The 240,208-nt window shown below is 39.6% G+C and overlaps 1 protein-coding gene, 1 long non-coding RNA gene and 6 other non-coding genes across 8 annotated transcripts; 7 read left to right on the forward strand and 1 right to left on the reverse strand.

Annotated features, from left to right (window-relative positions):
* Window positions 1-16,907: 16,907 nt before the first annotated feature.
* Window positions 16,908-169,440, reverse strand: LOC113011429 (contactin-associated protein-like 4). Its single transcript, XM_026151015.1, has 24 exons — window positions 169,140-169,440; window positions 129,350-129,460; window positions 118,358-118,551; window positions 111,696-111,843; window positions 108,033-108,239; window positions 93,009-93,181; window positions 92,763-92,909; window positions 85,382-85,649; window positions 85,098-85,247; window positions 80,716-80,887; window positions 65,603-65,709; window positions 63,704-63,823; window positions 61,641-61,841; window positions 56,210-56,372; window positions 54,649-54,776; window positions 53,081-53,251; window positions 49,074-49,292; window positions 38,654-38,893; window positions 33,071-33,295; window positions 31,396-31,529; window positions 29,636-29,723; window positions 22,660-22,878; window positions 21,483-21,554; window positions 16,908-20,201 (listed from the first exon to the last, which is right to left on the reverse strand). Exons 1-24 carry the CDS (start codon window positions 169,222-169,224, stop codon window positions 20,008-20,010), a joined length of 3,936 nt encoding a protein of 1,311 aa, XP_026006800.1. The 5' UTR covers window positions 169,225-169,440; the 3' UTR covers window positions 16,908-20,007.
* LOC113011430 (uncharacterized) lies at window positions 28,038-29,140 on the forward strand. Its single transcript, XR_003270542.1, has 2 exons — window positions 28,038-28,443; window positions 28,659-29,140. It is a non-coding gene; the product is annotated as an uncharacterized LOC113011430 (long non-coding RNA).
* Window positions 71,815-71,897, forward strand: trnal-uaa (transfer RNA leucine (anticodon UAA)). The gene has a single exon. It is a non-coding gene; the product is annotated as a tRNA-Leu (tRNA).
* On the forward strand, window positions 73,001-73,083 carry trnal-uaa (transfer RNA leucine (anticodon UAA)). The gene has a single exon. It is a non-coding gene; the product is annotated as a tRNA-Leu (tRNA).
* On the forward strand, window positions 73,378-73,460 carry trnal-uaa (transfer RNA leucine (anticodon UAA)). The gene has a single exon. It is a non-coding gene; the product is annotated as a tRNA-Leu (tRNA).
* trnal-uaa (transfer RNA leucine (anticodon UAA)) lies at window positions 78,026-78,108 on the forward strand. Its single transcript has one exon. It is a non-coding gene; the product is annotated as a tRNA-Leu (tRNA).
* On the forward strand, window positions 78,546-78,628 carry trnal-uaa (transfer RNA leucine (anticodon UAA)). Its single transcript has one exon. It is a non-coding gene; the product is annotated as a tRNA-Leu (tRNA).
* trnal-uaa (transfer RNA leucine (anticodon UAA)) lies at window positions 101,455-101,537 on the forward strand. Its single transcript has one exon. It is a non-coding gene; the product is annotated as a tRNA-Leu (tRNA).
* Window positions 169,441-240,208: the final 70,768 nt, after the last annotated feature.

Consider the following 240,208-nt stretch of genomic DNA (forward strand, 5'->3'; position numbering starts at 1 on the left):
GAAGAGGGGCCTGAAAACTGAAGGCTCTCCCTCCCATTCTACTTTTAAATACTCTAGGAACAACAAGTAGGCCTGCAGAGCGAGAGCGGAGCGCTCTAATAGGGTGATATGGTACTACAAGGTCATTAAGATAAGATGGGGCCTGATTATTTAAGACCTTGTATGTGAGGAGCAGGATTTTGAATTCAATTCTGGATTTAACAGGAAGCCAATGAAGGGAAGCCAAAACAGGAGAAATATGCTCTCTCTTTCTAGTCCCTGTCAGGACTCTTGCTGCAGCATTTTGGATTAGCTGAAGGCTTTTCAGTGAGTTTTTTGGACATCCTGATAATAATGAATTACAGTAGTCCAGCCTGGAAGTAATAAATGCATGAACTAGTTTTTCCGCGTCACTCTGAGACAGGATATTTCTAATTTTAGAGATGTTGCGCAAATGGAAGAAAGCAGTCTTACATATTTGTTTAATATGTGCGTTGAAGGACATGTCCTGGTCAAAAATGACTCCAAGGTTCCTCACCGCGTTACTGGAGGCCAAGGTAATGCCATCCAGAGTAAGAATCTGATTAGATACCATATTTCTAAGATTTTCAGGGCCGAGTACAATAACCTCAGTTTTATCTGAATTAAGAAGCAGAAAGTTAGCGGCCATCCAGGTCTTTATGTCTTTAAGACATTCCTGCAGTTTAACTAATTGGTGTGTGTTATCTGGCTTCATGGACAGATAGAGCTGGGTGTCATCTGCATAGCAGTGAAAATGTATGCTATGTCTTCTAATGATACTGCCTAAGGGAAGCATGTATAATGTAAACAGAATTGGTCCTAGCACTGAACCCTGTGGAACTCCATAATTAACCTCAGTGTGTGAAGAGGACTCTCCATTTACATGCACAAACTGGAGTCTATTAGATAGATATGATACAAACCACTGCAGCGCAGTACTTGTAATACCTACAGCATGTTCTAATCGCTCTAATAGGATATTATGATCAACAGTATCGAACGCTGCACTGAGGTCTAGCAGGACAAGCACAGAGATGAGTCCACTGTCAGAGGCCATAAGAAGATCATTTGTAACCTTCACTAAAGCTGTTTCTGTGCTGTGCTGAGCTCTGAAACCTGACTGAAACTCTTCAAATAAACCATTCCTCTGCAGATGATCTGTTAGCTGTTTGACAACTACTCTTTCAAGGATTTTTGATATGAAAGGAAGGTTGGAGATTGGCCTATAATTAGCTAAGACTGCTGGGTCTAGAGATGGCTTTTTGAGTAAAGGTTTAACTACAGCCAGCTTGAAGGCCTGTGGTACATAGCCGATTATTAGAGATAGGTTGATCATATTTAAGATCGAAGAATTAATTAATGGCAGGACTTCTTTGAGCAGTTTTGTAGGAATGGGGTCTAAAAGACACGTTGATGGTTTGGAGGAAGTAATTATTGAAGTTAACTCAGAAAGATCAATTGGAGAAAAAGAGTCTAACTTAATATCAATGGTACTAAGAGTAGCTGTAGATAATATTACATCTGTGGGATGATTATTGGTAATTTTTTCTCTAATGATAAAAATTTTATTTGTGAAGAAGTTCATGAAGTCATTACTAGTTAACGTTAAAGGGATGGTTGGCTCAAAAGAGCTCTGACTTTTTGTCAGCCTGGCTACAGTGCTGAAGAGAAACCTAGGGTTGTTCTTATTTTCTTCAATCAGTGATGAATAGTAAGATGTTCTGGCTTTGCGGAGGGCTTTCTTATAAAGCAGCAAACTATTTCTCCAGGCTAAATGATGATCCTCTAGATTTGTGACACGCCATTTCCTCTCCAGATTACGAGTCATCTGCTTTAGGGTACGTGTTTCAGAATTATACCACGGAGTCAGGTACTTCTGATTTGAGGCCTTAGTTTTCACAGGAGCTACAGTATCCAGAGTCGTACGTAGTGAGGAGGTGAAATTATTAACAAGATAATCGACCTCTGTTGGGGTAGCGTTCAATCACAGATGTTTTTCTTTTCTCTCTCTTTGTCACTTTGTACGTGAAGAGGATTTCTCACCAGTGACCACATGACTTCTGAATTTCAATTAGGGACCTGGAGTATATGGACAGCTCTCACTTAGCAAAGATAGGGATCTTTTAAATGTCATATAATCTATATACACTTACCAGTAACTTTGTTAGATACACCTTGCGAGTATTGATTTGGATCACCTTTTGCCTTCAGAACAGCCTTCATTTGTGCATTCATTGGTTTTGAGAGACGCTCTTCTGCAGGGGTGTCGGACTCGAGGGCCGGTGTCCTACAAGTTTAGATGTGTCCAACACAGCTGATTTAAATGGCTAAATTACCTCCTCAACATGTTTTGACGTTCTCCAGAGGCCTGCTAATGAACTGATCATTTGATTCAGGTGTGTTGACCCAGAGTGATATCTAAAACCTGCCCTGGAGGCCTGGAGTTCGACACGCCTGCTCTTCTGCATACCTTGAGCTCAATAGAGTCAAGTAATTCTTCTGCTCAGTGAACTGCTACACACTGAGTATTTTCTCTTTTTCTGGACCAGTCTCTGTTAACCTTGATGGTTTATAAGTCAAACCCTGAACCGGTTTGTGGGGATAATCTTCATCTACTTATTTTCTGTATTTATTTCCTTTTGTCTGTTGAGGCATTTTTCTGTTTTTCTGATTTATGCCAAGGCAACATGTATGTCCTATCTAATACGTGGTTCTGATTAGACGTTATTGCCACTGGTCGTCTTCATGTGACTTATCACGGGTGATTTAAAATGGCGTTTCCCTGTGTGTCACTGTCTGTTGAAGAGGAGGTGTCCTCCAACCGTTGCACATTACTAGATGCAGTAAATAAGAAAATTTGAGTTCTGCTGTGGGCAAACTGTCAATTCTTTTCTATGTTCAGCTCTGCACTTGCCCCACGTGGTGGTGAGGATGTACATGGATTTCTTTAAATAACAGTTGAACAGGAGGTACTTGGGGAAGTGGATGGCGACTTTTTTATGCAACATTTCGCAGCCTTGCCTGGTGCGGCATTAAATGCGCTCTGTGTTTTCCTTTAAGTCCAGTCAATTTGATTTGTAATGACTTTAATCAAGGCTGCAGTCTCACAGGGCTTCACGACGCCTACATTTTGAAACAACAAATGAAAACAAGGGTAGCAATGCTTTCTAAATCTAGAATCTGCCTGGTGGGGAAATTAAACTGCAGCTGCCAGTTCTAACAGCTTTCTCTGAGCAAAAATAGGAAAAAATGCAGAAAACCGATGTGAGGTTAAATAGATCTATTTAGAAATACATTATTCATGTGCCCTTCAGTAGACATTAAACTGACTTTAAATTATAGCCTGAAAACATTTCTCTTGCCTCGTTGTTGGCTGAATATATTGCCCTTTTAAAGCATCTGCAGGGATGGTTTTGCACTAATGATTCCTGCAACGCTTGACCATAATCCACTTTACTCTGCTGTAGGTTGATAATATAAATCCCACTGTCACAACAGGAAAACATGTTAAGAGATTTGTGGTTATATTTACAGAGTTTATATCCTGTGTACTTTGGCTTAATAAAGCTGTTTTCTGAGCATCTTATCAAGCACCGAAAACACACAACCAATGTCAGCGTAATCCTCATGGTGCCAGGCGACTGTCAAAGCATCTTTGTTCCTCTGCCCGTCACCTGGATAAAAAGTAAACTGATCCTAAATTGAACAATATACGCTGCCACTGCTGCTCCTGTGAGAGTCATTTCGCATTGACTCTGGAAAATCTTTTGAAAAAGCTCTAAAAAAAAGAGAGAAAAGTTGACCAAGTTGAAGATAGCCTGACAATATCTGGGAAAATATAACAGCAAACTGAAGAAGAAGAAAAAAAGAGACAATAATTTGAGGGAGAATGAGATGGAGGCTCCTGCTGAGCAGAAAATAGCTCACCATCTCGGTTTGTGAGATAACAACAAATAGGAGGCTTCTGTAAATGTCATCCTGTGGGCGTGTGTAATGGGAGGTGTGTCACAGGGTAAATGAGAGACTTTAGCTGGAGAGAACCTCATGATATCGACTGTAATGGGACAGCTTAGGTGATACCTGCAGGAAAATGGAGGCTTCTTACTGAGATAATTATATGACTGAAAACATGGGTAATTTTCATCACAATCTTAAAGAATTGAAAATGACTTGGGCTTGTTGAATATCACTTTAGAGTCCAAGTCATTTACGGGCAAACATGAGAAAATTGGCATTTGTGCAGGTGGAAGCTGAATTTCTGAATTACATTATGTTTTAACAGAACAGGCAGCTCATGTTGTAAAATGAGCCGAGGCTGCCGAGAATAAATCTGAGCTTTTTTTTTTGCTTTTTTTTTTTTTTTACAGCAGAATGTTTTTAAAGGTTTAGTTTCATTAAAAAATCAAAGAAAATCAAAGAAAAAGATTTTGCTGTACTAACATGGATTAAAATGTGTCTAACACTATCAAACAGATTATGACATCTAAATTTTTAAGGTAACTTCTATTACCTTAATCTGTTAATGATCCTTAGACTGCATTTAAAAAGATAACATCTTCTCATCTAAAAAGTTAAGCTGCGACTCAAGATCATAGCAAAGTGTGTAATGGACACACTGGTAAACCCTCTGGATGTTCAGCTTTCTCTGTCCTAAGCGTCAAATGGACATGCATGGTTAATTTGCACTACCAGCAGGGGGAGATAATATTTAACGCCAACAAGTCGCTACCACCTGTGGGAGGTATGAAATACATTCCAGGCTCCTTCCATGCCAGGAACTATTAAGACGGTGGCTGATATGTATTTAGAAGTAAATGTGCCAGCAATGTCTCTTTAAATGTTTTCCATTTATTTTTTCATGTTGGCTTGAAATAAAATATCGCCATCTGCTGGTACTGCAACTTACCGCAACTTAAGCAACTTGCGACAGGCAAAGCTTGACATCGTTACACGCATTGCTGTGGCTAGAAGTGCCGCAAATCTGTATTTTTCTGAATGCCCACCAGGGGGCTACTCATCTGGCTGCAAAAATAAATATGATTGTGTAAAAGTGTAACAGAAAAAAGCTATTTTCAGTTCAGATCAGTTCATAATACTACATAATGTTCAGTTTGTAAATTATGGATGCTCTAAGAGTCAGAGTACTTTGATGGACTTCTGGGTATACAGGGTACACCCTGGTGACCTGCACAGAGTGTACCTGCCTGCAACACCATGAAAGTTTGGATGGGCTGCAGCTCTCTTGTGACGCTGAATTGCATAACATGCAGAAATGTGTATCCATTCTCTACCTCTATTCTACCTGGAATAGAGACAGAAAGGAAGATCAGACAAGATATGCTTTAAGCTGGCCTACCTTGCAATTGACAAGTTTCTGCTGTATTTGTATAGCGCTTTACTTAGTCCCTATGGACCCCAAAGCGCTTTACACTACATTCAATCATCCATCCATTCACACACAGGTGATGGCAAGCTACATTGTAGCCACAGCTGCCCTGGGGCGCACTGACAGAGGCGAGCTTGCCAGACACTGACCACCACCAGTAGGCAACGGGTGAAGTGTCTTGCCCAAGGACACAACGACTGAGACTGTCGGAGCCAGGACTCGAACCGGCAACCTTCCGATTACAAGACGAACTGCCAACTCTTGAGCCACGATCACTTTGTTTACAAAACACCTCAGCTTGATAGACTTCACTTGTCAGTGAGGTATGTCATGGAGGTTAACTCCATCTTCTCTACATCGTACAGCAGCATGACTTCAGTCCTTCAATTTTCAAAAAAAGAGCCTTTTCCGACTAAACGGTTTGCAAAGGATAAAAACAAACAGTCTTAGAGACACAGACATCCAGGTGACGAATTTCTGGAATTAGATTGTTGGACAGTGTCAGAAATCTCCCAATCTCACATATTCCTGCTGTCAGATATTTGAAGGTCCTTCCGGCACATTTTTTAAAACTTTCTAGTTTATGCAGAAATTTTTGAGGAGATGTGAAATTCTTTCTACCTCTCTTTCTTCATTCTTCACATTTGTGCATACTACTGCGACAACAGAAAGGAAATGAAGAGCACGAACTGCTATCTCCAGTTTTCCAGTTTAATAGTTCAGTTTGTCCCCTCCTGTTTTAGAACAATGGACTTTTTTAATTGCATCGTGAAGAGACACAGGAAATACACATTTTTGTATTCATTGCAACAAAATCAAAGTAACAAGAACAACAGAAGCGTTATTTTTCAAATATATGACAAGGTATATAATGTCTAATGACTCGACTGGATAAACATCTGACAGCACTGTGTTCAGGTTAATTACACCTGCTAAAGGCTCAGGATACATGAGCCAGGAAGTGCAGGGCACAGAGACAGCTTACATAACTAAAAGTAAAGGATGAGAGCGAGAGTTAAAAACGGGACTGTATTTTATCCATACACAGTGGTGATTAATGATGAAACAAGGCAGCTAAAAGACAATAGAGATGATGCAATCACAATGGAGGGAAAGAAACAAAAAGTAGGAAGTAAAGAAGACACGGTAAACACGCAACAGGCTAGCACTAAAAATGAAAAGCAGAAACCAGGAAATGTCTGTGTAGGTTTTCAGTCATGGTAGCCTTAAGAGCTTAATAAAAGAAGACAACTAAAGAAGTCCAGTTGCTTTCCTGTTTTTAAGCTCTCAATAGAGCTGTTTAGAAGCTGATTCACAAATAGACATAACATTGATCTTAGGCAGCATCATGTGTCGGCGTTGAGAAGCGGTTGGATTATCATGCAAATGTCAGGCTACAGTGCGCTGCTGATGGTTTTTAAACCAAGTTTTCCTCCATGGTCACAATGACTCACTAGTCAGTGATTGAGTCTAACAGACTGATGAGGGTGGAAGATGAAGGAAAGAACTCAGACAGAGGAAGGTAGAAGGCAATGACAAGTCAAGAGACAGAGTTTAAATGGAGCATTAGCTCTCCTCGTCTGCAGAGAATATTTATCAGATTGCTCTACAGTTCCCCAGCTTCGGTTTAAGAGCACCTTGACTCTTCCAAGCTCTCCTTCTTAATAGGAGATAACACTGGTCTAATCTCTAATGGAAAAATAACAGTCCCCAGAGAAACAGAGCTAATCTGTGACAGAGAAATAACAGCAGACGAGGACAACTTTTTAAACATGTCTGCCTGAAGACGACATGTACTTTTAACGGATTATCCTCACACTCATCGCCTTCTCTCCCCAAAAACATTTCCAGCCTCTCCTCTGTGTCTGCTTCCACATAGTGGAGTCAGTGTTTGCCCTGATTTGTATCAGTTATCACGGCAGAGCTACCTTACAACCTTGCTATCCAATAATGAAATGATTTTCCAGTTTCACCTCCAAATGCTCTTATCAGCCATGTTGAAGGCTGTGAGGAGGAGGGTCAAGCCTTCAACAGCCCATACATTTTTTCTATTAATTGTGATCTTTTATCCAGCTTTAAATCCCTCTAATCTGGGTAAAGACTTAAATCTGATAAAAAGTTAGAAATCAATTGGATTTGTTAATTATATCTTTATGGATATGGAGTATTATGGAAAAAAATGCTCAATATATAGAGCCTGATTAAACGCCACGTTTACTGATGTTTACCTTACAAACATAAGATTGTCTGTTGTGTTGCCTGTATTTTCCCTAAGAAACTGCTAGGCACTATTGTGCAGCAGTGCAGTGTTGTTGCTGCATGAATGAACCATGGTTACTTTTCCAATTACAAGCAAAGCAACACATTCACAGTCACACAGAAATGCAAAAACAGAAACAGAATGAATTCTTATGAACTGATGAGAGAGTCCAACATTATCCCGTGAAGGTCAGGAGATCCCTGAGAATCTCCATATTGAGCATTTGAAACATCCAGGAATTTGTTTGTGCTGGTTAGGCAGCGTTTTTGTGCAAAAATTTGATGTGGAGAAGTGGAGCCCAGTGATTTTCTCCACTGACCTTACTACTCTCTACAGGCTCCCAACCACACATGCATGTGGTCAATAAACTGTCTATAGTGCTGATATAGTGCTGAGGGCGAGAGAGGGAAGGTGAGCTCTTCTCAAAAATTGCACGAGCCGCTAAGCTCTCTTTATAAGCACTCCGGTGTTCAGTGACCACAACAAACTGTCTGTTATCTGTAACCTTTTTATTTATTGAAGTTGTTGAATGAAGTAAAAGAAAAAAGACAGGCTAAAACCTCCATCTAAACATAAATACACATGTACTGTGTGGAATCCAGGGCAGTTCTGGTGGGTTAAAACTGCTTTTTCACATATCTTTGTCACATATTTCCACTGAATCTCTTTCGTTTCTTCTGTGTTTTATATACTCATTCAAAATATAAAACATATAGCAAATACGAGTACAAATCTAGGTATAATATGTGTAGCAAATGTGGATTTCAAATGGCAACATGTTTAAGGTGTTAACAAAATTATTGAAAATTAAAGCACGTTGCTGTCATAATTTATTTTTCTGCTTCTGTTTTATAGATAGATTGAGAGAAAGAGAAACAGATCACTTTACATATACAACAGTGATATAAAACGACAAAAATAAAAAATACAAATTAGGTAAGGTAATAAAGAGTAAAAAGTAAGACTGAGATTATCCAAGAGAGTAGTTCAAATGTCATTAATAAATAATAAGTATGATATAAATCTGAGAAAGAGCTGCAAGAAGGTATAATACAGAAAAATGCCTGATAGGTATGTTGATGTGCCACAGAGTTATTGTTCAGTTTTATAGAGAACAGTAATTTCCTGCAGCGTTCTTCACGTCAGAAAGATAAAAACCCAAAATGTAATTCTTCAAAGTGTTATAACTAAAATGCCAATGAATAGAGCTGATTTTAACCATGTTGATTGACTTCTGACATTTAGGGACGAATAAGGCTTTGCACACGATTTAAAAGAGAGACAAGGTTGGAGAGGCAAGTTTGAGATGTCTTGTACATGTGCTATGGAGGGATACTGGATATATTGGGCAAATGATGTTGAAGCTGTCAGGCAGGAAGAAAAAAGGAAAACCACAAAGGAAATTCATGGATGTAGTGAAGAAGGACATGCTGACAACTGACCTGACAGAAGATGCTTCAGATGAGGTGAGACTGAGGCAGATGACTCCTAAAGGAAGCAACAGAAAGAAGAAGACAGGATTTAAGCCACTTTCTCAGATAAGAGCACCGTTATATGGATTTCCTATGTCTCACCTGATCTGGTCTGAAATCCCTGTGATAGACCAAAGTCTCTACTGACAGGATTGTCTTTCACAAGCCTGAAAAAGAGGCCAAAGGAAATACAGAAATCTGGTTCCCTCTCGGAGCACTCGAATATGCTGAAAAGCTAACACGGCTTATTGTCCAGTGACACCATAAACACTCTGCCTAACCCCAGCTTTAATTGATTGTAATGAGCTATTCAGACAAGGCTCCTGTGTCAAATGTCTGAGTGTCTCATTTAACCAGCCCACACATGAATGGAATTAAGTGTGTTCATTAGAGATGAATGAAGGAGAAGTGGAGGGAAGTACCAGCGGACAGACTTTGTTACTTCCTACATGCTGTACTGTAGGTGGGCTGATAATTAGCAGGAAAAACTCTGCCATCTAATTACTCTGCAGTCGGTCAAATTATAATCTGTGGGAGGTCTGGATGATTACCAGAAGCCTGCTATTAGAAAAGAGATCTTTTCCCTTCAGCAAAACATCATGTCAAAATATCAAGGGCTTCAAGCTGAACCAGACACTGCTTTTTAATGAGAGAGCTTCTCCGCTCTGCTCACTTCCCTGAAAAAGCAGCATAGAACTGGTTATCATGAAATAACTACCTTTGCTGTTAGCTGTAAGGTCTCTAACGTCATGTTGCGATGGTTTGATGCCGACATGGTGAGCAGAAAATATATAAAAAACGTATTATGTGCTGATCCTTGTAGCTGAATATGAGGAAGAGTATTACAGACATTACAGAAGAAGTTCGGGGCTGTTGAGGGTCATTTGTTTAATTCATTCAGTAGCAGGTGCTGTAAACATCAAGGAAAAAACAGCATCTTCACCATGTTACAGAGCTTCAAAGCCTAAATTAGACTGGGTTCCTTTAAAAGCTTTGAAGTCTGTAATGCAATGATTTTTCTTTCTTTAGTTGGTGCATTAACACAGATGTAATATGCTTACATGCAGTACTGATATGACACGGCTTACTTAAGACAATAACCTGTTCCCACCAAGTGGAGATGCTGGACTTTGGTGAGATTAACGATGATACTTTTTAATAATGTTGAATTTGGAATAGATATTTAATTTAAATGGTGTAGGTGTGTGTGGAAAAAATAAGAGGAGCAAAAGAAGGGAACTGAAGGCTTTAGTGGGTTGTTAATAACAAGCTAACCGGTGCTCTGCCAAAAGTCTAGATGTACCCAACAAACAGCAAAGCAACGACAAAGCAACGACAAAGCCAACACTGGTCACTACCAATTAGTACTTCACGCATCTGGCTGAAGAGTCTCTTTCACTTTGTCTCAGAGCATTAGCAAGCTTGTATTTTCACTATGTACACAATGTGCAGGGTGGTTGAGTCCAGCATGTAAGAAGGCAAGTTGTGATGACCTCATTGACTGCAGTAATCACCTGCTAAAATCTGCCAGCTTTTCTCACTTGATTTAACTATTGTGTATCTGCTACACAGCTTGAAGGGTTTTTTTTTTTTTTTAATAATTGCTCAGTCACACTAGATTAAAAGTAGAATTGCAACTTCCCTGCAACTGGGGAAAAAAATAAGTGGTTTCCACTTTTTTTTTGCATTTGCAAGTAACTGTAGGGACCTCTTTATTCACAAGGCGATTGCACATGTTACCTAGTCAGAGGTAACCCAATTCCAAACAACTGTGGTTGACTTTGTCTGAGTATAGTTTGCAGATAACTGCCATTATAAATGCAGACAGACTGCCAGCACTTCGCCATGAATCTGAATCAGACTCAGTTGGATGTTTTCTGGTTATATTATTTTACGCTAGGTGACAAATCGCTGGTATATTATGCTTCCAGGCACCCAACACGTCCCTATATTACAAGATCAGAAAAATTAGAACCGTTTGGAATGAATCTACACATGTACATTTATTTTACTTAAATCGCTTTGGAAAACACTATCTAACATCATTACAGTGGTGAGGGTTACTGATAAGGTTAGGGTTAGGGCTGGAATGTCTATTACCGCGGGACTGTTGTTCTACTGGATTTCATCCACAACCCGGCGCATAGCAGAGGAATGCAAAAGGTCGCCTTTCGCGTTCCCATAGAACGCCTCGGGATGTGACAAATCGTCGGTATATTACGCATCGGAAGTGAGAGCGGTCTAAAGTGCAAGGTTGCCAAGCACCTGTGTCATTTTAAATTGCTGTCATACAGCAACTATGTAACTATTTGTGACCCTCATAGATTTATGTTTATCTTGATGCCTCGAAGTTGAGTTAAAGACGCCAAGTGGCTGCAAGTGGTTGCAGAGCTAGGTCCATCTACAGATGTTGGCTACACACAAGTCATTGCATTTTAAAGCGATGATAATATGTGTTTAATGTTAAGGTTAGAGTGAGACTGGGACTAGGTGGAGGCCCTACAGCTTTCCTATAACCACCCTATAAATACTTTGTTTTACCATTAATTCAGTTCAAATGAGTCGCCTCAAGATGCTTTAACAGAGTGTGTCTCACAGTAAATAGTGATGAGATTTTAGGACATTGCGTGATATCAAAAAGAAGGAAAACAAATACAGAATAGCTGGAATCAAGTCCCTAATCGGAAGTTCAGTTTTTTCTACCCTGTCTTCAGCTGAGATGAGGAAACACACAATATCTCTACACTATCAAAAGGCCCTTCGTAGAGCCAAAACAACGCTCCATTTTTCCTGCATCCTAAAAAATTGTGAAATCTCACCAAATACAGGGTTTATAATCTGCGTATGGCTACACTACTCACACTCTCAGCCTAATAGTATGTGTAAATCCAAGCATTATGTACTCTTAATTGCAAGTATGAAAGAACATGATTTGACACATAACAAATTTTGCTTGGCTAGCTCTGGGTGAACTGCAGGGTTTAGGGTGAGCAAAAAGTCATTTCAATTGCAAAGTGGGATTAGTAGCCTATTCATGAAAATGTGTATTTCCATCCGCTCAACTGGCTTACAGTACTATTCTGCTATTGCATTGCCGCATATTCTGCTCATTTATTGTGTGAGCGATGACATAACTGGATACTTACTGCATTAGCGTCTTGTACGTAAAGATTAAAACATAATTGCACCATGTTTACAGGCGCACAAAAAGCATGCATCAGCAGCTCTCATCAACATGCAGATCTGTCCCGCTAAACCCTCACGCACCCCTCTGTCATCTAAGCAGCCTTTAATATAGCTGAATATCACAGTAATTACAGATTTTAAAGCTGCTGTTTACATCGCTGTTGAGGAGTAGAGGTGAATAATTGAGGGATTTAAGTCAGCAAACTGGCCAACTGGAGGAGAAAACAGAGCCAGAGATTTTTAATGGGGGAAAAACATGAATAATAACAGCAGTACCTGATTTCAGCAAAGGGCATGCTCTTTAATTTCACTCAGGTTTCTCTATTTTCTCCTGATGTGACTTATAGATCAAACTTACCTGTCCATTCATGATAAAATAAAGAAAAACAAAAGCAAAGAGATGCCAGTAAAGTTTAAATTATTCATCTGTGTGGAGGTGCTGTGAAGTAATACTGCATCTACAGGCAGCACTGGGTGATATAGTTCTGTCTCAGACCACTGACCACTGGTGTAATACTGCTGTAAATGGTAAATGGACTGCATTACCATGGTGGTTTTCTGGACTCAAAGTGCTTTACGCTATAAACTTCATCCAGCCATTGGCACGTGCTTTAATATAAATGGAAGTGATTTCAATTCACCATTACCCACCACCAAAACAATATCTTTTTCATATTGTTTTGGTGGTGTGTAATGACTATGGAGCTGCCTACTTTTGTGGTACACACATTTTCTTAAATATAATAATAAGTAATACTTCTTGAAAGTTCAGATAATAATAATAATAATAATAATACAAGTGAAACCTTTTCTACAATCACATTGCATTTGTCTGTAATACAGTGATGTAATGCATTACAGTATCTCAATATAATAATCACATTACATTTACAGTTTAAGGTAGTAAAACCTACCATGCCTTGATTCTGCAAAACTTTAGTCACACAAACCTCAAGACTGGTCAGTGACCTCCTCACTATGGATAATGTGTGCACCTGGACCATCGAGGAGATGCTGCTAGATGTTATTGTTATTTAAATTGATTGCAAATAAGTGCGATATGGTGCCGCCAGAGATGGGCAGTAACACGTTACTTGTAAGAGAATGTCTCACGACAGTGCCGTAAGAAAGTGCGACGTTTGTGGCAACAGCTGTGTGCAGATCAACAATGGATAATATATTGAGTGCAGGGGAGAGTATGAGCGTGCAGCGTTTAAAGCGTGGAAGTACTGACCTTACTTTGAGTTTGATTCCATAAAAAGTGACAAAAACATTAGCGTCTTCTGTGCGTGGGAAGAAAACTTCTTTTTACAGCGAAAAAAAACCCCTAAACTTCCAAGCAAGCACCGAGTGCGCAACGATGTAATGGGAAATTCACAGAGAAACTCGTGGATTCTTCCACTGACCGCCGCGGCACACCTGCACCAGGGTAAACCTCCGCCTACGCCACTCCTGCTTTACAGGTGAAAATAGAGCAACAGGACCGCTAGTCTGTGACTTTATTTATTTTCTGCTGTGTTTTACTTGCATCTATTTGAAAGAGTGAGTGTAAACACACACAAAAAATATTTTATGTGCTGGAATGTGCAGAAAATAGGTTTAAATATTAAACAAATTTCTTCCAGTCAGAGAATGTTGCATATAATTAAATTTTTGCTTGATGCATAAAGTTAAAAGATTAAAACTAATAAAACAAGTTTTAAAAAGAGACTTTTCCATTTGATTACATTTTGTATGATGGATTATGCAGAAAAAGTAGAATTGGGCTGAAAGATCTATCGCTTTATTACCTATTCAGGTTGTAAATCGTGTTTTTAAAAAGTAACTAAGTAATTAATTACCTTTGAAAATAAGTAATCAGTAAAGTAACGGGATTAATTTTTTGGGGAAGCAGTTACTGATTACTTTTTTCAAGTAACTTGACCAACACTGGGTGCCGCATTAAAAAACCTCCTTGCAGTTGCTTAGTTTGCTAGCAGACTGCAGCGGTTGCCACTAGTTGCATGGAAGATATCAGGTGATCTGCTAAAAATCACAAATATCCATGAAAACTGAGCAAACTTCAATCTAAATTTGGGTTTTTGGAATGTAATGGTTGCAGTGGTAAGGTTCAAATTTTAGTCTGAAGGGAACTGGCAATAGAAATCACATTATTCTTAGCAGTTGCTCTCACTGAAACTTAACGACCAGCTTGTACTAACCAACAATGTGGTTTGCTGTGTAAGGGCAAAACCATACCATAGAGGGTCCTTATATAATTGTTAAGATAAGTGGACTTATATAATGTTTATTGTTATATTGTTAGCATTTACCTCCACACCATAAAAAGCATGAAGTAAAATAATGGATTACTTTTTAAGAGCAATGTGTAATTTATAATATTTTTTTCAGCGTAACAACTCCAGAACAATTTTCAGGTGCCTTTATCTAACATGTGAATGAACATCAAGCAAAACTAGAATAACGGAAAGTTAAATTAAAACATATTTGTTGCACTTTGTATATTTTGCAAAAATACTGTATGGTTGTGACAAACGTGCACAGCACACCATTCAGGAGAAACGCTCAGTGCGGCATCAACCGGTGCAGTTTTAACACGACATTGCTTTAAAACAGAGGCAGCTCCAAAGCTTCAACCACTGTGTGTATCGAAAATAACCAAAGGAAGGGAGCTACATAAAGCCCTGTGAGTCACAGCGCCATCGCAGATGAAAAAGCCAGCACATCAAAGCTCTTTCAAATGTTAACCCAGGATGACAGTCTCTTTCCCTCTACTGTCAACTGATTGGCGAAGAGGGGAAGAGACTGGTATTTATCATCCTAATCAGACGCATTAGATGTATACCGCACTGCCCACAGATGAGACTGAATCCTTTAACGAGTTTAAATTCTAGTTGGCTGTAGAGATTATTTGATCCGTTTGATGTTTTCTTCAGCGAGTCTCTGATATCGCCGCTGATGCTGAAGATGTCAGTTATCAGCTTTACTTGTGGCCTCTGATCACAACCAGTAAGCGGATACTTAAATGAATCGAGCAGGGACCACTGATGTGCGGCAGCTGAATCATATCATAACCTCAGGCGTCTTAGCGCTTGAACAGAGAGAGGCGCTAAGTGACTCTTCACAGGCAATCACTTTGTCACCCTCTGCTCCTGGATGCCACACGGCTTTACATATTTCTCTCATCTCTGGGATGTTAACAGCCATCATAAATGTCAGCACTGAAGGATGAGCATCCTCCCACACTCCAGTTAAAAGGAACACACATAAAAGATGTAAATGTATGTAAATTGTTATGGTTATTGAGGGGGAAGTCTTTGCTGTATGTCACATTCATTTAACAAAGAAACAAAAGATTGCAGTGGTTTACATTTTTTTTGTAAAGAATCCTACCTCAACTAATTTTCTTTCATTTTGTTGCGGAAACACATGTCATCGTCCTGCAGAACCCTTCAGATATGTAAATGTAAGAACAAATTGATTCACAAACACAATTACTGTTTAACACTCCTGCAATTCGTGTGTAAAGCATGAAAACATGATAGTTTTTATTTTTTAAAAAGCATTGTTATTTATTTTAATCAAACAGGCGTTTTTTGTTGATAACCAAACAACCAGAGTTATGGATGAAAGCTGTATATTTCTATTGCATGTCACTCACACTCACATCACTGTATTCACTAACACTACAGATACACTGACAACATTTCATCGTTAAACAAGTGCATTGTCAGAGAGAAACTACACCACTGTCAGTCAAAAAAAAAAATACTGAAGAATAAGACTTTAATTACTCTATATTTAACTTAAAGTCAATACATCTCATGAAAAGGTCAAATTTCACTTCCCCAAACTTTTTTTCTAGCCTCAGTACTGTTGAAAAAAACTCCCAAAAACTAATTTGAGACCACGGTAGTTTTTGGCAAACCTTACCGGGACTTCGCTACGTACTTCTATGTTAGCAACTCAGCTCAGCAGTAGATTCACACACAAATACTTTAGCAAGCATTTCCCATAGCAGGACAGTTTATACACAGACAGTATAAAGGATGGACGTAGCCACTCTGATTTGGCCTGTTGGTCAATAAAGTCCTGTTATGAAGCCTTGAGTAGAGCATTTCAAGCCGTTTGAAACCAGATGCAATGAGGGAGGGGCAGCTCCAACAGTGAAATAGTGTGCAATGAGCATATCTTTGATAAGTCCCTCACAACTCTCTGGATGGCAGTAATTTACAAAATGGGCTTAATGTTGTTATTCGTTATGGCGAATGACCATAAATCCATCAGGGGAATATTTACTGAAGTCACACAGAGCAAGGGAGCCAGGGAGTGTTTTCCCATAGACTTCTACACAACTGTAAGTTTTATTGAAAGAGGTGTTGCCCCCTGCTGGACAATTAAAAAACTGTAGGTTTAAGGCACTTCAGTAATGCTTTTCAGACCTGGAAGCTATGTCCATGTTTTATCCTGTCTATAGGTGCACCTGTGTACTGTGTTCAAAATGACTCGTCAATCAAAGTAAAGTCTCACTGGTTATGATTACTTGTCACAGAGAAATATATATCACAATTAATATCAGTTACCTGTTGTTGTTGTTTTTCAACTTCACAGAGTTTGATGACAATAAGAAAACTGCATAACTTCAGACCTGGTCACATGATGTGAGTTTCATCAAATTAATAATAATAACCCCCCACAACCTGCTAGGTTAATGATCTAACATGGCACCAATGCAAAGTGAATTTAAGCAATTTTTTTTTGCTTTATTTTAATCACATTAAGTTAGGTTATTAGCCAATTTGCACATTTTCTCAACATTTGAGGGAACGTAGAGCCAGAGATAAATAAAATTGGGAACCTGAAATTTAAAATACATGAATTTAAATATGTATTTAAAACGTTTAAGTTAGTGAGTGGACAAACCTGATGACAATAAGGACTTCCTGATTTTATTTTGGAAAGTTCTTTACTCAGTTAATGACGAAATGTCAGGCAGTGTAAACAGCCCATTACACAATTAAACTAAAAGACAGTCAAGAAGCTGTAGCTCATCAGCTAGTGGAGCATTAAGAATGTATAGTTCTTGTGGCTGTGCTCACATTACAGGCTTTGCTGCACATTTCTGATTTTTAACTTGTTCTTTTTACTCTTTTTAGACAATTTTTTAAAGTCAAAAACGTAATTTTTTTTGTTTTAATCGTGAGAGTTTGATACATTCAGCTCAGTAACAGATCAAAGTATTAGACCAAAAGTCCAGTAATGCTTTGAAAGTAGCGGTATGATTATTTCATTAAAGTCCATTAGTCGGTTTGAGGGAGCCGAGTGGAAGTCAGTAGGAGTGGCATATGGGAGTCTCGGGTATGCATGCTCTCTGGAGTGTCACAGATTATATTCCTATATTCACGGGCTTAAATTTGGCGAGCATGCAGAGCATACAGGATAACTAGCCCGTGCTTTATTTAGAACGTGAATGAAAGAGCCACAATGTTTTAATACAGCATCCAGTTCTCTTTAATACGTCCACTTGATGACAACAGAAAATATACAACAGGAAGTGGGATGTAAGCCTCCCACACCAACGGTACCACTCTGAAGTGGTTGTATAGCCCAATATAATATAATATAATATACTTAGTGCTGTAAGCGTTAATCTCGATAAAATGACATTAACGCCATAACTGCATTAATGCGGCAAATCTCCGTTAACGAGTTACTGCGGATCGCCCCGTGCGTGTGGCTGCACAGCATCAACGCGTTAGCATGGTTAGCTCGCTGACAGTACTAAATATGATATAATACAATAATGCAATTTCCTAAAAACACAGGCTTCCTTTAATTCTCGTGTGACCAGGTCTTCATCCTTTAAATGACAAATTAACAAAATTCTACATAATAGTGTAGAAAATGATCAGCCTCAAATGTAACATGGTTGTAATCTTGTTCGTCGTGTTAAAATGGTTTGACAAAACCAGAGACGCTCACAGTGACAGTTTGCACACGGTTTCCACAAATCACTTCACAAATCCCACATTAGTGACTGGTGCCAATGTTATGCTGTGTTTGCAGAGGAAACTTTTGAAAATGTTCTTCTCTGGGTCTTGAGAAACGTCTTATTTGCTTTATACATATGCAGCGTATCATCCAGCACAGTTCAGTCTGCACGCTCGTCTGGATGTCAAAGTTACCTGTTGAACCTAAAGAGTGCTGCACTGCAGTAACTTCTGCTGCGAGGACAGTCAGTGCTTCTTCACCAGAGAATGAACTCTCTGGAATCAAGAATGGGACAGACAACAACGCAAAGAGATGAATTATGCACTTTGAAGATTTAGCAACTTTTGTCATTAAAATCCCATCTGTGCATTGGGTCTCTCAGAGAGACGGTGGTGTGTGTGCGTGTGTTGATAAACAGCTGCTGTTGGGCCTCTCTGCTTGGTGGTGTTTTCATTATAACCATGTTTGCTTGACACCGTCTCTCAGATTATCTTTCAGTCTTATTATTCTCCTCTGTCTCTGCTTTCCATCAAATCACAATTCACCTGTCAGATCAGAGCAGATTAGCATTTCACAAACACATTAACCGTCTCTGTGTGCAGTGAATGAGGTGACAGACAGCCGCACTGTTACCGCCAGCAATAAAAACTTCCCCATTCAGAGACATTTAGAGCATTTGGAGATGATGCTCCCAGCAGGCAACATGCAGCAGGGAGGAGAAAACTTTAATAAAAGAAAAATATATATAAAAAGCTAGAAAACTACAAGAAAAGGTTTAATGTTGTGGTGTGCTCAGAAGAGAAAAGAAGAGACTGAAAAAGGAAAGAAAGGAGAAAATGAGTCCCTACTGTATAAAAATCTCTTATTTCCACAACTGCAGCGTACCGACAGTACAAATGCAATATGTGCTTATTCACAAGTGAGCAAGACTGTTGACTTTAAGATGTCACTTAAAAAGGACCAAAAGAATCTGTTCTAGCACAGCATGGCTGGAAAGAAATCACTCAATAAAATGTATAATTGAAATGCTGACAAAAGCAGTCCATAGATGTTTGTTAGCTAAATTCCTCTGACAAAGTACAATTGTACAAGCTCGCACAGTTTTCCTTTAAAGACGTCTTCAAGGTTCCAGAAACTCCAAATTGTTATTCTCCCAAAACTTCCCGCATAATAAAAAGGCATTACAAATGAACAAATGCCAGCACTTACAGAAGTAGTCTTCCTGAGGGCCTGATTAAGGGACAGACTTTTCCACTTCCAGTTAAGCAAACAACATTCATGACCCTCATAAAAATGCACCATCAGCCAAATAACTGCAAACAACCTGATTCTCAGGAATAAAGAAATAAAGTTAAATCAACCCATAAAAAAATAAAAACACAAAATACCTGCAGCCTTTGAATATGACAGAGTGACAATACCTAGAGACTGCTGTAGACATAATTTCCCACATATACATTTTTTTTTTTTTAAATATTTATAGTAGTGGAAACAAGTTTGTCAACACTTTTAAGGTCCAGCACTGTAGTCTGTTTGATTCACTATATACATAATATACAGTAAAAGACAAAACTGTTCCTTTTATACGTTCTCTATTGCGTGGAGCCGCTGCGTTGTGGCTCAGTGTGCAGTCTGAAGTGCTGAGGGATGACGGACAGTCCAGTCTGCACCCCTCCAAAAACCACCATCTCATCAGGCATTCAGGATGCTTGTTAAATGATATACTCCTTTGGGTTTTCACAGGGGACGCTCTGGGAATCAGCCTGGTTGCTAAAAGCAAAATCCTGGCTGTTTTCCTGCCGGTCCTTCACTTGCTGGTTTCGATATGTCTCTTTTCTCTGGTAGAGTAATCTGCCCGTTATCGCCAGCCCAGTCACAACCACAAAGATCACAACAGCGATGACACCTGCAGGGCAGACATATCCAGGCATTCAGGTTTGGACAGGTCTTTTATGTTATGTAGCCTGCACTTAAACTTTATATTTGAATCAATGGAGCGGACTTAATAATACACAATAGAGTTTAAAAGCACTACAAACTACAAGCCTGGAGAACTACTTACAGAAATCACAACAAAGCTTGCTTAACAGAGATCAGAGGCTGTGTTTCAGAGTAAAAGGCGGTCAAACCAAATATTAATATCACTCTATCTCTGCCTTATACCCTGCAAGTCCTTGTATGTTTGCACACGTTTCAATAAATCCCTGCACCTATTTGAGGTGGCTCAAAACCTGCTCGCAGTGCTGTTTATTAAAAAAAAAAAAGTTAATTAAAGAAGGTACAAAATAGTTAGTGCTGAGCAGCTGCTGTTGGGTTTGTTGACATAGAGTGGATATCTCATCTCAGGGACAAAGATGTAACACAAGAAGCCCTTTAAAAGGTAAACACTAACATTTTTATTTATTAAAGTCTTACTTTTCTTATCTGACTGTAAGTATGCCAATAACAGTAACACGCTTAGCCTTTGGAAATCACTCGTCAAAAAAACATAAAGAACTGTCATCATAAGGAAGCTGGAAATAATTCGATGTCCTGCAGCTAATACCTACAGTCCTATAATTGGGTTAGACAATGAACTGAGTAGAATCCACATTGTAATTCACTTGTAAATCTCTCACAGTGCTCAGTCTCACAGTACATTGTCTGCCCATCTCTCCTGGGTAAGTCGGCTTTCTTGCCCTGCAGTCTGGTTGTTCTAATCTAACTTCAGCACACACTGAACAGAATCTCACACATTTGTACCCAGCTGGACTCCTGTTTGACACATTTCTTCATTCAGAGAAAGTTTCATCTAATTGGAATTCAAAAACAGAAATCAATTTTGCGCTTTACTACTTTGGTTTTAAAACTTTTGAAGATAACAGGGTGAAAGTTTCAGCAGAGGTTTGGTTAGTTCAGCTGCCCTTTGTACACTGAAACACCAGAATCTCTCACTTTTGTCTCGCTACAACTTTATGGGAACACTTTGGAATCAATCTTCATTTTGAATCGTTCTGGAGTGAAGCGGGGCGATGTAATTTAGTTCAAATGAAATATTTTGCTCATCATATCACCTTTGCCAAAAAACCCTTATCGCTGAAATATTGAGTCTCACGTAGTTCAAGAAAAGTTCAACAGCAAAACGCAGCAAAACAAGGTGAAGAAGGTTCACGGTATAGTGAAGTATGTTTTAAAAAAAAAACAGTACCTCCAATAAGAGCCGAGTCCGTCCTAATGGCATTGATCAAAGGTTGACCCGAACCTGCTGAACCAGACTGATCTACAGCAGAGAAAGAGAAAGGATGAGATAAAGAGGGAAAAACGAGGTAAATAGACACAGTAAGGATGAAAAACCAAGGGCAACGTGAATTAAAAGAAGAGATACAGAGAGCTTTAATAGAAAAGCGAGGTAAGGTAGATGAATGAGAGGCAATAAGAGGAAATAAACTGAAAAGAAATGGACAAGGAGGGCTATTTAGAGAAACAATAACGCTCATAAAAACAGATACAAAGCAAATACTACAGCAGCAAGTTAGACGACTGTTTAAGGAATATAAAACTGGATGAAAACAAGACCGGAGGAACTCTTTGTAACTCCCCTGTGTGGGTCTAATTAATTACGTTATCAAGCACATTGTCATTTGTCGTCCCAACAAGGTGTACAAATTTAATGACACCATAATGCAGCTCACAAAAAGCAGCTCCCATCAATAAGACACACACACAAACACACACACACACACACACACACACGCACGCGTTCTAACCTGCTATTGCACAATTATCATCACGTTAAAAGGGTTGGAAATTATTAGGCGTTTAGGCCAGCGAGAACAGCAGTTACATTTAAAATGAAAGGGCAGAGGTATCCTCTGAATGTTTTTTTGGGGCGTGTTTAATATATTTTTCTAGGAATATTAATAGAACTCCCATCTGCAGTGAGCAAAAGTACAGCACCCTGGGTGATTCAAGGGCTCATACAGCAAGGCTGATGTTTCCAGTGCAAGAAAATTGGGCTTTCGCTTTTTATGAAACAACTTTCCAGCCATGGCGTGAGGCAAGAATTCACTGTTGAGCCTCTATTGACCTCCCATCCCACCCTCTGCACATCACGTCTTCTCCAAACTGCAAAGCACACAGCGGGCTATATGCCAGCTTGATTGGACCCAGAGAAATAACCCTGAGCTGGAATGATAAATTCTGGCTGGAAGATTTCTGTGTACCAAACAGTTTACACGACCATCCCTTAGAAATTATGCATATATATACAGTTATGGAATAGAGCAAGTCTTTTGATGTTTAAGACTCTAATAATTTGTGAGCAATTTAATTACCACAAAACAGCTTCTTCACAGATGATGCAAATGAGGCTCCTCCTTTCTTACCTGACAGGTGGTGTGTGTTCTCAGCTGCATAGGGATTGGTTGAAGCTGCAGAGCCACAGTTAGATTGGACTAAAGGTCCAGTGATGATGACAGGGCTGGTGTCTGAGTGGAGAAGAGCTGCTTTCAGAGGACTCATGGTGTTAAAGTGAACCACAGACAGACAACCAGTAAAACCGAGGGACGCCAACTTGGCCAGGTCTGGATCCAGGTCATCAGATTCTGGGAATAAGAAAATATCAGACTCTTGAAATAAAAAATACCAAAAAGTCTTTTTTTGTGACAACCATATAATCCACTTTTGATAGTTTTGCCCTTTTGTTGATTTTATAATGATTTGAAAGTGTAACTTTACAAATCAACCAGCAAGCCTTGTGCAAGGAGAAGGATCGCTCAGTGAACCTTCAGTCAATAAAAGAAAAACTCACAATGCTCACAGAAATAACTTACATCTGACAAAAGTAATAATAAATAAAAATTCTATAAATGTTAACCAATGAAATTCAGACATTGCCTTCAACCATGCTTCAATGTAATTATTTAAAAAATAAATGCATGAAAAAGGCCTGGACAAAAATGATGGTACCCACAACTTAATATTTTGTTGCACAACCTTTTGAGGCAATCACTGCAATTAAACGATTCCTGTAACTGTCAATGAGACTTCTGCACCTCTCAGCAGGTATTTTGGCCCACTCTTCATGACCAAACTGCTCCAGGTGTTTCCGGTTTGAAGGGCGGCTTTTCCAAAGATGCTCAATAGGATTGAGGTCAGGGCTCATCTCATAGAAGGCCACTTTAAAATAGTCCAATGTTTTCCTCTTAGCCATTCTTGGGTGTTTTCGCTGTGTGTTTTGGGTCATTGTCCTGTTGCAAGACCCATGACCTGCGACTGAGACCAAGCTTTCTGACACTGGCCAGCACATTTCTCTCTAGAATTCCTTGATAGTCTTGAGATTTCCTTGTACCCCGCACAGATTCAAGACACCCTGTGCCAGATGCAGCAACGCAGCCCCAGAACATAACAGAGTCTCCTCCATGTTTCACAGTAGGATATTGATATGCTTCATTTTTTTAGAGCTGATGTGCCTTGGCAAAAAAGTTCCATTTTTGTCTCATCTGTCCACGGGACATTCACCCAGAAGCTTTGTGGCTTGTCAACATGTAGTTTGGCTTATTCCAGTCTGGCTGTTTTATGATTTGTTTTCAAAAATGGTGTCCTCCTTGGTCGTCTCCCATGTAGTCCACTTTGGCTGAAACAACGACGGATGGTGCGATCTGACACTAACGTTCTTTGAGCATGAAGTTCACCTTGGATCTCTTTAGAAGTCTTTCTGGGCTCTTTTGTTACCATTCAGATTATCCGTCTCTTTGATTTGTCATCAATTTTCCTCCTGCAGCCACGTCCAGGGAGGTTGGCTACAGTCCCATGGATCTTAAATTTCTGAATAACATGTGCAACTGTAGTCACAGGAACATCTAGCTGCTTGGAGATGGTCTTATAGCCTTTACCTTTAACATGATTATCTATGATTTTCTTTCTCATCTCCTGAGACAACTCTTTCCTTTGCTTCCTCTGGTCCATGTTGAGTGTGGCACACACCATGTCACCAAACAACACAGTGACTACCTGGAGTCATGTACATAGGCCCACTGACTGATTACAAGATTGTAGACACCAGGGATGCTAATTAGTGGACACACCTTGGATTAACGCGTCCCTTTGGTCACATTATTTTGATTCTCTTCTAGGGGTACCATCATTTTTGTCCAGGCCTGTTCCATGCATTTATTTTTTAAATAATTACGTTGAAGCATGGTTGAAAAACAATGTCTGACTTTCATTGGTTAACATTCATAGAATTTTTATTTATTAAGACTTTTGTCAGATGAAAGTTATTTCTGTGAGCATTGTGAGTTTTTCCTTTATTGACTGAAGGGTATCAACAATTTTGTCCACGTCTGTAACTCATTGCTTCGAGTATTTGAGACGTGCATGTCTTTGCTTTTTTTGGCAAGAGTTTAGTGAGAAGCATTGTATCACTAAGAAATGTGTATCTATTGTCAGCCGTAAGTTAGCTTCACCTTGTAAGTTTAATCTATAGTTTTACAATTTACTGGCATGCCACAGCGACCAGACTTTGCTGTTTTGTCTTATTATCAGACTGAACTTGTTAACTTGGTTTTAGGACTAACTTTAAATGTAAATTTAAAATGTAAACGAAATGCTTTACATTAAAAGAAGCCATGTGTGTCATCATTTCGACAACAGCTTTAAAAATATAAACCTTATGGTTTCCATAGGACAGTTTAGTTAATCACTTCAGATAACTGAACTTTTAACCTTTCAGAAGCTTGCTCTGTCAACCAATAGGGTGATCTGACACGACAAAAAGCACGACAAACACTGACAGGTACATTGATCCTGCTTCACATTCCTACGTTATCAGAGTGGGACAATAGTGGCAGCTCATTGACAGTAATAAGGACACACACAACCTCACACACACTGTCAATACAACACAAACCGTTCAGCTGGTCAGCTTTAAAGTCTGCATCCATCACTCCGTTTGACACGTGCACTCTCCAGCTCTTTCTGTTCATTTTATTGACTTCAAACTCTCCATCATTCACCTCTGCTCCTTCACAGCGGTGTAAACAGCAGCTGTGAAAGCCCACATTACTGCTGGAAACAGCTGCATCACTATCTGTTCAGATGACTGAGAGGTGACTGTGGTTTAAGCAGCACACATCTGCATGCTGATGAGAGCAGCAGGAGACACTGGCGCAGCCTGTAAGCTCCTCTCGGCTGATACACTACAGCCACTCTCTCTACCCCCACTTTGTTTCTGTGTATTCCTTCCGGGTCCATTAGTTAGGCTGATGGATGACAGGGTTCGAGGGGAGTGACAGAAAATCCACTTTCCTGCTGCTCTTCAGATCCTGATCTGACTCCCAGCCTCTGCTGGTTTGACAGAGGAGAGGACCGGTCACATGCTGACATGACAGGGTTAAAACCCACAGTGGAACACTGAGCAGATTTACTGCATAAAGAAAAGGATCCTGAGGGGATTTGTATTAGTTGTGTAATAAGACAGCATGAGTGCACGGCTTCTATTACATGTGGATTTCCATTATTTCGTTAATTGTTGTTCTTTTAAACTGTTAAAGATTTTGCCACAGTTTTTCAGTTCTTACATGGTGCAAAATTGTACATTATCTTATGTTCATTACATAGCACGTCCTGAAGGATGCCCCGGATGAAAGGCATTTCATTCGGCTGACTCATGTTTCACTATTAATTGCAGAGTGTTACGTTTTAAACCACCAGTGCGCTGCTGTGACTCCGAGTCTTATCAGAAAGCTGTGACCACAGCCTGCAGCCTCTCAGCACCTCGTGTTATTAACAGCTTATATCTCAGCCTGTCTTTGATGGTACTGCTCAAGGAGAGCATGAATAAGTCATGACAGAGCCCATTTCTCCCTCACCCCAGCACTGTTACAGGTCCCAGTTCAAGAGTATGCATTGGAGATCAATGAAGATGTGGTTTACACCTCCCAGAGAGTGAGTACTTTTCCCCAGGTGTCAAATCTGCACTTGTGCATTAAAGCAAACACAGTTCTGATTTAACCTCACCCACCAATCACGGTAAACCCTCGACGGAACCCCATTTGCCAGAATAAGTATCTATTTTTGTATGATAGAAAAAGGAAAACATTTGTATTTATTTTAGTTGTTATGTAATTTTTAAATATCTACATGTCTAAATTGCACATACTGCGATAATAACATGCATTTTACTATAAGTGGTTATACCATCTATGAAGATTTATGCTGTTTACAGATTATACTGTGTTGACCAAACCATATGTTTTAAGGTTTGCAATACTGTATTGCTTTATGCATACACTGCATTATACAGAGAAATGTTCTGAATATTTATCCTAGCCTCATTAATAGAAATGGGATGGAAAAAATAATGGAAGTGTAATGCAATTCAGATTAATGGCAAAAACACAAAAAACACAAAAACTGAATCCCATATTCTCCATTAACCTAATATTTATGAATCCTTCTCACCAGCACATCCTTATACTGGGACCAAACAGATCATATCCATAATTAAAATGCAATAAGTACCAATTTGTGAATATTAACAAAAAGATTGTTTAGCAGTACCATGTTTTGCATAAATGCACCATCGTTGTGTTTTGTTTCATTTGCATAGTATTTGATAGAAATATAAACATCCTTTATTGTCCCTCACTAGGGAAATTCACCTGTTCCAACAGCAACGCGAGAGAGAAATGGAGCAAGAAAATTCACACAACAGTAAAGAATAAAAATACAAGAAATAAGAGACTGTACAGGGCAAATTCACAACACAAGAAAAAAATAATACTGTAAAGTTAGGGTTTCAATAAAATAAGGGTCACTAATTGCAAAATCTGTAATCCCGGATACGTTACTGCAAAAGGCATGACGTTCGAACTCCCCAGCTGTTATTTGCTGAGGGAATTTGTCAACCTCCTACAACAACACCTGCATCATCTTAGACTGAGATTTTGATTTTCTGTGTTTCCTATTTACTGAGCCGAAGTCGTTCTTCATGTTTTCACTATGAACTGGCGATGGGGATGAGTTCTTACGTTTATTTGTTTTTACAAACTACTGCATCTCAAAAAAAGTAATATAGACTTTTTTAAAATATCATTTAATTGAATTAGTAAACCCCCACACTATGAATGTCTCTTTGTGCTCAGTAGAACAGTCAACTTTCAAAGACGTTGGCCCTCACGCAATGTTTACGCAAAGTTTCATGAAGACTGATCGAGTTGTCTCGAGTTGAGAGTGAAGCTTCTTAAAGCTCAAGTTGTCTGTTTGAACTAGCTTCCAAGCTTCCATTAATTACCGAAACAATACTGATAATATTAATAGAGATGCTAAAAACACAAGTGCAACAACTGGTGAAGCCAAGTAAGTCATGCATACACTCATCATATTTCAGGCTTAAAACACATACGCAATGATGTTTCCTTTAGCTTGTTGTAATAACATATTTTCCCACAATTGATGAGCATTAAAATTAAACATATTTGCTGTGTAGTTTTATGTTCAATTCAAATTGGTTTTATTAAAAAGCGCCAAGTTACAAGAGCTTACACTGTAAAGACACTAAAGTAATACATGGAAACCCCAACAATTAAACAATGTTTAATCAACAATATTGTATCGTTAGCTTTATTTTTTCTAAAATCTTGTTTCTATTTTTATTTAAGTTAACTGAAATGTTTTTTATACCTACTTTTTAGTTTTAGCTACCCATAATCACCTGTGTTTTATAGAGAAAATGGACAGTGCTATCAAACATGTGTCATTTTCAGGACATCATACATTTGTAGCCCTGGCTATATAAGTAGCTCATTATTTCAATTTGTTCATTAATATTGATAGTTAATTGCAAATGTTTAATGTGTTCAAGAATGTATACCTGCAAAGTATGTGATGTGTGTCAGTTAAATGCACAACCTTTTTATTTGTATTTTGAGGTTTATGTCATTATTTTTGATATGGTATTGATATGTACTACAGCTCCAGTGAACCCTGAAGTAGTCTCAGGTAGAGGGGTGGGAGTAAGTGGGGAGCCGTGTGCACTCTGCAGGAAGCGAGAGAGACGAGAGCTGAACAGTGTCGAGTGAACGCAGAGTTCTTAGAAGGGCGACAGACGCATTTTCGGGTTGACGGATAGTTAACTGGAGTCGAGAACTGTTGTACCCTTCTGTGAGGTAAATGTGGATTTTGTCTGACACTTGTACCCAATGTTATTGTGTAAAACGGATTAGCGCTAACACAGCCGCTAGCACAACTGCTAACATAGCCGCTAGCGTAGCCTAGCATATTCGCTAAGCTCTTGTTCTGCTCTGTTTTTATTTATTAAGCTAATGCTAAGATTGAATGTTATCACATGTGAACTGGCATTTAGTGGAGTTGTGTGATTCAGTAGGAGGAGACGGACGTCTTGCTGGTGTGTCAGAGAGGTCCCTTCTGCTGGTGTGCTGAAGTTATGTGTTCACGTGGGAGCACGTGGAAAGGACGACTGTGAGTGCTGCTGCCATGGCCTGCTGGTAGCCGTGACCCAGTTTCCCCGCTATCCCCTTGAACTGCCTGGAGGTGTGAGTACTGTTGTTTGCACGTGCTTTTTATTTTTACTGCTTGGCAACAAGTGAAGCGACCATATTGTTTTAGGTCCCAACGCACCCGAGCCACGACTCAGGCCTGCAACGAGGGGTTTGCTAGCAGAAAGACTGTAGCACTTGAGGTGTGTGTGTGTGTTTGGTGAGAGTGCGTGTGGGCCCACAATATTATTTGATTATTTTGTTTCTGTTGAGGTAGATACCTTATCATTGTTTAACAAACTTTATTGATTTTACTTATTTTCTTTGTGTTGTTAATTCAGCATTCACTAAAGTGGAGTTAACTTTATAATTGACCTGCTTGTGTGTGATTTATTTCCATGTAGTGTAGTTTTATTACATATTTAATACCATAAGCATTAAAAAGGGAGTATCAATAGGAAAGTAACAACAGGAACCCAGGGCCCCTCTCAATAGAACGTGGGACGGGTGTTACACATTAAAGTTGATATCATTTTTGGCTTCTGAACTATGGCATCTTTTTTAAACGAAAGATACCAGAAATGTCTGAACATCAGTTCCTGCAGCAGCTATACACGAAGTTCAGGGTTAAAGTCATGATTAAAGACATTTTTCCATTTTGCCTCAGTCTCTTTTTTTTCCAGATAATCTGAATAATCAGGCTTGCTGAGAACAGCTAAAGCTACATTTATTTCTTTAAGTTTCCCAAAGCTGAGTGTGAAATGAGGCCAAACACCCCAGAGCTGTTATTCAAATGAGTGTGAGTCTGAGTGTTCTTTAAGTAAAAGGGCTTCTTCTCTATTTTTACAGGCTCCTCACTTACCGTGCACTCTGCCCAACACCAGCGACTTCACAGCGTTGAATTCCCCATCAGATGTCAGATTGAAGTCTTCTCTGGCATTTTCATCAATCTGAAGGAAGAGAGCTACTTCCATTATTTAAATAGGAAAGTTTTGTTTTAATTTCGGCGACTTTGAGCGGTAGGTGTGGCACGAGAAAAACATCTTACAGAAACGGTATTACGAGGTACTCTAAACGTGCTTCAAATTTGATTCAAATTTGTTTAAAATGGATGTAAAACTATCTCCATCACCTTATGACTCCTATACTGTATGCTGCTAAAGATACAACAATTCAGTATGACGGAAAGTGATAAGATGAAATGTGCCTCATAGTTTACTGGAGCCTCACAACACAGTGAATCAGGAGGCTACACCCACGCAAGACAAGGTCACCTTGTAATTTATCTCACAGTTGATAATTATATAGGCATTCTGGCTGCTGCATCCTGGTTAGATAAAATTTACCTCATACATCATCTGAGGCTCTTGTTAACAAGATAGATTCAGGAGATCCAGATACGATGAAGATGCTTCATATTTCATCTGTGGCTTATTTAATGGGCGGTTTGTCCGCGCTGTCCTGCTATAGCTGCATCCAACTACTGTGGGTGGAAGTAAACTACATTGCTGACTAAGGCTTAAAACAAAGAGGGATTTTTTTTACAATACTGTAGTGTGGTCCACACCAGAACTGCTTGCGTGTGTGTGTGTGTGTGTGTGTGTGTGTGTGTGTGTGTGTGTGTGTGTGTGTGTTATTGCCCTTGAGATAAGCTCCTCATTGGCAAAGACATGGAACAAAAAAAAGTTTATCTTAAGTAGCTTTGCACCTCATCTTCTTTATCTGCATGTACAAAAGCACATCATCGACATAAAAGGAGCAGGTTTTACGACACAGTGATGCATGACTTTGCATTATTTATGGAATAATTTTAGCAAGTGGCTCAAGCACCATTACATTACTGGTAACGATACTGGTTACTGGATAATCACAATTAGGATATTGTATTTGATGCAACATCATAACAACATAGCAACATCATAACCTGTTGCATCAGGCTAAATTCTGGAAGTGTCAGAAGAATCACTACACCTATCTCACAATGAGACTGCTGTGACTGTTACGAGCCACACCTGCTAATCATTCTGGAAATACAAAATAAAATGATTCTCAGTGTGTGGTTCAAACATGCAAACTAAATGTTTCCAGCAAAGAAGAAACTCTTGTCGAGTTGTGGCAGCAGAAGCTTGTTTGTATGATGTGTTTTCTGGTGTGATAATGACAGTGCAAAGGAGCAAGTAATATGGAGAGAAACGCCCTCGGGATTGCTGCCGTGCACTGAAATTCTATAGTAGATATCAGCTTTACAACAGTCTGCAAACAGTGAATAAAACATGATGTTGTGTGCCAAAGCTTATGAGATCCACAATAATGAAACATCAGTTTGTAGACTCTTTAAGGGTTATGAAGCGAAGGTGGTAGGGATGTGGCCAAAGGTTTCTATTGGAATGTGTTGCTGTTGTCACTCACATTAACTCTGCAAACAGGATCATTTGTGTGCTGCTAATCTGTCTTTTGTTCCTCCAATGTAAGAAAACAACAACCTCGCAAATTTGCATTAAACGCTGGACTTGTTTTTTTTTACCTAAAACAATACCGACGCCTTTGTGCGAGCTGGATTTCGTTGTACTTTGCCAATTTGCAAACTTGCAGTGATTTCATGAGCTGATGAAGTGTTTTTACCTGCACAGACACAGAGTCTGTCAGCCTCTTGATGGTAACGGTGTGAAGCTGTCCATTGGCCACGTTCCTCACGCTGCTCCTTAACACTTCAGCATCTCTGCTGCTGTCCAGCTTGTATCTCACCTCCAGCTTATCTTCATACATAACAGACACACACACATACTCATCAAATAATAGTGTTACAACTCAGATATATGAAAGAAGTAACATTTCTACACTTTCACAGAAGAAGGATTTGAGATCATCAGCATTAAGTTTGGTCTTTTCCTGAAAATTAGGCTTTGCTACGTTGTATAATCTTCACCAGCAGGGCAAACATACATTTAATCCTTCATATATGGATCTGAATGTTTTGAAGAAGTTGTTGTTCTATTAATTGAGATTTGCATATTAGGAGGATAAGCGCTAATTCCCCATCAATAACAGAGCTAATCCAATTAATTCCCCTAATAGTCAAGCATATTAATTGGAGATTTATCAAAAGAGTGAAGATTAAAGATTGTTTTTAAAAACGAAAGTTTTTTTTCTCACATCTGCAATATTTCCATAAATCAAAGTGAATAAATCATATCACAAGGTTAAAATTACAATTCAATATCTTCTTTTTGAGGTGCTGAGGAGAAGGGGAAATATTAAAGACGTACCACGTACCAGCTACTGCTCTAATAACAATAAATGTATTCTTTAAAAAAGGGAAAAGGGCCCTAAGTGAAGCAGTAGTGCTCGGGCTGAGAGGGTTTAACTGCAGTCAAGGATGAAAAGAAATGAGCCATCTTAGGGCAAACAAGAGAAAGCTCTCAGGGATTTAATTGGACGCTTCATTTTAAGAGCATTTACCTGACGACTCCACGGTCAGCAGCAAATCTTAATGCCCTGCTGTCCATCAGCTTTCTCTGAGTCATTAACACCAGAAAAAATCCATTTACAACTAATCTAGCAGCAAAGTGCCAATTTTATTAGATTCCTGGATGCTGAAAATGTAATTTTCAACTCAAAGTGCCTCGTACCACTCTTAAAAGTCAAACTCACAACACAATTATTTCACACAGAAGCTAAGAAAACACTTCAGCATGTTTCCAGCTCTTTTATTCAGAAGTGCGCTGACCTGCCTCCTATTATCGGCCGACCTAATCCTTATTCCTGCAGTGTCACTCATTGGGTCTCAGAGATAAGTCCAGAAAACACTTTATTCTTAACTTGAGACAAAACCTAATTGCTGGCAAAGCTGGCTGTATAGAAAATGCTAAAGGCTGACGAGGCAAATCCAGAGAGAGGAGTGATCTGACAGATTTTGATGATGGAGAGCAGGAAACGAGGTCAAAACAGGAAAAGTTGTTAGGAATGAATAGGAGAGAACAGGAGGGAATAAAAGGAGAGGAGAAGAGAAACGAGAGGAGCATCAGGGAGGAGAAGCAAATTTAAAAAATATAACTAGACAAAGTTTAGGGAGAAAAATGAGGGCTGGCATTAAAAGTTTCTGAGGTTTCAAAACTTTAAAGTTGGGAAAACTAAAAGTGGAGTTAGCAGGGGTAAGACTGAGAAGAACAGTGTACAAGGAGGATCAAGACACCTCTCAATTAACTTAAGGAGGAGGATAAGGAAAGAAAGGAGATGAGATCATTAAAAGGAAAAGAAGAAAAGACAAACAAGCGTAGGAGGCCTGTGCCCCTCTTACCATGCTTGTTGATGAGCACAGCCAGGTATTCTCTGTAGTAGGAGCTGACGTAGAGCAGCAGAGCTGGACTCTGGTTCGTCCTGAAGCTCAAAGAGATGTTCTCTGCTCTCAGTGTCATCTCAGAGTAGATGGAGGACGGCAGAGCGCTGCTGTTCCTGCTCAGCTCATAGGGCTCCTTGAAGGTGTAGCTGACTGATGTTCCAGGCTTGAAGCTGGCTGACACCTCTGGGACAGGACAAAAATAAATAGGCGAGGATTTAGAGTGCTGTTCAAATTAAACTTTAAAAGAGTTAAAGAGGTTATAGAATAGTGCAACAACATCTTATTGCTGTCATAAATACATGAAATATATGACTTTCTAATAATAAAAAAAAAAGTCAACTGACACAAAATTTTAAACTCACATTGCATATTTTATCATCATTCTGAGGCAGCGGTCCCCAACCCCCGGGCCACGGAGCGGTACCGGTCTGTGAGTCGTTCGGTACTGGGCCGCGAGAGTTGAGGCTCGGGTGTGAAATGTATGGGTTTCACATTATATTTTTATTGTTTTTATCATTAACTCGGTTTCCCTGGGTCTTTTCCCCTGTGTTATGAATAAATCTTCTGGTTTTTTGGTACCGGTACTGGTTTTATTTTGTTGTATTTATCCGCGACACCTTAAAGGCTGGTCCGTGAAAATATTGTTGGACATAAACCAGTCCGTGGCGCAAGAAAGGTTGGTGACTGCTGTTCTGAGGTATCAAAGGTCACTGGAGCTCAAACTTAAACTTTTTACTCCTGCGCAACGAGATCAGCCTTTGGAATGAACCCATCAACCTACAGTATCTATCCATTCATTTTCTTTCTCTTACCCGGGTCCAGCTCGGAAGGGTAGGGGTTTGAGCAGCGATGCCCAGGGTGTCCTCCTAGCTGGACATGCCTGAACACCTCACTTATGAGCCATCCTGAAGACATCACAGCTAAATGCCCAAACCACCTTAACTAGCTTCTTCCACTGTGGAGGAGTAGTGGCTTTATTTAAACTACCTCTTAAATGAAACAGCTCTAAGGGATGAAGTTTGCTTCTGCTGCTTGCATCCACAATATCATCCTTTCAGTCACTATTCATAGCTTGCGGCTATAGGTAAGCGTAGATTAACTGGTAAACTGACAGCTTTGCTTTCACTCTCAGCTGTACCTTTACCACAAGAGAGTCGTACATTGTCCACATCACTGCAGACACGTGTGAGTCTGCAGAGCGAGTGAGGTGTGTTGCCTCTGTGTGACAGAGTGAAGCTCAAGTACCCAGCCTGAACTAGCTGGATATTTGAAACCCACCTTATTTGTTTTACCAGTTTACTGACGTCTCCAGAATTTCAGTTATCAAAAATATCATTAATAATCTTCTGCTTTTCAGCTGATTGCTAGAGCATTGGCAATAATTTGAAAACTTCACATCCTAAGTTTTGAGCCTACATGAAAAAGATTCTAGTTTGAAAAGTGTTAGCTCTGCTTTCAGTAATGTAAGAGTAAACAAATTATTTCTGGGGCACAGAACAATAAATATATACAAAATTATCCCCACAGTGTTTTCCAACTTTAATTAACTTCAAATGAGGGCTGTGGTGTAGGAAGGATCGTGCATGTCTTATTACTTAGGAACTTTATATTTCTAATTACAGAAATTAGTCTTTAGAACTTCTTGCTTTCATTTTCCAACCAGACACAGAGATTAACTTTTAATATATCAAACACAGAGTGTCTCACTGTGACTCACAAAGAAAAACAAAGCGTGCATCAGCATCAGCATCAGCATGATGTGGGAGATCAGAAGATATCGGTGTTTAGTGGGAGGCGGGCTAAAAAAGGACAGATGGTTGAACTCAGTTATAGAACTAATGGAGAACACAAAGGTCAACGTGGTGACGCACTGTTAGTGACTTTAACATCAAAAACAAATCACTAAAATAGACTTCAATCATATGAAACAGTAGCTATCTACATCAAACCACATCAAGTACTTCTTGATGGGTGCTGAGTAGCATAAAAGCAGAAAAATGTTTTCAGTAAAGTATAGGTTCTTAACCTTCAGGCAGCAGGATAAACACTCACTTGTAAGTGCTTTGGCATTATTTCAACTTCCACTCCATAAACGTGAGGAATTTCACCCATCTGTATTAGAAATAACTCTGAAAGACTAATTTTTTTATGGCAAGAGAGGCAATCAGGACTGATCTTCACAGTGAAGGACTCTTCTCAGAGAAATAAAACTAACCTACATACCTTCAAACTATGCTTTAACCTCAGTGTGCGAGATGTATAAGGCAGCTGCGCTGAGGGAAGGGGATGGAAGTATGATGTGACACTGTGCAGCATCCTGTAGAGTTTAGACAGATCCTCTGGAAAGGGGTCAAAGCAGGTGACACCACTGAAGTAAAACCCAATCCAAACTCTCTCTTCTGAATATCAAATGATTTGCCATCTCCAAAACTTTTGCTTTTCACACAGAACAGTGGTGTTGGTCAGGATGTTACAAGAGAGCTAAAGACAGAGGAAGGGGTTTACTTCATATTTCTTATCTTCTGTTCTTCCCACCCTCAGAAGAACTTGTGTTTGGTTTCTTTACCTGTGTGCTTTGAGATAGTCAGCAAATTGCAAAAACAACTAACCATAAGGTCTAAAAATTCCTTAGAATAGAAATGCACAATGAAAAGCATGTGCGTCAGAATAGTTCTGCATGGGGATTCTGACATAGGCTACTTAGATTAAAATACGTTTGTGCATTGATTAGCTCGACGCTTTTTCGAATCCCGGTCAAACTGAACATTTCTTTTTGTATCACAAATACTCATTGTGATCTTTTTGCTCTGTATTTGAGATTTGAAAAGTAAAAGTGTCACGATTAGCTGTGTGGCTGGCAGTGGCTGGACCCAAGTGCAGGCCCCCGAGACAAAATATTAACTTAAGACGGCAGCTTTATTTGCTGGAAACACAAACTTGGCAATACAAAAACACAACTCAAACTAGGATTGCTTAACTAGACTGGGAATGCATGGCGTGGCATGACATAACCTGACGACAGAAGACGAGGGATACACACACAACTAACGTGGAGGACGTAATGACAAATACTGACTGACAGGGGCTAAAATACACTAGCAGGAAGATGAGGAAATGAGGAACAGGTGGACACATAGCTGGAACTTATTAGAAAAGACCAGTGTTGGGACTAACGCGTTATTAAGTAACGCGTTACAGTAACTACGTTATTATTGTGGTAACGAGCACATAACTAGTTATTATGCCAAAATCAGGAACGCGTTAGTTGTTACTGGGTCGTTATTCGTTACTTCTTGCGGTGGCTATCGCGGAGCTTCCACAGATTCAGTAACATTAGCAAGTGGTGGAGGCCAGCAGGTGGATGAGGGAAAGGGGACGCAGGAGGAGCAGAGACCCGAGGCGAACTGAACTTCAGGTAAGAAGTTATGACCTGCAGTCTATCTGGGTCAGATATGAACCAAGTTAAGGTGGAGTTTATTTTCGTTATGCTGACTTTTTCGTACTGGGTACTAGCTAGCATGACGGAGTTTCTATACAGCTGGGTGGGTGCTATGATGTTACTGATGTTGAACTTTATTTTGTTCATAAGGTTAATTATTAGAGTTGCCAACCGTCCCGTAAAAAAAGGAATCGTCTCGTATTCAGAGAAAATATCATGCGTTTTGTATTGAGGTGAAAAGGAACACAGTTTGTCCCGGACTTCAGCTACAATGAAAAAGACACAAAGCTGGAGTTATTCTGTGTCTTTGCTGCACAGCTGCCTCTTCTTCTCTCATTCCCTCCCCCTCCCTCTCCTGTTTCTACTTCAATCATGAAACTGATCAATGATCAGCTGATCGGCTTTTCTGTCGCAAGTCCCGTCTCTGTCGTTTGTTTTCATTCAAAGGCTTTATGATTTTTCCTATAATGGTGGGCCGGGCTCTAGTCAAAATGCCCGGGCCGATTTTTTGTCCCAGTCCAGCCCTGTATGCAGCTCATCTGCAGTCTGGTGTTACCTACATCTTCCTATTCGGAAGGCAGAATTTCCGAGTTCTGAGTGCAATCAAAGGACCATGACTGCAGTTTTTGTGTTGGATGTAAAAAGCGCACATGACGCTGTAACGTAGGCTAGAATCATGGCGGCGGTCAACGACGGTCCAGGCGTGGGATTTCTCTCGTGGAAATGTGCACATTATATTTTCCTTTCTATTGGTAGGTGGCACAGAGCACTTGTGGCAAGTAAGCAAGCTAGAAGACTGGCAGTCTTGCTGGGTATCCAGTTACGGAAGCAACACATTAACAAGAGAATTCTGAGTAAAATCAAAGTTACTTTCCCTAGTAACTAGTTACTTTGAAAGTAACGAGTAACTTGAAGTAACTGAGTTACTTTTGACAGAAGTAACTAGTAATGTAACTAAGTTACTAATTTAAAGTAACTTACCCAACACTGGGCAAGACTAGGAAGTAAAATTGAATACACTAACATGAGACAAGACCTTCAAAGTAAAACAGCAAACATGACAGGCACAGAACAGACATTGAACTAAGCCTAAGAACAAACTCTTAACCAGAATAACACTGAAACCTTATCATATTCAAAACAGGACAACTAAAGAATTAGAAAATAAACCATAATACAGAAAAACACCAAAATACAAGAAACTGAAAATGCTGGGTCGAAATGACCCAGAACCGTGACAAAAAAGTATTTTAAATGTCAAATAAGATGTCACGATGTGTTTCTAAAATCATGCTTCCATAAAGTTTAACTCTACATTATTGAGAAGTAATCTTACATTAACTAAGAGCTCAGCATTTTTTCATCAACGATGGAGCGCCTTTAAGACATTTTGGTTATACTGGACTTTTACTCTACTCATTCGACCTCAGGTGTCTCGTCAATAAGAAGCTACCCAGCAACAAACAACAAAAAAGACAAACTTTTCAAAAAGCCAAAATAAGATAAGGGCGAATGTCTGGGCCATGTACCTCACCTTGCTGTGGTATTCCTCTACACATAAACAATACATTTGTCATGTTTAATGAAGTGAGAGTACTGCGATGCAGAATGCGTGAAGCAGACTGAGACTTTTATGATGGGCTGATGAAAAAACTGTTTAACCAGATTAAACTAAAACCAGACAAAAGAGAAAATAACTTCCAAAAAGAAACGAGAAATGAGAAACAAAAAAACGAGGGGATACAGACACATGAATAAAGTTAACAGAGGGAAACTCACAGGAGATGAGGACAAAGGACACATTGAGGGATCTATAAAACTCTAAATGAAATCCGTAACTAAAACAAACAAGGACTTAATGCAGTGACAAATAGATAGAAAAACAAAACCTGCATTAAATAAAGAACAAAGAAACCACAGAGAAGTAAACCCAAAGGACTCCAAACAAAAAAGCCTCTAAAAAAGTGAGTGGGACAGACCTGGGGGTCAGCATCACTAAGTATCTAAAACAATCTGTTTTTCTAAGAGAAAAGCTTGTGCAATCAACTTCCTAAGCCATACACAATATTAATAGTAAAATGTGTGTTCCTGTATCTGCTCACCTGTTTGGCAGAAAACTCCCGCATACGCTGACAGGCTGCAGTCACACTGGAAGCCACTGGCTCTCTCCACACAGCGGCCATGGTTCTGGCAGAGCGAGCCGTAGCTGCTGCAGTGACCCGGGCAGCCGGGTTGAACCCCTGGTGTTATCTTCGCCCTCTCCTCCAAGTCCAGAGTGACGCCGTTCAGCTGCAGAGAGCGGATACAGCCCCGGAAGCCTTTCTGCCTGGATGCTGTGCCTCCTGATAACACAAAAATAGGGCATGGCATTAGCATCCCATTTCCATTTTAAACATTAATGAACTAAAACTCAAAGCCTCCAAAACAAAGAGGAAGCAAAATTCTGCATGTTTAGCTAACGATCTACTACAGCATGACAACATGTTGTCTTTGTTTCAGCCCTTCTTTCATTTCTTTATGTGTTGACAGCTTCTCCTGTCGACTACAGCAGATACACATGTCGCCTGTGCTTCCCCGGAAGCTCCAAACTGTCAAAAGTTTTTATGAAATGACTCAACGATAAAACAGCAATGAAGCAACAAACTGTAGGTGGGAAACAGTTTGGGGGACGTAACTTTTATCATCCATCTGTCTGCCTGTCTAACAGGGCATTCTGCATGCTCTCTTTAGTGGAAGTTTAAACCTTGTTTTCATTGTTACACACTCTCTCTGAGATCTTACACGGTCACCGATTCTTCACATAGTTCAAATAAGACAACCCCTCTTTTTCTACATAGATCAGAGTCGATCTATTACCTCGCTCGAGGCACTAACTCAGCAGCTCTTTGCAGTCAAAGTTAGAAGGAGACAATGTCCTGTTGTTCAGCAGCAGCTTTGCACACCAACAAGTCACTGATCTCTGTTAGAGTCTTGTCTAGGCCTTCCGTCTTTGCTCTGATACAACTCCCATAAATGATTAAACCAGCAAAGCACCGCGTAATATGAAACTTGCTTCTGACACAACATAATAGTCATTTGAATCCTCACAGACTCTCCTGGAAGTCATTGTTCATGATTCAAATGTCTACAATCCAGTCATCCTGTCATCCTTTCAACTGTTACTCTTTAAATAATCACTCAGAGAGGTTAGACACTTGGACGCCTTCACTTGCATAACAATGCAACCCTGCAGCGGTCAGACTTACAGTGTAATCACATTTTAATCAGTGTTATAATCACAGCTATTGTACCACAGTTTTCTGCATAGTGATTCAAATTAATACAATATGCAAACACCTTTCTTTAACTGCAAATGTGTCCCGACCCACAAATCTCCAGCTGTAAATGTATTGGAACATTTTACTCTGCACTTATTAAACACAGGCGTACACATACAAAATTGTGACAGTTATTGCTGTCACGTGTTTAAATATGCCTTCTGGACATCCTGACAAAAGACAAACGTTTTTACATTTTCTTCAGTCAAGAGTTTCACATGTAAAAACTGGGAGTTTAGGCTCATGCTGACATTCTTAATCAGTATGATTCTTAATCTCAGGCCATGCTGAGATTAAGAAGATTAAGAATCATATTACTTATTACACCATTTTTTATAAAATTTCCATTCAGTCATGTAAAGGTTTAGCTATTAAGAAGATTTCTTAAAAGTTGTAGCTTTGCATTCTGAGAGTCAGAAAGCACAGTTTAAAAAAACAAAACCTATGTAGTCATCTTAAACTGGCCTTCAACAACAACAACAACCCAATATAAAAGAACTAAAATAACTAACACAATCTCACGCTGTGACTCTGATATTAAAACTACAGCTCACAGCTGGCCTATTATACAACAGTGATTTCAAATACCCAACAGGAAGCAAGTTTGGCCACTTTAAATAAAGTTTCTAAAGGTTCCAGGAAGAACACCCAGCACACATAAAAGTCATTTTTACCAAACACTAATTTGAGCCCTGGGAGATATTCACACAGTTAAGAATTTTATGTTTTTTATGTCTTTTGTAGTTATGACCACCAGTTTTAATTATTTCAGCTTCATTTATCAGGAATTCTATATTTTGTCCCCTTAAGAGGTTTCCTATGGCTCCTAGAATTACCAATGACCTTCAGTCCTTTGCTTTTTTGAAGAGATGAAGACACAGAAAGCTGGCAAAATAGAATAATATATTTTAAAGTGCATTTTTATTAAATTCAGATACATTCAAATATTTATCCAGTAAGTGAAAGAAAACTTTTATCAGAATTATACAATTACAATCATTAGCTTCCACGCAACCAAATCAGAAATCTGCTGACTTTATGTTTCTCCCAAAAGTGCATTTTCAGTCACCATTATCTGCTGTTCTTGAGTTTTATGCATATTTTTTCGAGGAAACCGACATCTTTCGACACAGACGCTCATATTTCAGGACGAACATTTAAACAGGATATTTTTCACGTCTATCCAAGCTTTAAGTGCTCCACTCATCTTTGTCACGTCAAAAACCCCAGATGTCGGAAATATCTTACTCCGCTTCTGTTTGGCAGCCAAAAGAAAAGCTTTAGTAGCGCAGGAAATTTTTAAATGGCAGTGTGTGAGAGTGAAAGAGGTGACTGTAGCAGTGAGCAAAAAAGCATCCCTGAGGACCACCACCTCTGATCAAAGCAATAAAACAGCAGCAAGGAGAGGTTATTAAAGAACAAACCCTCCTACCAGGGAGGCTATCAGAGCGGTGAGGGTTTTCAACAAACATCCTGCCGTACAACTTCAGCTCCAACAAGGATTACAGAGTCTTCACATCAAATGGAAACGCTGCTTAAAGAAAACACTTAAACAGCATAATGAGGGATTTGTGATGTGGGGATTATAGCATACATCAAAGAATTGAAATGCAGATAAACTCCACCTCTGACCAAAGGAGCAGAGCTACGAGTAAGACCTTCAAGAGAATTTCAGCCTCATATCCATCAAAAATGCATCAGCTCTAACAAGACATTTTCAGTGTCTACTATACGTCTGGATCCTGTGTATTACTGGACACGTGAGACGACATGAGCGTGAATAGAAATTAATTAGTGATATGGAGATCAAAGCCGATGCGTGTTCAAGCCTGAACATCGAGCTCAACAAGCAAAACGCAGGAAAAAGAAAAGTTAAACTAAGAAGGAGCAAAAGCACAGCACAGCTCTGAGAAAAGACTTAAAATCTCAATATGAAACCAGGATATTTTCTGAAAACACAGATTAAAAACAAACAACCAAAAACAGTATGCTGTAGGATGAGCTGACCTGCACCGCTTGAGCGATGGCGAACAAAACAATCATCAAACACTATATGTGCTTTGTGGGCTGCTTATGCTGCACACATGAAAAGAGCATATAGATAACATGGCAATTTATATATATGTTCAGCCTAAACACTTTACATTTGATGTCTATTCCACCCCTACAGTAAGAGTCTGTAAAGTTGCAATTATAAAAAAGGAAACATACAGTTTTGTTAGCCTGTTTATTCCTTTCTTCACTCATTAACTGTTCCTTATACAACAGTTTCTCAATTTACTCATTACTGAGAAGAAACTTTCAGATGTTTGAGCAAGTATTTACTTTGTACCATCACTGATAAACACTGATTCACAAAATAATCATTGCCACATCTCGAAATTTTGGCAAGATCATTTTTACTCAATAACTGTGTGAGCAAGCTGGAGGGTAAGAATGTTTTATAATCTTTACTGAATAGAACACCGAGGCATATAAAAGCAGCAAAAATGGTAGAATTAAAAAAAAAACACTGGAAGTTAGGCAATAATCACACATGCCTAGGAACCTGTTTGCGGCCTGCTGATAGCTACGGGTTGCTAGGGAAGAATGGTTCAATCCCTGATTGGTTGCTAAGTGGTTTCTGGCAGTTGCTATGTGAAACTGGGCACCGAATGGTACACAGTGCTGGACTGAAAACCTCCTTGTGATTGCTTTAGCGGGTTGCTGTGATGGTTTGCAAGGAAGATGTTGACTCGTGTGCAAAGACTTGACTCTTGCTGAGCAATGGTTAAAGTGTGAAAAACACAGTGCAAACTGCAACTGGAGGCTATGATTTCTCTCCGTTTATCCTGCAAAAAAGAAATAAATTCTGAATTCAAGTAAAACAAATGAGAGAGGAAGGATGGAACATAGACAGGGAGAAAATACTGAGCAGAATAATTAAACAAATTACCGTTTTGTCTCTTTGACGGTATATTCAGAAAACAGAAAAGCTCTCCACTTCAGAATTCACTCAAGAAGTCATTAATAAGCAGTTGTTGACCGGTTCCACTGGCCATAACACTGGCTCCATCATGTTTGACAGATGATGTGGTATGCTTTGGCTCATGAGCTTTTCTCTCTTTGCCCATACTTTTTTTGTACCCTTAGCCTCATCATCATCATTCATGAGGGCACCTCCTGAACTTAACAAAGATAAGTCTATCCTTCTAATGAGTGTTTTTAACCTAGCTAGATGGAAATGGAAACAATGGAAATAATTCTTTGATCATCCACATAAGTCTTTCAGGCCTTTTGGTGTTCTTGTGCTAGTCATTGCATTCATTCATTTTAGGAATGTATGCAGTGATCAGCTGACCTCTGATAAAACTTTTGCTATCCCTCATTTTTTTTTTCAGCCTAATGATGACTTCCACCTACATCAGCATGTCTTTGGACCAGTAAAATGTTATGCAATGCCAGTTCAACACTTTGAATTAACCTCAAATTGTCCATTCCTCTGCTGGAATTACAGTTTACAAATTGTTGTTTTGTGTATAACATTTGTAATGTGAACTCTGATGAACAGGATATGAACAGTCTAGTGAACAATGATAAGTTTAAAAAAAAAAAGTATTTTGTCATCACTGGTTTAACATGCAGGTTGAATATGCCTCGTATAAAGCATATAACTTTTCATAATCAATGTAATTAAATTAGATCAACACAGCACCGAAACCCCCCCCCCCCCCCCCCCCCAAAAAAAAAAAAAAAAAAAAAAACCCACTAAGCTGCGCTTCAAAGAGGATTCGAAGAAAAATAACAACCTTGACTTGACAGGATACCGTGCACACCGCACTGTCTATAATAGGACAATCTAGTGCCAATGCAGCTGCATTTCGAGGGATATGAAGGGAAGATCAAAGGAATCCTGAAAATCCTTGTAGAGGATGGAGTCTCATCTACACATCCCAGCATGGAGGAATAAACTGTGCATCAGTTGGTGGATAGTGATGCTGCACAAATATACAAAGGCTCAGCTATCCAAACCAAACAAAACAACTGCTTCTAACCTTCACAAAGGAAGTGATTTCTGCTGAGCTAATTGCCGAGCTCACTTTAAATTGCTGTGTGTGGATTTTTAGCACCTCCAACGCAAACAGCATGCTGGGGATTATAAATCCATGCAAGGCAATAACACGGCTTATTAATCAAGACAATGGAATCCGCTGCCTTATAAAGCAAGGCAGGATTATGGCACATAAGTACAGCATACATTGAAATATGGCTTGTGAATTTATACAAACCAACACAGGAGCTTGTAATTTACACAATAGAACAGTTTTGCCTTACAAATGGAGTCTTACAAATACAATTCATGGGGTAAAATGGATTGAAAATGTAATCACGCCCATGCTGAGGCTTGTGAATGCAAATAACTTAATATTCAGCTTTTCATACTATGTGAACAAGGAGGGACGCGGTGAGATACTGACGATGTAGAGAGAAATCTGAACACTGCTTTAAAGTCACCCCCCTTGCCAAGACACTAAAAGGGTTACATTTCATATATACGTTTTACACTTAAAATCTTATTAATAATTGTGGGGATTATTATGAGTGTAATATAGCTGAATGATATCTTTTAAGAAACGTGTTGGATGACATATTACCCTATAGAGGTTTGATATTTTTAACTTTTAAAGTGAGATGGTTTGGTACAAACTGGGGGGATGAGAGGTAGAAGTAAGGAGCCATCCAGCTGTCAGGGAGGGCTTAATAAAAAACAAGATATGAGATTACAGCCATGCTGGGAGCTGTGTGGAGGATGTATTTAGGCACCGTGGTGGTGAGAGAAATGCTGACATCAGCTTGCCGTGCTGATGTTTAGCAACTAATGTTCAGCATCTTAATCGTAGTTTATTAGCATGCAAATTTGCACAAAATTCAAAGTACAGCTAGGGTTGATGGGAATGTCATTAGTTTTATTTATCCATTTTAGCATATATTTACTAATAAACCAAAGAACCGGACAATATAGCTACAGTTTTGATCTGATGATGGTGATAGGAAAAAAGAAAGGGGCACATGTAAATAAACCGAAATTTTACTGGGAAAAAAACCCCCAACAAAATTGAACAATTTATTGAGGGATCTGTATCCAGACCAAAATTTTTAGACATATCTAGGCGTGATCCTTGAGGCCTTGCTGGTAGTATGGCTAATAACTAACTGAGCTGTTTCATAGAAAATCAAACTGGACGCACGTGTTATTAAGCTGATGCCAAATAGCCCCACAACAGCCACGAGGCATTCATTTAAATATTACTCAAAATGTGATTTGGGGGGGTCTCAAGCCATTTTACTCCTACTGCTGGTCCCAGGCCCGGATAAATGGGAGGGCTGTGGCAGGTAAGGCATTTGTAAAACCTGCGCCAAAAATGTAGATCCATCCAAGTAAGGGAGCAATGCTGCCGTCTTCAAAAAAATTGAGGTTTGTGAAAAAAAACAAAACAAAAAAAACACGTGAAGAAAAATCTCTCATAAATAAACTGCTGGAAAAGGTGTGCATATCTAAGACCCTGTCACTGATGATAAGCAAAATGTGTTTGCCCTTCAAAAGCAGCGTAAATGAATAAATAAATTACATCAATTACAAGTCATTAATCAGTTTATTTACTTTGGTGCCAAATTTTGAGTCTTCTGCTCAACAACATCATTGCTAATATTTAAAACATTAATTCACAAATAAAGCCAATAAAATACAACATAGAAACAAAAAGAGAACCAACAACAAACCAGGTAATGTAGCTAGCATCCATCCAGGTATCAATTGATGTCAACTGCTGCTTTTTTAATTACTGACATAAACTATCAGTATAATCAGTAGAGTATAACTGCTTGCAGTTTAAAGAAAAGCTACAGTATGAACCACCTGTTTTTTTTTTAAATTTACTGTCAGTTTATTGCAAAAGTAATCTTGATGTTCTTTATATTTTAAGAAAAAGACAGCACAGCTTGATCAAGCAAGCACTTTGTGAATGTGGGGATAAAGAACTCCATTTTAACAGGAAGTGACCTCTATCAGAACCACACTCAGGAAAGAGCAACCTTCCGCCATGACTGTTTGAAGGGTGAGGGGGTTAGACACCGAAACCTGATGTCTTTGTAATTATTTCCTCTATTAATGTCTTTGGTTGAGTTACGTTGTTTGAGAGGGACAGGTTGGGTCAGGTGATTTATATACAGCCATAAAGAGATGCTGATTTGAGGAGAATTCATGTGAAACTGACCATGACCATTCGTAAAGAGAGATCACAGACTTTATAGCACTTTAAGAGGCTAACTCATCAGATTTAACAGCTGCTATATAGGAAGCAGCAAACTGACAGCAGATATTTTTCTCTGCCTGCTCTGCTTTGTAGGTGAGGTGCAGTTAATTTACAAAGAGCCTATTGGTTAAACACATGCAGCCAATCTATATTCTCCTTGATTTGTCTGTTCTTGTGACCATCAGACAATTTCAGAGTTTGTTGGCTTGTTTTCCCTTCAGTGTGATTACTGGTAAGAAGTGAAAGACTAAATATTTACAGAATGATAAGACTTGAATTGTACAATTGTACTGGCTGTAAGTTAAATTTTCTATTCTATTCTATTTTTCTATTCTGTAAAATAGTCAGATTGCCTATTCCTATTAATGTACAGAATTCACCTGCTTGCTGCTACTACTGCACATTCACCTAATGTATATACTATATATATATACATATAATGTTCTTCCTCTACCCCCCCCCATTTTTGCACATGTTGAGGAGCATGTCAGGTTACATTTCACTGTGTGTTATACTTATATAACTATGCATGTGACAAATAAGGAACCTTGAATAGGGCTGCGGCATTGATGAAGTTTGTAGCTGGTTAATAAGATAACTGCGAAATTAATAACTTAGAGGTTTAGAGTTCTTTGCAGTTTATTTATTGCTGCAAGAAATCACACCATGGGCTATGTATGTGTGTGTGTATATATATAAATAATCACAACTCCCTACTGCATGCTTATTTATTGTGATTATTGTTCAGTGGTCAGAACCATTGCCTCAGCACTTTCATATTCAATAATGCTGAAGAGCTGGTGGCATCTGGCCAAGAACAGTTTAGCACTCTGTTGTAGATGATTTCTTTTCCTTTAAAGTATGACTCTGAAAGAGGAAACCAGATGTGGGGCCTGCCTTTGAATCCAAGTCTAGGAGGATTTCTCGCAAAATTAGGAGAAAATAATCAGAAAAAAGAAAAAAAGATTTGCTTCTCTTATACTTTTTAAATTTTATTTTTTAAAAAAAATCTCACTCACAGTTTATTTGACCTAGCGCCAAGAAGTTGAAAAGAGCAACTTTAGTCAAAATTATCTTCTAGATCTCAACTGAGCTCAACTGCTAGAGCGCAAATCAAAAAAAGACTGTAAAACCTCTACTTAATCTCTCAACTGGTCCCGAGTGTTGGCTGGATTTTGGCTTTCATAGACATCCTGCAGTGGAGCTGATAGGCTGCACTTGTGAAACACACTTTAGGGTCAAAAACAAGCATTAGCTTTCTAGGAGCCTCTAAAAACACTCTCTCCCACCAAGTCTCTCCCACCTTTTTAGAAATGATCAGGCAACAGGATTTATACAAACAGTAGTAAAAAAAAAAAAAATGGACTACTAATCTTTAAAATGTATTTTTCCACCCAACGTTAGCTTAGAAGCCAAAAAAACAAGGCTCGTATAGGCTCTGATGGTGCAGTAGTCAGCATCTTTCCTTGGCCCTCTCTCTCTGGAGTTGGCATCTACTGCTTGCACCTGTGAGGGGTTTCTCCAAGTTTGCACGTAAGGTTAACTGGTGCTTCTAAATTTGTGGTGTGGATGTGAGATAGATGACAATAATCAGTCAATGAAGAAGTGTGTGTGGAAAAAAAAGCGCCATGATTTTTTAAATTGTTAAGAATCCAGATACTGGTTAAAAAAAAAAGCTCTTGTTTTTGGTTCATTCATATTCCTTTAACTTAGTTTTATTATATAAATTTTCTAAAGGTAATCAGGACCCCCTGAGTGGATCTATTCGCCGTCTGTTTGAGAGCCGGTCCTCTACAGGAGCAACTGCACTGTTTATACGAGGTATCAACAAACTAACACAATAAAACTCTCTGGTTCCTAACAGCAGCTGGGCATTTTGGTGTCTGTGAAAAATGGCTCGACAAAACCAACAGAATTGTTTTTTATTAATAATTAATCTTCAGGGATGTTTGAAAGAATATATATATATCAGCACAATTTAATTCTGTGTGGGGTTTTTTCCTCGTAAACAATAGAACTTCTTTGTTACATTGGATATTTGCCAGCTAAACACTCCAATAAAATGGTCTGTGCACTGTATCTATTATCCTGCACCTGGCCTAAACGTCGGAAGGACACACACCAACCATTCTGCAAAACACAACAAAAATCCTAACATGCATTACTAATTAGTGTTCGGCTTAATGTGCTGAACACAAATTTTTATTGTTCATTAAGGTTAAATTTGTGGAGGATGAACCAACAAATAAATCCAGAAAACGTGTGCCTGAATTTAGCAAACTATAGCGAGAACAAAAACACAACAGCAACAAGAACACAAAGGCACTCAAGAATGAATTAAAACTCAACAGCTGACTATTTAATGCTACACATGCAAATACGAGTCCGTATTTTTTCCACAATTTACTTTTTCCGTCTCTGCAATGCCAACTGTAACCTACGGGTTCCAAACATTTAAAATAAAGCTAAAAGTTGAGGTAACTCTACTTCCTGGCACAGATGGCTATACAAGCTACCGTGAGAATGAAATGTTCTAAACCAAAGCCTTTGGGAACCAGAAATAGCACTGCACAGTACAACAATTCATACAGTGACATCTGATGTGAACTTAAGTGGGAGGCACAGAGTTATACTACGGGGACACGGAGGAAAGAAAAGGACTAAAAGCTAAAAGCAGACTTTAGAAGGAGCAGTACAGAAACACTGAGCTGAACTACTGTTCCCCGGAGAACAAAGAAGATATTGTCTGAGATATAGACTACGTATATTATATTCTAAAGAAGTGCAGGGGAATATATGGAGACAGAGAATTCTTTAAACAAAAGAGACATAAAAAAAAAAAGACACCAAAACCAGCAGTACTACTATTAACAAACAAAAACTGTGCGCAAATGCATCCATGTCATCCTCACCTATGAACAGCTGGCTGTTGAGCTGCAGGTGGAAGTGTCCGTCAGTTGGCGCCTCCTGCGTGGCGACAGGAAGTTCATCCAGTCGAAGCGATGCCTCCTTCACGTTCCGTTCTGCTCGGACCCGATGCCACCGGTTGTCATTCAGCGGGACGCTTGACTCCACACGAACCTCCAGTGGGCCGTTACCAACATCAAAGGAGAAAACCACCTGAGTGGAGGCTGAAAAAGTAGCAAGGGACAGGAAAACAGCGTGATTTCATTAACTGATTAATAGAACGCTTTTTAATAATGATTATATGGATCATTATATAAATTAAATCACAAAACTCATAGGCTGTTAAAATTTAGACTGATTATTTTGTGATAAGAGTCTTTTAGTATTCTGTGTAAATGACCTTAAGCTTTAAGAGGGTCCTTTTAAAATAAAAAAAAACAACAATTCATTAGAAACAACCTCATATTATTTAAGAAGCTTTTAGTAAATACTAACAAACTAAAATCTGTGTATTTCATTGTGCAACTCTCTATAGCGGGGGTCACATCACCTCTACTTTCAGCCCGTATATTGATGTGAAGAAATATAATGTAATTTGACCCTTGAAGTTACTTTTTTTGTTAGGGAGGATTTGTTTATTGTTGTGTGCAATGTTAAAATAAGTTCTTTACAGAGCAAAAATGATTTAATATGAAGGCAATATGAGCAGAGAGCACAAACATGTTGAGGGTTTGGTTGTGTTAGTTCAGTGAGGGAATTAATTAAAAGAAAACAATTTTCACTAGTAGTCAGAAACTAATGTGTACACTCATGTCTGCATTTTTATTTTGTTAAATACGAACAAAATAATTCAATAAAAAAAAATGTTCTAGAGTAGCGGTCCCCAACCTTTTTTGCGCCACGGACCGGTTTATGCCCGACAATATTTTCACGGACTGGCCTTTAAGGTGTCGCGGATAAATACAACAAAATAAAACTAGTACCGGTACCGAAAAAAGAAGATTTATTCATAACACACGTGAAAAGACCCAGGAAAACAGAGTTAACAATAAAAACGATAACAAAATAACGCTGAAAACCGATAAAAACCCTGAAAACCAAACATTTCACACCTGAGCCTCAACTCCCGCAACCCAGTACCAAACGACTCACAGACCGGCTCCCACACAGCTCCCAATTCACATATTCCAAAGAGTGGGTCAACAAAACAAAAGTCACCCAATACAGTAACATTATACAGGCAAAAGTATTAGGCCACACCTCAGTCACAGTCTGTCCAACAACCTGCAGAGACCATCTGTTGTACATCTATCAGCCAGCTGCAGGAAGCAGTGAAGTTAGAATATATAGAGACCTGAAGTGAAACTGAGTGTTTGTCTCCACTTTTCATGCTGTATTGTTTTAAATCTTTTTCTCCTCAAGTCAAGTTCAAGATTTTTCAAGTTTCTCCAATTCTTGGTAAAGTTGCTGTCACTCCCTTCCCTATTCCGGTCCATTTGCCAACCAATCAGCATTTGACCGACGCATCAGTCATCCACGCCCCAACATACAGATGGGGTTTTGGAGGATGGCCTGGGAGCACATTTGTAGTGGGTGAAAGTGCCACTCTGTTCCCTGCAAACAGAAACACGTATGCAGACGAACACATTTGGAGTATCATAAATTATACATCATGGACTTTGAATTCAGGTGTTTTTAATTCTACTGCCACAGGTATAAAAAAAACGAAGCACCTTGCTCTCCAGTTTGTCTTCATAACCATTTGTGAAATAAAGGATTTTCTATACTGTAACAGGATTCTACTGTTGCAGCAAGTTACTTTGTGAAATTTCTTTCCTTCTAGATATCCACTGATCAACTCTAAATTTTATTTTTGCAAAGTGGGAGTGTTTAGTAACCATACCAACTGTCAAAGCCATGTGAAGTGGGAGGCCATGTAAAGTTACAGAGCAGGGTCACTGTTTGCTGAAGCACATAGTGCGTAACACTCAGGTTTTTTTTCTCACACACACACACACGATGAAGCAACTCACAGATCTATATATATGATATATGAAATAAAGGCTGTAACTAAATCCTAGCTGGCTGATAAATCTATAGTGTCATGGTATAGATCATCCTTTCACCAAGCTCTGACAGAAGCCAGGGAAGCAGTTTTGGTAACACTGAGCAGGAAGTGAAAAGTCTACCGTAATCACATTTTAAAGTGCTGCACCTTCTTGCACATCCGCGAGAAAAAAAGCTTCCTGCGGTGTTCATTCGAACAAAAAGACATGATGGCAGTTGTGTAACAAACTCTCATCCTTCATGGTTTGGAAGGAGAAGATGTATTACTCTGTGAGCACAGAACAAGATGAAACAATATCCTGCAGTAACTTCATTTAGAAATTGTTCTCAGGCCCAGCTGCAGCGTTACAGAGTGATCTGAGGCAGCTGCCAACAAAGCAACACTGTTCAGATCTGAAACAACCTCGCTGACAGTGATTTCCCTGAGGAGAAAAGCTGTTGCTCCAGCAGTGTCCCTGTATTCAGCTGTGTATGTGTCCCTTTAAATCAATTTTTTAGGAAAATGCAAAAAGCAGTGCAGCGATAACACTGCAAACTAACCTCAAACTAAAGTGACTATAAAACTGGCTCATAAATGTGTACCTGTCACTTTGCTGCACTGCAGTGCTGTAGGCAAAGTAATGAGCATCCATGAGTGTAGTTCTGCTATTTCCTAAATGATACTATAGAAAGTATATAGAAGATGGACACATGACTTAAACATGCACTCTGTCTGATGGCCAGCATGGAGTGACACTTCTGAGTTCAAAGTTCAACTTTTTTTTAGTTTAAACTCTTAGGGTACACTCATTCTGTAAACCAGGGTTGCCATTAGATGAGGGAAAAGAAGAATTTCAACTTATCAGTTCAATTCTCTTATTGACTTCCACTGGGTTCACATTGGTACCAATCATTTATCACCACCATTGCTAAACAGCATGTCAAAGACATTATGTGCATACAAATTAATTGCTGTGTGGCATTGTCTCATAATTAGTATTTAACAATATAAACCTACAGGCTACAGTTCACTCAGCTTTAACATCACACTGTATTCTTGGCTACTGAGCATCAGCATGCTGTCTGTGCAGATGTTAGCAAAGCGCCAAAGCTGTGTTAGCAGCATAATGGAGTTGTTTCTGTAGATGCATTTTCAACTTTACCATCACATTCTTGTCCTTTTGCACAATAAAAAAAGTGATGTCCATAGCCATGCCAAAGACTGTGCCACAGTTCTCTTCTTCTGGCTTCCTCTGGCTAAATGTCTCCATTAAATTAAATATTTTCAAAAACGATTATTCATTAAATATTAAGTTGCTAGAAGATTCTGCAGGTAGCACAGAAAGCTAGCATTTAGAAATGAAAATTTCAAAAGTAAAGAAGAGAAACACCATTTAGCCATGCTATGACTGTTGATGCTGCACATTTTGTCCACCAGAGGGCGCTCTGCAGTGTCCCTGTTGGCAGCAGGTCTTTGGGCCACAAACACAGCTGATCTGAGCAGAGTTGGGCAGAACATAAACAAATAAAGTGTTAGCTTATTTTTGTTTGGAATTAAAATTCCTGCATGTAAGGTTGAGTTCAGGTACTCGACTTTATCCCAAACTGTTGGGATGATGATTGCGATGATTCAGATATCGTCATTATTCGGTTTCCTGCAGCTAGGTTTGACGGTGTCCTGGAAGAATCGAGGGTAATGTTGCAGCAAACCATTGCCAAAGTTACAAATGGTATCCTTGTGTCAAATTAATGTAGCTTGTTTGCATTCAGATTGTGCAAGACACAGGAAGATACAGTGATGTTTTAAAAAGGTAATATTTGTGCCTACAGGACAGTTTTGACACAGATAAAGTCTTTAACCTCTGGGTTTACACAAATCCAGATTAAAACTTTAAGTTCCAGGTTTTAGTGACACATCACTCTAATCCTCATTAAATTGGTGCCCTCAAGCTCCTACAGTACTCACAGCTCAGTTCGATGCGAATGAAGTCTTTGATGCCCAGGTTTTCCAGGAACACACCAGAGGAGCCCGTGGTTTTAAAAAGGAAGGAGATGTCGGCGCTCAGCTCTCCATGGAAGGTGGGGAAGTGCAGGTACGACGTCTCCTTGTCGAAAAATGCGGCATTCCAGAAGTTCTCTAAGAAGCATGATAAAAACATTGTGTCATGAACATTAAATGTAGCTCATAACACTTATTTATCAATGTTGTGAAGCATTTACACAGTGACTGGAACAGCAATCAATGAAAAGAAGAACAAAGTCAGTGCGATACTTTGACTTTGATTTACCTTGTATTTTATTCTTAATGAGAAGCAGTTAACAGAGAATGAAGACTTAAAAGGAAATATGGATTAGTAACAGTTATGTTAGTGATAGCTAGAAGGAGGAGGTGGTGCTGAACCCATAAGAATCCATTTAATTCATAATTAATTAAACATTAGACACATAATCCTTTTTTCTAAGCTTGATACTAAAACTTCTAGTCTATTTTTTTTTTTAAATTTAGTACTCAGCATCTTTTACATTAAGGAAATGGCATTACTTCCAGAATTTATAGATCTGTGTCACATGACTGAGATCTCAAGGGAAAGTTCCAACAAGCTGCCCAAAATGGGCCACAAGCTTGTCAACCTTCTGTTTCTGTTCACAAATATCTGACCTCCTCTAAAAAGCAGGGAAACAAACGTGTTTGAATAGACTTTCTGGATTTCTAAAAAGAGCAAAGTCCAAGTCAGAGCATCATCATGTTTAAAAATATCTTGTAGACAAATCATATCTGTAACCTGCTTCCAGGATCAAAGTGTACAATAAAACAGACTGCTTTATGTATTTCTTTTCGTGATTGGTTAAAAATGTCACCATTTCAGAACGGTGAAGACCATGAAATTCTCCAGTGTCAAAGGTTAGGCTTTGATTAAAATGGGACATATCCAGTTGGAATAGATGTTTAATCCCAGTGAAACTTGTCCAAACCAATGAAATCATCGTTAAGCCCTTCCTACCAACTGTCCAAACCGATGAAAACAATGTTAAAACTTGTTCAAAGCTGTCCAAACCAATTAAGTAGATGGTTAACTTTTCAGAAACCAGTCCAAATTAATGCATGACCACAACTTAACTCGTCTAAACCAATGATATTGATGCTTAACACCTCCAAAAACACTGCCCAAATTCAGCATTTAAACAAATTAAAATACATGGGCTGGGATTAAATGGTTAAGCTTTAATGCTGCTCTATTCTACAGTTTGCAGACAGGCATACTTGTGCAATGTGGACATTTGGTATGGCAGATTTAGGACACTGACGGCAAGTCATTAGTGCATATTATTTAACAACCATCCAGAATTTTGGCTAAACAAACCTGTTATAAAAAAAAAAACAACCAAAAAACAACTGGCAGGCAGCGATAGAGAGCTTTGTTTTGCCTTCCAGGTGGTCATTTATATAATGATGTGTGGTCACATAAAACCTATAAATAGGATGATTTTTGTCAGCTTTCCGTCTGCTGTAACCAAGCAGTTATGGAGACTTACTGTCTCCATGGCAACGGAGTGGTCCCACCCGGTAGGCAGCCTCCGACCCTGGCCTCTGGATGTCACCCAGCACCAAAGACCTAACCGGGAGGGTGTCCTTATGGGTCAGAAGGCCTGAGTCTTCAGTCCTGTAAAGAGAAAGATGAGAAAGGAAGAAGAGATGAAGAAAAGTAAGCAGGGAGAAGGAAAAGGTGGTGAGAGATTGAGAGAGCAGGAGACAAGGGTGAGAAGAAACACATGAAGAATGATTAGGAAGGAAAACGGGAAAGAGGAGGAATCGATGAAAAAGGAAGTTGGAGTAGGAGCAAGAAAAATGAGAAGAGAGGGAAGAAGATGAGAAAAACCATGAAAAAGGACAAATTACTTTTTATTGGGATTAACTGCTTTGACATGTATGCTAATTAGGCTAATTTGCTTGCATAAATCTCCAAGCAAATGGCACCGCTGAAAAAAAGTCTAGACTGCTGTAATAATCTGCCACAACCTGTTTTATGTGCAAAACAAATTTTCAGGAAGACAATTTAACAGTGAGACAGATCGTATCATATCCAACCTGACACTCAACACTCCATCTCCGCCAGTTTCTGTGACAGCCTTTTCCAAAAGCGCTCTCCAGACAGACAGCCGAATGAGCAGCGGCGTCCGTTTACACACATGTTCAGATAATCTACAAGACAGTCTCGCTGTCAGGTGAGAATTTTATCCAAGACTGGAAATGAGTGGCATACTCGCAAAGCACATCTGTAAAGCCTGTGTCTGCGCTGGAAAGCTTGACAGCGAGATGAGAGAAAGTAGAAGGTGAAGTGTGATGAAAGCAGCAGGATTGTTCACAGCATGAAGGACGGTAAGTAAAGAGCAATAATTTATTACTCGAGGCTAGAAAGTCTGTTTGTCCGTGTATTCAAAAATAAGTCATATTCAGAATAATGAATCCCACAATCTGAAAGGATTAACACAAGAATTTGATCAGAAATAAATACCTGCCTACTTTAGTGTTTTCTTTTATCTTTTAGAAATTACAGCTTTTGGTGTACCTACGTTTTTTCAGTTATCGTTACAGGTAGTAATGTTTAAATGCATGGGAGGTAACCTGAAAAATGCTCATACAAACTCTAAATCTAAGCCCAAAAGAGAGAGCACATACCTAATACCTGCTGATGCTGCATTTTTTAAATTACAGGTAGAGAGCTGAGTGTGCTACTGAGAGCCAAGACTCTGCAGGTTTTGTTTTACAACCCAAACTCCACCTGTCTGATTAGCAGAGAAGACTTCATTAGCGAACTCACTTGCTGAGTTGATTCGTTAGACAAAAAACCCTGCACACTGGCATGTGGTTGGCCACCCCTGCTGTAAATAATTCATTCCAGTACAAACAAATCACTGGCAAACCAACCAAAAGTTACCACAGAGAGGAGGAAGCCCCTCAAACTAGAATGGATCATTAATGTTGGACTGTGGCAGGGCTACCATAGTTTAATTTATGAAATAATGTTGAGAGAGCAAACCTGGCATGAAATGAACAAAGTAATAATAATGCCTATGAATTTTTAAAGGTCAGTACCACTCCAGGCGATCTGCATCACAGTTGCAGTAGTGTTGTAGATCCACACAGTCGCCCTGCAGGCCGCAGGCACACTGCTGGCTTCCTGGATGAGCTCCTCCCCAGTAAGTCTGGACTCGACCTTGACCTGGACCGCCAAGCCACCAGCTAAATGGAGAGCCCTCTGAAACACACAATCATGTTCATGTGTAGCTTCAACATAAAATTTTTTTACTACTACAACTTCTACTATTATTATTATTATTATTAAATAACACCAACTAAGGAATTGTTAAATGTTTATCCTTCTACTTCTTTTTACCTATTGCTGAGTTGAAAACCGTGACGCAATCAAAAGGCTAAATTAAAAATATTTAATTGAGATGGACAGCCAGGGATTTCCAGGCACTGGCTCGTCAGTCGCATGGATCTCTCATTATGAGCCAGTTCATGTCAGTCTTGCCAAACAGCCATACACAAACTCATAGATGCATGCTAACACATCATTAGCATAGAAGTTCTTTATTTTGAGTGAAGACACAAAGTTCATCAAACTGTGAGGAGATTGCCGCAAAATGTTCTCAACAACAAACCTAATCGAACCTAAATCATCCCGACTCTGCTGAACATGAACATTTTAAAGACACCCATAAATCAAAGTGGCTAAAGTTAAAGTTATGCAGATCTCAGATCCAGCTCCAAGCCAGCAGCCTCGGAATGAGCAAAGAATCAAAGCAGCTATCAGACAAATTATGGAGAGTTGTTACGTAAATCTGTTGCATCTGCTTTTGTTTGGTAAGGTAAAATGTGTTGGGTAAAGGTGGTTGAATAGCAGCTCATCTTCAGCTAATTGTTTTCACTTCTCTTGGTAAATGCATTGAGGAAATTAATGACTGGTTGTGCCACAATTTTCTCCAGCTAAACAAAAACAAAACTGAGGTAATAGTCTTTGGTGCCAAACAAAAACGATTACAGGTCACCAGAGAACTTCAATCTATACACCTAAAAACCACAAACCAGGCGAGAAATTTGGGTGTAGTGATGGATGCAGACCTAAACTTAGAAAAACACATTAAGACAATAACAAAGTCAGCTTACTATCACCTCAAGAATATATCAAGGATAAAAGATCTGATGTCTCAACAGGACCTGGAAAAACTAGTCCATGCATTCATCTTTAGTAGGCTTGATTACTGTAACAGCATCTTTACAGGTCTACCTAAAAAATCAGTCAGACAACTACAGCTCATTCAGAACTCTGCTGCTCGAGTCCTCACTAAGACCAAAAAAGTGGACCACATCAGTCCAGCTCTGAGGTCTTTACACTGGCTGCCTGTCCGTCAGAGGATAGACTTTAAAGTTCTGATGCTGGCCTATAAAGCTCTGAATGGTTTAGGACCAAAATACATCAATGACCTCCTGACCCAGTATGAACCATCCAGATCCCTCAGGTCATCTGGATCCGGTCTTTTATCAGTTCCCAGAGTCAGAACCAGACACGGAGAAGCTGCACTCAGCTATTATGCTCCTTATATCTGGAACAAACTCCCAGAAAGCCTCAGATCAGCTGAAACACTCAGTTTATTTAAATCCAGGTTGAAGACTCACCTGTTCTCAGCTGCATTTGAATAAAGCACCAAATCCGCACTTAAGCTTAAATTTCAAAACTTACATTTTAACTACTGATTTTATCTACTCTTCTGATTTTATCTGTTTTGATTTTATATACTGTTTTGTTTGTTTGCTTGTTTTAATCAATTTTAAATCATGCTTTTTATTTGTTTTTGTTTCTAATGTCTCTGTAAAGCACTTTGAATCACCTTATTGTTGAATTGTGCTATACAAATAAACTTGCCTTGCCTTCTACCACCAGTAGCAAAGCATTTTGTTTTCAATTGTTTCAGTGAGAGAAGATGCTGTGATTTACTTGAAGTTTTGGAGGAAACTGTAAAGTTGAACTTTTTTGTAATTGTGAAAATAATATACTGCATAGAGTAACAGTTTAGTTTTCTTTGTATATCCTGTCAGTTATTGTTCTGATAAGGAAAATTGGAATTGGCTAAAATCCACATCCTCAATTCAAAGATAAAAATCATAATCGGCCAAGAAAAATTCACTCAGTGCATCTCTAATATCTAAACTACAGCTAGACTGCTTACACATTGGGAAATGTCAAAGTCTTCCATTTCATAACTGGTATAATTTTCCTACACTAACAGATATTCTTCCTGTCAAATCAAAGAAATGTTTATCTTTATTCTCAAAGACTGAGCACATCTTATTTAACTTCAGCCTGCTGCTCTCAATGCCAGCCCAAATTAGCTGACTGCAACTGATGCACTTCTGCAAATCCTTTACTCAAACCTCGGGAAATATCAGAACTCTCACTACAGCATGCGTGCCTTCTAAATACAGGCTTTTTACTTTTAATTTACCATCAGTCTAATTCCTCCTTTTAAAAATAATCTTCAGAAAACTGGGAAAACCTGTGGAGCTTCCAATGCTTGAAACAGACAAATCTCACTCTTACAACTGTTTTCACTGATTTCAATAAACGGAGCCTAAAAAAGAAGCAGGAGATGGAAAGACAAGGTTTTGCATTTGGAAGGGTGTTTTTGATCAAATTAAATTGGATATTTTTGTTCCTATGTAAGTGTCCGGTTCTATAAAATCATGAAATTCAAAATGAAACAACAACTAGACGGATTATTTTGTGATAAAAGCATTTTACTATTCTCTGTAAATGACCTTCAGCTTTAAGGGGGATCCTCCTTTAAGAGAAAATAATCTCTTTTTGAGACAAGATTGTTAGATTTATTAGCTTTCTTTAGTTTTCCTAGAATTCTGGAGCATCTGCAAGCCGCTTTGTCACCCAGCAGCACCTTTAGCGTTGCATGACTTAGAGTCATGTCTGCTGTCATTGATATCTGCTCTGTTCTGCAGGGAACAGTCTTATTATTGGTCTCCCAGCCTTAGTTTTTCCATGTAAGTACATATAAGCGCAGGAGGTGTGACCATATTGGTGGGAAAAACCTAGAAGAGAGTCGTCAAAGGAGCTTACAAAGAAAAGCGTCTGGACTTCTTTAAGTTAGAAGTCCAGACGCTTTTCTTTGCAAGCTCCTTTGACTACGATGACCTGGATGACTGAGAACCTTCACAGACTAGAAGAGAGTCAGCAAAGATAAATTACAGCAGAAAAAAAAATATTAATCTCACTTTATTTAAATTATACTTTTTTATTTAAACACTGCTGTGAGAACAGCCTTGACCTGTACCAGAATCCCCTGCAGTCATTTGACCAATCGAATGACTGTAGAATCGCTTGCAGTCATTTGATTGGTCATTTTAAACCCACTAAGTATTATGTGGGAGTTGTAATGTCATGAATTATTTCAAACTTTTAAAAGAAAACTGAGTCTCAAAATTTTAAGCACAATTTTCAAATGCAGGCTAAGATGTTGCCATTTGCACAACAGATAACTTATTGCACTTTCTTTGGATGCCATATTGTGCCCAAGATGGACTGGGCTGTGAGAAAATAGAGTGCGGCATGGAAAGAGCCCACATGATCCTCCAAAGACAAAGCTAGTGTTTGAGGCGGAGGGATGCTTGCCAGCTTCTAACCCTAACACTGAATATATTGTTTTTCATATTGAGGACGATGACAGTATAAGCTGAAATATGTATTTCACATTTTGAGAGAGTGTAGGTGGAGAGATGGCGAGAGGGTGTTTGGAGATGTCTCTGCTGAGTCAGCACTCCTTTAATTTTCCCAGGGAGTGCCAGAGAGTTTATAATGGAACTTCTATTTCTCCGCTCATTCTTCCTTTTCGACCACTTTTCCCACTTTCATCCATCATTCTATTACCCACCAGACCAAAAGTTTCTTCAGTTTCTTTCCCTTATATACTCCATTATAGGTCCTGAATTGATAAAAACTTTCAAGACTCCCACTGATCTGCATTGGATGGGTAGCAATCAAAAGAAAACTAAACTGTTTATCTGGTTAGCTGAGACACCTGACGGACATTTCTGAGGGTCAGTCGGCTTCGTTACTACAGGCTGACATTTCTTGACCACTTTTGGGTTGTTGAAAGGACAAAACTCAAAGGACTTCTTCTAAGTAAGTTTGAAGTCCACATGTGAGCAATATTTTACATTTTCTTTCTTAACCCTCTCAATGCAGGCGTTGCAGATTTGCCACAATTAAAAGCTAACAACCTGATTACCACACATACATATTTTATGAGTTGTTTTTACTCAGAAGTATCACTGCAGGTATTCTTTTGTGCATTAGCAACAAAAACTTAAGTTGAGCCTGAGAGGGTTAATTGTTTTATTTCCTCCTTTTTTTGTTTAGTTTTTTTTTGGAAAGCTTTAGAAAAAGATCAGTTTGCTAGGTTGCCCCTCACAAGCATCGCATTTCATCACAATTTGCCGTGAGACCAGCGTTTGATAAGTTAAATCAATGTTTTTATTTTTTATTTCTCAACACCGAACAATGTTCGGATGCTCTTTTACACAGACTCTGAAAGAATAATCTGTTGAATCCACTGCTACTAAAACAAATTTAATGCAACTTAGGGATCAAAGTAATTGTAATTCTGTTTCTAATACTCACCGCCTCTGAGTCAATGCAATCACAACAAAACACATGAACAAAAAAAGAAAACACTAACCCAACTCGATACTCATTCCAAAAGGGGGAGGTTTTTAACAAATCCTGAACAATCAATGTTTCTGAATCATTTGTGAAAGACAAGAAAATCCCTGCAACCAAACTAAGTTTGAAGAAAGGAGTGAAGTAAGTTTGTTGTTCTCTGGCTGAGAGTGAGAGTATGATGTGGTGAGCTCCAGCTGAACAGAGTCAGCCTAATCAAGTTTTTTATTGATTTTTTTCTTTTTGACCCAAACACATTAATTAAAAGCAAGTTTTTGTCTTATTTGCCAGTTTTTTCTTAACACACATCAAAGGAAAAAGCAAGTTAAAACCTCAACGCCAATATTTTAACTACAATTTAAACATTACAGGGATGAGGATTACATAGGATGTTTAAATAGTGAGAATTACTGAAGTTTAACGTACATAAAGAAAATTTCAGCAGCAACAGATAACGCAATTCAAGTTGTCTAAGATAAAGCTGTCAGAAACTGAACTGATAAACTAGTATCTATTTTCAGAGAGGGAAATACATAGTCAATATCAAGCACTGAGAACAAGAAATGTTTTGCCTCGCAGCAAATGGGAAAAGAACAGCGAGCCAAGGAGAGGCAGACTTCATGCTACAGAAAAGAGTTTAGTGTTTGCAGGTTGAAAAACATTTTCATAGCTATGTGCTTTTTACACTGCAACACTTCCAGTTGTTCCAGCTGAGCAGCATCAGAATAATCATTTACAGAATAATAAAGAAAGACATATAATGTTATACTGCAACTAACAGCAAATCTTTACCCAAAGTGTTGAGGAGGCGGGACTTCCTGCAGTGGTAGGACAGTTCCTGTTCGCAGTGCTCTGACTGGCTGATGGCAGCCAGCAGCTGCTCCTCTTGAGATGAGTAGTCGAAGTGAACCGAATGCTGGGACACAGCCGGAGAGGGTCGCACTCGGGTCAGCTCAGTGTTGTTGTGCAGGAGCACCATCCATGTGTTTTCCTCTGGTGGGAAAGATGAGCGTGCAATTTATACTCATTTATTATTATTACAATAAAGCTCTACTGCAAAGTTTCTTTCCTAGAATGTGTACCATTTAAATACCATCTAAGTAGCCAGACTGTGAAATTAGCAATATATGCATGATGTAACTACACAAATAAGCCTGTGATGGAAGAAAGTGAAATGGATGACAATTATATTTCTGCTTTTTAGAAAATAGCACAGATTCAAGAGTCGTCTACTTTCGTATAGATATACCTCCATTTTGGTCCTTCTGTTTAGTGTCGTGGAGTGGCTGGAAGTTATTCCAGTGTAAGATGCGTCATGCAGACAACCACAGACTCCCACATTCACACCTACAGCCAAGTTTGAATCGCTATTTAATCTGTGGGTGGAAGTCGGCGTACCCACAGGAAGAACAGGTGAACACAGAAGGACTCGAGCTGAGTGGGAGTTTTTAGCCACAAAATCTTTTGCTATGATGCAACAGAGCTGATGAAGCTTCCCTTTTCATGCTGGATCTTCATATTTTCCTTCAGCACTTTGCTTTTGAGTTTGCCGCAGTGAATCATCTGCTTCCATCTCCCTTGATCCACTACCATGCTCTCCTGTCAGAACAACCCGCTGCATGTCCTCCTTCACTACATCCATGAACCTCTGTGGTCTTCCTCTTTTTCTTCTTCTTGGCAGCTCCATGTTCAACTACTGCTGTGCAAAATATCTACTATACCTTTTCTGCGCATGTCCAGACCATCTCAACCCTGACTCTCTAAATTTCCATTCAAACTGCTCAACTTGAGCTCTTCCTCTGATTCTCACTTCTAATCCTCTACCAGGAGAGAAAGACAATCTTAGCATTTTCAACTCTAGCACCTTTGACTCCGCCTCCTGTCTTTTTGTTAGAGCAACCATTTCCAAACAATATACCATAGCAGGTCTCACCACGGTCCTGTAAACCTTCCCTTTCATTCTTGCTACTATTCTTTTAACAAATAACTGCCCTTTTGATGCTACGTGAAAAAAAGTAAAATGTCAAATTTTAGAAGCTGGAGCTTGGGAATGTTTTACTGGAAGAAACAGGAACAGATCAATTATCCAAATAGTTGATCTAAAGTATTTAATGGTCATTTGATCTTCTGCAAACCAGCCAGCTGATTCATCGGCTAAGTTTTGCAGTTATGTTTTGTTTTTTAATGTATATTTGATGTATAAATGTAAAGTGGTGACATGAAGGTGCAATGGTTATCAGTGCTATTGACTGCTATAAATTTCCCAGTCCTTCAATAGTAAATGTTTGACCTTGTTTCCTAATGTTTATGTCTAACGCTATAATTGACGAAACATAAAAAGTAATACTTTTTTTTTTTCATTTCTTTATGAGTGGGTGATTTCAGCTCAGCTCACTCTGTGTGTGGATTTTTCATGTTTTTCATGCTGCTTCCAAACACATGCATGTTAAGTTAGTGTGTTACTCCTATTCTTAGTGTTAGCCTTGCAATCGCCCAGTGACTGATCTAGGCGGTAAATTTTCACTTTCCGTCAATGAGTTGGACAAAGATAGAAAAGTAAAAACAAAGAACTAAGTAAGCATGTGATTCAGAGAAAGGTAAAGAATGTTATCATAGTTCATTTATATGATTACACAAAGGGCATGAAAGATTGAGTGAAAGAGAAACAGGAGGAGAGGGAGTGATTGAAGTCTAGGATGAAATAAAAAAAGATGAAGGTGGACAATAATGGGGATCTGGGTGTGATAAGCGGGGACATCATTTAAAGTTATGTCATCATCTCAATCATAAAAAAGGTTCAGTGATGATGGGAGGCAGGCAAGGTGTAAAAGCATGTGTGAGTCTGTGTGTGTCACCTGTCATGTTGCAGTAGACCAGCTGTGGTTTGATTGGTCCGCTGCCATCCACGTCAATATAAAAATGTCCTGACGTGTTGCCGTTGTGTTTGTATGCCTCGCAGGACTGTTCGTACACAGCTGGGAGGAAAATAATGAGAACTACATCAACACGCTGACCCACCGGAGCTGCGAGGGGATGAAGATTACACACTGTGGAGGATTACTATGCTGTGGGTGCTGCTTCATATGTATGTATCACAACTGAATCAAAGTCATGTGATCAGAGAGAAAAAAATAATCGGAGGTTCCTTTTCTGCACCGGCATCCCATAAACTAAAGTTTAATCCAACTGGAGATGACAGTAATGACTGATGGGAATACACAGCCTCAATAAATTTAACTTTATCAGACCTTCTCGCCTCTTTCTCTGTGTCTCCATAAGTCTTCCTCTCATCTCCGTCTCAAGCACGCAACAGTACATCTTCTGCAGTCAAAGATTCAAATCCATATCTGAAAGTTCCCACACTCTGCTCTCCTGTTTATCTCGCTTCTTCTCCACAGCTAAAGGCTTTTTATTCCTCACACTCCCCGAGTGTGGTTAGAGACCAGTTTTCAAAGAAACATCAGAAATAAAAATGAGACCATAGGTGAACCGTGTGGGAAACTCTCCTTGTTTTAGTCTCGAGGATTTGACTCGAGGCATTCAGCACACAGCCACTAAATCTCACCTGCAAGCTCAACTCACTGTCACGGTTTTATTTATTTATTCCCTCTTTGGTATTTTAGTCACAGCTACAGTCTCATTAACCTCCATCATATCACCTTATACACAAAAAGGCGTTATAGAGAGAAAAGATGTGCAGGTAATAAAAATAGATCTCAGGGGACACCTCATTTAAAGTTTGATTCCATAATAAAGATTTATGGACACGCAAGCAGTCAGAAGATCACACAAGAGTTTTCATCTTCCTTCAGATAAACAATATTTTCTAAGCAGGTATTTGTCACTATTTATTCTCTAACAAATACTTATATTAATTTTAAATTACATACTTTTATTCTCAGACTCTTTCTACAGCAGAGTCACAGTTGAAGATAGTTCTTATTTGTCTTATTTTGAGCATTAGTGCAGTTAATGCACCATCAGAGACAAGATGCTCACCTCTCTTCTACTTTCCTTCAAGTGATCTTTCTTTTGGCCGGCTGACAATCTGAATGGCAGGCTTCTGGGGCTTCCATACTCATCACATGTTAGTATGTAACAGGTGAAAGGATTGTAAATAACACAAATCAGGTGTCAAAAACCAAGCTGATGCAGAAGTGCTTTAAACCTGGCCAGCAGGAAGTGACTTCCTGAGGTGTACAAAGTCTATTTGTATAGAGGTCTATGGGGAAATGACCCTCAGCTTTCTTTAGTTAGAGTCAAAAAGGGGGATAATGTAGGGTTTACTTCAGAGTGAGCCTCCCTCACTGACAAGTGGTACCATATGAGTGTGCAGGAAGTAGCAACAGCAAAAAAAAAAATCAATTACATACATAGCTGTGTACCACCCTTAGAGTTTACTTTGGTTGTCACACAATAACGACAGGAATCACAGTTTTGTGTCACCAATGTAAAATGTTGGATATAACTTAATATTGTAAATAACTTAATAATTTTGACTGAACCAACCCACCCAATGCATTTTTAATTGATTTGATTTGATTTGATTGATTTGCCATTCCCCTTCCCTGTTTTTTTCCCCCTCCTAGTTTAAATTATTCAAGATGAAAAACATCCTCATTATCTTGCTTGACACGCTATCTGTTCCTCATTTGCATTTCATCTGTCCCTCTTACCCCTCCCCCCATCTTTCTCCATTTGCCCTCACTTGTTGTACTTGTCATGTGCTGATGTTTAGCTGTCAGGTGACTCACAGCTGTGGCAGGTTGCTCCGCTGTAGCCGGTGTCAGAGCAGTTACAGTGAAAGACGGTCCAGGATTGGCTGCAGCGGCCACCGTGTTCACAGCGACTGGGAGAACACCTGAGAGAGAGAGAGAGATATGTATAAACCAGGGGAAGAAATCCCAGTTTCCATCACGTTTTTGCAAGTAAAGAGACCATATCAGCAACAGGAAAAAGCACCATGCTGCATTCATTTTGATTAAAGCATTTTAAGAGCAGACTGTAACGTGTAGCTGGAGAGAAGATCCTGATGCAGGATGCAGATGCAGACAATACTGACAAAAAACACCCCAAACGACCAATTGGGAACAAATGTTTTTTTTAAATTGTTATTTTATGTTAATTCAATAAGCAGAAAAAATAAATGAATAAATAAATAAACATAATCGTGTGGAACAGTAGGAAACCCCAGAGAGTGCAAACAACAATCTGACAAGGACAAGGGGAAAGAAAGAAGGGAAACACAAGTGAAATCAAATGGGAAAAAAAGACCGAAAGCAACAGAAGCACGACGTGAAATCACTACAAAATAACCTTCAAAGCAAATCACAAGACAAGTAACTACCATTAAGACACATCTAATAACCAAACAAAGAAAGAAAAGAAAGAAAAAAAAACACTCAATGAATAAATAAACTAACAGATCCCACGAGAACCATGACAAAGAGTAACAGAACAGCAGCACCTTGAGGAAAAAGGAACATAATGTGTTTCTGCTGCTGATCTAGCAACCGAGCATTTAAGTGTTTGCCTTGTAAACGTTACTTTTGTATGGAAGAAATAAATGATAAAAAAAGATCATTTTAGTTTGACAGTGAAAAATAACAAGATTAATTAATGGGGATCTACTGTGCTTTTTCCCATTTTCTGCTGTATACTGTCACAGATATAAGGAAAATGGTCAAAGTTTCAAAATAAAGAGGTCAGTTTCAGACAGAATTTTTTTTCTACTATTGATTCAGTTTGATGTCAACATTGATCAGAAATCGTTTGCTTTTGTCTGACTAATTCTGCTTGAGACTGTTATTATAACCCATGAAAAAAAACATACTTATATATATGTAAACTAGTATGTTTTCCCTCCACACAGTATTTTGTTCTGCATCAGTGTAAAACACTCATCAGACTATGCCACCTCCTGTGAGTTATAAGAGCAATTTAAAGGATAAATGAATCATCTGAAGATAATATACACAATATTATACATTATATACATTATTCATAGACATAAAGAGTGTATGGAAAATAAATCTTCTCGAAGTATCAGTGCAGCTTGAAGCTGATGTTATATTAACTGCACCCAAATATTCATTTCAATGCTCCTCTAAGGCTGGGGAAGTCTCCGAGTTAAATTATTTACATGTTGTTGTATAATGTGTGCCTTGGTGTCATTGTAATAATGGTATTTACTGGCATGTAAATGCACTTTGAATCTTGGCGTCACAGATCAAAAGCGTATATTGAGAAGAAAAACAAACAAACATAAAAAACACCATCATTAAACTAGCTCTGCTTCAAAAAATTCACCTTTTCATTTCACAGAGGAAAAAGGGGTTTTGCAGATGTTCGAGGTCATTTATCCTAAGACTCTAAATCCACCTAATGTGCTACTAAACAGCAGTGAAACGACATAAATCTTTTCAATCATTTCCAGTATCGGTTTTTGTATTTAGGTACAATCTGAGATGTTGCTGGGTTAAAAAGAAATTGACTTCCTTATGCTTAATGGAAAATATCCATTGAAATACCTTTCCTCTGTGATATCAAAAGAATAAATTCATTACTTCACAGACTCGTGCTTTAGATTTTTCTTTCATTTTATATAAAAGGAAAGGTTTTCCAGTGAACAGAGGATATCTTTTCGCTTCTTCTCAGCGGCAGATCTTCTCTGACTGCTGCAAGACTGTTTGAAGAAGCTCCATCAATGACTCCAGATCCCAGGAGACTTTACTGAAGCTATGTGTGTTATTTATAGATAAATATCATACTGCTGTAACCATCATAACACCAGTCCTGTGTGGGAGGAGGGATGGAGTGGACTGAAGGAGGCAGGCAGAGACCGTAAAAATCGTAAGTTTCTGCGCTGGAAACGAAATCACTAAACTCCAACATTTAAAAACTCTGCTCCCTTTGACGTGTGCTTTCCCCTTCCCCTACATTTATATGATCTACAGTGGATATGTGTGCAGTTTATAAGAGAGTTATAAACTGCCTGTGCCATGACAAATATTGTAGAGACTGTAATCATATTTACAACTTGCGTCAATGACTCCAGATCCCAGTTTTTTGTTTGTTTGCATCATCGTGCTTTTACAATTTTTCCCTGACTTGTTGTTTGCAATGTTTGCAAATGTGACTTGTGATTACTTTGTCCACTGTGGGAGATTTGTTGTGATGAAAGGCAATGTGTAATTTATTATAATAAAACAGAGCAATTTGTTATCAGAAAGCAAACATCCACAACTGCGAAGAGCAGAATATTTTGTCACATGATGGTAGAAGGTAAAGGTAAGAAAACAAGTGAAGGTCACTGTTACGTTCCCCTATAAAGTCCAAGGGATGTGGTAAAGTAACAAAAAATATCCAGCTTAAAAAAGTAGACAAGGAGGCAAAATTGTTAAAGGTTATTTAATTTGAATTGATTAATAAATCAAAAGAGACAGACAAGCCGCTATCAACTTTTAAAGAAAGAAAACAAAACCCAGGAGTTGGTCTCTAAACTGAAAAGTCACTGAAACACACTCCTCTCCACAGAGCAGGAATATACAGCCACCCCACACACAGCTCACTAACTGCAAAACCAACAAGCCTCTCTGGCACCAGAGCTCACCATTTCTCTGGACTTATGTGCTCTATCTTAATTGCTGAGTAGAATCAGCTGTACAAAAAGGGTGGCGCCTAAAGCAGGAGAGACGGCAGGAACATCCACACAAGGCTAAATTCACAGGAAGCCCTGCTGAGGCTGTAACAGTCGCAGATAGAAAACTATGTTCTCTGTTTGTCTGAAGATTTTCTAAAGCGCAACTGGAAGAGAAAAACGTTGTCGGCAACCATTAAATGAGCAACTTGTGAAGTCAAAATAAAAGATTACTTCAGCTGTGAAATAATCTTACTAACAGTTAAATGATCATGTTTTATGTAGTTATAAAAACTTGCTCTTAACTTTTATTAATTTAGTTTCTCTTTGCTTCTAAGTTCTGCGATAAGTTTTACTTTTATGAAAACTCAAAAGGCTGTACATCTTTCTGTATCTTCTATGTGCGAGGCTTCGTTTTGTTTTATTTAAGCTGAAAACACAGATCAAGGCACTAATTGCTCTTCTATTAATGACGTGGCTGAAATGGCTGAATATGTCATTATAATATGTACTGTGGCATAATTCATTCTTCTGGGTATTTCTGAACTTCTATCAGTTTATACACTACAGAAACATTGCTGTTGAACACTGCAGAAACATAATTCATACTTTTATTTGTTCACTGGCCCTGAGACTCCAACTCAGATATTTTCAGTTTCCACCAAAATGTGATGGCATGACTGTGACACAGTGTTGTTGCCATGGTTACTCAGGAGGTTACTGAATCAATAATCCATGAGTTGTATTAGAAGGTAAACAAATATGTAAATCCTCTGTCTTATTTGTCTCTTCACTCTGTTAACATGGCCGATAGATTATACCCAGATTATGTTTATTTTCCATAAGTTGCACATAAAAGATGAGTATAGGCAATGTGACATCATGTATTACTGTGTTTAAGCCTTAACACTGGCATTTCGGCTGTTGCCATCTTGTTATTTTGGAGCCAGAACCAACCTTATTTTGAAAAGACATATGAGTGATAAATTACCAACTGCTCCACAGAATGTAAAGTGTAACACAAAGACACAGATACCCATTACAAACTTTAAAACATAATACCAGAACGCTGATAAAAATTGAGCATAGATTTCGAGGTCCAGTTCACTGACAGAAATCATTGAGTTGACACAGTTTAGCCTGTCCTGGCACCCACGTGTCACTCAAAGAAAACAACACTCCAAAGCCAGGGCGACTGTGGCTCAGGGGTTGGGAAGCGTATCTGTAACTGGAAGGTCGCCGGTTCGATCCCCGGGCTCTCTGTCCTGGTCGTTGTGTTCTTGGGCAAGACACTTTACCCTACCGCCTACTGGTGTTGGCCAATGGCGCGATATGGCAGCCTCGCTTCTGTCAGTCTCCCCCAGAGCAGCTGTGGCTACAACTGTAGCTTGCCTCCACCAATGTGAGAATGAATAAATAATGGCGTTGTAAAGCACTTTGGGTGCCTTGAAAAGCGCTATATAAACCCAATCCATTATGCAGTTATAAAACTGCATAATTTTAAGTTTTAATAGATCAGTTGGGTCACTTATGTAAACCCTGGATAAAAATGTGTTTATTCCACTTTAAATTTGGGCATTTTGTCATGCGACCTCTACCTACGTGTCCAGGCTGTACCCCTGTCATTTACTCAATGGCGACTACGGCAGGGTCCAGCCCTCCTGAATCCCTGAATTGGGTAGGTGGTTGAGGAGAGGACTAACGTTAACATGGGAGTCTAGAGGGATTGACTCACCTTTGAAACCAGCCTGAAGTGGGCATTTAAGGGCCTGCATTTTTTGACATTTTCACACAGACTCTATTTTTCCAGCCCCACAGGTTGATGGTACCAACCTTTTTTGGTTAATAGCGGTATCTGCAGTGATATAAAGGTTAAGAATAGTATTAGTGGTGTTTTGCAATTAGGTTCAATTTTCAGCATTTTTTCTCAGCTTGCTTGAGCATTGTCTGTTTGTATTTGTTACTCTGGTGTGTTGAGCTCTAAAACCACTGCACAACAGCAATCTTTGAGACAGATACCTCAAAAACTGTGCTGTACCTGAGAGAAGTTAGAAAATATATGTGACAGATTAAAATAGCCATATAAGCTGCTGTGTCTCTGCTAACCCACATAAAGGAGTAATGTGACCTCATTCTCTTGAGATAAAGACAGAGAGGACAACAGGAAACGATGAGTAACAGTGTTTTTATCTACACCGGTTGCTTTCCATCTGTTCCACGACCGGCTGGCACCTCCAGGAGGTTTGACACAAACACAAACACACACACACACACACACACAAAGACAATTTTAAGTCAGCGGTGGATGCAGCGCTCGGCAGTATGTGCAGGCTTTGAGCAGTGTGTTTTTCTCTTCTATCCTAAACGTACATTTCAGTGTGTGAGTTTACTTATGTAAATGTATGTGACAGTGTTAAACTGTGTGTTTGCCCGAACACAGGCAGAAATATTTAAGAGAAAACAGATGACTGCACAGAATCTGCAACCTCGCCTTTATTTAGATAAAAGCCCTAACTCAGCAGCCTGTCAGCCTGCAACAGTGTGATTTTTTTTTTTTAAAACAACCTCCATTTATCTCTATACTACTTTAATCTCAGAGTAAGCTGGAGCCTTGAAGATAAACCACTTAGCTTTTACTTTAAATTCACATTTCCACTTTGCTCCATTCCTTTATTTTACACAGTATATTGAGTGTTTGTGCATGTGAGTCAGTAGCAGGGAGGGTTTCAGGAATGTGACTGTTGATGCAATCAGACTCAGTGTGTCAGTAGTGTATACTGTACATGATCTATATAGATGCTTTTGTCTGACTGCCGATGAGCTTCGAATTCAATGCGGCTTTTGCTGAAATGAGAAGTCTATACACGTCTTACATGTGCATGCACTCAGGGGTAGCAAACAAATATGAATTACTGAGAGCCTGTGAGGAGATGAATGTGTGAAATTGTTTTGCGCTCTGAATCACTTTCGCAGTTTTGTTTAAATGGTCTAAAACATTCACTATCCTAAGAAGGAGCCCTCACACTTAGCTCACACTGCAATATGAGATGTTAGTGATTCGGTCAGCATCATATGGATTCTATGAAGGGCCTCAGTGGTTTTGTAAGACAGTTCAACCTGTTATTCTGACTCTTAAAACCATAAAGAGCCCAATCACAGTTGTTCTTTGCAAGGTGCAGCTTAAAGTTTCCAGGAGTAGTTTGGATGAGTGGCACTAGATTAAAAGACAGATATGCAACAAAATTCAAATTTCTGGCACCGCAGAAGGTATAACTTACCTTGGTATAAGTGGAACATGATTGAAATACATTTTCGTGTGGGCAATGTACCAGGATGGCCGAGTGGTTAAGGCGTTGGACTTAAGTTCCAATGAGCAGGTGCTCTCGTGGGTTCGAGCCCCACTCCTGGTATAATTTGGTACCACATGTGTAGTAAACTAAAGTACCAATGAATAGTGGAATTGTAAAGCACTTTGAAGGCCCTGAAAAGCGCTATATAAATGCAATCTATTATTATTAAACTAGAAGGTAGCGGTGGACTAAATCACAAGTTAATGAGTATCTGTGTTATATTAAAGGAAGACAATGAGAAAGGTCTTTTGGCCAATGATATATATCTGCTACACACAGTGATTTTTACTATATGATATCATATGTTACCTTCTCAAGTAAATGTTTTGTAGTGGATCTCCAAAAGTTGATTCGTAGCGTTTTCAGTAGGAGAAACATTTCGTCACTCATCCAAGTGACTTCTTCACTCTCAGCTGACTGCAGGTTTCCCCGACCTTATAAACAGTACATTTGCATAATGACTGAAACCAGCCCAATGAAGGAACAATGGGCTGGGAGGTCAGTTCCTTCATCATAGTTATGCAAATTCTCATGACCATTGATCAACAACCACTGATCAAAGGCCATGAGTACCATTCACAGAGAGTTGGGGAATGGCTGCAATCGCAGTATTGCAAGAGAGCGAAAGATGTACCCTCAGGCCCCCTCCTTGATTCAGAGATGGTCTTTCCCTTTTAACGTAAATGGCCTCCTTGACTCCGCACTCAAACCAGCGTTCCTCCCTGTCCAGGATGTTTACATCCTCACCATTGAAAGAGTGTCCACTGGCCTGTAGGTGTAAATATACTGCAGAGTCCTGGCCTGACGAGGTAGCTCTTCTGTGTTGTGCCATCTGCTTCACCAGAGGTTGTTTGGTTTCCCCGATATATAAATCCTGACAATCCTCCTGGCACAACAGCGTACACTATGTTACTCTGTTTGTGTCAGGGGACACAGAGCCACAGAGGCTCTGTGTTTAGAAAAAAATGCATCTCAACTGTTCCGATACTCCTGACACGTACGGGATCACTACAGGTTTTTGCTTAGGCAGCTGTTGTCCTTCTCTCCTGGATTGACTGGCGCTTTCTTTTGGCGCCTTCCCAGCTTTAACAAAAGTCCAGCTGGGATAACCACATTTACTCAGGGCCTTCTTGATGTGATGTTGGCTTTCCTCAGGGGCAGATACCCGGATGGCCGAGTGGTTAAGGCGTTGGACTTAAGTTCCAATGAGCACATGCTCTCGTGGGTTCAAACCCCTCTCCTGGTACATTTTGGAATCCCATGTGTGGTAATCTGGAAGTTATCTGTGGGAACTTACTTGCGCTTCCTTCTGCATGTTAGTAAGTAAGTGTTGTGTTAAAGGAAGACAATGAAATGCAGCTCAAAAAGCATTACTTCATCTTTCCTTGGCCTAATGATATATATCTACTAGACACAGTGATTTTTACTATATGATATCATATGTTACCTTCTCAAGCAAATGTTTTGTACTTGATAAAAAGTTACGTATTTCTGGGTTTGTTGGTCACGATCGTGACAGACTATCATTATGTGAGCAGACACCAGGATGGCCGAGTGGTTAAGGCGTTGGACTTAAGTTCCAATGAGCACATGCTCTCGTGGGTTCGAGCCCCACTCCTGGTATACTTAAATAACTCACATCATTTGCCCTGTTCTTTGCCAGAAAGAACATTTATAATTAGGGTAATTGTTCCTGTTATTACTTTGTGTATCATCAACACAGAAGCCAATTGTTTCTGCTACACATGACTTACTCTGCAGATCTGAGATGACTATAAATTACTTTTAGAAAATGGAAACTTGGTTTGCTGTAACAAAGTGGGATCCAATGAGCAAATGCTCTTGTGAGTTCAAAATCAACCCCCTGGTATCTAATCTGAGTGGATAACGTTACCACAGTAAACTGCAGTTTAATACATGCATGAAGGCCAAGGAAAACAATGTAATGGCTACTAACATGAGCATAAACTCAAATATAGTTAATCCTCATTGTGCGTGTATAACATGTCTGTGTGTGCATCAAGTTTACAAAAACACACTGAACTCACCAGCCAATTGCGTTGCTTGTGGCCAAAGATAAGTGATTAACGGAGAGTAAAGAAGGCTTCAGGGGCAAAATACTAGATAAAATATAAAGTGTCCCCTCAGGCAAGTATTTTTCCAAATTGACAAAAAGAAAGGGATCTCACAGCTGTCGACTACATTGCTATGAGTTTTAGTCACATCCATCATGCAGGTATAATCACTGGAGTGACATTTTAATCAACAGGAATGCAGCACAATGTGAAAGTGAAAGCAGTGCCCTGTTGATTTAATTATGTGTTTAGTTTTTGTATAAGTTTTTTTTTTTTCATATTTTGATGTTTCTTTGAATTTTGGTAAATATGGAGGACCAGGGGCCCGTTCTTCGTACGTCGCTCACTACATCCAAGATCAAATGAAACATCCAAGATCAAATCATCGCCCTAACCGTGAGCTCGCTAATCCGGTTCTCCGAACACACCTTCCGTTGACGATTAGTACAGCTGGACGCAGTAATGTGACATCACTGGGTGTCGTAAAAGGGGCTACGCATCGATAGTAGAAACATTGATCGGCAACCCGCTGATTGGTCGGCGAAAATGTCGAAGGGGCGCGCTCGGTATTTTCCGGCAGCAGAGCAAGAACTCTTGAGTGAGGGATTTCAGGAGTTTCAGAGTTTAATTAAAACGCAAGGGAACACTGCAAAGGCTGCAAAAGCAAGGAGAGAGGGCTGTCAGAAAGTTGCTGACAAATTAAACTCGTAAGTAAGTTAATAATAAAAATAATAATGGAGTGGATTTATATAGCGCTTTTCAAGGCACCCAAAGCGCTTTACGATACCACTATTCATTCACTCTCACATTCACACACTGGTGGAGGCAGCTACGGTTGTAGCCACAGCTGCCCTGGGGCAGACTGACAGAAGCCAGGCTGCCATATCGCGCCATCGGCCCCTCTGGCCAACACCAGTAGGCGGTAGGGTAGATCTATCATATGACACTATATTGTCCAATATTATATTACATTATATTATATTATAATATGTTATATTATATCCCCTTACACATTAGAGCCACAACAGGACCCACTAGAACATGGGAACAAGTAAAAGTGAAATATAAGAATATTCTACAGAATGGTAATATTTATCACTTATATTGCTTTTCGTCTCTTGGAATGAGACCCTGGAATAATCTGTTTGTTTGTTCATAACAGCAACCAAGAAAAGGGCAGAGCAAAAAAAGACAGGTGGAGGTCCTGCACCCCCTTGTCAACAAGTTGGTTAAGTAAATAATACCCTCACGGGAAAATCGATATCTCTCTATGAGCACACTGTCGCGCTGAGCTAAAGGATCCTGTCTATCCCGCAATATACGCTGAGTTCTGAAAACTCTCCTTATCAATCTTGCACCTTCCGCAATGGGTGGCTCGCGTATACGGACAGGACATGGCAGCGACAGGCTTCCCAAATCCACCTTCGCTTTTATAGCCGTGGTCTCTCATCTTGATTACATGAAGTAATTTACAATTACTACTCTGAAATATGAATTAAATCTGTAATAATCACATACATGTAATAGAATGTTAATAGTACATTTCCCTTTTTTAGGAAATGACCTGTATGTATCTGTGTGAAATCAATAAAAGGATCAAGTGCTGCATTATCTTTAGTTACATTGATAATATTTATTTATGGTGAAACAGTGGTAAAATATCGCTGTTGCTTTCGTATAAATGAAGCGGACATACCTGAGTGGCCGCGATCTAATCCTGTTTACATAAAGTAAGCCTGCTCCCGAGCAGGTTTACGCTTACGGCTCTGTTGCTATGACAGCAAGTCCCAGATGTGCTTCGAAGAACCGAACGATCCAAGATCACGCGAAATCGTCAACATTCAAATCCGGCTAACTTACTTAGCGAGGTACGAAGAACGGGCCCCAGGTCAGTGTTCAGATAAGGTTGTAAACAAGATGTTTACAACCTTATCTGTTCTGTTTACAACAACAGAATATTCTGCTGCAGGCATAATTGCCTCCACACTGCAGTTTTACTGGTTTTCAGTAAGCTGTGCTTTTTCTAAATAGCTATACTGCACATATGTTAGTGTCATGACACTCTAGCAATGTTTTAGTTTACTCCCTGGTTGTGATCACACATCCTTGGTTGCTTGGCAACTCTTCTTGCAGTGACAAGAGCAATCAAGCTTGAAACCAAGTTTATCTAAGAAAAAATAGCCATCAGTTTGCTTATCACAAACAGACTTGTACATATTCAATATCAGTCAAGTAAACACTGAACCATAAACAATCAATAATGCAAAAGACAAAACTATGTCCAGATGAGCAGATTCAACTTTCTGTGATTCATCTTGTTACGGCCCTGTTCACTACATTTAAAGCTACAGTCCTTGCCAGGACTGTTACAGTGTAACAGCTGGCATGACATGTATCAGGTCTTGTACATCACCAGGCTGTACGAGACCTGAATATTTAAGATGTTGGACTCAGATGGGTGTGTACCCATGTGGATTTAGGCCCTACTCTAGCTATCACAGATATTTTTGAGGACAAAACAGTTCTTTTTGAATCTTTGACAGCTTTTCAAGTCAGTTGAAAGTTGGATAATTTTCTTGCTTTACGTGTTCAGCTGATGTCTGTAAAAGCAGGCTTAATCTTTCATAGCTCTAGGTGAACAAGCCTAAATATGATCTTCCACTGGTATGTAGACACCTCACCAGAGATGACCTGGGGGAACAATTCCATGTACTATATATAGTATGTGGTATTGTTAGATATGAATACATGTGGGCTGCATTTAATCATACAAGGAAACACCAAAATATAAACAAAAAACAAAAGAGTAGGCAAGGAAATCTCTTCCAAGGTTGTGAACAGGCTGGCTGAGTAGTTACGGTGTTGTACTCGAGCTGCTTAAAAAACATTTTAATTGTGTTGCTTGCAGTTTGAAGTGTTGAGTATAAAAAACATGGATGCTTCTATATACTTCTATAGCAGTCTCCTTTATATGGAAGGTGTGTGTGGTGTGACCCATTTTTCTTTATATCTCACAAGTACGATTGTACAGTAGAGGCTATGGTTATTTTTGTTTTTTGTCTTGTTCTGTTCCTGCAGCCAGAACTGAGCAGGAGCTGAATTCTCATGAAAAATAATCTGATAAATGTGAGAAAAGAAAGGTATTTAATTAAACCAGCTGGAGGAGATCCTCTTTCTCTGGTGAAAATGTGTAGCTGATGTCTGCAACTGTATTCACGGACGCCATATCATATATAAGTGTGTGTTTTCTGGTTTTTGCCAAAAGGAACATTCATAATTATGATAATCGTTCCTCTCATTGCATTGTGTAATTAGTGTATCATCAAGACAGAAGGCAATTGTCTCTGTTGTGCATGACTTACTCTGCCGATCTGAGAGGACTATAAATTACTTTTAGAAAATGGAAACTCTTACACTTCTCAATGTCTTTCTGCATCTGCCGTATGCCCTGCCATATTTGCCTTTAATATTTACAACAATTAGACCTCTTTTAGCAATCCTGGTGACATAGCTTGCACTAGTAAAACCATTGCTAATTATTGGACATTAAACTGAATTATTGTGAAACTAAACTGGAATGGAGGCAACACGGTGGCACGGTGGTTAGCACTGTTGCCGCACAGCAAGAAGGTCCTGAGTTCAATTCTACCATCAGGCCGGGGTCTTTCTGTGTGGAGCTTGCATGTTCTCCCCGTGTTTGCGTGGGTTCCCTCCGGGTACTCTGGCTTCTTCCCACCGTCCAAAGACATGCAGCTTGTGGGGATAGGTTAATTGGATAATCCAAATTGTCACTAGGTGTGAATGTGAGTGCGAATGGTTGTCTGTCCCTGTGTGTTGGCCCTGCGACAGACTGGCGACCTGTCCAGGGTGTACCCCGCCTCTCGCCCTATGACAGCTGGGATAGGCTCCAGCGCCCCCCGCGACCCTGATAAGCGGAAGCGAATGGATGGATGGATGGATAAACTGGAATGGTTACAGTGCCATACTTAGGGATGACATTTCACTTTTTTGTGTGTGGATGACTGATGGGATTTCATGTCAGAAACTTAAAATCCCTCCTCAGAGTCAATCTCATATATGCCTTGATCAAGTGCATTGGAAAGTTATATAGAAATCAGGATGGCTGAGTGGTTAAGGCGTTGGACTTAAGTTCCAATGAGCAAATGCTCTCGTGGGTTCAAACCCCACTCCTGGTATTCTGTGCTTTAGTGAAGCTTCACATAACCCTTACCTTGTGTAACAAACCTAGCAATAGCACTCTCTGGTAAAAAAAAAAAAACATAGCTAAGAAAAACTGAAGTCATTTGCATAATACAGATTTCATATCATATAATAGTGAGCATCATCTGGTTGTTATAAAAAGAGCTTTTGCAATAATTTTTCCTACACTGTTTTGAGACCAGTTTTAAATAAGACAGTGTTTTTAAAGTTTCCATAATGCTTGCAGTGTTTATAATGTCTAGGAAAGCCAGTTTTCATAACTACTGTTTTCCTAGCTTTGGCTGTATGAAGATACTGGGGCTATTCCTCCAGTAAAAATACCTAGCTTGCATTGTAAAACTGTAGTGATTGGCTTACATGTAACATGCGCTTACATCTACTTGGCCATCCTGGTAGTTTGCCCAAGGAAACTACCAGGATGGCCGAGTGGTTAAGGCGTTGGACTTAAGTTCCAATGAGCACATGCTCTCGTGGGTTCAAGCCCCACTCCTGGTAGAGTCAAATTTGCTGTCCATGTGGAGTTCTGATTTACTTTGGTGTTAGTAAAGGTAGTGACTATATCCAAAAAGTTACAGTGATGCCTTAAGTTCCAGTGGGTTCAAATCCCACCCCTGTTAGAGCAGCTGTATTCACTCATTAAACCTTAGAGGAGGGGTGTCCAACTCCAGTCCTTGAGAGCTACTGTCCTGCAGCTTTTAGATGCATCCTTGTGAATGAATGGCAGTTTACCTAAAATCAAACTGATTATATCCAAGAATAGAAAATATATGTTCGCTAGCATGTGTGTGATTAATGTTCATTTGTGAAAATGTAGCATTGTATGGTTTTCTTTCAACAGGTCTGATTTGGATTAGTTCATATTCTTGGATTTTGGCCACTGAAGATGCCAAAAAGCTGAATTATTCCATTAGTACAATGATATTGGCAGATGTGAACACTGTTGTGTTTGCATTCACTACAGCTCCATTATGTTCCCATCGTCACGCACACCCACCAACCGAGGGTGAACATTTCTCAAAGGCTGCTGCAAAACACTGAGCTCTCTTGGGAGGAAATAAATTATTTTACCAGAAAAACAATTTCAATCTGTGCCAAACGCTATTCACTCAACCCTCCCTGAGTCTCCCTGAATATCACATCCATACACCCTGTAGGATCAAAGCACCAAACACAGAGAACACCAGGTGATCAGCAAAAGTACCCGGTGTATTATGTGTGATGCTCAATTCCTTCTCTAGCTCATAAAAGATGGAAGAAAGCAAGAAAATGATGGTGCTAAAAGCGATAATGCGAACAAAAAATAATAATAAAAAAGGATGAAAGGCAGCAGCCAAAATGCTGTATATGAAAGATGACAAATGTTACAAAATGCTATCCCTCAAAAACCAAACAAAGAACCACACCAAGACTGACTCCACCTACAAGCAGGCTGAATAGACAATTTTCAAAGGTTGCCATTCAGCTTGTTGAATGTCAGGAATAGACTCAAAAGAACAACAAATGAATACAAGAGGCAGGAGGAGCTGCAGGTGCACTACCGATAAGAGCTTTAACACTGAACACATGTTCAATATCCAATTTTTAGATCTTGCTCTCTTTAGAAGTATTGCCTTTCTTTTTATGTTTTCTTTTACTCACTGCTTTTACTTTGTATTTTACACTCTCAGTTAGACTTTAGGGACCAATATTGCTTGGTTTGGAACAGGGACAGATGTAGATTCGTATTAAAATACACCATTTCATAAAGTAATCCATGTGTTTGAAAACTCAGGTATATATTTACTGCAGGGCATTTTTACATGCGCCCCCTTACTGTACCATTAAAGACATTTTTCATCAACCCGCCTCTATAGCTAGAAAAACTATTTAATTGACATGTACTCCTATTATTAAACATGGTCTACTTTACTGTGTGGAACAACAATGATTATGGTTTCCAGTCATTTTATTATTTTTACTGTAATTCATCCCTTTGAACTTTATCAAGGCTTACGCTAAGGGTATCGGCAGATGAATGCGGATTCAGGCAGCTGTAGCCATGGGCTGTCTGCTGCGCTTCACCTTTGCTAATTGGATTCACTGAACTGGACCCCTTGAACATATTTGTGGCCGTGGTGCTTTTTGGAGAATTTTAAATTAAACCAAGAAGCCCGTGTACCCTTTTGGGTTAATAAAATGTATTGTTATATTACTTAGAAGTAATTAGCTGCTACGGGTTTATGTGTGACAACTCCTCGATGGGATGACGGAGTGAGTATGCAATGAGTTACCAACAAATTGTAACTGACTATATTATTTGTGCATATGTATGTACAAACGCCCCAGACAGTCAAGGAAAAAGACTAGCATGTTTTATTAGCTAAGGGGAATGTGTGTCATGCTTGTGTATGTGTACAGGATGCTGCAGTCAATGACAGAGCCACTCCATCACATTATGGCTAAAATTAAACATGAATGCTTATCCAAGCAACACAGCGGTAAGGATTTCTGCATCGGTGTCGGTGCGTCTCAGTGTCAATGACAGCGAGGGTATAAAATGATTTAATCTGAGCTCAGTGAGATGGGTTTCTGCTGGTGCTGACCTGTCAATGATGCCGCACATGTCGATTTGCAGCTGGCTGTAATTTCCCAGCAGTCTTTGCTGCACCTTGATCAGGTCGACTCGCTGGTTCTCCACCGTGAGTAGACGCATGCAGCCCTGGAAAGTCTCGAAGAGGTTTCTACATTCCTCACTGTGCTCTTCAGCAGGACAACCTTGATGGGAAAGAAGTTTTATCAGTTAAACAAAAAGACAAGACAACACCAATGAGATTATGCTATCCTCCAAAGAAAACAACAGGACAGGCCAAGTGCACAAGGTGTTAACAAGACCAGTAGTTTGGTTTTAAAGTTTAGTGGTGGTGTGAAAATTACATGTATATTGCAGGAACTTTCAGACTGGCTTTAAATGTATAAATGAAAGCTTTACAGCATGCTTGTGAAGTGAAAACATGTAGCACAAAGCAGTAAAAACTCTGCTTCACACACATTCATACCAGTGAAAATAATCTGTAAAATTTACGTGATACCGCTGCCTTACTAGTGCATACAGGAGACAGAGCACATAACACCCACTTGCTAGTGAATGTGCCCAAATATTAGTTGCTCTGTTCTTATATCAACACAATCCAACATCACATGCCCTTTGTCCCACAGAGCTGGCTGGTTAAAGATCAGTTAATATCTCATCTGCATTGAACACTTCTGTTCTGCATACAGCTGTCTTAGGTAAGTCCTTAAGCCCTTTAGAAAATGTCAGAACTGCAGTGCATGAGTAAAATGATGAGTGAGAGTAAAATGAAGTCAAACTCTGGTAAAAGGTCTTCTACCACATAAAGAGTGGTGCTGTTATTTGTGCTTTTTTCTTGTACTCCTAAGTGCCTAAAATCCTGCAAATGTGGACCCGAGTTCACTCCTTTCCCTTTAACACACCTTGGATTGTGTGCACTATCGAGTGCCTCCTAACTGAGAAAAAGGAAGTTGTCATGTTTAGTGACTGGGAAAAAAATTAGGTTGGCATAGCATGAGTTGAAAAGCAGTTTGAAACAGGAAAAAGGGGACTCTAAAAGGAAGTTTGACAGGAAATTGCAGTGCAATAACATCAAAGAGGTGTAGAGAGGAATGAATATCATTACTGGCTTCAAGCAGAAGAGAAATCAGCCGTTTAAGATGCTCTGCAAACGGATTTGACCAGTTGCTCCCGCCAACCTCTGCCAGTCCAGCTTCTTCGCCATCACCACCCTCACTAAGCACCTTCTACACCAGCTTCTCCTCAGCTCTTCTTTACAGTGGATTGGGTGAGAGCTGAGCTCAGGAGGCAGAATTCAGGGAAGGCGGAAGACCGTGGTGCCCGGTACTCTGGCACTTAAAGACCGTGTGTCAAAGCCGGTGGAGCCTGCCTGTGCTATCTTCAGCCTAAGTCATTGGTGCAGGAGGAAAACATCATGTCTTATGCCAGTAAGGCAGGGCAGCTAATGATGATTAATCACTACAGAGCAATTCCTCTCACTTCTCAAATAACAGAGATATGATATGGGGAGTGTGAGCCCCATGAGACCACAACTCCAACATGCACTAGAACCATTACAGTTTGAGTACCAGGGGAACACTGGTGAGGATGACCTGGTCTTCTCATGCAGTTAATAGCGTTCATAATACTGATGATTAGTCTTACGGGGATCATTTGCACCTTTTAATTGGCTATTTTATTGCTTCATATCTATCTTTAAATCATATGAAAACAGGTCATCTTTTTTGTTGTTGTCCACTTACTGCAGCTAGCGCGAGTAAATGTGTAAATGTGCGAGAGTGCACTTGCAGGATGATAAAAAAGCCTAAAGCTGTTAAACACAATGCTAGACTACAATATTGCTGAGCAGAGGGAAAACAAAGGAGATGAGATTTTTAGGCAGCGAGGGAGGCAGTGAAGTATGAACAAAAGGGGGAAAGGGAGGGATAAAAAAGAAAGAGAATGAAGTGGATTGCAGCATGAGGCAAGGACAGAGTAAAGAGAGACAAAAGCAAGATGAGAGAAAGAGTACACTAACTGTATGATGCAATATACACATACATACAATATCACATCTTCTATATAAACATAGCTATGCTCTTTTAAACTGTATTGGAACAAGCTGTTTAATCCTCTGCCTTTAAGCCAACTTAATCTGACTGACTTCCCCTCGTTAACTGAAAATCTGAACAACAGATGGGTGGAACTGTTGTGTGCCAGAGATGACCATATTAGGGATATCCAACCTCTCACTGAAATGAGAATGTGGACCAGTCTAAAGCCTGCATGAGTTTTTGGCATGTAGGGTGTACTTGCACATGTGCTGACCTCAGCATTTGAAACTGAGCCATGTTTAGTATGAGCATCCATCCTTGTAAGTGTGTGTATATCTATATCAATAGCCCACTTGCGCCTTCTTGTTCTAGTAGCCTACTTCTCATCAGTGTGTCCTGGTTCTTCAACATCCGGGCAACATCCAAGCTGGTATGGTTTCAGTTTTCTGTCTTTCGCTCATGTCTGAGGTAGGCTTGGATAGCATGGGGGGGTCTAGCCTAGGGACCCTTGTTGGATACAGGAGCTTGGAAAGAAAAGCATCTGGACTAGTTTAAGTTTCTTGAAGACGTTTCACCTCTCATGCGAGAAGCTTCTTCAGTTCTAAGACCAATTGATGGATTTTAGTCCCAGATTTTTAAGCCTTATTGGGAGTGACCCTATAATGTTCATGGACCTACTATTGATCCTCCGCCGAATCTCACCAGCCAAGGTGGGAAAACAGGTGTGGGTCACTATCAGCCAAGGTTTCAGGTGAACCCACTGTGAGACCTTGCCTCACCCAGTCATGTGACTTACTGAGATCAAATGACTCAAAATGTGAGTGAGCGTTAAGGCGTCTGGGAAGGGATCTCAAAACTGGATTATAGATGGCAGACAGTTGTAAGCGACCCCCTCTGTTCAAAGATGGTCGCTGGCATCCTCGAAAGAGTGACCTTCATCCTTTAGATGCAGATGTACAGCTCAGTCTTGTCCTGTTGAGCTTCTTGAAGAAGCTGAGACCTCTAAAAGTTAGGTAACAGCACCTTGACTGCCATTAGGTATCAGGATGTTGTTGCCTTAGACCCACTGTCAGACCCTAGTATGTTGGTGCAATAGGTCAAGGGTTCCTCCTGGTGCACCACAACGCCTCATGTGGTGACAGTATGCAGGCAGTTCGGGGAGGATACCACTGAGTGCCAATTCCAATTATTCACTCCCAACCCCTGGGAGTCATTTGGTACCGGTCCATGAGAGTTGAGGCTCGGGTGTGAAATTTATGGTTTTCAGGGTTTTTATCGATAACTCGGTTTCCCTGGGTCTTTTCCCGTGTTGTAGTTGTGTGTCTTATTTTGAAAGAAATATTTACGTGTTATCATAGCGACCAGAGAACATTAAGGGGGAGAGGGGGAGGATGTTACTCTCAATGTTGTTGGTGCATTTCAGGAGGACGCTGCTAATAAAGTTACACAATTACACAGTGAATTTGCATTTATTATTATATTTACATAATACCACAGTTTTTATCTTGGTCGTATCTTTTTATTTTGTCGTATTTATCCGTGACACCTTACAGGCCGGTCCGTGAAAATGTTGTCTGACATTAAACCACTCCGTGGCGTAAAAAAGGTTGGGAACCGCTGCAATAGAGCACTTCTGGGACGTTACATTTTGGTCCATCTGATGCCACCAGTTTACACCTCAGACTATCCAGAAGCTTGTTGATGTGCTGGTTCAGAGCTGGGAGGAGATTCCCCAGAACACCATCCATCATCTTATTTGGAAAATGTCCCAACATCGTCAGGCATGCATACAACCACCAGCCTGCTGCATCATTTTTTCATTTTGATTTTCAGGGTGTCTTTGAATTCAGTCCTCTGTACGTTGATAATTTTTATTTCCATGAAATGATGTAGAATCATTTTGTTCCTCCCGCATTACTCAATCCATATCAGTAGAGATATCAAGGATGATTTATTTTCCACACTAGTTTCTGATGTACTTTGCCATTCAATTTATTATACGAATCAGGATTATGCAATATTTAAACAGATTGTTCGCTTTTATTCTCAGCTTCCTGAATTTAATACGAACACACCCACACAGTCACGATGAAGGAGGTTAGCTGTGTATGCAGTGTTAAACACCTCAAAGATTATTTTTTCATGAACATCTAGCTTTCCAGAGAAATACTTTTAAAATCAGTTTTCAGGGGATCTTGTAACTGAATAAGAACTTTAATTACAGCCAACAGAAGGAACAGAAATCTTCTAATTGCTTTTCCAGTTAATCTAAGCATAGATATAATATGTAGAAACACATATACTTAAGGAATTTCAAAGTTTCTTAGTTTATAAAAGCCCAAAAGCCTGAATTCACTCTTACCACCAAAGAACAGTTGACTTTCTGCGGTGATGGGAAATGAGGGAGCAGCATGAGCAATGCCCCCTTCTCCTTTATCCACAGAGATTGTCAAGCGACCGCGTCTGGCTGTAAAATCCACTGCATGCCACTGACCATCATTTAGAGCAGCACCTGAGAAAACAGCAGGCGACAACCCTAATGATATTTTATTTCTTTTTATTTTAAAAACAGTATTAAAAACATAAATCAGTAAGGGGTTGACACATGAAAGGTTAGGATTTCATTGTGCAGGTTTATACACTGACCTGCGCTGAGCTCTAGCACCACTGAGCCACTTTTATGGATCATCAGTCGGAGTCTGGCATCACTCAGATATAACCAGACCATGCCCTCTTGTTGAGGAAGGCTAAAGGTGAACAGAAGCCCTCCCTTGTTCCACGTCCTGAACTGGAATCCGACAGACACACCACCCGGCGAGGACGCTGTAGTCCCGGGCAACTGGAGGAAGCTCTGTGGCCCGGGGAACGTCAAAGCAACGGAAACTGGCTCAGCACAAGAAAAGGTCACATTGCCCTGAGAGAGAAACATGAAGAGTGGAGAGTGGGGAGGTGGGAAGAAAAAAAATGATTACTGGTGAGATAAAACAACATAAAACATGAATATTAATCAGCTGCTGAGGGCGTGTCGCTGTGACCTTGTGGCGCAGCGATCTCATCAGCAAGTCTCCTTGAATATAGCAATATAGCAATGGCTCCTAACTAAAAACAGCAATGTCACCCATCACAGAGCTGTACAGGGAGGTAGATATGCATATGAACAGTGCTATACAGGCATTTCCACTGCGACCCATTGTTTTGAGTAGTGGTAATGACACTAGGTCCATTGCTAAGGCTGTAGCAGTTATATATTACAGCCCCTGCTCTCTTCTGGGAATATCAGCCTGCTATCTTTATAATGCTCTGGAAACACAGATGACATCTAAAAGCCCTTTGTAGAGCTGTTAAAGTGATATATGAAAGTATACGGTGGAGAAAGCTTCACCACTGCAAAATAAAAAGTAAAAAGTGGGCTATAAAATTCCCCAAAAGCCATTTACTAACACATATGCACAACCAAAATACTCCACATTACTGTTGCCGTGCCTTTAAGAAAGGCTAAAAGTGCTCTCTTTATCAAGACAGACTAGAACAGTGTTAATACTCTATTACTATGAGATGTATGGAGCTCTTGTAAAACAGCCTCTATTAGACCTTCAGCCATGCATGTGAATCTCTGAACCATTTTTACCAAGACGTTTTGCTTCTCTGCTCTCTCATCCTAAACTGTAATGAGAAACCATTTGTTACAAAATGGTTCAGAGTTGCTCTCCACTGAGTTCGCTACACTTATTGTCATTGGAGAAATGTTTTTTTTTTCTTTTTCTAATGATAAAGGCGAGGAAGGGCTTACTAGAAATTTAACCACCATCAAGGCTCCTCTGTCTTCTCATCGCTCAGTCTCCTCGTTAGGAGCTCATTAGCATCATTAACCAGCTAGCAGCGCCGCTGCCGGCATCCACATAATTTCCCAGTGGTGCTCTGAGGATGTGAACATGTATGAACACACCTGCACGTACAAACACATTCATCTACTCTCGAGGCTAACCTGTCGTTATTTATGCACGCGGAGGATTGGTGAGTGCTGGATAGGCAGCAGAGGAATCTGCCTCGTGCTGTTTGTAGGGATTTCTTAATAATACTAATAATCAAGTCACTAAAAGAAAAAAAAAAACTGAGTCACGAGTCTGCAGTTTATACTTTTTTTTTTTTTTTAGTGCCTCCGATCTAGCTATTGATGCTGTGTTTTCTCTCAGATATAAAACCCACAGAGCCTGGGGAGTTTGAGGAGCTAAACATTAAAGCACAAAATCAGTCGTTATCACACTATATATATATATATATCAACCCTCTCGATGCACTGATCAATAAATTATCAGAGTGTGTAAAGGATGGATTAAGCTTTAAGAAAATAGAACATGTCTAAAGATAAATATAAGGAAAGCTGTACAGCTCACACATGGGTCATTCTGCAAAGCATTTACCCCCTAAAAGTCTATTTTCTTTGCTAATTGTGGTCTATTGACTTCACCTCACTGAAAATTTCAGTCAGAACACTGTTTCCCAATAATCTTTCATCTATTGGGAAATAGATGAAAGATTAGTCCATTTTTTTTCCAGATTCTTGAGATGCTCAGGAAACCTCAACCAAATCTTCATCAGGTATCAGGTTACTCTACTAACTGTACACACTAGTAATTGTTTCATAATGCTTATGTCTTTAGAATAAATTTATTTTTCTTCCAATTGATTACGACTCCTGAAGAAGAAGCACAATTAAAAACATCCATAAGTCATGTTTAGCTTTTCCTACTCTCAACTAATTTAAACTTCTCAGCCAACAAATTGTTACAGTTATCTTATCTAAACCATTAGATGTAACACCACCCTCTCCTTTGCTAATAGTCTGCTCAACTATTAGCCCTGCGTGTTGCAGATATTTTATGCTGTAATGTTGTATCTCTTTCTATTTTAGGAAGGCAAGAATCAACACAGTTTTGCAAGATACCCAGCTTAAACCATGAGTAGCCAGGTTTTTTTTTTACATTTATTTAAGTAGAGGAAGATGTCTTGGGTTCTAATCTTTGAACATATACATATACACTCACACACACACACACACACACACACACACACACACACACACACACACATATACATATAATATACATATATATATATATATACATATAATATACATATAATATACATATATATATATATATATACATATAATATACATATAATATATATACATATATATATATATATACACATATAATATACATATACATATAATATACATATAATATACATATAATATACATATATACATATAATATACATATATACATATAATATACATATAATATACATATACATATATATATATATATATATATATATATATATATATATATATATATATATATATATATATATATATATATACACACACACACACATATATACACATATATATACACATATATATACACATACCGTAATTGTCGGGCTATAAGCCGCTACTTTTTGCACAAGCTTTGAACCCTGCGGCTTTTAGTCAGGTGCGGCTTTTCTATGGATTGTCCATGATTTTTGTGATATCGTAAGACGATTTGTTTTGTTTGTTCCGCTGTTGTACGGCACTACGTTGCCTGGCGGAAGGATCGGGGTTCAAGAGTGGTATGTTAGTCACATGTCCGTCCGCCAGGCAACGTAGTGCCGTACGAAGTAGCGCGAAAAACAAACTTCAAAGTAGCGCTACGCATTCAGCGGGAGGCGTGGATGACGAGCGGCGATAAACTTGCGAAAAGCAAGTTATGCCCAACTCCACCGGTGGATTCTGACAGCGTGGAAAAGTGCGAAAACATCCACGATCACCAACGGATTTTGAAGGGTTGGACTGCTGCATGATGGAGAGGAGGACACCGCCACGGCCCTTCTGAGGGTGTTCGACTCTGACACTGACAACGAGGATTTCTTTGGTTTTGAAAGTGACAACGAAGGAGAGAAGCGGAGAGTGGATGACGAAGCCATCCTGAGCCTGTTCGTTTCCGACATTGGAGAAGAGGACTTTGGTGGTTTTAGAGCGCAGGAAGAAGAGAAAGATGGTGAATGACTGACTTTTCTTCTTGTTAAAGCCGTGTCGCTGCACCTGAGCCTAAAAGGTAGGCTGAATCTATTGTTCTGGTGTGCTGTAGGTTACTGTTATGTACTACATGTGCAAATATGTACCCATAACTTGTTTTTCAAAATATTAATAAAAGGGGTGTGTCTCCAAACAGCCATCTCTTTCCTGACAATTCCCTTTGTGCATATTCTCTTACATATGATAAGTCAACATTGAAACACCTGCGGCTTTTAGTCAGGTGCGGCTAATGTATGTACAAAACAGGATTTTCCCCTGATTTTAGCTTGTGCTGCTAATATTCAGGTGCGCTTTGTAGTCCGGGAAATACGGTGTATATATATATATATATATATATATATATATATATATATATATATATATATATATATATACACACATATATATATATATACACTGAACAAAAATATAAACGCAACACTTTTGTTTTTGCTCCCATTCCCCATGGGATGGACGTAGAGACCTAAAATTCATTCCAGATACACAATATAACCATCCCTCCCAAACAGTGGTAACAAATCAGTCCAAATGTGTGGTAGTGGGCACATCTGCTATATTGAAATAATCCATCCCACCTCACAGGTGTGCCACATCAGGATGCTGATCTGACATCATGAGTAGTGCACAGGTGTACCTCAGACTGCCCACAACAAAAGGCCACCCTGGAATGTGCAGTTTTGTCTCACAGCAAAATGCCACAGATGCCACAAGCAATGAGGGAGCGTGCAATTGGCATGCTGACAGCAGGAATGTCAACCAGATCTGTCGCCCGTGCATTGAATGTTCATTTCTCAACCATAAGCCGTCTCCACAGGCGTTTCAGAGAATATGGCAGCACATCCAACACACCCAGCACGCCCCTGCGGGCGGTTTATCCTTCAAGCTCGGGTCCTCTACCAGAGGCCTGGGAGCTTGAGGGTCCTGCGCAGTATCTTAGCTGTTCCCAGGACTGCGCTCTTCTGGACAGAGATCTCCGATGTTATTCCCGGGATCTGCTGGAGCCACTCGCCTAGCTTGGGAGTCACCGCACCTAGTGCTCCGATTACCACGGGGACCACCATTACCTTCACCCTCCACATCCTCTCGAGCTCTTCTCTGAGCCCTTGGTATTTCTCCAGCTTCTCGTGTTCCTTCTTCCTGATATTGCTGTCATTCGGAACCGCTACATCGATCACTACGGCCGTCTTCTTCTGTTTGTCTACCACCACTATGTCCGGTTGGTTAGCCACCACCATTTTGTCCGTCTGTATCTGGAAGTCCCACAGGATCTTAGCTCGGTCATTCTCCACCACCCTTGGGGGCATCTCCCATTTTGACCTCGGGAGTTCCAGGCTATACTCGGCACAGATGTTCCTGTACACTATGCCGGCCACTTGGTTATGGCGTTCCATGTATGCCTTGCCTGCTAGCATCTTGCACCCTGCTGTTATGTGCTGGATTGTTTCTGGGGCATCTTTACACAGCCTGCACCTGGGGTCTTGCCTGGTGTGATAGACCCCAGCCTTTTATATATATATATATATATATATATATATATATATATATATATATTAGGGGTGCAACGATACACAAAATTCACGGTTCGGTTCGATACTTTGGTGTCACGGTTCGATATTTTTTCGATACAAAAAAAATGTTCATGCCTTCTTAATTTGTCATTTATTAAAATTATAAATATATATTTTAACTCAAAAGTACAGTTTTTAAATTTAACCCTAACCCTTGTACGTGTTTTTTATTTTGACAGCGAATGCGCACCTGCGGACCACTTATGTGCAGCCCTGGTTATTTAGCTCATCATATTGCAGCCACAGAAATTATTTTGTCCATGAAACCATAAAGCTGCACTTTCTTTTTGCCTTATAGTCTGATTTGTCATAACTTCTCCGTTTTGTGGTAAGCTTTTCTTTGGCTGTCACTTCTTCACCCTGACCTGTCTTATTTGGCTCAGCAGAACTGAAATGCTTTTACACGCTCACTCACATAAGCTCAGCGATATTGCGAGCCCTGTATCTGATTGAGGAATCACTCATCTTTGGAAAAGAGAGTTTATTACAGAGAAATGTCTCTTTCCAAAATAAAAGCTATACTATCCGCTTCTTCTGGGCTATATTCTCAGCAGCATAAGGAGAATCATGTGCTAACAGCTGTCTAAATGACTCGGCTAAAGTTAGTAGCATGCTTGTTGTTTTTGTCTTTGCACTAGGATGATGTCGGTGTAAATGTGCAGTCATATTCGTTGTGTTCCCACTAGTGCTTTCAGGTTAATCTCGTTGAAATGACCTTAACGCCACAACACGGCAAATCTCCGTTAACGAGCTACCGCCGATCGCCCCGTGCATGGGGCTAGACGGCCAACACGTTAACGAGCTAACTGCTCTAACACACTAGTTCCCACCCATGTAATTGAGCATTGTGTGGCACATCCAACATGCTGTTTTACTTTAGTCCATGACTCGCTTACCTTCAGGGTCATACGCCACATGAAAACCAAAATAATTCCAAACACCACATCTGAATGAGGGCGCTCAGTGGATCTGCGCTTGACAGTGCAGCCTAGGCGGAGTAGTCGAACGCAGATTCACTGAGCGCTCAACACAGACAGCATCGTCAGAAGGAAAGTTGATAAAATAAATTACAAATGTTGTATTGTTCGATACATATGCGTACCGAACCGAAAGCACTGTATCGAACGGTTCAATATCGATACGAATATCGTTGCACCCCTAATATATATATATATATATATATATATATATATATATATATATATATATATATATATATATATCCATATCCAGAAATCCTACCAGTGGCTGGACAAAGCTGGACTGAAAGACAGCACAGAGGCACTAATCATGGCAGCACAAGAACAAGCTCTGAGCACAAGATCCATAGAGGCTGGGGTCTATCACACCAGGCAAGACCCCAGGTGCAGGCTGTGTAAATATGCCCCAGAGACAATCCAGCACATAACAGCAGGGTGCAAGATGCTAGCAGGCAAGGCATACATGGAACGCCATAACCAAGTGGCCGGCATAGTGTACAGGAACATCTGTGCCGAGTACAACCTGGAAGTCCCGAGGTCAAAATGGGAGATGCCCCCAAGGGTGGTGGAGAATGACCGAGCTAAGATCCTGTGGGACTTCCAGATACAGACGGACAAAATGGTGGTGGCTAACCAACCGGACATAGTGGTGGTAGACAAACAGAAGAAGACGGCCGTAGTGATCGATGTAGCGGTTCCGAATGACAGCAATATCAGGAAGAAGGAACACGAGAAGCTGGAGAAATACCAAGGGCTCAGAGAAGAGCTCGAGAGGATGTGGAGGGTGAAGGTAACGGTGGTCCCCGTGGTAATCGGAGCACTAGGTGCGGTGACCCCCAAGCTAGGCGAGTGGCTCCAGCAGATCCCGGGAATAACATCGGAGATCTCTGTCCAGAAGAGCGCAGTCCTGGGAACAGCTAAGATACTGCGTAGGACCCTCAAGCTCCCAGGCCTCTGGTAGAGGACCCGAGCTTGAAGGATAAACCGCCCGCAGGGGCGTGCTGGGTGTTTTTATATATATATATATATATATATATATATATATGTATATGTATATGTATATATATATGTATATGTATATGTATATATATATATATATATGTATATGTGTATGTGTATGTGTGTGTGTGTGTGTGTGTGTGTTAATAAAAGTAATATAATCAGGACAACAAGACAAGAATAGATGGTGCGGTAACAAAATGTAAATAAATAAAAAGGCAGCTAATGAAATAAATGCAAAAGACTAAAAGAATCCAAACATTTATGATAATGCCAGTAAAGGCATTATGATACTGATGCAAAGAGGCGAACTGTTTGAGAGCCTGGAGTCACAGCATATAAGTGCTTTCTTGAAAACAGAAAAATGGGTGTTCTTGGTATCATGTACTTACCCTGACAGTAACTTGGTGGTCACTATTCTTAGCCAGCTCTATCAAGTTGAAGCCATTGTACAGCAGGTTTTCTATGCAGCCATGGAGGTCCTTACTGGAGGCGTCTGGCTTCTGCGATCGAAGGCTATGGACAGCTCCTAAACTCAACTATGTAGAGATCACAATGAAAAAAATATTGTATATTTTCTGTGCACATTTATATAAACACGCCACTGGTCAGTTTTATATCAGTGTGTTTTAGCACACCTGTTCGATGGCCCAGCGACTGAACTCTGCCGGGAGCTGCACTCTCTCCGTGTTTTTGTCCACAGTCAGGTTGAGGTGAGCACTTTTTTGCTCCAGTACTACATGGTGCCAATGCTGATCATCCAACAGGCTGCCAAGGGAGGTGAGATGCAGTGGTTCAGGGGAAGTCTTACCTGAAAGAGAAAGCGGGAGACAGAAAAGATGGGTGAATAAAGAATAACAAGAGAAATGGTGAAGAATGCAAAAGGAAAGACAAAAGAAGAAAGTGTTGGAAAAATACATTTAGGATAAAAAGGAGAAGGAATGGGGCAAAGGGAGAAGTGGATACAGAAGGTGAAGAAGGTAAAAATCAGCTAGAGGTAGAAGAGAGGTGGGGTTGGTCATGGAAGAAAAACAAAGAAGACTGATGGATGGCAGGGAAAGAATAAGAGGTGGTGGAGGATAAAGCAGGCAGAGACAAATAGATCGTTATTGAAAACTGCTCAGAGTGAAACTGAAATTACAAAGACCGACTTTGTTTTTTAATCCACACACCAAAACTGTTTTATTTGTAAGAAACAAGAAAAAAAAGAAACACTGTACATCAAATTGGTCACTATGAAATGGAAAAGAAGTGAAGCGCTCATCAAATGATTTCACTTATGTCATTAGGATTATTCAGTTTTCTGGTGGCTTTTAGCACTTTTTCTATTTTTACCTGATTTGACAGCGACTTTTGTTATATGACCTGTTAGATTGCATGGTTGTCGATATCTGACCCACTATTCTGGGGAACAACAACAATCAGACTTTACACTGCATCTAAATATTTCATTTTTCTCTGAATCCCACAGCGAGGATCACTGAGAGGTCACCCTTGGTCATCTCATTAGCAACAACTAGATATAACTGCACGCTAACACTGAAAAACAAAGCCAAATATGTCCTAATGCCTAATCTGGGGGGGAAAAACTGGAGAAGACACATGGCAAGACACCATTAAAGATAGATGAGCACCAGCCGGTCCTAATAAGTGGATCCATCTCTATTCCCCCCCTAGGGATGTGAAAGAAACTGTGTTTCTGCTTACAGGGGGAACTGGAGAGAGCAGAATACTGTCAGTCATTAAAAATGTATTAGATATTCTTAAGGGAAAAGCAATTTCAACTTCAGAGAAAGAAACAGACCACTTGGAAGCTGATGGACAAATATCTTTGATATTTCACTTCGGTCTGTGAGAATATATACAACCTAGTGAGAAATCAAAGGAAAACCCTGAACTGTTCATGCTTACAGGTAGAGATCATGCACGAGTTGTTTGGATCAACTCATCTTAAGGTGCCTACGCTCACCTTTCCCTTCAGTCAGTTTATTGTCCTTGTAATTGTTTGTCTGGTCCTCTTCAGCTTTACCTCTGCTGAATCTGTCTCGCCTAAATACAACTAGCCAGATTTGTGAGTTTGTAATAAAACAAGTATTCCAGCAGTTCCCAGTATCTCCTTGTGTTTTTCCTAATGTTCTTACCAATGTCCTAATTTATGGTGTGGGCTTAACCCCTTGTTGGAAGTGTTTTCTTCCTCTGGCTGCCTTTAAATGTAACTCCTACCTGGATTAAAGGATTTGGATTTCTAAACTTACGCTACTTCCTGGTGCTCTACATTTACGCCCTTTCTTCTGTTTGTTGCAAGTTTAATACAAAGCTTAAAAACTCTCTGACTTAGGTCTAATGAAACTGTACAACATCAGGTGTTACAAATGAATATTGTCTCCTAACACGTCAGTCATGGGCTATGATGCACAGCTGGAATTCCTCCACCTTTTGCTGCCACGCATCTTCTATTGCCACATTTTCTTCTTGTTGGTGTCCCAAACATTTAGTTTATCACATTTTACTGACTGCTGTCTGCTTGAGATAAGTTACTGTTCTGTTGTTGTCGTTTTTTCTAACTAGCGCTGTAGTTACACTAACCACTACATTATTTCAAGCTTGCATTTCTGTTTGTTGGTTGGTAGAGTTGAATAGGTGGTCATCCTGAATTTGGAACATTTTTTTCTAGGCTACCTTTAGCCTTTAGCCTTCTGCTTAGGAACAACATTTTGGAGCCACTACAAAAGAAAGATATTGCTGTGATTTGATGATTATGGTGCTTGTCTGGGACAGTCTGTGTATACCCAGCTTTAGAGAGTCACTTTAAATCAGCACAAAGCTCTTGATATAAGTGGTCTGCACAACATCCCATATGACAATCGACAGGGAGCAAGACGTCACTGTAAAAAGTATGAATATGGTTTCATATGTCTGCCCTTCACAGTAATCAGCTATTGGGAGGATTAAATGATATGCTAGACCATGCTCTCATTTGCCATCATTGAAAAACCAAATGAAGGAAAAAACGAATATCTTTTCAAAGAATTACATTTCTATCCTTCAGCAAAGTTATCAAAGAATCATTGTCAACTCAGACGATGTTAAAGAATGACTCTGCCACATGCATATATTGCAGCTCTGGTTAAATACCAAAAGCTGGAAGGCCAGCTTTTCAGGTTATTTAAAATACATTTAGCAAAAGATGACAAGTCCTCCTCCTCAGTGTCTTTTCAAACTCAGACAGCTAGTTGATTCAAACCCAGACCCTTTGTGCTTCGAGGGAACTTCGCGTACTACTGCACCACCTTTCCACTCTAGCATGTGGGAACAATAAGTTCCAGAGGTTGCTACAAATACATGCAACACGCTTTTCTTTTTTCCAAAACTTCAATCTGATATAACTAAATGAAATGCCAATCAAATATTCTATAACTTTCACCTTTCACCAAATCTTGGACCAGATTAGAACTAATTTTAACATCGAAAGGCCTTAAACCCTTAAGCTCTAATTAACAGAAAATTCTTTACTTGGATAAACACGAATTGTTGCAGTTTGGTACAATTCAAGAATAGTAATAGCACAAATTTGAGTGACCAGAAAAACAATGTTCTTGGATAGCTCGTGCTTGGAAGGAAGAAACATTAAAACTCTTCTGATGTTAACACCTTACTGAGCTTTGAGCTTTCTTTTGTTTTTTAACTTGAGTTCGTCACGTTTTCATATTCTTACATCAGGTGGAGTGAAGAAAAACAATTTTATTATTTTATCAGAGAAAATTAAACTAATGATACAGAGGAAGTCTCTCCTGTCAACACAGTTATTGTGATGACTTATTTGATTAGAGTCTGGATGAACAGAAAGAGACACTGCAATCAATACGAGAGGAAAGATGAGAATCTCTTTATGGGCTTTGATTAATGGAAAAATTACTGTGTTGTAGGAGGTAGAGAAGAGGGCCTTACTGGATGGATGTTTCATTAGATGGATGATTTGATTACTGCATGAATGATGGGAAAGAGAAAGCAGGAATCAATATCAGAGATCAGAGGCCAAAACAGAAAATTGCTTTACTAATATTAATAAATAGAGCCATCTCTTTCCATCTCTTCATCAATCTTTCCTCGTGCGTTTTCTGTCTTTCGTATTCTCCAATCGTTTTTGGCTGTGAAATCATCGCCTCTGAGGGAGGAAACTTTTCCAGTTTTGAGGACCTAGTGTTACAAAATTTGAGACTGTCTCAGCTTTTTTGTCATCACAGTCCTCTGTTAGACATAGCTGTTAATTAAACAAGTAGTTTAATTAACAGCTATTTATTTAATCAGCAATGCAGTCAGTTTAACTCAGTATGTTAGATATAAATGATATAATTATGCTGAGCCGTAGAAGAGCTGCAATCAAGAGGTTCCAACAAACATGACAATGAAAAGGAAAACTTGTAAATATTTACAACCTTCCCTTCAAGGTCATCTTCATGTGCACCTCTTCACTACTGTCACTGTGCCTGATATCTTTTAGGTCACTCTGGAAGTCCCACTATAACCAGTTGTGTTGTGGTCCTGAGTCTTTGACCCAGCATTTTATGTTTTTGAGTTGCGTTTGTCGTTGTTTAAGCTTGTAGCTGCTTACTGTTCAGTTGTCGCTTTTGTGTATTTTTTAAAATGTATCCTCCGTTACAGGCATTTTTGTTTGTGCTCTTAGTTTAGTCTTTAAGTGCCTCCCCACGTTTTGTCAAGTCTCTGTCTGTTATGTTTCCCTGTTAAGTTATTTCTTGTTTTATTTGGGTAACATTTGTCTTGTGTGTTCTATGTTCAGCTTTACTTCGCTTGTCTCATTATCCCTGAGTTACACCTGCCATATTTCCCACCTGTTTTTTCCTTAGCCTCATTATCATTTGTCCCTTTGTCCTGTCTCATATCTTCCCAACCTTTGGGATTATTTATCCCAGAAATGTGTTTCTTTGCATTTCTGTAAAAAGTCGAGCAATAAGCTGCATTTGGGTCCACTCTCTGCCTACCACACAGCTGAACCTTGACTACTTGAACTTGTGCATCTTTGCTGGACCCTGCAGTGGATGAAAACTCCAGCCTACTCATTTAGTTAGGTAAAAAGATGAAGTCAGAGCCACGATGGCATGTGCTATCATGGAGGTCAGTTGTGCTGAATGTTGTCAAATGCCTTACTGTAGAACCTTATGTTGACAGTATGACACTGGGGGACAATTTCAATGTGTACAATCTTGTGAATGTCACAAAAAATGACAAACATGCTCCAGGTTATCTCCCCCAACTGATGTGTGGCTTTGGGCTTAGACACTGTGCACTTCTCCTCTGACAATTTCTGGTTGCTGACAGGGTTGTAGCCAAAGCCCCGGCTCTCATTACCAGTGATGATACTTATTAAGGTGACTTCTGAGTCAGTTTGACATATAAGCTGATATTTGCTCTCAACAGGTTTGAATTCTGCATTCATATTGTAGCACAGTGGTGCAGTGGACTGCTGCCTCACATATTCATATTCAAAAGTCCTGATCGGTTGGGGCTGAATTAGAATCTTGTCCAGGCTTTCCATGGTGTAACCTGCCTTTCACTAAATGTTACTCAGCCTCCTTGCAACCTTGGGATAGATAAACAGTTCAGATACACAGATACAAGTAGTCAAAATGGGACTAGGCCAAAAAACAGCAGTCCAAAGATGAACATGTAGAGCTTGGCCAACTACCAGTCAGTATGTTTTTATTTTTTAAATTATTAAGTACCCAGTCATACAAGTCTTTGATCCTATTGATTGAAACCTGATACCAAACGTAATGATTGTATGTTTATTATTATTTATAGTTTATTTTGCCATTCTTCAGGTTAATGGAAAACATGAGTATTTGAATTGTATTTAATACCATTCATTATTCATTATGCCAGTGTTTCCCAACCTTTGGGAGCCACGCCACATATTTCACATTAGAAAAATCACACAGCATCATGTTAGGGCCTTCATCTGGGTTGGAGGTTTCTCCAGGACCCAGGTCAGATTGACTACTTTTTCTTTACAAATATTTATGTATTGCTATTATGTACTGTGTCATCTCACAGCATGACTATTATGTAATTTCTTCTTCACCTTCTTATGTTTTACTGGTAGTTGGCAACCATTTAATTAGAGCAAGGCAGTTGCACTGCCCTCTAGTGGAAGAGAATGTAATTGTTCTGCCGGTTACTCATGCCGATTGCTTAGAGTACTGATCAGATGGAACCAGATCACGGCACACCGGATCACACCTCAGTGGTTGGGAAACACTGTATTATGCACTGTAGATTTATGACCTTCACACTAAATGTGAAGGTCAAGTGTCAGTTCTGATATTTCCACCTTCCAAAACTCTTTTGTCTGCTCACTGTTATATCTCTGCATTAAAACTCTGTGGATCAGAACTTACCAGGTTGTTTAAATAGAACCAATTAATGTAACAGATCACTTAACCTTGCACACACAAAGCCAGGCACCTTACAAGAAACACTTACTCCTACGTGCTGGAATAATCAATAATATACCATAAGGTAAGTATATCCGATTAGACTCCGTGTAACACACATAAACACAGATGATGTTCTGTAGCTGAATGACATCTTATCCCAGAATCAGTCAGAAAATCTATTTTAAACTTTTAAAATATGTGTCATTTGATAAATTGTGCAAGATTTTATTTATGAGCATCAGAGAAAAAGACAGAATATCCTGAGTAATTGTCTTCAGCGTATTCACCCGAAGGCCTTACTAGACAAAACTGAGAGAAGATGCAGATCAGATCCATTTTTTAATGACTGAAATCTGACTTAAATGGAAATGTGTGTGCCCACGAGCAAGACGTTGTTGAGAAATAGAGTGGGGGAAAAAAGTTTGAAACCTAGTTTAAACTGTGAATGACTGCAGCAGTTCTTCCTCAGACCGAGTCTGCTGTCTCATCATTATAAGTCTGTACTGAACACAAGTTTAAATCATTTTGTCATTCTACTCATGCCCGCAAGACACTATCGCGTCACTGTATCTTGTCTCCTATTCTATTACAGCTCCTCAAAATCTGATTGCTCTTATCAGAAAACTGGCTGGTATAATTATTTCAGCAACTGACTGCCATAAAACACCATGTCTGTCACAGAAACTCGCTAATGATTCACAGCTCAGGTCACCAAGTGAGAAGTTTGCAGGAAGATTTTTGCTTCCTCAGAAAGTATTTCTAGTGCTTTTTCCCTCCTGCATCATGTGAAGTGAGGTTAATCATCTTTTTATCTTTTATTTCTTTTCACTTTTTATTGTAGACTTAATTTGCACAATAATCTAAACTAACAAAAATGACACATGCAAAAATCACATTTGGTCACATTAAGAGAAGCTGATCAAACGAAAACCAACAGATACAGGATCATTTCTCATCTTAAAAGAGTCATTTAATATATATTGAGCATTTGAGTGTTGCTATAATTTGGATATTGTGAAATACTGTGGGATTTATTGAATTCTGCTGTCGGGGCTAAGAGCTTAATGTCTTCTTTCCAAAGCTAGCAAAGGTGCAAAGGTTCAAGCTTGCATTATATGTATGTGCTGAAGTAGCTGCCAACAAATTCAAGCATATAGTGGACTATCTGATCTCATTTATCATTTTTATTTACAGGCAATGGGAGAGCCTGTGAGTACTTTGTGAATAGTTCTGTTTTGGGCTTAGAGAGTTCAGTGATCCCAGCAAACATCGCTGAGACAGAAGTTTTGTGTCTCTGGACAAAAATGGTCAAAGGCTGTAGCCAAAAGTGTGATTATGAGGCAGCCAGCCAGAGGAGACACATCAAATAATAGTCCAGTCATACCCTCTCATACAAACCAGGGAAAAACAATCATACAGTACTGTGGAAAGAGCCATCTTTCTTTACATTTTCCTTCTTAGGAACCAGGCTTTCTGTCATTTTTTTAAAGTGGTCTTGACACTTGATCTTCAAGTGATCTCCTCCAGGATTTGTAAAGGTCTTTCAGCAGTCTTTGGTTGTGGTGTTTTCCTCTTCTTGTCTGTCTGGTCTAGGCATCGACTCAAAATTATACGTTTTTGTTTGAAGTGAACTGAAGACAGTCATGAAAAGTGAGTGAAGAACTTATCAGACAGGAACCTCATTGAACCTGAAAAGAAGGCACTAGCCAAAGGACTCCATTTTGCCATTTCTCCACAACAGCTGCCCACAGTGGATCTAATCACAGCCACGAAAACAACAATCCATCCTAGCTCCCCTTGTGGGGAACACACCCCATTACATCAAAAACTCCACTGACTTTACCAACAAGTTCCAGAAACTTCCTCTGGATCCGGATTAAACCAAAATGTTCTTTGATGTGGTTTCACTCTTCACTTGCATACCTGAGGCAGTGGAGACTGTCAGAAAACGACTACAGCAAGACAGTTCCTTAGAAAAGAGAACCAGCTTTACCCCCGATAACATCTGCAAACTGTTAGACCTCTGCGTTACCACCACATATTTTAAATACAACAAGGGTGTCTACAGACAAAAACATGGATGTGCCATGGGCTCTCCGGTGTCACCCACTGTGGCCAACATTTACATGGAGGAAATGGACAGTAAAGCCCTTGGCAGCACGTAGCCACTGGTACAGATACGTGGATGACAACAGGGTCGAAATCAAAAGCCAAGAAGTTTAAGCCTTCACATCAACTCAGTGGATAAAGTTCAACAGGGAAGACACAAAGGACAACAGTTTGCCACTTCAGTACTGTGCTGTGCACGTTGAGGAGAATGGAAACCTCAACACAGAAGTTTACTGGAAGCCCACACACACAGACCAGTACCTACTCTTGGACTTGGACGCACTGGAACACAAACTTGGAGTAATCAGGACCCTGCAACACTGGGCAGAAAACATTTCCTCAGAGGTAGAAGGGAAAGAAAAGGAACACATACATGTAAAGAAAGCTTTTAAAACATAGTTATCTTAGTTGGGCTTTCATCAAATCAGTGAAGATGAGTTTTAGTCAAGACAGCTCATTGAAAGTTTGTATTAATTTACCAAACTGCAGTATAAATCCCTTTTTTTCCTTTTGCGCAAGTACCAGGATGGCCGAGTGGTTAAGGCGTTGGACTTAAGTTCCAATGAGCAAATGCTCTCGTGGGTTCAAACCCCACTCCTGGTACACACCTTTTCCACACCTTGGCTCATGTGATGATCAATAGTGGGCCAATGAACCCTTTAATATACAACTCCCACTAGGGAATCTCCATCATTTGGTCTTAGAAATGAAGAAGCTTCTTGGATGAGAGGTGAAACATCTTCAAGAAACTCAAAGAAGTCTAGTCGCTTTTCTTTCCAAGCTCCTTAGCTGTTAGCATTGTTAAATTTGCTGAACAACAATTAAGTTATAGAAACCTTGCGACCTTGCAACAAGGTCCAGAAAGCTTTTCTAGTCGACATTTAGAAAGGCCATCTGGCCGACAGCTGGGAAAAATCAGACAATTACAGGATGCTTAAATGTAAATTTTGAGATTTCATTCTAGTCATTAAAACAAGCACTTAAAGACACAAACATGTCTGACTTCCCAGCCCAGACTGCTTGAGAATTAAAACTTTCTTTTTTTCTTTTTTTACTGTGAAGAGGAGATTCATTGCTCTATGTTTTCAGTCTCTACCTCACTGCATTACCTCAGTACTTATAATTCAAAAAATTCACCAGTGAAGCCTCAGATTGTTGTCTTTGCACTGACTTTGGTACAAAATCGCTTTGATAGCTGCAGCTGTAGGTTTTGCATATTAAATATGCATAAAATTGAGGAAAATTGAAAGAAAAACAAATCTGGCTGTAATAAGTCTGTGACTGTTGATTAATCTTAGTATCTTAAAGTGGACCTTTCAACCTCTACAATATTTTCTGTTATACTGTTACAATCATTGATAGTCACATCAAACAAGGTCATCCATCCATCCATTCTCTTCCACTTATCGGGTTTGCAGGAGCATTGGAGCCTATTCTCGCTACCATAGGGTGAGAGGCAGGTTATACCCTGGACAAATCAACAAGACCAAAGAAGGCCAAAGATTCAAAATAATAAAGGGGAAATATGTGCAGCAATCGCAAATGTAGGCTTCACGCTGCTCTCAGTTCTTGCTTTCAGACAGTTTTTCTACTCTTGGCTCTCTATGATGCAAATGGTGCTGATATCTGTAATATGGTGGCACTTTGCTCTGACTGTGACCACACAGGCCCCATCCACCTGATATTCAAAATGACTAAAACAGTCTCTATTGCAAGGTGCAGGAAATTTCAAGAAAGCTGTCTTAAAGGCATCGAGAAGGGAGCAAGAACAGCTTGTTTCAGAGAGTAAATGAACTGAGAGGTTGAACCAAAGCCCAGCATAACATAAACATTTCAAATATGTTTTGAAATGAAATGATATATGAAATAATGAAAACTAGTCCACGAATTTAAAAAAAGGAGATGGAAATGAGCATAAAAGGTCCTCTTAAAAGCTAACTTCAAAATTAATTCTCTTCAAATGTATATTCAGTTAACCCAAATTTATAAAGGCCCCTGGGTTTATAAGTTGAATGAACTTAAAACGACCTGCTGTAAAGTAAACTTTTATTGGAATTTCTTTTGTGGGGTAGTGTGATATTTGCTGTGAGATTTCATAACATGTTTAGCTGCCAACGCAGTGTCACAAAATAAGATTGGCCAGTAATTACACCCTGCAGTGCAGCCAAGTAGGTGACTGTGACTAATGACCTGGTTACTACTTTCATATCTAGGAAGCAAGTAACAAGGCTTCTTTATGTGCTGGGGCTTTCCATACAGTCAGCTATGTATTTAAACTTCTAGTCCTTATATATTCACTACACATACCTGCTGCAATCACACAGATTCCATCAAGAATGCAATTATCTAAAAAGAGATGGTCGACAAATTGGCAACGAGTGACAGGAGAGGTGATTTTTTTAATTTCTCTCATGCAGAAAATTATAATTGGTTAATAAGTAAAAGGAGAGTGACAGGGGCAGGAATTAATCACATTATTTAAAGTACTGAACTGCTGAAGGTACTAGCATCTGCTAAAAAGTAATTCATCTACCACCTAGTTTTTAATTTGTATTTTGGTTCCTCAGTCATCAGGACAGACCTGCTGTTTGTGCAGGGTTGTTACTCAGTGTTGCCTCATAATGTGGACAGCATCTGCTCCAGGAGGGTCAGACCTGGATGTGTTAGTGTTAGTACAAAAGTGCACAAAGCAGATGACCCGAATTGCACAATTCGTAACCTAAAAACGTTGTGCAGAAAAGTGAAAAAGAGAGAGAGGGAGAAAAATGTAGAAAATATGAGGCAGAAAGATGAAGGACTGAAAAATGGTTTACGGAAGCTTTTGAAATAACATAAGAGGAAAAGAATTGCTCTGGCATATCCAAAAGACAGAGATACATAACAATGAAGGAAAACAGAAAAGATGGTTGGAGAGAATATCAAAAAGGTCTTTGTGTGTGTCAAGAAGGCAAGACAGGAGAATGAAAATTAAAGTACAACTAAAAACAGCCAAAGTGTCTCTTCTGATTAAAAATAAATAAATAAATAAATAAAACACTGAGATGTGGGCAGAGAAACTCAGAAAAACAACACTAATTAAATCAGAAAAAGTCTTGCTGAGAAACAGGGTGGAGAGGAACAGAAAGAGAAACCACAATGAAAGCTCTGTTGCTATTATTTCAAAGGACTTGGGATGTTGCTATGTTGAGTACGTGTGTTTGTTCACACTAGGGATGTTTCTTATGACTAATTTACTAGTTGATTAGATGGGAAGAAAAATTCTAACTAATCAACCAGTCTGCAAGTATGAAAACAATAAGAAGGCATTTAAATCCAAGTCAATCTAATGGATGAGGTTAAACATGGACAATAATCAAAATGCAGCTGAAAAGTGTGACGCCATGCATAACACTGTACACGCTCAGTGTCAGATGCTGAGTGTTGCTAACATTAGCAGTGGTTGTGCCAGCTGCCTTCTTTCCCTGCAAATTAACATCCACCCGCTGTGCTAGATGTAGTTCTGCATTGCTCTGGGCGAGCGGTAATCTGCCAGCTTATTCTGAGGCAACAAGGCAGAGAGGGCTGGTGTCATCTGCTCGGGCTAAAAGTCTGTGTAACATCTGCATAACATCTCAGAAGTGACAGTTAACTGGCAGTGTAAAATAATACAATTAGAATAATTGCTCCACCAAGTATGTATAGCAAGGGTGGCAGTATTTAAAAACCTAGTCAACTAGTCGCTCACACCCCTGGTTCAAAAAGGGGAGGCAAAAACTGGAAGGTGAATGGCCAGCTTGGCTAAATAGCAAAATGAAAGGGGGGGCAAACATTACATTTTCAGCCAATAGGAGGATGATATGTCCTCAGCATCGATGGCAATGCCAATGATACCTAGCTAACAGCAGTATACTTACCATACATTTTTGTATGTTTTCTATTACATGCTATATGGTGAAGTCAGAGCCAACATAACAGCAAAACTTTAACAAAATGTATAATTAACTGCAGTCATTTGTTTTAATGTCATTTCTTTTAAGTCTATAATTGAGATCAAACCACCCTGATGGGTTACTGAACAAGTACAGGGGTCCCTTGTTTATCCTCATTTATCGCGGGAGTTACGTTCTAAAAATCCACGAAGTAGCCAACTTTATTGTTTACAATTATTATGGATGTTTTATGGCTGTAAAACCCGTCACTACACCCTTTATACACTTTTCTCCGACAGGCTTGAACATGTTCACACTTTTCTCTATGGTTTAAACACTGCAAAAGTTCAAACCTTCGTAGAAAAATAAGTCCATTGTTATAAAATAAAACCAAAGGGACCAATGGTGCAAAACGTTTCATCGACATTTTTGTGTTTATGTGAGAAATCTTACAAACATACAGTACAGCACTTCAGAGTCACACTGCTGGCGATCGAAGATTAAGATAAATTTGACAAACTGAATGCATTCTGTACTGCACAGGAGACACGACACAAGATTGATTGACAATAGTCTACAGCCAATCAGGACGCCGAACACAATGCGCTGTTAAAAAAAAAAAAAGCGTGCAAAATTGCACCAAAAAAATCAGCGAAACAGCGAGACCGCGAAAGGTGAACCGCGTTATAGCGAGGGACCCCTGTACACAGTGTATATCCCATATGGAAGCATACTAGAGAAATGATGCCTAATCTGATTAAGTTAGAGCGCTCTCGTTATAATTGATTTAAGTTTCTTGAAGGTGACAGCCCACCTTCAGAAAGCTCTTCAAGGTGATCAACTTCCTACAATGACATTTTGAAAAAGTCTAGGTCATTTTTTGAGGCGGTAGGGTTTCTTTGCTGCCTGCGTTGAGTGCTGGAGGGGACATAGCGAATGTTGTTTAAGAAGTCGTAACCTTTCTTTAAGATGTTACTTTCTTTAAGGATGTGCAAAACAAGTTTTACAGTCTCAGAGAAGAGACACAGCGATGTCTCTGACAGATGGATGAAAGGTAGAACAGATGACGGATACATGAGGGAGGGATGGGAGATAAAGATGCAGAGATGAAGAGCATTTGTGAGAAATAGAAGTCAGGGGGTGGATAAAAGGGAAGATGAAAGCAAATAGGAGGCGATGGAGGAATCACTTTTAGTAGACATGAAATGGTGAGAGGGCAAAAAGATGGAAAGATAGATGGATGAAAAGACCTGATGGGAATCCTGATGACTGGCAAGCCATATGTTAACGATGGCAGTCTGACAGCCTCTGGTTTAACCCTATTCACACACACACACACACACACACACACACACACACACACACACACACACACACACACACACACACACACACACACACACACACACACACACACACACACACACAATCTATACAGACTGTAAGCCATGCATCAAGGCTTACAGAGTCCAGCCCCAACACATGCTACAGTGAATGGGTACCATCCATCACGGCTGTAACTAGACAGAGATGCAGCAGCAGCCAAGACTAAACCAATCAGATGGCAGTGTGTGTAACGACCATCTCAAACCAAAAACAATCTAAAGTTATTTTAGAGTTTGAGCTGTCCTCAAACTTATACAGATGTTTTTTACCAATACAACCCTGGAGTGACAAAAAACCTCTGTGTGCTAAAATAACATAGAATACCAGAACCAGAAAATAAAAACAGAAATAGCATGTTTCTTCTCAGAGGAAATGTGCTTAACTGCAAAATCGGTGTGCTAAAAATGCTCCTACCAACTGCAGTAGCATGTCTGAGTGCTAAGATGCCTTTCTTTTGTCTATTTGTGTACAAACCGCTGAAAGGATTAAAAAAAACCTGACGTAGTTACTGCTTGATTATCAGTTTGATTTAAAAAATCTTACATATGGACACTCAAAAAGCCTCTTAGACTAAAATGTATACTTATGTCAAATATCAAGAACCACATTGCATTTTTACATGTTGCCATTCTTTATACTTCAAATATTTGTTCATAAATGGAAAGTCAGAGCAACAACAAGCATTACTGATAACAGATAACCTTTAAAGGTATCACACAGAAAGAAAATAAGATCAGTGGTTATGTAGCAGCTGGGAGCTCCACAAATAGCTTGACAATATGATGCAAAGAATGATGAGCCATCAGATGATTTTAGCTTCCATTGAGACCAGCTGATCTTCGGGGACTGCAGGGAAATTTGAGTTAAGAGCCAGAGCTAATGCTATGCTGCTTTTTTGTGCATAGGGTGCAGTTAAAAAAAATCTGGCAATCTACCATTAAAAAAATACCAAACATATAGGTTCCCTCCAACCAGCTGACCTCTGCAAGCACCTTACAATTAAAAGTGGTTGTCCAGAAGCTGAGGATGTTGCATGCTCAACCACCGGGACACCAGTTGGTCACTGCAACTATTTGCAATGGGTCGCTTAATGTAACAGAAATTCAGTGCAATCACCAGATCACCACCACTCTAGTGTGACAGTGCCATTACATGTATTATGTGTGTGCTTTTGATTTCAGCACACAGAAAAACATCAACTTTCAATCTGACCAGACAGACTGGCAATAGTACAACAGTTTTCAGGAGAGTGCAAAGCTTTGAAGCCCAAAGGAGGCACAGAAGGACAGGAATGGGACAGTCACATCGCAAATTAACCCACAGCATTAGACAGTCAACACAGTTTACTGTAGTGTCCTGGGGTGTCTAAAAATACAGGAGTCGTTTGGTGAAACTGACACAGTCTTGACTCGCGACCTTCCAGTATATCCTCCCTGTGATGGTGTCCTCCTTACCAAAATCAAGCTGAAGAGTCACTGTTTTCACACAACGAGGAAGAAAGCATGCAGTGAAGGGGCACGTGTGCAGGGGAAGTTCCACTGTGTGATCTAAAAAAGGCAGTAGCACTGGACATGTACCAGATTATGACCCCGACTAGGAGATCAGACAAATTTATATCAGGTTATAGTTTTGGCCAATAACGTATCTTTTTTGTGTCTATTTCTTTAAATACATTTTTTTAAAAGAGGTTTTTAATAAATCTGTCCCACGTTTTTCTCTTAAATACCATTACTTCTACTCCAGTATGTATGAGGAAAAGTCTGCTTCCATAAATGGCTACCATTATGTTTGTGTTGTGTTGTACCTTGTCTGAGCAGCAGTTGTAGCTTTCCTCTCTCTAACTCCAGGCTGAGGCTGACGCCTTGCTGCCCCTCTGCATGCAGCAGTATCCCAGAATTCCTCAGGGTTTTAAACTTCAGAGAGACAACCTCTTTGGATGTCTGCCACGGCCCGGGACTCAGCCTGTACACCAGGCTGCTGCTGCCACCGTTTAGGCTCACCACATCAGAGGCTAAAAATCAAAAACAAAATAGATTTCATGATAAAAGAAACGAGAGCAAAACATTGAAACCAGAATCTTAAGCAAAAGCTTAACAGTTCATATCATATAACCCTGAAACAGACAACAGTCCTTGTGTTTGTGCAATTTTCCTACAGCATCAGATTGTTCAAAGCTCCGACTAATAACTGGGTGTCAGAATTGCTATTAATACCATGTAATATTCTAATTCAAGGTTCTTAAATAATGCTTATGCTACCCTGCATAAACTCACAGTTACTCACACTTGTTACTCATCTACTTGTACCTGTAATTCTGTGGTTGTAGCAGACAATTTGTTAAACAGCGAGGGAAAACCTTGCAGCAAGGACTGAATCTGTATTCTGCTTAACACTTTTCATCAAGAAGTCTCTCAGTTACTGCGTGCTGCTCGCTGGGGATTTGGGCTGAGGTCATGTGAGGAAAACGGTGTAGGTGGTAAAGAATGAACTGCAAATACTGAACTGTTTAAAGAGAGCTGCGGCTGAGTACAGCATCAAAAGCCTTTTCAGTTGTACAACTAATTTCTCCGACTGAATGTTTCTTAATGGACTTGGCAACTCTTTGGCTTCCTAAGGCTTACAATCAGCCAACCACTTTGCTTGCAGTAATGCTCTTATTGCATTGTACAGTGTATTTCCTGCTGATTGCAGAGCAGTAGGCTTGGGCTCAGAAGCACTGAGTCATCCTCTGCGACTGAAAGCTAAAAAACATTACTTGAAGTCGACTCTGTGGACTATCAAGCCATTCTAATTAAGTCCCAGATTACATTTTGTTCTACAATATTACGTATTATGTAATTACAATCAGCCATATCCCTGTAATTATCCCCAGAACATATTGTTGATTATTTTTGACTCACTACCTGCGTACTGAAATAGCACTGGACATAGTGAGTGCAGTAATTAGCTGGACATAGTTTTACACACATATATTTGATTGATTGCAGTAAATATAATCATAGAAACACACGCATATGACAATGGGAAGAAATTAATAAAAAATACATAAATAGAGGAGACAAGTCCCTGTAGCTATGCTGTTGCTTTCTAGCATCAGTTAATTAGCAGAGAGCAATTTAGACTGGTATGAATATCATACTTCAAAGACATGTGGTTATCAGCAAGAAGGCCTACAAAATGGACTAGTCTGGCCCATGGGATGGTTTCAGGAATACTGCAGAGAAGATGGGGAAGAATGTTTGTATTTCCCACTGTTTGCTTCTGTAGGAAGCATTGGGTTACAGGTTGTTAAGAATAGAGGACGTCAAGGGACTGGTTGTCCAATTCTTAATGTCATTTGAGTCAGAGATCTGAATCATAATCGATGTTTAGCCTTCCTAAAATCAAACTGGACTTGTTGTTCTATAGATCTGGAGGTATTTTTATAGTGCTCCTGCACACTTAAGATTAACTTGCGCTTTAATAACTTAAACATTTGACACCTCTGTATTGCAAGCTGCAGACAGCACAATTGTCTGTGTCTACATTTAAGACAAACTATCCCATGGGTGGTAATAATTTAACTCCAAAAGTCATCCTCGTGGTGCCAAGAAAATAATCTTTACTCCATGACTCACTGTATAAACTTTAAATCCATCCAGCAGATGCTGGTATCTTTCAGGACCAGCTTAACCACCTACTGTCATTTACAGACTTTTGACGCTAGTGCAAAAAGAAATCTTCCTTTCACAGAAAAATGCTCTTTTGCTGAAGATGTAGTGAAAATACTCCTCATTTATACTCCATTATTCTGCCTTCTTACAGTGTTTTACACTATTAGCAAATAATACAGATCATCACACTTCCAGCACTTCCAGAAACCAAAAAGCTCTGGTGTGTGGCTAATTCCACTAATTAACTTTTTAATCATGAATAGGTTTTTTTTTTGTTCAGGTTTGCATGGATTTTAAGAAGTTTAAACTCTCATGTAGGCCAGGGAAAATGTTCTCCATCCATTCTTATAATGTTAACTACAAAACACATTATTTTGTGTTTCCTTAAAAAAGACTAATATCCACCGAGCATTTACATTCAGTGCATTTCTCACACTGTGGCAAACCGTTTGTCACCAGCAGCTATATCGCAGCTCCCTGCGATGTATTACATTTGTTTTTCCGGGGAGGATTCTGCCGTGAATGCTGCATTAGTTTTCTGCAGGAACACCAGGAATCTTCTCTGACAACTGTGACACCAGCTGATAAATATAGCACACAAATATATCCGTAAGTAACTTTTGAATATTTCCAAACGACTATAGGCTATTCATCAAAATCCATGTTTTAATGTTTCTCCAAATCCATCTTCTTCTCACACAGACAACAGTAAATACAGTTAAATAAGGATATATACAATGGTTTTAGCATAAATCATCTTTATACTTGGCAGATTACATGTGATGAAGATGCAAGTACAAGATGTAAGACTATAAAGACAATACAGATGTCACGTAAAAGTGGCGATCACCAAGAACAAACTAAAGAAAATCTGAGGACACTGTTGGTACAGTTTCACACTGCCGGGTTGTTTTTATTAGAAGAACAAAGAGTCTTATAAGAAAAGAAGACTATGTGTCTTCTTCTAAGAGTGACATTCAGTATGAATTAGAAATAAATGGAAAAAGTAGAACACTTTCAAAAGACATCTTTTGAAACCAAGTCGTATTTGTGAAATTGCTTTTTCTTTTTTAGTATATTCAAAGCAAACGAGCTGATGTCCTTTTATTTTTATACTTCTATTTTAATATTCCACTCAGAGTACAGCCGGCGAAATATAGGCGGAAACTTGAAATAATACACAGAGACGGCTGTGGAGGAAATCCCAGGAAACCGTGTTTGCACATGAATAGTTATTGTTTGCTAAGTATATTCTAGCATGTATATGTAAATATATGGAGTTGCTTTTGATATTCATGAGTATGTCGTGTTTTGATTAGAGCACAGAAATCAGGGCAGAGCAGCAAATGAACGCTGAGAAGACAAAAGACTACAAACACCTGCTCGTTTAAGAAAATGAGCAAAGCCTGTACGTCTGACTGTACACCTTAGCTGTAAAGGGAATAAAGACCAGGATGAAGAGGAGTTCCATTCATTGAAAATATAGTCTAATGTGTTTAAAGTCATGCTGAGTCAAGAGGATTCATATTTTATATGGAAAAAAAACAACAACTCACATATGTTATGTAACTGAATGTGAATAAATCTGACAGCAATGCTTATGTGCAAAACCAATGTCGTATTTGTTTAGTTCATTGTACTGATGCTACGGCTGCTGGGGCCAGCATGTATAAAAGCAGCTCTTAACTCTTAACAAAAGGCTTTCAGTGAAAGAAAAGCAGCCCAATAACAAAATCATGAAATGTATACATTTCTCAAGAAAAGACTGAATAAAATTCAGGTGATCCAGTCGGGATAAAGAAGACAGAACTTACTGTAAGGACATCCGTAGGTTTCCAGTCGCAGTCCGATCCGTCCGCTGGGATTCCAGTCCAGAGGAATGAGGCGGAGAAAACGTGCAATCGCTGGTTGCTGCAGCTTGTATTGAACCACATTGTCTGCATTGCTGTTACCTGGAAATGACTAAAAACATACAAGCAGAGAAAAAAAATGACATGTAAATATTTACATATATAAATATTTGCACTGGAAATTCAAGTTTTTTGGTTTCCTGTTTGTAGGTTGCCCAACCAGTCTACATGTGTTTTGTGGACTTTGAGAAGGTATTCGACCATGTCCCTCGGGGGGTCCTGTAGGGGGTGCTCCTGGAGTATGGGGTGTCTGGCCCATTGCTATGGGCCATTCTGTCCTTATACAGCAGTTGCAAGAGCTTGGCCTGCATAGCCGGCAATAAGTCGGACTCGTTCCTGGTGGGTGATGCGCTCCGCCAAGGCTGCCCGACGCTGTACCGATCTGTTGTGGTGAAGAGAGAGCTGAGTGTAAAAGCGAAGCTCTCAATTTACCAGTCGATCTACGCCCCTACCCTCACCTAAGATCACAAGCTGTGGGTAGTGACCGAAAGAACGAGATCCTGAATACAAGCGGCGGAAATGGGCTTCTTCCGAAGGGTGGCTGGCCTCTCCCTTAGAGATAGGGTGAGAAGTTCGGCGATTCGGGAGGGGCTCAGAGTAGAGCCGCTGCTCCTCCACATCGAAAGGAGCCAGTTGAGGTGGTGGCTGGGGAGAGGGAGGTCTGGGCTTCTCTGCTTGGGCTGCTGCCCCGGATAAGCGGAAGAAAATGGATTGTAATGTGCTTGCAGTCCGAGCTTTCTTGACCAATCGTGTTTGAGGAAGCTTTGAGGGCATATAATTCACACTGTATAATCCACATTCCCAATAATATAATAATATATCAACCAAGACTACTGTCGGCGTATCTTTTTGTTGTTTGCTTTCTGTTAATTTTTTTTTGCATTGTTGAAGAATGAATGGCTGGGGGAAGAGGAGGTCTTTGATTGGGTGTCTTGTGGCTCCACCTAAAGTCCTGACATATTGGAAAATCTCCCCCAGGGACTAAGCCACAAGAGTAGCCTATGACTACAATCATCTTGATATTAAAGAGTAAGATATGATATGATATATGTAGCAAGCTGTAATGTTTATCATGTCAAAATTTTCCCACATTCACCAAAGCATCGAAAGCAAAAATATAAAAGCAGTAAAGTAACATTTTTAATTGACGATAAATCGGTAAGTGTTAAGGAAGCACCGAAATAACTGAAAATCATTTAGCAGCTGTCCACTCAACAAGATCAACCGTCCCATTAGCATCATTAAAAGGGGACATTTACTGTGTACAGGGTCAAATACATCCACATGTAGTGCAATTACTGATGCAATATTCACAATATTCTTTCCTTGCTCTGATACTCCTTTAATCACAACGCTATTCCACCTTTTTGTTGAAACAAATAAGAGTTTTGTGTCTGACTGTGGACTATTTCAATCTTTAATCAATGGGCTGTAAAAGCAGGATGATCAATAGTAGTGATTCAGCTTCTGAGATGGAGGGTCAGCGCTTTTTCTGTATTTCTAAAAACACAAATTTATGATTATTTGTAGCTTTTTTATTTGATTTAATCTCAAGGTCATCCAGTCTAGGCTGTTTTATCTAGTTCTCACTTGGCTTACCACCTATGTAGACACACAGCGCTTTTAATTGGGTAAAATGAAAGGCAGAGATATGCCATCTGTGTTGTACTTAAATGTATAAAATAAAGCTGATCACACTGGCAGCTTATATAATGACCATGTTAAGGACACAGCACATTTCCATTAGGAATTGGAGACACACCATGCTGTATAGAAAAAGCTGTTTCTGATGGGCAGATGAGGCAGGAAGCAGAGGTGAGGGGGAAGTTTAACAGCAGTTTGTATCTTTTCAGATTTGGAAACTTTTCCTTTGAGGAAATTATATTCATTAACCTACTTTATGCTAAAATCCTTCCATAAAATGTGGAGTGTTAGCAGCGAATTGGTTTGTCGGTCTCTCTCAGACTCTGGGCATAATGCCTGATGGATTTCTTTCCATCTCCTCCATCTGGCTATCTACCCTAATTACATGCCTCCCTTGAAGTTGACACGCAGGTTAACTCGCTCTCCCAATACTGAATAAAACTTAGACACTTAATTAACTTATTAATTCCTCTGTAATCAAAATAAAGTGAATTGGATCACATCATATGATGAAAAGAGACTCTATGTTTGACTGAAAGGAAAAAAAAAACATTCAATGTGAAATCTGAGAATTCATTTTTGAGACTTTTATGTATGATTTAGTTCACTTTGTTCTTTAGAGGATGAAAACTTTAAACTCTTGGTCTTTTGAAACATCTGAAAATCCTCACATATAACATGATACTGATGCTCTCTTAAAAGAAAACATATACTCAGCTCTTAAAGCATTCTTATATTTAAGAAGCTGAAAACAGCTGAAATTTTAAGTGGAAAGCTATTATAAGGTAAAAAAGAAAAGAAAAGATTAAAGCAGTTAATTAATCTGCAACATCAGCGAAGTTTGGAATAAATTGTATTATTTGTATCATGTGATCCAATTGCACCAGGTTTTTCTTAACAGGAATGTTCCATTAATGTTAGGAGGTTTTTGATACTACATGTTCCTTTGAAGAGACTAAAAGAACAATAGATGATTGTTAAAATAACAGCATGTTGTTTGCAGACAGGATGTGAGCATAAATATTCTGACTCAAAGATGAAAAATTTGTGAACCAGACCTGCAACCTTGACTCAAGACAGAGACCTCATCAGAGAGGAGGAGAAGGCATTACTACATTACTTTAAAGTGCTGGAATTCAGGGCCAATGCTGTTCTGCTGAGAAAAATCCGATACAGAATTGTTTAGGAGTGTAAGAGTAATGTTTCTGTTCGTATGGAGTTGAGTGAAAGCTGCAGTCCAAAAAAGTGAGAGGCTGAGTGTTTCATCTGCTCAAAGCATTGAGGCAAACAGCAGGAAGGATGCACCAGAGTGATGAGTATCAGTGGAAAATGACAGAGGGGGAAGAGAATCACCTGGCGAGAAGAAGGAGGGCGATAAGCAGTAAAGACAGCAAATAAGAAAACAAAATAAAGTAATAAAGGGAATTTGAGAAACAGGGAAAAGTGAAAAGAGCAGGACTTGTTTCCTCATCTTCAGCCCTCCAGGCAAGAGAAAGCAAACAGATAAAGAGGAACGAGACAATAAAGAAAAGATGGATTGCAGTATTTCCAAGCACCCACGGGCTTCTGAGGAAAAAGAGAGAGAGAGAAAAAAGATGTCATCCTCAGAGAGGAAGAGGAAAACAACAAATTCCCTTCCCTGGTCTTCTGCCCACTAAAGCAAAAGTCGCAAATGATCCAGGAACTCTGCCATTAACTTTCTCTTCTGGAAGAGTCTTTATGCCTGGCTGACAAATTCACAAATTTCCAAAATCCTTTGAAATGTGACTGGGTTTGTAGAGAACTTGTGTAGCACCTCAGATCAAGATGTTTTTAAACTGTTAGGAGCAGTTTCCTCTGCTTTCTCAGAAAAGATCCACAGTTCTGAGATTAGTTGGATTAAAACTCAGCTCGACTTCTAATCAAAGCTCCTCTCTGCAGCTCTGTAACAAATGCGCTTTCTTCCTGGATCAGTGTCCATGTACACAGTGGAAAACTTTACAGGTTTGTTGTTTGAGCTAGTGTCCAAGTCACAGGGAGCATGCAGGTACATATTTTGAAGTGGCTCACTGAGCTGACAGGATTCATCACTGTGTTTGCTTTCAACACCAAAACTACTTAGTATTCTAGTGCCATTATACTAAACCATGTATCGCCACTGCAGTGGGACAAATACAACAGAGTCCAACATGACACTTGTGCAATGAGAAAACGCCAAAGGGAAGTGCTGTGTCTACGAAGAGGCGGGAGGCGATGCCTCGCTGCGTCTGTGACCCATCTTGTTGATTTTTTTCATTAATCAGCCCTACAGAGACCAGCTGAGGCTTTATCACTTCATGCCTATGTTTTGCCATGTTTCTGCCATGTTGTTAGTTGTGATCAGTGGGGGAAAAGTAATAAAATGATCCACAGGAAGGTAACAAATTACAGAAGAATTCTACAGAAGGTGTCTGATTAAGGCTTTGGGCCTGCACAGGATTTCCAGAACAGCTTCACTGATCCTTTCATGTCTATTTCACCCAGTGCAAACAGTACTGTGATGAGTACACAGTCATTCATCGCAGCACAAACGTGATCATTTTTGGTTAATTTGCACTGATCCTTACGGAGACAAGTGGAAATAAGCCCCGTGAGCAAAATCCTCCTATGGTAGAAAGACTTACTGGACTTAAGTGGTTCTGGTTTTCCTTTACATTTGTTATCTGTCTGTGTACTCTGGTTCTGTCTTTAGGATGTACTTTAGTGAAACACCTAACTGAGTGTGTAAGAGTGAGGGCTTTTTTATCACGTGGCCTAAAAATGAAATGTATATAAAAAATGAATTAATGAGAAGCACAGAATGTTTTTGTTTTTTAAAACACACGCTCTTTCCATTCAGTCTCATCTATACTCCTGGGTCACACACATCTTCCACTAATCAACAGCAAAAAGTGTCAAGCGATCAAGTGTATGATGCAACATCAGCAGACATTGTGGATGGACTTAATTTGTTAGATCATTACATCTTTTTTTAAGATCGAATGGCCAAGGGTTCATCGGAGTCTGTGAGTGACACATGCCCTTTTCTGTTCTCTTAGATGACTAGTTGTAGGTGAAGCTGTTTTGGACAGATAAGAGCAGAATAATGTGTTTAATCACTGCTTTTTGTCTTTAAAAACAAACAATGGCCTTAACCTTCTTGCACTTAAAATGCAATAATCACATGTTTGATTTGAGATTAAAAATCAAAGGTTCATCGTGTACAGCTGGGGTTAGCCTTTATAAGACAAATCTGTATTTTCTGATAGAAGGGGTATGTCTATAAGTCTTAAATGTCGGATCTTATTTGCATTTAGTTTGAATCATATTAAAGGGTACAATGTAAGTAGAGTGGTATTTATATATAATTTATTTTAGTCTTTCTGACTTTTCAAAGCGCTTCAACAAGCAACAAAACATAAAGTGCTTTGAACAGCAAGAGCAAGAAGAACTGTTATTTAAATCTATCCATCTATCATCTATCTATCTATTTTTGATTGCCCCATTTGACTGCCTCTCTCCTCATGATCTGCAGCTAACAGTGGTGTCAGAAGGTCTGCAGACTCAGCAGATTCCAACCTGGGCTCATACATCAGAAATGAAAGGATAAATGCATAATGGCTGAGTTTATCTGTACAGGACAGATCAAGCCACAACAAGACAACACATCACTTCATATGACTTACAATAAATGCATCCTGTTTAGTGATCCCTGGGGGGAAACACCACAGTGCAATACAGGGTAGGAGCTTAGACTTATTAAGTTTTTGACTCATTTAATGTGGCTGGAAAGAGTGATTGTTGGGGAAACTGAACAACTCAATGCCACACACATCCAAAAAGTTCTCTTTTGGTTCACTTATTTTATTGTGTAACACTTATTGTGTCTGTACTGCAGGTAGTGAGGCAACAGAATCAGCAAAGACAGCAAGCTCATTTATTCAGCATCTGACTTTAATGCGGATGCAGTGATTAGCTGCTTACAAAGTCCTGAAATAGGATTGTTGTTTCCAGGTTGCAGTGAAATGTGAGTTGAAATTGTGTAGTGTGTGGACTGTGTATGTAGACTGTGCTTCTTTGTCAATTTGGCACTGGGGTAAAAGACAAACTAACAAAATTTATGGATGCATGGATTATGGATTACAGCATTGAATTCAATTTGATTTTCAATAGCGCCGCAATGTCCTTTATGTTGTAAGGTAGAGACCTTACATCAATACAGAAAAAACAGAGAAAACCCCAAAAATCAGGACCCCTGTGAGCAAGCACTTTGGCAACAGTGGGAAGGAAAAACTCCCTTTTGACAGGAAGAAACCTCTGGCAGAACCAGGCTCAGGGAGTCAACAGTCATTGTGAATTTTTCCTGGAAACAGGAGAAACCTGGGGAAAAGGATTGTTGGCAGGAGAGCAGCTACATTCACCAGTCAGCATCACGAAAATAGGAAGAGGGTATTTTAGTCTGTTGTCACTCTGGTCTATGAAACTTCTTTATTTTGTGTGTTTGTTGGTAAAAGACTGCTGTGTGTGGTGAGGTCATGGTGAAGAATAGAGACAGATGAGCTATGTTCCACATATACAAAAACAGACTGAAAAAGCCCACTTACAGGCACTAATTATGTCAGACTAAACGATTCACAATTATATCTAAATGATGTTCTCCTGCTGGTGTAGCCAACGTGTTTCTTATCATGCTGGAAGTGTAAAAACAATCCTCGGTCTTTCTCTCCATCTGTCTCATAGCAGTAGCGCCGGTGGCGTTTTTCTATTTCCCACACAGCACTGTATGTTTTATGGAAGCTGGACAGCTGCCTTAACAACTACCTGTTCAGCTACCTTCCCTGCTCGTGGATGGAAGGGGGCGGGGGGGACACTTATATCACAGGGGGACAATAGAACTATGGAGAAGATCGCCAAACCCTACTCACCCCTATGCTGTCCTCCTGTCTGTACTGCTTCCAGTTGTGTCCCGTGTCACTGAACATCAGCAGGTAGGACGTCAGCCAATCCGAGCTGCCATAACGGCCTTGTGTGGCAACAGCTGTGATCTTGGTGCGCTCGCCTAAGTCGACCTCCAACCACTGATACTTGTCTGAGATGAGAGGAGACCAGCCTCCAGCTCCTGCAGACAGATGTGAATATAAAAAAAAGACACCATTTATAGATAAGTGATGTATTAGATGTCCATGTAGATTGGATGAGATGAAATAAGTTCTGGTGAGGAGAAAAGAATGAATTGCATTGCTTGACCTTTCATTGTGAGCCAAAAATCCCACTTTTCAGTTATGAAACCCGAATAATGAAAATTGATTGAACCACAGTATGCATCATTAGAACCATTCAGAAGCTATACTCAAATATAAATCGTACTTTAAGAACTCTCTTTAGGAACTTAAAAAGTTGAATTTGTCACGATGCACAGGGCCTTAAAGTTTTGGAACAGTTTTGGAACAGAAGCATATTTATAGGTCACATGTAAGATTAAAAGATGCAGAATTCAATTCAATTCAATTTTATTTATATAGTGCCAAACACAACAACAGTTGCCTCAAGGGGCTTGCCTCAAGGTAAAGACCCTACGTTAAAAGCATTAAATATTTCAAAGCAATGAAAAAACCATCTCCAGATAATGTCTGTGTGTAAACTGTAGATCCGTAAAAGATCTGCTTAAGACAGCGACACTAAACCTGATCACTTCATCCTTTTAAATTTAATATATTCCTTATTTGATTAAATGGAGTTCATTCTGCAAAGATATCCTGTTGCAGTGGTGAATGTTCATATTTAAATTTCCAATAATGAGGTCAGTAAATCTAACAGTCCATATGAGCCAAAAGCTTAGAGGTTAAACTGCTCAAAATGCTCCATTTCAAAACATTTTTCTCTACCTACAGCTCTGTATAAGGTCAAGGAGAAGAGGAGGTCACGCAGGCGCTTGAGCTGATAGGTAGCCCCACCTATGTGCTTATTACATAGCCAGTCCAGAAAGTTGGCTTAAGGGAGAAGAAAGAGAGCTAAAATGCTTTGCTTCACACAGGATGAACTGTGGGCTGCACCAAGGCCCAGAATAATATGAATAGAGATCATTCTGAACTATGAATCATGCACAGCTACTCCAGTAGAATCCAGTAAAAAAAAACTGAACTGGAAATGAGTGTTATAGGTCCAGGTATAGGTTCATTGCCATCCATCCATTACAGGCACAGCAGTCAGACAATCCATGACCTCCCTCTCCCTAGCCACCTCCTCAACTCATCTGGGAAGTCACAGAAGTATTCCCAACCAGCCAAGAGCTATAACCTCTTCATTGTGTCCTGGGTCTGCTCCAGGGCCTTGTTCTCTAAGACATGCCTGAAACTATCTCACCTAGGAGGCATCCTGAGACAGATACCTGAACCACCTCAACTGGCTCTTTTAAATGCTGAGGAGAATCAGCTGTACTCCAAGTGCTTCCCAAATGACCAAACTCCTCACCCTGTCTCTAAGAGAGAACCCAGCCCCCCTCGGAGGAAGTTTATTCCCGACCCTCGCATTAGAGAAAGTACACTGATAGTGTGACATGAAACCGTCCTGAACAAGTGAAGGTTTAGTAACAGGGCACATAATCAATTTTCATAATGTGTAATTATGAGAATACACCATTGGAACAGAATATGGAAAAGCATAACAGATCCCCTTTAAGACTGAGCCAAGGTGAGGTCCTGGAAATCAATGTAAGTCAATATAATGTCCTCCGAAGTGGTAAACCCCAGTTGTGTGTGTGTGTGTGTGTGTGTGTGTGTGTGTGTGTGTGTGTGTGTGTGTGTGTGTGTACACATTAGTGAAAACATGCACACTGCTCACAATGCATGCAGAAGTGTGGGAGTTATTGACAGAAGTCTGCCTGGACAGATAAACTGCAGTTGATTAAATGGGCTGCTGCACAATAAAGAGGTGTTAGAAGCAGAAAAAGAGAGGCAATTTCGTGTGTGTGTGTGTGTGTGTGTGTGTGTGTGTGTGTGTGTGTTTGCACGTGTGGAGCTCAAACACCAGATGGACGAATTCTGAAGAAGGAGGCTGCTGACCAGAGTCCCACTGAGCTCACAAGCTAACACGCCCATGCTGCGTGTCAGAAAGCCGTAGAGAACATAAACACGCTCGCAGCCATCTCTCATTTTCTTTTATCAGCTTGGAGCCAATTATTCTCTCAAAATGCTGCTGTGCAGGCAGGCTAAAAGGCAAAATCATGCACAAAGCTAAATAGCTGCAGGACCTCCTCTTGCAACCCTATGACAAAATCTAGACCATCAAGATCAGATTACAGAACACTGGTGTCATTCCAGATGGCCACTTGTAAGATTTGGTGATTATGTTTCCTTAAAAACCTGCTGTGTCACCGAACACCGTATCCTAGCCAATTATGGCTTAGAGCAACCTGCATCATGAATAAAGGAATTAAAGCAGAAAGAACCAGTGACAGAAGCTTTGGCATAACAAAACACAACACAAATTCCAGCTAAAGGCTCATCGAGTATCCTAGACAAATACTTGCATCTTGCCATGGCCTAAAACAACAAAAGAACAACGGATCACACTGACTGTCTCATTTCCAGGTGATATCAGGTGGCTTGAAGTCATATGTTATCAGTTTGGCCCATTAGATTTAGCTTGCTGCTTCCACTTGTCAGCTCTGCAGACAGTTTGTGCCATCATCTGAGAATGAATGCAGACCATAGGCAGCACTGTTACTCACTGGTTCCTTCAAAACGAGGTTCTTGAGCATAATTTGTGCAGGGCCTTTCTTTGTGGAGTTTGCATTTTCTCCTGTGCTTTTATAGTCTTTCCCTGAGACCTTCATTTTCACAAAAGAGATTATAAGCCTTCGAAAAACATGACAGATTTGAATGTTTCTGTCCAATTTTTGGGAGCCGGAGCTGGGTCAAAGTGGAAGCAGGTTTAGTGGGGTATTTCAGACGTCAGTTTGCCTAGCAATGCTTACAAGTTCCTCCCAGTGGACTCAAAGATGCTCCCGGGCCAGACAAGTTATATAAACTCTCCAACAAGTTCTGCGGTTTTCAATATTTTGAAAACTGTCCCTACTGACAACCTGTACAGTTCAGGTTGTCAGTAGGGACAGTTTTCGAGGTAAAGAAGTTCAAATGGGAAACAGTAGTTGGAACAACTATTTATTTTGTTTATCATTTTAAAATAATGCAGAACAATGTGGCGGCAGACTGATGGGAAAAAAACTAAACGGTGAAAGGAAATCCGTGCCGGTCTGGTGGCAGGTCCAGTCTGATCTTTAAAGGCCAGAGCTAAGAACTTGACTAACAGACGTGTCCAGTGACAGCAGAACAGAAAAGAGCAGACACTCTGACCTTTGCTCATAAAGATAAGACTGTGGAGAAAAGAAGAAAGAGATTAAAGCAAAATGACTGAGAGGCTAAGAGGCGTTACAAAGATTTACTGTGTCCACCCTGTCACAGTAACTGCAGCTAATACAATGGAGGTGAAGTGATGGTGGATGGTCTGAACACTTTGTGTCACGGCTGTCGCTTTAAATCAAAGAGATCGTTTTGGATTCTTTCTCCCCCACTGTCTGTCAGCATACCTGATCTGACCACCTACAAAAAGAGCTAAAGGTTAATGGAGGTCAGGAGTGTGATATCACAGCCTTTATGGCCAAACAGAGGATGAAATTATGAATGTAGCCCGACGAATCGGGGCAGAGTCACGCTGCGCTGCATACATTGTTATTTTGCCAAGATCTGTTTTGGATGTTTATCCAAAAGTCAAATAAACAGTGATTAACGTTACACCTGTTTCAACTTTTCAGATAGTTTTACTGACAGTTGTCTTTTCAAGGAATACTCTTACCACACTGGCAAGTCCACCCTTGGGAACTTCCCAAAACAGTTTAACCTTTGGGCTGCTGAGCAGCTCAAGGACTCTTCAGTGATGGAAATTTGGGAGAGCCAAGTGCATTTCTTCATTCCCACCCAGATTTATCATGATGGCCTTTAGGGGTCAAATTTTAGATCACCATTACCATTTTCCCACAGACTCTTATAGATGCAGAACCTTTGGAACTAGTGGATCTGCTGGCCATTCCAGAAGAAATGATTTAAGGCACTTTGAATTTTAGAAACGAAACCTACACCTGAATTTCCAATCTTCGGTACTGAATGATAACATTTAGGGCATTTCAGTCTGGTGTCTCAACTCCACACAGAAAGCCTGAAGACGGTGGATTTGACCCCAGAACCCGCTTGCTGTGAGGTGACAGTAGTAACCACTGCACCACTGTGAGTGTCATGCCCTAAGAACCTCCTGCAGTCCAAGACAAGCCACTTGGTGACAGCTGTAGAAGTGAACGGGAGTGCAACTGCTTGTCCGTCTCTCTGTGTTACGTCCCACACCCCCACAATCCTGAATTAGATAAGCAGTTAAGAAAATGGGTGGATAGATGGATGGATTCTGGAGCGCATGACATACAATTCAGCACTGAATGGAGAGAAAATGAGGTGTTTTTCATAATTAGCTGCCCGAGGGCAAATGCAGTCTTTGTCTAATATTAATTATCCAACAATATTGGAAGCTGACAAGTACAACGTTGGTGAATGAGTATAAACAAATTACTATTTCACCTTCAATTGTGCGCTAATACATGATCATGCAGCTACAGGCAGACAGACTGAGTGGAACAGAACAGAGGCAATGACCAGAGGAAGAAATAAAAGGAACTGAAAGACAGACAATTAAAAAAAGTGAGACAGGAAATGGTAGAGAGAGACAGGCAGCTTAAAGGGATAGGAAAGCAGCTGGAAAGACATGTAACAGATTGATACAAGCACCCGACCCAGAATGAGCACTGGTCATTTGCATGAGAATACCAAGTCTGGAGGGTAATTTCAGCAGCCTGATAACATGTCAGTCGGACAGAAAGTCCACCAGGAGGCCAATGAGCTCGATGCGGCACTGACAGCAGCACCAGGCTGAGGAATACTGAAGGTTCTCTGCAGGAGAAGCAGGAAAGATTCATCCATATGAGATGCTACAAAAAGAGCCCATGAAGAAAGTAATACATCTTATTTTAGAGTGTAAAAATCTCAATTTGCAGAATTTGCTGAAATAGTTTCAAACTAATCAAAGTGTTCGTGGGGTTTCCGACACTTGCAGTTGACTTGATAAATATCAGGTGTCCAAACTAATTAACTAATTAATGAATCTGTTCTGACCTTTGTGATAATATTGCTGTTTTTGCAATTTATGGAAACAAGAAGATTACTTTCAAAAGATCCAGCATCATGTAAATTTGGGGAATTTATGAATTATTCAGACTAGAAACATGAGCTTGGACTGCTGCAAATATAATTACATGCAGGGAAAAAAACAGATACTTAAGTAATACTATTTTAGAAATAACAACTTTTTGGAAACCGCAGAGCGTAACTGAATATGAAAATCAATACCTGATTAGTTGGCTGCTCTTACATAGTTCCAATTTACAGATTCCAATTAAAGTTTAATTCTGCCTTCAAATCCAACCCTTTGGGAAAATGATTACTGTGGCACAATAATTCTTTTCAAGTCAATTTCAGCATAATTGCAGCGGCGTCACTGATAACTGTCAGCGGCGCCTACAGAAGAAAGAAAATGTTTAAACATGAAGACTGCTATTAACATTTGGCAAGAAGACCGAGATGGCTAAATGACTTCTTACCAGTGAAAATAAAATGTAATGCAGATGAAGCAGAAGATGGACAGGGGCAATTCAGCGAAAGGATGAGGTGGGATGGGCAAGATATATGGAAAGAAAAATGGGACATCACGAAGAGAAGGAGAGAGTGAGCAGCAGAGAAAGGAAAGATAAATGAAGGATAACAGTAACCAGTGGGGAAACTGAAATAGATGAGTCATTCATCCTCCAGGTTTCTGTTAATAGGCCATTCATCTCCAATCAATAGACTATAAAGGGGTTTTTATCCACTTCTGGTGTCCCCTTCAGACCTCCAATGTGATCAGCTACATCAGGTTAAAGTCCCAAGTACATTGTCAGGCCCTCAGGTGAATGTGTGAATGCAAAGGGAAGGTGCTTTGTTTCATAAAATGTCTGGCTTAAAAGGATATTTTTGTTTCCTTTATAAATGACTTTGGGATTTTGTTTTTTTGTCTTTCATTTGCAAATCCCAGTGTTGCTGCCTTGTTGTTGTATGGCTGCTGTGGCTGAAGAGGCGGAGAGGGTCATCCACTTATTGCTTTAAACCCTCCAGTCCTGGGTAAGACATCTGTTATCTGCTTGTGCTGGGAGAAGAGCTCTATGTACAAATTTGCTTGCGGTATAAAGTACTTTGAGTGGTTCCTCTGGATCTCTATTAGCATCCTCATTATCATCAGATTCTTCCTTAGGTCTTCCATATATGTGAAGAATAGTATAAAGCCATATACAAACAGTCCATTCATTCCTTCCTTGCGTGCGTCAGTAAAATATCAAGCTGTAGTTTACATAAATGTGCAATATTTCCAGACTGAGGTGAGTGGTGAACCTCAAAGTTCTCAGCTGGTTTGGTTTTACTTTCTCTCACCCTTTACATATAATGACTTCCACTTTCTTCCTTCTGGAGAAATACAGAAATACAGATCAACTACTTGATCGACACTGAGGTTTATACACAGACATAGAGGATTTATTACTTTATAATTTAGTACAAATTAGTCTCATAAAAAAATACAGAATTGCACTCAAAAAATGATAACAGCAACTTCAACTTCATTGTAGTTACTTGAACATGCACACTTACAATCCTCCGCCAAGCTTCAACATATTAACATTTTGTATTTGAACATGTTAATATGCCAGTTTTTAGCTCAAAGCACCACTGTCCCTGGCAGGGAAAATAACTGATCTTTGAAGATCACAGTTTCTGTCAAACAAAAGGCTGTAATTCAAAACTGGTTCAGTGGTTAAAGGAAGCCAAAAAAATTGTTTTTGTTTGCTATCAGCGAACACAGACCTCCCATGATTAAAGAATCACTACAATCTTCTGTTCTGAGGCTGCTCTGCTCGTATTCACATTTTTTTGGTGTATAAATGTACTTGGTATACCATGAAAAATGGAATTGTAATCTATAGTTATTCCATTTAAAGTGAATAATCTCATCACATATAACACATGTTCATGACCTTCACTGCTCATCAATAACAATAAAGTTTGAATGAGTGAAACATTATAGATTTCTTGTTATGGTGTGCCGTGTAGGTCATATTTAAAGCCTGATAATCGGTGTTCACTTAGTGGATAAATGAAGTGAGAGTGAAGCGGCTCCTTAGAGAACAACCAGAGGAAGCAGAGTTTGCAGCAGAGATGGAAATGAGTCGGAGACATTCATTTATTCATCGATTTCCTCGGCAAACAGCTGGGAATGCTCCCTGGGATCCCGAACCAAGAACTTCCTTATCTACTGGCAACATACTAGAGCAAGATTAGGAAAAATAAATGCATGAGGGTTACCGCTGTCTTGAAATTATTTGTTAGGACATTGAACCAGATGTTGCTGTGGGATCTCAGCTGGTACTCTATTATAGCCCAGGAGTTCTTTCATGTTTAAATGATCTGTTTCTACAGACTTTCCTTCACACATTAACGGCAACCCCTGTGGATACACTGTACTACTTAAAGAATGTAGAGTTTATTCTGGGTCTTTTGACTGTACCTGGATTATTTTAGTGCAGGGGTATAGTAGGGCTGGGCGATATATCGAGTTTTTAAAAAAAATATCGATATATTTTCATACGAGATATAAGATGTGGCAATATCGTTTATATCGATATAGTCTATGTTACGTTATAATTATACTTGTGGAGCCGCAGGTTTGCCTCTCTTTCGTCCACTTTTGTCTCTACGCAACGTTACTCTGCCTTGCCTCTCCTTCACTGAACACAACTCCGCCTCCCCCATAGCTTCACCTGCAGGCAATGACAAGATGAAAGCGGAAAATCTCCGTTAGCGAGTTACCGCGGATGGCCCCGTGCGTGGGGCTGGACTGCGTCAACGTGTTAGCGAGCTAACCACGCTAACGAGCTAACCGCGCTAACGACATGCAGCCAGGAGGGGCTGCACGGCCTAAAATCCTTTCATTTTCTCAAAACTCGACAGTGCGCCTTATGTATGAATTCTGGTTGTGCTTACTGACCGCGAACCGATTTTATGTGGTACACAGCGCTCAGCAATCTGTCAACAAAAGTTTTAATATGACTTTGCTAAGCTACGGAGCTGCACCGCTTGATGTCGGAGGATTACGGCTACCGGGGAGGAGCCTCGCGGAGTGATGCGTACTGTGTGTGTATAAGGACCACAAATGGCACTTGTTCAGAGACGTGGTGCAGCTGTGAAATCTGTCTCTTTGTTATTACGCTCAGCGTCTATTAGTTTACATTTTGACTGCACAATTGTGAGCTTTTTGTTATGCACAAAAACAACATTTTCTTTTATTTATGGACCATGATTATTTAATAAATGCTGATAATTTTTTTTGAGTAATTTCTTCATATACATCTACGCTGTATGTAAATAAAAGTGCCCGTGTGACATCTGGGACACAGTGTGACTAAGAACTCTCTTTTTGTTCTTAACTTATGGCTTTAAAAAAAAAAAATCGAGATATATATCTTATATCGCCATCCAGCTAAAAAATATCGAGATATGAATTTTGGGTCATATCGCCCAGCCCTAGGGTATAGCATCAACATCATGTTTTTATATTCATGTAAATTTAATGAACTGGAAGCCTGAGGAAGTTATTTTGTCCTATAATGCTCTCCTCTGTGGCAAATTTAAAATGTATGGGTCGGCTGGGGGCAATTCTAACAATTGTCATATTTTTGTAAGACTACAAATTTCAATCTAATTTCAGTAAACAAGCTTGAGTCCGAAACCTGAATCTGCACATGCTCAGTGAGATCCTGTCCGAACCTTGATAAAGGTAAGGACACGAGTTTGAAGAAAAATACTGATTTTGAGGAATAAAACTATACATATTTTTCTTCAGACTTAATCTTTAACCTATATATTCAAAATGACAACAAACAACTCGTGCCACAAATTTTCAACATGACCCCAAAATCAGGTGCATCTGAAACACAGGTGCACATCAGTTATTGTAACGTGAAGTAGAAAAGAAAAGTGACCAGTTTTCTTGTCATCGGTTAGCAGTACTACACAAACTAATAAGAACTAAAGTTCACAGAGAATAGCAAACATGACCTTGACCTTGGGCAGACTTTTGATGAAGATCCATCAGGTGACCGTCTGAAACTTTCACCAAAATCCGATCATTCCAGGAGGAGTGAAACTGTGGGTAGATGCACGATAGACACTTCACCACAGCATAAGATCATCGGTGGCCGATTGAGCTAAAAATATTGCAGTTGCCTTGGTCTTCCAACCTTGATTTTTTCCCACAGTACAGAAATGAATATTTATGCCTGTGTACCACTGAGATTTTTTAATATATACAGTATATACTGCATAAATATACAGCACAAAGTGTCTGTGATATTGATGGCAGCAGTGAGAGGATTTATGTGAGAAATTACTCAATATATAAAATCCTGGAGGCACATTCTATCTCTTCTCTGTTTTCTCTTTTTACTAGTGTTTAACATAACTACAAAACATGGAAACAAGACATTTCACTTGGATTTCGAGGAAATGAAAACCCAATCGTATACTGTGCAACATATAAGACAGCTGAAACAATTCCAGTTGCAAACTCAGCTCATGTTAATGATAACTGTGTAAACGCCATCAAATGAGACAGATGCAATGGATAGTGCATTTACACTCTGAAAAAAACAAAAAACAAACTTGTGTTGTTTTAGTTAATGGTAGCTATTAAGCTGCGCTTCTCTGCATGAATCCTGAATCCTTGTAAATAATGACAACGCTGGCGGATACTTGCTTGTGGGTTGCTTGTGCACGCTGGTATTATGTAGGTGCTAGCAAGTGTAAGTGCCAGCAAGTAGATGAAGATACCAGGAGTTATATTTGTGTAGTTATAGTTCTGAGAAGGTGCAGGTCTGTATATGCTGTAGTCTGGATCAGAGACTTAATGTAGTATTATAAATCAAGTCAACAGTCTTATGTAATATAGCTTTTATTTCTAACTGCTTCACATCCTAACATGCAGTGCCTTTAATCAATCAGCAGTAAGTATAATCTTCTTTATGGGTAATATAAAATGGTCTCAGGTTACTTTTAATATTAGTTTTAAGAGTTTTCACAATGTTCACAAGTCTTTGAAATCTTGTCTCTGTCATCTTTGCGTCTCCTAGTTAATGAAAGACCACGAAATGTCAGTTCCATTACAGCAGGGTGGCTTTTGAACATCAAATGCCAGCAAAGGGCAACAATGAAAAATTAGCTCTTACAGTCTTTAATACACGGCCTGAAGTGTCACTGCAACGCCTGCTCATTTCTTTACTACCAAGCAGAGTAGAAAGTCAAATTCAGATTTAATGAGTCACGCTCTATTATAATTGATGCTAAAACAATTTAGCATTTAATATAGAGCGTGCAGCGTGTTGACAGAGTACTCCTACAGATTGCTCAGATACAAATGACAGAAGTAGATTTTTTCCCCTAAGATCAGACTGGCACCTTCTTGTTTACTGTAAGCCTCACATACTAACACGCTGTGTTGTTCAAGCTTGCATTTTTTTCCCAGTTAAAAACATTCAGGTCCAAATTAAAAGAACGTATCACCATTCCAACTAATAGTTAATCAATAATCCTATTTTTTCCCCAAACCATGCCAAAGGCACAAACACTATTTGCATCAATTTTTTGCATATTTCTCACACTTACATGTTTCAGATCATCAAATATATTTTAATACTAGTTAGGTACTTTTGTTTGGAAGTAGCAGAATCTGTTCCTCACCTTCTCTTTTGTTGAGTTTGGCGAAACCCGGGGCGTGGCTGCTGGACAGCTGGGAAGAGCTTCGGAAGGAAGATGGCGGCAGATTGGAGACCAGTGCGCTGTCACACACCTCTGTCGAGAAATATCAAAACATAAAGTATAATGAATGTCCTTCAGATTTTGACATTTACATGTAAATGTCAGCATGTGCACTGCTGTGCTTTTTGAGGGTCTATAATTACATTTGTTTCAACATCTCCACACAGATATAACCTCCTCAAAATATTCCTAGACTGAACAAAACAAAATTAAAAGTCTGAGAGAAGTAAGCATAGTTGAACACAGCTATGACGCATCCTGAGTAAGAGCACTCTTAGCTCAAGAAATCTGTTACTGGGCTTCAGTGCCAGTTTTAGCCCTAATAAGCAAAGAGGAGCAGTGGATGTGTTATCTTTGAATTGCAGGCTTAATGTCAGCTACAGTTCCTCGCTGCACAGTTAAGTAGTTCACAACAGTAGGTTGACGCGGGAATGTCTTTTTTTAAGCTTTAAAATCAAGAAAAAAAAGAAGAAGGAAGCATTCAAACTTTTTATCTGACTGAAAAAAAGCTGAGTGGTTCAAAGAGTAGAGATCAACAGCAAAAAGCACAATGAGAATATCACAATACCCGACACAGCTGGAAATGGATTAGTCTCCATCTCTTAGCCTGAGTGAAAACCTGATGAAATGTTATAAACAGCAGGGTGGGAGTGCTCTGATGCTGAGAGGTAAAAGCGTTGTCTCTGCAAATGATCAGCTTTTTTAAGATAAAAGAAGTTTATTCGGACAGCTTTTGATTGTTTCATTCTAAAGTCTTAAAGAGGCGCTAATGACAACTAAAGTGTTGAGCCTGTGAATATAACAACATGAGTGTCAGAGAGGAGTCTAATCATTCAGGAGCTGGTTTAATGTTCCCCAGGTAGAAACGGGTCTTTCAGCAGTAATGGCTCCATATTAGATGAATGAACAGCGTAATAATGTCCAGTTGGATGAGTAAATGGTGTAATTCTGGCTCAATGGATAAATGAACGTTGCAATCATGTCGTGTTGCGGAGATGAATGGCGTCCTGAGTGAGTCATTATAGGCTGGATGCTGATGGGGATGATTCAGTGTTGTCAGAGGAAACCTTTACATGTTTCTCATATTTAGTTTATGGATGATTCCCTGAAATCAAAACATAATATATTGAACATTATGCGGTAATTAACATTAATTACTCTTATTTTAATTGGAGCCTCTCTCACAGTCTCCAATAAACCTACAAAAAAAAGAAAGCAAGCACTTTTTTGTTCAAATTAAAGCAGCTTTCTCTGTCATTTATTATAGCTACATGACATAGAGAAATCATTTGTAAAGGCAGAATACAAATGAATGTTTGTTTTACTGTATCTGATTGTCTTTGGTCTGCACAGCATAATCACATCCCACAGATATACACACGGATTCATGATCACCAGCCCCATAAATATTCATAGTTTTCCTCTCAAGCTGCAAACTGTAAGCTAAAGCCAAACTATCACCGCCTCCATCCAAAGCCTCTCCGTTAATGGATGTTGTTCTCCACCACTGAGACAAGAGCCAATTACTATGATTCACGCAGCAGTCCGATCTGGGCCCAGAACTCTGACAGCAAGGCTTTAGTTTCGATTACTCTGTCAACATCAGTGCACTTCATCTCAACAACACAAGGTCTTCATCCGCCTCCCGATAATTTCAAAGAGGAATACCATTCCATTTACAGCAGCTCTTTTCAAATGAAATTTGTAGCTAGAGCCAACAACAATATTGGCCTATTTACCTGTAGTTAAAGAAAATTTTGTATCAGTTTAGAAAAGAGCAGGATTTTAAATTTTAAAGCACTGACGATGCTTCACAAACTGAACCCTGAAATCCTGGAATATTTATTTAGTAACTGAGGATGCCAAGTATTTGGATACACAATTAAATACACTGTAGAGCCCAAATGTGGCATTCACTCTCAAGATAATGGTCTAAATGTAATTTTTTTCTCATTTGAATGCTTCAAAATACTGGATTTTTATATTATTAAATCTATATCTTCGGCAGGTGTTTTAACCAAACTGCAACACACGATAGAGGATTCAAACACAAATGCAATGAGCAACAGCTGTACTTCCAAACACACCACAAGTCAGTTGAGGATTTACCGTTTTACACTTCTGTTAAAGAGAATACAGAAACAGTCAACAGTCTTCTCCAATATGGTCTCACATAGGAACCCTGAGGGGTAGCTGTGACTCAGGTGGTAGTCGGGGTTGCCCACTAATAAGAAGGTCAATGCTTCAATCTCAAGCTACAGTACTTCATGTCAAAGTGATCCTGGACAAGATACTAAGTGCCAAAAGCAACAGTTGATATATCCATCACAGTTTGTGACAATGTAAAGTGTAAAGTGCTTAGAGTGGTGAGTATACTACAACATATATACCCAGAATATTTGATCAAAAGGCTTCTTCACCATTACTTATGCATTAGCTGTCTCCTGCAGCACATCCAGTACCTGCATGTAGCATTTTCTGTCTGCCAATTTTATGTGCTGATACTATTTTAATCCTCCTTAGGATAGGAAGGAGTATTTGCCTGTAACATCAAAAGCACTGCAATGTACAGTGAAAAGCAATACAGTGGGCAGCTACTGCTCAAAATTCAATCGAAATCTATCATAACAATTTTTGTTTGATTTAATAAAAATATAAAGACTATCATCAGCCTTAATTCCAAGCTGCTTTCAGCTAGAAAGATCTGTACACTTTGCTATGCTATCCACCCAGCAACAGTTTGTAGATAAAGTTAAAGAGCAGCTCAACATAATGAGTCATTTCACAGATTAAAAGTCTGATATTTCCTAAAGGAACTAATACAAAATGAAACAACAAAAAAAAAGGATGGTGTGCAAAGACATACAAATAAATACTAATTCTTGTGTAGTGCTGTGATAGACACGTTTCACAATACAGCTGGGGAGCTAAGAATTAAAGCTTATAATTATACAGTCAGTTTATTAGGTACACCTTGCTAGTGCTGGGTTGGACCCCTTTTGGCTTCAGAGCTCGTTTAAGTCCTTGTGGCAGAGATTCAACAAGGTCCTGCAAACATTACTCACAGACTTTGGTCCAGACTGATACTGCTGCGAATTTGTCGCTTGTACAACCATAATGTGAATCTCCTGTTTCACTGCATCCCGACGTGCTCTACTGGATTGAGATCTAGTGACTATGGAGGTTATTTAAGTACGATGAACTCAGTGACCTCATGTTCAAGAAATCACTTAAGATAAGATAAGATAAGATAAGATAAGATAAGATAAGATAACCTTTATTAGTCCCACACGTGGGAAATTTGTTTTGTCACAGCAGGAAGTGGACAGTGCAAAAGTTATGAGGCAAAAATTAGAATACAACTTTGACATATTTTGAGGTTTGTGATATGGCATTTTATCCTGCTGGAAGCAGCCATCAGAAGATGTGAACAAAGGCATCAACAAGCTAAGAAACAATACTGAGGTAGGCTGTAGCATTTAAATGATGCTTAGTTGGCACTTTTGATACAAGGCAGAATGGTTGCACGTTTATTCACTTAACCCAAATTCTGACCATACCATCTGAACGGCGAAGCAGAGATTGTTTTGTTTTTCCAGTCTTCAACTGATCACTTTTAGTAAATTCTTGCAAATTCTGGACTAATTTTCCAGTTTTTGGCTGACAGGAGTGGCACCCAGGATGATCTTCTGCTGCCGTAGCTCATCTGCTTCAAGATTAAATGTGTTGCACGTTCAGAGATGCTCTTCTGCACACCTTGATTGCAATGAGTGGTTATTTGAGTCACTATTCGCATCAGATCAAAGCAGTCTCCTCTGATCTCTGGCATCAACAAGGCATTTTCATGCAGAGAATTGCTGATCAATTGATATTGTCTTTTTGTCAGACTATTCTCTTTAAACTCTAAAGATGATTGTGTGGGAAAATCCCAGAGGATCAGGAGTTTCTGAAATACTCAGACCAGCCTGTAAGTCACCAACAACCATGCAAGTCACTTATATCATGTTTCTTTCCCATTCTGATGCCCAGTTTGAACATCAATACTTCATCTTGACCATGTCTATGTAGCTAAATGCACTGAGATGCTGCCATGTGATTGGCTGATAGATATTTGCATCAGCGAGCAGTTGAACAGGTGTACCTAATGAAGAGGTTGGTGAGTGTATATCCACGTGGAGGGATAAATGTCTATGAATATTTGGTCCAGCTGCTTGTTAACATTAGAAAGCCTTCAGCTTGGCCTCAGTGGCACTGTAATTTGATTGTAAAATTATTGGGTATTAACCGAGTCTGAACTCTGTTTAGTACAGTGTGTTGCAGCAGTTATCATTAAACATCAGACCATATAACACAGTTATACTGCACTTTATAGTTACCAGAGTGGAGCAGAGGCTCATACATATTTAATTCTAGCATTTTAAATGCCATCCAGCTACTCAACAATCATCAGAAGGCGTCCAGCTCTTTTGTCCTCTGAAGTTCCTCCTGATAGTCTTTATTCCTCCAGGCTATGCCCTTACTGACACTTATAACTGTGGGTGGTGGGGGAGCTCTCAGTATGAAAAGCAGGTGAATTACAGTAGTCTGAAGAGGTGAGATGAGAGGGACGGCTCTCCAACGCGGAGTGCTGTAATCCCTGAGGAGATAATGTGTGGTGAGAGCACAGCCTCGCTGAGGAAACAGCCGAGAGAGAGCAGTGGAGTTTTAAAACACAGGGCCACTTTTCCTCGACGGAGCTGTGGCATTTAAAAGCCGATGTCCCTGACAGTGTGACTAGTGGAGCACAAACACAGACAGCTCAGAGGAAAATGGAGCTAAATGTTGAATACCTGCTGGCCTCTGTAGCCAACGAACCTCAACACTGACCCTGGCTGTGTTGGACAGAGAGCCTTTCTGAATATTAAACTGCTGCACCTTCCTGAAAACACCTCCTGTCTTTGTGTAAGCTTCACATTAAAGGGTGTTAGACTAAAAAAAAAAATATAATAATGCTTTTAGGCATTCAGATCACCACAAAAACATTATTCATGATCAAAGTATTATAAATTTACATAGAAAAGATAATTCTTCAATCTTCGGCTAAGTGAAATATCTCCTGGCAAAAAAAAGAAGCATTCTTTGCCTTTGATAAAACAAAAACTTGAGCACCAGAACTGGAAGCATGTATTGAACTCTGAGTGATGGGAAATATCCTTTCAGTTCAGTCAAAAACCTCCTGGACACCCATCACTCAGCGTCTGCACTATCCATCAATTCATAGAGTGCCAACTTTATCGTTGCACCAATGTGACAAATGGTCAGTTTGACCGCATTAAAAAACATTAAAGGAAATTTTGAAAATATCTCTGGAGGGTATAAGGAAAATACATTTTATCACCCCTGAAATGACAGACTAATACCAGAGACAGAGTGGCTCATTCACCTGCACTGTCCACTTCTTTACTGAATAGAAAGTGCCCACTGAGTCCGTGACTGAGCTGGGGACCCTGAATACCGATGAGCTCCATCCATCACCTCAGCAAACAGAAGGTCTTGCACTTCAGAGCTCTATAAGCCCCACAAACCCAAAGTTCAGTGCCTCTCAGTATGAGCCAACTTATTTAGCCGTTCAAAGCACGTAGCAGTAAGCAGGATAATGAGGCTCCAGCGATGGTTGTTTTTGCTCCAGAGCGCTAACAATCATCCTCAAGCAGAAAACATCAATGCTCATTTTACTAATCCGCACAACGTCTACCTCCAGTTTGACCCAAGGGGGTTCAAGCCTGCTCCTGCCTGGATATACACAGAGAAAGAAAGAACGCATTAAAAATACAACACAGTGAGCTTTTTTGCATTTTGTTTTACTTTAGCTCAGCCGCGTGGTTTATTTTTTCAATGTTGCGAAGCTAAAAGAAACTAGAAAAATTTGCATTTCCTGCGAAAATGCAGTGTGGATGCTTAAAGCTGAAGCTGTATGCAAAAAGTAGCTGAAAAAGCTGAAAAGTTGCAGAAATTGTAAAAACTTTGCAGAAGCAAAGGAACATTGCTAAAATGTAATAATTTAGCAGAACTGCAATATCTTAGAGGAAACATAATACTTGGCAGAAATACAATAGCATAGCAGAACTTAGCAGAAATATTGTAACTTACCAGAAACATGATAACTTCTCAAAAATACAAGAATTTAGGAGAAATAGTATAAGATAACAGAAAGAATATATTTAGCCAAAAATACTTAAACATTACAGAAACACTATGATTTAGAAAAATAGTACAACATAGCAGAAATATTGTGATTTACCAGAGACACTGTGATGACCTATGAATATTGTAATTTTAAATTAAGACTATGTTTTAGCACAAATATTATAATTTGGCAGAAATACAATTATATAGCAGAAATGCTATATTTAGAAAGAAAAATATAATATAGTAGAAATACAATGATTTAGCAGAAATACTACAATATAGCATAATAACAATGATTTAGAACAAATACTATGATTGAGCAGAATAGCAATAACTGAAGTAGAAATATTGGAAAAGTTAAATGACAAGATGAAAAAAAAAACAGAATATGGTTAAGTTCCCTCAAAACTAATTGTTGTTCACATGTGGAAAAAAAAGAAATAAAAATAAATTAAAAAACAAGAAGGAACAGCCAACAATTACACATAAAATCAAATATGTATACACAAATGCACAGAGAGAGAGACACACAGAGGGTCTATGCCAGTCAACCAGTCTAAATATATTATATGTTTTTCCAACAATGAGATGCTGCCCTAAAGTTGGTCTCTCTCTCTCTCTCTCTCTGTCACACACACACACACACACACACACACACACACACACACACACACACACACACACACACACACACACACACACAGAGTGAGAGAAGTAAGTTTCTAGCTCAGTCAAGCAGCCTGGGAGCTGCTGAATTTGAATCCACCAATCAGAGTGGCTGTGTACTTTTTCCCGCCAAAACAGGTGCTTCTGTTTACACACACAGCACAGAGAGACACTGGATTATTGCAGTCTATTTCTCATAGTGACAACTTCCCTCAAACAAATGACCATAATTTCCTAACCGTAGAGGCTAGAAAGGTCATTCTTACACCGTTTTGTTCAGAAGTGATTGGGGAATCTTCAAGTGTTGACAATTTATCATTAAAATATGAATTTTTAGAGATATATGACATGGATGACTTGTTGACTTAGAAGCCACGAATTCCCCAATATGCAAATTTGAATGCATGAGCCCACATATATGATTGGCTGCCTGGGAAGCTGTGTAGGCCCTGATTTGTGGATTTGAATTCCTCAGCCTAAATATATTGAATTTGAATCTTACAATGAGATCATCCCATTAAAAGGCTTTCTCTGTCTCTCTCTCTCTCTCTCTCTCTGTCACACACACACGCACACACACACACACACACACACACACACACACACACACACACACACACACACCACTTAGCACAATAGTAATAAGTTAAACAGAAAAATTGGAAAAGCAAAATGGACAGCTGAAAAAATGCTGAACATGCTGAGGGTCCCTCAAATATACTTGTTAAATGAAAAAAAAATCAGCAAAAAAATATATAACAGCCACACAATCACAAATATGTACACATAAGGAAACACACATGCACAGAGAGACACACACACAAGATCCAATTCAGTCAACCAGTCTAAATATATTGAATTTGAATCTTACAATGAGATCATCCCGTAAAAAGGCTTCCTCTCTCTCTCTCTCTCTCTCACACACACACACACACACACACACACACACACACACACACACACACACACACACACACACACACACACACACACACACACACACACAGAGAAGTAAGTTTCTAGCTCAGTCAAGCAGCCTTGGAGCTGCTGAATTTGAATCCACCAATCAGAGAGCCTGTGCACTTTTTCCCGCCAAAACAGGTGCACGCAGCACAGAGAGACAGGATTTTTGCAGTCTATTTCTCATAATGACGACTCCCCTCAAACAAATGACCATAATTTCCTAACCGTAGGGGCTAGAACGGTCATTCTTACACCGTTTTGTTCAGAAGAGATGGGGGAATCTTAAAGTGTTGACAATTTATCATTAAAATATGAATTATTAAAGATAATTGACTTCTAATGCACCATAACTGAGTAGAGCAAAGCAAAAACTGCCTTGACTTGCCCTCAAACAACGCTTTCTAACTCTAAATCTATTTGGAGTATCAATATCATTCTTTCACCGTAAGAGACAGCACGCTTTGGTGAACAATCATGGAAATTTTCAGGTCTCTGTGGAAATCCATTAAAAAGATATGACGAGAGAAAAAAGTGGTTCATTTCCAGAGTTTGAAATCTGAAGAAATCTGAGCGAAGGACGAATTTCCTACCCTCAAACAAGTCTAACTCATTTCAGAACGGTAATAGGTGAGAAAATAATTCTTGAATTGTGAGCGTCAGGAGTGTCTGAAGATATACCAGGACAAGCCTTATGTCTTAACTTTGCTTCGTTAAGGAGATATGACGATTCGAATATGCCTCTCATTACAGAAATCAAGCGGTGATTTTGAACAAGCTCTCTATTGACTTTCTATGGAGAGTTTTGCGACTTTGTGTTGGTCTGAGGAGATTTGCCAAAATTCTATAAATCCCACAACAATGATAGTGACATTTTCGGAAACCCAGCAAAAATACCTACGTTTTGATGTATAATTTGTGGAAGTTGAGTGAAGATTGAGCAAGTAGCAAGAAGTTGTTCGGACATGAAGAGAAGACTGCAAAACCTTCAGTGGCAGACTGGAAGCCAAGTGCATAGCAACCATAACAACGCATGTATTTTGTGAAAAATCACAATTTTGCAACTCAAAACTTTAAGAGGCATAAAGGTAAAACGGTAAAAGATTTGAAAAAGCTGAATCATACCTGAATAGCCCAATAATTTGAGAACATTTTAAAGTTTGAATGGTTGTTCTACGTGAAAATATGAGGAAGTAGTTAAGTTTCAGAAACAAGCAAATTTTAGCAGAATTGTAGAAGTTTCCCATTCATTTCAATGGGACAAATTAAGCTTAATATTTTAAAAAGTATAATAGTGAAAAATACCAAAAGACATAGCAGGAATTAGCAGAAATAGCAGAATATTTTAAAATTTGAACGGTGAAAATCGGCTGAAAATTGTGGAAGTAGTTAAGTGCCAAAAAGTGTACGGAAGTCCCAAGAGGAACTCAATAGTGTGGATGCTTAAAGCATCCACACAATAACCCAAAATCTTATATTTTGAGTTGTAACTGGTAGAAGGTATTTAAAAATCGTCTCCAAATAGACCAAAGATCTTAATTTCATTATCAGCTCAAATGGTTTTGACATTTAGGATATTTAATTCTATCTTGTGCTGTCTTATCAATAGGGATGGGTATCGAAAACCAGTTCTTGTTGAAAACCGGTTCCCACTGTTTCAATTCCTTGGAATTGTTTGCCATTTTAGCAAACGATTCCCTTATCGATTCCAGTCGGCCTGTCATGTTTTTAATTCCACTCCGGACTCGTGAATCTCAACCCAGCAGCAGCGGTAATGTTTGCACGTCCTCTCCCGTTAATGCGGCAGGTAAATAATCAACTAGCAGTGCATATTATGTTAGCGCGATCTGCCTTATTACAAAACCTGCCATTACTGTGCGTTTAGGTGACCATGATGAGACAGACAGAGTCTGGCTGGCTCAGATTCTCGCTGCAGTCTACCGGTAGCGTCTCCTTTCAGGCCAGGATAGACGAATGTCTCCGAGCAGTGACTAAGTTTGTGGTCAAAGGCTTGCACCCATTTGCCGCAGCAGATGCCCCCGATTTTCGGTAAGTGAATGTGTTTAATTGTAGGCAGGGACATTACTGGATATTCTTGTGTAATTGCTACTGAATAATTGATGTTATACTTTGTTATTGCTACAGAAGAATATTTATTTTATTATTTTACATTTACAATTTTTTTCCTGGGGACCCTGTGACACCCCATTGAAGGCTGTGGACCTCTTAAGATCTCACTGTTGGGTTTGTAAGGCCATGTTACTCCTAAATTTCTATCTTGTTCAAAGAGAAGATATAAAACAAAGTTCTAAGCTAATCGACCTTAGTGTTCTCCTTTTTTAAAAAGAATCAATAAAGAATCGACTCATTAAACAGAATCGAAAATGGAATCGGAATCGTGAAAATCTTATCAATACCCATCCCTACTTATCAATGACATAGGGGGTCTTCCATCTGAAACTTAAATACCCATGTGTCACTTAATTTAGTTTTGAAGTCTATTTAAACTTTTTCCCACTCGTTCAGTCCAGTTTATTGTTGTTGCACTTGCAGAATTTATTGAAACCTTTGGCCCAATATGTTTTTTAGATTACGTGCTTTAGCTTTACTTCTTTAAGCCTGGTTCTTTAAGGCTGCTAAATCATTCAAGTTTACCCAAGTTTATATAGTTAAGTAACCCTTTAAGTCCTTGAATATTGGTCCACAGTATCGTGAATAACCTTAGACTTTTATGAAAGACATTTGGGAAAAATGCATTCACATCAGTCCAGACAGCGATTTGCAAAACTCCATGAAACTCTGACAAATTTACAGTAATTAAATAACTGTCACCAAACTTGTTGGAACATAAATCAAATGCAACAAATCCAACATCCCCTTAGTGAGAAAACAGTAAATGATTTCTCGATTGGTTGAATGAACTTGCCATGCAGTTTTGAAAAATAGCCCCATAAGTTGTTTTTTTTAGACCAGGCGCGCAAGGGAGGAATAGGTTAATTAAATGAAAAGGTCAGATCGACAAGTGAGAATAAAAAGAAAAAAAAGACAAAATGTACAAAAAAATGTACTAAATGTAGGTTTATAGGCTTTTAATTTTAAACATCAAATTTTAAAAACATACACATTACTCACACTACTTGACGACACTGTCTAGATTAGAACTTGACTATATTTTCTAATTTTTAAGTGTACAACCTACATTTGTTTATACAAATTGTATGACTGTTTTCTATCACAGTGCTATCAGAAGAGAATAAAACAAAGAAATAGTCATTGTGACATAAAAACAATGTTCATCTTACTGCTGATTCAGACATTACTCAATTTGTACAGTAATTTTAGATGTAAAACCACACCACTGCCTCACATATTTTATTTGTTTAAAAGACAGAGGGAGGCAAGAAAAAAGATTTAAATTGGATTGTTGTCATGTATCTGTTGACCAGGATTCCTGCTATATTCAGATTTCTCTGGAGAAATTCCTTTTGAACTCACACATTTAACCTTAAACTTCAACAACATCAACTCTTCTGTCAAACTGACCGTTGCCCGTGTTGAGGTTCTAACCGGCAGTTTTAAGTCAAACACTTTTGATTTTCCAAACTCAGACGTACACATCACATAACTATTTATTTCTTTTATTCTTTGGAGATTCACGAGGTTGTCTAGCGTGAATATGTTCCCTAGGGTCATTTTGTTGATTTAAAGTTCTAATGTAGTGCTCTGAGAGCTCTGACACAGAAAAAACACCTGGACAATCTTCGTTTCCCATTGTCCACTTACCCAAAATGAAATTTAAGTTGTTGTTTGACAAACTGAAAGAACGTGTGCATCACTGACTCATAAGCATAAGAGGACAGAACAGACCTATGGAAAGCCTGAAAGAGGTCCAGAGGGTGATAGGAAGATGACCTTGCAGGGTAATAGAGTTTTGGAGTTTTCTTGATATTTGTGTGACACTGAAAACACAAGATAAAGAATTATATTTCTTGCTCACTGTTTTTAATGCTTCAAAGTACTAGATCGGCTTTAAGGAATCAGTACTTTTCGATGGGCTTCCTCTTGTTTGCTTCCTGTGTTCTTCCCTGCAAACATCTGCCTGTCTGACAGCTACCAAACTGAGATGCTCAGCACTTTAACTCATCTGGCTGTGAGCAATGGCAAGGATATTTGTTCTTCAGCTCCAGTTCTTTAGCCAGATGTCGAACAGGTTCCTGCATAATGCCGATTCATTCTGGCCTTATCCAGCTAGAAAACACCAGATAATCAACTCATTATGAGAGCTCTGACACAGAAAAAACACCTGGACAATCTTCGTTTCCCATTGTCCACTTACCCAAAATGAAATTTAAGTTGTTGTTTGACAAACTGAAAGAACGTGTGCATCACTGACTCATAAGCATAAGAGGACAGAACAGACCTATGGAAAGCCTGAAAGAGGTCCAGAGGGTGATAGGAAGATGACCTTGCAGGGTAATAGAGTTTTGGAGTTTTCTTGATATTTGTGTGACACTGAAAACACAAGATAAAGAATTATATTTCTTGCTCACTGTTTTTAATGCTTCAAAGTACTAGATCGGCTTTAAGGAATCAGTACTTTTCGATGGGCTTCCTCTTGTTTGCTTCCTGTGTTCTTCCCTGCAAACATCTGCCTGTCTGACAGCTACCAAACTGAGATGCTCAGCACTTTAACTCATCTGGCTGTGAGCAATGGCAAGGATATTTGTTCTTCAGCTCCAGTTCTTTAGCCAGATGTCGAACAGGTTCCTGCATAATGCCGATTCATTCTGGCCTTATCCAGCTAGAAAACACCAGATAATCAACTCATTATGTGCAACACAATCTGTGTGTGTAAGGCTATACAGTAGCCCACACACAATCCGACACTGCCTTTGAAAGCAGAGAACAATCATCCTTCTTATTGAGGCTCGTCACACTGATCAGTGATGTGGGTGGCTGTGTGGGAGACAGACATCAACCAAATGAAGTGATCAAAACAGCAACGAGCCACAGAACCACAGCATTTAAAATTCCTTCATCTTGAAACTGCCAGGTTTAACTTGCAAAAAGACTTTGGTCCGTTTATATGCTGCTAAAACCGAGAACATTTATCATGAATCACAACGCCTGAGATATGCAGATTTAGAAGGAGTGCTGCAGGAAACACCAATCATAGTGATGGCCCCAAGAGGATATATATTTAATTTAAAAAATCCACTAATTCACTGGCAGCAATAGGCAAATGATTTTAATATATTTGCCCCAAAATATGTATTAATAGAGAGCAGCAGACCAACAAGTCTCTGCGGGGAAAAGAAATGGTACAAAATGTAATATTGTTCTGTCATTCAAGTAAAATGCAGGGATGTTCATATCATCCAAGCAATGGCAAATCTAATTTATTTCAAAAAGGAAACACTGAATTGGACACTGGGGATTCATAAAATTGAAAACTGCATTGCACCAGCAGAAGAGCTTACACTACAAACTATTTTTATGTAAATGAGTGCCACAGTGTAACTTTTATCTTTTTTCATAGGGTCAGTAGCCATAAATATGAAGCAGTATTGTAATATGAAACTAGATTTTATTGATTTTCATTTTGCTTTATGCTTAAAGGGCAATTTTTTGCATTGATATATGTTGGTGCAGACCCCTTAAAGGGCACTTCACCTCAGGAATCAAATGCACAAATGTCATTTTTCCTCTGGTGCCATTTATCCACCTGTATTCCAGTGTGATTAGATGTGTGTTTTTAAGACGTCTAGCTTATCCTGACTATAATATAACTGCACCACAAAAAAGAAATAAAAATAAATCTGTTGGAAAACTGAACAGCATCAGTGTCTCTTTTCATGTCATCTTACCACAATTTTTCTTTGTGCTGAAATTCACTTGCAAACCAAAGGAAACGTGCAGCTAGTTGACATTACAGCTAAGCCGAGTGGGTGTAATAAAGATTTTAAATCTACTTTGTTATGACCCTCTCATCACAGGTAATCCTTTTGCACAGTTATAGTTAATGAAGTTCACATGAAACTGGTTACTATGTTGATTTTTGGAGTAAGCCGTGAATGATTTCCAAAAACACTGTTGTTTTTCAAATTTGTGGAATTTTAAGCAGCACAACGTGAGTGCCTTTAATTGTATTAAACTGAAGAGAAGGTACACATACAGTTCCGGTGAGAAGTTTACATACACTCATAATTCTGGCATCATTCTGACTGGATAGTTACTCTGGGTAGAAAAACAGATAAGATCAGTTAAATCTTTGGGATCATTTTCATGTTAGCACACCCAACTATGTACAAGTTTCAACCATCTAGCTGTTGATTTGAAATGAAGATGAAGAATTAGCGCTGCTTCTTCGTTCTTCTATCCACTTTGGCCCATATACCAGCACCACAGTCAGCAAAACAACCCCAGAGGATGCTGCTGCCACTTGTATGATGCTTAACAGATGAACAGTGTTCTTTGGTTATAAAGCCTCATCTTTAATAAACTACAAAATACAAACAATGATTGACAGGAAATGCTACAACCCCTTTTTCTTTGGCTCTGGTATCAAATTAACATAGGCAGCTCAGACTTTTTGACCAAGAGAGAAAAAAACCCACTCTGTCAGCACAACAACATGCTTTAAATCTGGTATGACAGAACTGGTATTAATATTCAAAGTGCTTTCACGGTTGAGAGGAGTCATACTTGGAGCAGATTTCTGCTCAGGCCAGAAACTTTCATCTGAAGAGCTTAGTGCCAAGTACTAATCGTACTCTCTGCCAGGTGTTAAGTTACTCTTTAAGAGCTGACTCCAAAACACTGTGATATTTGATATTGTAAATAAAACTGAGCTCTGTCTATGAATGTTGGCGAGTGTTGTTAGAGGGACACTACACAAACTGAGAGTGACAGAGAAAAAGACAACATGTTCAGGTGGGATTCCTTCTGGCTATAAGCTGTATAGTAAAGTTTTAAACCAATACTGCATGAACACAAAGCCATGTTAAGCTTCTTTTCCTCCTCTAGAGGTTTATGAGGGCCATCACTGTAAACAACAGCGGTGGTCAGCTAGAGAACTGCTTGGAGTAGATGCTGCTTGCAGAAAATATTGTCAGTCTGTGGGGGGACAGGTTTCCTGTAAAATGAGGTCAGGATCCAGTCACTGCAACAGCAAGGCAGCGAAGATCACATCCACACCCACTGCAACCTGCTGCACAGAGACCAGAAAACCTCACTGCACTGTCACCGCTATAATATAATTTTTTTTATATGAGCATCAAACCTAACAAAAAAAACCCTTGATGTCATAATGACAGAGGACATTTATAAATCGTTCTATAAATTCTGTCTCTCTCCCTGCGTGGTGTCTGTCTGTGCGCACAATCGCTTCACACCTTCACTAAACCACAACAGGAGCCACATTCACAACAACTACTTAGTTTTACTTTACAGCCAGCTTCCCCAAGGAGACATTAAAATAAGTGCTCTTAAAAAAAAATCTTCTCTGCAGATAATTTGATGTTCTCGATCTTCCCTTGCCTCTTCAGCAATTCCAGCTCAGGTTTCCTCAGGGCTGAAACACAAAAGCTACTAGGTTTTCTCTAGCTAACAGCAGAGATTGAATGCTTTCAAAAAGTTGTAGAGGAAAGTACTGAAGCATAACTTTTGGCTTGAACTGTTAAATCTTCACAGTGCAGGGTAATTGAGGGGAGCTGGAGTTAAAATATGGACTCCAATTAGGCCTGCAGTCACAAATGAAGGCTGTTATGGTGACTATCTCCTGTCATAGTGGGAAAGCGTGAATAAAACCCAATATTATGCCTGGATGTTGGACTTTCTGTCTGACAGATTCCAAAAAGCAAAGGTGAATAAGTGCCTCTATAGAGAGCTCTTTGTTCCCTCCAGATTTCCTCATAGTTGTACTTTGTACTCTTTAAACATGGCTGTGACTGCACCTATTGAAATGGCTTTACTTTAAGGCTGCCAGTGTTCGGCAGCCTCGCCTCTGTCAGTGTGCCCCAGGGTGGCTGTGGCTACAATGTAGCTTGCCATCACCAGTGTGTGAATGTGTGTGTGAATGGGTGCATGACTGGATGTGTAAAGTGCTATACAAATACAGGTCATTTACCATTTACCATTAAAAGCAAATGGCTCTGATATTGTTCGCTTCATTGAGCCTTTTATTGTAGTAGAAGGACTATGATCTCCAACTGAATCTTGGAACAGAGCCAAATGTGAAAATCAGTAAAAACTTTATATTACCCACATTTTTATGGATCACCTTTAAACTTCACAACAATATTCTAGGCCTTGGGGGACATAAGTACCTAGGTTGACTAACAATTTGACCTTGGCTTTCAATGTTAGCACCTAAGGTCAAAGCTGACCTTGAAAAAAACTTTCAAAAAAACATATTAAGTACTTTATATCAAGATTTACTAGGTAATAACTAGTTTAAAACTATCCATGAATCACTTTTTCCAGATTAACGTTGATTCAAAATACACCAGTATACCACTGCTCATTTATTATAGTTTACTCCACCATCAGTTGTCATTCTTGTGTTACTCCATTAATCTGGAATTAATTTGTAACTGTTTGACATGATGTTTCACCACTTAAAAAAGCACAAAGAGTAGTTATGAATGTGTAACTGTGGTTTTGAGACACTCAGAGGTAACAAGCGATTCATTCATTTGCACTAACAGTTTCCCAACTGGTTCTTTAGAAAACATCATCATCTATCATTTACTCATTTCATTTCTTTACTTGTGCTTTGATAGTAAGGCAAGTTTTGTGTTGATGTATTATGGTAATGCCACCCTACTTCGGCGATATAGAGGCAGACCGCTGACAGAGCAAACCAGATGGGCAGGTCTGAGATTTTCCCACTAAACCATCTCTAGGGTTTACAGAGAATGGTCTGAAAAAGAGAAAATATCCAGTGACGTGCTCCAGAAAACATTTCTAAATGCTCAGCTCAACAGATGAGCCACAGACAACCAAACTGGGTGCTACTACTGTCAACTAAAAATAGGAAACTAAGTCTTAAAATTGCACAAGCTCAACATTCAGTGTACCCCAGTGCTGCTGCTGTTCATCTCTATCCCTTTATAACCACAATGCACCCATCTGATGATGGTGGTTCCCAGCAGAATAATGTGTTAAGTCACAAAGCTCAAATCATCTAAAACTGGTTTCAAGAACATGAATACGAGTTCACTGTATTCAAATGACCTCCATAGTCACCAGATCTCAGTGCAACAGAGCAGCTTAGGGATGATGATGGAGCAGGAGAGTCACACAATGGATGTGCATCTGTCTGCAGCAACTGTGTGATGCTATCATGTCGATATCGACCAAAATCTGAAAAATGTTTCCAGCCAAAATCTTACAACTAACATTAACATCCATTTGCACCATAAAGTTAAACTTGACTTGACCTTGAGTCCAAAAACATCACTAGTTGCAGAACTTTTGAGACTTCATCAGTCAGCCAGACAGGCAATCATTAGAGTCCTTCTTTCAGCTCACATGAAAAAAAGCACACAACTTTTCTACGAGATGACACACAAACTGATAAACCAGCATCGTCACACCAAAGATGAACTCCAATGCCTTTTCAGGAAAAAAAGCAGGTCTGGGTGATCATGGTGGTTAGGGAGCACGAGATTGTAGGTGGCATTGCTCCAGACCAGTATTACACACATTTGTTCTCAGCCTGCCTTAAATTGAATCTTTTGCTGAAGCTTGAAGTGTTTTATCTCCAAGTTGATAATACACCCTGTAGAGAAATTCAATTTTTTGGTGTTTGGTTGCTGGGTTTAGAATTTATCACACAACTGCAGTATGACTGGTCAAGACCTGAAATCCCCTCAAGCTGCACTTTTCTCCCTGAGGACCATTAAAACACACGCAGCTTGGATAACCCTTTACATTTCATCTCTGGAATAATATCATGCTGTAATAAGAGGGAAATAGTGTGATACCACTGGCAATATAAAAACTTGCAAAACGGGTAAAATATTTCATGAAATTGAAACAAACACTGATTTTCATCTAATTTATAGTTCAGATTTTTATTTTTTCCTCTTAGTTCTTGTTACTGAAAGTTTAAGAGTTAAAATACTATGAAAAAACAGCAGCTATATGTTTTCCATATACATTTCTTCATTATTTGTAAAGCACCATAATAGTTCTTGGCATAAAAAACATACATTCTTCATGGTCATGGTCAAAACACCTACAAATGTAGTTGAAGAACAATTTTAATAAGGGTTGTTTGAGAGCTGCATTCACTGATTGTTTTTAGGTATCTGAGGTGTTAAGGGATGAGTAAAACTCATCTGCACAATTTTCAAGGGCATTTTCTGGGAAAGAAGTTTGCAGCGGTGAGCACCTCATAGCAAGTTTCTGGATTGAACAAGCATGCCTCCATCTCATCTTATCCCAGCATCCTCCTGTGTCACACCAACGAGTGCATGTCCTTCTTCACTACATCCATGAACCTCTTTCGTGGGCTTCCATTTTTCCTCCTTCCTGGCAGCTCCATCTTCAACATCTTTTGTCCAACATATCCACTATCCATCCTCTGCACATGCCCAAACCACCTCAAATTTGCCTCTCTAACTTTATCTCCAAAGCACTTGATCTAAGATGTCATTCTGATGTATTCATTTCTAACCCTGTCCATTCAGGCTATTCCCAGTGGAAATCTTCAAAAGCATCTTCAAGTCAGCTACCTCCAGAAAATGACAGGAGGTCTCACTACCCTCTTCTAAACCTTCCCTTTCACTCTTGCTGTTATCCTTCTGTCACAAATCCCCCCTGACACTTGTCTCCACCCACTCCACGCTGCCTTCACTCTCTTCTTCACCTCTCTTGTACTCCATCCATAGCTTTGTTTGCTGTACCTCTGCTACTTTTATCTGCCCGGTTACACCAGTCTTTCTCTCATCCACAGATGTATTCTTGCTTCTACTATTTCATTCCTCTTCTCTCCGGAGCATACCTCCACCTCTCTAGGCTCTCTCTCACCTGCTTCCTACTCCCACTACAGATCAGTGTCATCTGTGAATACGATACTCTGCAGAAACTCCTGCCTGATCTCATTTATCAACCTGTCCATCACCACTACAAACAAGGAAGGTCTCAGAGCCAACCGCCACCTTGAAAGCATCTGTCACTCCTACCACACACCTCACCACTGTCTCGCTATCCTTATATATGTCTCATACATGTCCTGCATAACAGTCACATACTTCTCTGCCACTCAACTTAATCAACTTAATATCATTATACCTTTTGTTTCTTTAAAAGTCATGGTGACAAAATCTGAAATAAAGAATCACCAATTTAAATTAAAATCACCGTAAAATGCTCTTAAAGTTCACTAAATTTCACCCAAATTAAGGTTCTAAGAGCTTTGCTCCCTACAAGTTTCACTTCCACCATAAGTAAACAACATTACGTCTTCATTAGCGGCTCAATACAGAATGCCAACACATCACCTTTTCTGTCTCAACCCATCAACATCGGGGATATAATTAGAGAAGAGAAATGATGAGTTCCTTACCAATAACAGGATTGGTTCATATGTTTCTCAGACAGTTCCCATGGATTTTTCTAAAGTAAACTATTTTTGCTTCCATCTCAAACCCGTGTAAATTTTCCTGACACAATATATAACAGTTTCCATTTTAAGGGATGCAGAGAATGTGCATTATGGAGTAGGTGGGTTGGCTGTGCCACAAGCAGCACAAGCTCTTTAGTTTTATTTGGAAAATCTAATAAGTTGGGTTACAGAAAGAGCAACATGAGGTGTAATATAATTTATAATGATGTTAAAAACAGGATACTACACTCCATGCCATCTACATAGTTTCTGCTTGTGGTTATGCACAGTAATAACATTATCTAGTAAAACTACTGAACATTTTGGATCATTTTCATGGGGAAGACAGAACTAGAAAAACTTTTTAAAAATGATCCAAAACACTCTTAAATGCCCCACAGAGTTGAAAAGGGTGAAAATCCCTGTGGGTGCATCCACTATGAGGGACTCCGTTTTTTAATCCAGCGTTAATCTAAAACTATTCATGAGAACAGCTTTAAAAAAGGGATGCCTGATGGCTTAGATGCAAAAAATAAATCAATGAATATATTATAAATGTCTGATGAAGCTGAATTCACGTCTTCAGCCCAAAGTCATATGAGATTAGATTTCATTGGCTATGATGAAAAAAACAAGGAAATTAGACCCTGACTAATTCTTTAATGCAGAGAAAACTCCCCTGTAATCGTTTCAGGAAGTAGCGACACTGACACAAATACAGACAGATCCGACCACTCTTAGCAAAAATCTGTTGCTTAAACATTCACTTCTCTGGACAGACATTAATATTTATAGCACTGCTGCCTTGCAGAAACCCAGTACTCTAGAGGCTTTGCAAAACTGAGGGCTGCATGGGAACACATAGACACTAACACTCCCTAAAAAGCCAGCGGGGGTGAAATTGTAGAAGAGGTTCAGCGTGTCACAGCAGGGAAACAAACAGGGGAACTATTAGCTAGACGTTTTTTCTTATCATCCCTTTTTTCTCTCCTTCTTCATTCCTCACCTCATCCTAATCCTCCTCTTCCCCTCTGTCTTCTCTACACTCTTATCCTCGAGTGCTTATCATTTCTTTCCCCATACACAGTCTGTTCTTTGCTTCTCATGAAGTCAAATCATCTCCAAGATGTGAGGTGGGGCATCCAGAGAAGCAGATGGAGGCCGGTACACACATACAGCAAAATCAGTGAGGGATAAAATGGGAAAGGCAGAGGAAAATGTCACTGCAGTTGTGAGAAACACAGAGGGAATACTCCAGCCAGACAGCCTGCTACCCCTAAAATTTAGCCTTTCATACTTTATACAGCTCTCCTCACTTCTCATTCCTCCTCTTCCTCACTGTCCACCTATTCTCCTCATCCTCTTGTGTTTCACCTCAAAGTGCTTAGTTCTGATTTACCGCTGTCTTGTTCAGCCTCAACCTTCTGTCTTTAATGGCCACTGACTCAGCTCTGTCCTCCTCTCTAATACAAACTGACTGGCCGTGCTTCTTCTCATCAGCATTCGCTGCAGAATATCAAAGGAGCAAACTGCAGAGCTGTTGGACACTGAAATCATAAAAAATAGTCAGCAGAGAGAACACTGAACTATGATCAGCATCCATTCTGGTGTGTAAAGATGACACCCTCGAGCTTGGACTGAGGTATAAAGTAAATTTGATACACCAGCTACTTAAAACTGACAGCAGTAAAAACTACTGTTTACAGTATGCTGCACTGGAATTTCTGACTTTGTAACAAAACCCTGAAAGAATATTGATTTATTCCATTTTCCATAGCTTCTGGAAAAGTATTATCAGCTCCGAGGTTAGGTTTGACATCCACACTGAGCATCAGAATGAAGAAAAAAGGTGATTTAAGTACGTCTGAATGTGGCATGTTTGTTGCTGATTTTCCCCACACAGACATCTGTGAGATTTAAAGAGAATGTTCTGAAGAAAGGGAGAAAATATCCAGTGAGTGGCAGCTGTCTGGATGAAAATGCCGTGCTTATGACAGATATCAGAGGAGAACGGCCAGACTGCTTTGAGCTGATAGGAAGACAAAAGTAACTAAAATCATCAGTCGTTACAAACAAGGCATGCAAAAGAGCATTTCTAATAGACAAAACAGCGAACCTTGAAGCAGATGGGCTACAGCAGCAGAAGACCACACCGAGCACTAGATACAATGTGTATCAGCTGATTCAGTTTTCAAATGGTTGGGTCAGAATTTGGCCTTGTATCCTGCCTTGTATCAACAGTTTAGGCTGCTGCTGGTGATGTGTGGGCGATATATTTTTGGCACGCTTTGGTAGTGGTTTCAACTTGCACATGAAATTAATGCAGACTCCATCATCAAACACCAACTTAACTAAACTGTAATTATTGCCTCTAATAAGGCAAATAGTAGAAAACGGCTTGACTAAACCAGAATGAAATGAAAACTTCCTGGAGTGCAATGAAGCCAGTGTGTCTGTTTTACCAGACTTTTTGTTCTGGCTAAACTCTTTTCCAAAATTTCTCTATGCAATTAAAAATCAGTAGTAGTAGCAGTAGTGGCAGGATCTACTCTGTGAGTGTGAAAATTAAACCCAGAATTATGCACAAATTCCCTGAATGAAACAAACTGATAAATTGCTGAGTTCAGGATGATGCGATAATAAACAACTCAGAGTTGTATATAAATATCTGGTTGTTTGCTCAAAAATTGCAGACACCAATTAGAATTTTTTGTTCCATCAAATTTTTAACTACAGCTAAAATTTGAAGATTACAATGTTGAGAAAGCTGAAAATACAACTTCCAGTTTGCTTTCTGGACCAATTACGGACAAATTCGGAAACTCTGGTTGGAAACTTTATTCACACATGTGATCTGAGCCTCTGACACACAGGGAAAAGGGTGAAAAGAATTCCAGCTGCAGGCCATGACACAAACCTTCAGGACTACAACTGTATTAATACAATGCTGGTGTTAAATAACACTGAGTAGTTTGTTTGAGGGAAAAAATGGGCACAAAAGAGAAAACACTTTTGAATGCAAGTGTGTCCAATTCAGAAGAAAAGTCTTGTCTTTCAGCATAAACACTAGCTTTGCAGGAGAATTGCATGGACTCTATATTGCCAGTATCTAAGTCACACTGTGAGGGCAGGATGATGTCGGCTTTTCCATAAGTGGAAAGGAAGGGGTCAAATGATGTTGAGGAAAAACCATTTTCACATTGCGACCTCATCTAGGGAGCATCAGACTGAGATGCAGGGTAGACACAAAGGCCAAAGGATACAGATGATACAGAGAATACTAAAGATCCCCAAACGATGACTCATTATGACTTTTATGACTTCCTTAGGCTCTACCACCAGGCTGCAATGAGTACATCCACAAGACAAATATCACACCATGCAGAGCTCTAACTACTAAGTTCAAGGAATTCAATTATATAAATATTTTTCGCTCTTCAACAGTGTCTTGTACTAAAATAATCTAATTAATTAGTAATTGGTGAATTGTATTGGGTTGCCCCATGAAGTTAATTTGTAACTTGACATTCAAATTGCAGTCAATTAAATATTCATCACGTTCATATTCACCCAAAAAGGTTTTTAAAGTCTTTTAGAGCTCATGATCCCCAGAGAACAAACCCTGATGTAGCTGGTGTCACTGCAAAGCTTTTCTCTACCACCACCAAGAGGCCAAAGTTTCAGATATGTATCAGATATAGATGAGACAGTGTGTCATGAACATCAACACCATCCACCTGTAGAGTTTCCATATATCATCCAGGCATGCGTTCTTGTCTCCTTCACATTAAAGGGGACCTAATGCATTCATTTTGGGCACCAAATACTTATTTGTCAAATCTACTGGAGCCTTTTCATCATTAAATTCAAAGTATTTTTCAAAGTATTTAAAGCATAATCTGTTATTATACTAACTGCAGCAGAACTTTGACAAATGTGTAATCTGTCTCATGAAAGGCTAATCTCTGCTGTAATAGAGGGTGAAACAGCATGGCAACTCTGGTAGCTAATGCAGTTAGAGCTGGTAAGTTTGATGTCCTCGGTATATATATCAAATTATGACACTCATAACTAATACAGTATGAGCTGCTGCAAATAGAGTTTTAAGTGTAAAATCCATTTACTGTTAGAGTCTACAGTCTCAGAGTGATGGAGCATCGTGACCTCCACACATGAGAGCTGATATCTGAAGCGACAACAAGTCATCTTCGATGACAATGGCTGCATTTGATAAATGGCTTCATTGTTTTGGGAGTCAGACTTCTGCTAGGGACATCCTTGAACAAACACCAGTCCAGCAGATCCTAATATCACAAGGCTGGACTGTAGCTCCCTTTTCAGCTCCTGGTTTAACTACCTGTTCCTGGGTTAATAAATCCAGATTCATGACCGGTGGTTTCTCGTTTGCTCTGCAACCTTGACTTCATCAAAACCCATTCATGGTTCCACTTTGCCAGCACGCATTTCCATAAATGACACTAAAGAAGAAATATGAATGGGATTTACCCTCAGTTACTTTCTATCCCCCCCCCCCCCCCCCCCCCCATCCCCCCATCCCAGCTCTTGCTGATGCTGCCCTCTCATGAATCATAAACGGCTGGGAGGTTTGCAAGGAATTTCACCACATATTCACACCAAATGACAATGCCATTGTTTTTCTCAGCTACCTCACTGAAAAGCAATAAATTCCCCTGAGACAGGGCTGCGCCACACCTGAAATGACTTCAAGTTCACACTCTCCACCCTCAGAATTTTCTTTACCAGATTAATCCTGGAACAGATGAGGGATACTTCATGAGCACAGAGATTTAATCAAGCCCTCCTAATATTCCCCTGGAGCCTCCACAGCTTAAATAACCAACTCTTTCTAAAGGCAGCCAATAGCCTTCATTGGGTGAATAATAACACCTCTGATTTTGCCATTGAGCCTTCAGCATCTCAATAATTTACTCTAACTCATATTAAATCCCTCCAGCCTGCAGCAGCTGAATAATCAAACTTTTCCTTCAGCATCAAGCATGTGAATAACCAATAACGATGCAGATCTTACAGCCTAATTAGCTTAGAAACAGGTTACTAAGTTCAAGATAATGAAAGTAGGATTACCTGTCCAATTATATCAACCATCATGAAGCTCAGTCATAGGACAAATGGGCAGAGGCAGTCTGAAACTCAGTAGTCTGACACCTGACTCATAAAGAGCATTTAGTTTGACTTTCAGGCAGGACACCTCAGGCTCTCTCTGCAGGCAGAAAGTAAACCGACTACAAAGTTTTAATTTTATTTGTCGTACTGGGAATGTGGTGACTCAGAGGAACCAGTGAGTCACCATCATTTAAACACAGAGGGACTAGGGCGAAAATGCAAATCAGTGTACACACACACAGCAGGGATCGTGTGGTATTATCTGTCATTAGGCTAGGATTAAAGTCACTCAGTGTTCTTGAGATTATCTGTCATTAGGCTATGATTATAGCACACACTCCAGCGGATGTGAACCAGCTCAGAGGGGAGATAAAATCCTCAAGGAAGACTGATGAGAGAGGGGGAGAGTATTATGAAGATGAAGACATGCAAAGTAAAAAAAAATTCCATTAAGGCTAAACTATTTGAGAAAAATATCCAAACGCAGTTTTTCTGACCAATTTTGCAATTTCTATTTAAATTGGAATAATTTTCCAAAAACTGAACCAAAGACTTTTGGCCCAGTAAACAAGATATTTTTAAATCAAGAGTAATTGCTGACATTTCTTACATAAATAAATAAATATAGGGACATGTAGGAATAATTTAAACAAGCCAGCAATAACACCGGGACAGAGAAAGCAGATTAAACACGTAAGAGGCCACTAGTTTTCCTTTTTCTTGGCTGTAAACACAGATGTTCAGCTTAAAGGGTGACAAAATGAAAATACTGAGGTCAACCCATGTATAAGTATTCCACTTTTGGCAATGTATAATGTCAGTAAGAAGGGCTGTCCTTAATACAGTCATTTCAGGCAGGTGCATCTCCAAGCCCCACCCACCTGCTGTTTAAACCTTCTGTTTGCAAAGAGCAACCAATCAGAAGGATGTTGGCTTAAAGGGACAGCGGATTCACTGTATTCACTATTGTGAGTACAACATCAAAGTACTCATAATGCATTGCCTGTATGCAAAAACAAAACAAAAAAAATGCAGCAGAGTAGCAAAAAAACTGCAGTTTCTCTGATGGCCACTTGAGGCTGGCTCCAGAAATGAGACAGTTCAGTCCCCTTTAACTTCCATGTATAAACACATGAATTTCTTTTGCCATATTAAGTTCTACCGACCGTGGCTCAGGGGGTTGGGAATCGCATCTGTAACTGGAAGGTCGCCAGTTTGATCCCTGGGCTCTCTGTCCTGGTCGTTGTGTCCTTGGGCAAGACACTTTACCTTACCGCCTACTGGTGTTGGCCAGAGGGGCCAATGGCGCGATATGGCAGCCTCGCTTCTGTCAGTCTGCCCCAGGGCAGCTGTGGCTACAACTGTAGCTGCCTCCACCAGTGTGTGAATGTGAGAGTGAATGAATAGTGGTATTGTAAAGCGCTTTGGGTGCCTTGAAAAGCGCTATATAAATCCAATCCATTATTATTATTACATAAGAAACAAGAAATGGGCATTTCTGTGTGAAGCCTGCTTGTTTAGTTTTTTTCTAGGTACTCTGGCTTCCACCCACAGTCCAAAACATGCACCTTAAGTTAAATGATGCATCTAAATTGAGCATGGATGGGAGGTAGAGAACTTATACAGGGGAAAAAAGCACTGAATGTATGATTAAATGAGCCTTGTAGTCTAGAGAGCTACATAGATGTTCATTTTCCATCTCTATGGTCCACCCCCTCATCTGTAACAGCTGTATGCAAAATGATCTGTTTTATAACTCAACTGTTTTCATTTGGTTAAGGCTTAATGTTAGGACAAGTGCTAATTACTGTCATTTCTGGTTCTAAAAAACCAACACGGTGGTGGCGAGAATGCTCATGCTTAGAATTCAACATGCGAGGCCCAGAAACCAATGAATGCAGATTATCCCTGCAGGACATGTGCCCCACTATACTTCAAAAGTTCCCGGCCTCCAAACTCCTCAGATGCCAGCCCAAATGAACATCTGCGAGATGCCCCATACTAAGTCCAATCCACTGAGGCCCTCACCCCACAAAACCCAAAATACTCATTACCAACTATGCCCTAATGGGTCAGAGCTGTTTTAATTTTTGTTTTAATGTTGTGATTCATCAATGTAAAGCCTTTCCCCCCTAATCCTGATGAAAAGTGAAATATTGTTAGTGAAGAAACACAAATATCAAACCTCTCAGGGCGTATTTTAGCTCCTTCAGTTCATTCTGATAAACAGCTTTAGCCAGACCTTGCCCCTGGCAGCGGCAGAGCACTGAAACAAATGAAATGTGGAGGGAAAAGTCGACGTGGATGATTATTAAGTGAACGATGTGCTATAGGTGGACTCTCTGAGGAGTAAATAGCTGAAGGACAACTTATTGGTCTCAGGCATCTGTGGTTTGTGTTTGGTTATAGCTTATAAATTGCAGAAACTCCTCTGGGTCCAGAAGCTTTTCCATCTCGGCTATAAGGTGGTTTTAATTTCATGGCAGTACATATACTTTGAGTGGCAGCTTTTGTTTTCTAAATTTATATACCCTCTACAAGTGTAGTTTTTCATGTTTAAATTTCCCCTTAAAAACCATTCATCCACATATTGATTTATCCTTAATTCTGTAAGATGTCAGGGTATGGCTTTTATAAGTGTATTCTTCATCTCAGAATCATTATAATTTTTATTGCACAGAATAAATTAAATACATAAAATTCCTCTTTCTTCTCCATCCTAAAGAAGAAATCTGCTAATGTTCATACTAATACACAGCTATAGGCACAAGCTTCGCCTTCTGTATGACATTATTGTTGTGTGTGTGTGTGTGTGTGTGTGTGTGTGTGTGTGTGTGTGTGTGTGTGTGTGTGTGTGTGTGTGTGTGTGTGTGTGTGTGTGTGTGTGTATTTCTTTTTTCCAGCTGCACTGACCCATTCCCCCCACAAGGAACATTAAAGTTTTATTTCTCGTTTCTCTTTCTTTCAGGGAGCATACTAGTCTTCATTCTATCGACTCCTGAGCCTGCCTCTGTCAATGCAGTCTTACGTTTAATCCACCGGTAATGTTCTAATATAAGTAACTGAGATTTACTTCATTCTCAAATTATCTTTATAGCATGACACAAAAGACAAAAAGTGACCCTTTTACTGTAAAAATTGAGTAACTGAATTAATTGTTCGGTGGTTACTTACTACATTAAACTCAAAGGCACAGATCTTCACTCTCTGCACTCTGCAAAGTATTTTAAGATCCTTCAACTCCTGTTTTTAATGTTACGCCCCACATCTTCACAAATAGTGGCACAGAATTGTTTACAATAACCAAGCTGTGGAAAGCCCAAGTCACACAGGCCTAGAGAGTGGTTTGCGACCTTCTGATCATCACCAATCATGAGGGAAAAATGTGTATTCCCCCACTGAGTGCAGGCAATTATTGGTAGTTGCAGTAGCTGAAGAATTACTGGTAAGTTATCCCTATTTTGTCAAATAGACTATGTGCACGTTAGCATATGCTACTTCCGGTGCGGAAACTCCTGTGGGGAGCTTTGTTTCCGGTGTCCTATTCACGCCCTGTTTACGGTCCAAAACAAGTTAAGCAAATGAATGAATCAAGCGGCGATTTACATTTCTATAGATGTCTTGGGCATTTACCCAATATATCTGTAAATGATGTTCATCGACTTGTCGATATTTTTTCCCCGAGCCTCAGAGCAAAATAGAAAAGGGATTCAAATGTTATATTTCTCAGCTGTCCCTCGTTTATTGCAGGTGTTATGTTCTAAAAATAACCAGCGATAGGTGAAATCAAGTAGCCAATTGTATTTTTTGACGGTGCAAAACGTTTGGTGGACATCGTGGACATACAGTACTGCACTTCAGAGTCACACTGCTAGCGATCGATGCAGCGATTCTGTACTGTACAGGAGAGACGCCACGGAGGAGATCGTCTGCAGTGGCAGGACACAATGTGACGTAAAAAAACGTGCAAACTTGCACTAAAAAAATCTGCAAAACAGCGAGGTGAAAGGTGAACCGCCTTATTAGCGAACGACCACTGTAATTTTGAAGGTAAGTCACAACATACCCTTCGTAAATACTAATGTATAGAAACCCTTACCATTCATTTTTTGTGTGGCTTTTTTCACGGTTTGTTAACATGCTGTGGAGGTGTGTACTTGACTAGCTGATATCGACATAACGGGAAACACCTGGTTTGACTATAGTTCACCTGTAGTTTGAATGCTGAACATTTGCCTGTTTAAATCATAAGACCAGTCACTATACAGAGATGTGCTTCTAAATGTGGATGATGTGTCTTCTGCTGCAGTAATGCAGTTCTGCTTGTGTTGAGCGACGTAAACAACTGATCGATCTAAATTCTTTAAACGTCAAAATTGATCATTAGATTTTTTTATGACACAACAGTGGTGAGTGTTCCCACCTTCTGCTCTTGTAACTTAACGCGATCTTTCTGAAGAGCAAAGTAAAGCTACCGGAAATGTACAACCCTACATCCGGTCTCAAACCAGGAAGTTAGCATTTTCTCGTGCACAGGCTCAATTAAGGTGATTACTGGTAGACAGTAGCTTGAAACTGGTTGCAATGATGTATGCAGCTTGTCTGCAAAATGTTGCAAGCAGTAGTGAGATTGACAACAATATCCAGAAATGGTGAAAGCTCACCTTCAAAGTAAACATGGCACCTTTTAATTGATTGCAGCAGTATGTTAGAGCTTTTACTTTGGGTGCAAACCTTCACCATTTTGGTTTGAATTGCACTTTTTTACAACTGCTTTGGAAGTAAATAGCATTGCAGACAAGTCTGTGTCTCCTATCCAAACTGCAGGTGCAATCACAAGGAGGTTTTAATTGCTGTACTGCCCTCCTTGCGGCCAACTTCATCTATCAACAAGCAAGCAGTGTTTTTCTCTAGTGACGGGAGGTTGCCAGTAGGTCACCAGCCTTGGCCTAACTAAAGTACTGTATTCACTACCTTCCAGAGCCAAAATAAAAACAAGATAGGGAATATAGTGGACCAAAATCAACTGTTTCAAGTTATTCTGTATTTTGGGTGCAAGTATGGATTGGCAAACAGATATGTTCACAATGTGAAGTTTATTACTTGATTTCATCCTGCTGATGTTTTTAGCTTCTGGCATTCAACCCAAGGGGTCAGGAAAACGCTTTTTTAAATAACTACAATTACGTAAAGCATTGGACATGCACATACAAATGATTGCTTGTTTCTGAATTTCATGTTTGCAGCACCTCCTTATAATAAATTAGAGATGGCACGATACCACTTTTTAATGTCCGATACCGATTCCGATATTATAAATTTGGATATCTGCCGATACCGATATGAATCCGATATAGCGTATTTTGTAATCAATACAACTGTTTTTTATAAATATCATGCCGCATTTATAAGTTCATACTTAAGTTTTAAAAAACAAGAGATTGAAGCTATTCTGTTATACCTGTATGCAAAAAATACACTCCACCCAAAACATTTTCTAGTTCAGCAACACTGATCAATCTAATAAATTTAAACCTACACCATCCTCCCTGATATAAGATATATATCTCGATATATCTTTTTTTAAAGCCATAAAGTAAGAACAAAAAGAGAGTTCTTAGTCAAAGCTGTGTCCCAGATGTCACACAGGCACTTTTATTAACATAGAGCAGATGTACATAAAATTTACTCAAAAATAAATTATGAGCATTTATTAAATAATAATGCTCCATAAATAAAAGAAAACAATGTTGTTTTTGTGCATAACAAAAAGCTCACAAATGTGCAGTCAAAATGTAAACTAAAAGACGAGCACAATAACAAAGACAGATTTCACAGCTGCTCTGTTCCCAACTTGTACTGCGTGACTGACAGCCTGGAGTTTGTAATCCGCTTCGCAACCACGTCTCTTAACAGGTGCCATTTATGGTCCTTATACACAGTAAGGTAATATTACGTTGAAGCACAGTACGTATCACTCCGCGAGGCTCAGCCGTAATGCTCCGACAATCCATCAAGCGCTGCAGCTCCGTAGCTTACTAAAGTCGTACTAAAACATTTTTTGACAGATTACTGAGCGCCGTGTTCCACATAAAATCGGTTCGCGGCCATCAAGCACAACCAGAATTCATACATAAGGCGCGCTGTCAACTTTTGAGAAAATGAAAGGATTTTAGTCCGTGCAGCCCCTCTGGGCTGCATGGCGTTAGCGTGGTTAGCTCGTTAGCGTGGTTAGCTAGCTAACACGTTGACGCCGTCCAGCCCCACGCACGGGGCGATGCGCAGTAACTCGTTAACGGAGATTTGCCGTGTCCATCTTGTCGCTTCCTGCAGGTGAAGCGATGGGGGAGGAGGGGGAGTTGTGTTCAGTGAAGGAGAGGCCAGGCCGAGTAACGTTGCGTAAAGACGAAAGTGGACGAAAGAAAGGCAAACTTGCGGCTCCGCAAGTATAATTATAACGTAACATAGACTATATCGATATAAAGGATATGGTCACATCTTATAGCTCGTATAAAAATATATCGATATTTTTTAAAAACTCGATATATCGCCCAGCTCTATCCTCCCTATTCTGGTATTTTAAAGAGTACTTACCTTCCTAACTAATAGGGTTGCCAACTCCCAGCAAAAATATTAGGGAGCCACCCCCCGCCCTTAATCGATGTAATCAACTTTAATTTAATGCAAGTGTAAAACAAATGCACAGAAATCAATTATTTTTCTACAATAATTAAATAGATTCAACATCTTGCTTCAACAGAATTGCAGACTGCACAGATGGTACCTTCCCAAAGGAAAAAAGTACTATGGATTTCTATACATTTAATCAGATGACCACTTTTGTTGTAAGATTCAGATAATTATTTATTCAAAGTTTTTAAATGACATAACAAAGAAAAGTATTTCTTTCAGGGATGAACTTACACACTTGCTTTACTTCTCTGGGATAGTTTTCGCTGAGATGAAATGCCGCGGTTAGGAAGCATGTAGCGAGGCTCCAAATGCTCCAACAGACCACCGACAGGTCTTGCAGACAACAGCCGCTCTATCACGTGACACATACTGCTCCGATGAGCTGGGTTACGCTAAGTAGCGCGTTTTGTGATGTGATTTTGTGATTCTTCGGGTCGGATCACATTTTTTATTTCTCTCTGATATCCAATCCAGTCATTTAGGTCAGTATCGGACCGATACCGATACGTAATATCGGATCGGTCCATCTCTATAATAAATACATGACAGTTAGTCATCTGCAGTGTACTGGCATCACTCCTTATCACAGCCACATGGCAATCTTCCTTTTTGGATTACATAAATGTTTAAACAAAACATATCTGCCATATGGCCTGGTTTGCAACCTCAACCTAGTCTGATTTTCCAGGGTTGCTTTCCAGACCAATGTCAGCAATCATAGGTAAACCCCAGCTGAACAGCTCAGCAGGTGAGCCAAGAGATAAACATTATGCTGCAGCCATAACAGTAAACAGTTTATGACATATGCGTGAAATTTTGAAGTAATCAGTGTATGAATTCTTAAGTTATGACAAAAAAAAAAATTGTGCCTTTTATCGAAAAATTGTAAACGTTTTTCGTTGAACCAAAATGATCACGTGTGCCAAACACAGACAACAGTTTACCCACTTCAATCTCGGCAGCTGTATAAGCTGTGCAACTGATTAAATGCAGTGCCACTATATAAGATGCTTCACAGTAAATGAGCAGTTCTTTTATTTTAGCTGAAAGTTGTTTCCAGCGACTGGCGCCTGTTCCACTCTGTAAGGGGAGCGAGAGGCCTACAAGGTTCTGTGAGAATAACAGCAAGCCAAAAAATGTTTAACCTTTACAAAATCTCACTATTCTGTTGGTATAAAACTCAAAAACATAATACACACGTTTTCTTTTGTATTGTATTCTACACTACTTTTACCTATACAAGTATTCATTGCCACTGGTTTGACTTCAGTCACCCACTCATCTTGTTTGGATGAGCAGTTCTTAAGAAAAGTGCAACGCACAATCTGTCCATTCTGCACAATCAAAAACAGAATGAGTCAGTTTATCCTTATTGTTCTCTTCTGAAACAGTAACGTAATGATTCCTGCATGTGGCATGTTCAGGGGAAATCTGTAAATATTACGTCCGAAAAAATAACCTGGGTTACTCTCTCTCCAGACGCACTCCCGCAGTGTCGTGGTCGCAGGAAGAACGGACAATTCGAAGAACAAGATTCCTCCTCCACAGCTGTCTCCAATGCACAAGCATAAAAATTCATTACTGAGGAGGCGGGAGACCAATATTGCACCCAAAGTAGCCTCTTCAAAATCTTTTTTTCATAATTTGAACAGATGGAAAGCGTGTGCTAGAACACCCATACCTCTACACTACAACTTTTCCTCCCCTGGAAGTTCATTACTTTACCACAAACGCTTCATCCACCTACACTTATATAGTACACCAGAGACAACAAGCTACTCAGAAGGATCTTAGGATTCAAATAAAGTGCATGATATTAGACTTCAGAGATTTACCCCTTGAACTTCACTGATAGTAGACTAGATATAGCAGTAAGAACTGGCTGACTTTCTGCAATAAGACTTGGTTGATGTCAGCGAGCGTCCACATAAATGAGGTACAAACCTCTAATGTGGATTTTTTCTTAATTGTTTTCTTTTCTGAGTAATACTGTCAGGAAGAGTAATAGCTGTCTTCATTCTTCATAATGGAAATACACACACACATAAAACAATTAACCAATAAAACCCCTCAAAAAGCAAAGCTAATTAAATCCAGTAATTAAAACAGGAGTCTCAAAATTTGAAGTAGCGCAGCGCTCATATTTAATAAAATAAATCAGAAGAAAGCAGGTCATGATATAAAACTTTTAGAGGGCACAATTAGAGACACAGCAGTTTTGAAACAAACCTCTAATTACATTACTGTTATTCAACGCAAGGCTTCACTGTTCTGCAGTTTCTTGCTTTGCATCAATTCTACCCACTCAGTATAGCAATACAAAATCTTTGGCTCCTTCAATGCTCAGTGCAAACCGCTCCATCGTCAGGTTGTGGACACATTTGTGGTTTTAGCTGAAATTCTGTTCTCGCAAGGTGAATTTTTAAGAGATTCACATGAGTAAACTCACCGCTCTAGTAAATGTTTCTTTGCTGTCTTAAAGATTTTGCAGGTCAACCTTCATAGTGCAGGTTGTTTCCCAGCAGGCAGCTAAAAGGATTCACTATAAGCTCTGATGTTCAACATGCTTCACACCGAGGCTGGTTAATATTGCTTTAAAATTCCATTTAAGCTTGACATCTTCTCTTAATAAAGATTAAAATATTAATTGATGTTATATAATATATACATTATATGCTATTATATATATTAATAAAATAAACAGTTTCTTTAAAACTTACTGGAGGAATTAATAGCCCCCAAATAGTATTTAACCTTCAGTATAGAGAACGTTATTTTTATTGTGTTCCTCCCATCAGCCCTAACCAGACACAGCAGTTTGGTCCCCTCCCTGAGCCTGGCAATCGGGAGTTCTCCTTCCCACTGTCACCAAGTGCTTGCTCAGAGAGTCATTTAATTGTTGTTTTCTTTCTGCTATTGTACGATCTTTACCTTGCAATAAAATGTATTGATGTGACTATTTGGCTGTCCATCCATCTTTTCTCTTCCACTTATCCTTATCTGGGTCACGGGGAGGTCGGGTGGCTGGAAAGCAACCCTATAGAAATTAATAAATAAAATGGAATTGATTTGCAAATTAACAAATGAATAGTCATCTACACATCACAATTTCTGTGCATGAAATAAAACTAAAAAGCATCGGCATCATAAATGAAATGTTATAATGTGTCAGTTTAATTATTAACTTTCTGCCACTGTACATATGTCCCCCTCTCAATCAGCAGTCTGTCAGAGTAGGACAGAACCATAGACAGTATAAAGTGTGGATGTAGTTACCATGACGTCACTGTGTGGTTTCTGAAAGACTTGAGATGTGTTTTCATTGTTGCCATTCTGTGTTTTGAAACTGGGACCTAATTGTGAAACTGCAAGCTAATGAGAACACCCCAGATAATCCTCCCTTCTGAAACTTAAAGTGGCCAGAATTCACATAATGGACTTAATCTTTTATTTTGTATGACCTAAGAAGACTGGCTGAACCTGAACACTCTTTAGAAAAGTGCTTACTGAAGTTAACTCCGTGGGCGGGTTTCCTACAGAAAATCATGGGTATTGTCCCCTGATCGCTATTAAAACGTCTACAGGTTTACACTGGCTTCACTTTTCATGTCCAACTTTTGTACAGCCTATAGTTAGGACCTTCTTCCAGACAGTAGGAGGTGTATGAGAGTAACTTTCCACATTCTGCATGTATATCTCTGTGTTCAACACAACAAAATGGAGCAAAAACATGTTTCAAACAGGAATAGTGGTGCACTGACAGCACATTGTTAACCCAATTCAAGCACCAATGGCAGCTGACAAATTCTACAAATTCTACAGATTCTATGTTTCTATATTCTAATTTTCAATTCCATTTGTACTCCTGCATTTAGAAAAAAGCACTTCTATCCACATCAAGATTTGCTAACAGTTTGTTTAAAACCTGCAGGGTTTTATTCTCATTACCTCATTCTGACACCTAAAACTGACCTGAGGCTCGAGGCTCCAGCCGATAAACAGTTACTCACTGTTTTTGGAGCTTAAATGGATATTTTAGTTTTTATTTTTGTCATATAGCAGCTGCTGAACATACATTGACTCTTTTATGTTTTCATATTGGAAGGCGATTAAATGCACACTGGCTTTACGGCCCTGCGGGTAGCTGCTTCACACACCAACTTCCCTGAATCTCATCAGCTCAACTCCAGTGACAAAGCAGCTCGCTGCTTCGGCTAACAAGTCATCCGAGCGCCGTCGGTTGTTAAAATATGTATCTCTACTTTGTTGTCATTTAGTGCCACCTCCATAATGAACAGTGAACTGTCTCCGTGGAGAATTGAGATGTGAGGCTCAGGCTAAGAACTTGCAGCTGGGATCCCTCCATCTCTGCAGTCTTAACTTATTATGCTGCTGTGGTTTATGGTCCGTGCATGATGAGTGTGCTGCTGGGTCACGCTGAGCGAGATAATCACAGACAGAGACAGATACAGAGAGAGAGAGAGAAAGAGCCTAGCCAAGGAAAAGAACCACAAAGCAAAAAATAATGAAAACTGAGAGAGATCGACAGAAACACTGACTGTAACAGTGGCAGTTATTTTTTTAAATATTCATGCAATACTGGCAGGCCACTGCCATGGCACGACTTGTATGTATTTTCTAAGCTTTAAGTATGTGTTAGTAAACAGCCTTATCATTTAAAAGCTTCCATAAATCACTGATTTTTCCTGTCACTGAACATGTGAGACTCACTTTAAAAGCTAATTCAAGGCAAACGGACAAATCCTGAGATGGAGATCCATGATGCAGTTAGCTAAGCAGCTGTTCTAGGGAGTAAATTTCACTCTTAGTCAAACATGAAGAGAAATGTTCAGACTACGGGTTTTGAACCTGTGGCTCTGAGCCTCACGCAGCTATTTGTCAGTCTCCAGTGGTGATCACCGCAGCTTTGACAAAAAATAAAAAGCTGCTGTTGGCTGCTCCCTTGTCACAGAGGGTAGCGCCGCATGTTTCATCTGGCAGATTTTTTACGCTGGGTGCTCTTCCTGACAGAGATGGATAATGTTTTTCTTTAACAGTTAATTATCATTGCTGCCAGTGATTCTTTACATTCTAATTGTAACATGTATGCAATAAGCAGTAATAGCTCCTGCACGCTGTCATTGACAATGATGCTAATTTCTTCTTTCCCAGCTTTTACTGTGGGTACACCTCCTCGCACATAAATACGTACATGTGGAGCTGACAAGACGCAGCTGCATTGCTGTTTGTTCATTCATTTGATGACAATATGTTATGTTATTTTAAGTGCAATAGCTAAAAGCTTCTCAAAAAGTGTTAAAGCAAAGAGGGCAGAGCTGAATAACATGTCGACACCTTCCACTGTTCATGCGTCACTTGTGCTTCTCGTACAAGTAAACTGCAAATGTGTGATGGTCTCATTCTGACGAGAAAATCAAGCTGCCATCACAAGTTTTGCCAGATTTTTTTGATAAAATAGTTCCTTGTTGTTGTTTTGTTGTGAGAAAAGAAAAGCAACATTTGAAAGATTTGCTTTTTCAATCAGAGCTCCGTTATAAGGGGTGTTTTGCAGCCACATCACAAATTAAGTGTTTGAGTTGTTTCAACCAACAACAACTACAAATAGAGACATCTTATTCAAATGTGGGATTGTTGTGGGAGGCCAAGCGCTCTGTTGCTAATAAACCCTCAGATAAGCATTGCCAACAGCATTTACAGATACGCAGCACACCAGAATAGACTTTTTCACTTCTACTATCTTTGTCTCAGGATTACAATTGCACATATTACGTGTTAGACTGCAAATCTTCTGGATTTCCCTGTTAGCTTTCTTGCACGTGCAAAGGTGGCACAAATGGCTTGTCTGTTATTCCTGTGATACCGATGGCAGGCGACTCCACATACAGCTCCACACACCTTCAAGCTGAGCTGGAAAATGTGCAGAAACACATCTATAAGGGAAGCAAGGTCTCTCAGAAAAAAAAGATTTTGGGTCATAAAGTATTAACAAACTGTTTTCAGCTTCACGTGGAAGGACTCAGTGAGCAGGGAGGACACATGCAGAGCGGGAAAGATGAAGAAATGCGGAGGCATGAATTGGAAGAACAGTGATGGCGCAGTGAGACATCCTCTTTGATCCAGGTGTAGAGAAGAGATTTGGGTAGAGGAGGACAAAGAGAAAGACACTCGAAAGGAAAACAAATAGAGACGCATCTCTTCAGTAGGACAAAGGGAGTGGAGAGACACTGGCAGGAAACAAAAGGAAGGCTAAAAGAAAAACGCAACAGGCAGAGAGACAAGTCGGACAAGGAGGAACGGATGGAGAGTTCGCACCACATCTGAGTCAGAAGCAGCAGGAAAGCGAGGAAACAACTGAAGGAGAAACACAGCAGGTGGAAAAAGAGAGAGAGCCTGATATTTTGGTGAAGCTCTAGATGTTTTATTCAAGGAGGAAGGATGGAAACTACAAAGCCATCTACTCTAACTGCTTACACACGGCTTTGTCTACACTCTTTCCACAACACCATTTATCCATCATCTGTCTGCAGAGTGTGTCTCTTTCCTTACCTCATTACTGTTAGACAACAAAATCACACACAAACTGAAAGAGACTTTTTATGCGCCTTGTTGCTCCTGGTAGTCTACAAAGGGTGAAACATTAGGATTCTCTCTTTGCTTTTATGTTTAACTTGGTATTTCCACTCAATGATGTTTCAAATTATATAGAGACAAATAAGTTTCACAGAACTGTTTCTACTACTGTGTCTCAGAAATCCTAAACCTACAAATATGCAAATATCCATTTCAGAAGATGAGATATTTCATTATTTCACTTTGCACTTGTCTAAGTGGCTCACTCATATATCCTATACTGGGGTCTCAGTGCAGCCCATCACAGTCCAGCCTCTCTCCTTCCCTTAAGCAAAGAAAATTCACTTAACAGGGGAGAAGATGAGGACTAGCTGCTCCTTGTAAACAGAAGGTTTGAGATGACCATATATATGATATCGGCTCTCTAAAACAGCACACAACCCCCCCCTTCAGCGGATGAAAAGTGAATCCAGCCTTCTGGTGTCAAAGTGCCCATATATCATTCTGCACAGTGAAGCTCAAACATCCAAATGCATTAATAAGCACAACACTTCATGTATTTTCATGACTGCGCCCTTCTATCAAGTGGAAATATTCAGGATGTCTAGTGCATGCTTGCAACACTCAGCCTGACAAATGTGGTGTCTTTGGAAACTTTGAGGTCTCCACTTGAATTTCAAATAAAGCTCTGCGAGTGTGAGCAATGTTTGGCTGCACAGCAAGAGTTTCTAATGACTGTGGGATTCAGGGGGTCAGTGACTGTAAATATGGACGCGAGAGGAAAAGGGAACACGAAAAAGAAAAGTGGAGGACTTGCAGAGTAAAAGAGCTATGGAGAAGAAAGTGAAGATAACAATATTTTACACAAATCACGTCTTTAAGAGTGTAAGGTAGGAAAGCTATGAAATAAGAAATGAAAAGAAATCACTGAGCTGCGAGAAAAGAGAACAAGACAGGAGGGCGGGAGAGTCATTTTGCCATCTGTTTCCAATGTGTACAAGCGTATGGCATCTCCCTCTCTGCTCCTTTTGTCCATCTCTCTCCCCTTCGCCTCTTCTTTCGGGCAGAGGAAGATAACAGCAACGCCCAGCTTCACATTCCCACAATGACACATAACTAGAGACCTGGAGACTCACTAATGCTCAACTCAGACATGATTCAGTGATGAAAAGTGACATTTCTTCACCTAAGACGCAACCCAGCATCCTCTCAGTCCCAAGCCCACATCTACTGTACAAGCTGCATCTACACACACACACACACAGCTTCACCCACACTCTTGTACTCCGGGCAGGCTCAACATGCTTTGCCAAGCACAAAATTAACCAGAAAGCAAACACATAACCTTGCTGTATGGAGTGGATGAACTCGATTCAGTGGTTATCATAAAGGCTTCAGCCTACAGAGGTTTGAACACACAGCTGAGACCTTTTACTGACAAACACTGAGCTCTGTGAAACCTTCTGGGCTGCAGCATCCTAAATACAAAGGTTTTCAGGAGGCACTGTGAGTCTGAGAATCAGGAATCTTTGGAAAGATGTAATACAAGGGGCTTAATCACAAGGGGAATGTTTTCTAGAGAAGTTGACTTGTGCAGGAGGCTTAAATGTTGCTCTAATAAAAAGGGCAAAAATATCTTTAAAAACAATCTACTTCTTTAATTTCCTCTGATTGGCAACGAAGACGCGCTGAAAGCTGATGAAGAAGAAGAAAGCTCTTTATAAAGCTCGAATGTTAATTTAAAAAGTAACAAAAACATATCGGTCCCCCGTGTTTCTATCGCTCTAATCAGATGAATGGTGTCGTGTTTTAAGCAGACTCCCCGCACTTGCTGCGCTACCTGCGGGAAAAGTAAAAAACGCACAGCCGGCTCACCTTCTCCGGTCGTCCCGTATGCGCAGGAGAGAAGCAGGGCGACCTGAGCGATAATCCCAGCAACTCTTTTAGTTCCCAGATCCATGGTGAAGCGGTGAGAGGCTGCAGAGAAGCCCGGCGGCTGCTGGAGGAGAGAGACGAACGAACTCTCCTCTCCAGCTCCAAGAGAGATCTCCTCAAACCAGAACTGAAGGGGAGGAAGGGAGGCAGTGAGGGAGAGTGAGAAAGAGAGAGAGAGCGAGTCGAGGGTCTTACTACACGTTCCCAGCGGCAGCTTCCGTGCGCCTCCCTCTCCTCTGAAAGCTCTTCTTCAGTCCATCGATGTTTAATAAGCACAGTTTCAAAAGCCCTGCGCCTTGCAAGATTGGGTCCTTCAGTTCCAATGGGGTAATAAATCCTGCCAGGCAGACTCGTTTCACGTGAAATGCACATCCACACACAAATCCACGCCTTACTCAACACTTCATTTTTATGGTGTGTGCATTTTAAATCTCACTAACTCGAATGCTTTTTATTTACAAAAAGTAAAGTAGTTGTGCAAGCGCCTAAATCTGTGTACATTTGGAGCAAGTTATATTCCCGTGTGGGCTTAAAACGTGCGCACAGCTGGGGAACAAACATTTAACACAGTCACATTAGTTTAACAATAAATATAAACAAGCAATACAAAAAGTGCATAAGAATGAAGGCGATGTGTAATAGCTAATAAAAAAAAAAGGCTGTCATTACAACGTTCAGCTGTAAAATCTCATATAAAGCTGTATTTACATTTCTTGGGGAGAAATGAGGGGCAACATGTGTACAACTCCAGGAAGTACTGCCAAGACCCAGGCTAACCGAATCAGCTAGTGACTGTGCTTTACATTTGCTACCACACAAAGAGCTGAGCATCATCAATCTTCTCACCCAGCTCTGTAAGTAATCAAACAAGCATATTTTCCACAATCTTTGATTATCTCGTTGTTTTAAGTTGATTTTTTCAATTGTCACCAAGACATGACAAGTGTTTGCATTAGCATCTCATTACTGTCTTGAAAATGTATTCCACAAGTGCCCTGTACTTGGCTGTCTGGGGAACATTGGTGCTCATCTCTTTGAGATGCTGCAGATACATTAGAAGAACAGGTGGCACCCAGCGAAGGTGAGTCTGCAAAAGGAAAATTGTGGTATAAGCATACTTAATGTATTTGTGAGACAAGTTCACCAAACTAAAGCATGCTCTGCTTTGTTCTCCTTTTTAAGTCAGATGGAAACCATCATTTATAACATGATCCTTATTTTAAATAAGCTTTGTGACTGAGACACTTCTGTGGCCATAGATCAGTGAGCAAAGGGTTGCTTTCCCATAGACCTCTATAAAATCTGACTTGTTTTTAAACCCGAAGACGTGCCCCCTTCTGGCAACTGGAAAAAATAATGCAGGTTTTAGGCACATATGTGCTAGCTTCCCTTTTCAAATGCAGAAGCTACAGTGTCCATCTTTATTTTAAACTGAAGAAGAATATCAGCCTGTGTGTGGTTTTTTTTTTTTAAATGACATTGTGCTACAGAGGGTACTCTGGATACATGGTCAGTGATTGTTGGGTTGTCAGTTGGGTTTTCATCAAACCAGGCAACAGTCGGGCACCATGTTGTGGAAACTCCTGTTCTGGAATAGCTAATATGGATATCTCCCAATTTGAATTTAAACAATAACAATGTTCTCTTTGAGCAAAATGGCAGCTGTCAAGTATTTCCCCTCTATCCACGACAAAACAGACAACAAGAAAACCTGGCCTTTTTTTGACCCTGCGCCAAACCAGAAAAACTCTTTGCCCATCGGTTCCAGAAACGACTGCTCTGCTAACAACTTGAATGATGGTGCTGATCAGCAGCTCGAAGCTCCGGCAGCCTGGAAGACATCAAACATTTTGCCGGTGCCTGATTACCAGCCTCTGGATGTTTTCAGTGCGGCAGAAGAAGATCCTACTGTAGCGTCATGGAGCGAGGCGGATGATATCTGTGAGCTCTGCATCAGGCTCAAGGAAATTGAGCTATGCAACATGATAGGAGAGACAACGAGCAACCAGGAGAGTGAGTGTGATAGCAATTACCTGTGATGTTATTAGACAACTTAATAGCTCACTTTAGAGCCACGGGAGTTAACACAGTTGGTTATTCTGCAGTTTTGATGAGTATCATCATTAGTATAACTAAACTAAATTAGTATCATTTAGTCGTCTGAAACTGATAAAGGAAAAGAGCAGAAGAGATATATGAAAAGAAGTGAAGCTGTGAAAACAATTGTAATATATTGTGAACAAAACATTCTGTTAGTGCTAAAAAGTTTTCAGATCCTACATAATATGACTGTCAAAGTACTACACATCACACGTCAGAGTCCTGCACTAAAACTGCTGCAAGTTAATGTTTTTAAATATGATAATAAATGGTTTAAAATAGTAAAAATGAAAAATGCTCAATTTAAACAATATTTTTAAATGTGAAGTTCACCTGTATTTTTCATAGATGAGACCTAGATTAGATCAGTTCAATTTAAAGTCTGCCAAATGGCTTATAAATTAATTGACTTGTCACTTTAGTTTTACATGTATTTATTCTCAAGTGGTTTTAAATAATAACAGAAATATTTAAGGTCTGTTAAATGTAGGGGGGTTTAAAAATGCATTTATTTCACAGTGAAATGTAGAAGCTTGGATTAAGTGAAAATATATAATATAATATAAAGAATTTTATCCCCTCTAATGCTTATTTAAGTGAAATTCTTGCAGTATGTGATGCATTACGGTCTCTCTCTCTCTTTCAGAAAAGTTTCTGAGGAACATTGGGTATTACTGGGTCAAGCAGAAGAGGAGAAAAAGGAAGTAAAAATCTCAGAAAGACAAAAACATTAAAATGAACTGCAATGACAAGCAATTACGCTTTTGAGCTGAAATGTTTTTCTGTTTGTGTGGGTTCTCAGTTTAGCCACTTGACTGCTTTTGCTACTATGTGCATCTTTGTCCATCAGTTTTTATCATTATACACTAAAACACTGTGTAAACACTGGAAACCTGCAAAACCACAAAAATTGTAGTATCACACTGAGGGAAAGAGGAACGATATCTGCATTTAACAACTGCTGGTCATCACCCAGTAATGACTTAGCTTCCGAGGGCAGAGATGTGATTTCCTAAACTGGAAGTCTTGAAATATTGGACCCCAGGAGCTAAATTACAATTAAATCAGGATGGCTGATGGATTTCCGAACCCATCAGCTAGTCTAATGGTTTTATCAAGACATGTGAATGTGATATCAGAAGCAAGTTTTGTAACTTGGCAATGATCTTGAAACTTCCTATCTAGTAGAATGGGGAGACAGCTTTTATTTCAGTGGTCACTGCCACGTGAAATATAAAGTGTGGTGGACTTTAAAGAAAACTGCTTTAAAACTTCGCTTATTTTGGCCACCAAAAGTCTTTTCCCTCCACCAGTTATATTCCTACTGCACTGTTTCACAACATTACACCTTTATTTACTGCTCAAACCAGAGTGCTGACATTAAAAGTGTCTCGGCTTCTCCCACAAAAACAACAACTGGGATCAAATACCATGCTTATTTGCATGATGGATACAGCAAGCTGATAAAAATTAAAGAACACTACAGTTACCTACAGCTTAGTAATCATGTTTAAAGATGTAGAAATGTGCCAGTTGTAACGATCTGCTTTGCACATGTATCGGTGTAGCAAGAAAATTAGCCAATATGTTTCCCATTTGACGCTTGATTGGCTTTTTGGGGGGCAGGGGTGAGGCAACAGGCACTCAGAATTGTCCCATGGATTTTTATTCACGATTCTTTGAGCCATGTCTCCTCCTCATACACTGAAAAAAAGGCCATGTTGGATTTACTTGATTCAATAATGGACATTGGTTGCACACAAATGTTTTGCTTTGGGAGAAACTTAAACAACTGAGTTAAATCAACACAACTTTTTCATATTCAGTAAACCTGTGCATTTTGTGTTCATAAAACGCGATTGAAACATGTTCAGATGAAGTAAGTTGAGCTCCTGGAATATTTTAATTCTTCACAATTTTGTCATTTCATTTCAACACTATTCAATAACTTTTACCCCAATACTACTTGGTCACTTAAATACTACATGCTGTCTTCATATTACATAATGTTCAACAAAGTCTAGATCCTGGTTACCATAAAAATTTAATGGGTCTTCAACAACTACCATCCTTCTATCTTTATCCTGGTTGCAGGAGGGCTGGGAAATAACCCTGAAGTGATAGGTTACGGTGCAGGGTACACCCTGGACAGCTGAGCAGTCTATCACATAGAAACAAACAACCATTTACACTTACATTCACAGATAATTTAGAATCACCAGTTTACCCTAACTCTAATAACTGCATGACTTTTAACTGCGGGAGGAAACCAGAATACCCAGAGAGAAACCTGCAAACTAGCCAGAATGTGGATTTGAACACAGGACCTTCTTACTGTGAAGCAACAGCACTAACCACCATGCCAACAATCTAGGAAATGTAGGAAAGGTATGATTTCCTGTATTTGATGCAGAATTGTTTTGTTTTTGTAATAATACACAATAAATAGCAATAGCATGCAGGTGGTGCGTGTGTAGGTCTCTGCCTCTTATAACTCCAGTGATTTTCCTGCAGTTTGAAATCTTGTGCAATCTTGTGAATTTCATGAGTTCAGCAACTAACCACTCTTACTAGATTGTATCATGTCGTCTCAACAAGAACAAATTAAGTTGTTGAATTTCGTACAGATTCTTCATGATTTAATTACGTTCATAGAAACATGAAATTATTGTGTTCAAATTACAAGTTAGACTTTTTTAATGTAACAACCACCCAATTTACTTTTTTTGGTATACTAAAAAAAGTAGAGGTGGCTGCTCGACTTGACTGAGATGGATGCCTTCCTGAAACCACAATCTAAAGAGCGCGAGTCTGAAACCCGTGCAGTGTCGTGGGATTTAACATTGATATATTATTGACTTACTTCACTTGAACATGATATGACCAATTTAATCTAGCCTCTCTGCATATCATGTAGTTTCTACACTATGTAGTTACACTTAACTTTAAAGCATGAGGCAATTGTGTTAATTACACGCAAGATGCTTACGTAAATCCAAGAGCTGGCCAGTGTGCATTGTCTCAGATAAAGTATATCAACAGCTTGCGCTGTGCATGCCATTATAATCTGAAGTATCCGGGAGCTGCTGCTAATTCAAATGACAGAACAACAACGTTGCCAGGCCAGTCGCTGTAGGTGGCAATAGTTTGCTGTGCTCATGTGAAGTAAAGCTTGCATTGTGAGAGACAAAAGCATCTGATTGGCATATAAAGAAGAGGAGGCTATAAAGGTCCCCAGATAAGCACATTCAAAATCTACTTTGGTCTGCTACTTTTTTGTTGTATAAGGTTTTACAAACACACACACAGTTACACATACAAAATGCATGGAGTGCTCTGATGGCGCCCAGATTTTCTAGACACTAGGTTAAAATTTGCTCTACAGTTCGAAGCGAAATTTGTTCTTGGCTTTACTTAAGTCAAGAGTAAGGGGTGGGTTAAAGCAACCGTGATTCAACACACAGTAGTCGTTTGAGACCAATTTGTGTAACACAGAAGTGCCTGGGGATGAGGTTATAATGTTACATTCAACAGATCGGGTGCAGTGCAGAATATTGAGTGCATACATTTAGAGAGAGAAGCTTTCGGTTGCGTTCGGTCGATAATGCACGGTCAAGAAAAAGCCCTGAAAACAGAGAAGAGAGGGGAAGGCGTGCAGAGAGTCAGCAGGGGGATCTGATAATGAAAACCTACTGAGAGTATAGACAGCAGGGGAATGAGATGATAAAAAACCTGTTGAGAGCAAACACAGTGGGAGAATCAGATACAAACACTCAACATTAGCATCAGACACCTTGCTGGCCTGTGGACATACCGCACACAGAGAAAACAGCTGCTGCTTAATGTTTAAATCAGACCAGTGAGAGGTTTTCAAACTATGTCAATGTGAGACGTGCAGAAAATGCAGAGACAGAAAACAGCAGGCTTTTGGTGGCAGAGGTCAAACTGAGAGTGACACACAGCAAGAAAGTTATAGTAGATTGATAAGGTGAGACAGAAAATCTAAAATAACATTTTAGAAGCAGGTAAAGGGATAATGAACGCACTTTTTTTTCTCTTTCAACTAGCTTTGAACATCAAAAAATACTCAAAGAGTAAAATATGGGGAAGGAAAGACAGACAAATCTTAGGTTTTGTAGAGTCTGAAAAGAAAAACAACAACTTCACAACACGGGTGTAGTTTCGACTTTGTGAAAGGAAGATTAGTTTTTGCCTTATCTGACAGGTTTGACAGAATCACTTGGCAGTTCTCAGTGAAAGCCTACAATGGGACACTGGGGAAAACCAATTTGCTTCTTTTCAAATAGAAAAACTTTCAAAGAATTGTGTGTAAAAAGTGACCAGATTTTCATTTACAGGTTAAAGAAAGAAAATAAGACTCTTTGTGTCCACTTGGTTTGGCACTAGTGAATACAGTACAGATGAAAGCAGAGCAAGGGAGTTAATTGTGACCCAGACGTTACCCATCAACGAACACTTTAATGTTCCTCCATCCTCCATAGCAGAATTTGATCTCTCTGGAGTTAGTCAGTTAAACCTGGATGGAGCTCATTTATCAGACTGTAACATCTCATCTTGTCTGGTTGGAGATTTTGGCAGCAGAAGGAAATCCACCCAAATTGTGATGACAGCACATCGTGACAGGCCTGTGGAGAAGTGCTCGTATGATGAGCATGAAAGGCCACTGTCAATTAAATGTTAACTTTTGCTTCAATATATCTCTAATAAGATAGTCCCTTCAGCCACCCATGTGAAAAAAACTGCCTTACTTTTGAATTATCAAATTGTTTGAGCGTACCCTTTGTGGCCTGGGGGGATTTTATAGTCTGGTAGTGTAATAATGCTCATAACAGTGTGATGGGACACTGTTAGAATAATCAATCCTCTATTTTAAAATTGGGACACTGAACAAAGCTCAGCAAAGTTTCCATTCTGCCAGAGCTGGCAGGGAAATGAGACCAAAACAGGAAGCACACCCATGAATTTGTCATTCACACAGACTGCAAATTTTGCACTTGTTGGTTGCTTTTTCTTTACTTTTACATTTAAATCGTACTAAAAACTTCTCAGCCGGGTTAAGGTCAGTGAGCTGATACAGGACTCTGTCACGCTTCTTTGTCAAGAATCCTTTAAGATCCTTGAGGTGTGTTTTGGGTCACTTTCTCAGATGTTGTGGTGTACATGGTGGTTAAGTCTTGTTTGATGATAAAAGAGTCGCTCAGTCTCCATCCAGCTGATTTTGAGATGTATGTGCTGCTTGGACTGATGCAGTTTCTAATGGAGTGAATCAATCCTTTGCAGCAGTGGCTGTCATGAAACAGCTGTTTAGCAGGCAGGATGTCCACCCAGATGCAAGATTTGGGAGACCTGAGTAAACTCAAAAAGCAGCTTTTAAATGTAAGCTCTGACAAAATATAAAACAATTGCAAGTCAGGAAGAAGAAATACAAAACTACAAGTCTTTTATAAAAACACAGAACACCGAGAAACACAACTGAAGGTAAAGACTTGTGGAAAAGTTAAAAAAAATTAAACAAGAAAGAACTATTGCCAAGACAATAACTCTGACTCACAAGCCTGAAACAGAAAAACAAAAATACAGAGAGCAAAACCAAAAATCCACACGAGCCAACAAAAAGATGAAAGCCTGGCTCCAAGGCCCAGACACATGACGATGGCCACCTTTGGTCTTCCTTTCCAGAATTTCATCACAGCATTTCATGGTTCTTGTGACTGAACTTGGTGTCTTTTGGTGATTAAGTGCTGCTTTGCTTTTCTTAGCTGAGCGGGGAAAACAATTACCCAATGAATTACCAACGTAGGCAGATAGGACTGTTTTTATGTATACCAGCAGTAGCTCAACACAGCACAACTGATGGTCTCATTAGAGGGTGAGAAATCCCACAAACTTTTGACAAGTTGTCTGTTAATTAAAAGGCACCCCGCATTGATGCTGGCAAGGATACTGGATACAAGGATACAAGGAACTGTGATCACAGCAAACACTTTGATGGATCTAAAATCTGACACATATTCATGAAATTATATACAGGTTTTATTTGTCTTCAGTACCTTATTAATTTTGTGTTTAGTCTATATATTCTTACTGGATTTATTATGTGACTCATATCTCTCTTCGGTTTTCTCATATTTTATTGTAATTTATTATCAGAGTATTTTATTTCCATGCTTACTTTTATCTTTGCTGGGCTTTATTAGAAATGACATCACTTCCTTGGTGTTTCTAAACAAGAATAAAAAGCTGATGAAAGCTGAACTTTTGAGATCTCAGACTAATTGATGACACTAGATTGCTTCACTCCCACTTTGCAGAATAAACCAAACCAAAGAAGTAAAAGGTTTAGTGATTGAATAAATGCAAGCAAACTTGCTTTTATTTGAGCACTCATTCAACCATCAGCTCCCAATGGATCCTTCACTGCACTAAACCATCTCCTCTTCTGTCAAACGCAGAGGAATTTCTTTCTCTGATCTGCCAAGTTGGTCGGTAAAAGCTTTCAGCAGATTTTGAACCTGATCCCCGACCAGCAACTTGTTACTTCTGCACCACATAGCAATTAATGAAATATTTTTCCTTTACCATGGTAACTTCCTGCACAGCTAAACAGAGATGCTGAATGGACTTCTGAAAAATAGAACGAGGAGCTGCATGAGAATGAGCACAGAGGGAGAGGGAGGCCAGTGTAGATGTAACTACAACTAAAAGTAAGTAATATAGATGGTTTTTAATTATGGCTTCATCTATGATGGGTATTTTTTAATCTAAATTCATTTCATTATACTTCATGAGCAGAGCTGAAAATTCCTCCTGACAGAGTGTGAAAATAGGTGAAAGGATCAACTTGGGATCTGTTAGTATTTCTGTGCATGTCTTTGGATAAATATTGATAAGAGAGAGAAGCTTTTCATTTGAGACCATTCACTAATGTGGTGTCTGAGCCACTTTACAGTCATATCATGTTTGTTTCTACAAATCAGGACCTTTTTCTAACAGAGCATGGAGACAAATCTTACTATAATATACCAACTCTGACTGGGAGCAACCAAACCTGGCACGCAGGTACATCTTAGGCCTCTGAAGGTTTTATCTACAGTATATCACATTATCATGTTGTAATGCTGCCTAGCAACCAGAGGATTTTTTTCTCTGTTTTGTTTACAAATAGTCCCAAAGAATGACTGTTAAGAGACGACTATTCATAAAGTTTGGGAAAGTTGCAGTCAGCTGAGAAGGAAGAAGTCATGTGGATGAGTGATGAAAGGTTTCTCTCAGTGAAAACGCTGCATCCAAATGAACAGAATCAACTTTCTGCAAACAGACTTCACAGTTTCTGAGGAGAAAACAGCAGAAAAGAGAGAGGGAGGGAGGGTGGGGGGTTAGGGGAAATATTCGACACAGAGTTAATGAAATGCTGCAGGTTAGATGGTGCAGAGATAATGTTTGTGGTCGATCTCATTAGAGATGCTCACATCTCCAACCCAATGCACAAAAAAAAAAAAAAAAAAAAAGATTAAAGTTTAGCTTTTTCCCCCCCACAAGATTCAGCAGCAAAATTACCAGCATGATGAATAAACATTATCAAATAAATACAACAGCTTTCAGCATGTGAATGGGCTACTGCACAGGTAGGTCTGAGCTTCCAAGCATTTTGAAAGCAACTTTTAAAGCATACTTTAAACTTTATTCATCTCCATTGGGATCAAATGCTGGGAACAGCCCAACTGATATCACTGTGCATTCTATGACCGTTATCAGCGACTATGATAATGGGCATTTGGGAAAAAACTATGATAAATTTTGACATTTGAAGTTTTGCATTTGTCCAACAGGGAAGCGCGTATTGGTGCTGTCACTCACCGGTTACCTCAACAGTTAGACGGCTCATGTAAATGCTTGCAGATCTCCTGGAGTTACATTTGAACATGCTGGGTACCCTTTAGCATCATTTTGCTTGTAGGGTTTCTTTGAATGAGGTGTATTTGAACCAAAACCAACCTCTTTTCCTAAAGTTGAACCAAATGTTGGTGCCTAGACCTAACAGAACAGAAATGAAAGCAAAAGTAAAGATAAAGAGAGAAAGAAAAGAAAAGTAATCAAATAAGCAGCACTTAAGCAAACCTCCATATGGCACCACACTCTTTGGGGAGTATTTACTTTAAAGGGACTAATATTGTATTTTGTTTTTTTGTTCTTTTTAAATAAGTTTGTAGTAAAGATGAAGGTAATATGACAGGTGTTTACTTTGAAGTTAGTAATGGATAAAAAGTATAGATTTGTAAATTAGTGAACATATAAAACTTGAGCTTATTATATAATAACTAACTACTTTCTCTTAGCAACACATTCTTTAAAGATATAACACATTTTGGGGTCAACTTGAAAGAAAGGAAGATGTGAATGTAATAAAAGTGAGATTATATTTTAAGTCTTCATAAGTTGCTTTGTAAATGTTGACAATACACAGCACCTCATAGTTTCTAAGTTCAAAGACTGTTCTGGTAATTTTCGAATTAACCTTGAAGACTGTGGTGGATTTAAGCCAAATTTTAACGGGTTGTTAAAATGACTCTACTCTACAGCCTTACAAAGTTTTATTGGAATTCATTAAAAACAAATTATGATGTTTACAAGCAGAAAAAAGTACACAATTGCACACAAACACTACCAACAAACATGACCTAATGTCTAAACAGGAATGAACCATGGCCTAATGGTAGATTGTCTGTCACAGATCAAAATGGCATTTTTTGATGCCCTGAGGTAAGAGCAGTTTGACCGCGCCAACCTCTGAGGAAACAAAAAGCTGGAAAGTCCAACAAAGAAGCTGTTATAACTTCTTTGCAGTTTTGCACTTTCTATTTAACTTCCTGAGTATAAACACTCTAAAAGAGGAGTGTTTTTCAGGCAGTCCTGCCAGAAACTCAATTAATTAGGTTCCAAACTCACAGTTAGCAATTGCTCATAGTTTTACACAGCTAATTTAAACTCTTCATCAAATGAAATGATGTACAGTCTATAGAACAAGACTCCCAGAAAGCTAAAGTGACTGACTAGTGCTGCCACGAACCAATCCAGCTATTAATGAACTCATTGCCAGTAGAGTATCTCACAAGTTAAACTTGCAAATCGTCCCTATGCCATCAAACATCTCGAAGCACATTTCTTTCCAAGATGAAATTCTCTGACTCAAAGCAGTGGATTCATCCAGCATTATGAAATGTAAGGGAGAAGCACATTTATTAGTAGATAATGGAGTAAAGTGAGGCATTAAAGGCTCAAAATGTCTCTAACATGATGAGTCAGATTGCAGCTGAATGATGTGAGCCCGGGCTACTGCTTCGCCTTTTGTCCACGGTTGTATTTGTGTTGAATAGCAGATGGAGAGAGCTGGTGATCAGTGCATTCTGCCTCTGCTTTATATTCACAGCAGCAGCTGCAGGCTGTTGGAGGCCTGCTGCCTGACCGGCCGGCCAGTTGGCTGAAGCAGAAAAGACACTCAGAGTTTCTTTGAGAGCAGAGCAGAGATCAAGCTGCTGGGAGCCAGAAAAGAGGGAGCGAAATTAACGAGTTCTACAAAGAAGTTCAGTCTTCTGTGTACTGTAAACTCTCTACTGCATTCTAGGTACTAAGAGCTGGAATGAGAGTTCCTCTGTTGGAAATTAAAGAGCCATTTAAGTCAAATAGCACAATGAGTTACCCGCTGTTGTATCTGGTGCTTTGTAGAAATAGCCAAGATATAAGGTATTACAGCTACAATAGATATCGGTGTATTGCATGAGAATCGGGGCCGGATTAACTGGATAGTGTTATATGTGTATAATTCAGGAAACCTCAAGTTTTCTGTGTGGTTGGATTGGTAGCTATAGATATTCACTTTCATTTCATTTCATTTATATAGCACCAAATCACAACCGCTGCTTCAATGTGCAGGATTTTACCAACATGGAACGGCCACAGAATCCTAACAGCACTCCAGCTTCATTGTAGCTGGAGGAGTTTGTCTACAGGGAACTGTGTACATTCATGCCTTGAAATGGTTTACATTGTTACATCTGATGCAGGTGTGTCACGATACACTGAAACTGATGAACTGATGAGTGATATTTAAAAATTAAATATTGATGATAATAATAATAAATAATAATAATAATAATAATAATCTTCTATCCTCTTCTGCTTATCCAGTTCAGGGTCAAGGGGAGTCTATCCCAGCTACTGCCAGGTGAGCCAAGATACAACACAGTCAAGTCGCCAGTCTATCACAGGGCTAACACACAAGCATTCGCACTCGCATTCACACCTATAGGCAATCTCTTGGGCTGTGGGAGGAAGCCGGAGTTCCCAAAGACACGTGAAAAACGTGCACACTCAACATAGAAAGGCCAGGTGGTAGATTTGAACCCAGAGCCGTCTTGCTGTGAGGCAAAAGTCCTAACCACATTATAATAATATTAATCCAGCAGCAGTAACTACTGAAGCTTGAGGCTTGGCAAAAACGACTCTATTTGTTCTGTCTGACCAGTTACCTTGCAATGACCAACTTTGTCTCCGCTGCTACTGCAGTATCAGGGAGAGTTAAAGAGACAGGATTTTGGGGATGTGGATAATTTCCTTATTAATTAACATCAATCTCACTGACTAGTTTAAAAGTAAGAAAACACTTAAAACTGTCAAATCTGAGCAGTGTAATGGACAAGGTTAAATTCAGTCTGTAGAAGTACTTTGGATATACTGTGGGGGGAATCAATCTGCAGTTTCTGTAGCTTCTCACCATCTTACAGCTGGAGCGTACCTTAGCCAAAACTAGCATAACAGTTTCTATCTCACAACAAGGGCGTGCATAAATATAAGCAACAGATGAAGGACAGAAAATAAGTAAATTGATTAAAGTTGTCATCTCTGGTCCTTCTGCTTTGACCCGTGTTTTTTACAGTGTTGTTAGAGTGCAGTTGTAAGTCAGTAGAGCACTCTTAATATGTTTAATGTGTCACTGGGAATATGAAATTTTGATTAACATCTCAGTGCAGGAGTAAATGAATCACCAGTCAACTGGTTACCAAACAGCATTGAGAGCACATTGCAAGGTTGCTTATCCATAAACATCCATTTGCATGTAGATGATAGCTGTGCAGGATTTCAAATTAAAATTCTGATATTAAAAACTTCTATTACCAAGTATCATATTACCGTGCATGTTACATTTCCCCCCAAATAGACTGATGCATCCTTTAAAGTTTTAAGCTGAATGAATGAGTTATTTTCATAACCTTCAGAAACCCTGGAAAAAAAATCTCTGCAACCCCGTCAACAACACATCAAGGTGGAGTCTCGGAGAATGCGGGGTAGAGGGTGGGTGTGGGGTGAGGGGGTGAAGGTGTGCAGAGAGGCATCCCAAGGCCAATTTCAGTGTACCATCACATGTTTGAGTACCCTTGTAATAAATAATGAAAGCAAATATATATATATATCTTAAAAATTCCTGTTTAACTGGAAAGCTTTAAGTACACGATACTACACCAAGTAATACAAATAATGCTGGCATTGTACATAGTCAGAAGAGGTTTAGATGAAACAAATAGAAAAGCATAATGTCATTACGCTGCTACTTACACACATGCATATCCTGGACATTTAACTCTCACAATCACTTTATTCATGCTGGGTTGGGAACACATTTGCCTTCAATTCTTTGTGTAATAGATTTAATAAGGTGTTACCGGCACTCTTCATAGATTTAGCTTCATATAGACGGGATATGATCACACAGTTGCTGCAGATTTGTCAGCTGTCCGTCCAAATTTCGTATTTGATTACAGATCTGGTATGTGGAGGCCATTCAAGTACAAGATTTTTCCAATCTTCTGTTGGACAGTTTGAATTGTGGTCTCAATTTCCTGTTCTTAACTGACTGGAGTGGCAACTGGTGTGGTCTCGTGCTGCCGTAGCCCATTTCCATCAAACTCCGATGTTTTGTGGGAGATGCTCTTCTGCATACCTTGTTTGTACAGAGTGGTGAATTGAGTTACTTTCAGTCCTATGAGTTTGTTAGTAGTGTGGCCATTCTCCTCTCACATCTGACATCAACAAGGTACTTTCACTCAGAAGTGATGCTGGATATGTTCTCTTCTTCGGACCTTTCTCTGTAAATCCTGGAGAAGGCTGTGCAGGAAGAGTCCAGTAAATAAACAATGTCTGAAATACTAGGGCTGGGTATCATCACTGTTTTCTATTATTGATTTGATCCCCGATCCGATTGGATTCGATTCAATTTTGACTAAGACAGTCAGAAATATTATGATTTTGATAATTTATCAGTACTGAAACTTGTGAGACTTCATCAGAGGTGTAAGCACCACCTGTAAAACACCACATACACAACTCACAAGTTCCTGGCAGAGGTGGGACCAAGTCATTGTTTTGCAAGTCTCAAGTAAGTCTCAAGTCTTTATCCTCAAGTCAAGTCTCAAGTAATGTCAGGCAAGTCAGAGTCGAGTCTCAAGTCACTGGTGTAAAAGTCCGAGTCAAGTCACAAGTCTGAAACTTTGAATTTCAAGTCCTTTCGAGTCTTTAAAAAAAAAAAAAAAGAAAAAATAATGTTGCAGTTATATGCTAAATGTAAATATTAGACCATGTAATTTTAAAATCTGTGTTTTTCTCAACACATGACAAAATAGTGAACTTAGAAAATATACACAAATTGTGAAATTGCACCTCTTTAAAATGCAGCTCAATTAAACCTAGCTCCAAGAATAATTTTCACCGACAGTTCTGAGATAAGCTGCATGTTATTCTTGGATGCGGTTGTAGGACCGGCTTTAAAATCGCATGACAAAAATATCATACACATAAAAAAAAAACTGTATCACCAACATAGCCTGGACAACATTTGCTAGTTAGATGAAGTCAGCTATCTCATCGTAGCATATTTATATGCATATTTATAATTATACGGTTCTTGGAGTGAGTGCATACACTCATGAAGTTTAGTAACTTCCGGTCACTGCAACAAGCCCAGGTACAGTTTACCGACAGATGGGTGCAGGACCTTGAAATGCACCGTGTCGAACGAAAGACCATCGTACGTATCATAAGTTTACCAGTCTCACAATTCGTAGTCATAAATATACATTCCTTAACCGTTTATTAATAGGACCTTTAAGCTCAACGGTAATTAATTAGTAGTGGAAATAATTTCTGGCAGCATTACAGAAATGTAGCAGTGACAATAATATTGTATGCTGTAATCGTACTGGGCAATTAGTGATACAAAAAACCTGTTTTATCCTGTGAATAAAAGCATATGTTTTTGTCAATGTACCATAATAACAGAAGCGAAACGCAATATTGTGTCAGGACAATTCACTATTTATGCACAATAAATAAAGGAGCATAGCGCGACAATTTCTGTTCAGCGCCAGACTTGCTTGTAACCTATATCACCAATTATGTTATGAAAATGACGCATTAACTACAACAGCAGACTGACCTTCGTGTAAATGCTTGGAGCAGACTAACCTGTGAGCTGGAGTGTTCGGGGACGTTATATTTTATCTTTGAATGGCTGCAATCCAGTCGCCTCTTTGTTACTTCGGAAACATGGCTCGAATAATTTCTCTTCAACGACGTAATCCGATAACAACCGATCTCTTTACCCGTCGGCTTCCCGTGGCTGTCATGCGACCGGCTATTGCAGTTAATAATACAACAGCTTCTTGACATTTTTGTGTTTCTTTTTATCGCTGTGTGACTGATTTTAATTGAAAGCCTGCGTGCGCTAGTACCGCTTGCCACGAGTTCCCAGAATCCTTTGCGGTTCTATCCGTGAATGACGTCACATTTTCAATCTCTATATAATATGCATGTTAAATTTTATATTTGGGGTAAAATATCAAGTCTTTTCAAGTAAACCGGTTCAAGTCCATTCAAGTCCCAAGTCATTGGTGTAAAAGTCCAAGTCAAGTCACAAGTCTTAGAACATTTTTTCAAGTCAAGTCTAAAGTCATAAAATTAATGACTCGAGTCTGACTCGAGTCCAAGTCATGTGACTCGAGTCCACACCTCTGGTTCCTGGCTCTCTCGACTCCCCTGTAGAAATGTTTCTCCGAGAAGGGGCAGGCAGTGAGGCACGGCCCCCGTCCTCCGGCACCCCCCCTGGAACTTGTAAGTTGTGTATGTCCACTCAGGCATCATTGATACCTTCTCTGAGATAAACCAAAGAAGAAGAAGCAGAACTGGCTGCTTTGGCTTTTCACCTAATTGGCGTCAACATCATGTCCTAAAAATCATATTTATATACAACTAAACTGTCAGTGCAGCAAATATGTAAATAGATTATTCATCATCTAGTGAGGAATCATCCATTTTTAACATATTCGGGAGTCAAATGTAGTTGTATATAAAAACATATTATTTAATTTTATGTTCAAGTTCAATTTTAAAACTTTAAAATATAATAAAGTCTATTTTTAGTTTACTTTGTTAATAAAGACATTTCTTAGGATTTTCAGAAACACAAACATTATACATTGCAGATTGCTTCATATTTAACTTTTTCAGCTGAGGCGTTCAAAATAGATAACAGTCCCGTTACACTGTGACAGTCACAGTGTAATGCGGGCAGCTGCCTGCCTAATATAATGTAACATCATCACAATATTTTACATAAAGTGAGCAAATGTACCTTTGTTCCCTCAGCTAAGACAGCTGGGCTGCAGTAGCTTGTGTTGAGAGTGACATCTGTTTTAAAAGCAGGGAACAAAAGACACTGAGCAGCACATCAGTCAGCATAGAAACCGGTCAAATTCTTCATGTGTGTTCATGCACAGACTACATGTGCATGCTGTTGTGCACATAAACTCACAGATGTATATGATAACTCAAGTTTGTGGCATTAAATTTGTATTCTTATTCTAAAAATGTAATACAATACTCACATCAGGCCATCTGCCAAAACCAGCAATGCGACATTCATTCATCGTTCTTCCTTATTCGGAGGCTCGGTTTGGTTTCAGCAGGCTGTTTCGACCATGTTTACATGCCTAAGTGCTTTGAGTTGCTGCTGATGTAAAAGGATGATTATATATGTGGTTTGCTGTAATGAACAGTGGAACAGATGTAACTAATAAAGTGGTTGCTAAAGGTATGTAGCATGACTTTACTGGACTATACATTCACGCTTTGTTCTTAGAATGTACGTAATTTCTTTTTCTGTTTTCTGATGATTTTTTTTTCCATTTTGTTGTTCTCAATTTTATAAAGTAAAAAACAAAACAAAAAAAACAATCTACTCTACATTAGGCCGTCATTTTTGCAGAACCATTTTTTAAAGGGTGGTGAAATGTTTTTAGTCATTTATCAGAGTTGATGTGATTGACTATTCATGTTTTAACACTCATCTATAAGGTTTGCTACAGTGTCTTTTGCACAGGTGAGTCTGGAGTATAAAAATGCCTTAACTGTTTTGAGAACTGCATTAAGAGTGATGAGAATGACATACCCGATGTGAGAACTGCACCAAAGTGATTGAGAAAACCTGTAAACTCTGAACACACACTTTGTGAATTTACATATTTCTATCAAATACCAGTGATGTTAAAAAAAAAAGGTTCGAGTTTCCCAGGCCTCAAATAAGGACAGTTTCTCCATCACAGGGTCTTTGACTACGAGTGACCTGGGTTAAATTTAAAGTCTTGTTCTGCTTTTTGTAGCATTCATGCTGACTAACTTGTCATTTAGTTTACATTTGTGAATAAAAAGACATGAACATTATCCTTTTGGTGTCTCAATACCATAACACATGCTGTAAATGTGCATTTACCGCTCGAGCAGCCAGCTGCTTGCTTTTATGTTGAGGTTTTTAACCATTAGTAGAACACATTACATTCACTCTTTAGTTCCATAACCGTCATTTCCTATTAGGGTCCACGCTTTGCTCGGCCACACTTCCTTACAAAGCTACTCAAATATTCACATCTTGAACCATTTGTGGTGATGTTGTGTGCATTTCTCTGGATTATATTTCTTGTAGTCGGGGTTTCTTTTGAAATCAATTTTCATTTCTTACATTTTACTATAAGTAGATTTAACTGTGGAAAATATCGGCTCATTCCACCCAGTCTTGTATTGTCTAGATGTTTTTTTGTGTTTTTCTTTTTAAATTTCTGCTCTTCAGTGAAGCAACAAAATCATTGTTTTTTCTTACGTATTTAACTCAGGCTAAGAAGGGCTGAAACCAATCCCGGCTAACACTGGGCAAATGGCAGGGTATAAACTCAACAGGCTGACAGTCCATCATGGGGTAAATGGTGCAAGTGTTTTATTCACACAGAATAAATACATAACCCAAAGTTTACTACTGGAGACAGCATGGTAGGCAGATTAGTATGGCCTCTTCACTGCAAAAGGTCCTGGGTTCAAACCTGTCTGGAGTCTTTCTGGAGATTACATGTTGTCCCTGTGCCTGTGGAATTTCCTCCAGCTACTCTGGTTTCTTCCCACATTTCAAAGACAGACTCATTTGGTTAATCGGCCATTCAATATTGGACATAGGTTGATGTGAGCTTGGTTCCCCTGTGATGACCTGGCAAGCTGTCCAAAGTGTAGCTTACCTCTCACTTTATGTTATGTGGATCCATGGGCTGGTGCCTAATCTGGATCACCAGTAAGGAGATGGATAGAAAATGTTTATTTGGTACCTTTTACAGTATCACTTGTGCAGAGAGTATAATCTATGTTTTTGTGGTTAGTGTTTAAAGAAGAGTCACAAGACTTAAGTTTTCATAAGAACAAAATTCTTTTTTGTAATTTGAACTTTCGTATTTTTTTTTTGTCATCATGAAATAAGGGAACAGGGCCACCTGACCATGAAACTGCTTGATATCAACTGTCCAATTCATTTTCAGACTCAAAAAAAGTGGGCGATTGTGTATGAAAATGGTTGTTATTCCTAAAGGCTTTGTGCAAATTTTTTTTTTTTTTTTTAAACCCCTCGAAACAACACTGAGAATCTGCTTTTTACAGCCACGATAATTGATTTAAAGCTTGCAGAACGTTTTGTCCAGCCCTCATTTATTTTTTCAAATCCACATTTTTTTCCCTCCCAGATCTGTTTCAGGGTTACAACTTTATTTTAGTATCTGAATTGGGTTTCGGTAGACTACAGTTGTAGCACTGAAATACAAATAATGTCAGTTATGATCCTTACAAAGACTGTGCACCCTTTTCCCCAAACCCAGCATTGAGCAGGTAGTGCACAGCAGTCACGGGAAACACTTTGACTGAGCACTACACTTACTCTTGTCCCGAGCAATACATTGGCTAAGTCAAAAAAAAAAAAAAGGACCAAATGACAGATTTCTTGAAGTATTTGGAAGATTCAAGACAAACTTTTGTGACTTTGTAATGCTCTGCAGCTCAATATTGTTCAGAGTCTGTATTGAGTGGGTACATCAGTAAGGTTTAAGGTTAAAAGTTACCTGGAAGGAGGTGAAGAAAATGTACTTTGACTGTTCTATACAAAAAGAAAGTTTGTGTCTACTATGTAGATATGATGTACAAAAGTAGTCAGGTCACCCTTTAGTAAGAAGAGGCTCTGTTATGTGATAACAGAGTCAGAATTTCTGTTTTCCTTATCTGCTTTCCTTTTGGGCTTCTAAGCAGCACAAACCTTTGAGTCGAGTCATGTAACCTTTCTAAAAGCACCGAACTGCAGCAACATTTGAACAAAAGTCATTAAAATGTCATTTCACCTTTGCCAACTTCAACAACATATGCCAGACATAATTAAAACTACACAGCAAAGAGGAAGTCGTAATTAGCCGCTGACAAAATGTTTCTACACAAAGTAGTTAGACTGACGTGATGAAATAAACTTCATCTGGGACAAAGTTAACAAACAAGTATCACTCAGATCACCTTCACATCATCCTGCTGTCCTCGTAACAATCTGTGATCAATCAAGTCCCAATGAGAAGATTAAATTTAAGAATATATAATATTAATCAGGGGGATAAACACCAACTAGACAAGTATCCATTTAATTATCTCTGCTGTCTGGATTTAATGAAGTTCACCAAGACTTAATGATTAAAAAAAAGAAAAAAAGTGTACGATGTTCACTGCTAACTAGATCCAGACTTGTCTGTTTTTCTTGGGGTTTTGTGTAAGAAGGTGAATTGTTAGCGAGCGTTAGAGAGCCTCAGGTGTCGATAGTTCTGCTTTGTTTAATCCTTACCTGACAGGTGGTGAGAAATGCCTTCAGGCTGGCAGTCCGATGAGGGTGGTGGCAGGTTTCACCAGAGAGGTTTTTCCTGCCTTTGCTGGGTGGACTGCAGGTTAGCTGCATTTCATCAGATCTTTTAGAGGAGAGTAATGAGGGTTTGTTGATCTGACAGTCTTTAATCTGTCTGCAGCTATATGTCTTTATCACTACAGGTCCAGGGAAAGTATACTTAGTATTGTAAGACTCATGCTTTGTGTATCTGATAGTTTAAGGCTGCTGCATTATCCATTTGCACTTATTACTAAAATCCACTTACTTTGTATTAAAAAAAGAGACCATAATAAGAATGCACTACATGATTTGAAGTTAATATTAAAATTTTGTTTCTTTCCAGGTCCATTTTTTTATATTCTGGAACTATAAGGTAGCCTTCTATGAATCTGACAGGGTGACATGCAGCGAAGGTCCCCTGCAACACAAACATTTATCTTAACCACCAAGCCAATTAATTTGTATTTTGCAGGGGAAAAAGAAGTTCAAATCTACTATTGTAGATGTCTGAGAATACATTTAGTACCAGTAGCAGCACCAGTGAAATCTGATAATATCTTATAAAAAGCACTGAGTGTTACAAAATCAATGGCTGCTTAAAATGAGTTTCCTGGCAACTTTCTGCATTTTAGAAAACAGGCCCCTTTGCCTTCTTTGTAAAATTAAAACAAGGGCATTTGTCAGCACGTGCAAGCTATTTCTGCATTGCTGAAATCTTGCAACCTGGAGCATTTTGCATATCAGAAACTCTTACAATGCATGCACTTTAAGTCAGTGCCACTGTCAAAATCAACAGGACACGAAATCTAGAACTGATAGCTTAGGTTTGAATTATGTAACACGATTTCACTTGAAACCCAGATGAAAATTATACTAATCTGTGTCCAGGTGCTTTTTTGTTCTCATCTCACTCTTGGAGAAAAATATTTAATTATTTAATAAAACATCAAATTTGTCAGTGAAGAAAAAAAAATATAGTAACACCAACAAACATGACTGGGGCTCAGAAAAAAAGTTTCAATCAAAATAAAGTAGGTAAGCAGGAGATATTTAGTCGGCTTAAAAGATTTTCTTCTGCACCACTGTAGGGGTCTTGAACCCCTTCTGCTCTGGCTCACACTGCCTGATTCAATTCAATATTATTTATACAGCACCAAATCACAACAACTCGCCTCAAAGTGCTTGTAAGGTAGACCCTACAATAATACATACAGATGCAAATGATTGCAGTGACTCCTGTCTGAGGATATATATATATATATATATATATATATAATATATATATATATATATATATATATATATGTATATGAAACTGTATTAAGACAACATCCTTGATTTACTAACATTAAAAATAGCCTCAAGGTGTTTCATAGACTAAGCCTGGATTTACAGTATAAAACCAGGGCAGAGAAGAAAACAGCATTAAAAGCAAACTCTGAATAATTTTATGTTTTATCTCTGAAACACTGGTGTTAAGACAACAGACAGCAACTTCTCTAATCCTGTTGGTCTCCCTTTCAGGGCATTTCAGGTTTCGATTGTTTTGGAACAAAGCTGATCAGACCGGCAGCAGCCTCCTCGAAGCGCCAGACGTCTGAGCTGTTGGCCGGTTCACTGCAGCTCATCTCTTCCAGGAATTAACACGCTTGCTGCTGGATTACACAACAGCTCTACTGTTGCAAAGCTCAGACAATTAAACATCAGCATAACAGCTGAAAAAGAAATAAGTCTATGACATGCTTACATCAAACTTCTTATTTTGTTGCCCTCTCTATGAGAGCCCAATGAACATGTGGCTTTTTGTGGCTAACGCTGATTTTAAAGAGTAAAACAATGACAGATCCCATTCGAAGTGAACGCAGGCTGACTAAATAATCATTTCAGCATGAAAATCCTTAAAATAACTAATCTGTGCACCAGATCGAGATTGGTTAACCACTGCTGGAGACTTTGATGGGTTCAACAGCTCTTCCACCACCAAAGCACCAAATGAGTAAAAATCTTTTAAAAGTTGTTTTCATCCCTCCAGTAGAGTTCAAACAGAGTGCATAATCACTCACTATAATCAGTATCACTATAATGCTGTGATATTTATAAAATTATTATAGTCAAAGAATGATTCGAGTAAGTGTTGCAGCACAAGGACTGAGCAGTGGAAAACTGCCAGCATGGAGGATGCTTTCACGAGAGTATTTAGACAGAATTATTCCTTCAGATTTTTACTGGATGCACACAGCTAGCTTTACTTTTTAGGTAGGTCCTTGCTTTACCGATGAACCTGCTGGAGATTTCTTGATTTTACTGGTTTACTCTTGGTTAAGTCAAAGCATGGATCAGGAAGAAAACTAGGAAAGAAGATGAGGTCACATAATTAGAACCTCCCAGGTAAGTAAATCACAAGTTACTACAACAACCTGGCAAAGATTGAAGATTTCAGATGGCTGTTTAAGTCTTTGGATAATGAGTAAGCAGATGTAACAGGATATATCAGAACTATTCCCAAACTCCACCAGAGAGCAAAGAGAAAGGGAGAGAGTAAAAGAAGGCAAAGAAATAGCAGGAGCCAACCAAAACCCAGACAGTTAAAGGGATGTTCTATTACTACTGCATCCAATGAAGCAATGATGCTTAATCAAAACCCATTTAGTACAGTAGGATGATCCTCGCGGCTAATCCATTGTTCAAGAGTAGAGTTAAATGGAACACAAGGATTTGCTTCTGGATGAAAATACACCATTGCTAATTCTATATATATAATTCTTGATGTTCAACTATTTGAATATGGATGTCCAAGCTGCCCGATACTCTCAAAAAAAAAGTAAAGCTTTAACATGAAGACAGCTGACAAGATATTAATCAACATGTCAGTCAGCTGAGTGTAAATTGATTCCACCAGAGCTTCTCTATTTTTGTGCATTAATGGATTAATTAAGGAACGGAGGAGAAGGGGTTTCATTAAACCTGAAAATAGCATTTCAATTTGCCTCCTTCATTAAAAATGTTTTTGGGAGGAAATTTGTCTGAGCCCAGATCATCAGCTCAATTATAGTGCGGAAATTAATCATGCAGTTCATAAATTACTTATGCACTGGGGTTTAATGTGGATTTACTTGGATTGTATTTTTGTTGTAATTTGAAGTTATTGAACGGTAGATACGTTTACTCTTCTCATACAGCTGCCAATGTACAGCTCTTACTCAGCGTCTGTGTTGCATGTAAGTGCAGAGTTGAAGAAAAGCTTTATCCAGATAGCTCAATTACCCTGACTCTGGGCTGCTGAACATGGCGTGAAGACAACAGGCTCACCAGTTATCTGTCAGTCAGAATAACAAAAAGATGAAGTTGACATCATCCATTGGTTCTGGGCTAAAAATTCTAGAGTCAAAGCATTGTTTTAGCATATATGCACAAGCTTTTTTAATATATTTAGATATTTAGGGAAGAGGGTGGATTGCCAAGTTATCAGGTAACACTGACAAGCTTAGTTAATGAGCTGCATCCATGAACTGTAAAGAAAGCAGACTTTCTGTCTGCCACAGATTACCTCCAAGATGCCTGGAGAGCTATAAAAAACAAACAAACAAAAAAAAAACCTGCAGAGGTTAGAGCACAAGCTTTATCAGTTTGTGTTCTTTTTCAGGGTGCAAAGAAGAGTTATTATAGTTTAAATTTTCTCATTAGCTTTCGTTTTCACTTTTTGTTTTTAATTCAGCTTAGTTTCAGTTAGTTTCCAGAGTGGATTTCCTTGTCAGCCGATTTCCCCCATTCAAATTTTAAACTGTTCTGATCTTTTTATGCTTTTTTTGGCCCATTTTGCTGAATGGGACCACATTATCAGTGTGATCACCAGTTTAGCTTGCAGGCTGGGCCATGTTTTAGCTCAGTGAGATGAGCAGCCGTTCTCAGAGTAGGAGGGTCAGGTTAAAATCCCGCTTATGGCAATTTTTTTTTCAGTTAGCAGTTTAAATTCTTTAACTCTTTTCAACACAAATTTCACCTTCTTCACCTCTTTTCAGCAGAATTTTCAGTTTTTTCACCTTTTTTCAGCGCAAATTCCAGATTCTTCAGCTCTTTTCAGCAGACAATTCAGATTTTCAACTCTTTTCAGCAGAAATTTCAGCCTCTTCTCTTTTCAGCAGAATTTTCAGCTTCTTCACCTCCTTTCAGCACAAATTTCAGTTTCTCCACCTCTTTTCAGCACAAGGTTCTTCTTCTTCACCTCTTTTCAGCACAATTTAGCTTCTTCTGCACAGTGTACATTTTTTCTCTCATCATATGTTTGCTTGAGACCAGAACTGGTTTTGGCTCAGTGGGATGAGCAGCAGCCGTAAGACCTGGTGGCAAAGGTTTGAATCCTACCTGCTCCGTTTGCTGCACATCTTCCCTGCTTGCATGTACTCTGCTTTATTGACACTATTCAATGTACCCTTTCAAATACAGAAGTTTTCAGCAAATAGTTCAGCTTCTACACAGTGTTTTCAGCAGATAGTTCTCCTTCTTCTGCTGTTTTCAGATTCCACGGCAACTTTTTCTAGTTTCAGTTTAGCTTTCATCCCTTAACTGCAAAAGCCTGATGTGGCATTGTTATCGCCTCACCGGGTGTGCAGGTGGCTTGGAATGCAATAACTCGGGAACAAGATGACATAGGATTCTGAAATCCATACCATAGATGCATCTACTAAAAATCTTGCAAGAGTTCAAAACCTGGTCACCTTGACCTGAAGGTCCAGCAGTGATAGAGATTAGGACAAGACACCCTGGAATCTGCGCTGCTGTCTCGGTGCAGTTTAATAAACTCAGCTGCCTGCTCCTTGCTATCTAAAATATAACAGGACACTGGTGTAAATTCTCGACCATCTCACACTTCTGTTTAATCAGTTTTCTGTCTGACGTTTATTCAGATGTGTGAAAACCAAGGAGGAACCCACCCGGGGGATTAATAAAGTTTCATTTTATCTAATCTATTCTAATAACTTTAATCTCAGCCAAACCGATTTACTCACGAACAAATAAAACACTGAAAAAGCCAAACAATAACATTTTTAGGTTATCTAAGTGACTTATATATTACGTTTAACCCGAGTAGTGAAAGACTGCGGTGATCTGAAAATGATGTGCTGGGAGTTTGATATTCTCGGCATCTCTAGTGACCCTCGAGCTCCTGACTAGCTATCGAGCTGGTGGATAACAGACGTCTCTGAAAACGTCAGAACACTTTTGCAAATATGATATCTTGATAAACCGAGCAGATACTTGAAGTTTACATTCTCGCCTGAAAATATGTTAAAAATTTATTTTGTGACCCAGAAAGAGTAATAAGAGTAATATTAAAAACTAACAGCCGCCATTGTTGAAAACTGGAATTGGCTGGGCCGCGCTATGAATTCTGGGATATGGTGGGCCACGAAGGACACACCCGACCCATCCTTCAAATTCGGGGAAAAGGAGGACGCATTTGTCGGTTGCATTCGGAGGAGTTTACTAATTTGGACAGCCTTCGTCGCGGCGCTGTGACATAATCACGGCCTCAGGAGGATGCAGCCCATGAATTTGGACACCCCTTTAAAGTACACAGAGTGGAGGCTGATTGGCCGGAAAAAGGCGGGAAGAAAGATGATTAGACTAGACCAGTGACGATGCAATAAGCTTGACAGCGTGGGAAAGTGGAAGTGGTGTAAAAATTAGATTAGCCACAAAAACCTTATTTGTAGCAGGCTTTAAAGAAGTCAGACCTAAAGTATTTGGACATTTTTAGATGGAAGTCTTTTAGCATTAACTTGAGGAACTGACTTCCATCCCTGGGGGTTTCTGCAAGTTAGTTTTGTGATGGACTGGGGCCTGTCCAGGGAATACTCTGCATTTTGCCATCTGACTGCTGGGACAAGCTCCAGCTCCAAATATGATAAGCACTACAGAAAAATGGATGGATAAGAAGAAAAACTGACACAAAAGATAGTAGTTAATAAGGAAAGAGGTTGCCATCCCCTTTGTCAAACCAGCTGAATGACTGCAGCATCCACCGGAGCAACAGAATTTATAACCACCTGAAAGGGCCTCGTTTCCAGAGCTTCACGATGTCCTATACCCAGACAGACAAAAATCTCAGAGCCCTCAAATCATGTTGCTTTGCACTTAAGAATGCACTTCTACTTTTTGTGAAGACCTGAGTGGCTTTTGTAAAAATGACACAAAAGAGAGTTTAAATGTCCCAGAGGGACAGCTTAGGTTGTCAAAGTTTTCTACTACGCACCACTTCAAAAGGCAAAACAAGCTGTTTCTTTCCCTTCAATGGTTTTAACCTCTACAGTTTGAGAACCACTGGGTAACACACAGAAATTGGACAAATCTAGATTTGAGTTCACACAGGTTCATCCTGTCACACAAGAAAACAAAAACCCCCAAAACAAAACAAATATATGTTCACACTTTACAAACCAACATGATAAAAGCTCGCTGGCTCAGCTTTCGTGAGGTTGCACCCAAACCACCTTAGAAAAAAAACAAAAAACGTACAGAACTGTAAAAAGCTTGCAGTGCAAGGTGGTAACTGATTTATGTTTTCCCCTCTGGACTTACTGTAGTTGCATCTGCTCCCTGCTGTGGGGAGTTGGGGGCCCTCTACTACAAGCCTGTTGTGCTCAGCATATACTGATACCCATATAGAATCAGCAGAACTATACTGTAGTATGAACACAGCCAGGGGGCTACCTAAGGAGGAGGCAGGCTGAGAGCTTTTTGATAAAGTGCTCTAGAAGTAAAGTTACTGTAGATGGACCCAGCATACATCATCAGCAGAGTGAGACAATTTCAGAAAGGGTGGAATAGAAATTGTGGTATGATAAGATCCACCTCTTTACAGACCCTTAGCTCACAAAGTAATCATTTACATGAAACCAGTGGAGACAGATAACTTTGCATTCATTTTCTTACTAATGAAAGTTTTTTGGCTGTAGAGTCTGTAGGACAATTCGCTGAAAGTTTCCGGCATTAAATAAGCTACTTGTGCTTAAGTTCAGTCAGCAACACAGACGGTGAGGTCATCAACAATTTATAATAAGCAAAGCGGATCAGTGATGCAAGGCACACATTCCGGTTTTATAGCTTTATGCCGCAAAGACCCAGAGTTTCCAGATTTCCAAAGTTATCACTGTGTGATACAACAGCATCCATTCACTAGTGAAGTTGCCGGTTTTTCCTCATATTGCTTGTTGTAAAAATCGTTAACTCCAAAAGGAAAGCAGCAGAGACTGTTCACAAATCCTTCTTGGACGAGGTGGGCACTGAACATGAGGACTTGCTCTTGCATGTTGAGGCTGATAAAGTTGCGGTGAAGTGCTACAGTGATATGTTGAACTCCTCCCACAGATTCAAGCATTTTGGGAAGCAAGAAATAAAAATCATGAAGAACTGATGCACGGCTTCTTGATTTGGGCTTTCTCAAAGACTTGATGACTAAATTAAACGAGCTCTGAGCTGCAAGGCAAAGACAAAGATTTGGCAGATATGATAAACACTCTCAAAGCATTCAAAGCCAAGATGGGTCTGTGGACCATACAGCTGAGAAAGGGGAGACTGTCACACTTCCCAAATTTAAAAAGACTGGCAGAGAATGTAAGAGAGGCTGACCGTTTGTTGACAAAAGACGCAATATTTTTCAGTATGTATGCATTTGTAAAATTTTATTTGTTAGAATTTCAATTGGTAGATTCTGGCCTTCATCTAAATGTGTAAAGTGATCTTGGCTTGGAAAAGGTTGATGACAATACAGAATATTGTATCAAAACAAAAAAGGAAAAATTCAAAAATCTTGTAAAAACAAGGTCTACAGTTTAAAAAACAGCTACTGTGGGGAACTCAGTCAGCTAACTTTGTCAAATGACTGTGTTAGCTCATTAGCTGTTAGCTAACGGTACCACTGTGTGAGAATTGCTTTGCTGAAATGGTATTAAAATGTCTTGGAAAACAGAAATCTAAAGAAAAGCAGAATACTGACTGTGACACAATGCTGTTAATGGTCAACAGTGATGAATGCAGAGCCACCTAATGGCTGGTGTCTCTGGCCTTTTAATGAGTCTTCAATCCCACCTTCTCACATTTCAAAAGCTACTGCAGACAAGTGGGCGGAGCTCCATATTAAACAGGAAATTACCTCACTAAGGGATCTTCAAAATAATAAAAGCAGCTGACTCTTTTTAAGGCTTGCAGTTCATACACATTTTTCTAAATGCCCCAATAAACTCCTAAATTCATATGAATATATAAATAACAAATGTTTTTTTTTAATTTAACATTTTTTATGTGTTGTTTCAAAATGAAATAAAAGCAACCAAAAAAAAAAAACCCCACAACAAACAAACAAAAAATACATTAAAAAAATCCAGTGTAAATGCAAGAACATGTGAGCAACATGTGAGGACATTTTACTTTTACTTCACTCTTTTCTCAGAATCTAAATCAGTCCAGTAATTATCTCAGACTAAAGACATATCATTTATGTACGTTATCAAAACCTTCCAAAAATGACTGCAATATAATTTTTTTAAAAATACATAAAATTAAATGATATTTTTAAGTAGCAGGTCCTTAATGTGCAAAATAGTTAAAATTAGTTCAACTTAATATTTTTGACCAACTCAAATAGAAGCAAATGTTAGATGAACTTAACCTAGTCGAGTTAGGAGTGTTTTTTTCCCCAACAACACATGGACAACCGGGTTAAAGAAATGCAAGAGGAGAAAACTCAAGTAGAGGAGAAGTACAGAGATATACAGTGCAAGTTCAAAAACATGAAGGCAACACACCAAGAGATGCAGAGCAAGCTCTATGACATTGAGAAGAAAAAAAATGAAGGCCTGCAAGTGATGTATGATGATCCCCTCCAAAGAAATACACACGTGTTAAAAGAGAAAGAAGAGCAGGAGGCAACAAACACAGAATTGCAGTGCAAACTCCAAGAAAAATATCAAGCAATGCAGTGCAAGCTCCAGCATATGGAGAAGAAAAATTAAGGCTTAAGTGTAATGTTTTATGAAGCGCTGAGAAGAAGAGATAAGATAAGATAAAACTTTATTAATCCCTCGGGTGGGTTCCTCTTGGAAATTCGGTTTCCAAAAGCACAGCACCGACAGAAGTTACAGAGTTACAGAATATTATATATACACACACACACACACACACACACACACACACACACACACACACATATAAATACAGAGACATATATAAATAAAATATACGAAGGGGATAAATAGAATAAATAGGAATAAAAATAAAAATACAAGTGAATTGCACATTTCAAGTATTGAGGTCTATTGCACCACTGACTATTAACAAAAGTATTGCACAGTGAAGTGAAGAGGCACTACAGCTTAGTTGTTCCCCCCTCCTTTGTCCTCCTGTTTCCCCTCCCTCTCCCCTCCAGGGAGGAGTTAAACAGTCTGATGGCGTGTGGGACAAAGGAGTTTTTAAGTCTGTTAGTTCTTGTCTTGGGGAGAAGCAACCTGTCACTGAACAGACTCTTCTGGTTGTTAATGGCCGTGTGCAGAGGATGCCCAGCATTGTTCATAATGTCCAGCAGTTTTTTTAGTGTCCTTTTCTCTGCCACTGTCACCAGAGTGTCCAGCTTCATGCCGACCACAGAGCTAGCCTTCCTGATCAGTTTCTCCTGTCTGGATGAGTCCTCCTTTGCTGTGCTGCTCCCCCAGCACACCACAGAATAGAAAAGTACTCCAGCAACCACTGACTGGTAAAACATCCTCAGGAGCTTCCTGCAGATGTTAAAAGATCTCAGCCTCCTGAGGAAGTACAGTCGGCTTTGGGCTTTTTTATACAGGAGCTCTGTGTTGCATGAACAGTCCAGTTTGTTGTCCACCCACAGCCCGAGGTACTTGTACTTGTTGACCACCTCCACCTCCTCCCCCTCTATCTGAACCGGCAGTGAAATATTAAATAGATTCAACATCTTTCTTCAACAAAATTGCAGACTGCACAGATGGTACCTTCCCAAAGGAAAAAGTACTATAGCTTACTAGGGTATATATATTAGACTTAATAGTTACTATATACAGTAATGGACTTCTATACATTTTGCATCAAATTAAAACTTTGGGTGTCAGATAATTATTTATTAAAAGCTAGACATTTTAAATGAGAATAAGAAAGAAAAGTATGTCTTTGTGCCCCCTTTTCCCTGTTAATGCCCTATCGGCCCCCCTGGCTAAACTTTGCTAGATCCGCCCCTGCACAGTTACCAGCCGTCAGCTACGTAGAAAAAGATCCTGGTGTAGAAAGTAATATTAAATACATTCTAACAACAGCTGATCAAGCTTAAACGTGCTGCTGTTGATCAGCCGCTGGTTTCCTCTTTCTGGTGCAAAGTGGGCCAAAAGCAAACTAGAGACACGGACTCACGACAGAAAAGCTGATCAGCTGATCGTTAAGCAGTTTCATGATTGAAGTAGCAGCAAGAAGAGGCAGTCGCTCCATATATCGTTTGTTAAGCTTAACGCAGGAATGCTTTACAAACATTCAGAGATGGACTTACACACTTGCTTTACTTCTCTCGGGGATAACTTTGTCGGAGATGAAATGCCGGGTTGCTAGCGAAGCTCCAAATGCTATCCAGACCACAGGTCCCGCATGCCACAGCCGCTCTATCACGTGATGCATACTGCTCCGACATGCTAACGTTCTGAGGTGAGTTACGGCGTGTTGCAAGTTTTGTGAGGTGCTTTCGTGATATTTAATGGATCGGATTACATTTTTTATTTTTCTCCGATATCCGATCCAGTAATTTAGGTCAGTATCGGACCGATACGATACGTAATATCCGATCGGTCCATCTCTAACAGAAACACTCAAATGCAGGAGGAGGAGCAACAACAGGAGAAAACACACAAAGACATGCAGTGTTGGGTTCAAGAACTGCAGAGGACACATCACAAGTGTTCTGCGACCAGGGCCAAAAACAGATTGTTGCTCCGCAGAAATAGTTGCTGTGTAGCTATTCTAAATTTGGACTAGGGAGGTAACTCAAGCTTCACTCACCTCACATTATATACCAAACATACCCACCCCAATGTGGTGGTTTATTTAGCCTCTAAATACACCAAAAGTATGACTGTCTGATCGATATTTGTATTAATGAGCAGTTGAACAGATGTTTCCAGAAAAGATGAATGTACATTCTTTGCTTGAAATGACTGTACATGGTTACAAAATTAAAGACAACTCTTCAGCAGTGTATGGACTACCTGCCCATACTATTTCAGAATATGTCTATGCTTTGTTTCTTTGCCTGCTTTCATTTGATAGCAGTAATAAAGACACAGATATGAGAAAGCGACAGAAAAACCCAGGGATATAACACGTATTGTAGACTCACTGAAACTTTTGGTCAGATTTTTCTTGAAAGGCTGAAAAGCTGTAAAGTTCACAGAGTAGTAACTTTATGAAAAGTTTAAAGGGAATCTGACATTATTATTTTAAATTTAAAGTGCGGAGAAATTGTCACACTTTCTATTTACGTACTAAAATGTCTTTCACATCACTCTCTATCTCCATAGAACATCAGTCACATGTGACATTTTTGATATACAGGTATGAACTGACTTTCATATTTAAATATCGTTACGAACAGTGCACCTAAGATGAAACATGAAGAGAAAGACATGCTCATAATTGAAAGCATTGCAAATCAAATCAAACTTTATGGCAGGAGAGGATTTATTTTTCTTTGATTTATAAAAAAAAAGCTCTTAAGTCCCACTTTAATTTTTTTGAGACAAGCTGCAGGCTTAAACGGAAAAGAGAAAAGATGAAAATGTGAAATGGCTGAACTTTGTGAAGGATATGTAATCAGAGCTGAAGAAACTAAATTGTTCTTTCAATCTTATTATTAGTATTTGTCTATTCGCTTTGTTCAAATGATATTTATTCATATAATGTCTGACAGAAGCAAAAATTTAAATGAAAATAGTGCAAAGTGAACCTCAAAAGCTATGTTTGGCTTTCCTCGCCTCAGAAGTCAAAATGTCTATTTAAAGATAAGAGACGGCAGAGCTCCTTAAGCCTTCTCAAACATATGGAGGGTATGCAATTACTGTTATAGTTTTATCTCAAATCAGCTGTGAAAGAGAGAGTGGTAAATATCTTTCAGTTGAAGGTTATCTCTTACTGTGCATATTCCTTTCATTTGTCCTGCTTGAAAAGAAAGAAAGAAAGATCCTGAACTGAGGTCTAACTGAGATAAACTTAACAAATTTCCTCACTTATTTCAAGTGACTATGACTTTTAGTTTTCTTTTGCTGAGATAACCAACCTCAATAGATCTGCGAACACTCTGCAAATTTATCCAGGTCTTATCACATCAAGTTCAGGATCAGACCGCTATCTTGTATTGCCGAAAGAGATACAAAGAAAAGCAGAGTCAGCAAAGCAGTGTTTGCATTTTCCACAGATAAGGAGACGGTGCAGTACTTCACTGAGGACGATGGGACAGGAGTTAATAAAGAACTGTTTACATGCCATTCAGTAGAGAGCTCCTTTGAATGTTCAAGGAAAGATCAGCAGAAACCACCTTAGATATAGAGCTGTAATTATGTTTCTGTTCACACAGTTTTTACGCCTCTTTTGCTTTAGTTTTTTTCATTATTTTCCATTAAAACTGAGCACCACCTCACATGAATGGGGTCATTATAGCATTGCAGTCGAAAGCCCAATGAGGTCATTTGTATGCGACACAAAACAACAATGGGAGACATCGAAGCTATGGTATACCTACTGCTCGATCTATGGCTGTACTGGAACTGTTTGTATGTTATTTCTCCAAGCCTATAGGGGGCGCAGGTTTGCACAGTTTGCTATGTTGAGCCAATTAGTCACTAAAAGAAGTGTGATAGGAAGTGTTTGCTCATGAGTGAAGCAAGACATGGTGTGTTTTCCTCCGATCCAAAGCCATCCACTCCGTTAAATCCCTTTGAGTGGCAATATGAGTAAGTTTCTTAATTGTGTTTACCTTTAAGAGAGGGTATATGACATTATTGAAGTGATTTGGAAACTTTTGATGTGTTTTATATGTCCACTTAAGTTCGACCCAAGCTAATGTTTATGTGACATTTCTGTATTCTGTATCATTTCAGTTTCACACTTTTTTGCATTAAATCCTGTCCAAATACAACACGTGCCTGTTCCTTGGAGGAAGTGATGCAAGAGAGAGTTTAGCTGGCTGTGAATCTCAATATAGGACACTGGGTCACATTGGGTGCAACAGTACAATGGCCTTTTATCAGGCTCAGTGACAACGGCTTTGGCTTTTATGAAGTTATTTCCCTCATTCCCAGGTCTCTAAAGCGGCGGTTTTGATTTGTGTGAAGGAGCCGCACCACTGACTGGCCAACAGGTGTCATACAGTCTGCTGATGTCACATTTTCATTTAAGAACTGAGTTGAGCTGAGCCAAGTAGGTACTAATGGGTAAGGGTTATTAGAGAGTGTGTAGGGTTCAGTTCCACCAGTGGCCACTTGAGGCTTAAATTGCGATTCAGTCTCCACAGACGTTAAAATGTACTATTATTAAAGGAGAAAAAAAAAAAAAAAAGTACAACCTGGTACAAAGCAATTTTGTTCCTATCTAATTTTATACCTCACAGCAATGATACAGGTGTTGAATTTTTGTGTAGCTCACCATGTTGTTGCTAAACAAGCTACCTGGCAGTAGTTGATATTGTAGTTCTCCATCCCTTTACTGAAATATGGTCTTGTTTGCCTCCACGAAATGAAAAGCTTGTACTTTGTTCCTTTAAAAGATGTCAGAAATGACCATGATCGGTGGCAGTTTAGCTCAGTGGGTGAGCCGGCTACATGCCACATGGCCAGAGGGCAGTAGCCTGAGTTCGAGTCTGATCTTCTGTCTCCCCCTCTCTCTCTTCACTGTCTCATGATCCATTAAAGGCCAAAAAATAAGCAAAATAATATCTATTAAAAATCTTAATTTTTCACTTTTACTAAAAATACAATTATAAGTTAACTTACAGTGCATACACTCCAATCAGATAAAAAAAAAAATCAGTAATTATTAACCATATGCGGTGAGTTAATCCGTTAATCTGTGACTGTTTGTATTTGATTTGTGTCCAAACAACCAGCAGTGGAGGAGCAATGAAAAAAAAAGATAGCAAAGTCTACATTCATATTTTCTGAACCCACAGTAAGAAGAGCTTCCGCAAATTTTCAAAGTGAGCGAATGAGCGAGCAAGCAAAATTTATTACTACAGCACTTTTCAAAGTGTTTTGTTGAAAACCCAGGGCATTTCAGTCTGGGGTCCAGAGGAGAGACCTGCAGCACACTTACTGAAGAGTTTAGAGCTGCAGCTTTTCCTTCATCAAAGGCTCCTCAGCGAGATGCCAGCATTACAATTCAAAAAGCATTTATTCTTTACAGCTCAACCTGAGTGACCTTCACCAAATTTTCACCATATGATGGTTTAATGAGAAAAAAGTGGTGCAGCTGGATGATGAATTACTGTGGTAAAAGGTTGATCTAAGAGTTCATACAAACAACAAAAGCCTGAGTAGGAAATCATGAATGGTGCAAACCCTTTGGGACGCTACAGTGAGCATAGTGCCTTTGTACTACAAATTGCATTCACCTGATCACACAGTGCTTATCTACACCTAAGTACTTTTTATCTAAGATTCACACACACTCCATGGATACATCAGGAACAACTCAGGGTTCAGCATCTTGCCTAAGGATACTTCAACGCATGGACTGGAGCAGCCAGGGATTGATCCACTGACCTGATTGCTTTACCTGCTGTTTTACCTGAGCCACAGCAACCTGTAGAAGAATCATCTCCATCTGCAGTCATGTATAAATGATTGAGCAGTATTGCTCTGCTCTGGGAGAGCAGCAGCAAGATCAGATAAAGTATTGTTTAAGTTAGACACATCAAAAGAGAAGCTAGGTTTGAGGTGGGCTGCAAAGTGGTTTGCAGTGTGGAGGCACTACAGGCAGGCTAAAGAAATGTTAACAGCTCACCATATGTCAGATTTTCAATTGGATTGAAGGTTATCAGTCGAGCTATGTAGGCTTTCACTGAGATAAGCAGTCAGACCTGAGTGCTTAACTTTCATATGCGCACCTCATGTGAATTCATCTTTATGTGTTTGTAAACACTGCTTTACAGTCTGAAGTGCAACATGTTGCCAACAAAATTTTAGTGTTAACTTCAACACTGTCAACAGGCGTTTTGAGGAGTTAGTTGTCAGGACATTTTGAGCGAGATGTGAGATCAAAAAAGGAAGAGCCTCACAATTACTGACATAAAACAGCAAATTGAGAGCCTGAAGCTGCCACCTGAGTCATCTTATATGTCAAGTCTGCTGAGACTTATCTGCAGCAAACTGCAGCAGGAATTAATCCCTGCATGTTCATTAACAGCAGTGAATCCTGCAGCATGTGAAGGAGCATGTGGGAACATCACAGTAGATTCACAAGAGGGCATTTATGAGCTCTAATGAAATCCTAGAGACAAGGACTTCAATATTTATGAAATTATAGAACATCATTTATCACATTTAAGAGATCTGTGTTTTAATATTCAGGTTTTTGTTTAAAGCAGACAAGCCAAATGACTGTGATTACTGTGTGAATGATAATATACATTTACAGAAGTGTGACATAATTCCTAGATGAGATCCCAGTATCGCCGCAGTAGAGAAAGTATAACAGAACAAAAGAAAAGAGCCAGAGGGAAGCAGTGATTGAACTGTCACAGCAAGGCACTTTCACTCACTACTTAAAACATACTCACCATAGCTCTGATTTGGTAAAATAGAAACAGTCACTTATAAGCTCCAATTAATGCCACCCCTGCCTACCTACCTCTTAGTAGTGCTCCTGCCCCCAAAGGTCCTACGTGTATAGTAACATGTTGTGATATTATGCCTATGGTGTAATTAAAAAGGAAGAAACCGATTGCTGCACAGCACACCCAGCAAAGCCACATGAATGGCAGTACCAACTGTGACCTATGCAGCTCCTGTCCACCCCCCAAGACTCAAGGTGTGTAAGAGAGGAAACAGGCCGAGGAGATGATTAAGACCGGGAGCAAGAGGACAAGAAGTTTTTTGTACTTCTTGCTGACTGCCTGCTTGAGTGACTGCTCCTTGAGGTTCGTATCCAGCTGCGGAGCCCTCAAGAGTGTTGTGAAGCGTGATATTAGATGCTGAACTTCACAGCAGGAAGCTTCCTAACGATCTCTGAGCGCCTATGACCCGTCAGCTATGACTGACAGCTGGAACAAAATGCTGCTTAAAGCTGTCTCTGTGCCATGAAATGAGGGGGAGAGGGTCAACATACTATACCCCCTGTTAGGGCAGAGTCACTGTCTACAGATTAGTGAACACCTTGCAAACACTGATAGGTTTGGATGAGACTGAATGACAGATTACTAGACAATACGATTTCTCTGCCGCAACCCCAGTGACATGAAGGCATTGTTTCGTAAAAGGAAACAGGTGAGACGTGGAAAAAAAATACATCATACAACACATTTAACCAAGTTGAAATAAAAGGAAAGATGAGAAAATGTGCTTTAAAATACAGACTAATGGTTGAACTCTATTATTTAATGGTAAAGAGACTGACTTCTATGCCTTAGTGCTTTTTATCTAACATTCCTGCACTGATAGACGAATCAGAGAGCAACTTGTTGCTCAGTATCTTGCTCAAGGATACTTTGACGTGCAGACTGTAGCAGCCAGGGGTTGAACCACCAACCTTTCAGTTAGTGAACGACCTACTCTACCTCATGAGCTACATACTGATATGTTACCCTTCTAAGATAAGATGAGCTAAGATAGGCTTATTAGTCCCACAGTTGAGAAATTAACATTATTACTGCAGCAGAGTGGTCAGAGCAGGAATAAATAGAAGCAACCTGTGAGATGGTAAAGTCTAAAGTGGTCCCAGTGGTAACAGGAAAATTAGAGATGTCTGTCCAGAAAAGTACAGTGCTAGGAACTATTTAAAAGGTGGGTGGTCTGAACACCTGCATCTGCATCTTAAAATGTCCTACGGCAAAATGCCGAAGCATCCATTTGGGTTTGCGTGAGCTCTGAAAATGTGTCTGTGGATGCAGCTTGCAGTCGAAGCAGGGGTTAAGCTGAAAGAGTCAGTAAACTGATGCTACTGCTTGATGTGCTTTGAGTTTTAGGTGAGAGTACAATGGTGGTACATGAATTTTAGTCCATTTACAATGAACTAAACTAGCAGAGGGGAAAACACTGATCTTATGAACTGGATGGTGTGGTTAGTTACATTGGTGAGTAAGGAAAATAGCAAATATCTGGGCAGCACAGTGGTGCCTCAGTTGCCTCGCATCAAGAAGGTTCTTGGGTTAACCGGATCCAAAGACCTGATTGTCAGCTTGTTGGGGACTCTTAAGTGGCTGTTGGTGTGAGGGTAAACTGTCATCTGTCTCTCTGTGTTAGAAAAAGGCGAAGACGTCCCCAAAGGAAGAATTCGTTTTCATGCATTGAATGCATGAAATACTTTGAAGTGAACACTGAATACAGTGGGACCTCATCTAAGTTAAAACCTAGTTTTATGCAACATAGTGCTGTGAAAGGGTAATTCCTCGACCTGCAATGACCCTGCAACTGTAACTGTAATCAGACCACAGGAGCAACATGTATGTGTCAGCCTAATTATTTGGTTTTACAAAATAAATAAAAATGACTTACTGGTAGTCAAAAAGTGTGAAACCCCTTTCCAGTGGTTAAAATTCTTTAGTAAAACAGCTGCTTCCTAGTATGGAAAATGTTTCATTTTAAATTTTTTAAAACTCAAATGTCTAATTGTTTTTGTTTTGTTTTTTTAATTGATGGGCGTTTTTAATATGCCAACTGAGGCCTGTAGTACCCAAGATGGATTTTCTTTGCAATTTCTGAGCATTGCAGTTCACAGTCTGACCTTGGAGTGGAAGTCCCCTTCAGTAAAGATTGCGACTTTGTGTTAATGTACGCCTGAACGCTCCACACCAGGAAACTGCCAAAAATTCTGCTTTTACAGATATTCCTGATGATCAGCTAATCAGATGCATTTGATTAGCAGCACCTGGTTGGTATTTAGCCTCTAAATTCCCATGGAAACAGTAAAGGTATTTTCATAGGACTGCATAGAGTCCTGTTAAATCTGCATCAAAGATTGTGCTGTGCTTCAGTGCCTATCTACCCATCCAAGAATTTATTATGCATGCTTGTTTATGTTATTTATCATTTATTACTAAATATCCTCAAAAGACAAGCTCAAGACCTTTCAGTTAAAATGTCAGAGGTTCTATTCTTTATACTCTAATTACACTGTTTACAAAGGTTTACAAGCTACCCTTATGACCAATAAAGTGACTTTGACATTTGCAAAATCAGTGAGGTTCCACTTTAAAAGTAAAATGTGAGATGAAAGTGGCCTGTTATCTAACTGGTTTGCAGGTTCGTATGTAGCTGAAGTCATATTATAAAACTGCACTGGTTTGGGGCTTAAACCTATAAAAAGGAAATTGCCCACATATACATTCGGACAATTACTCATTTCTAATAACCTGCTTCACACTCTTTGGAAAATAACATAATTTCCTTCTCTTCACTAACTCTTAATGCATTTAGAGCCGCCTTAGGCTACACTCTCCATTCAGATTAAATTTCTGCTTCACGTATGTAATTTCCTCCCGTGCCTCTCCGCCTGTCTCACTCTCTGTCCATGTCACAGCAGCTCTTTCTCTTCCTCCTCCTCTGTCTGTCTTCCTGTTAGTCTCGGACAGTTTTTTCTCTGCAGGGCTTCTTCCTGTCACAACAGACATTTGTTTCCCCTCCACCAGATCTGACAGCAGCACAGATCTGAGCAAACTATTTCTCCCTTCTTGTAAACATCCATTACTGACCACTGAAGGAGAGAGGGGGGAGTGCGTGTCTGTGTGTGTGTGTGTGTGTGGGGTGGGGTGGGGGGGGGGGGTGTAAGATGCCACAAGGTGTTTCTTTTAGTATGAAAAAACCTTGAGAAAGCTTTGACCTCAAATCCCCAACAATATGCCACATTTTCATGCTGCAGTTTGCTTCCATTACAAAACCTCGGGCCATTAGTTGTTTCCAACAGTGGTTCACTTAAAAAGAAGACATTAGCAACGCGCGCGGTGGCAGCCTGTGAAGTAAGATGACAAATCTCTGAATGCAATACAGACTTCTTGGCTTCAGCCCAGTATGTCACGTAGGCTTTTAATGACTGAATATTGACATTATGAAATCCTCATCATTAAAGAAATTACATTTGAAGCTGCATTAATTGATTTATTGGCAAGAGGGGGAAGAAGAATGCCACAATCTGCTGAAAGAATCAATACAATCGTGTTATTGCTTGATGAAGCTATTATAGCCGACATGCTTGCAAACCAGTGCCTATTTACTACAGATGTTCCTGGCAACTAATAGATTTAATACATTTAACAAGCAAAAAGAAAAACATGAAGACAGGAGTACAGGTGTAAGAAATACTAAGATAACTATAAATCAGCACTAAGCACTGAATATTTGAACATAATAATAATTGTCTAGTGTAACAACCCTTATTGTGTTATAGGACACAGTGGGGGGGTTGCAGCCGTTACATGCTGCTCGTGTGTTCAGAGAGAGACCTCATCATTGTAACGGGCTGTATGTACGGACAAAGTAGACCCAAGGAATCTGGCTTGTATGGTCTTATGTTGCTAACAACGAATAAAGGTTTGTTGTTCGATTTAACTGACTGGCTTCGAGTTATCTGGCTGGACTTGCTAGCCGCTTTTTCCTCGCCAGACTGCCATTACACAAGTCGACTAATTGCACACATTGAGCTGACGTGTATCACAATTATTTGATGTAATGTTTCTGATAATTGATGCTTTCCCTCGAAGCTCTGTTTGACTGCTGACTGCTAGCTGCACTGTTCTAGCAGAAGATGTTGAATTGAATTTGCAGGATGCACGATCAAAAATATTTAAGAGCTGCAGAGTTTGTTAAACCTCAGTTAATGCAGCTGCAAATAATGTCTTCCATGTTAAAGGACTGCATAGTGCCACATGTCCTCATTGTACCTGAATGGCAGTTGAATTTTTGCAGCAAGATGTTAAAATGCGTTGCCCGTTGGCACGCCCACATTAGAGATTATAGCAACGATGGTGTTTTCTTCACTCTAGTGTCAAGTGTTCACTGCTGTGGTCAAAAAAAGACTGTAACTCTCGAACGAAGGAAACCATGTATAACTTTAAAGCAGTGAAATCCATCACATCCTGCTCAGTTTCATCAAACTTCTGACTTTCTTGTGACACTAATGCTCTGAGTGACAAAGAACAAATTAAAACACCTCATTTCCCCATCAGCACTTTCCCACAAAAGGTCAAGCAATCATTGAACAATTCAGCAATTTTATGGCCAAGCTGTATCATTCCTCAGAGCTCTGAACTGTCCCAGCGCTCGCCCTCAAAATGTCACCAATCATCTGTTGATTCAGTATCGTGATGTTTGACCTGAACTACTATATGTGAACTGTGACTTTTCCTCTGGGCACAGATATTCTGCTGTAACGATCCACTGCAAACCTGCTCGCTCCGTCCTTCGGCTGTTTGAATTGTCTTCTGCGGGAGCTGAACTGCATTGAATTAAAGGAGATACTAATGACTCCGCTGAATTAAAGCAAAGCCGTTTGCTGCTTCAGTAGCTGCAGGTTCAAAGGGTTAATGGATTATTTCTTCTTTAGGGCCAAAAAGGCAAATAGCGTGAAGACATTTTAATCTGAGCAGAAGATATCTTGCTCCTCTTTTATCACTCTCTCTTCATGAGAAAGTAGAACCTTCAAACTTTTAAATCCCCTCAAAGGAGTAGCAGCAGAGATTCAGCAGGTCATTTTTATCACAGTAAGACTCTTTTATGTTGTACCAAGACTAATTAATAGCTTAATATTTGCTGTTTTGTCATAGCACAATTAATTAGCTAATGCCCCCTGATCTAAATGAGGAAAGGAAAATATCACTTTATATCAAGGTTCTGCTTTTCAGTAATGGATGAAAACTAAAATGAAAACTGACAGTTATGTTGACATTCATTAGAACTTTTATTCTGATTAAAATAAATAGTGCTTACAATAATTAGTGGGTCTAGACAATTTATCAAATGTTATTTTCAATCAAAATTTCAGCTTTCAATGAATATGAAAACAAGATAATAAAAATAAAATGTCTGAGCTGCTTTCTGTTTTACAATGATGCTCTCTTTTTATGTTGTGTAATCCATCCATCCATCTAATACTAATATTTCCTACTGTTCATCCAGTCTCTGCTTGCAGTATTGTAAGCAGAGACAGCAAGACCTCTCTCCCAGACACCACCTCCAACTCATCTGTGGGGACAAAGATGTGTTCCCAAGCCAGCAAAGAGATTTCTCCATCATGTCCTGGGTCTTCTCTGGGGCCTTCACCTGCTAGATCAGGCCCTAAATCCTTCATCGATGAGATGCAGAGGCATCCTAGTCAGATTCCCAAACCCCCTCAAATGGGTCCTTTTGACGTAAACGACTAATAACTCTGCCCTGAGCCTGACCTGAATGACCACGTGCCAAGCGAGACCTAGCACCACTGGGAAAACCTTTACACTTAGGCATGAAGGTAAAATTCATGCTTCATTATTACTCGGATGTGAATTTTCTATTTTTGTATTACAAAGTCACACGTTGCTGTAATCACAACAGGATTTCAGCTACAATTTTGTCATTACTTGGGCTACAAAGGTACTTCAATTATCTGCACGACTGACAGATAACTGATAATTGACAAGGAAAGAAAAAATGTTTCTTTCTTCCTACGCGTTTGCACTGGAATCAGGGGATTTCAGCTTATGTGCAATGAGATGGAAAATGATGTAGTGTTTTACAACATTAGAAGAATTGTCACATTATCATTACTTTTAATTTAATTCCATTAAAGCAGGGGTGGGGGACTCCTGGCCTCAAAAGCCGGTTTTAGGTTTTAGATATCACCCTGGGGCAGCACACCTGAATCAAATGATTAGTTCATTAGCAGGCATCTAGAGAACTTCAAGACGTGTTGAGGAGTTCATTTAGCCATTTAAATCAGATGTGTTGGATCAAGGTCACATCTAAAACCTGCAGGACACTGGCCCTTGAGCCCTGGAGTTCCCCACCCCTGCATTAAAGGATCCGAGTGCCATGGTAAAGTGCAAATTATGCCCAAGGACTGACAGATTTGGATTACACTGCTAACACTACATCCACTCTTTAAAAACTTCAGTATGTGATGCAGCATGCTACTGTATGACAAAGCTAGCGAAGAACTCAGAGTGATGTTAAAGTTGAATGTTAAAATAGTAGCAGGTAACGTGTAAACTACTTTTTTTTTTACCTATTTGGTATACCCAAAGAGAAAGCTTAAGAATCAAAATATTAAAATCAGTTGGAAAGACATGATTTGAAAAGTAACATCTTCTAGTCTTTCACATCTTCTGAAAGTAAGTCCCATGTGACTAAAATGTCAACATGAATGAATATTGATGGATATAAATATTATATGAAGTGGACAGGCAACCAGCTTTGACACGGGACATTAGTCTTTTATAAATCTTTGCTAAGTCTTCTAATGCAGTGTAAGCATGAGTCTACAGTTTGTTTTATTGCTTGGGAAAAAGTTTTAGCAAATTGAGGCTCAACAAAACTATAAAGTGATTCTCTGTGTTGGACATAAAAAAGAATCACAAAGATGACCAACTTCCAACTTCACCTGAAACCAGCCAATCACAGGCTGCCACTGTAATGGTGTTGAGCGATGGATTGTGCTCTGATGGTATTCAGCCCTTCCTACAATCACAAGAGCCGGTCTGGCCTTGGTCACATCACATTGGCTGTCTAAGTGGGACTCTCTCCGCTCTTTGCAATTATCAACCATTTGACACAGTCTGAGCATCTCGTGTGGAATATGAATGAGGAAGATAAAAATACAGAGCTCACAGTGAACCGGAGCCTCGTACCTGAAAGAATTATCAACGGCTCGACTCCCATCATTGTCCTCACCGAGCGTTTTCTAACACACAACAATTATCTCATTTGTGGCCACTTTGCTTTTGTCCATCTTCAGTCAGGTCATTTATTTCCTTTGAGAGGCGGATTCCTGCTGTAAATCCTAAATATCAGCCAGTGTTGCAGTTTTTTAGAAGATGTATGGCATAAAGCCCAGACTTACTATTGATGTGAAAAGCTTTTAGTGATGCCACTAATAAGAGCTTAATGATTTGTGTGTGTTTTGTGTGTATGTGCTGTGTCTCATGGGAGTCTGCTCCACTGATTAAAGGTCAGGTCCAGGCAGTTTTTCACCGCATCCTGTTTACTAACCTTTGACTAAAAGGGGGAAACAGGACTTTCAAATGTCCACTTTTGACTTGACCGTCCTAAAATATGCTAATCCAAAAGACATGTGTGTAAATTAAATCCAGTTATACCCAGTTATGATATGTGACAGAAGAATTGCTTTTGAAGTAACCTAAGGGAAGCGTGTTAATCACAGAGGCTGTTTTAAGACAGGTTGATGGACATTTAACTGGTTTTGCTGCTATTTTCAGACAATTTAAAGAACTGCTTTGTACTGTATACAGCTTGATCCACAACGTGTTGGGCAAAGGCACAATCTTATAGTTTTATAATCTAACAAAGTAGATTTTAAACTAAACAATAAATATGTGATTGAAGTGCAGACTCTCAGCTTTAATTCAAGGGACGCTACTACTATGAAAACTGTTTAGGAATTACAGCTATTTATATCCATAAAGGTGATATGGTGACATTCAGTCACAAATATTCAGGTGTTTAGTCAAACGTAACCACAACATAGGAGCATTTAAACTGGATCTCCACCTCAAAATTACCTGTTAATTTGTGTCATTTTTATGGTTCAAAGCAGCAGCGGTTCAAAAGCCTGGTTTACATATGAATGTTAGCAATTTATGATCCTGCATGACAGTGAAATCTCTTCCCAGCGAGGTTAATATGGCTCCATTCAGGATATCAAAGACCTCAAAAAGATGATGCAGAAATTCAGTGCTTTCAACCTGTCAGGTACAGAATTGGATTTCAGTGGAGGAGATTCAGGAAAGCAAAGCAACAGACCACCGACTACAACATCATAAGTGAAGAAGAGACGACAGTGAAAGGGAACTAAGATAAAAAACATGTTTGGATATTTTTCCAGCTTTCATGTGAAGTATTGGGCCGAGTGAAAGAGTGGCAGAGGGGGGAGGGGGGGATATCAGCTGTCTGTGGAAATAAAAGACACTGGGACACCATTATACACTCACACACACTGACTTTCTCTCATACTGGTCAAGGTCACTCTCAGTTATCTGATCTATGAGTTCTTTGATGAGCTTCTCTAGACTCCATGAGCAAGGCAGTCAAGACAGTGTTATGGGTTTTATGGTTTTTACTGGTTCAAAACAGACCTTCAGGCACTAACTAAGCAAGGGTACGCTGCACACAGGAACAGTATTAAGCCTGTTATTTGACGAAAACTGTGGATTTTTATTTATTTAACTGACAAAAACAACACCCAAATAATAAATTTGTCGTAAGCAATGCAGAACTGGCAAATCACCTTTTTCACTCACAATCTGTTAATAGACCTCTCTGCATTGAATCATACTTCTATTAATCTCTGTCTCTCTTCCACAGCATGTCTTTTTTTTCTGTGTCCCTCTCCTCACTCTCAACCAGTCGCGGCAGATGGCCCCGCCCCTCCCTGAGCCTGGTTCTGCCGGAGGTTTCTTCCTGTTAAAAGGAAGTTTTTCCTTCCCACTGTCGCCAAAGTGCTTGCTCATAGGGGGTCATATGATCATTGGGGTTTTCTCTGTTGTATTATTGTAGGAACTGCCTTACAATATAAAGTGCCTTGAGGCGACTGTATAAATAAAATAAATTGAATTAAATGACATTTAAAGTCTAATTGAATTGACACAACATTTTTTTCTTGGCAGTGGAGGCATGGAATGACGGTGAGTGAGCTGCCAGTTAGGTCTTCATGTGAGTGGCTTTCAGAGTGAAGGTAGATTTATAGGTGAACTAAGTTCCTAGAATGAGGCTGACTGACACACAAGTGGAATTTAGGGAACAAGAAGGGCGAGAAGTGAGCATAAAGGCCATTACACACCAAGCATGTTGTGAAAAAGTGACACAAAATTCAGATTTTTTTAGATGTAAAGACAGAAAGACTTGCGATTTTTGCAGAAATTTCCCCCTTAAAAAATGAAGTCTTTAAAAGAGTAAAATAACATCAAGTGATAATGAACTGGTCCCGATGTGGAAGAAACAGAGATTCTAGGTTCATACAACAAGAGAAGACGGCAGCAGACAAAATTTCATGGTTTGATCTAAGAGTTGAAAATTTATCACAGGCACTTTCGTACATGTTTCAGGATGTCAGTGGGTAAAATAGTGCTATATTCAACGCCAGTAAAACCAAGGAACTGGTGGTAGACTTCCGCAGGCACAAGCATTCTCCACTGCAACCACTGAACATCCAAGGTATGGACATTGAGGCTGTGGACAGCTACAGGTACCTTGGTGTTCATCTGAACAATAGACTGGACTGGACTCATAACTCAGACGCCCTCTACAGGAAAGGGCAGAGCAGGCTGTACCTGCTGCGGAGACTCAGGTCGTTTGGAGTGGAGGGCCCACTCCTGAAGAAATTCTATGACTCTGTTGTGGCTTCTGCTATCTTTTATGGTGTGGTCTGCTGGGGCGGCAGCATCTCTGCTGGGGACAGGAAGAGACTGAACAGGGTGATCCGAAGGGCCAGCTCTGTTCTAGGATGCCCTCTGGACCCAGTGGAGGTGGTGAGTGACAGGAGAACGGCGGCTAAGCTGTCATCCCTGTTGGACAACATCTCCCACCCCATGCAGCAGACTGTGACAGCACTGAGCAGCTCCTTCAGTGGGAGACTGCGGCACCCACGGTGTGGGACGGAGAGATTTCGCAGGTCTTCCCTCCCCACTGCTGTCAGACTCCATAATAAAGACTTTAACTGATCAAGCACACACATCCATACATATGCAATAATACTAAGTGCAATAATCCTTTCTGTCATCGTTGTATTTTTACTCAGTTGTATATAGTATTTGTATTTGTATTCTATTTTTATCTTATTGTATATTTATTTTATTGTATTCTACTGTATATAGTATTTTATTCTATTCTGTACAGTTGTGTACTGTATTTATTCTTATTGTATTCTAATTTTTGCCTCATAACTTTTGCACTGTCCACTTCCTGCTGTGACAAAACAAATTTCCCACGTGTGGGACTAATAAAGGTTATCTTATCTTATCTTATCTTATATTACTGTATAGACAGAGAGTGAGAGTGGAGAGCATATAAACACAGTGCTGCAGCTGAGGGCAGTAGAAAAGTGACCCTGTTAAAGAGAGTCAACACATAAAATCCTTGCAAATATTTTGTGGGTTTTTCAAACTCATCCCTTCTTATCGCGACTGTTCACGCTGACTGCCAAATTTCACTGGATGATATTGTGACAGATATTTTTTCAAACCAACCAAATAAACAGATCTGGCCAATCAGGTCCCTGCATTTGGGTACAACTGAATTTTTTGCTAAAAAATTGTACTGAACACACAATGATATACAAATAGTAAAATAATAGTATTTTACCTCAGACACACAGTAAGATGCTGCTCAGGTTCAGTCGGCTAGGATCCGGAAAATTTGTAATTTTTGCAATACCCTTGGTGTGCAATGTCCTTTAGGATGCTCTTTAGTTTTCGTTCCCTTGTTTTCCACTGAGTTATCAGTTCTTTTACTAGTTAGCTAAAAATATACAAATTCAACTCAATAGCAACAACCAACCCACTGATGTCATATCCTGTACTGGAACAGGATGTCATTATACAGGCTCTAAAAACATGTACTTCAAACACTTGTACAGCTTCAATACAGCTTCACAGACAGCGTAAAGTTAACTGTGGACGTTCTTAGAGTAGGACTCCATGGTGTAAATTAGCCTAATATAAGATGCAGTGTTTCATGTCCACTTTAAGGATCTTGCAATGAGTCTGCACACTCAGAATCACATGCACACAAAGCAACGAGCGAGAAAGAGAGAAAGTGGTGGATGACACTAAAGGCAAGCAGAGACCATCCATCCATCACAACTGTCACCGGGCAACAGACGGGGCTCATCGTTGACAGATTTCCAATCTTTTATAGAGCCGACACGCACAGACATCTTAAAATGATTAATTATCTTTGAATAATTTGAATCATCTTCCTCCATTTAAAATTACATAATATCACAGGATCTTTACCTTACAGTACAAATCACCTTGAGGCAGCTGTCGTTGTGATTTGGTGCTATATGAATAAAATGTAATTTAAGAAATTGAATTGAATTGAAGACTTTGAATATCTCCTCACTCACAGTGCATAATATCAGAGATTCAGAGAATCTAGAGAAATCTCGGCACAACAGACAAGACTGAGTATCAGTGTGGGATGTCTGTGATCTTCAGGCCCTCAGGCAGCACTGCATTAAACACAGACATGATTCTGTCCTGGAAATCACCGTGAGCTCATTTAATAGTGAGGCAAAGAGAAAAACTGTTCTTGAATTTTTTTTAGGAAAATGTGGACACCACATCCTAAGGACAGAGGAGGAGCGGGACCATCCGGCCATATCAGCACTCATTTTAAACGCCTCCATTCCCAGATGTTTGTGGACTGTCAAGAAGAGGGGATGCTACCCAGTGCTTAACAGAATGCTGCCCCAACTTTTGAGCTGCTTTCTATGACCCTAGCCCATCAAATTCTAAATTAACCAATATTTTAAATAAAAGTATTATATTTTAAGAAAAATACTGTAAATGTACCTCTTACATTTTACACAGCGTCCTGACCTTTTTGGAACCTGTATGTAATGATTGTATGGTAATGTTATTTTTATTTTTTACTTCAGCTGCATCCATTAATCTCCATTTCTTCCCATTTCATCAGCAAGCTGTGACAAAGCGCTCACATTAGAAGCAGACTCCCCCATCAACACTCCAAACATGAGTCCCCCCCCACACACACACACACACACACTTTATATGGTCGCTTACAAAAACTAGGAGATGTGGACTTGTTCCCAGTGGTATGTGAGATTATTTCCTTCTATCTCTTCATCCTCCTTCCCCTGAGTGGCTGCCGGAGTCCTTCGAAGGCAGTTTAACATTCAGTTCCTGTCCTTGGAGAAAGAAGAGCCTCTGTGCTCGTCCAATCAAAGATCTTCAAGCGCGGCTCTGATTACATTTTATAAACAAAAATCTTCAGTTTGACTCACAGAGGAGATGCTTTGAGTAACGGGTGGAGAGTCTTTTATAAAGACTCTGATTGGGAAGATGTTCTCTTCATCATCATCTCCTTCTTCTTTTCTAGCACACACTCACACATACAGTGCACATAAGTAAATCCCCACATCCACATCCATTTATTATGGAGAAATGGAAAGTGACAGCCTGAGACTGTGAAATATGCCTGATAATGTTAACTATGATAAAGTAATAAAAGTATAGCTGTGCACACTTGTTTCCTTTAATAACTTGATGTACTTGATTAATCTAAGTACAGAAAACTTCTGGGCGGGTAAGCACAAAGACTCCGAGGCTGTTTTAACAAGAACACTTCAATTTAGTAGCTTTTTGATCATTTTGGGGTAGATTAGGATTATTGTGATGTGGATGGGATGAGTTATTGCTGTCACGTTTGCTGGTACTGGACTCAGAAGGCAGGACTGTACTGTGCAGGCAAACAAGTGCGTACAATTACAACACCAGTGATATTTACATATATACAGTGAGACAGGGAGAAGAAGGCTTCCAAGGATACGTCCAGGGCTGGGACACATGCTCACACTCCACTTCATACAGTCCAAATCCAGATTTCACACCGTCCACTCCAAAACCATGCTCATTCTCACTCAAGCTCAACCGGAAAGGGTCCAGGGAAGACAGGTTCAGGTCCAGGAAGGTCTACCAGAGAAACACTCAGGTACACAGGGAGATCAATAAGAGCCTGAGCCAGGCTACACTAACAAGTACAACGCTCTAGCAAGGAACATCAATCCAACCAGCCCTTAAGTATGGTTGGTGTTCATCACCTGTGATGAGCTACAGGTGTGTGTACGTGTGTGTGAAGGCAGGCGCCGCCCTGTTGGATCATGACAATTGCAGCTTTTCTTGATTGCTTTTCACGCAATTCTCACATAAGAAGTTTTACTTCCTTGTGGAGCAGTACTGGAATCATTGTGTTTGTCCCCATCTATTGTTTGTACTTAACTCTTAAGGATGTTTTGTAATTGTGCTGTCATTTTGTCAGGCAGAACTACAGAGCTCTCACTTACCTAATACTGTCTGGCATTACATTAATGATTTCCTCCATGATTGTGTCAAGTTTGAAACAATTCCATCATATTTCATTGTTGTGTCTGTTCACTTTTGACCCTACAGCTTTTGCAGCAGTTTTTTTTAAAGGCGGTAAGGTTTTGAAAAACACTGTTACGATCCAATGTTGTCAGTGTTTTGTTTTATGCGTGACTCCTCCCACCAGAGGATGACTGTGGGTTTTTTCCCCTTTCTCTTTTAGGAGTTGGACACCTGGGCGTGCCTTCTGAGTAGTTGGGTGGAGTCTCTTCCTATCCTTGGATTGGATAATTGGATAATCACCTCCAGTTTTTAACTACCAGATGACAGCCACCTGGCCCCCTCTCTCCTAGCCTCCACCATCCAACAAAGAACCTGTGTTTTGATTTGTTGCTGTGTAGAGTTTCGTTGACAAAGTATAACCGTGTGTGTCTGTGTCTGGTGTTGGTATCTTAATTTTGTAAATAGCTGTAAATAGATTTGTAAAGTAAAGTAGCAATTGAGTATTTTGTTCACCTTGTATATATTGTTCACTGCAGCAGCCTAGTAGGCGTGAGAAGCCATTTTTGTTGATTGAGTTTTCGCCTGTTTTTCATGTAGAAAGTTAGGTAAGTGAATTGTCTTTTGTTTGGTTTTCATTTTGTGTAGGAAAGCGTAGGGACCATTAGGGAGTTTTGTTTGTTATTCTTGGCACTGCTCACTGCTGAAGCAAATAAATGGCTGCTTAGCATTTTAGAAGATACTATTGTTTGGGTTCTTGCTTTGGTGGAGTGGGCCTTTTTTTCTTTTTTTCTTTTTTTTTTTGCGCGTTCAAGACACGCCTAACAACACATAAAAGCATTTTTTGTTTCTATGCCTTAAAACAGTGAAAAAATTATTTTATTCACTGGTCACAAAGTGAGAATTTACATGACTGACCCTGCATGTTTGGACATGCTATGGAGATTTTGATTGTTTTAGTGAGGTATGACAAAGGCCTTGACTGTTTTGAGAACTGAGTTAATGATGACAATGATGTCTATGAGTTAAGAATTGCATCAAAGCCATGAAGGAAAACAACGATTACTGACTATAGTTCAGGGTTTGTGTTCAATGGTTGTTGTTCAGTTTTAATAAAAAACAGTGTTTCTATAACAGTGCAGTGTATGGGGCACAGGAATGTAACAAATGAAGATCTCTGGGGACAGATTTCCAGGACCAAGGATCTGATATTGAATTAGTATGTTTGTTTTTTTCCTTTAAGGCAATAAAGAGACTTGTTGTTACCACTTAAGTCTCTGTTAGATTGTATTGAATGTACTGCATAAACATCAGTTTTTGCATATGCTAATTTCTGTTGTGGAACACTGACATTCATTATTAAAGCCATTACCCACCATTTGTTATTGGATGGTCTGCTTTGTCCCTCCTTAGGCTCCATTAATAGTCTATTCTTATTTGGAAGGCCACTTTTAGTCAGCTTCCAACTTCTATACCAACTTGTACTGCTCTTTATAACTTGTATCCTCTGTGTTATTCTCACTACTCACTTTTAGTAATATGCAGTCAGACTAGACAAATGACCATAAATGACCATTTTTTTCCCCGAGGCACCATGTCTGTGTACATTTTTAAAATAAATCAACTTTTACCAAATTTTTCAGGGTCCAGTAACATGAAAGGAAAATAACTTATCCATCACACTCTGTATATTGAATCTCCGTCACTGTAAGGGTATATCTAAGTAAAGCCACAAGGACCACTGTAAAAGAGTGACAGGATGGCCTTTTACGGACTGATGAATGTATTTCAAGGATAAAGAAACAAACTGTTATTGACGATGTGTTTCAGTTCAGTACAATTCTAGAAAAGGAAATGTTCAATCTCTGCATGTAATTGTAATCAAATATTTTTTTTTTACTTTTAATGGAGACATGGGATGCCGTGTTGTGTTTAATTTAGTGGTAACTCAAATAAAATTTCCCTGTGGAGAAGTTAACACCATTGACAACATGATGACTTTGCGTCTTCATATTTGCATTCAAAAGGCGGCAGGGTAGCACTGCTTGCCTGCAGACCCCTCACTCTCTCACATACACATGCGCGCACACACAGGCGCACACACACAATGTGGGCTCTGTGGGAGTAGATTTGAAGCATGCTTAATTAATGATTTGATAACTGCTGAGGCGTTAAACTGAGCGCAGGGAAAGGAGAGAATCTCAGATGAGGAGTGAGAGCAGAGCTTAACAGACTTTTAATACAAAGTGAAGGGTTTCTCTCAGCCTGCTGCAACACATTGTTTTTCTATTCTTCCTCTGTCTGGATCACTCTTTCTCTGCCTCAGTCTTTCCATCCCCTGCCTTCTCTGCCTTGATCTCTGGCTCAGATTAGTTCAGCAGGATGCCTGCAGCACGCCGCTGGTGATACTGTAAATGTGGAGGAGGAGAGCTCTTGTCTCTGCACACTCTGAGCTCTCTGTGGTTCCCGTTTCATTCGAAAGCAGTGGTGGTTCTTTTACCTGGCCAGAGTCAGGTTTTTAATGAAATGTGCGAAACTTCAAAGAAAAGGTAACCTTGTAATTTCAAAAGAACCGACCCAGACTAAAGTTTGTTCCAGCTTAAACTTTTCTCAGAGAGGAATTCCTGCAGGTTAAAGATGTGAATTTGAGCGGTCGGCACACAAAACTATCTCTAAGTCCTTCAGTTTGATAACAGTTATAGGTCTAAACACTGCTTGTGAGCTTCAACTGAAATGAAAATCAAGCTCAAAGCTGCCTTGATCAAAAATACTTTACTAGATTGTGAGAATAAAAGTTGTCAAGAATTACCAGTCGACAAAGGCTGGCTTCAGTGTTTTATTCTTAATTTAGTTTTACAGTAACTTAGTTCCCAACTGGTCTATAACATTTAGCATGACAGGTGACAGACAAATGTACCATCTCTCCTGTGAAAATCGTGAAGCATTTAGTTAAACCACAGAGCCAGAAACATGAGCTGCATGTCTAATTTTGTACATCCCTAATACTTTTCCTCATCGTGCGTCTCCATGTGTTAAATCGACACCATCATAACCACAAGCGCCATTGAAACCCCAAACTGCAACCCACACCATAACACATGCCATAGATTGATATGCAACTGCCTGGATATGGTAAGTGTGCAATGCTTTGATGCAGTCTATTTAGTACCATCAATCCCTCCTATGCAAGTTTTCACAGAGTTTTCTAATTTGTCAGTGAAAGAATAATCATCATCATTTAAACACGAGGACTGAAAGATGTCCTCTGGTGGGAAAAAAGTCCCAGCATTTTTTGTTTCTGTCATGGACTGCATCTAAAACACAAGACATTGCCACTTATGTAGGTTTATTCATAGGGGCTACAATGTCAATTTTTTCTATGTAGTGTATTTTATTAAATGTAAATTACTACTACTTTACAAGGAAATAAAATACAAGTTCATACACACACACACACACACACACACACATACAGACTCAAACATTCACTGATGGAGTTTAAATCAGCCATTACAGCCTTCTTGGATTCGCTTTGATCTGAGTGTCGTATGCTTTACCAACAAATGGTGAGAATGAGGTTCAGTGCAAACATTCATGTGCTTTATAACGCTAAGCTACAATACACCAAATACCCATGTTGGTGTGGACTTCAGTGGAGAATAATTCCAAAGAGATGAAAGAGGATGAGGCTAGGAAGAAACGATGATTGATGGAATTTAAAGCCAGAAAAATACACGTACATCTTCAACAGAACAGGAGCAGCTGTGGGGCGGAAAACAAGTCAACAACAAATGTGAAAAAAAAACCAACAAAAAAAATCAAAAGCTCACACACTGTGGGACTCCAATTTTCCCTCTTTTGTCCATCTAATGAATAGCAGGTATGCTCAAAATGATAATAATGGATTGGATTTATATAGCGCTTTTCAAGGCACCCAAAGCGCTTTACAATGCCACTATACATTCACTCTCACATTCACACACTGGTGGAGGCAAGCTACTGCTATAGCCACAGCTGCCCTGGGGCAGACTGACAGAAGCAAGGCTGCCATATCGCACCATCGGCCCCTCTGGCCAACACCAGTAGGCGGTAGGGTAAAGTGTCTTGCCCAAGGACACAACGACCAGGACAGAGAGCCCAGGGATCGAACCAGCAACCTTCCGGTTACAGATACGCTTACCAACCCCCTGAGCCACGGTCATACAGTTTCCATGGTGCGACAGAAAAGACAAAACTGGCTTCTGGCAGAGTGCAAGCGCATTTTTTAAAATAATTTTTTTGTTTACATGGAATTAAAATGCACACCGTAGCATAATTTGAAAAGCCCAAGACCCCAGTAGCATTCATGCACAAGCCTTGTGTATTCATGTATAAATGCTGTTGGGATCTTGGGCTTTTCAACATATGTATCTGTCAAAATTTAATATAGTGTTATATATTTAGTTTGTCATTTGTTTCTGAGTTTCTAGTTTTGCTCTCACCTTAAAAGAGTAGATATTTGTCATGGTCCTCCATCGTCAGACCAGTGTTTGAGTTTGTTATCGTCTTGAGATTCATTCATTTGGATTTAAGAGATTTTTATGTTTTAGTCTCTTTATTAGTTGGTCTTGAGTTTTGTATTCTGTAGTGCATCTGAGTTATTATCTGGTCTTGTTCCCAGATCTGTCTGCTCTCTCTGTGTTCTGTCTGTTTTCCCTGTTGTTTCATGTTATTTTGTACTTGTTGTCCCTAGCCATTTCTCAAACATGCGTATTTACTGTGTACTCATGAATTTGTGATATGTGATATGTCGCATTCCAAGTTCTAATTCAAGATACGCATCAAGTCCGAAAATCAAAATCAGTAAAGGAGACTGGCTAAAACTGTAAGTAAAGTTTGAAATATTAGTCTTTCTGTGAAACAAAATAAACTTTTAAGATATTTCCAGGCAACAATGTGGGCATGTAAACTTCAAATATCGGCTTGAATTATCGAGACATCGCCTATGTGCAGCTCCGACATTTTCTAGGATGTCTGTTGAAATGAGTCTTTTGTTCGTCTTTATTCCCTGATGTTTTTTAATGGCTTACTCTGAAATAAATCTATTTTAGTCCAGGAGCAAACATTTTCACGGGGAGCAGAAACATCTGGAGTGGCATGTTGATACCTGCAGATTCTGAAGCCTGCTATAGAAATGAACAAATTATGTTTTGAATATTCGTTTAATTCTTTTCCAAACACCAGCTGTCCATCGTAAGTTTAAAGTGTCGACTAAAATATAAATAAAAGCAGTTTAACATCTGACCTGTTTGTTTTTATTCAATAAGCAGCATGAGCTGTGTATACGTGTATATTTTTTTGTTAAGAGAGATGAAGTTTGTGTTTCAGTCATGTGCTGATTGTTGGTGCTTTACTGTATTAAGCTGATTAGACACAGTGAAACAGATCATATGTATCTATTTTTTTTTCTTAAAGAAATCTGGTAATTACATGTATTATCTGCAATTTCCATAGCAAATATTTATCACATTTGTAGTAAGAGCGGTTAGTAGTAGTAAAAACACTGAGTTGCGATGTCATCAAAGGCACTCAAGCACACTCATGTGCTGCGTTCTCCCGTCTCGGGAAGTCCGGACTCCTGCGTGAACTTGTGAAGTGCGAAATAGCAAGAACACAAGTACGGACTTGAGTATTGAGAAACAGCCCCCAAGTCTAGTTCAAGTGTCTCAGTCTGAGGCTCAACGTATGTTATTTCCTGTTTTATTTTGAAAGTCTCCTGTCTGTGTGTATGATGTTCAGTTTTGCTTCCCCTGTCTTGTCAGATTCTGTTCAGCTGTGTTTCCCAGGTGTGTCCACTTTGCCTCATCTCCTCTGTGTATATGTTGTCGGCAGCTCCCTCCCTGGTTGGTCAGCTGTTTGTTTACTGATGTTTTTCCAGCATTAAATAAATCTGTGACTTTTAGTTCACTTCTGTTGGTTCGGTCTTGCACTTTGCACCCTCTACCTGCCACACACTCACCTCACACGACAATATTTGTTTTAATCCAGGGTGTTGTTGTGGACATTGTGGAGAACTACAAATGCCTCTCCCTGTACAACTCCTCCATCTGAGGCACAGTACAAAGTGCAATAGTTACACCCTTTTGCACATGCTTCACAGTAAAATAACAAATAACCAATAATAGTTTTAAAGTTGACATTTTAGAGTAAAATGTCTATCATATAATCATAATCATTGTAACATACTGGATATTTATAATCGAGCTATTTGTACATATTTCTTATAGTTTGGAACTTTGTATTATATTGTGTTTTTTAATTTACTTCAGCCTGTTACTGTTCTTATTGTCTTAAAGCAACTGTAACCACATCATTTCCTTGGGGATTAATACAGTTTTCTGACTATTCTGATTTTTAGGACAGTTTATGAATTCATCTTGGCATCTGGGATTGTTTGTTTTCTGCTTCTCTTATAGAGCAACAGATTATGAAAATAGATTAAATGACAAACCTTAATACTTAAACACACACTGCTGCTTGCTGCATCTATTTTCTGTTTCAGCAAGACATTTATATTCTTATCTCCTGTGTTTTTCTTTCACTAACAGGTGATGTGTCCATTTTTGTAATTTTATACTTTGTGGCATCACAAAATACATGGATCCATGTCAAAGATGACAGCACTGTGACATTTTTATTTAAAGATACTGGCATGCCGTGAAGGAAGCATTTGTCTTTGACGTCATCAGCGAACCAGGTACAGTAACAGCAATTTGTCTCCTGAACCTTCGGTCTGTGGCTCTCCTCCGCCTTCATTAACCACCCAGCTGCAGCTCTGTTTTTCTCTCTGAGCTGCAGGCAAAGTCAGCCAATAAAGAAACAGGACAATTACACACATAATGAACAGTGCCAAGAGGAGAAATAAAAATTTAAACTACGCCAGGTGAACTGATGAATGAGACAGGGGGGAAAGAGTCAAATGTGTTGCCAGGTTTATGAAATTAAACAGAAGGATGTGAAAGGGGTCATATTGGATAAATAATCAAACTGAAGCTAGGTGGGAATTAGTCCAAGTTTTTATGAATTTCAGTTTCTCCTCATCAGCAACTGGTTCCAGATCAGATAGCAGAGGTGATGCATACGAAGAGGGGCAAAGGCTCCTTTTGATATAAGACAGTCTTTACATTTGTAAGTATGTAGCTCCTGACTAAATCTAAATCTCACTGTTGGAAGATAAAAGCGTTTTTATTCAAGAGCAGAAAGTTGTGCTCACTGCAGAAAGAGAACTACCTCGTAACTCTCGGCCTCTGTCTCTGATGACCTTATTTTCTCTAAACTATAATTCAGAGGTCTTGAGTTAAGCGGCATTTTGATCTAAATGATGTTATTAATCAGCAGCCGGAGGAGGGGAACCACTAATGACCTTTATAATGAGAGGGCGGGAGTCAACACGCTGCTTCTTCTCTTCCTCGACACCTCCTGCTGTGCACTTTTTACCCCCTCGAGTGTCATTTTCTCTCTTTGTCCTCATTTCTATTCTACTTATTCCTCTCGCTTCTTGCCCTCCTCTCCCTTTTCTTTTCACGTGCTTTAATTATTTGTTCGTGTTTTAAATCTCCTTCAGGGAAAATTAAGAGCATGAATTAGGAAATGGTGCTGAAGGAGAATAAAGAACAAAAGCTTTTGTTCAGTTTCTTAACGTACTCGGTGTGCATACATTTAGTAGAACATGTATTCCCAGTAGGAAGCAAAACCCCACAGAGAGCCGCTTCGACTCACTGAACTTCTACAAGTCTGTGTGGCTGCCAGTGATAAAACTCTCATTGACTATGTGACTGTCGTTACTGTAAAGTTGAGCATTTCTTATAAGAGAAAGCTTAATACATTTTCTGGCAAATGTTGTTGGTTTTCTGCATGTTTTTAATAATTTATCTGCCTTAAAGGGGACCTCTTACTGTGTTAATTAACAACTCCTCATTTTTATTCTTGAAATGTACTAGAGTGGGTTTGCATGATCCAGAAGTCAGCAGAGTCTTTACTTAACTTCCACAGTCTGACTGGAGCGCTTCAGCTCACCCACCGTCATTTTTGTTACTCTGTTTTTTAAGCCGACGCTTGGAAGAAATCTTACACAGAAAATTAAGATAATAAAAACAATGACTCTAAGTCTGCACAGTGCAATGGCACAGTGGTTAACACAGCAGTGACAGCTGCGTTTGAATCCACAAGTCGGCTGGGAACCCTCTGTCTTCTGTCTCGTCTGGCATTAACATCAGCACAGATATTTTTGCGCTGGGAGCTTCATGGCATGGGTTTGTATGGCCAAGCAGCTCCTATAAGTGGACAGTGTCACAGTTATTCATTTATACTGCAGAAACAAAACAGTACCTAGAAAGCTCCACCATCCAGAGCGCTAATCCTGCCAATCCTCCTGCTGGAGACTATCCTGTCTGTTTGGTGGAGAGTGATGGCATCTGGTGTTATTTGTCAGTGCACCTCTGTCTGGCACTGATAATCCAAAGCGTTTCCTCTCAGATAATTTCTTTACGGATAATAAAGAGTGTGGTCACAGTGAATATAGTCTGTTGTTTATGACCTCCTGTAGGCGTCATCGTGCCTGGATCAGTTCAGGCTCCTTACTATGTCAAACTGTATTACTTTCTCCCTTCGCTGGCTCCCAGTTGACTTCAGGATCCAGTTTAAAATTCTTCCCCTTACACGCTGAGCATTTCATAGTCGGGTTCCTGCATACGTGGCTGATCTCCTTCATAATCACTCTTCATCTTGCTTGCTTAAGTCTAATAAACTTACTGTCAGTCCCAGAGATTTTTACACACGCCTAAGGTCTCAGTGTGATTGGGCTTTTCAGTCCCCTGAACTGTGTAATACTCTGCCTGCATCTCTAAGATTTGCCAATCCTGTGGATGTTTTTGAAGACGGTTAATAGCCTCTGATTGAACACAGATTTGGGTGACACTAGTTGCAGCAGCCCTGCTTTTAGGTGTGCTGAATTATTCTTTTTTTATACTCCAGTCTTACTATTTTGTCCGCAATTACTTATTATTTTCAATTCTTCAGTTAGTTTATTGATTTACATCCTAGAATTGTTTCATTCATTTCTTTTTTATTGCTTTCAATTTGCATGCTGTTTTAAATTTTTGCATTTTAAGTCCATTATAATATGTTTTTTAGGTATTTTTTTGTGACAAATCCCTTTAAAAAGTCCAATATAAAGACATTTTGCTTGTTTGATCAGTGTTGACAACAGATAAATCACATGGGTGGCACTTCATGCTACAGGCCCGCATTTCTAAACTGTCCTTGAATAAATTGTTATTTAGTAATAACAAAGGGAAAGGTTTTAGCAGGTTTTAAGCCCTTTAGTTAGCTGTTCAGTCGGTTTTGTTGAATTTTGTTCTAATTCCCAAAAAATGTGCTCACAAGGATTAATCAATTTAAGCCATGAGAAAAGATTTATATGACTCATGACTGGAAATGTTGTTTATGTTGAATAGCGTGTTTGCTTGCAGACATCTGCATGTTCTGCAGACCAACTGTGCACTGACTATGAAGGGTTACACCAGCAATTAGCTGGAGTTAATTAACTGGAACTGAGTGCTGTGTAAATGTTTTCAATAACAAATATCCCCCCCCCACAGGAACTATGCTGCGAATTCACAGTTAAAGATCGATTCTTTCATGGGGAAAGATGTACAACTGGTGGTATGAAATAAAGCATTAATATCTGGTGATCGTAAACTAACTTTAAGTATTCAGTTTATGTTGGGTGGGTAATGTAACAGTGCAGGTTAATGGCTTTATTCTGTTTTTCTATTTGAGGGATTTCTGCTGTTTCCCCCAAAAAGGCTTTAGTCTGAGGAAAATGAAAATTGTAATTGTACAAAAGGTTGTAAGATGGGCACAGGGAGGAATAGACAACACTGATGTTAACACACGAAAACTCCTTGCAATCCGGGGAGCTCTCCACCTGAAGTCCAGCACCCTGAGGCTCTATGAGCAGCAGGAAGACGGAGAGTGGGGATTAGTGAGTGTCAGAACCACAGTTCAGGGTGAAACATGAAGCATCCACGAATACATCAGGAAGACGGCTCCCCTCGGGCAGCTGAAGACAGACAGTGATGAGGAACAGTAAGAGGAACTATGACCAAACCTCTGCACAGGATTGGTCATCCAGTAGACTGCAACATCAGGAAGAAGGAGCACAAAGTAGAGAAGTACAACGAGCTGAAGGAACAACTGTAGCAGATGTGGAATAAAAAAAACAAAGTGGACCCAGTGGTAAAAACAGCGTTAGAAGCTGGTCTTTGACTGGAATAGGAGCAGCTAAGATACTGTACAGAACCCTAAAAAGGTCTCTGTGTTGTTAGTGTGAGTGTCATGTTGCTATTATCTGTACTGTCTGTCTTCTGTTTACTCTGAGAGCAAAGAAAAAGCTTATTCTGATTCTGAAAAGGGTGAAGATGCCATCAAATAAGAGTTACAGAAGATGGAAATAAAAATATTCCTTTGGCTGTAAAGGTGTGACTGAAATGCATAGTGTTACAGAATGCAGCTATAAATATTATGTAATAATAAGTTGATGATTTCCAACTGCGGTAAACAGTGACATGCCTCCAGCTTCCTTCAGGCAGACATCAGATCCGGGACGTGTTAGCGTCCTTCTGTTCCTCAAAGTTACAGATTCAGTCTGCTGCAGCTGAAATATGAAGAGACTGAGTTCACTGCTCCTAAAAGACATTCAGTATAGATGAAAGTGATCTGAAATTATGAGGATTTTTGAATTATTATTAACTACAGTTACAGCAACACAAGGCACATATAAATCCTGACAATCTCTGGAGACTTTTTATCCACCCAGAGTTTTCACAGCTTTGCTGCTCATCCTCTCTGCTCAGACACTGAAGCTGGAGTTTAGCCAAGGACGTCCATTCACCTCGATAAGTTCCAGTCACTGAACAAATCCTTGTCCCACTGGACAGAAACACCTTCTCATCTTATTGTTGCTGCTGCGATGAAATGACCTTGGACTTTTGGGTGTTGGGAAAATGTTAACAAAACCTTTTGAGGAGTTTTGTTTTGTTTTGTTTGTTTTCTCTTAATATTCAGCTCCAGGAGATAAAGAGTCCTCGGGGAGACGGACGTCCACAGTCACAGCAAGTTCATTTGGAGCTTTCCTTTTTATGTGTGAAGCTGCTACACTTCAATTGTTTAGTGCACAGATGGTCCATTAGTCACTGATTATTTTACTTGATGATAGTTATGAGATTAATATGAAATGAGAGTCATGTGCCTTTGTGCTGGTCCTTGTTTGTCACCTTGCCTTGTTCTTACTGTCTTAACAGAAGTGAACAAGCAGGAAAGCACATAACAGCTTTAAATTCATTTAAGCTGCATTTTCATGGACTTGGTTTTGTGACCACAAAAAGTATTTTATTTATCCTTTCGTTAGTATAATGCTGCAAGTAAAATAAAGGATTCTTACTTAAACACGAGAGTCTGAATTTTTATTTTTAAAGGTGCTGCTTTTGCTTCACTGAACGTCTTTTTACAGTCCTGAAGAGTAATTACCAATTTTCACCCTGAGTGGCTGAAAGTCATCAAACGGCTCTGTCCTCTGCTCTACGGCTGAGCAAACAGAAAGGAGAGGAAGTCATTTAGAGAGCAGGATTTTCCTTCAAAACTGCTGATTAAAGCACATTGGATTAAAAATGACAGAGGATGGTTCACTGTAGTGAATTTAGGAACCTTTATTTATTATCTTTGTTTTTTAACACACTTTCTAACTAATTAATCTTTTAGTGAATATATAGAACACATAAGGCTGGTATGTGTGTCTTCCTCAAGCTCAGGGCAAATCCTGATGTATGCATCCTGGATGGACACTCACTAACCTCTCCTTTTTTTCTTGTCGATGCTCAAAGTGCTTCAGCATGCCTCAGCTGGACTTTGGGTGGAACCCTCTGCTGTGAGGAGCTTTCACATCTCGACATCAGTGGGATCGTTCACCTGATGAAGCTGTCTTATTATTTCAGCTGGGTATTTGATGACTGGTAGGGCATAGCTGTTGATGATGAAGGCTTGAATTTTAATGCTACTACTGAACTGGTTTCTCCTTACATGTCTTACCCTCTGGCAGTATTTGACTACAGCTGACCTCCTTGTGCTTTTATCATTGAACTGTGGGATATGCAGGTACTTGTAACTGTCCTATATGTCTGTATGTATCCTATCCTGCCACTCCTCACCCCAGATTGTCTTTGCCACCAGAGTGCCACAGATAGCAAGTCTAATTTCCATCCTGATGTCTGTACTGTAGGTCCGGGTGAGTTGATGTCTCACTTGCTGTTTGTGTACAGGTTCTTGTCTTACCCATGTACAGGATGTAGCTAATGCCCACTTTAATCTTGAATCTTTGACCAGATCTGACATTGAGATGAGTTGGCTGAAGAGTTTCAGGTCCATGGAGAACAACAGTTTCTTAAAACTGATAGTCTTGGAGTCTTCCAGTACTAGACTGACCTTTGATCCATCGTTATACTTGCACCAAGGATTACTTCCTGCTCTGTTTGTGTACTGCTCTAAACCAGTAGCTGGTGCTTTGAGCCTCTGGTTGTGGTGTGCTCATGTTTTGACCCAGGCACCTATTCAGCTTGGTTGCACTGATGTCTGAGAGGAACTTCCACAGTGCTGAGAGGCAGGTGAATCGGCGGTAGTTCAATGTTGATCTTTCATGATCAGGCTTGTCCTGCCAGCCAATTAAGCTGTTCATTTATTTCTGCTGTGAAGTGCACACGGAGTGCTTTTTCAGCTAGAATGGATCATGCTAGGCCTGGTGCTCTCCAGTTCTCTGTGTCTGAGGCTCATTGTTGGATGTCTGCCTTCATGATGTTGACCGGTTCTTATTCCAGCAACAAGTCACCTGTCATTGGTGTTGTGTGACAGCTCTTTCCTCCAGATGTTTTTGCTCAGCGTCACCTCTGGATGGGTCTAGCTTTATGCCATTGCTGAAGGTACACCCTAAATGAGTGTTTTGAGAAGAAGCCATGTATTTTCCTGGCTTCTGCTTCTGAGGTGTATCTCTTAATGCACGCTTTACCAGGCAATGTAATAGGTGCAAGAGAATGTTATTTCTGTCTTAGGACAGAAGTACAAGTTGGTCATTTTTGCACCTTTCCCTAATCCTTGAATATTTGGTATCTCAGAGTCCAATCCAGTCCCCAATGCTGTTTTTGAAATAACCAGCCAATTAAATATTAAGTTGTAATTAATTAAAGTGTGTTTAAATGAATACCTTTATTTCTGAATGAATTTCAGTGTTGTGGCATTGCTGTGTATGATATTCAGAACTGTTCCTGACTCACATAGTGGTCACATCCCTCACACAACAGTCAAATATATGAACCTAAAAATATTCCAGGTAAAAAATAACCACACACACACACACACACACACACACACACACACACACACACACACACACACACACACACACACACACACATATATATATATATATATATATATATATATATATATATATATACAACAACACCCAGCACGCCCCTGCGGGCGGTTTATCCTTCAAGCTCGGGTCCTCTACCAGAGGCCTGGGAGCTTGAGGGTCCTGCGCAGTATCTTAGCTGTTCCCAGGACTGCGCTCTTCTGGACAGAGATCTCCGATGTTATTCCCGGGATCTGCTGGAGCCACTCGCCTAGCTTGGGAGTCACCGCACCTAGTGCTCCGATTACCACGGGGACCACCGTTATCTTCACCCTCCACATCCTCTCGAGCTCTTCTCTGAGCCCTTGGTATTTCTCCAGCTTCTCGTGTTCCTTCTTCCTGATATTGCTGTCATTCGGAACCGCTACATCGATCACTACGGCCGTCTTCTTCTGTTTGTCTACCACCACTATGTCCGGTTGGTTAGCCACCACCATTTTGTCCGTCTGTATCTGGAAGTCCCACAGGATCTTAGCTCGGTCATTCTCCACCACCCTTGGGGGCATCTCCCATTTTGACCTCGGGACTTCCAGGTTATACTCCGCACAGATGTTCCTGTACACTATGCCGGCCACTTGGTTATGGCGTTCCATGTATGCCTTGCCTGCTAGCATCTTGCACCCTGCTGTTATGTGCTGGATTGTCTCTGGGGCATCTTTACACAGCCTGCACCTGGGGTCTTGCCTGGTGTGATAGACCCCAGCCTTATATATATTATATATATATATATATATATAACTCTTTTCAGCACTGCCTCTTGTAAAGAATTTTAGTGGTGAAATTTTAAATGGCTGTGGAGGAAACTGAAAAGTTTTTGATGGTCCACTGACACAAACAAAAGTCCTGATTGGTTCTTCAGTCAGTGGTTTTTATTTCCACTTGGACCATCAAAACTAAGAGGCTGTGTACTCTCTGCACCACCAGCTGCTGCAGATAAGAACTCCAAACGAGCTGCATGTACGTATGATGACAACAAGGTGTTGATATCCCTCTCTGCCTGTTACTTCTGTCTTCTCTTTGCGTGTTGTCAGTGTTGGGACAAAGAAGAAAAACTACTGCTACTGTGGCAAAAACCCCTCCTGGTTCCTGGTGGAGCCAAGACTTTCTGTCTGACACCCTCCTGATAGAATCCAATGGAGACTGGACTCTTCCAAAGGTTTATCAGCAGCAAAACAGCAGCACAATTACACCACAATCTACAATGGAAATGATTACTGGGAACAGCTTCTGGAAATTTACATAACTTAGAGTGAATGCCTCTCTCTCTCTCTCTCTGCATCTCTGCTTTTTTTCCTCCTATCTCTTCAATCCTGCAGCATCCCAGCATTGTTCTCAGCTCCACAGTTAAACCTGTTAACTTGTATTACATGGAGGTAAAGGATTCCCTCACTGTAATTCACACTGCAGTGATGTCCAGGACTGTTGTTTTGCTTTCTGGCAGGTTTGAGTTAAGCAGTGATTAGTGGTGGAAAAGGGAAGAAAACACTGTCCTTTCCTGCTAAAGAAGCTCAGCTCACATAAACATCTATTGTCTCTACCATCATGGCTCCTCCATCCTAACAGATAAACAACTTGTCGCCTTATCTGGCTTCACCAACACAATTTTTGTCTTACTGGAAAAAAAGTGAAACACTGTAACAACCTTACAACAGTTTGTGACATACACACAAATACACAAAATGTATTAATTCACGATTATTATATAAAGTACTGCACAAATACTGAGCTACTTCTCACTTTTTATATTTTGCTTTCATGCAGCCAGACTTTGGTCTTGACCGGTCTCCCCAGGCTTTCTGAAGCTCTTTCAAAGTTTTCTTTGGATATTGTCACTCATTTTCACTCCAGTCCACGTACTTGATCATTTTCAGAGGGTTTTTTCTTGTTTGTCCGTTTAAGACATTTAACACTGACCTATGAATTATTCAAGCACAGAAAAGGCACCTAACTCAAGTGATGAACCAGTGTTATCGCTACACATAACAGACAGCTCATCAAAGGACCATTTTTAAATTCTGTCTGCTGGCACTTTGTTACTCACATCCTGTCAAGAGAAACATATCACTTGTTCCCTTTTTTTGTTTTTGTTGAATCCACAAAATATGCCAACAACAACAACACGTTTTTACAGGCATAAAATAGTATTTTTGAATCAACGAGGTGATTCCCAAAGAGTTTTCAGTGGAAACCTTGTCATACCTCAGTCCTTAAAAATGTGAGGAGAGTGGAGATATCAGAGGACAAAAGAAGTGGCAGGCCTAAATCTACATTTATATTTATCTATAAAATCTACAGCACATGAACAGTATCTGACACTCATGTCCTTAATGGGCAGAAACTACGTTACAGGACCTGAGAGATTCGTCTGGCCCTTTCAGTTGATCGAACTACTGTTTGCTGAAGCCTCATCAGTAGTGGTCTCGATGGAAAAGTGGCTGTCAAGTTGATTTCTCTTCCCATAAGAAAGGAAAATCAGGAGCCCTGGAGAACTACTCCTGAGAACTGCTGCAAGAAGTTTACATAAGAGAGTTGTTGTGTTTAAGAAATATCAACTTTCAAGCTTGTTACAATTGTGCAAACTCTGTTTTTGCCTTAAATATTGTGTTCCCAGTTACATGTTTGCACATGTTTCAAACGCATGCTGACTGTAACAGAAACCAGGACAAGTGCTCATACAAACAGATCCATTTTTAAAGTTTGGTCGAGTTTTCCTCCTTTGCAAGGTCCTCACAGATATTCCTCAACAGGTCCTTCATGACAGAGAGATCAGCCATTATGCAAATACCTCCAGAAATCAAAGCGTGTGATGCTTTCCACTGGAACTTGTCAACATCAAATGACTGGAGAAGTGGAACTTGTTGAAAGCAATCAGGCATAGCAGTGAATCTCGACTCTGACACGGTGGACAAACTCAACCGAGCATGTAACAAATCACACCGTGACATTCGTCCTGCTTTTGCTCGACAGTGTCCCCGTGGGAGAGGAAACTCACTGATCCAACCAAGCATGGTGTGTGCCGGGATGCTGCTGCGATCGACAGCTTTTATTTAATCAACATGTTTTACACACGTGGATGTTTGACTGGGGCACCTGGGGACCTCGAGAATAATTTACAGTAAGAAGAAATTATAGTAACAAAATAATAAAAACAACAAAAAGTATTTCTTTTTAAAGTATTGTTAGTTGTGAAAGTAATGTCCACAGAGTCAGTGTGACCACAGGCGAGTGTCAGCACGTAGATCGACTTATAAATCGACACCTTCGGGGTCAGCTCTCTTCACCGCAACAGACCAATACTTAAGCTCCTCCATGCCTTCACTGACCTGGACTGGCCACTCCATCCTACTCCAGCTGAGAACCACAGATTCAGACGGAGGTGCTAATTCTCATCCCATCTGCACCACAATCAGCTGCAAACCACTTCAGTCCAAGCTGGAGGTCACGATGGAGGCCAATGAAAAAGCAGAGATGACTCTCTGCTCTCCCCACCTAGACAGCACCTAGAAATATTATGTAAATATTATGAACAGCATTAGTGACAAAGGCTCGGCCTGTCTGCCCAGACTGACTTACAGCTGGTAATGTGAACCAAGCTCTCACCGTGGCTGTGCAGAGACCAGCAATGATTAAAAACAACTAAGACGTGGCAGGGCGTGCCTCAGCTGTCTCAGGTGCAGAAGATCAATAACGATAACGTCCCGTGCAGATGATAAAAGCAACACTGGAGTCCTTTGCATTTGCAATGACAGAGAGAGTAGCCCCACTGGATTCTGTGTGTTATCTTAATTTAGGAACAATGGCAAATATTAAGTGAACAAATAATTCAGTTTATTAAAACTGCAGAAGGCAGAATTGTGTACATGAGTCCCCAAAACATTTAGATTGTGAAAAAAAAATCATAAGGAACAAACTGATAAAATTATTTAAAAGAATTACGGGTTAAACATTTCAAAAGGAGGTGTCGTTGCTCCTACTGTCTCTGAAAAGCAAAATAAAACAAAAACAAACGTTCAGCCTTGAAGACCTAAGTTTAGGAGGAGTGTTTTTTTTATGCAGTGAATATTTGCCAGGAGAAGTGTGCAGGAGCAGTCTGGAGACAAATCCCTGAGCTGAGTCTTGACACTTTATGCTAATCTGCTCTATTATTTGCCTCTATTTGCCCTTGATGGAGACAGCTGCACCCTCAGGCAAGTTGGAGAAACAGTTTTTGGATTAATGCCTGCCACGACAAATGCACACACGCACACAGAGCGAGCCGGTGCTGATGTGAGTCTGACTTTCAGCACTGATCTGTGTCACGGCTCAAGCCAGCAGACATTTATAACATTTGCCATCCGAAACACCACGACACTTTCTCTGTATGCGAGCAGCTGTTGAAATCTCTAAACAGTTCATTTTTTCACGCCACATTTCTTCTCTAAACAGCAATGTCGCTCTCTGATAGACCCCTGTGCCGGTTTAACACAGAACTTAATGTTGGGCGCTGCTAAGAGCCGTGGAGAAGAGGCTGCAGCCAAAAGATGACAGCGGTGTCAACATTCACGCCCACCTCTTCAGCCCCGGTCAGCTTGACAAAGAGAACCTCAGGGGTGAAACGAAGAGGAGAAAGCACTAATGTTTCAGCGCTCGAGCCAGCCAGAACAGTTCAGCCAATCGAGTGGAAGAAGCTCTCATATTCAACTCTTCAGCCACTGATGTGCAAACTAGAAATATTTAAGGAGGAATTAAATGTGTTGGGGAACAGGGCAAAAGGAAAATCCTAATTGGAATATACTATTTAAAACTCTAAGGTATGTGCAGAGCTGTGCCCCTCACTGAAATATTAATACAATGCAAGCACGTATAATGAGAACTTTTATTTTAGGCAGTATGTCTTCAGCCTATTTAAATATTTAAATATGAAGCAATTTAAATAGTTGTTTTGCCAGTTTTCAAAAAGAGATATTAACTGAAAAGGTATGTTTAAACTCTTGTGCATTTTCATACTTAATGTGAAACATCTATGAGTCCCTGAAAATTACACCCAGCGTTTTCAACACTGTTTAATTCTGATCAAATATTCTGGTGTCAAATTTATTCCTGCTGACAAAAAAATTTGAAGGTGCCCCTGAGTACAGCAGACAAGACGCAGGCAGCTTAACAGACTTTCAGCCAGAAACTACACAAGGGATTACTGTAAGTCAGGGGTGGGACACTTCAGGCCTCGAGGGCCGGTGTCCTGCAGGTTTTAGATATCACCCTGGGTCAACACACCTGAATCAAATCATTAGTTCATTAGCAGGCATCTAGAGAACTTCAAGACATGTTGAGGAGTTAATTTAGCCATTTAAATCAGCTGTGTTGGATCAAGGACACATCGAAAGCCTCCAGGACACCATCCCTTGAGGCCTGGAGTTCCCCACACCCCTGCTGTAAGCCATCAAGATCCACATTCTGTAAATTTGCAAATGCAAATTTTAAATTTAAAGATGCAAAATCAGAGGGATGCCAATGGCTGTGCAGGAGAGATATACACTTGTGTTTTTTACCTCACACAATATATTAATAATGAGTAAAAAGACAAACAAAGTGGCATAAACTAAGAATAACTGTAACACAGTCGACCCAAGCAAATGAAAAATGGTCTTCTAGGAGGAGAGAGACGTCCTGGGAGGAAACCGTCTCGTATCTCAGGTGAAATAATTTTCCTTGGAAAATGGGAAAACAAACAGCAGACAACAACAACAACAAATACTAACATGAGGCCGTGGGTTGTCATAACTCTAATGTCACACCAGCCATCTGCATGTCCTCCTTCACTATCCATAAATCTTCTCTGCATCTTCCTCTTTTCCTCATGCTTGACAGCTATATTCAACATGCTTCATCCAATATATCCACTATCCCTCCTCTGCACATGTCTCAACGGTTTCTCTAACTCTGTCTCCAAACTGCTCAGACTGGGCTGTCCATGCTGGTCACTCTCAACAAAAACTTGCTATGGAGTGAAAATTAATAAGTGCATTTTTAAAGCTGTGTATAAAAAAGGACATCCCAGAGGGTGCTGCACTAGTAGAAAACAGCAAATGTGGTTCTGGTTGTCTGTATGTTGTATATCTACAATGTGTAAGTGTGTAGAGTGTCATACTGCTGTCTGCAAAGCTAACTGCCCCAAAGTTTTACTCTAAAACCCAATCAAATATGTACAAGAACATCACAATTAATTTGTTTTTAGTTTATTAATAATAGTGAAGCTTTTTTTGAGTGTGAAAGAAAATGAAAATGCAGTGAACAAGCAGATCATTTCAATTTTTTCATGTGCTGCGTCTGCTAGCTAGCATATAGAAGATATCTGCACAGCTGGCTCTCGTTGAGCAAACAAGTATACAGCCTCTGTGTGCATATTAAATCTGCTCATATGCATAACATTAATAAAACACTTAAATACTCCTCGCACTATTTAAATTCAATGAGAAGTTCAGCACAGCAGCTCAATTTTACGTAGGAGACAATTCAGTAGTTTAAAATGTTTTTATCTTTTTCATCTGATACAGCTCCACACTGATTTGGAAGAACAACACACAGCAGACCTCAGATTATAATAGAGCATTTTACATTTGCATTTTAATTTTTGTGAATATTTCAAGCATTTAACCCAGTCTGTTGGGAGGAAGAGGAGAAAAAAGGTTGTTTTGATCCAGTGAGCAGTTTCATCTAAAGTCAGCATTTGCTGTGTTTTCGTTTTAATGTTTAGCCTTTAGGGGAAGGTCTGGCCACTTATCGATCAATCTATAGTGAGAGAAATGCCACTGCATCGCTGCGGATCAGCAGATTGGCCTTTCTGGATAAATCTCATTAACTGGGCAACATTGCCAGTCTGCTGTCAGTCATCAAACCAAAATGTCAGGAGAATTCTGGCACCTTTGCTCCGTGTGCTGAGGGATTTTAAACAAGCCGATCAAACACGGAGGAGGCAGAAACCTCTCGCTCGAGTCTTGTCAGAGCGGGCTTCTAGCGCTCAGATTTCACTTTAACTACATAAATGTCATCCACAAAGGCCGTGGCCGGGCCAGATGTCCATGTGAAAAATAAAAGCACTGGGGTCAAAGAAGCATAATTACACACCTATTCATTCTGCAGTATTAAAATCCCCAAATCTGCCTGGCAAAACTTACAAAACTTAAAGCTGTGAATAATCTTTTTACACTAAGTATCACGTTACCCCAAAGGCTATCTCTTTCATGTTTAAAACAAACTTATCAGTTAGTGTCAACTCACACCACATGGCCAGTGACAGACCGTTCAGTAAAACTTGACATTCACAGGCAGGTCTGGTTTGGGATTAAATTAAAAGTCTGCCTTTAAGCATCGCATTTGGCTGCTGTTATTGTTTTTCTCTTCATACTTGCTTTAAAGAGATCCCTTCTTAAAGTAATGAAGCTGGAAGAGCTGTTAGGAAAATCTAGTCTTTATTAAATGAAAGACGTGATGCCAGGTTTCAGCGTTCCAAACACATAGACTCAGTAGATATTTCTCAAAATATTCTAACAACAACTTGGGAAATATCCTCTTTTAATTTCCAGACTGTATTTCTTTATGGAGCTGTGATGAGCATCCAGAAGAAAATGTGGCAA

This window comes from Astatotilapia calliptera, chromosome 18 (assembly GCF_900246225.1).
Source record: "Astatotilapia calliptera chromosome 18, fAstCal1.2, whole genome shotgun sequence".
NCBI classification, from domain to species: Eukaryota; Metazoa; Chordata; class Actinopteri; order Cichliformes; family Cichlidae; genus Astatotilapia; species Astatotilapia calliptera.

What these genes read in the sequence shown, in the direction of transcription:
- LOC113011429 (XM_026151015.1), bottom strand. Translation starts at nt 169,224, where the DNA reads ATGGATCTGGGAACTAAAAGAGTTGCTGGGATTATCGCTCAGGTCGCC. An exon ending in ATACGGGACGACCGGAGAAG is followed by an intron (nt 129,461 to 169,139) that starts GTGAGCCGGCTG and finishes ATTTCTCGACAG; the next exon opens with AGGTGTGTGACAGCGCACTG. An exon ending in CATTCGCATCGAACTGAGCT is followed by an intron (nt 49,293 to 53,080) that starts GTGAGTACTGTA and finishes CTACTTTTTCAG; the next exon opens with CCTCCACTCAGGTGGTTTTC.